This window comes from Syngnathoides biaculeatus, chromosome 2 (assembly GCF_019802595.1).
Source record: "Syngnathoides biaculeatus isolate LvHL_M chromosome 2, ASM1980259v1, whole genome shotgun sequence".
NCBI lineage: Eukaryota > Metazoa > Chordata > Actinopteri > Syngnathiformes > Syngnathidae > Syngnathoides > Syngnathoides biaculeatus.
Genome location: NC_084641.1, coordinates 3,739,260 through 3,983,052, shown reverse-complemented (window position 1 = coordinate 3,983,052; position 243,793 = coordinate 3,739,260). Strand labels below are relative to the sequence as shown.

General features: G+C 43.7%; 16 protein-coding genes and 1 non-coding gene across 41 annotated transcripts; 6 read left to right on the top strand and 11 right to left on the bottom strand.

The window, feature by feature from the left end:
- Window positions 1–841: 841 nt before the first annotated feature.
- Window positions 842–1,447, bottom strand: LOC133493862 (ras-related protein Rab-9A-like). Its single transcript, XM_061807781.1, has one exon. It carries the CDS (start codon window positions 1,445–1,447, stop codon window positions 842–844), a length of 606 nt encoding a protein of 201 aa, XP_061663765.1.
- Window positions 1,448–4,457: 3,010 nt separating this feature from the next.
- LOC133504799 (transcription elongation factor A N-terminal and central domain-containing protein-like) lies at window positions 4,458–14,396 on the bottom strand. Of its 8 annotated transcripts, none has more exons than XM_061827435.1 (6): window positions 12,982–13,128; window positions 12,593–12,790; window positions 11,681–11,777; window positions 11,377–11,608; window positions 6,821–7,867; window positions 4,458–6,593 (listed from the first exon to the last, which is right to left on the bottom strand). In XM_061827435.1, exon 6 carries the CDS (start codon window positions 6,573–6,575, stop codon window positions 5,949–5,951), a length of 627 nt encoding a protein of 208 aa, XP_061683419.1. In that variant the 5' UTR covers window positions 6,576–6,593; window positions 6,821–7,867; window positions 11,377–11,608; window positions 11,681–11,777; window positions 12,593–12,790; window positions 12,982–13,128; the 3' UTR covers window positions 4,458–5,948. The 8 variants fall into 8 exon arrangements, with proteins under 8 accessions (XP_061683419.1, XP_061683396.1, XP_061683424.1 ...); XM_061827412.1 differs by having other exon boundaries at window positions 11,383–11,608; XM_061827440.1 differs by having other exon boundaries at window positions 11,400–11,608.
- A 22,717-nt stretch (window positions 14,397–37,113) lies between these two features.
- On the bottom strand, window positions 37,114–45,380 carry LOC133504786 (ribose-phosphate pyrophosphokinase 2). 2 transcript variants are annotated; one of them, XM_061827390.1, is made up of 7 exons: window positions 44,903–45,369; window positions 39,924–40,107; window positions 39,469–39,567; window positions 39,242–39,366; window positions 38,609–38,782; window positions 38,371–38,530; window positions 37,114–37,716 (listed from the first exon to the last, which is right to left on the bottom strand). In XM_061827390.1, the coding sequence occupies exons 1-7, from the start codon at window positions 45,022–45,024 to the stop codon at window positions 37,624–37,626; spliced, it is 957 nt and encodes a 318-aa protein (XP_061683374.1). In that variant the 5' UTR covers window positions 45,025–45,369; the 3' UTR covers window positions 37,114–37,623. The 2 variants fall into 2 exon arrangements, with proteins under 2 accessions (XP_061683374.1, XP_061683382.1); XM_061827398.1 differs by having other exon boundaries at window positions 37,710–37,756; window positions 38,355–38,530; window positions 44,903–45,380.
- Window positions 45,381–46,369: 989 nt separating this feature from the next.
- Window positions 46,370–87,897, bottom strand: LOC133504758 (histone deacetylase 4-like). Of its 7 annotated transcripts, none has more exons than XM_061827354.1 (27): window positions 87,076–87,897; window positions 84,655–84,868; window positions 75,847–75,915; window positions 68,322–68,599; window positions 66,678–66,828; window positions 65,424–65,547; window positions 64,479–64,597; window positions 61,697–61,825; window positions 61,514–61,623; window positions 59,953–60,087; window positions 59,691–59,886; window positions 58,781–59,010; window positions 55,523–55,741; window positions 54,997–55,198; window positions 53,261–53,394; window positions 53,082–53,184; window positions 52,959–53,005; window positions 52,759–52,866; window positions 51,577–51,632; window positions 51,275–51,362; window positions 51,081–51,200; window positions 50,882–50,979; window positions 50,698–50,816; window positions 50,459–50,592; window positions 50,060–50,144; window positions 49,589–49,733; window positions 46,371–49,515 (listed from the first exon to the last, which is right to left on the bottom strand). In XM_061827354.1, exons 2-27 carry the CDS (start codon window positions 84,674–84,676, stop codon window positions 49,473–49,475), a joined length of 3,264 nt encoding a protein of 1,087 aa, XP_061683338.1. In that variant the 5' UTR covers window positions 84,677–84,868; window positions 87,076–87,897; the 3' UTR covers window positions 46,371–49,472. The 7 variants fall into 7 exon arrangements, with proteins under 7 accessions (XP_061683328.1, XP_061683334.1, XP_061683318.1 ...); XM_061827362.1 differs by lacking the exon at window positions 87,076–87,897 and adding an exon at window positions 84,977–85,477; XM_061827368.1 differs by lacking the exon at window positions 75,847–75,915.
- A 6,133-nt stretch (window positions 87,898–94,030) lies between these two features.
- aamp (angio-associated, migratory cell protein) lies at window positions 94,031–98,510 on the top strand. Its single transcript, XM_061807770.1, has 12 exons — window positions 94,031–94,210; window positions 94,489–94,600; window positions 94,833–94,967; window positions 95,045–95,164; window positions 95,459–95,598; window positions 95,692–95,836; window positions 96,449–96,532; window positions 96,615–96,730; window positions 96,979–97,073; window positions 97,284–97,374; window positions 97,448–97,602; window positions 97,670–98,510. Exons 2-12 carry the CDS (start codon window positions 94,510–94,512, stop codon window positions 97,743–97,745), a joined length of 1,248 nt encoding a protein of 415 aa, XP_061663754.1. The 5' UTR covers window positions 94,031–94,210; window positions 94,489–94,509; the 3' UTR covers window positions 97,746–98,510.
- Window positions 98,511–102,590: 4,080 nt separating this feature from the next.
- Window positions 102,591–106,867, top strand: gpbar1 (G protein-coupled bile acid receptor 1). The gene is made up of 2 exons (XM_061827310.1): window positions 102,591–102,882; window positions 104,402–106,867. Exon 2 carries the CDS (start codon window positions 104,452–104,454, stop codon window positions 105,493–105,495), a length of 1,044 nt encoding a protein of 347 aa, XP_061683294.1. The 5' UTR covers window positions 102,591–102,882; window positions 104,402–104,451; the 3' UTR covers window positions 105,496–106,867.
- Window positions 106,868–107,036: 169 nt separating this feature from the next.
- LOC133504728 (keratin, type II cytoskeletal 8-like) lies at window positions 107,037–113,952 on the bottom strand. Of its 5 annotated transcripts, XM_061827298.1 has the most exons (11): window positions 113,910–113,952; window positions 113,329–113,391; window positions 113,110–113,267; window positions 112,060–112,268; window positions 111,919–111,979; window positions 110,420–110,539; window positions 110,188–110,352; window positions 109,993–110,118; window positions 109,596–109,816; window positions 108,534–108,559; window positions 107,037–107,842 (listed from the first exon to the last, which is right to left on the bottom strand). In XM_061827298.1, exons 3-11 carry the CDS (start codon window positions 113,149–113,151, stop codon window positions 107,835–107,837), a joined length of 978 nt encoding a protein of 325 aa, XP_061683282.1. In that variant the 5' UTR covers window positions 113,152–113,267; window positions 113,329–113,391; window positions 113,910–113,952; the 3' UTR covers window positions 107,037–107,834. The 5 variants fall into 5 exon arrangements, 3 of the variants coding, with proteins under 3 accessions (XP_061683282.1, XP_061683260.1, XP_061683271.1); XR_009796064.1 differs by lacking the exons at window positions 113,329–113,391; window positions 113,910–113,952 and having other exon boundaries at window positions 109,536–109,816; window positions 113,110–113,322; XR_009796068.1 differs by lacking the exons at window positions 113,329–113,391; window positions 113,910–113,952 and having other exon boundaries at window positions 108,534–108,656; window positions 113,110–113,322.
- A 140-nt stretch (window positions 113,953–114,092) lies between these two features.
- On the top strand, window positions 114,093–117,575 carry LOC133494550 (keratin, type I cytoskeletal 18-like; the record flags this gene model as incomplete). The annotated part of the gene is made up of 8 exons (XM_061808486.1): window positions 114,093–114,485; window positions 114,767–114,849; window positions 115,515–115,671; window positions 115,747–115,908; window positions 115,980–116,105; window positions 116,494–116,714; window positions 116,992–117,026; window positions 117,321–117,575. Coding segments are annotated over 8 exons (1,290 nt in total), but the record flags the coding sequence as incomplete, so codon positions are not given.
- A 323-nt stretch (window positions 117,576–117,898) lies between these two features.
- On the bottom strand, window positions 117,899–127,884 carry arpc2 (actin related protein 2/3 complex, subunit 2). Its single transcript, XM_061827320.1, has 10 exons — window positions 127,660–127,884; window positions 125,937–125,971; window positions 124,659–124,771; window positions 123,482–123,527; window positions 123,166–123,352; window positions 122,977–123,070; window positions 121,509–121,635; window positions 121,330–121,430; window positions 119,653–119,753; window positions 117,899–118,358 (listed from the first exon to the last, which is right to left on the bottom strand). The coding sequence occupies exons 1-10, from the start codon at window positions 127,731–127,733 to the stop codon at window positions 118,337–118,339; spliced, it is 900 nt and encodes a 299-aa protein (XP_061683304.1). The 5' UTR covers window positions 127,734–127,884; the 3' UTR covers window positions 117,899–118,336.
- A 1,676-nt stretch (window positions 127,885–129,560) lies between these two features.
- On the bottom strand, window positions 129,561–137,445 carry LOC133504712 (uncharacterized). The gene is made up of 7 exons (XM_061827240.1): window positions 137,307–137,445; window positions 135,807–136,382; window positions 135,201–135,379; window positions 134,932–135,096; window positions 134,088–134,246; window positions 130,627–130,797; window positions 129,561–130,508 (listed from the first exon to the last, which is right to left on the bottom strand). The coding sequence occupies exons 2-7, from the start codon at window positions 136,138–136,140 to the stop codon at window positions 130,194–130,196; spliced, it is 1,323 nt and encodes a 440-aa protein (XP_061683224.1). The 5' UTR covers window positions 136,141–136,382; window positions 137,307–137,445; the 3' UTR covers window positions 129,561–130,193.
- Window positions 135,596–149,122, top strand: slc19a1 (solute carrier family 19 member 1). Of its 3 annotated transcripts, none has more exons than XM_061827211.1 (6): window positions 135,596–135,771; window positions 138,301–138,854; window positions 139,262–140,048; window positions 141,995–142,187; window positions 147,481–147,622; window positions 148,093–149,122. In XM_061827211.1, the coding sequence occupies exons 2-6, from the start codon at window positions 138,579–138,581 to the stop codon at window positions 148,282–148,284; spliced, it is 1,590 nt and encodes a 529-aa protein (XP_061683195.1). In that variant the 5' UTR covers window positions 135,596–135,771; window positions 138,301–138,578; the 3' UTR covers window positions 148,285–149,122. The 3 variants fall into 3 exon arrangements, with proteins under 3 accessions (XP_061683195.1, XP_061683201.1, XP_061683211.1); XM_061827217.1 differs by lacking the exon at window positions 135,596–135,771 and adding an exon at window positions 137,432–137,570; XM_061827227.1 differs by lacking the exon at window positions 135,596–135,771 and having other exon boundaries at window positions 137,862–138,854.
- Window positions 149,123–149,265: 143 nt separating this feature from the next.
- LOC133504718 (lymphocyte function-associated antigen 3-like) lies at window positions 149,266–158,341 on the bottom strand. Of its 2 annotated transcripts, none has more exons than XM_061827254.1 (12): window positions 158,137–158,341; window positions 157,957–158,036; window positions 157,096–157,254; window positions 156,903–157,028; window positions 154,248–154,411; window positions 150,815–150,905; window positions 150,641–150,739; window positions 150,313–150,333; window positions 150,209–150,229; window positions 149,998–150,024; window positions 149,859–149,924; window positions 149,266–149,789 (listed from the first exon to the last, which is right to left on the bottom strand). In XM_061827254.1, the coding sequence occupies exons 2-12, from the start codon at window positions 158,027–158,029 to the stop codon at window positions 149,770–149,772; spliced, it is 867 nt and encodes a 288-aa protein (XP_061683238.1). In that variant the 5' UTR covers window positions 158,030–158,036; window positions 158,137–158,341; the 3' UTR covers window positions 149,266–149,769. The 2 variants fall into 2 exon arrangements, with proteins under 2 accessions (XP_061683238.1, XP_061683248.1); XM_061827264.1 differs by having other exon boundaries at window positions 158,236–158,323.
- A 915-nt stretch (window positions 158,342–159,256) lies between these two features.
- LOC133504664 (cytochrome P450 4F3) lies at window positions 159,257–165,680 on the bottom strand. Of its 3 annotated transcripts, none has more exons than XM_061827160.1 (14): window positions 165,611–165,680; window positions 164,628–164,832; window positions 164,368–164,512; window positions 164,239–164,292; window positions 163,665–163,792; window positions 162,178–162,299; window positions 161,962–162,108; window positions 161,749–161,863; window positions 161,365–161,431; window positions 161,138–161,267; window positions 160,933–161,066; window positions 160,782–160,846; window positions 159,973–160,055; window positions 159,257–159,875 (listed from the first exon to the last, which is right to left on the bottom strand). In XM_061827160.1, coding segments are annotated over exons 1-14 (1,611 nt in total). In that variant the 5' UTR covers window positions 165,613–165,680; the 3' UTR covers window positions 159,257–159,661. The 3 variants fall into 3 exon arrangements, with proteins under 3 accessions (XP_061683144.1, XP_061683164.1, XP_061683154.1); XM_061827180.1 differs by having other exon boundaries at window positions 160,800–160,846; XM_061827170.1 differs by lacking the exon at window positions 165,611–165,680 and having other exon boundaries at window positions 164,628–165,572.
- Window positions 165,681–165,713: 33 nt separating this feature from the next.
- LOC133504678 (insulin receptor substrate 2-B-like) lies at window positions 165,714–171,654 on the top strand. Its single transcript, XM_061827190.1, has 8 exons — window positions 165,714–165,871; window positions 166,296–166,710; window positions 167,051–167,291; window positions 169,042–169,294; window positions 169,379–169,505; window positions 169,834–169,947; window positions 170,039–170,145; window positions 171,237–171,654. Exons 2-8 carry the CDS (start codon window positions 166,310–166,312, stop codon window positions 171,326–171,328), a joined length of 1,335 nt encoding a protein of 444 aa, XP_061683174.1. The 5' UTR covers window positions 165,714–165,871; window positions 166,296–166,309; the 3' UTR covers window positions 171,329–171,654.
- Window positions 171,655–172,629: 975 nt separating this feature from the next.
- Window positions 172,630–174,224, bottom strand: LOC133504687 (small integral membrane protein 11-like). The gene is made up of 3 exons (XM_061827200.1): window positions 174,092–174,224; window positions 172,899–173,106; window positions 172,630–172,801 (listed from the first exon to the last, which is right to left on the bottom strand). Exons 1-2 carry the CDS (start codon window positions 174,104–174,106, stop codon window positions 172,918–172,920), a joined length of 204 nt encoding a protein of 67 aa, XP_061683184.1. The 5' UTR covers window positions 174,107–174,224; the 3' UTR covers window positions 172,630–172,801; window positions 172,899–172,917.
- A 345-nt stretch (window positions 174,225–174,569) lies between these two features.
- trnas-cga (transfer RNA serine (anticodon CGA)) lies at window positions 174,570–174,651 on the top strand. The gene has a single exon. It is a non-coding gene; the product is annotated as a tRNA-Ser (tRNA).
- Window positions 174,652–177,340: 2,689 nt separating this feature from the next.
- LOC133504655 (IQ motif and SEC7 domain-containing protein 1-like) lies at window positions 177,341–241,490 on the bottom strand. 2 transcript variants are annotated; one of them, XM_061827140.1, is made up of 17 exons: window positions 240,304–241,490; window positions 194,722–194,839; window positions 193,159–193,326; window positions 192,925–193,098; window positions 192,752–192,847; window positions 191,161–191,747; window positions 188,464–189,318; window positions 187,283–187,441; window positions 187,081–187,203; window positions 186,849–187,015; window positions 186,391–186,530; window positions 186,189–186,314; window positions 185,638–185,737; window positions 185,013–185,174; window positions 183,484–183,690; window positions 182,371–182,420; window positions 177,341–181,905 (listed from the first exon to the last, which is right to left on the bottom strand). In XM_061827140.1, the coding sequence occupies exons 1-17, from the start codon at window positions 240,927–240,929 to the stop codon at window positions 180,730–180,732; spliced, it is 5,034 nt and encodes a 1,677-aa protein (XP_061683124.1). In that variant the 5' UTR covers window positions 240,930–241,490; the 3' UTR covers window positions 177,341–180,729. The 2 variants fall into 2 exon arrangements, with proteins under 2 accessions (XP_061683124.1, XP_061683132.1); XM_061827148.1 differs by lacking the exon at window positions 240,304–241,490 and adding an exon at window positions 211,332–211,520.
- Between the last annotated feature and the right edge of the window lie 2,303 nt (window positions 241,491–243,793).

Here is a 243,793-nt window from a genome sequence, read left to right as displayed (position 1 = left end):
TGTGAGGCCAACGCTTTAACTAATTTTGTCACCGTACTGCCACATATGCTAAGAACTTAAAAAAAAAAAAAAAACTACATAAAAGAGTTTAGCCACTTGGCGCCTACTGCTGGTCAATCTTAAGTGTTACACTTTGCCCCCATGGAAATTGCAATACACAGCACACAAGTTTTTTCATTTAGCATTGGATAATTTCCATCATCAACTTATTGTGTAGAAAGAGAGCATTTAACTAATTGTTGGTGAGAGCTGGCAAAAGTATGCCACACTTAAAAAGAGCCAATCCAATCCAGTAGCACTTATAGCACTTATTCCATGCATCAAAAATGAACCCAATATGGCATAAGTAGACATTTTAGGCTGGTTTACTAATGGAATACTTGATTCCCGCCCACGTTTTAGGGCAACTGAAGTGATACACTATCACATCATTGCTTCCATTGACACGAGCGGAGATGCTGACGGGACCGGAGAACTTCGCCACTTGGCGGAGGGCCCGTACTACCGTTTTGCAGAGCGTGATTTGCAGTTGGCTCCCCAAGTCCTTGATACGTGTTTACCTTTTTTACTGTAACAATCTCCACACGCCTAACCTGACTCTAACCTTCCAGAAATATCGGAATGTGCATGTCAGCCTGGAAAAGTTGTATCAGTGTCTGCATATCCGAGCTTACTATGGAGAACCGACATACAATATTGTTGCGTTCCTACTCAAATTCAAATGTGCTTCAGGCTCTGCACAGGGGCCAGTTCCGACCGTCCCAACGTCTCATAGTTAAAAGCTTGCCACAGCCATGATGGGCAGGTGGGTAGTTCTGGAGAGCTCCATTCTAATTTGACTTCAGCAGCAGCCGGGATCCGAGCCGCGCTTACTGCTGAGGTCCACCGTGTCGGCGCGGACGAGGTCCTCGTCGAGCTCGTCCAGCGCGAGGATCTGATGAACTGCCTCCTCGAAGGCTGACGCCACGTTGGTGGCCTCCTTGGCGCTGGTCTCGAAGTAAGCGAGTCCGCCGTTGTCGCTGCACCACCGCCGCGCCTCCTCAGCCGACACCTGCCGCTCGTCCACGTCCACTTTGTTTCCCAGCACCACAAAGGGGAAAGCGTGGGGCTCTTTGAGGTCGGCGTAGTAGACAAACTCTTTCTTCCAATTGGCCAGGTTGCGGAAGCTGTGGGCGTCGTCCACACTGAACGTGAGCAAGCAGCCGTCGGAGCCACGGTAGAAGGGCGTGCGCAGGCTCCGGAAGCGCTCCTGGCCCGCCGTGTCCCAGATCTGCAGCGTGACGCTTTGGCCGTCCACCTCCAGCTCCTTGTTAAGGAACTCCACACCGATGGTGTGGAAGAGCTTGCAGTCGAACCTATCGCGGACGTAGCGGTTCATGAGGGACGACTTGCCCACCCCGCCATCGCCCAAGAGAATGACCTTGAGCAAAGCTGACTTGGAAGTCATGGTTTACTGTCGCTGCAGATGCAAAAGATCACAAAGTCAATCGAAAACAGCATTACGAGTGACCTAAGTCAAACGTCGACACAGCAATACCTGACAAATTTGGATCACCAAGTTTGTAACTCGATTATTTTCTAAAGCTTATCAACGTCACTAGGGAAGCTCTCCGCCTACTTCTCTGCTCCTGAGTTTATGTTGTTGACACAATAAATGTGTGCTACCAACCAATCAGAGGAAAGGAGCTAGTCTTGGCCAAATATGGATAGAGCTGATACACAGTGGGTCAAACAGAAGTAGCTGTCAAAGGGGCCTTTTTTGAACCCTCAGGTGATGAAACCAAGGTGTTTTCTAAACGAAATCTACATTTTTATAAGAAGTCAATGGAAGATAGTCACTATATGGTGGTGGAAATAAAACAGGGGGCCACAGTGGCTCAGCTGGTAAAGCGTTGGCCTCACAGTTCTGATGTCTCGGGTTCAATCCTGGACCAGTCTGTGTGGAGTTTGTATGTTCTCCCCGTGTCTGCGTGGGTTTCCTCCGGGCACTCCGGTTTCCTCCCACATCCCAAAAACATGCAACATTAATTGGACACTAAATTGTCCCCAAGTGTGTTTGTGAGTGCGGCGTTTGTCTCTATGTGCCCTGCGATTGGCTGGCAACCAGTTCAGGGGGTACTCTGCCACCAGCCTGTTAACAGCTGGGATAGGCTCCGGCAGTCCCTCGACCCTCGTGAGTATAAGCGGCAAAGAAAATGGATGGATGGATGGATGGATGGATGGATGGATGGATGGATGGATGGATGGATGGATGGATGGATGGATGGATGGATGGATGGATGGATGGATGGATGGATGGATGGATGGATGGATGGGACATTTAAAGGGGTGTGTCTGAGCCTTCCACATGGCAGTGAAAGACTTTTGAGCCTCTACAGGAAACATTCCAGGGTCCATTGGTCTTACTTCAAACTAAGAAAAGTCAACAAAGTCTCATTAAATGTATTCAGTTCCATTACTTTTAGAGAGTGAAATAGTTAAACTACGATTACATTTTCAACAGGTTAACTTGTGATCGTAACCAAAGTCATCTTCCCAACACTGGTGACGTACCTGCCATCAACGCACATTCAGATTTTCAAATTCCATTTATCTTTTGCCCCAGTCCAACAACAGAAAATCTTTTTTGAGTCATATGTAAGGGTGAAAATGTAACATATCAATCATTGAATGGAGAACTACCTTGTACGGTGACTTGTTGCGCCGTGTCCTGCCAGTCAGGCCACTGGCGCCGCTAAGGTGGCCTGGAGTGCGTGCAATGGCGGCAACAGGACAGAGGACAGTCGTAAGAGCCCTTTGGATAAAAAAACAGATAATGAAGGAAAATAAAGAACCCTGTTTGGGTCACGCCTCCACTCGTCATGTGAAAGTTGCCTCACTTTACTGTTTTAGCCCTTGGAAAACAAAAAAAGAGCCTTTGTGTGGATCTCACATGCCAATTTACTGTGAAGAACAGCTTGTCGTGGGAGCTGTTGGAGGCGGAATAAGGCATGCAAGTTTGACTTGAATGTGACTTTTCTCTGGTTTGCACCTTTCTCTAGTGCTGATGTGTGTCATAGATTTAAAAAAAATGCATCTTTTCAAGCCTTCTATAGCCCAAGAGCCACATTTATTTCCATAGCACCATCATACAGGAAGCAAATCAGTCATGAAAAACAAGATTCCATTCATTTTTGATCAAATGTAATCATCCATCCATTTCCTCAGATGCTTATCCTCACAAGGGCTGTGGGAGTGCTGGAGTATATCTCAGCTATCTTCGGACAGAAGGCAGGGTACATGGAGACACAACTGCCACACTCACAATCTAACCTAAGGGAAATTTCGAGACTCCTAATTAATGCAGTTTTTGGGATGTGGGAGGAAACCGGAGTGTCCGGAGAAAAATCACGCAGGCACTGGGAGAACATGCAAACGCTACACAGGCGGGGCTGGGATTGAACCCTGGACCGCAGAACTGTGAGGCCAACCCTCCAACCAGTTGCCCCACTGTGCTGCCCCAAATGTAATCATCCATCCATACATCCGTTTTCTTTACCGCTTATCCACACGAGGGTCACGGGGAGTTCTGGAGCCCATCCCAGCTGTCAACGGGCAGGAGGCAGGGTACACCCTGAGCTGGTTGCCAGCCAATCGCAGGGCACATCGAGACAAACAGCCACACTCACACCTAGGGGTAATTTAGAGTGTCCAATTAATGTTGCATGTTTTTGAGACATGGGAGGAAACCGGAGTCCCCAGAGGAAACCCAGGCAGGCACGGGGAGAACATGCAAACTCCACACAGGCGGGGCCGGGATCTAACCCGGGTCCTTAGAACTGTGAGTTTCACGCTTTACTAGCTGAGTCACCATGCCCAAATGTAATCAATTAAATTCCAATCTATTATTGAACTGATAGGAATCCAGTGTAAAGATTTGCAATTTCATACATTTATCCTGACATCCATGCGGCACTGATGGTTCACTGTCATCTGACTGAAAGGGTGAGATTCTTTTTCATTTTTTCAACCCGCAAATAGCCAAAGGGTACAAGCCAGATGCCATTGGCTCACCATCTGAAGGTTATTGATGTGGATCCGCTCAGATTTGAAAAACAACATTAGTTTTAATGGTCGCTTACTTTAATTTTCTTCTGATGAAGCTGGTTGAAAAGCCAGAGACAACAAAATTGGCCCTAGGTGTGATTGTGAGTGCGGCTGTTTGTCTCCATATGCCCTGCGATTGGCTGGCAACCAGTTCAAGGGGTACCCTGCCTCCTGCCCGTTGACAGCTGGGATAGGTTCCGGCACTCCCCGCGATCCTCGTGAGGATAAGTGGTAAAAGAAAATGGATGGATGGATGGAAGTTGTGTAGCGTCCACTAGAAGCAAAATAATCACTGCCTCAATACATGTCTTCTTGGAAAAATGCTAATAAAAACTCACAATGAAGGCTTAATTCCATATCACACATACAAGTTAGATTAATGAAGAAGTAATAACATTTATTTTGCAGTTTTCAGCAAATATGAGGATACTTAGTAATGCTGGCACGATAACAAAAAAGGTTACAAAAGGACAGACTTCTTAGTTACTAGTCATAGATTGTGTGTGTGTGTGTGTGTGTGTGTGTGTGTGTGTTGCCAAGAAGGACCTCAGGCTTTCACGTTGAAAGATTCGCATGCTCATTTTCGTTGGCGTCGCATGCCTGATCACATGATGCATCTCGGCTTTGATTTATTCATTTTTTTCATTCTCAGTTGCAACGTTCTCATTTTGGATCAAGTTGTCTTGCAAGAGGTTTTGTGTGGCATGCCATCATCCTCCCGCGCACGACAGCTTCATTGAGGGCTGCGCCAACATTTGTGCTAAAGGCCACATTTGAGTTCTAAAATGGACAAATAAGCCAAATCATACATAGATAAGGTCTCTTTATATATATCTAATACAATAATTCATCTTCCTGAAATCATGTACAATTTATTCAATCATGAGTAGGGTTGCATCAGGAAGGGCATCCGGCGTAAAAATTGTGCCAAACATATATGCCCGTTCATCTGAGATGACACGCTGTGGCGACCCGGAAAGGGACAAGCCGAAATAAACTTTTTTTTTTTATATATATATACAGCAATAGATATCAAATAAGAGTAGTGAAAAAGGATTTGTAATTATCCTATTAAAGCCACAAGATGGCAGAAAAGCAATTTCAACACAGAGGATAACAAACGACAAAAAAGATGGCGGCATATATGAAATTTCCTGTACTTCAAATGTTCAACAGTGGCAAATTTACAAAAACTAATATTCTGCTTGGATTTTTGTAATTAGTGTGGTCTGCAACAACACAAATAATTTGTCACCAAAATGTTGACACCATGTTTAGAGTTTGCACACAATCAAAAATCCATGTCACATAAATGCCTCTATTCGTCACGACCCATCGGAATAGGAGTAGGACCCAAATGCAAGGCTCGGAAGATGCAAGGTAGTTCGGGGAGAAACGTTTATTATTCCGTGGTCAGGCAGTCAGGTGCAGCAGCGGTAGTTGGGACGTCGGGCGAAGAGAGTAGGTGAGCGGCCAGGCAGGAGTCGGTACACGGGAGAACGATCAAAGCAGGCAGAAGTGTCAAAGGAGTCAGGCTTACGGGGTCGGTCGGAGAACAGGCGGAGGTCGGTACACACGGGTTGTCGATCAGGGATACGGGAGTACTCGAACGGGGCATGAAGCTCAACGATCTGGCGGGGACTAGTCGTCATCGGGGTCATATATATATATATATATATATATATATATATATATATATATATATATATATATATATACACACACACACACACACACATATACGTGTATGTGTCTGCACGCAAACACAAATGACTTGCAAACAATGCAGTGGGTCTCACAGCCCTAAATAGAGTTTAGGACCACTTGTCGAAGAGAAGCTGGATCTGAAAAAAAAAAAAAATTCAGAGGCAGACCCAGCCACTGTGGTACCACTGCTGGCCACAGCGGCTGCACGTCACAAAGGTCACGGCCGGGTCATCGGGGCCTCCCTGCCGCGTCCACGCCGGCAGGAAGAGCACCCCTCTGTTCACCTGCGTCACCGTGCAGTCTTGGCCGCCGCATCGCCGGCAGCGGAGCTGGCGGGTCGCCGTCCCCTCTGGGCCACGAGGAAGCTGCCGCTCGGTCACACTGCGAGACGAGTACTCCTCCCTCAGTTCCCGGAGCTCGGCGCAGGCCATTTCCTCCGCCGTCATGTGGGCGAAGGCCTCGGGAGTCAGGGAGCCGCTCGCCAGGCCCCGACGCAGGTGGCCGTTTTTTGGATTCCTCAAGTTGGCCACTTTGCTCCTCACGCAGGCTTTGTATTTAACCAGATCGGATGCGTGGATGCGGCGGACGTGGCCCTCGACCCGCGCGGCCAGCTCCGTGGCTTTGGTGGTGTCGAGCGCCCCAAGGCGGAGGGCGGAGGACAGGAGTCCAACGCATTTGGACCTGACGGAGGCTGGGGGGTCTTCGGCGTGATCGACCTCAGCCACGGAAGAAGAGGAGGATGACGAGGACGATGAGGAGCCCTCTTGCTCTGTTGCTTCCATTCCAGACTTGGAATGCCACTGGTGGGAAGTAAAGTCCAAATACTTCATTACAGTATATTTGATATTCAGGTATTAAAGTTAAGTATTAATTTTCCAGACAACATTTTACTTTCCAACACTTGCAAACAGATTGATTTGTACATTTTACACTCGTGTACCTTTCAAAGTATTTTTTTTTTTTTTTGAGTAAAAAACTTGCATCACTACTTCTACTTCTTCTTACCCACGTGTGTACCTGTACTTACCGGTAAGTAGTGAGTGTGAGTACTTTTTCCAGCGCTTGATCACCAAGGCGTATCATCGTCAGGTCACTCCATCTGAAACGTCTCAACGTGCTGCATCCTGGACTTCATTTGCAAAACTGGGTAAATTTCCACTGACATATTTGCACTACTATTCATTCATATCACAATTATGCAAATGCCGGAAGTCATCTTCTACAAGCATATTATGCTATACGGTTTTGCAACAATAGGAAAATGCAGCTCCAAGTGACAACCGCTGTTGTTTTGCTCGTCAAACTTGGCACGCTCTGACCAACCAATCAGAGGAAGGAAAACAGTGACGTTACCAGGCCAATTAAAGAAAATTATTCATTCGGGAATCTAAACTACCCGTAGGTGTGATTGTGAACACAAATGCTTGCTTGTTTTTATGTGCCAAGTGATTGGCTGCCAACCAGCTCAGTACCTCACCTCCTGCCCCCAGTTAGCTGGGATAGGCTTCAGTACTGCCGCAACCCTTGTGAGGATAAGCGGCTCATATCATGGCACGTTGGCTCCCATTGCTAATATAGTTCAAGCAACATCGGCCAACACAACTGGTTGTGAAGGCCCTGGGCAGATTATATTGACACGGTAAGACACAAATAGTCGAATCTGATTGGATAAACCCTTACAACAAACACAGACGCTTTAAACTGTGCAACCAAGATTTGTGTTATGAAATGAAGACAATACTGTGGATTGATTGGTGAAAAAAGATGAAAACGCTATCATATCAAATTTAGGTTGTTAATGTAATTTGCATTTCATTTCGTGTTCATGGATTTATGACATGTGTAATGACAACGAAATACAAGTAAAACGAGAAGTTCGTTAAGATCTTCTTCTTCGTTAAGATATGTGCATCTAAATCGAATGTGGGAGTGTTGCAAATACCTGTACTTTGTCACTTCTATAGCAAAAGTCCAAAAACTGAAATGTTGTCCGCACCGGAGCTGCCATGTTGGTTTCACGGGAGGGCGCTATGTGAACTGACAGCCAGGTGGTGGTGCTGTCGTCTGGAAGCCGCTGCAGGAAACGGAAATCGATTAGCGAGATTCTTCCTCGGTTTTAATGTTGCCTCCCAAAATGGCGTTGAAGTACATTAGCGCCACTCATGTTGAGCGTAATTCAAGTAAAAACAAGTCACTCTGGTGGGTATGATGTATTTTATATAAATGCGTTATATTTTTGTCATGTTTTTAATAATAGTTCGTCAATATCATAATGTAGTGAATACGCAGTTCTGTGACATTCCTCTGTTATTTCAACTACTCACTAGACTTGATTTTGTTTATCTGGGTTGGCTTTTTCTTGTCAGTACAGACGTTGATGTAGTCTGTAATGATGATATCTATCTTTTTGTGACATTCTCTGGTTGCATGTGCTCTTGTAGATACAACTGCAGTGAAAGTGGACTGCAGTGTGTGTTAAACATCAGGTATTTGGGAGAAGATGGTATCACACTACAAGATGGGGCAAGTTTGTCAAACTCTACACGGAAAAGAATTCCATAACTTTTGTGATTTTGGAGTCGAGAGATGAAATTGGCAAGTGGTTCTCAATGTTATCCGGAACTACATGACATTGACACCCTTTTTTGCTCATATATACTGAACAAAATTGTCTATGTGAGTTTGAGTGTCTGCTAGGATGAAGGGCAAAGTTTACAAAACAGTGGTGAGGCCGGCCATGATGTACGGATTAGAGACGGTGGCACTGAAGAAACAACAGGAAGCTGAACTGGAGGTGGCAGAAATGAAGATGTTGAGGTTCTCGCTCGGAGTGACCAGGTTGGATAGGATTAGAAATGAGCTCATTAAGAGGGACAGCCAAAGCTGGATGTTTTGGAGACAAGATTCGAGAGAGCAGACTTCGATGGTTTGGACATGTTCAGAGGCGAGAGAGTGAGTATATTGGTTGAAGGATGCTGAGGATGGAGCTCCCAGGCAAAAGAGCGAGAGGAAGACCAAAGAGAAGGTTTATGGATGTGGTGAGGGAAGACATGAGGGCAGTTGGGGTTAGAGAGGAAGATGCAGGAGATAGGCTAAGATGGCAAAAGATGACACCCTGTGGCGACCCCTAACGGGACAAGCCGAAAGGAAAAGAAGAAGAAGATACTGAACAAAATTATAAATGTGTATTTGCTCCCGTTTTGCATAGGCTAAGACCTTTTTGTGTACATACAATACCCATTTCTCTCTTTTTTACTTACAAAAAATCAGTCTAAATCAGTTTCCTTTGCCGTGATAATTAATTCACAGGAAACATGGGAGTTCTACAAAAGTGTTGCGTGTATGTTTGTTTATTGTAGATGAATGGCATTTAAATTTAAACAGAATTAAAAAGTGAAGCTAATGATGTATTTTGCTTGCATGATCATGTGTTTAGTTCATTAATGTTACAGTCATCTATCCATCTATTATCTGACCCACTTATCCTCACAAGTGCTGGACCCTATCCCAGCAAACTGCGGGGATTGGTTGCCAGCCAGTCGCAGGGCACATGGAGACAGACAACAGTCGCACTCACAATCACACCTATAAGCAATTCGGGGTCTTCAATTAACCTACCATGCATGTTTTGGGGATGTGAGAGGAAACTGAATTGCCCGGAGAAAACAGACGCAGCTGTAAAGCGTTGGCCTCACAGTTCTGAGGTCCAGGGTTCAATCTTGATCTCCGCCTGTGTGTAGTTTGCATGTTCACCCCATACCTGGATGGGTTTTTTTCTGGGCACTCCGGTTTCCTCGCAGATCACAAAAACATACAACATTAATTGGACACTAGGCCCTAGGTGTGATTGTGAGTGCAACTGTTGTCTGTCTCCATGTGCCCTGCGATTGGCTGGCAACCAGCTCAGGGTGTAGCCTTCCTCCTGCCCGTTGACAGCTGGGATAGGCTCCGGCACCCCCCGCGACCCTTACGAGGATAAGCGGCTAAGAAAATGAATGGATGTGTGGATATAAGGATGAATTATAAAACATCAGAGGTGTGTATAAAACAGTTGAGATGCATGATACAGCATATATGTAATACAATACAGTATTATGTAAATAATCATGTAGTCACATTCTGCATTCACAATTGAACAGTGATTGAAAACTGTGAGGTATATAAATATGCATAATACTAGCAATAGTGTTTCGGGTGTATGTTACTGTTTATATGCACGTTATTGGTTACAACGATGTATCAATTCTTTTCATAGTGTTGAGAAATTGCACCATGTATGTTGAATATCTAAATCTGTCTATTTTGGTCTAGTTTAAATGAAGCAAAATACACTCTGGCCTTGTAAATGTTTTCATAACATATACCATGAAGCTCACGGGGGTGATTACGTAACCTGAGGTATGACATCACCATATTATTCTGGAAGTAAGCTCCTTGGATTTATGCAGCGAAGGCCCCTGGGAGGAAGATGGCGGCTTTTAAAAGCTTTCGGCGCCAGTAATGGAGAACTGCTCGCTTTAATATATTCGGGAATGTTAGTAGGCGTGCCTCCTGGTTGATGCACTGGAGGGTCACTTAGAAAAGGCGGAGTCAGTATCGGTGAGTTGCGAACACCCGGACAGCAGAGACAACAAAAGACCGTCTCCCTATTGTTGAGCGCACAAGAGCGCTATTCTTTTGGATCTTGTCAAATAATTTCACTGCGGCCCTCTTGTGTTCATGCTCAATGGGAATGGAATTTTACTAGCATGTGGCTTGCCATGATGGCCCTGCTCCAAGAGGTGGCGCCCTCTGCACTCTGCTGACCGCTTTGGAGGCTAGCTGAATCACTTCCTTGCTGTGATGCCCCCTCCCCCCCCTCCCTTGTACAGACCACGCAGCACAAACACAGAAGAAAGAGAGAGAGAAAGAATCTGACATCATGGCTTTTGGTGGTGAATAAAAGGTTTCAAACGCGCCAAAAACAGATGCACCACTTATTGTATGTCCAGTATTCTCCCCCAACTTTAAAAAAAAAATGATTTGAAAAGGAATGAGCTGAGTTTGATTATTTATTGCAGTGTTCCAATTGTTTGGTGGGAGAAAATGGAAAAGAAGCTCACTCAAAAGTCGTGGAGACTTTGGGAATGAAGATTTCAAATAAACAGCTGGAATAACAGAGCATGTGGGTAGTGGTATGCATGGTGAGCAGTGAGCAAAGATAGAATAGGGGCATCCAAAAGCCGAATGTTTTCAAATATTGGGAGTAAAATTAAAGTCCAGATACCTGAAAAATCTATTTCATTACAGTAGTAAAAGTACATGCTACTTCCCACCTCTGAGGAAGAATACTTAAGTGATCAGCTTCTTCACTAACACACAACACAACGATATGAACACACGTATACAGTACACATTCCCAGTACAAATGAACTAAATGAATCTCACGATGCTGGTCAAAATTCTTGACAGCAAAATGGAGGTTAAGGTTAAAGTTGTGTTAATATAATTTGACAAGCCCGTCACTGTGTGTGTGTGCGTGTATGCGTGTGTGTGTCATTGCTCGCCCACTCATCACAAAGACAAGCACACACATACACGCACCGTGACCTTGAGTGTCATCCTACATGGCGGAAGGAACTTTTTTTCTCTGTCGTTTAGCCCTGAAGGTTGATCTGTTGTGACTGACGCTCCCGCCACGTTTGGTGGGCTCCCACTTCAGGGGTGTGATCAGGCTGATGTTGTCATAGTTACACCACGCCGCCGCGGGCAGGAAACAACTTGCCACGCGCAGCCGTGGCTGTTAAAGGCTGAGAGGGAGTGATCTGTACACTATCTGGTGGCGCAAGATGTAAAAAGGATGATAATATTCCTGCGTTCAAATAATTGAATGTGCGTGTTTACTTACCTCTGGCGGACAAATAAATTTAGACTTGAAGCAGCTCTAAGGCATTTTTCTTCCATGAATCCTCCCACAACACACAGCAACTGGACATGGGCTTGGCCTAATGGATTGTGAATAGCCACATATTGTGTGCGCACGCGTGCACGTGTTAGTGTGCATGTGTCGCTGCTGTGCTTCAGTTTGCGTATCAGCTATATTTGTCGTCCCAAAACTGCGTATGAAATGTAGAGAGAAGAGGAATTCACATCAGTAAGCCCCGAGTCTTTCTCACGTTTAAGTTTCAAGTCACTTTAGTAAAAATGAAGCAAGTCAAGATGATGTAGCCTACTTGTCTTTGTGAGTTTTTGTGGGCGACACACTAAGTCAGGCAGAAACCCGTCAGCGGCCAAGAGAATACACTTTACACCTGATAAACAGAGGAAAAATTTGGCTCCAGCTGCACCAAATCCTCCAAATTGCCACAAATGTGTCATGATAAGGAGCCCCACTTATTTCTGTAAAGGCGACACCTGGAGTTGTGTTTTGTGCGCATGGGTGTCATCTCACCCATGTGTTCCGTTCAAATTACATGTCACATTTGTTTTTGTGATGTTAGCGTGTACAAAAAGATCAGCGCTAACAAAAACTACAAATTGGGCATCAAGCCTTACAGTGAGAATGTTAAGTTCCACCGTAGAGGTGCGTAGCCCATTAGTCAAAAACGCACGGACACCAGGGGGAGTCACAAAATTGGGACGAATATTTTCAATAGAATTTATTTTAGTATTTTTTTATCTATTTAAACTAACAATGACTACTAACATTTAAGATGGACTCCTGGGGCTCCACATTGGTTCGTCCGGCTCTGCCCACACAGAAATGTCGTTTGTTCCGCATGACATAATACAAAGTTGTAAACTACAGTTAAGCATTTACCTTGCTGATAAGCGATGAAGGTGCTTTTATGTGTCGGGCTGCACCCAGTTTGCAAGTTCACATGTCGCTTGGCGCTTTGACCTGCTTCAAGATTCTTCCTGTGTCCTCAGTCGCCTCGCTGCTCTTGTTGGCTCGGGTCATTTCCGCTATGCAAGGAAATTTGAATTCCAGACGTCCTGGAATTCAGATTCTTTGGGCCTGCAGTGTGAGACAACACTTTTAAGACAAAAGTACTCACACTATGTACTTAATTAGAAGTATGGCTACCAATCGATAGAAGTGTGCATAAAAAAAAAAAACAGAAGAATTACAGGTTCAACTCCTTTATGAAAGTAACAACTAAACCTGTAAAACAGTTTCACACTTTCAACCTCCAAAATCATCATCACCTGCTCCTGTGGCCCCTGCGACCCTTTGTCCCCGTTTGGACAGCAAGTGAGATAGCTGCAGGAACTATGTGAGGACAAATAAAAGTGCAAGAACAACGTGACAGAATGTGGTGTGTTAATGTTGCTGATGCGCAGCCTTGCAAATTCCTCGCCGCTCGTGCGGCGAATCCTTGGGAGCCGACTGAAAGCAGCTCAGCACCTCTCGCTTGCAATGTCGACCTAATCGATCATAAACACGCACTTGGCAAACAATTGCTTCTCTTCTGTTGCATTGTTGGCTCATTTTGATGAAGTCTCCGATATGCTTAAGTCATAGCGACATACTGTACATGTATGGTTACAATTTAGGTGGAGCAGGACTGTGAGTCTTCACGCGAATAACAAAAACTGTGACAATTTGACATCATCCTAAAACTGCTTATAATTGCCTATAATAAAAGGAGTAAAAATACCACAAACTATGAACCCAAAAGCGTTTCATACTCTTCCAAAAAAAATCTTGAAACATTCATATTGATTCAATAATGGATCTGATTTGTTTAATCATTATTTACTTATTCTTTTGTCCTGTTCATCTGTTAGGTCAAGCAGTTTAGAGGATCTGTATCCTTTTTATAGCCAAACAGTTTTACTGTGTCGCAGTGGAGTTTTTAAGCTTCCGCTTTGGTTTCTTGGTATTGTATATGATGTTTTCTGAGGATCAGAATCGATCAGTCAAACAGAATAAAGTTTCTTGAGGAGAGAGAGGGAAATGAAACCAGTAGCCAGAGTGCTAATTGTAAACAAGATGAGAAAAGGTAATCTAGTCTACACCGATGAAACAGATATCAGTCTGTAACATGTCCATTAATACTGAACATTATTAACTCGAAAAACATCATCTGTGATCCAGCTGAGTGATGCTGTGTCACGTATGTTTATATGCACTCACGACTCTTGTAATACAGAGTAGACTCTGTTTTAAAACAAGGAAGTCAGAACCATTTCAGACGTCCCTGCAGAGGATCAAATTGTTGATTAGGTCAAACACAAACTCAAATTGGAAGATCAGAGGATGGCAGGCACGTCATGTTTGCTTGGTTCTCTCTTTTGGCAGCACGTGATTGAAGTTAGTTGAGCACTTGATTCCAAGTCAACGTTATTTTCTCGTAAGACATACCGCAAGATTGTTCTGCATTGATGCTCTTTCCTGTGGTCAAGAGGAAGCACTTGGCAGGAGGGAGACGTCCTGCGATGTTCAAAGCCGGCTTCTCCGCCGGCTAAGAATTGCCATTTGGGGGCAGTTATTGCTGTTCTCAACAGGAAGATGAACAGAAGCAGCTCTCACACTGGATTATGTGCACGCTGAAACTGACCGCGGCCATGACCAAGGGCCGAAAACAGCAATGAGGTCCACAATCGCTCTGCCGGTCTCGTTATGTAACTGAAACGGTGCAGGAGAAAAGACAGGACGGGGGAAAGAGACCAGAGTTAACAGAAAATCAGCACAGATGGTTGTACAGTCATAAGAATAGCCTAAATGTCATTCGTTCACCGTGACATTCCATAGCGTTTCCGCAAGTCACCCAAAATACACATAAAGGAACATAATTTAAAATGTCATTCTTTTTTGTACAGGTGCCACAAAGTTTCTGTAGACTGAGGTCAAATGCTAGGATGGATTTTAGCTCCACCAGTGTGTTAAATGATCAAACGTGGTGGGGAGACTGTAAAAAGTCTACATGCCATGCCAAGACTGAGAAAAGCGGAAAGAAGGAAGATAGTCAAGAGGCCCAATACTCCACGAGGTTTTTTTTTATCAGAACAAACATGATGTGGACTCTGCTGCCTGTAAACCTTGCGCTTTGAAAGTGGGGAACACTTTCTGGTTGTCATAGATTGTCCATCTTGAGGTTTCAAGTCTTCATGTAAATAATCACCCCTTCTGCCTTACGCCTGGATGAGACTACAGGACAAATTTGGTTTTAGGATTGTCAGACTGCTGCGATTGGCTGACCACCAGTTCTGGGTGTACCCCATCTCACGCCTGAACATATTTTGAATATACTCCGGCATGCCCGCGACGCTTGTGAGGGTAAGCAGTACAGGAAATGGATGGGATCCGTTATCCCACCCGGGTCACGCTTCCTGCCTTTCTGCCGTTTCAGCTCGCACCACGGAATTCTGGGTAACAGCAAGTACTGCCTCCCACACTCTGGCCGTATCGCGCAGAAAGGTCACTTCCTGTTTGGCGAGAGCGATTGCAGAAGTGGAAATGCAGAAGGTCAGTTCTCCATCTAGGCTCAGGAAGGTCTTTGATACTTCGCTGTACAATGGACCGTGTGCAATGGATCCCCAATAGCAAAAATCTGTTCATAATTCATGGACATTATCAATATATATTTGTATATTCCCCCCCCCCCAAAAAAAAAATAATGAATGAATGAAAATAAACCACCAATAAATGTTTTTGGGGTTGGTTCCCCACAACAAAAAAGTGAAAAAAGGAAAAGAAAATATAAAAAAAAATGGGGGGGGTGCATTTTAATTGGCTGCAACGTTGCTACATTGTGCAACAAAAATCTGAATTTTCAGTTGCGGCAAAACCAGTGGAAAAGTTATTGGGCACTCATCTAAAAACTAGCTGGTGACCCCACACACCTCGCGACAGCCACATTGCCTTAAAGGCAGATGTAAACAAACAAAACAATACAGCACTTGCAGTATTTCCTTTACATTTTATCCTTTGTTTTTTGTGTCCAAATACTTTCTTTTATGAGTTTGAATATGGGTAAAATTATGTTTTTTTTTCTGTAATTGATGGTTTCTGTGAATTGTGGTTAGGTCTGTAACATTGATAGTGTTCACTATAATTGCCAAATGTGTCCGCTAGTAGCGAACGTATTTGACTTCCTCATTAACTGCAAGGATGCTGTGAAGCTGTAGCAGCAGATTGTTGATTGGCCAACCAGGAGCCATTCAGAAAGCACTGCATCGGCAGGAAAAAGAAAAACAAAAAACACCTGCATAGTTAACATGCTCTGAGCACAGAGGGGAAGTATCTCCAATAAACTTCTTTTATGGTGTGTTGTGTTCTGCATCGCTCGCTAATGCATCGATACGATGCTGTGAAAGGTTAAAACAAGCAGTTGGACGCCGACGAGAAACAACCCTCCCACATTCCTGAAACAATAATGAATCTCTGGAGCAATAAGCAAAAAAATTTCAAACTCGGGCCAAACGGCAGAGGAAAAACAAAACAAAACTTGCCAGTCAATGTGATAACACACTGTCCTTGTAACGGGGAGGTCATCTGGCTGCTTTCAGTGCGACGGCGGAAGGGCCAGCCCACATTCTTTAGCACTGACCTCATGCAGGAACACCATTATGCCAAAAACCCAAAAAAGGCTTCATTTAAAATTTTTCTGCCTTTTGGCAGGAAAACAAACACTGTAGATTGCAGCCGCCTGTGTGGGTTTTGTGTCGATGTTGAGGAAAACGCCCGTGCGTTTTTTTTTTTCTTTCACTTGCCACCTTTCATTCATCACATCAGCAGCTCGCACGCATGCAGAAGAAGCAACAAAGGCTTCTAATGAGTAGGAATGCCCACTGATCAGTTGGACAGCTGCCGCAGCTTTTGCTGCATCCACAAGGGCTTCAAACCCCAACTGCGACCACTCCTGACTTTCTCCAGGAAGCAACAAAGTACAACAAATTTATTATTGTACTGAAATAGATTTTTCGGATATCTGTACTTGAGTGTTTACTTGTCTGATAACTTTTTAGTTTTACTTCCTACATTTGAAAACATTTATGTGGACTTTTTACTCCTTACCTGATCAAAATACTCTTGGTACTTTTTCAATCGAGAGAATTGGGGGGGAAAGAAGCTGTAACGAGAGATTGTTAAAGGTCAAGTGTCATCCCTATAAATATTCTAAAATCGATATTGTACTGATAAATACATATAACATTATTCACTTCACTGTCTATACGAAAAAATAAATAGGAGCGGAGAGCGCGTCATCCATGCGCAAAGTTGCGGAAGTCTCTTTTGATATCCAAGTGGTCGCCATATTGGCTGCATCTTCTGTCCGTGACGTCACACTGGGACATTGGCCATTGAAAACACGCTGTGCCACCTACTCTGGGAGACGAACACGCCCCTTCTGACACGGAAGCTCTTTTCAAAGAAGAGAACATCTCACAGCCGAGTGATGTGACTGAGGCAATATTATCCTATCGTTTCGGGCCATATTCAGATGATATGAGGATAATGGATAATTCGCTCGTCCGAACCCGTGCTCAACACATTTAGGACCCCTGACTTAGGTCCGTGGATCTTTTATTACGTTCTGAGAGGATTACGTCCCCCCCAAAAACTATTATTTGCCGGGGGGAAGCTCCTTTCTCCTCCCGCACGCGGCTAAACCACCTCCGCATCGGGGCCGACGTGAAAGCCTTCGCCAGCGAGCCCAACGCACATATCGACTCATTTGGCACCCCTGTCATATGTACGTGCATCTTTTGTTACGTTATGAGAGACGGTTTACATGGTTTACATTTTTTTTGTTGTTGTATACACACGTCCTTTGCACCCGCGCAATCCATTTTTCACTAACTCATGACATTGCAACAGGTTTTGCGCAGAAGCAAGGAATGTCTTTTCCATTGAAGGGAATTGTTTGATGTTGTTTGCGCCGTTAAAAGTCAAAATTGTGTTTTTGTTTTTTGTCAGTGCTAATCATAATAATTTAGCATTTTCTGTTGTTTTCATACCTATGCGAAAGTGTTAATAACTTAAAGACCTGAGCTAACACTAGCTAGCTTGAGTTTTTTTCTCACCACTCTACGAGTAAATGCAAAGGGAAAGTATTTTGTGTGCATTGGTGCAACTTTTGCTGTTACTGAGCTTTTTTTTTTTTTTTTTTAATACACACACTCATATCTGTACTTGTACAAGTGCAGAGCGTGAGCCCTTTTTCCCACCCATTGGCCGATCTCGTGTACGTACTGTATGATGTTCCCGCTGACAGAAGTGGAGCACGAGCGCTTCCAGTGAGTCTGGGCCCGAAGGTCTTTGAGGAATGCACAACGGCAGGCAGACGGCGGCTCGCGTGAGGAATGTTCACAATTATATCTTGGTCTGATTCCAGAGTGTCTGTGTGTGTGTGTGTTGTGTGTGTGTGTGTGTGTGTGTGTTGTGTGTGTGTGTGTGTGTGTGTGTGTGTGTGTGTGTGTACTATTGGTGAAAAACGGAAAAGTGTGTGTCTGGCTCTGGATGGACGCAGGGATTACATAAGGCTGGACCTGATTGGTTCCTTCTAAGCATGACAACTGACACATCCTGGTGAATTATGGGTAATAATATTGGGAGGCAGCAGTGTCTATTTGGAGTCTCTGCAGGCATTATCAATAATAATACTCCTGCGAAATACCCCGGCTCAGCCTATGAAGGAAATCCAAGCTGTGTTTGTGCAGCCAAGTTCAAGATAAAAGTCCTTGAGTAGTTCAGGGAAAATGTGGTTTCTTGTTATTTTCCCGAGAAAGCTCGTTTATATGATGTTAGACTACACAAGCACAGCCCTGACATGGCTAGTTGTGGTTACCTCATCAAAGCCAAAATACAACAGATCCGTGAACTCAATGGCAGTGGACGGCCTTTTTTTTTTCCCGCTGTTTTTATTTTTTCTGCAGTTGTCTTAAATAATCTCAGCTATCATTGACACATGCCTGGTGAAAAACAAGCTGAGAGCGAGGCCAAACTATCTCCTGGGGGTCTGAAGCATGTACGCGGATCGGCCCGTTTGAGTCACAGCCATCGGTTCCCGCAGCCATCTGCTGCATTCTGGCTTAGAAGGCAGTTTCCGTGACAACGCAGTGTCGAAAAATTACAAGGTTTGTTTGAGTCTGTGATCTGTTCTTCTATATGGCGCATCTCATAGCTGTTATTATTTAGCGAGCTGCAGACTCATTTAGTAGCAGCTTTGACAAACACTTGTCCAGTTCTCATGAAAGGTGCAAGAAGATCTTGTTTTCCTCCTGACCTTTTCGGTCGAGCTTGAACTGAAATTGGTCCAGCTAATTTTGTGCCTTTGCTTTATTTACTGGCACGCCACGGCACATGGGACCTTTTAGTTGGATACCCCAGAATAATCCACCTTGCATTTATGCAAATTGCTGACACAATTTTGCTGGACTGCTTCTCTTGAGATTCTTTCATTAAATTGACATGTTTGTGCCTGGATGTCGTACAAATACTGTCAAGTTATTCATGTTGTACTGCTGATCTGCTGCACATCTGTGAAAGATCAACTTGCTGTATGTAGATGTGTCAATATTTTACTGTCAGTGTTTGAACATCTTTGTGGCATGTGCACCTTTTCAGAGGCCCACTCGGAGTGCTCTGTACCACTTTTCTAAAATGCTTAAAAAAGAAAAGTTAAAAGAGATTAGGAGCAGTTAACTGCATATGTTGCTTTATTCATACCTGTAACAAGGACGTTAGAATTTTCACATGTACTGGACTCACATCAAATACAAGAATTATGCATCTATAAAACGTGAAAGTGTATTTAAGTATATAGTGTATACTTGCATAAAATGCATTTGCCACACGGTTTTTCCTATTAGCAGGTCCCATTAGGCATCCCCACAGCGTGTCATCCTTTTCCATGCAATTTGCCATACATATACAACTCTTAATAAAAGAGAGAAATAATAGAGCCCCCCCACTCTCCCTCAAAAAAAAAAAAAAAAAACAAGCTTTTGGGGCATTTTAACCCTTTTCTTTTTCTGCAAATTCTCTAAATGACGAAAGTTTGCTGTGTTTTATGGAATCAAACGAACTTGTATTCAAAGATAGAATGATACATGCCAAAATTCAGAGTAACTGCCTTTTTTTCCCAGAGCTGATTATTCAGTCCACGAGACACACACGCATTTATGAAAGTGGCACGCTGACATACCAACACTTATGTATCATCATAAATTATTAGCACGTCGCTCCTACAGTATGCAACGAGCAAAACAAAACAAAAAGTCTTTGCACTTTTTTTTTTTTTGGTCTCGAGCCCAGACTTGCACTCCAACCCTTTTCACTCCTGGTGCTGCGCTCTACCATGAGATTGATTTTGAAATCCATTTTGCAGCATTGTTCTGTCAGCATGCCATTTGATTCTGGTGTAATGGCTCTGGGGCGACTGAGCAGTTGCTTGTCTGGCAGACGTCGGAATGCGTGTCGTGAACATCAGCTCATTGTTCCGCTATCAGATGCTGCTGAAGACTAGAATGCAGAGAAAAGGTGTGATTTCTAATCTCATCACCGGGTTATTCGGACGAAATGCAAGTGGCTTCAGGCTACGTTCCCTCTGCCCTGTTTTCACATATTTGCAGCGCATCAACGTAATCTTGATTTTCTTGAAAAATACTTACAACTTTGATTTGCGACCAAATACAGATTCAATTTAGTGATCATATTTGTGATTCACAAATTTCACACAGTTGTTGATATGTTATTTTGTTTATTAGAACCTGTTATTTGCTGAAAAAATAATCACCTACTTGCTCTTTTTGTGTCAGGCCAAGACCCTGTCTAATATAAAGATAATCCTTTGACGCCATCTTAGAGTAACTTGGTGCCAGAGAGCTATGTTCAAGTGAGAGGAGGACATTTGTTGAGTTTGGTCATGGCCCTGTCCAACAGAAAAATAGTGCTTTGCTGCCTTCTCGTGGCATACCTGGATAATAATATTTTTTGGGGAAGTGGGATGTTGCCACTAGTGATTGGGCCAATATGTAACCTTTACAGTGAACTAAATATGCATGTCCATTTGTAGTATGTCATTCTGTGACTCTTCCAGTCTCTCTGTATCGCCGTGGCAACCTGCTGATGACATTCTGTCATGGTCTTAAGCTCACCGCCCACATTCTGGGTGATGGCGAGCTGCCATTGAACAATTGCTAGGTGTCCTCTTGTTGCCGTGACTTGAAAATGTCCACAGCGTGATGAAAAGGGACTGTTTCAATTCTGATTTTTGAACCAGGAAATACTTTGGTTCTTTCAGAGATGAAACACCCTTTGTAAATGTTGTTTTTTAAACAGTTGGGCATGCGTATGTGAAGTTTCCACAAGGTCGCAGTTAGTTTAGTTGTAATGCAATGGACCTTTCCAACCTATCGATCACTCGTACAATAATACCCAATCAGATAGTTCCAATGTCTTAACCCCTGGCTTGACACGCCCGTCTCGCCATGTTGTCCCACAAGCAATGCTGGTTATCAGTAGTGTGCACTTGGAAAAGTTAATGTTACAAAGAAAATGACTCCTCAGATGCGCTTGGGCAAGGTACAATTCTGATGAACGATAATGTTGCTAGGTTACAAGGGGCCCGGTTGATTCATTTTCCAAAGCCTAAAACACAGTTGACGAAGTGTCTACGATGGATTGAGGCTCGCGGAAGAGCGCGCGTACAACTAAATGTGAACAATATCTACAAACACAAGGCTGTATGTTTGAAGGTAAGTGAGGGCTAAGTATCTTCTCTGAGTTTGATTTCATGATTAGCAGTGCTTAAAAGGAGGCTGAAATCTCACCTGATTGGGTGACCTTTTAACTCGTTTCATTGTTACTTATGTAGACATAACTACTACTACTACTACTATGTTACTATTGAAGAATGATGGTCAATTAGTTCTTCATATTTGACATGGTGGCTTGCCTCCCAGTGAAAATACAAAGTTGTCTTGCACTGATACGACTAAAAAAAAAAAACAACAACAACAACCATGCCGGGGCTTGAAATTCAAGAATGCTGTGCTGGTGTCAAGCATCGGGCACCCTTTATTATCATAAAATAAATCAGAAAGCCCGTCTTGAGGAACATAACCATGGTTACTTTCAGTCGTGTTGCCGATCCTGTTCGGTAGCGTCCAAAAAAAACCCAGAAGTGAAGCCCAGGACAAAATAGAGAGAGCTACATATGCAAAATGAGCTTCTCCTCTACACATCTCATTCCTAAACTCCAACAATCTACTGAGGAGACCATTTGGAGGGTGGATAACTGGAATGAAAGGAAATATAACGAATTAAAATCCAAATGTATCAAGACGCGTTGAAGCAAATCAGGACCACACACAGAAACACGTCGGAGTTGTTCGCCAGGAGAGTTTGGGAGATTTGTTATGGAAAGGGAGCAATTGTTTCTGGGAACTTGCCCCGCTGACCTTTGAAACAGAGAAGTAGGCGGAGGGAGGGGGCAAGGATTCTTTTTTTGGTATAGTCACAGCCGTACTTTGTCTACCATCCCTCTCTCTCGTGTTTCTTCTCTACTTCATCTCCCACTTGAGGCCCAAATAGTGCTCACAACTTTTGAAGGGTGGACAAATGCTGCCCATCGATTCCTTTTTCCACCTCTAATCATCTGCGTAATAATTTACCTGGAAATATCTGTAGCCTCATCTGATTTCTTAGCCTTGATTCAGCTAGTTTCACAGTGCTAAGTAATTTAAAAAAGCAAAAACAACGGGGAAATTTTTGGATTGTGCTCACCTGCTCTGACCTTTGTGGCACCTCCATTGTTTGCAAGTTGGCCGGGCTTCTCAAGCCCTCGCGCAGCGGTTCTTCCCCCCGCCTCTCCACATCAGATATCCCGCCTCCATACGTCAGGGTCCAGCCAGCATCCGAATGCTGATGTGTTGCATAAGAGGTGTGATGAAACCTAAGCTTCCTCCTGCCCAGGGTTGTTTTCCTCATTCATATTGTCATAAAAATGACTGTAGTGCCGGGACAATGAAAGTGATTTCTGAATTGTGTTTCTTTTTTTTATATATATATATATATATATATCCGTAACATGTAGAAGAGGTGTCAGAAACATTCCAGGACTGGTGTCACAAACATTGCAGTTCAAACCCAAACTATGACTTTTCCCCTTCAGCGTGGGCCAGCACTTCTACAAAGAGATTCTGTGACATTTGCTTTGTTCAGAAGATGCAACACTTGTGGCAGGACGACTCGCAGCCTTCCCACAACGCCCTGAGCAACGAACAGTTCCTGGCTGAGAAGAACATTGGCGTGCTGGAGCGGCCACACCCAACCTGGCTACCTGTGATCCCCCCCCCCCTTTCCCCATCATCTCAACTCAGTGGTTGCTTGGTGACTGGCTGTCATAAATATATGTACTGCTATTTATGTACTGTATTTGTATGTATTTTGGTCCCTTGCCTCTGAGCTGGAAGGTGCCTGAAAACACAATTAATAAAATATGAATTTAGAGAAGGCTGCCTATCTGCGTGAGACTTGGGCAGGATTACGTCCAAGAAAAAAAAAATTGTAGTTTGAATTTGGATTTGAAGACCATCTTTTGTGACGCCAGTCCTGGGACCTTTCTGACATACCTTGTACATGAAGTAGTGATTCCCATCATTTGTGCCATATTAGTGTGCCAAAATTGATCATCATGTTTTTTAAGAGTAACGATTCAATTTCACTTAATCGTCACGAAAAATATGATTTAAGGTTTTCCTGTCTGTCTTTGTTCGATTCCTGCAAGTATATAATTTTTTCGTTCAACTGAACAGGCCCAAATTAGTACACTCAGTAAATTTATAAATAAACGGAGTCAAGATCATTATTATTTCAGTATACATTATGTATTTATATTCCATATGTCTACAGATGCATTTTTCAAAACAAAGTGTTCCCTTAGCTTTATTACTGTGTATTGAATAACCAAAAATGCTAAATTAACTAATGATAACAGGTGGACAAACTAAAGCTTATGTTGTTTCATACCAGAAATTGTTTTTTTTTTTCAGTAGTCCACCTGCTTTTCCTCTCCTCTTTTTTGAGTCAGTTTTTGTCAAATGAGTTTTGACTGCGACATAAAAAAGCACCGTGTTGACTACTATTAGTTCCTTCATACTGTGACGGCGACACGATGCCCGAGCGTGCCCTCTGCACACTCATTACGTCCGTTCTTGTTGCAGCAGCAGCGCCCGTCCTGGCACTGTGCCTACGCTGGAGTACAAAATGGCGCGCGGGAACAATTGTGGATTTGGTGGGGGCAGGGGATCCACCCCAGATTTCCAGACAAAGATGCTGTTTTGAGGCCAATTTGAAGTAGAATGCCACAGATGGAGGGGCGGGGAGAGAATGTCGGCAGAATCAGTCCAAAGCCTTTATATAGGGCTGCTGGGGGGAGTCAGCATGCAAAAAGACACAGAGACCCCCTGTCTTTGGTTGCAAAGACAGCAGGGCATTCAGACATCTGGGACTCTACTCACCAAATGACTGTTGCAATCTTTGGAGTCTTTAGCTCAACTTGGGACTGTGGGACTTGCGACTTTTCTCATCTGCACAAAGAAGCGTCCGTGCTTCCAGTCACCACATCATTGCTTAACCTTTTCCCCTTTTGGAGCTTTTCCATCAGCGGCTGTCATCAAACCGCCATAATTCATGAATCAGGATAATGATTCAGGATAGTTCAGGATAATGTTATCAACTTCACCTTTGATACTTCCATGTTGGAAACCTGGCAGTCAGGAGGCAAAACTTTTAAACTAAGAAAAAAAGAAAAGAGGCAGCAGTGGCATAAATAGTTCTGTAGATTTTGTTACATTGGTGGGAGGTCATGAAGTATAAATACTTATTAATCGACTTCAGTAGATTTTTTTCCAGCTACTTTACTTGAGTACAGCATCTACTCTTCAGATTCCTTTATTTTTTTTACTTAATCTCCCTTTATTTTTAAAATTATTATTTTTTTATTTTTAAATGACAATACTTTATTATATTTTACTCTCTTCTTTGGAAAATAGATATTTTTTCAACCATGGCAGATAACAACATAAGCGAGAAAAAATGGAAACAGCAAATGACAGTCCACAATGGCTACAATTTTGATTGATTAATTGATTGGTTGATTGATTAATCAATCGATGGATTGAGATGTTTCATGTCAAAAACTTGGAGGAATGTGGAACCGGGACCATTACCAACAATGACGCAAAGATTCAATGATTCAAAATATTTCCCAAACTTGCAAACATGTGTTGTGGTCCAGTGAACCAAAGTTCAACTTTTTGGTTCTCATTCCAAAAGGAATGTTTGGTGCAGACCCAGCAGTGCTTCTCTCCAACACAATAGCAGCGCTACAGTCATTCACGGTGGTGGCAGCTTCCTGCTTTGGGGCTGCTTTTTTTCTCAGCTGGAAATGAGGCCAACACAGCTGGAGGAAATGTGGACACTTCCAAACAGCAGTCAGTGTCAGGCAGGCAAGCCAATGCTTTTAAAGACAATAATTCCAAGTGTTGGCTGACAACTCTCTTCTTTTCTTTACTACCATCAACAATTATGTAATTTCTGTTGTGAAGTTTTACTTCATCCAAAATGTTTTTTTAAGACCTCAATTGACCTTCATTTGAATTGCAGTCATCAGGGGACAGTACTTGATGTAGCCGAGTCATTTCAATAGCTAAGATTATCAACATTAAAGTTATAAAACCTTCTGTTTGAAAGCAAAAACAAAAGTCCACCATCTGAAATTTATTTGGAGTGAATCAGAGGCCCTATCAGTGGTGACAGGTATGTGCTGACACACATTTAAGATGAATTTCAATGTGATGGTTGATTGTGAACACAGCCACATCCCTGTAATAGGAGGGTGTGCACACTTGTGCAGCCACATCCTTTCACTTGAGTATGTTTACTTTTGCCCTGGAATAGATTTTTTTTTCCCAAGTGAGTTGTAGATGTTATAAGTCAGATTTAATAATGGAAAAAGTTTTAAAACGACTTATCTACCTGTCCTTTTTTATATCACCAAAACACGGGCTTTTAACAGGGGTGTTTTGACTTTTTGACAAAACTCCCGTCCATGTGGAGCCATGTAAACTTGCAGTTCCTATTTTGGTCTCGTTATCGTTACTATTTGGGTATGGTTTGTTATAGATTGCCGTGAGTCAACACAGTACAACGGAGAAGTGTCATAACAGCTGTGCATTAGAATTAATAAATAACTGGACTTGTAACTTGCATGGTTAACAACTTTCCATATTTGCTTTCCATTATGTGACGTACTCCAAATGCCGCACATCATTTCAGCCATAGTGACCTGGCCCCTTTGTTGCCATGGAGACAGTATAGCTGTCCCTCCATATACAGTTAGATGTTGAATGAGTTTTTATGACTAAGGCCTCAATAATTTGATTTTAGGGGGTGGGGGGAAACAGCAAATCATTACCTGATTAAAGTGTCAACTTTCCGCTTTAACGTGAGACAAAAAATTTGGCATTTCCCAGGGAAAGGAATTGCGGCCCACGTGGTAAGAAACACTGTTCCTCAATTTTTATTTTATTTTTAAGCAATGAAGTTAATTTAAACTCAAAGTAATGTTCACATTTTCTTTCAACTGGGCTCATTCACAAAGAAGTGAAACATATTTTATCATTATTTATCATGTGACATTTGAAAATCTACAAGTGATACTGAGCCATTGTTCAGTGTGTGGAGTCCTTTTGTAGTATGTGAGGAAGTCCATCCAGACTTCTTCTTTTACTACCGAGAACGCTCAGGAAAGGCTTTCAGTCATGTAAAAATGCTGCCGCAAATGTAATTGCTGCATGGGCCTTCAGTGGGGGACTCAACTCGATTAATCCACATCTTAATATTCTGGAAACCATCAATACTAATCAAACACGCAATCTAACAGCACACAACTGTGCCACGTACATCACCTGCAGCTGTTCAGCAATCGAACAATAAATAGAAATGATACATTTATCCCTTCCAGACTCCCCAAATTATTAGCACAAAATACATTTTTATATAAAATAACTTTAGTTTTAGATACAAAGTCCGTGTGACGTAAATATTCATACGAAAGGATTACTTTTGTAGATACATGGACATTTTTGATCACCTACATCTTTTATTACAAACTCTTGATGGTATATACATAATACAGTGAGCAGAGGAGAGGAACGAGGGGAGTTCTTTTTTTAAGTCTATCGTGTTTCTACCCTATGGATGGCATCCAGAACTCTCTATCATATTGTTTAAATCGGGTTCCACAGGTGCAAAGCATATTCTGTAGAGCAAGCTTTTATTTTGAACTCACGGCAATAAGCCCCTCGCTCTGCTCTGCCACACTCAGATAGGTTGATGCAACATTAGCATGAGATCCTGTCAAAAGTCAGACCTTCATAATAAAAGCACTGGTATAATACCGTTTAATCACAATTCATCTGACCCCACGGTGACTTGTGACTCAAACAATTTTTTATTGGGTGTGGGTATTGCATAAGCCACCCACAAACTGCACTGAAACTGTTATACGGTGTGCTTTTATTTTGAAGGCTTGCCATTTGAGAGGATGTGCTACATAGATGTTATAGAGCGTGGCTTTGAGTTGTTCATTAATACTTTATATTCAGTATACTTACTGTACCTTACACTGCGAATCTATCTGTTACCATTCTTTCCTGATCTTCATTTTTTTGGATCAGCTGTTAACTTCCGCCACTGCCAATGGTGTTGTAGACCTTTCTCTGTATCCTCTCGAAGTTTACCTGCCGGTCCGACTTCTACCACACCCTTCCATTACATTGCTGGTGGCCGATGCTAGCTACTCATCCGCTAACCATGGCGCCTTGAAGGAGCAAGGGAGCTTCTATGGACCAATAATTTGTTTTTCAGCCAATGGTTGTTAAAGTATTTGGGTTCTACAGAAAAAAATTGTGAAGGGTTAATGGGGAATTGGCAGGGGTTCAGTGTACACATCCCATTTGGTAGCATAGCATTTGTGTTTTGATAGACTGGGCAAAAGGTAGGGCTGTCAACAGAAATATTGCATTCCCCCTCACCCCCACCCTGCCCAGACAAAACAACATGTGGGTCCAGGATTGGGTCTGCTGTGATGTCCTTGACTGTCGCACCAAAGGCAGGCCACAAAAAAAAAAATCCCCTTAATCCCATAAATTCAACTGATCAACACGACTCATTTTACTAGTGTCCAATCGCTGCATTTTACATCCCAGCGGCATGTTGCACAATGGTGACTTTGAGCAACCCTGCAAGTTCTGCGTTATAAACTTCATATCCATACAAGGAACAGTCTGGGGTGTGGCTGTGTTGGAAGGCATGTAAATGGCAGCATTTCCCATGAACTGATTGGAATAATGTCGTATGTAGGCTACCTGCGTGCAGTCAATGAATGGCCAACAGATGCTCAGATGTGTTTTATCCTCACCCGTTCATGCTCGTGTTATTTGTTTTGTACTGTAGCTACCGCAGTGTGAGCAGTCCACTTATTTCTTCCTTGGCAATCGCGCTGTGTTGATTTGGGCAGAGATGTATGTGAGAGTTGCTCGCACCTGGAACGGATGTCACACTAGGGGATGCAATCGGGACAGCAGCACCGCGTTACCGTCGGCCCATCAGACAGTTGCCACACTGCGCCGTCAGTGCCCCAGCACTGAATCTAAGCAGTACTGATGCTAATGTGTTTGCAAGCACCAAAGGGGTGGGGGGTAGTTCAGCCCTTTTTGACCATTTGACCTGAGCTCCATTGGGGATCACGCTAACAGAGCACATCTGGGGATAATCAACACACGACCACGCCTGCTCACTCTCCATGTCCTGCCACCCATTTACGATAATGCAGGGTCGGGGTCGTGTTGGAGTTCGCACTGCTGAAAGCCAGACGACACGCTGGACTAGTCGCCACTCAATCCCAGGTCACTTAGAGAAACGGACAACCCATTCATCGTCACATTCACATCGTCACATTCACATCGTCACGAGTTGGGAACTGAATTCCCGCTCAGTCAGCGACAACACTTTGGCATTGATTTTTGTTGACAGCGCCTCTGCGGCGGATGCAAATTCCGCTAGATTCAGATTTTTCTGCAAGGCTCGCCTTGCACATTTGCAAATTTGGCAGGCTGGTCTTCACCCACCTGGGCGTTCAGGCGCAATGAGGGCATCTCTTTGGAGACTGACAATTTGGTTTGGTCAGAAGATCGAGCTAATGTTCATCCATCCATTTTCTGAGCTGCTTATTGTCACTAGGGTTGCAGGAATGCTGGAGGGTATCCCATCTGTCTTCGGGCAGGAGACGGGGTCCACCTTGACCTGGTTGCCAACCAATCACAGGGCACAAAGCTACAAACAACCAGCCGCACTCACGATCACACCTATGGGCAATTTTGTTTGGGATGTGGGAGTAAACCGGAGTGCCTGGAGAAAACCCACGCAGGCACAGGCATAACATCCAAACTCCACCCAGGCGGGGCCGGGATTTGAACCCCGGCCCTCAGAACTGTCAGATTAACAATCTAACCAGTCGTACCCCCTAGCCGCCTGTTTAATCTTGGTGCTAGCTAGGCTGCGCCGTGTACTGCAATTTAGGTGAATTTGAAAGGGGCCCCGGTGACAATTAGCACTAGTTCATTGTGTATTTTTGTTTTTGGTTACCTGCTCACTTTGGTAGTTGCCGAGAACAGTGGCAATGCTCCACCCACTCACCAATCACTGCAATTACACACCGTCCTCTTCTGCACAATGATGTCTCTGTCGGCAATGTCCCTCTGCCACATTTAAAGGGAATGAGAAGGACCGGTTTGATTGGCCATGACTGAAGTCGGCTGTAAACATCCTTGCAGTGGAGCAGCCTTCCCATGTCTGCCGGGCTGTTTTGGGCTGCGAAATTACCAACACTTTATTGATTATTTCAAATTTTAGGCCTAAATAGTCAAGACTATGAAATTGATTTTCAATATAAAATTCTTTGAGGTATGTCTTTACTGTTATTCATCAAACGATATGGTTATTCCGTCATGTTGTTTTTTTAGTTTCACTGTGGTTCCTAATGCCAGTGACGTGTGACTTGCACCTTGGACGCACCCTGATTCGGATTGTCCTGTATTATGATTTGGCCCGGTGTTAACGATTTAGATATGCAAGGAGAAGAGTACACTTTACAAGTTGGCAGCATTTGGGCAATCTGTGTTATTCTGCAATTAGGGTTCTGTTCAGCAGGATTTTGCCTTTTGATGTAATGATCAATCTTGCAGTAACAAAGCAGCCGAGGGAGATTTACACACGTCTCTCCAGTAAAAGTTTATAAAAGTCAACATTGATTCAGCATCTTCGGTTCAGTGTACACAAATGAGCGCTTTGATGACAGCAATGCATCCTTGACAGAATATTTCCAACTCGTAATTTTATTTGACAGAGCCGATAGGAATCCTCTGTCATGACACAAACACGAGCATTTCTGCAGTTGTACCGTATATTTTGCTACGTATTAATGTTTGGTAGGTTTCATACTGATTCATTCGCAGGGCCAAACACTGCAATGGGAGGGAAGGTCGCTATGGAAACGCACAGCAGAATCCGTGTGTGTCTCATGCCGCAAGTGATGGGGACATAATAGACCGGGCAGGAAAAAACGAAAACGTATGATGTTCTAATGCTATTTCAATAGTCTTAAAACAGCAGTTTTAACCTGATTGCATGTTACAGACGCAATGCAACCTTACATGATATAATATCCAGTCTGCACAAGAAACGCACACGAAAAGATGGCCGCGTTACAATCTGTTATCCATACCGAGAGCCGCATGTGGTGCACTCGTAATGTCCATAGTATTCCGAGCACGATGGCAGCCGCTGGAACGTCTTGCCGGGGAGACCGAGATGACTCAGCAACAGCTGTTGCCATGGGTTACCAGCCAGCGCTATCCACAGAAGGCTTGATGCTGACATGCGAGACCCCGCGGGAATATCGTAGTTATGTATTCCCTCAGTGGAAAAGTCGGGAAATGGATTGGTGTGGAGGCAGCTAAGTAGTTCGACAATCTACTATAACAAAGGAGAATGTGATGCTGAACCAAGTTATGCAACGCTGTGTGTGTACCTATAAGGTACACTGGGCCACTCCAGAACTTGGATTTACGAGAAATAGTATTTTCTTCTTCTGAAGCCATTCTATTGTTGACTCGCTTCTGTGTTTTGGGTCGTGGTCCTTTTGTCCTCTTTTGTGGTTCAACTGGTGGACATGTGGCCTCTAGCTCTTCTCAAAATATGTTGTTGATGAATTCATTTTTCCATTCCATTTCCTAAGCTGTCCAGGCCCTGATATACCAAATGGCATGATACTGCTTTCCATGATGCTTCCCAGTTGGGATCAGGTTTTGATGTTGCTGTGCTGTACCACAACACACAGGTGTTCCTCACAAACAAGTCAGCTTTCAGTTTCATCTGTCCAGAGAATAATTTTGCCGATAGTGCTGTTGAACACCCACATGGTCTTTAGCTAAATTCTTCTTATTTTTTTATGTATAAGGCAAAAACCTCCTCCTCTGTGTTTACCCATTAAACACTATTCTTGTTGAGTGTTTTACACGGGGTTAGATTTGTCAACTCAGATGTTGGCATGTGCCGATGATTTTTTTTTTTCTTTTTTTTAACAGCTGAAACTCAAGTTCTTTTTCACCTCCTTGAGCATTCTGCACTATGCTCTTGCATTGACCTTTACAGGATGGCCACTCATTGGAAGAGAAGCAACTGCTATACTTGTTCTATTGATAGACAATTTGCCTAATTGTGGACTGATGACTGATTTCCCGTGACCCTTGTGATGATAAGCAGCTTGGATAATGGATGGATGTTATTGTTGTCATGTTTGTTTTAGTAGCGCACCATACCCATGCTTTTTTTTTTTAATTCTATGACAAAAATTTTTTGCAAATGTTTTCACGGACCCGCAAGCTCCCGAGCTAGCTAAGTGACCTTGGGCCTGTGTGGAGCCAGAGAGCGAGATGAGAGGTGTTAATCTGGCCAAGCCTTTGCCTGTCAACCCCCCCAAACTCCACACACACACACACACACACACAAACACCCCTCCCTCTCCTGAATGCAGATTAATACCTTATTAAGAGAAACTGATTTAACAACAATCCACTTACACTAACATAGAAGACAACTCTGGACGGGGAAAACCGGCACGCTCAACAGTGGCAGTTGTGACCGAACGTAACAAAGGTTTCCCCACGTAATCCGTCCCCCGAACGGCGGGCGCGGCGATGAGCAAGTTCAGCTCATAAACATTATCGGCTGCCAACACTGCGCTAATGACATTAAGGCTTTGTTGGCGGCGGCTAATTTAGGGCAAAGACAGTTTAGGAGGTGAAGCAAATCTCCCGCTGAGGCTACACCTTGTACTGTGGGTCACGACGTCCCATAAGCCACTGCAGCAATTTAGCTGACCTGGACGCATGATTTTCGAATGTGTAAGGAAACAGGAATGTCGACAGAGAAAACAAACGCAAAAACAAATTTGTGCCTGCTAAAACAAACCCTTCTCGTGTTTCTTGCTCAAATTTATGGGAAAACGGAGCCACCAAGAACTACAGTGCAGGAGAGTGATTTCAAGTTTTATGCTTTTCAATCAAATCTGAGTGATTTATGTTTTAGTAATTTAGAATGAAATAATCGCTTTAGATACCCGTGACGACAGAAATGATGGAATGCCTCCGATTTTGGGATTCTGTCAAATGTAATGACTTGGGATGACATTTTTAACTGCAATTGACGTATTGTCATCTTTAAATCTGGTTTCATTGGTTGGATTAAGTCATTTTCATCCGTGTTTCCTGCCTGAAAGAAAAAAAAAAGGGGGGGGGGGAGTGGGATTAGAAAGAAAGGATGGATGAGGCTCTACTGATCTAACTTCAAACATTGGTCCAATTTACATTTCAACATTCACGTACAGCACTAACGTAGATGCTCTGGCTGTCTGAGTCTTTGATCAATCAACCCTCTGAGAAGTTGGCCCAGTGTTGCACTGAGGGATCCCATCTCCCCTCCCCCCTTCCTCATTATTATTTATTTATTTAAATCTAACAATCAATTTCACCTCAGCAAAGAACTTCACTAGTGCCCCAGTTCCCTTCTGTAAAAGGATTTATAAGTCATTTTATTGTTATTCACAATTTAAACAATCTCCAAACATCACAGGAATTGGGGTTTGTAGTCAAGCCATCATCTTTTTGTGTGTACCTAATAATATGAAGGGGTAACTATGTGGCCCTCCGATGAAAAGCAATGACCAAAATATACTGTAAATCTCTCAGATTTTAATGCCACAATCCATTTTCTGAGGTGCTTATCCTCACAAGGTTCAGATAATTGCTGGGGCCTAACCCAGCTATCTTCAGGCAGGAAGCTTGCTACAATCACAGGGCACACCATTTGCACTTACAGGTAATTCATTGTCTTCAATGAACCGACCATGCATGTTTTTGGGAAGTGGGAGGAAACCGAAGTGCCTGGAGAAAACCCCACGTAGGCTTGGGGAGAATATGCAAACTCCACACAGTCGGCCAAGAATTTGAACCCCGGTCCTCAGAACTGTGAGGCAGACGCTCTAACCAGTTTTTCAGCGTGCTGCCTCTTGTAACGCGTTAGCCCACTCTGGTCCTCAGTGTCTTGATTTGATTAAGGAACCACGGGTAGACGCATTGAGTTTGCTTTAAATTGCTCATCTGAGGGAATATTTTTTTCTATTCAGTAGACCCCTGACCTTTGGCTTGTGGGCTCCAAACAGCATCACTGAAAGCTGCAGAGGAGAGCACGGAAATTTAAAAAAAAAAAAAAAAAAGTGCGGCCTGCGTCACGCAGTGCGGCTCACAAACACACAACGAAACGTATTGGTAACAATTTTGTGTGTGTGTAATTACAACATTTCACAGTTTTCCGTTAAGTGCAATGGATTGTGGCAGAATAACTTGACTGCTAGAACTTAAAAAAAAAAAACTATTTCTAAGGATTAACTTCAGAGCACATAACCTCAAGTGACATTTTTGTTTTTCTTCACAAGTCAGATTGTGACACAAACGTGTGAATCACTCAAAAGGACCCAAAAGTACACTTTAGCGACAAAACAAGGCCCCTTGGGTTCCAGAACTAGTTGAAATCATTTTTATTAGTCCCGTGTGCATACAAAAGAAATAAAAACGTACATACAACTGTCAGATTTGTAGGGGTGTTCAAGAACATTTGGACTAGCGTACAAACAAAGTTGTGCATTTCCGAAAATTAGAAAGACGACATAACAACGAGCAGAAAGCCGAACGCCTTGTGTTTGGCGTGAAAGCAGCCACGCAGGAAGTCGGGTGACGACTTCCTGTGTGCAACGTGCTTCTATTCCTCGCCTCCTCAACATCTCTGCGGCAGAAACCCGCACCTCTGGGATTCTCTACCTCCTTCTCCTCCCCTTCTTCATCCCACTAAACAAAAAAAAAAAAATTAAAACTCAAGATGGCAGCTTGCTTGTGTGGATCTGCACAGGGTCTGTCTGCGTGAGCGGGCGGCTCGATTATGGTTGCGGGTTTCATCGTTTTCAGTTACAAAGTTATACAGCGAGGAGAAGTGACTGATGAAAACAAGGCAATGCGGACGGAAGGGGAGGGACCAAGGAAGGAAGGAAGGAAGGTAGGAGAGAGGGAGGACGAGTGGCGGGGGATGGGAGTGGGGACACGGCGCATGGCGAGGGGCTTCACGACGTTGCTGCCTTCTCCTGTTCGATCGCTGTGGAAGGGAACAGACAACCCTGGTTCAGAGAGAGAGAAAGAGAGAGAGAGAGCGAGGGGGGCTTCCTTACTTTCTTTTGTGGGCAAGACGTTCTTCTCCTTAGTTTCCGTCTTTTTCAACTTGTTCTTGTCGAAGCTGGTCACCTCCGAGATGTCGGGTTTGTCGCTCATTTTTGCAGCTCTGCCGGATCAGAAAACAAAATGTCCCGAGTCCACAAAAAGAGGAAAAACTATTTGCAGGGAGTATTTGTGAGAAGTGTCGTGCTAATAGTTCCCGAAAGTCCCGACGTGCAAATCAGCAGGTGAGCATGTGGACCCCCTCCCAACTATGAAATCAGGGCGTTGGCCAAATTCCGCAGATGACTTTTCTCTCTCTGGTGGGCACGTACGCCCCCCCCATCTTTTGTCCGCCCTGCGGCTGTGCCCGCCATAGCACCCACTGGGATGTTACAATGAAGACCACCTATTTACATAACAATGACATTTCACCAGCGTGCACACTCCCAGAAGGAAAAAACAAAGGAGGATAACGAAATCAAAACGTTCGACTCTATTTTTATTAATATTAATATTATATAGATTTTTATTGTCACGCCCCCGCCCCCATGCGGCGCAGAGTGAAGGAACCACCGCCCATGTCCGTTCCCTCAAATCCAACGCCAATCAATCATCGTGTGCGACACATTTGGGGCCGGTCGATTTCCCCCCGTGGACGACCGGGTGGGTAGTAAACGGAGGAAGCGGGAGCCGGGGTCACGCACGTTGCTCGTAACAAAGGGAAAGCCACACTTTGGGTTCGCCAGTCGGACAAAGAGCGCGCATGCATCCCCTCGGAGCAAATGAGCTGCTCCACTTAAAACGAGCCCTTTTTCGTTGATCTCGCTTAATAGGTTTCCTTTGCCTAACGCCATCATCGGCAACAAAAAAGGTTGTAGAAGAAAATATGTGGATATCGATGGAGAGTTAAAAAAAAAAAAAACTGTAGGGTGACGACTCGAATGCATCTTACCGAGGAGTCGCCGGCTGAATTCTTCGGAGAATAAGCTCAACTTCGTGGCAACAGCAGCAGAAGGCGAGACGCGGCTCCACGCGAGGTTACATATAGTAGCGAAAATGCTAATGTGGTGTGACGTCATCAAGACACGTCCGACGGGCCGCCCCCTATCCATGGCGAGACCCCCAAAAAAGCACCTTGGAATTTTGTTGCGTGAGGAAAATGGTTGAAATTGGTGACGAGGGGCTTCGCCTCCAAATAATTAATTTTTCACGCGTTTGGTGAACACATTTGAAGTGGTTGTGTCCTCCGCGTGTTGAATTCCAGTGGACGCGGTTGCGTGGCGCCCCCTGGTGGTGATATCCAGACAAAATACGAAATCACAGTTTGCCATGCTTCCACTTGCTAAAGTAGTCTTCGCCATAACAAGCTAATAATAATAATATAGTTTTACCAAAAAATACCCCTCCAAAAAATAATATGCGACTACAGTTCAAAAAGTACACCTCTTTCAAATACCAAGATTTAGAACCGAAATGAGTGAAATATGTGACTAAAAAACGAGTTAAGCTTAATTTACAGATTTAAAAATCGGGTTAAATCAAGTGTGTTCCATAATTATGTAACGGCTAATGAAGACAATGGTCTGAGTTGAGTTAAAATAACTTAGACGAATTTGATGACCTGAATAATGGCTCGAGGGGAGTTGATTGTGAAATGCAAATACTGTTTTGTTTTGTTTTTTTTTAAATTGGAAGAAAACAGTGGTGTCACGAGGCCTATTTTAGAGGTGACATCGGGTGATTTGTGCCAAAAGGCGGACTACACCTTGGCCTGGGCACCAGCCATTCACAGGGCAGATATGGACAGAAAACCACTCACACTTCTCATCTTGCGGATGAATTCAAAGTCGTCAATGAAGCTCGCGCATGTTATCGTGAGGTGAGAGGAACGCAGAGAAGTGTAAGTGAGGCGGTTCAAGCTGGGATTCTAACATATGTTCACTCAAATGTGAGGCAGATGTGGTGTCCACTACTAATTTTTTCATCCCACACAAATGCTCGTCTCAGCTCATGGGTCTTCCTCAACGTTTAAGTTATGAAAGGCCTCAGACAAGACTCCTCCTCCTTTTTCTTAGCTGCTTATCCTCACAAAGGTTGCGGGGAGTGACGGAGCCAATCCCAGCTGTCAACCGGGCAGGAGGCGGGGTACACCCCGAACTGGTTGCCAGCCAATCGCAGCCGATAAACAGCCGCACTCACAATCACACCTAGGGGCAATTTAAAGTGTCCGATAAATGTTGCATGTTGTTGGGATGTGGGAGGAAACCGGAGTGCCCGGAGAAAACCCACACAGGCACGGAGGTCCGGGATCGGGAACCGTGCCGCCTCAAGCAAGAGTAATTTCTCAAAAACGCACCAATTTGTTGTCGCAACGTCACAATGAAAATAGACCCAAGCACCCGTGTAAAAAAGCCAGGCAAGAAAGTGTTGAAATTTTATTGTCAAAAGAAGCTGCTTGAATTACATTACAAAAAAAAAAAAAAAAAAAAAAAAAAAAAAAAAAAAAAACAAGAACCATTGCAGATACAAAATTGCTCAGCCAGCGTTAGTCACGGCTTGAATTATTTCTCATTTGATAAAAACAAATCTCTGGATTCCATCAGTTTGCATGACTTTTTTTTTTTTTTTTGAGGGGGAGCACTTACATAGATTTTGTGGGCTCTTCACGACTGCAACTACACGACTTCCAGCAACAGCTGATGTGAATACATGATGGCTGAAGGTGCAAGTTACCAAAACATTCTCGGAATTTCTTGTGAAGCCAAATGTGGAGTGGAAGTGGAACACTTCTTTTCAAGTTTAGTACGGGACACGGCAAGTACATAGACACCTTGGTCAAAACTGTGAGCGGGGAGGAGGTCCGTCACATCTCCTGGATGAAAACTCTCTGAGACGATGTGAGGGCAAGGCCTTCTTCACCAAAACCACCTTAACGCTGTTCAGGGAGGGGTGCGGTCACGCAGCCGATGAGGAGGACGGGGTGGTGTACGACCCCTCCCCCATTTGCCTTTACAAGGGAACGTGGCTGAAGAGGTAGGACACTGATTCACCGTTGTGTGTTCTCCTGATGGCCTCTGCCAGGATCATGGAAATGTCGATGACCTACAACATCAGACCCACGGATTGGTCAGTATACGCGACACTAGAAGAACAGAAATTGGAATTGAATTACTGAATGAAAAATGCTTGGGAAAGATGAGCGAACAAGTCCTTTGCATTTGCGACAAAGGCTTTACTGGTGTCATCTAGCTGCAGATTTTGATGAGCCAGGGAGGCTGGCGCCGTGTTCCTATCTTTTTATTTAATGGAGTCGTAATAAACCGATTTTCCAGCATTGTACTTAATTTTGGAGTGCTGTTGTGTTGGTAACGATGTATATGACATAGGGCATAACACGGCAGTATTTGGAAACTCGGGCAAAATATCGCACCAGATGGTGAATAATCCACCATGAGCCATGGGGGGAAGACTTTTTTCTAATGTTAGCCCTCCTACACACTTTAACCACATTTTAAGATGCACAAAAAGCTGCAAGCATGAAATGTATAGAAAACAATGCACATCTTTTAAGTGTCTGGGCGTTAGCCTGGTGGGGGCGGGGCTTGTGACATCAGTGAGTCTGTGTGCCAGCGGCTGAGCGAGATCAGTGTGGTCTTTGGGATTAGTTTAATGCGGTGGTTCCCAAACCCTTTTTGCAGCCCCCCCCCCAACTTTTGGACAAGTAGAAGTATTGAGCGTACTCTCGTTGCTATGCACCTGGATTTTGGGGCAGGCCTTCATCTTCTCCTCCTGCGGGATTGTGTTAGTCACCACCACCGCCTCAAACGGCGCGTTGTTAATCCGCGAGATGGCGGGGCCCGAGAAGATTCCGTGAGTGAGGATGGCGTAGACTTTAACGGCGCCGGCGTCGATCAACCTAAAGCGCGAGAAGGGAAGGTCAAAACGTTCAAATTGGAACAAGTCCAAGAGCGCACGCGCGACCGTGACGACTGACTTGTCGGCAGCATGGCAGATGGTGCCGCAGGTGTCGGCCATATCGTCCACCAGGATGGCCACGCGGTCCTTGACATCGCCCACCAGCACCATGCGGTCCACTTCGTTGGCCTTCTTCCTTTCCTTGTGGATGAGGGCGAAGTCCACGTTCAGGCGGTCAGCGATGGACGTCACGCTGCACGGGCGGCGGGAGAGTCACGTCTCGCGTCACGTCGCAAAACCGAAACTGACCCCCGCCGTACTGCCGCACCGCACGCGTTAGCGTGCCCCCACACAGCAATTACACAACTGGAAATTATTTTATTGATGAATTATTATTAATTTATTATACATAATGTAGAATGTTCATCTATCTACGCCGGCGACATATAGAGTTTTACAAGGGGTGTCCAAACTACGGTCCAATTAGCCATTTGGGGCCAATGACTTTTTTTTTTTAGCGTATCATTCTCTGTAGTACTCATCCTCACTTGGGAAGCCCGCGTGCTTGGCCTCGCGCCATCTGACTTTGGGCGTGCTTGGGCACCAATTAATTGTGAGTCAAATGAGACGGGATTATTATTTCACCGTGCACCCTTTGTGGCATTTTTGGAACCCCCGAAGCTTGTTTTCTCTTCGCCATGGGTTGTCTTACCGCTTTGCGCCGCCAGCGTCAGGAGAGACAATGATGCAATTTTTCCACTCGGGGATATTCTCCCGTATCCACTGCAGGACGGCGGGCTCTGCGTACAGATTGTCCACAGCGATGTCGAAAAAGCCCTTTAAGGGTTTAAAAAAAACAAACAAAAATAAATAAAATAAAAAAAAAAAAACAATGTTATAAACTGATTGAAATGTGGGCGCACTGCTTGGTCAGCTCACCTGTATTTGGGAGGCATGGAGATCCATGGTGATAATGTGGTCGGCGCCTGCCACAGACAACATGTTCGCCACCAGCTTGGCCGATATGGGCGCTCGGCTCTGCACAAGCACGCAACACAGTCGCAGTCGCAAATGATTTCCAGTTTCTCACTTTAGCTGCGCGTTTCGTTTGCATTCTGCTCTAAACCGCAATTGTGGGCTTTGCTAACAAAACACGACTGCTGGTGCTGGGAATGCCGAGCGGTCAGCTCGCGCTGGCCCACCCTTACGTCACAAGGTTTATATCGTGAACAATAGATTTTAAGATTAAGCAGAAACATACATCAAACCCGGGATTCCAAACCACAGTGGCGGAACAAAGTGCGTCTTGATATGAGAGCTCACCAGGTGTGCTGATGTTTGTGCAATTCGAGTTTAAAAAAAAAAAAAAAAAAGTGAATGAAATGTTGGTGTACCTTGTCCTTCTTGTCCTGGCGGGCGTAAGGGAAGCAGGGGATAACGGCGGTGACACGGGACGACGAGGCAATTTTGCAGGCGTTGATCATAATGAGCAACTCCATCAGGTTGTCATTAATCTCGCCGCAGCCGCTCTGCACGATGTACACGTCCTCGCCGCGCACGCTCTCCCCGATCTCCACGCTGTTGGTCCAACGGCAAACAACAGAATCATTAACAGTGGGACTTGGAGAGGGTGCAATTGATCAAATTCCTCCACAAAGTGGGAACATTATGCTTCTTCACAACCTTAAATCAACTTCAGTGGCCTGCTTTGAGCCACTGTCACTGGCGACTGTACACTAAGCGCCTTAATATTGTCTTGTAAATTTAAACTTTTTTCAGCGAATGAGAGAGCTGCCTTTTAATTGGCTATCTGCTACCCAGTCTGCATGTTGGGTTAGGGGGGGAGGGGGCTAATTCACTGACTAATTCAATGTGACCCACCACAAATTGGTACAAAATCCCCACCCAATCCTATGAAAATCATGACCACATTCATTGGACCTTGTCTGTAATGCCAACTGGTTCCACCAGGTTGTGCTGTAATGCCCAACGGTTCCACCAGATGGTAGGCCTTTAAGTTCTAAGGACCGGGGTACAAATCCAGGCCCCACCTGTGTGGAGTGTGGATGCTCTCCCTGTGCCTGTGTGGGTTTCCTTCGGGGACTCCAGTTTCCTCCCACATCCCAAAAACATGGAGACTTTAAAGGGCCACTGCGTTTAAATGCATGATTTTTAGTATGTTATTAATGAAAAACGGCAGCAGACATGGACCCATGCGTTTTTTCACCACAAAACATGATTTTGACGTATACAGCTTTTTGTAACTCCCGCCATGAAAATCCTCTCGAGGGATTTGTTTTCAAAAAGAAGCAGGAAGTGACGTACATGGCGGGACCGCCCTCAAGTTGACTCGTTTGTTTCCATCAGCTTTACCTCCAGGAAGGTAGCTCATTGTCCCTTCATGTTAGCCAAAATGCCAGCTCGTTGCATTGCTGGACATTGCTTGAACACTCAGGAGAATGGACGTACCCTTCATAAGTTTGCAAGAGACCTGGTTCGTCATGAAAAATGGATTGCACGGGTGCAGAGGACGGGAGGTTTGTGGGTTCCAAATGACAGGTTGGTGTGTACACAGCTACTAAAAAAAAACAATAGTTTGGGGCGGACCACGTAATCCGTCTCTCATAATGTAACAAAAGATCCGCGTGCGTATGACAGGCATGCTAAATGTGTCGATGTGCACGTTGGATGGCGTCGGGCTTGCCGGCAAAGGCTGCCGCGTCGTCTCACGGATGGCAGCGGCTATGACCAACGCTCCGGACAATGGCCCACTCAGCCGTGTGCGACGACAACGCCGTAAAGCAGCCTGGCTCAGCTCTGTGATAAGCCACCTCGGCCAAAGCGCCCCGTCCGCCGGTCAGGGCTTCGGCGAAGGCTACTGCGTCAGGCTCGCGGACGGCGGCAGCTCTGAACAATGCTGCCGGCAATGGCGCACTCATCTCTGCCGCGGAAGTGGATCGGACGGGGAGGCGGTTTTACCGTGATCGCATATCATCTGAATATGGGTCGAAACAATAGTGTAATATTGTCCCGGTAACTTCACTCGGTTGTCTGATGTTCTCTTCTTCGAAAAGAGGTTCCGTGTCAGAAGGGGCGTGTTTGTCTCCCATTGTGGGGTCCACCGCGTGTTTTCAATGACGAATTGTCGAGGTGACGTCACGGACATTAAATGCAGCCAATATGGTGACCACTTGGATGTCGTCGAATGACACTTCCGCAACTTTGCGCATGGATGACGTGCTCCCCGCTCATATTTATTTTTTTGTATAGACATTGAAGTGAATAATGCTATATGTATTTTACATTACAATATCTATTTTAGAATGTTTATAGGGAAGACACTTGACCTTTAATTGCCCCTAGGTGGGAGTGTGACTGTTATCTGTCGGTATGTGCCCTCAATTGGCTGGTGACCAGTTCAGGGTTTACCCTGATTCTTGCCTTATGATCGTTTAGTTTGGCTCCAGATTCACGCGACCCTTGTAAGGATAAGCGGGTCAGAAAATGGATGGATGGAATACAGTTTTATTGGCTTGTTATGCATTATGCAATGCATTGTGGCTCATTGCGACGTCGGCGTCATAGATCGGTCATGGAGGGTAAGGACTGCCCTCACTGAAGGATTTACAATACTTAATATGAGTAACATTTACAGTCAAATGTTAGAACTTTCAACCTTATTGTAGTCCGTCCTGTGAGCTGGTTTAACGCGGTCTAGGGCTGACGTCACACGACTAAGCGCTTCTCCCTGCCTTCTATCAACCACAGTTTTGCTGATGAGTTGTGTAATCTTGTCAATTTTTCTTGTTCTTCAAATCAAACTTACTGTGGTTGGAGCAATAGTGTGTGTGTGTATACCCCCAATATAAAACGCCCATTTACTATCACGTTTTTGTACACGTTTTACACACGCATGCACACACAGAGTTGCCTTCGTGGCGCACAACCGGCATCTATCAATCTACTGCATCTATCTGTCAGTTAACAGTCGTGAGAGAAGTGTATTCTGGGAATTATGTTTAAGTACTTACAGTGCTGTGTTGTGATGTCAATTGTACACTAATTTGCTGCCTTACTACTAATATTTAAGTTGTTGGTTCATGATGATGTAACTAACTTGTTTGGGGTAATGGGGACAGTTAAGCAATTTTTTTTGTTCTGATTTGTAGTTAAGTGATATTCCTGCAACTTGGCAGCTGCTGTCCTGAGAATTGCCACAAGAGAAACAACACCAGACTTTGATGCACTGGCGAAAAAAAAAAAAAAGTAATCAACAGAACAACACTTACCATTATTTTTTCTAATGTAAGCATCTACTTCATCAATTTTTATACATCAACGTTGACAATGCCCGGAAAAGTTTGCCCATGTCTGGGCTACGACCTCTTTATACGCCCGCGCCCGCACGGCTGACAACACTCGCATTGCATCAAATGACCGACGCATCAGCCCGTGCGACACCCCTGCGTCAGTTGACGCGCCCCCGACAAAAATTGTTGCGGGGCATTGAATGCCACGGAGATCATTTCTCGTGATTTTAGTCACATGCTATGACGACGTACTCACCATTCCTCCCGCCCCCGCATACCCCCTACGTCGCCGGCTTCTTGATCGATTTTGCAGCATAATTAAAAAGGTATCATCTGCTCATTTAAGTCAATTTGTTCTAGCACTGTTCTGCGGTTGAAATTTTTGTTGCTTTTTTCTTTATGTCAAGTAAAGTAAAAACGGCGACTCCACCCTGTGGCGTCTTAGCCAAAAGCAGCCGTAACGACACCCTCGACTTGGAGAACTGCAGCACTTTTTCAAAACCTGGTGCGTGACAGAAACCAGCAAGACGGACACTTGACAAACAAGTCTGGCCTGAGTCTCTGTGTAGCACGAGACGGTAGTGAAAGCAGAAGCGACAGCAAGCGTGTGAAACATTCCTGTTTGGGACATGACGCTCTGGTCATACGCCAACTTGGCCTAAGCCATGTGATCACTGACCCAAGATCACTTGAAAATCAGTATTCACAGAGACCATGTTCAAATTATTCATTTTGCACCAGATGAAGACCTCGGTTTAACTTTGGTGCAATTCAGTCTCTGTGCAACTGGGAAACTGCTCAAAGGTCCAGTCAATAGTGTTGCCGAAGCAAGTGCAGTGCAGACCTTGAGCGACTAAGGTCAGCTGGCAAAAGCTTGTGTGGGAGCTGCGAGCAGAAGTGTAAACCTCTCACCTACGTTCAGTTCGTTGATGAGAAAAGTCGTTGTTTTTAAATGAGTATCTCCCAAACAGCCGAGTTCACAAGAGGAAAACTGCAGAAACGCACGATGATAATGTGTTCCTTGATTTGTCGCGTTATTATCCTTCATTATCCAGTTCTCTTTAAGTAGTGCGTGTGAATAGTTTTGGCCAGCTTGAGTTCTCAGTTGTCTCGGCAAAAAAATTAAACAACTTTGAGCGTGCTTATGTGATTAACGGGCAACGGTGGGGGTGCATGGAAATCAAGTGCATGTGATTTAAACACTTAGTACTGCAGATTATGCATTCAACTCAGTGTCAAAATCGAACATGTCCTACTTAAATGCGGATGGTTGAGGCCCCCCCCCCCCCCACCCAAACGAGGTGGCGCTGGCGGACACTTCAAGTCACGTTATTATCCCTCATGTGTCTAATAACCACCATGTTGTTATCAAAGTAGAACTATTGAATGGAATTCGTCATGAAATTGGTTATTTCTACCTGAGTTAGCGACAAGCTGGATAAGTGGAGCGTGCAATAAAACATTGGATGTGTTTGGAGTTCATTTGACATCGGCAACTACAACTGTGGAGTTTAAAAAGGAAAAAAAAAAAAAAACAAAGGATTGCAAAAGAAAAAAACGTCGCGAAACATCATGTCATGCAAACGGTATTAATTTCTAAATATTTTAGTTACAGTGCTTACTCCGAACGTGAACATCTCGGTGTCTTTCTCATTTGGCAGCATTGTGTCGAACGTCAATTTCATTCGGCGAACATTTGTGCCAACATTTACCAGCAGTTAGCTAGCAAAATTAGCAGCCCGGACACGCGCGCTTGCATTTTTTTTTAAACTTTAAAGTTTCCAAGCACGGCGCGTATGTAAGGCGTAACATGCAATTTAAATTTAGAAACAAAGTTGCTTATATATTTTAGTCGAGCGATCGACAATGGGAAAACTCGCGTCCGATAATGGACGTACTCGAATTAACATGCTATGTTTACATGAGGCTAGCTAGTCACGTGTGGGCGCTATAGTGAGCGATTGTTAGCTTCCTGTTAACGCTCGAACGCGAGCTATGGTGAACACATCCTAAAGTAAGTTGAATTGTATATACTTAAAAAAAAAAAACGTGAAAATACTCGCCATGTCTCCTGGTTGCTGAACTTTTTAGTTATCACCTTGCCCAGCTCCAGTCCCAGCCGATCGGCCACTTTCTGGGACAGGTCGTGGTGAGAGCTACCGCTGAAGAGGACGATGTTCGGCATGTCGACATAAAGTGGTGGGGGCAAAAAATACAATAAAATAAAATAAAAAAAACGAGGGAAAAAATTGCCGGAGGTCGCCCACCGCCAAAATGGGAGCTTCTGCTACTGTTGCATTGCACCGTTGCAGCAACGACGGGTTACAGCGGAGAGAGAAGGGAAAAAGGTTGAGAGAGACGGGGGGAGGGAGGGAGAGAGCCGGGGCGTGGGTGGAAGGATGTGGTCGCCTCCTCTCATAGGACGCCACGGGCCGCGAACGCACACTCTGTAACGCCCATCATCGAACGTTTACGTTCCGCTCCAGCAACGACAAAGTCTGAACTGAGGAAGGAGGAAAGAAACGTTCGCGTCCGTCCATCCATTATGCAAGCCGCTTATCCTCATAAGGGTCCCGGGAGTGCTGGAGCCGATCCCTGCTATCTTCGGCAAAGAGGCGGGGTCACCCGGAACTAGATGCCAGCTAATAGTAATTAAAAAAAAAATACACGAAAATAAAGAAAGACTGACGATTTATCTCCGTCACCTAACCCCTTAGTAAAGGAATAAAAACATTTTTTAATAGGCAAGAGAATGACAAAACCGGAAGAAATGTTTGAAAGAAATATACAACTCAAATGTTTGGGTGCATTTTGTTTTGGAATGATTTGTTGTTTTTTTTTTTTTTTCATGTCCCCCCCCCCCCCCCCCATTGAATGCAAATGTTTCAAAGAATGTAAACTAGACGATGAAAATACCGTACTTCTCATTTGTCCCAAGTTATTTCACGCAATCGCAGATGGAGTCTTGTGGTTGTCTTGGACTTTTGGCCTTTCAGGCTTCGTCGTCGCTAGACTAGCCATGATGATGATGGATATATTTTTACAAGTTGGATAGATGAAAGCAAATGACAAATTATAGATTACTACACTAGATGGTGAAAACAAGAAAGTAGCAGTGATCAATGAAGTTTTGAGGCCAGATTTAAACGAAGCAAGATTTCAAGAAACTCTCAAACTGTTCCATAATTGAGGATCATCAAAACCAAAGCCGCCTCACTTTTTGGGGTTCTGCTTCTGGAAACACTCGCAAAACCTGAAAACGATGACCATCGGAGGCGTCTAGAAGTACTGCATAGGCCAAGGAATTATAAGGTACAGAAAATACTAAAGTCTAAGACTATCCAGTGCTTTGTAGACTCTCGGAAGATTTTGAATTTCATTCTTGGACTTGCAAGGAAGCCAAGAGTATAGAGATTTTCGGCCCTGTGGGTGTGTTGTGGTCCAGTTTCCGGGTACCAGCAGCACTCTGGAGCAGTTGCAGCTCTCAACTGGATTTTCGGCGGTCACTTGATTGCAACTTCCTGCATCGTGACACTCTCGTGCTACTGTCGAGTCTCATAATTGGATTTGCCACCCGGCGATTGGTCAGCTGACCTTTTATGCGTCTTGTGTGTCGCATCATCGCAGTCATGCGCAAGGGGGCAAATCAACCGTTTCGTGTGCGGATGATAGTTGAGGGAAGGATTCCTTCAAACGGAACATCTTTATAGGAGCGCACTCCTGACTGAGCAAACATGGACTTTGCTAAATTCCGCCAGACAGATAATCAGATTCCATGACGCAGCGCAAATCGCCCAATTCAAATCTTAAAAAAAGAAAATCAATTCCTGGTCATCAATGTTAGCTTGCCGTTGGCGACTTTCACATTGTAGAACAAACAACTAAAGACAGTCATATTTTTCTGAAATATATTTTTTAGGTGTCAGAGATGAAACGTCTAAAGCGTAGGTCCCCAAGAAATAACTTTTTTTTTTTTTCATTGTTAAGAGACATAGACAGCAAACAAAAAATAACTTCTTTGCCATTTACATGTAAACCAAGAATTGCTCTTGAGCCACAGTGGTTATTTGTAGGACTGGCCGAGGTGGGCGTGACAATCAGATATCCCCCTCCAAACCGTTTCCCCCCCAACGCAAAGCGCAGCATTACTCCAGCGTCAACAGTGCCTGCTGAAAGAGGAACATTCTTTGGGAGAGTCTTTCATTGACAGAGCCGAGGTTTTGGCAGAGCAAACGCAGTGCATGTAGATCCATTTTAAGTGCTGAAATCAGTCGTCAGGAACAAGAATATCCGGAGTGGACTCGCTGGGACCAAAGTCTTTTCAAATGTTTGCACAGCGGCTAGGACGAAAACTCTCGGAACGCCGCCGGAGGGTTTTTGTTTTCTTCCTCTATTGTGCAAATATTTTTTTCTTACATCGACAAGCAGGCATGCTGACTCACAAACCATGCAAAGAGTTAAAGTTGCTGCGAGCGGGAAGCAAAATAACTTTTAAAAGCGTGTCTACAAAACAACAACTTGTGATCCATATTGGGGAAAAAAAATCAAATTCATTAATCAAATGGAATGCTTTTGTTAGACCACAAAGTAAAAAAAAAAAAAAAAGTTGATAAAATAAATAAAAAAATTGAAATAACTTTCATGGTCATCCGCAGGTGTTAATAGACAAATCAAGAGAAAAGATGATCAAGAAGGTTGGTGGGAAATATAACCAAAATATAACAATACACCGATTGGCACCAGATATACCTATTTAAACTACTCACGGTGTAGTCTACGTCGCACCACTGTTAAAATTATTACAATTAAAAAAAAAAAAAAAAAAAAAAGAGGTCTTCATCTTGGGACACAGATAGTCTCTGTCTGCCTGCCTTTTTCTTTCCAAACTAAAAAAAAAAAAAAAAAAAAAAAAACAGGCAAAAACAGCTCGCTACATAAAATGGCCTGTGGACCTGCTAGCGACAAAATCACAGGCACGTCACCAAAGTAACGGAAGTCCGTGTCGTATACGTGCACGACGGAAAAGACCAACACTTAGGCAACAAAGTGACTCGACTCCAAGAGGAAAAGTCCAACGCGGTGCCGTGTGATGACTTCGGATCGCGACGGTATAGCCCATGAGGCCCTCAACACGCCGCTGCTTGTTTTTTTGTTTTTCTGCGTCCGTGGAAAACCGCCAGACTGTGTTCCGTTCACAATATCATAGCTGTCATTAGAGTACATTTAAAAATTTCCCATATACAAATCTATAAACAGTACATTATAAACACACAATCGATGAAAAACGCAGTGGCCTGAAGAGCCATACAAAGAAAGAAAGTTGCCATTTACTTTTGATAAATAGAAAAGAAATCACTTCTGTGACACTATTTTTGTGAATGGCAGCCCTATAACTATCCGGAAAAAGGATAAAAAAAAAAAAAAAAAAAAAAAAAACAAGTCTATGAATGAAAAACATGGGAAGAAAACACTGAAAATAATGTGGTGGAAAGTCATGATGAGGGAAATAAAATAAAAATAAAAAAAAATCAAACGTGTCGGTATGAAGAGGTTGTCGCGCCCCCCACAAAATATACGCAATTTTATCTACAAGACTGGAGTTTCACGAGTAACTGCTGTAAGTCGTTGCCAGCACAGCACAGGAGCAACCGTCAAATTCAGTCACCTGGGAAAAAAGAAGCCTTTTCCTAATGTGTTGCCAAACGTTTGTTCAAAGTGGATTCATGCTTTGGATTTCTTTGCTTCACCCTCCAAATGGGACAAAAAGGTCCGGCCTCTCCTGTCATGCTTGGACTGTCGTCCAAAAGGGACGCCACGCAAAAGTCGGACGTTTCCACTCCAGCTGGCAATGACCTTTAACACGGAGCATGTCCCTTCCCGCCGAAAAATAGATCCATCCAATATTGTAAAATAACATATTTTTGAAGAGGCGCGTGGCCACGTTCCAAGTAAACATGCTGTTCTAGTTCTCGTCCCTCCCTGGTGCTGATTTCCCAAAAGGAAATCTTAAGGCAAACATTTCCTGAACAATCGTGAAATCCGGCGGGCCCTCACCAAGGCACTCCTCTTAGAACCTCTGATGAAAACACATTTGTAAGAGCCAACGTCCACAGTGAATGCATGTCGAAGATGACTTTTCCTTTGCGGAAAATGGAACAAGAGTCGAGAAAAACTGAAAATCCTGAGCTGCAACTGGCAGCCGGGACGTCCTCTGTGCACGGTGTTCGTTCAGTGTAAGCGTCACATGGAATCCGTTTTGTTTCCGTAAGGAATCTCACCTTTTTACGGTGAGACCGGAACTCGCCCCCTCCCTCCCCAAAAAAACATTTGGAAGAGCTGCCTTGCCCACTCATCACTGGAGGTTTGCCAAGACTGACAGAAAAACAGCTCCAAATGTGCACCATGAATTTTTTTACAATTCCAGTTCTCCGTCTCCTGATTGGCTCCTTACTCTGCGGCTGAGCCCGCCCCCCTGTCACTCCACCAATCCAGGTGTTGCGTCGTGTCGGGTGGGGGCACTAAATGAAGGGATCGGTGGAGACTGCTTGCTGCTCAGAGAGGCCGTGTCCTCCGGAGAGGTCAATGCTAACAGCGCTAACGGCGCAACACCGTGGCGTGTTCCCCCCCGCCTTGTTACAGTGGTTCCTCCTCTTCCATCGGTTCCTCCTCTGGTCTGCTATTTAAAAAAAAACACACACACACACCAGTGATAATACTCCCCTCATGTTTGACGGTAACGTTGCGTTTACCTGTGATCCACGGCGCTCGTGTTGGCCACCGACAGAGAGGCCATGGCGCTGACGGCTTCAGCCTCCTCAGAGTCGCCGCGCTTGCTCTCCAAAATCGAGAGGCCCAGCTGCGGCGGAAGGCGGCAAACAGAGCGCCAGTACTTGCCTGAGACGGGGACAGTCATGTTAACGTTGACGCAAAGATGGAAAGACCAATCTCACTCCCTTGCTCTTTCTCTCTTCTTGTCACACACAAAATCATGTAAAAATAATCCCCCTCACGTTGTTTGCTTCTTAACTGTGATGAAACTCTGTGGATTTGGTCAAGTTCATTGTTTTCTAACAGGTCATGAATATTTAGCTTGAAGCAGTGAAAAAATAAATCATGCACACAATATCAATGTATATTTGGAGGTGAGGATCCTTAGGAAAAAATTCACCCTGTAAGGGGTCCCTGCGCTCAAAACGTTTGAGAGCGCCGGTGTAACTTACAGTGAGTCTCCAGAACCTTCTCCAGAGAGCGAACAGCGTTGGGATTGGGCCTCTCCTCCAGGACAGCCTTGGGTAGCGGCTCCAGCTGCACACACGTGATCAAAACATTTCAAGAGCATTCACACGGGGGCGTGCCATCTCATTCAGACTCCTCTTTTACACTTTCTTTCTGCCAAATTTTCCATTTGCAGTGCCCAGGCCCGAATGGCCAACAGCTCCATGAAGACTAAATTGCTTTGAAAGATGTATTCCTCTCGTAGAACTTATGAGCTCTTCAGATATCGCTTCAAATTTGCCTGGAAAGCGTAAAAATCCAGTGTGCCAACAGCAACAATCATGTTTATGCATGAATGAATGGGGTATCAGTGATGATGAGTTGAAAAGGTTAGGGTTGCTCACCTCTTGTCCGAGCAGCGCAGCCACGCAAGCCTCGGAGGCGTCGCAGATGGCGGTTAGGTCATGACCCCCCTCCAGTGCCAGGACCACCCTACCTCCGGCAAGACTCATCAGCTGGCGGGTCAGATAGCCGAAACCTTAGAGACAGTGTATAAACGGTGTGTGTAAACACGCTATGATAGCAGTCTAGATAGGTCGGTAGTACAGTAATTGGTGGTGACTTTCCGTGACGGTGTGCTTACATTTGGAGGTCAGGGCGTAGCCCCCAAGTGGCGGGGGGTGTCCTTCCACTGCGTCGAAGCCGGAGGACACGAGCACCACGTCTGGAGCAAACTCATTTGCGATGGGCATCACCACGGACCTACGAAGCAAAAGTTCAAACACTGGTTGAAATCATGCGCATGTCTTGGAGGGTCCGTCCGGTACCTGAAGGCAGCCAAGTACTCGACATCTCCGATGGGCGGGTCGAGGCCTCCAGTAAAGGCAACATTGACGTTGAAGCCGACTCCAGGGCCACTTCCTACCTGCGGGTGAAAGGTAAACCATCGGTCTTTTAACATTAAAAAAAAAAGGAAAATAGCAGACAAACATCCCATAAAGCCCTGGCCTGAACACATTTTCTCACCTCTTCCGGCGCGCCACTACCGGGGAAGAAATTGCCGTCATCATAGCGATGAAGAGACAGGTAGAGAACGTTGGGGTCGTCATAGAAGGCTTGCTGGGTGCCGTTGCCGTGGTGAACATCCTAAACGACAGCTCGTGAGCAATCTCCTCCCGACAAAATAATGGAAGCGATCTTCCACGGAACGGCGCCGTTACCCAGTCCACGATGAGGATCCTGTTGACGTTGAGTCTCTGCTGCAGAAGTTTGGCAGCGATGGCCACAGAGTTGAAGTAGCAGAAGCCCCTGGAATGTCAACAGACACTCAGACGTTCATTAACACAACCCCCCTTTCTGTTTTCATGAGTCTATTTAAAGAATAAAGGAATACTAAATATACCACCGCTGGAATCTGTGGGGTAGTGTACTAATGAAATGAAAGTATTCCCTTCCTGTTCTAGACACCCCAGCGTTGGGGTTTGGGGTGTTCCACAGAGTATGACGACAGCTGTGGCCTTACATGGGAGTGCTTTCCTCTGCGTGGTGTCCAGGAGGTCGCACCACAGCGAAACCATTCTGGGGAGGTGAGAGCGAGACAAGTCGTCAGCCATAACAATACCGTTGGGGTGGCACTAAACACATTTAGTGAAAGATACAGTCGAGATAGAGACCAGGCCCTTCCATGAACGCCCACCCCCCCAAAAAAAAAAAAAAACAAAAAAAAAAACATAACTTTTGGCATCACTTCCGTACATGCTCAGAACAGTACACTTGCATTTCCTGTTTCCGGGTGAATACCGATTGTTTAGGAGCAGGCTGGTTTTGTTGACAATGTTTATGAAATAAACACGTAAATTAATGTCAAGACCACACAAAATAAGCAACGTCTTGAGAGAATACGAGGGGAGGGGCATTACTGTTACTCGTGTTAGTGCCTCAACATGGCTACGCTCGTGAAAGCAGAACAACGAACGCAAACGCATGTTCATTCAATGTTGTCAACTCATATTCGGATTAATTTTAGGCAATTTTTCCTCAATTTTCTGGAGCAATTTTTATGAAAATTTAAAAATCCGGAATTCCGGGAAAATCTGGAGGACTTTCATCACTGCAAACATCATGGTGGCGCAAGCGCAAGCCTGAGCCTTATGGCCATGAAGACTTTCCTGTTTCCGGGTGAATACCGATTGTTTAGGAGCAGGCTGGTTTTGTTAACAATGTTTATGAAATAAACACGTAAATTAAAGCTCAAGACTACACAAAATACTAAAAAAAAATTTCTACTCATAAATTTTACGCGCGTGATTTTTCGTGCTCGACTGTGCAGATTTGTGAGCACCAAGGCGCGCGAGCGCAGTCGCGCTCATCAAATGTGAGTGACTGGATTATGAGTACATGTACTTACATTTGAGCACTCAAGTATCATGTTTACCAGGTATGATCATGCCATTAGATCTTTCAATTCTAATGAGAATATTTTATTTATGAATTTACTTTAAATAAAAGTCAAAAGAATGTTTAAAAACACAGAACACAAACATTCCTTGAACATGGCGCCTCCAAGGGGCAGTGTTGATGAAGACAAAAGAACACTGTCACAACTCGCAAATAATATGCAGTCGTAACTCGGTTTTCCGAATAATTCCTTGACAGTAATTGTAAGCAAAGTGAAAAGTAATACGTGGCCACATGTTGACAATACCTTCAGCTCTCCGGTGGCCACTTTGAAGACGAGCTCCACAACCGAGCCGACAGCGAGGCGAGCGGCGCTGGAGGAGTGGACTTCATTCCAGATCGTGTCACTGTCCACCTAACACACATACACATGGATACTGGGAATTAATTGGCTTTCCTCTATTCCATTTTGTCTGTGTTTTCCATATCATTGATCATGCCACTTACCCCCACCCCGCCGCACGGAAGCCGCACGAACATGGGTGTGATTGAACCTGGTCAATGGGGAAAAACCAAGTCAGATCATGTGAGTGGAGAGCCCGGCGACCTGGCGCTTGCGAGCGGGCTTACAATCGAGTTTCTGTCTGAGAGGGTTGGTTCCATACAGTAGGACGTGGGCTTCAGAGTGAACCGTTTGCAGTTCTTCCAGAGTGGCCTTTCTCCCACGGATGCACTACACACAAACACACACAAATCAAATGTTCCGTCTCCGCACAAATTGCTGGAATGAAGAAATGTGGGGCCGCTACCTCGCACTGCGCCCTGAGTCCGGTTTCCTGCAAGCGGGACCAAATGCTCTGGATCCGCCCCGCGTGCTCCGGGTGACTGTTGGTGTTGCCGCACATACACTGGTGCTTCTGCATGAGGGAATCGTACACCAGACCTGGAGACAAAAACACACATTTGTTGCTATGGATTTCACAAAGGCAAGGCAACACTGTACTTAAATAGAAGTAAAGATTTAAAAAAGAAATAAATCTGGGGAATGCAGATGTACCAATATAGGAAGAAAAAGGGAGAACTACAGACTCCTCAGTTACTTAAAGTGGGCCTGTCATGAAATGGATGATTTTTGGTATATTACTAATGGAAAAAACGTCAGCCAATATGGGCCCATGCATTTTTTCACCACAAAACATGATTTTGACGTATACAGCTTTTTGTAACTCCCGCCATGAAAATCCTCTCGAGGGATTTGTCTTCGAGAAGAAGCAGGAAGTGACGTAAAGGACAGCGCTGCCCCCTCGTGGACTCGTTTGTTTCCATTATTTTTACCTCTGGGAAGGTAGATCGTTTTTCCTTCGTGTTAGCCAAAATGCCGGCTCGTTGCATTGCTGGCCATTGCTTGTCCACTCGGAAGAATGGAATTACCCTTCATAAGTTTGAAAGAGACCCTGTTTGTTGTGAAAAATGGATTGCACGGGTGCAGAAGACGAGATCTTCGTGGGTTCCAAATAACAGGTAGGTGTGTATACAGCGACTACAAAAAAAAATATCATAGTTTGGGGCGGACCACGTAATTGGTCTCTCTCATAATGTAACAAAAGATCCGCGTATGAAATGTGTTGATGGGCGCATCGCCCAGCAAAGCAACAATGTCTCACTCAGCCTCGTCTCGATAGTGTTCATCGCGTACTGTGGCGGCTTTGAACATACCCCTAAAAGCAGCATGGCTCGGCTCCACTTCCTCCTTATATGCCACCTGCGCAGAAAATCAGCCACACCGGCTGAGGCCCCGCGTTCGGCGGTCACTGCTTCTGCGAATGCTGCGCGTCGGGCTTTTCGACGGGGGCGGGTCTGAAGAACCCAGCCGAGAATGCGTTACTCAGTCGTGTGCGCGCATAAAGCGCCCCGGCTCGACTGTGAACACCCCCCTAAAGCAGCACCACTCGGCTCTGTCATAAGCCACACCGGCCGGCTGCTATGAGCCGCGATGGCTCATCTCCACCGCGGAAGTGGATCGGACGGGGATGCGGTTTGGCCGTGACGACATATTATCTGAATATGGCTCGAAACAATAGTGTAACATTGCCCTGAGGGCTCGAAACAAAAGTGTAATATTGCCCCGGTAACTTCACTAGGTTGTGTGGTGTTCTCCTTTTCGAAAAGAGCCTCCGTGTCAGAAGGGGCGTCGGAAAAATCCGAATATCTGTGTTCTTCGGCTTCCATAGTAGTAGGTGTGTTTTCAATGGCGGAAGTGACGATGACGTCAAGGACAGAGGACGCGACTAATATGGCGACCACTTGGATGTAGAGGGACACTCAATTGCGCAACTTTGTGCATGGATGACGCACGATTCGCTCACATATATTTTTTTCGTATAGACATTGAAGTGAATACTGTATTGTAATGTATTTTTCATTACAATATCTATTTTGGAATGTTTATAGGGATGACAGTCCCACTTTAAGTACAGTAACAAAGTATTTGGACTTGGCTACTCCCCAACACAGCTTCATGTGAACCCAGAAAGGCAGCGCTGACCCGTGGTGAAGCGAGGCTTGACGGGTGGATCTGAGGGGGCCGCCGCGGCGCTGATGGAGAAGGACGAGGCCGATGCCGGAGACGACTGCGCCCGCGAGAGAGGCCGATGACCTGGGAAGGAGATGGACAGGCCAGCAGCTTCCATGGAAGCCTGATAGTTTCGAAGCTGGTGAATGCGCTGCTGCTCCAACAACAAGGCCTGCTGCTCGCGCGGGCACACACACACACACACATGCGCGCACACACACACACATGCGCGCACACACACACACACACACACACGCAAAGTTACCTTTGTCCGATCTGAAAGGAGTTCTTATTGTTTTGACCGCCCCAAAGGTTTTTCGCTTAGCTTGAACCACCTTTCAGTGTTTAGAAATGTACAGATTAGATTTTCTAAAATGTAATAGTAGTGTGAGTGAGCAAACCGGCTGGAATTAAACGGTACACATTTTTTTCCAAGAATGTCGGGGATTAGGTTTCCGTAGATTTTGTAATCAAATGACGTCATTTGGTTCCTCCCCACCTGTCTGAAGAGGAGCTCCTGCTCGGCCTGCCTCTCGCGTTCCCGGTGTTTCTGCAGCGCTTCGTCCTGAAGCTCCTGCGGGTCGGGGGGCTCCTGCTTGATGGTGACGCCTAGCGGTAGCGCGGCAATATCTTGGTGCTCTCGGAGCTCCTCCTCCGTTTCCTCCGGGTGGCTCTGGTGATGGCGGCCCACAGGCGACTCGCCGGGCTTGGTTATCAACTGTTGGAACAAGGTTGAATCAGTTTTATAAAGGCACACTCAGATGTCTCTTTTTTAATGGAATGCAAGAGCAGCTCGGCTAACTCTAAAATGCACAGAACAGTGGTGCCTTGTGATACGAATTAGATCATTCTGGGATCCACAAGAGCGAGGGACCCAACTTTTTGGAGATACAAGCTGTTATTTGTGCTATTTTGTGCTAAACAAAAATGATTCCACATCATGTATTTCAAACAACAACACAACTAGGTCTTCAGTGCAAACTAGCTTAATGCTAACACAAAATGGTCAGCTAACAAATTCCATCTATGTAGCAATGTTAAAATGCTTTCAGCGGTAGATATTTGAACACAAAGGTCCAGCACCGTATGTCGACAGACAATATAACAAAACAAATATGAATACTGAAAAATTAGGATTAAGAACGACAACAACAGAAAATCCATCTCTGGTTGCACACTATTTTCAGTTTACAGCCTTGGCACGGCAGGTATTTTTCAGGTATCTTTTTTTGTGTGTGTTGTTTTTGATCCTGAAATGAGACCACATCCCAGAATGCAATGCAAAAGCTGCTCTGAATTGTGGCAGGTGGCAGTAATTTTGGACTGCAAGTAATCACTGTGAACGAAAACAATCTGAAAAACCTAAAACACTGCAGAGAAATTTGCTCGTAAATCTGTTTTCACATTTTGATATGTCTTTATTGCACAGTATTTAGTTGTAACCACAAGAAACAAAATACTGTAAGGTCAATGTGACATCGTTTTGCGGCTGCAATAAATTTGTGACATTTCCATTGATTTCAGGGGGAATCATTACCTCAGTTTGAGAACGTTTCGGTTTGAGAACAGAATCGCGGAACAAGTTAAATTCCTAACATCCTGTTTACAGACCAGCAATTCTGCTGATACAGTACTTCACGCCACTTGTGTGTATCACAATCAGAGGCATGGAGTCTTATTGGTCAACTGCAGATGTGCAACTGTCCCTCCTTTGCCAAAGTCTTTACCCCTCCACCCACTTGACTCAGCATCAGGAGACCGCAATGGCATCAGAGGATTCTTTCAGCTTCAACTGCAGCCACCAGACCCCAGCACTGGTTCTCCTGTCAAACCGGTTTTTGGTGTGTCACACACTGTTCATGCGGAGAGCAGCAAATGGGGAGCCCAGAAGCACCTGAAGGACACGGACCATAGGAGAGAAAATCCCTTGATACATTCCCGCACTTCCAATACGCACGGTTATCGGAGCGACAAGGCACAAGTGTTTGCTTCGTTACCATGGTAACTAACAACTACCTCGGAGCTCGTGAAAACTTGGCCATAGTCATATGAACGCGGACCACACACACACACACACACACAGAGACACGTGCTCTGTGTCTTAGCCCAAATCTTCTTCCACCTACTCATCAATACAAGAGAAGGCAAAGGGAGAACTTGGATAAGAAATGTATAAATCAAGAACACACCAAAAATCACTGTGGCTTCTCTTCCAAAGAGTGGACGTCTTGTCAAGATAACTGCTGGAGCACGGCGCGGAATACACAATGAGGTAAAGAAGAACATTAGAGCTGCTAGAGAAGCTGAAAACCAAGATAAATTGCACATTTGGCGGCCATTCTGAAATCCCTGAATGAGGAATCTCAGTAAATCTTCTACTTATCGTCGCTGTCAGGAAGAATCCTTGCATCTATGAGCCACATGTCAAGACAATCGGTCTGTTTTGCTATAATTTTTCCACTTCCTGACCAAGCATGTCAAACACCAAACCCTTTTATAAGATTATCCTATAAGAGCGTCCTTAGGTCGGATGTGTGTTAAGAGTGGGCTCCTCCAGGGTGTCCCAAACAGTCGGGCCCTCAATCTTAAATAAACATTTTCAATCTTCACAACCACAGCTCTTTGTGTATGTGTGTCTCTTTGTGTTATTCGACTTTTCCAAAGTCTTGCTGCCGATAATTGTGACGTGGAAGGGAACATAACAGTCTGTGTCCTGCACTGCAAAAAAAACTGAACATAAAAAGAAAAAACACATCCTACCTCATGTCATTTTTAGTGTAAGGGTTGGTTCTCTGGACTTCATGAAGTACTTTCCCGAGGAAGCGTTTTTTGAGGGCAACGTTCCCACCTCCAGTCCCCTGGGAAACACCAGTAACATCGGCGCACCCCAAGAAGTGCCTGCTCGTCTTCGATTTGAGAGAGCTCGCGCGATCACTCGAAATTTCAGCCTAAGGGGACTTGTTTCAGGTCTTTTTATGTGGCATCCTTTGTCGAGATTATCAGAGCACACCACACACAATATGACCAAAACTGATAAATGCCAGATTTGTTATCTTCCTATGTGGGGTCTGTCACAGAAAAATAATCTTGTAACATTGGGAAAAAAAAAAATCCTTGTTTGTGTACCAGGTTTGTAATAACAAAAATATTATCTTGCTTGAGTTACCACGGTTGAAGTTGGTATTTATACCTTATATTGTTTGCATATCCCGTGACGTAACACATCGACACAATCCCAAAATGATGTTCACTTACTAATTTAAATGTACATTTGTGTCACTCAGAGACAAAAACCTTTCAATTCAACAAAACCAATAAACTGCCAAGGTATTAGTGGCACGCTTGATGCAAAAAATATAATGAGTTTTCAATCTTGAGGGGACATAATGCAGCACGGCGCCCACCGACTGAGGGTAGAGGATAAGTAGATTTGTTCTCGAGCCATTTTCAACTATTTAAACTGTTTGAAAATGCCTACAAATAATAGAAGAGGTGGGGACAGACCAATAGTATTGAAATGTAAAAAGACGAAATGACCATATTTGGATGTATGAGGTTTCTGCTTGACTGCGCCGTTATCTAGCATCTTGTTAAATTTTGGCCCTTTTGCAAGAACAAGTGGATGAAAAGCTCTTTCCTATTAGCTATTAAGAGCCTATACGATAGCCATTCACGCATTGAGTACACAGTAGGCAAAGACCAAAACGTCGGGTGGAGGTCTACGCCCTGCGTTCTCCACTGCTATATGTGCGCTTACTTTGTTGAACTGGAGCTGCTGCTGCTGCTGCTGGAACTGCTGCTTGTGCTTCTCCAGAAACTGTTGGTGCTGCTGCTGGAGCACCAGCTGTTGTAGAGCCAGCGCTTGGGCGTGGGCTTGGGCGGCGCTCCCCTGCGGCAGCGGCGCCGACTGGGTGCGGCCTAGAGGCCTGTGCTGGCGCTGCAGCTTGGCCATGGAGGCTGCCGAGGACATGGACAAGCCACTTAAACCTGCGGTGCATCCAGAGATGAAGGACGCATTAGGGATGCGGCCATAAAATACAACACATATTCTTAGTCTTACAAAAGTCGGATTTAATATGGGTTAGCAGATGTAATAAAAACCTGCCATCTGGGCTGCCAGACTGCAGCACTTCTACAGTGATGAGATAATGAGAAAAATGAACAGCCGAGTTTTATTCTGAGAGATTTGTCAGCAAGCTCAAACATAGCACGGATGCACATATTCTTTCTTTCTTTTCCCATTTCATTTGTTTTCATTAACATGTTCGCCGATGTTCAATGTGCGACTGAACTGAAAACGAATCATCTGGTTGGCCCCACACGTAACTCTCCCTCCGCAGCCCGTGAGCACACGCATGCTCGTCTGCTTCAAAGTTCCTCTCCCGGCACTTCCAAAGATGTGTCTTTGCGTGCATGACTGGCCGTTCACTGCTAATGCCTCCAAACGGCAGCGATGTGATACCGAACGGCTGTGCTAATGGATCCACATCCGTCCTCTCTCACGCCACACGGTGATGATAAAAGGAGGTCGCGAGTTCGGGGTTACGAATGGACTTCTGTGAGGGCAAATAGCCACACAAGGGACTTCCACGCTCTTCTAGGAGTAGAAAGCTGCACTCATTACTATTGTGAATTTAGCTTCACTGGCCTGGCCTGACTTTTCCTACCTGTCACCAGAGGGCTCTGCGCAGGAGTCTGCTCCATCAAAACCATGTGCTGGAGCAGCGGACTGTGCCCGCCGTGCCCGCCTGCCCCTGCTGCCGCTTCAGCCAGGTAGGGTGTCAATCGGCCACCTGAGGGGAAAGGAGGGCTGAGGGAGAGCGCCGGCTGCACGGCGCCGCCATCTTGCTGAGCAGATGTCACCTGGAGAGGAACAAGAGTCGTCAGCGGACATCGACAGCCTTGCCGGTGGCGAGGCCGGGTTCTCACATTGGATGCAGCGGTGGCGGTGGCAGTGGCAGGCAGGCCCAGGGTGATGTTGGGTAAGGATGGCGACGTGTAGAGGGATAACGGGCTCGTAGACCCCCCCTCGGCACCACTGCAAGCTCGCTGGCTTATGGACGCCTGGAAGCACATTTCAAACAACACTGCGAGGGGGCACAGAAACCTGCCAAAAAGATGCGCTCTAAGGTCTGCATAGGTTCAAGCAAGAAACAAATCCACAACTTCTTTTGAATCCCAGGCAACAAAATGCAGTCCAAATCATAATTAGCTTTAGGGAGTACCTCAATGTGTTCAGTGGGGGTGAAATTCATATTGCTGGCAAATACTCGAGCTCAGATCCATTTGGTCTGTGACCCAACATACCGGTCAAATGGTGTCCTTTTGTCGAAAGCCCAAGAAAGAAGTCTGGATGGTAACACGCGCTGCGGCCATATTGTCACCCAGCTCGACTTTAACGTCACCATGCAAGCGATACAGCGCAACTGAACGGTCACAAAGTTGAAACTAAGCGATAGGTCACACACAAACCTCACCATATTTATTTTACGTTCATGTGACATTGTCTCTATGGCCAGTTAGTGAAATCTAAAAGAAAACAGGCAATTATTAAGATGACATACAGTATGTTGTCTTTTCATTTTTAACAAGGCCGTCAAAAGGGGGCAGAGATTGCGTTTGCATTTCAAAATATGTTCAGTTTTGACACAAAATACATTCATTACTCATCTGTTTAAAGTAATCATTCTAGATTTTGTTAAATTAATATCTAACAAAGTTTAACTACCACAAACGTCCTCTGGGGTTTTCGGTTTTGTGAAACAGCTGTAGCCACACAAAATACTATTTTGAAGGGAAAAAAAACCTTCAAAAAAGGCTAAAAAATAACTAAGGCTAACACAAAGCAAGGCCAGCTGACGACATGGGATCCATAGACCATGTGACAAGGAGTTAGCCAATGACATTCAGAGCGTGTCGGTACTTTGTTTTGCTTTGGAATTTGGTTAAATTATTGATGATGCTATTACTTCATTAAGAACATACAACAAATTCTAATCCAATCCCTTGAAACAATACCCACGCATAATAGAAAATCTAGGCGGGTATATCCAAACTGTTGAGAAGAGTACACTCACAATCAAAGAAAAGCTATTAAAAACCTTTTGGGAAAAGGTGGTGATTTAAGGGGGACGTGTGCAACTAAGTCTAGACTGCACGTCGGGGACACGATGGCAAAGTGAGCGCAACAGCTGCCACGTTCACCCGCCTCATCCACACGGCACGAGTGCTCCTCAATGCTGCCGCCAATCAGACCTGAGCGGTCCTCCTGTGTGGACTCGTTATCTGAAGAGCCTTCGAACTTTGCCATCGCTTACACACATGATGCCGGCCTTGAAAGCCAATAACCAGCAACTTCAGATCAGTTCTGGCGCAAGAGTGTCAGGCTAATCAGGCAGAAAGTGGGGCTGATTGAAGGTTTTATGTTGAACTTTGATGTGCTGAGCGTGCCCGTCGCCTCCATGTTGCATGTGAGTGCACCTCACTTTACCTCTTTGCTGTTGGAGACTGACACAGTGATGCCGTTTTCATTGGGGAGGTTGTTGGAACTATTGTTCGGGGAGCTCGGGCCCGAGCCAGGGGCACTGCTACATGCAGAATCTGCAGTCAAGCACAAAACATTACACCAAAAGTAAAAGATTGAATGTTCACTGAAGCCTCAAAAAGCTGCTACCTGCCATGTCGAGGGAGCGCTTTTTTGCAGAGCTGATGGGACTATCTCGGCGACGCAGGAGCGGACTGCTCCTCCGCTCGCTGACCTTCTGCTTCAGCCGGGAGCGCAGCTTCAAGTTGGGTTCCGAGGCTGAAAGCAGCAATTTATTTCTTGATTTTTTTTTTACAAAAGAAATGTCGCGTGCAACCGGTCGATGACTGAACACGCTTCGCGTTGCTCCACATCATCAAACGAGCCATGGAGGCCTTTTATTATGAAACCCGCTCACATTCCACCACCCATCGTTGTACAATTCCTATTTAGATGCTTTTTTGGTACAAAGCAAATTGGGATCCAATATACGATGAACCCGAGAGGCAATTAGCTCAAATTTGTGAAGCTTTTTCTTTCTCTTTTGTTTGTGCTGCCACAGACTTGTGAATGGAGACAGATTGGAGAGAACGGCATGTAACTAATGCACTGTTTACTTTGCCCCCCGACCTTCCAAACACCGCCATTTGATGAATTTGTTTTTCGTCATCAAGGGCAGCCAAACACAAAGACGGTCATTCAAAACCTGATTAGCACACAATTAGGTTAGTTTCCGCCGACATTTCTTACTTTCAGAAATAAGGATTGCCTGTCTGTCTTAGGCTGGATTAATCGGAAACGGTTGCAAAGTGTGGGATGAAAAATAATGTGCAGAAAACACTTGAGGAGGGAGCGATGAGACTTTGAAGCATGAGGGAAAACCGATCAGCCGAAACAAATTCTGAATGTAGAGAAATGCAAAATTGTAATGTTCTCATAATCACAGCATAGGCAAAAGCAGGCTGACCTGTCGGTGAAAATTTGGCTCTTGAAAGACACAAATGGCAACTTGATGCTTTGCTGCACAACACGTTTATATTCTCGTCAAAGTTAAGAAACATTGTGGCTATTAAAATGGGCCTCTGAAGTCAAGTAGACACTAACCAGTAGCAGGCCTCGCTCAAGTATAAGGCCACCGACGGTCTTAAGTGGCCCCTTAGGCCTTTCCAGCCCACTCAAATGAATCCCAGAACCCCTAAACCTCTGATCCTGAGCGACCAGGTGAGGTTCTCCACCTTCTGACTCGGGCAGTCACTCAATAAAAAGCACAGCATTTGCAGCTGACGTCTGTTTCCGCCAGGTTTGTCCATAATACCGTTGCGCATATTGGACTTTTCAAAGCTGCCATATCTATAAATGTCTCGGGTTATATTGTTGCTACTTCAACTGTGCTATGTCGTAAAATACACGTTTGTCTCCAAAAGGAAAATAATGTGCTTGTGTGTCTGTTGACCGTGCTGCCGGGTGCTGGTCTGCTAATTTGTTAGCTTACCTGTCCTGGGCATCGATTACCAGAAGTAAACTGCGCAGAACATGTTAGCAAACATGGAAATGAAAGTGGACTTTTGTGAAAATTCCTGAAAATACAAATGTGAGCACTAGCAGGGTCCGGGGGCAATTTTGGGAAATTTTAGAAAAAATGGATGGCTGTGATGCATTCTGGCGGTATCTGTTAACAAAATTCAGACAAAAATTGAAAGTCAAATTTCTAAGTCCTGACCAAAAAAAAATTGGACAGAAGTTCCCCAAGGCCAAGCCCAGATTTTTTTGCCCCTCATCCCCCTATCACTGGATGGCAGAAAATCACATTTGTCATTAAAATATGCCATCTTATCTGGAGACAAATGAATTAAGTGAACTATTCAGTAAAAAGACAAATAAATTGTCCTTTTCGCCACATTATACATAAGAGAGAGAGAGAGAGAGAGATAGATAGATAGATAGATAGATAGATAGATAGATAGATAGATTGAGAGATAGAGAGATAGAGAGATAGAGAGATAGATAGATAGATAGATAGATAGATAGATAGATAGATAGATAGATAGATAGATAGATAGATAGATAGATAGATAGATAGATAGATAGATAGATAGATAGATAGATAGATAATCGCCTTTCATGACAACAAGCTCGCGATACATTGGAACAAACATTCCTGTGGGCAATCATGAAGTATTGTTGTGGGGGGCACGCACCACGGGTCTGCTGTAAATAGGAGGTCGGCTTCCTAGAACGCGCCTTTATGTGCATGCACTCGACGGATTGGCCACACTTGAATCAAGCGACGACGTGGAAAATAGTCTAATGTTTTGGGGTTTTTTTACGCCGTCACACCACCTCGTGATCGACGCAATGAGCACCCCTGGTGTAACTGAATTTCCTTTGACATGCCTAATGATGTTGATGACTTTCGACGTAAATGCGCTCGCTTAACGTGAAGCAGTTCTGAACATGCGCTTTCGTACATGCTCCGTAAAGGTTAACTTGCCTTTCCTGTTTCCGGGTGAATACCGGTTATTTTGGAGCAGGGTCGTTTAGTTAACGACGTTTATGAAATAAACACGTAAATTAATGTCAAGACCACACAAAATAAGCAACGTCTTGAGAGAATACGAGGGGAGGGGCATTACTGTTACTCGTGTTAGTGCCTCAACATGGCTACGCTCGTGAAAGCAGAACAACGAACGCAAACGCATGTTCATTCAATGTTGTCAACTCATATCCGGATTAATTTTAGGCAATTTTTCCTCAATTTTCTGGAGCAATTTTTATGAAAATTTAAAAATCCGGAATTCCGGGAAAATCTGGAGGACTTTCATCACTGCAAACATCATGGTGGCGCAAGCGCAAGCCTGAGCCTTATGGCCATGAAGACTTTCAAAAACTGCAGATCCCGAATGTTTCAGTCCAGTCTGTGTGTGTGTCACACCTGTTTTCCGAAGGGGGAAGTCATCCCGTGGATTGTAGACCCCCAGCACAGGGTGATTATAGGTGGACATAACAGTCTGAGGAGGGGAGCTCTGGTCGAGAGAGCTGTGTTGAGTTTTTCTATCAAAAGGGGAAAAGAAAAGTCAGAAGCTTCTATCAAGAAGGTTATTTGAGCTGATGACGATCACGTCATGCGTGCAGTGAAGGATGGCACTGAGGAAGCATCCAAGTGCGCACACCTGCAAACACCTTGAGAGAAGCTGCAATAGGGACTCGGGGGTGACCAGCATCAAAGTTAAGAGCCCCTATCATCAGGTTGCAATAACCTGCCCCCATGTTTAGGAATGTTGACATTTTTGACCCAACGCCATCCAACCCTCAGCGTCACACATTGAAGCAGAGGTTCATGTCAAAACAAGTGCCACCGGTTAGCCACTACAAATGTTTCACACCCTTCCTCAAGCCGTGCGTGACAGCCAGGTATCATATACAGTGGCTATTGAAAGTCTACACACCCCTGTTCAGATGCCAGGTTTCAATGATGTAAAAAAGGAGAACATGATTAATCATTTCAAAACATTTTCCACAATTAATGACTGTCTGCGCAACTCCAGTGGAAAAAAATATTTTCAAGAAGGCAAGTCAAAACAATTGAGATCATGTGGTTGAAAAAGTGCGCACACCCTCTTACAGCAGGAGACGTGAGTGTGTTTAGAATTAACCAATCCCATTCAAGATGATACACAGCTTTGAGCTGTGGCTGAGGGAATTATGAACAGTTCCAATGATATTGTTTCTAAGTCCCGTTAACTGTGGAAACGTTTCTGAGATGATATATGTTGGATTCATTTTTGAATATCAAAAAAACTTTTTGAACCATTTGGACAGCGGTGTGTAGACTTTTAGTCCCCATTGGCTATTCATTCGATCAGCGATGTCTCCTCACCTGTACCAGTATGGCGCATCGTTCGGGGGGCCGCCCTGGTTGAGACTCCGCTGGGCCAGGGCCTTTTTTTTGTTGAGGACAAACTCCTGGAGACGCATTTTCACTTCAGTACTCGCCACGGCACCTGCAGGGAGAAGGCCATATAAACCAAACATAAGCTATTAAATCTGCATTACAAGAATAAACTGGACATGAAAATTGCGTGCTAAAAACCCACAAAGTTATCGCAAACTTGAACACAACACACATCTGTCTCAAACATAAACAACACATATGTAACGTTTGCAGTCATGCTGAGTGCAAACGGCGCTCAGGGACGTCTGTCCTCTTTGCAGCAGCCAAAATTAATAAGCAAACTTAGCTTGCGCCAAGGCCGTCAGCTCAGGCAGCACCGCTATCAGGCGCAGGAGGCAGCATAATGGAAATAGAATGACGTGCACGCAAATGGAAACGTGCACGCACCCGCACACATCCAGCGCTTGCACTTTTCTGGCCAGTATTTGTTTAATTTCCTCACTTCAAACACACTTTACTGTATATTCTGCTGTTATTGCATATGGAGAAAATATTTTGCACTTTTCAGACAGACAGCAGCCACTCAATCTGATTTCTTCATCTGGGGCTAGTCTTCTAACCCACTTTCTAATTTGCTTTCATGGCTACTTATCCACCGTTGATCATGTTGAGGGTCACGGGTGAGTCGCAGCCTCTCAACTTTAGCCACAAGGTGCGCCGCATCCTGGATTGGTTGCCAGATAGCTGTTCAATCTCCCATTCACAATTTAATCTCAAATAAATCTTGAATGACATCAGAATGGGGCGGCACGGTAGGCCAGCTGGAAAGCATTGGCCTCACAGTTCTGAGGTCCCAGGTTCAATCCCAGACCAGCCTGTGTGAAGTTTGCATGTTTTCTCCAGGAACTCTTGCAACCTCCCACATCCCAAAAACATGCAATATTAATTGGACACTCAAAATTGCCCCTAGCTGTGATTGTGACTGCGGCTGTTTGTCTCCATGTGCCCTGTGATTGTCTGGCAACCAGTTCAGGGTTTACCCTGCCTCCTGCCCGTTGACAGTTGGGATAGCCTCCAGCACTCCCTGTGACTCTTGTGAGGATAAGCAGCTAAGAAGATGGATGGATGGATGGATGACATGAGAATTCTCTCCACAGAATTGTTCAAGTCGAGAATCTAACACAGAACCTTTGAGTGTGAGGCGGGCAGGGCAGCTGGCTTGTGGTGCAGACAACTTACTCTCCTGCCCTCTTTCTTTGTTCTTCAGCAGCTGCAGCTTCTGTTCGCGCTGCTGCTTTTCCAGCTCCTGCTCCAGACGATGGTTTTCCATTTTCCTCTGGTGCTCCAACAGCTCCTGTTGGTGCTTGATTGCCAGCAGCTCCTGTTGTTGCTGTACAAAAGGGGGAGGGAAAAAAAATCAAACATTCAAATTAGCAAAGAACCAGTGCTGGAAGGTGTTTGTCAACTTTAATCAGTAAGCGAGTAAGAGGCTATCAAAAGATATTCTCAACTCAAATACTCACTGGGAGTCAGAGAAGATACAATTAAGCCTCAGTTGCAGAAATCAGCAGCTGGGCCACAGGAAACAATCCAATTTACCTTCATGGGTCAAAAAATGATCTTTTATTTCTTACAAATAATGTATCGTTGTTTATGTATCTATGCCAGCGATGTGTCGTGACAGACACTAATTAAATCCTCTTCCACTAACCACATACGTCATATTTCAAAAGTTTATGCGGACTTATTGTCACGTTTTTGTTTGGTCGCATGCCATGAGATGTTGCAAAAGTAAAATATCTGCCTTGAGTGAAAAAAAGCTGAGGAAATACTGTTGTAGTATACTCTTAACCCACATTGCCTACAAATAAATACAGCTGGATCTTTGGTGGAAGTCGCTGGCGCCGTGGGTGCAGAATGGCAGCCATGCTTCCCTCAGACAGCCCCGTTTAGGGCAGCTGTAGTATCTTACCTCCACTAGGGTGTTACTGAGGAGTGAAGGACTAATGTGTGAAATTGCAATACGTCTTTGAGTGTCCAGAAAAGCAACATGAGTGCGAATCCTTGTTTGTTTCTATGTGGCCTGCGATCGGGAGGCGACCAATTCGGGGTGTAGTCCGCCTCTCGCCTGAAGATAGCTGGGATAAGCTCCAGCCCTCCCCGTGACCCACGTGAGGATAAGCAGCTAAGAAAATGGATGGATGGATCTTAAAGAAAGTGAGGAAACAATGCAAAAATATAAGAATATTTACATTGTTATTATTGGAAAAAGTAGAAGAAGGATTAAAGAAAAGGGAATTGGGGAAACAAACTGAAGGAAGAAGAGGACAGGCTACCAAAGTGGGGAAAAGAGAAAGTAGGGACAAAGGAGGAAAGGAGAGACTAAAGCAAGTGAAAAAAGGATAGGAGGGAAAAAGTGGGAAAGAATGGAAAATGTACAATCAGACAAAAGAAAAAAATAAAACAGTAAAGGAAGAAGGAAAGAAGATCAAAAGGAAAGAAAATAGAGGCAAGGAGAAGAATGAGGTGAGAGAGAGGGAAAGACTCACACTAGCTGGTGTAACACTCCAAACTGGAATCATTTTAGGGGCACATTACAAGTGCGCCCGCCGTATTTTTCAGACATGTCCACCACAGAAGAGCAGCAGCGAGTGTGGGCGTGCCCATCATCATCATCATGTCTGTCACGGCGAGTTCTCATCTGGAGTCTTGCCTCCAGTTTCCAGCGTATATAGGAGGAATATATTTCGCTAAAAGGTGCCACCAACACTTTGCGTGCATTTTCCATCACAGTTTGAGTAAATGGACCTAAGATGACTTGCTCTCTTCTGCTGAAAGGGCGTTAAAGAGGCAATTTGCACTGGGTAAATAATGAAGATTTACCTTTATGTGTTCCTGGAGCTGGGCCTCGTGCTGGCGGGAAAGCTGCTCATGCTGCCTTTGGAACTCTGCGATGAGGATCTGCCGTTGGATCTGCTGCTTCTGCTTGAGGCTCAGCAACTCCTGCTGCAGCTGCTGCTCGCGTGCGGGAGCGGCGGCGGCCTGCTGCCGGGGCGGCGACAGAGGGGACGCCTGTTGCAGCTGCTGCTGCTGGTCCACACGCAGATCCATGGGGATGGCGGCAGGGGGGAGGCGCAGGGGCAGTGCTGAATTGATGTCCACTGTTGACACACACACCAAGTGAGGGGAGGCCAAATGTGCCACTGTATTATGATCATCTGGACAATATACAGTACAACAGAACCTTGTACAGCTATGGATTCACCTATTCACCTGCAGTTTTTTTTGTCCATTTCCCCTCCCCCCACTTTTTTTTTCATTTTTCAAAATATTTTTCCTTTTTGTTTTTTTTTTTTCTTTTTGACTGGTGATGGATAACCCTCCATACCGTTTTTTGCGATTTATTCCCGCTTTTAGAATATTTTATCGTCCAGTTTTCGTCTCAGTCCCTGTCCCAAGCGAATAGCGAGGGTCCACTGTAACGTCATCAAAACACAACTGCTGGGGCTACAATTTGACTCTTACAAACGTTTCATGCCAAATAGTTTGCTGACATGAAAATCCAAATAGGACGAACTCTTCTCAGTACAGTTCTGGGTCAGTGCAAAGATTTGAGATTTGAGTGAGATGTTCATGTTTTTGGGATTCGAGATGACATTCAGATGATTATTATTCTAATTATTATTTTTTTTATTATTTTATGAGTTCTGACCGCTGTATGATGACAGTGATGTCAACTCACTTGTTGACCAGCAGCAGTTTGGCAAAACATGGCGAGCAATAGTTCAAAAAGATACTTCAAGCAGTTGAGTGCTATGCCCATCTGAGGTTTGATTTCAAACTAAACATAAAACCAAGAGAATGTATTTAAAATAACCACATTACTTTGCCTTAATAAAGTTTGTAAAGCTAGCAGTGCAAAACGCCATTGACATGCTAACATGCGTCAGCATCAGTTTTATAATCCTTGACGAAATCGAATATTTGCAAACAAATATTACATTTCACTGACCTATGTGGCCAAGATGCACAGAAGAAACAAAAAAAGGTGGCAGCAATTTTAAATCTTTACGTTCCATTTCATTATGACACTACAGTATGTCTTTATATGTAATAAATACAATATTATAGTGTTATTTTTCCTTTTAAAAACTTTTTTTAAAAATTCAAACAGGACAACTTGTGAGCAGAAGTGAGCGGTAACATTTACTGCATAAAATTTACTCAAGTAACAATTTCAATAAACTGTACTTTTCAGAGTACTTTAAATACATAACTTTTTTGAGGGGGGAGGGGGCTGACTTATTTTATTGTGTTTGATGTTCATGTGCTGATTTAAAAACAAATCATGTTCCTTTCAAATGACCTTAAATTCTATTTTTCATTGAGTGCTTTTAACTCTTAACCAAGCAAATAGCTTCGTGGCTATTTTTTGTTTGAGTCTTATTCTAAAGTGAGCGCAATATTTGGCTTCTCTACCCACCTCTGGTGAGCTATTTTGAATCTATAAAGCCTTTCATGTCTTTGATTCTTTATAACAAAATTGGATCGCGTTGTTTTTAGGGTTTATGCGGCCAGGAAATGTCGAGCAACACAACAGCAGCAAGTGGAAAAGCAAAGAAAAGATTGTCTTGATCAATTGGCGGGGTGGGCTGGGGGTTGCCGCTGAGCCCACGAGTGCACCTGAGCCAGATGAAATCTGAGCGTATTGATCAGAATCACAGAAAGAACGTGAAACTGACAAGAGTAATTATGAAGAAAGATGGGAAAAAACTAACCAATGTCAACAACATATTGCATTATTTTGATGGGCCAACAACAAATTTATTTTTATAAACATGAAAGCTGCCTGGACGAAAACGATGGCGCTCTTAATGTAACACTAGCAGGTTCACCCTCTTTGCTCTTTACTCCAAACCTCAGACAATAATATTGTACACAACAAACAGTTCAAGGTTATATTGAAATGCTTGGATAGACTTTTTTGCCATCTTATTCTCTGCCAGTATACAATTTCATCGAATTTTCTAGAGTAAAAACATTTTATTGTTATGATAAGTATTATTAGATTCGTATTTAAAGATGGCTTTGAAACCCTGGAGTCTTTAAAAAAAACATGAGCATTCAGGGCGGTTCTTTGAAAATGGATGCACAAACTTTTAATTATTCAGATTTACTTTCGCGAGCTTTTCACGCAATGGCTATTCTCAACTATTTCTGTAACCTTGATGGGAATTTTTGAGCAACTTGTGGTGCAAAAACTGCTGCAGCTCTCTCCAATTTTAGGGTGCATTGCTCCACAATGCCTCAACAGGCTCATATTCGTCCTGCCCATTGGATGAGGGTTGTTTTTTTTTTTTAAATTGTGTATTTATTTGTACATTCAACAGTTATATTAATGACGATTGGAGTTTTCACTTGATTGGCTACGTGACAAGTGGCCCAATCTGCCCAATCGTCACGAACAGGTCACAACACAGCCTGTGACAAAAAGCTGAGATGATCAGGATCTTGAAGCAAACCAACATTCAGTAAAGCCTCAGCCTGCCTGCTAGTTCTCTTTTGATCTTTGTCATGACTCAATGCTAAGATGATGATGTTCATGGACAAAGTCTTTCTTGTTCTTCTTGTTCTCTCTCCTCAATAAAATAGTTGAAAAAAGCAGAGCAAGAAGACAATTAATATCAGTCCAATCTCAGCTAATACAACGCCGTCAATAACGAACGCAAACGATATGCACGGCAAAAGCTCATGAGATCACCGCAAAAGAACGAGATGCTGTTACCCATCCGTGTTTAGCCTTTTGCCCAGCTCGCCTCCACGAGGGAACTCCCTTTCCCACTCACGGCGGAGGCCGGATGCCGGTTTTCGCTGTGAGTCCATCATCTCGCCGTCTTTAAACTGCGAGGCCACTCTTGCGCTCTTCTCCCTTCTTTCCTCGGCGGTGACATCATCGAACATGCACTCGGTTTATTCAGCAGCCTCGCACTTTTCCAGGAAGTAACGTCTCTCAGAGACACACACAAACACACTTACTCTCTCCATTTATCTCTCCAATTCTGGCCACTGATGTAAAACACAATGCTGACTTCACAAGGGCCATCAAATGTATCTGGGCCAGCCTCTTACTCGCAGTCATCACCCAGCTGTTAATAAATCGGCCCTCTCGCTCTTTCCCGGGTGCTTTAAAACTGGGAGCCCAAACTGCTACCACGGAATTTTTCCTGCATTTCCCAGATGAACAGATCCACAAAATGGTTTCGCGTGGAGCCATGGAAGGACTTTCAATGTGGGGAAGACACAGTGGACCCTATCTCTTCATGGGTTTACAGACCTGGCCACGAAAAGAGAAAATCCACAAAACATCGATGCACATAATAACTGCATTAGAATTTTTTTGTAAACCCCCCAAATCATGTATAAGTGAAGATAATTCACCAATAAGCATTTTCAGGATTTTAGGTCACAACACTTTAGGTGCTACTCAACTGACGGAAACATTGTGGCTTTTCCTCATCTTCCGAAACACCAGGATGACAAATTATTTTTGAAAAGTATAATTAGTACAGTTGATTTCAGTTCCGGATGTTTTCAACCTTTAAACACTGCGCCGCTTATTTCTCGGAACGAATGTTCATGACGCCGCAGGGGTCACGCTCCAGAACTCTTCTGGCTCCCGTTGCTGATCAAATTTAGACAAGACAATGCAAGAAGGCAGTCATCTTTGGTTTGAGATTCTTGGGGCATGATTTAGGAAAGCTTTTGAAATATAAAAACAGGCACAAACTTGAAGACAGCTTAAAATGCTTGGAAATAAACAAATGTCATGTCATTATCCAAGCTGCTTCTCCTCGCAAGGGTTGCAGGAAAGCTGGTGCCTATCCCAGCTAGCTTCAGGCAAAAGCCAGACTGCACCCTGAACTGGTCGCCAGTCAGTCGCAGGGCACATATCAACACCATCAACTGAGCGGAAATCAATCCCGCGCTGCCCGCACCAAACGCAGCCATGTGTACCACTACACCATCAGTGAGTCTCCCCAAATACATGTAAAAATGAAGGCTAAATAAAGGGCAAAAAAAAACTTAAAGTTCTTAACCTGGACTTCAAACATTCCCACATGGGGCTGACTGATGTTTGAAAGGCAGCTGCAGAGCAAACCTGGCATAACACGATGTGAGTGTAGTGCAGGCAAAATGAGAGGCAGCACAAAGAACCTTTCAGTTTGTGCCAAATTTTTGAAATGCCAACAATAACGATTGTGACAGTCTGTTCAACAAGTGAAACGTGGAGCTACTGAGAGACGAAACTCCTTTTAACTCTGCGACTTTACGCCTCTGTGTCGCTTCAGCGTGATGAAAATTAGTGCTGGCCTCTTCCGCAGCAGTGATTCGGCCAGACTGTCGCAAGTTTTAAACGCAATGTTCCGGAGGACGGACACACACTCATACATCCAATTGCCGCCCACTCGTGGCAGGTTCAATGAAAAAAAAAAAAAAAGAAAACCCAACAACATGGCTTTCCTGTGGTTGCTGTCCTCCCCAACATTATCGTAGTCATCATTTTACTTCGCTCGCCTCTTCCACTAACATGTGCAATTCCTTCCCTTCAATCTTCATTTTGCAGCGCTCTCCCAAATGTTCTGCGGTGACCAAAACCCTTTTTTTTTTTTTTTTTCAAATAGCAACCACAAGCTGTCAGGATGTTTTTGTGCACTAGCACCACAAAGATGACAAGTGAGGGCCGCGCTCCTCGCCCGCTGCAAATCCCAAATAAAGCGGCCTCACAGATGCAAAGAACTCAGCCGTCCCGGATGAACTTGCTGCTTGAATAATTGAACTCATCATGCAAAAAATACTGAGACTGTTGAGCTGGGAAGATTTAAACCAACTATTCTCATATCAACTGCGTTGTGTTGCGTTCAATCTGTTTCAGTCAGCAAATACGCAATATTTGGGATCTTTGTAAAATGTGGTCGTCCAGCAACAGTGTGCACGATCTGTTAGCGTGAACACACAATTTAGTGCCGGCTGGTCAGGATCTTACAAACATCAGTCCTTTAGGTGGGTACGTTCAGTCTGACCACAGGAGCGTCACGCTCGTTTAGCGCAATAGATGCCATGCTGAGCCAGGCAGAGCTGTTCAGGTGAACCTGACAAACATATTTCCCTTTAACCAATCCTAGATGTGAGCGAAGGGAATACAATGGGTTTAAAAAAAAGCTTGGGAAACTAAAAGAGGTAAAGTTCCACATTTGTGTTTCATGGAGAAGAAAGGGCGGCAGTTGGCTTGCTTCTCGCCCTCCGAGGGTTAATAGATGACGACTGCAGATGAAAACGGCAAAAGATTTTAACAGAACCATGATAGTAACGGAGATTATTAAAATACAGTATAAAATCAGCAATCATGGCTAAATTATAAGCACCAGAATACAAAATAAATATTCATGCATGTGAGAGCCCAAAAGGGCCCTCAATAAACATGCCACATGAATCTCTTTTGGTCACACGAAAATAAAAACGAGGATAAGATCTGCTCGACGAACACCATGATTGGTCCTCAAATAAAGTAGCGTGAATAAATAAGTTGTACAAGTCGCTGTGTGCACTTTAAAATTGCAACTTGACTATATTAGCCTCGTTGGAGTGAAGGAAAAAAAAAACCACTTGCATGCTTCATCTGCGCCGTAACACTTAAGCAACAAGTCTACTTTGTTTAGATGCCACCTGTATTGAGCTCACTTTCATGATATTTGAGCAAAGTGAGAACAAAAAAATAAGACACTCACCAAGAACCGGCTGCCTCAAAGTATCATGGGAAAAAAAGGGCACCAATTTCTTTCATTTTTTTCTCATTTTTGATTACTGCGGCTATCCCAATCTTCCAGCGAGCCTTTGAAATGACGGAGGGAAAAAAAAAGTTCAAGAGCAAGAACCATTTCAAAAAATAAAACTCACTCAATACAAGTAGCTTTGTATCTCCTTCAAACAAAACATATTTAAAACTCATCAGTTTACTGGAATACAGTAGACTAATGGGGAAAAAAAAGAAAAAAGACCTTTAAGCTGAAACAAAACAGATTTCCCCCAATTGTGAAGGAAACGGCAGGTCGACGCAGCTTTTTGTTCAAATTTTGCTTGTGGCAACTAGCCAAACAGTTCATAAATAAATGTAATATTTCAACAATATGTCAAATAAATATTTTCCTCTTCAATGTAAGTGTTTTTAAATATGCTGGCTCTGTTTTTGTTTTGTTTTTGTCTTCTCAGCATCACTGGAAATGAGGGCTTGCTCTCAAAATCCCTTGAGATTGAAATAGAAGTGAGAATTGAGCGGAACTGAAATGGGAATACTTACCGTTAGAAATGTAACCAGGGTTTATTGGTAAATTGGAGATTATTTAACCCTAAAAAGCACCGGTCGCCTGGCTGAATTTGTGGTTCAGTTGTCTTGGGAGATGGCAAAAACTCAAGATGGTCTCAAGCAGGCAGCAAAATCTGATTGTAATCGCAACATCTTTGCCGAGGCGTCGTCATGAAAAAGAATTCTGACAAAAGCGAGTTCCAACTTGCCGCCGCTCGATACAACCATCCGCGCCCCCACATTTCACACAAACGCATTTCAAACAACGACCCGCAGGTCAGATTCTCATGAATTTGTGTTCAACCAAAGCGGTGTTGGCTTACCTTGGAACTTGAGATGCCGCTGTTTTGTCATTCAAAACAAAAAAGGTGGAAACGACATTTGACTCCGACGGACGGCACAACGAGCGGAGCCAAACTCGGTGTTGCATCCGAGAAACAGAATTTGCATAGAGGTGACTCCAGTCAATCTCAATATTTAATCAGCTTCAGTATAAAACACTTCTGCGAGGTTTGGGACAACACGGACATGAGCAAAAAGCTGACTGACCACTGAAAGCTTGACACTCGGTTGCAGAAAGCCGCTATGTAGCAATGGGAGGAACGTTTTTTGCTTTTTAGAGGGGAAATATCAAGAATAAGATAAAGGGACTAAGATCGTGAGATAGCAAATAAACAAAAGAACAACTGTCCTCTTCTTTGCTGCAGCAACAGCAGAAAAGACAGCGAGGTGATGGGCGATCTACTGTTTGTTTTGCTGTCTTCGGACAAATTTCCTTTTGAAAAATGTAAGAGCAGTTTCACAGCTCCACAAAACAAGTGCACCCTCTTCCATTCAAAAAACAAGCAACAGTGCAAATTCCGATTGGAGATTTTTGTCGGTGTCTAGAATGTGTTTTAATCCATAAATTCAATGCGGATAAACTGAATGAAGGCAAAACTGCACTGGATGTGGTTTATAGTGCAATCACACACACACACCACACACACACACACACACACACACACAAAGCTTGTGCACGAAAACGAGCATGCCCGAGTGTCCAACCTGTTGGGATGTGGTTGAGCGGCGACGTCTTGAGAACCTCCAGCGGCTGTTCCTTTCCCAGGATCCCCTCTGTGGGAGAGAGAGAACACTCCGCTTCAAATATGGTCCGCAACATCGGGATGCGCTTGGGGCAGCGACGCTGCTAATCAGGCGCTGCGGTCGGAGCGAGGGGGCTTCAAGCGGTCCGCTCGGCGGCAGGCGTGCGTCCCGCTGCCACGACGGCATCTGGCTGCGACATGGACAATTGTCGGAGGTGCCCGAAAACGCGCTTGGATGCGAGCGACGGCCGAGGCGAGAGCAGCCCGCATCGCCGTGAGATCGGCGTGCGAACGGGGGGACGTTGGGGCTCGACTGATACTGCCTGTGCTCAGCATAGCAAACGTGGCTGGCAGCGGCAAAGAGGGACGGGGGAGACGAGGGGAGAGGGGAGAGAGGGGGCGGGGGAGGAAAGGGGGGCGTTGGAGGTAAAAATAGCTCAGCCTTTTGTGTATAACAGCACATGCGGAGCACGCACACACAAAGGCACACTGCTGTTGGTGCACTCAGTGTGTACTTGTGTGTTTAGATATGTGTGTGTGTGCGTGTGTGTAGGCAGTAATTATAGTGGCAACATGAAAAGGCTTTTGTAGCTGCCGAGCCCTGGGAAGACATGGCTATAAAAAGCAGAGTGACAGAGAGTGATGGAGGAGGAAGAGGACGAGGTAAGGAGGCAAGAAGGGGAAGATGAGGTGAGGAGGAATGGAGGCAAACACCAAAGGGTGCAAAAAGGGAGGACAGAACACAACAGAAGCTAAGCTTTCACTCACACAACCACTCTCTGAATGGAGCGTGCAAGTCCATATATTGTTTAATACTCGTATTTTTAGCTTCAATCGCCTGATGCACGTGGAGAAAGATGGAAGCAAAAACATGCAATTATTTGTTGCATGCGAGATGAAACCCGTGTCAAATCCCTTGGACCACTAAAAGAGAGGAAAACATGCGAGCCTCTCGCTATTTCTGGAACTCTCTCTCTGGACTAGGCTGGCACATTCGCTTAATTAGCGCAGAAGCTGCAACCGTTTGTCTCGTGGCGCCTCTCGGATGCGCCGATCCCCGAGACGGGGCGTTGGGTCCCGATCCACGCCGCCATTTGCGTGAACTCCAAACGGATCTTTCCGGAACAGGCTACCGTGGGGTTTGCAGCCGTGGGGGTCAGCTGAGGGAATATGGCGGGAACGAACAGGTGGTTGCCACGTCTCGCCGAAAACCAAACGGACCCCTTTTGAGGACATCTGCTGACAAACGTATGCAGATCACGCTCACGCATTTGCAATCCAAATGACGACATGTTAGGACACCTGCGGCTTGCCAAGTCATTTGATGCCACTTCGGCACAAATTGCGAGAGCGGCCTTACATCTCGGACGTTAATGAAGGAAAATGAGGGGCCCCGGGAGGGGGCCATGTTCAGGTGTCTGTGGTAAGACGAACAAAACCGAACCGCACACTTGAAACCTGAGACGCACACGTGGCGCACAGGTGTGCAACAGGGCCCGACGTCTCCACGCAAGCCTCGTTATGCAGCGCTCCCTTCCTCCTCTTCCTCTGCTCGCTCGCATCCCCGACAGGAGAGCTCACAAAGTCACGAGCAGCTATAAATATCCTCGGCTCGCTTCGGGCGCAGGTGAGTGAGTGCGGCTCGTCAAGGGGCGAGCCAGCGACGTGACGGACGCCGCCATCAACAATGTGGTGGGACACGAGGGGTCACTTTGTGTCTGCCACATTGCTTCCGAGGTGTCAGAGAAGCATGCAACATTTCACAGCCAAACTACAGGTTTTTCCCTTCAATGCGACCCAGACGATCCACAAAGACATCTTGCTTCGTTGAGGGTGTGAGAGCTGCGGCGGATGACTGGCGGCTTCTTCACAGTTACCATGATAACAACCCCACTCACAATGCCCTGAGCATCTGACGCTTCCCGGTCGAGAAGAGCGACGCTACACTGAGCGAGGTGGACTGGCTCCGTGCGATTTTATACATCCTTTCCAACCTCAAGTGTGTCATCAAGGGGACCGTTTGTGAAAACGGGGATGACATCAAGATCGCCGTGCCAATATCGCTGTGGAGGATCCCGGAAGAATCCTTTCAAAAGAGCCTGAAGGCGTGGCAAAGAAGGTTGGCATAGTGCCTCAGACTCCAGGGGCATGGTGTTAAAGGGCAAAACTGGTACAGTCATTGTTAGTTTGATTTTAATCTCTTGTTCCATCAGTCCTGAAACTTTTCTGATCTACCTCTCTCAGATTGCCGAAAACACGAAGGGGACACATATTCATCACAGTCAAGTCGATCGCACTCGCAATGTCAACTTAAACAGTTAGGAAGCAATATTGATTGTGAATCAATGAACACGGTTGCGCAATTAGGAACGATTTTCGCACTGACCGTAACCCTCTGCTCATCCTTTTCTGGCGGACTTGTGGCTAGTTTTGCATTTGCCAGAACTCTCACCAATCATTGGAGCATCAGGGGGACAGGACATGCAAAGCCGATTGTGCTGGGACCGGCGGGCAAGGCGGCAACCCAGCAGCAGTGTAACGAGCTGCTCGTTTGTGCGAGGAAGAACAGGTGGCGCGCTATCAGAGCCCAACAAATTGCCCTCCAGCAGGCCACTTGTGTGCATGCTTCTGCCCACGCTGTCAGGAACAGACTCCATATGGGTGCCATGAGAGGCCGACCTCCACAAGTGGGGCCTATGCTAGGCACCGGGCAAGCCAAATTGGCTTCTGGTGAAGACTTGGCAGCTTCGCCGTTGGCACGCTCTTCTCTTCACGGATCAGCCCTTTTCCCACTTCACTGTCCCGACTTTGTTTGCCCGTGCCGTAGTCGGTCATACCGCCTCGGTGTGTGGCGGTCAACGCTCCAGTATACGAGAGATGTCGACCTAGGCCGTCGGCGGCAACTGCTCTGACGGGAAAGGTGAATATGGATCAAACGCAGCTGTTGGGAAAGGATTCATTTACTTGTAAAAACAAATGAGGGGAATGCGGGAGTTTGTATACTTCATACAAAGAGTACATATTTAGATGTGAAGTCACAAGTTATCTGAAGTCAAGTGCCATTAACAGCGCAGTCTTCTCCATATTATCTGGTTTTCATAAAAAGACAGGACCGATTACGCCAACGAAGAATAGCTGTGGCTCGTTATCAAACGCCTCTCACGATAATCCTTCTCAATCCAACAGCATTCATAACGCAACTTCAACCAAGATCTTGTCGTTTAATGTCGGAATGGCAGTCAAAACTTGCGTTACGCTAGTCTCAACTCGAGTCTTTCCGAAGTTTCAGCCTAGCGAGTCCAAAGTCCTCGGTCCGACCTGAGCCAACTTATTTGACCTGAGTCCGCCAAGTCTGCCCTGTCCCGGAATACCATGAATGTAAGGGGAGGAAGGGCGTTGCTCTGCCTGCACGCCGCCACTGTCGACGTTTCACAATTTCCTAATTTGTAGCTCATGCCGTGAAAAATACAAAATAAAACGTGTCAGCACATGTGGACGGCGGCTAGCTCATGAAAAGACGGTTTGAAATTAGCCTGCACGCCGGCCTCACAATGCTCGGTGCAAAAAAGCCCTTGCTCGTGTCGTGTGCGCATGTTGTGCTTTTTTTTAGCGACTCGCCACTCAGCAAAACAAACAAACATGCAAAGAAAAAAAACTCAATATAAAATCGCTCACTCGTGAAAAGGGCAACAAAATGGGAGGCCAAAAATAATGACTGTTTGTTTGCCATGCATGCACGTGGCGCATATCTTGTGTGTGTGTGATTCTAAAAATAGATTCAGGGATAAGCCCTCTTTATTGCAGCAAGAGCTTTTAACCCCTTCACTCCCGGGATTTAAGCGCAACAACGAGCCAAGTGCGTGCGTTGGGAGAAGAGGATGAAAAGCGGTGACTAAATGGCAAACGGGATGAGAGAAATAGAAATTGAATGCAGTCACCTTTGACCTTTCACACAGATCCCTCTGGACAATCGGCACAGATGAGCTGCTTGACAAGTGAAACCTTTTGACAAATATGAAAGCAAATCCGACACGGCCACGCGGATGTGTTGCATTCGCTCGCTCTTGTTCGCAGCAATGTTTCGTTTGGTTTCCCGTGGCGGCCGGGAACATCACGGGCAACGACGTGCATCGTCTGTCGTTGCATTTTCGTCAGCTGCGGCGCTCGCCGTCGTCGCAAAGCTCCCCGTGGACGACAACGGTGGTCCAAAAACGTGCAATCACATATCCGAGACGTTGCGAACCAAAGAGAGACGGCGGCATCCTCTTATACCACAGATCACATTATCCGGGATTTGATTGTGTAATTACGCCGCGTCCAAAAATAACGTGATGTGGGCTATTAGTTTAAAGGAATCTAATTTGCGCATTCATTAATACTCTGCATAATGCATCACTTAGTTTTGCGTGCATGCGCGCCACACACTTAACTCGCTCGGTAAATACGCAATCGTATTGCGAAAATAGAAATGGCAAAGGTGAGTTTCCAAAGGTCATTTCATCCATCCATTTTCTATTCCGATTTTTCTGTTCAGGGTCAATGACGGGAAGCCACAGCGCGTCCGAGATGTCATCGAAAATTGTTACGCGACTAAAAGATGTTGTGATGATGACGAAGATGTTACTGGAGAATGCAATGAATCAAGCTAAAAATCGGTTTTCAATATAATTACGTGAATAAAAGTAAGTATTCAGTGAAGCGACACGGGGATTAACTGGTTAGCACCATACTTCACAGTTCTGAGGTTGTGGGTTCAAATCTGCCCCCACTTTCTCCCCGTGCTGACGTGGCTTTTCTCTGGGTTTTCTTTCACATCCCAAAAGCATGCGGAGCAGTTTAACTGAAGAGTCTAAAGTGCCCGTAGGTGCGAATGTGAGTGCGAATGGTTGTTTATAAATTATGTTCCCTGCGACTGGCTGGCAACCAGTTCAGGGTGTCCCCCCTCCTCTCGCCTGAAAATTGCTGCGATAGGCTCAAAATGGATGGATTAAATATTCAATGAAAATACTACGCAAGTACTCAAACTGCTCAGATTTTTTGACAAAAACAAAATGGCAACTTAGAATTTCAGATATCACACAACTACATATATCCCCAATGTCAACAATAACAAGTTCAATCAAAATTCAGAAATGGTCTTAGGTGAACTTTCTGCATTTCCTTACACAAGTGGGAAGTTGAAACCTCGAGACCTTTAGACGCCGATGACAGGCTAACACAAATCAGTAGATTGTGTTGGATCGCATTTGACTGAGAGAAGCATTAAATTTCTTTTTCTTCTAAATGTAATGGCGGAAGAGTTGTGCTTCTTCTTCTTCAAAAATAAAAAATACTCAAGTAAAGTTGCCTCATTTGTCTGGGAGCATGGCTGCTACTTCGGGCTTCAAAATAAAAGGGTAAGCATAACTTGTGCCTCTTTTTCAAAGCCAAGCTGTAAACGTAAATTCTGGCTTTAAAACCTTGACACTTTTGCACGCTGTAACCAAACCAGGCCACAAAGGAATAAAAGAGCGCCCAAAGGGACATCTTAACTGCAACCTGAACCCTTTTACACTTGTGTTTGTTATATTTGCGTAAGCAAAAGTTACACCCGCGTTTACAAATCATCACAAATGTTCACTATTTTCTCCGTTGCACCTGCGCGTGTTCACGGAGCGACGGGCGTGCAGACGCAATCGTTCCCTCCGCATCGGCGGCAATAGAGCAGACAGAGGATCCTGGAAAGCGGACTGGCGTCGAATCAAAACGATTCACTGTCAGCTTGCGGCAACACCGACGCTGACAACTTCTGACACACGCAACAGCGGCTGCTCTTTGCAAGCCCGTTTTCTCTGACAGTTCCATTGGACATGAGGCGCATCTGAGGCCACGCAGGCGCTGTCAAATGCACAATCCAGTTGGAGAACAGTCTTGGGGCCCCATTAAATGTTTTTTTGGGGGGGGTCTGTTAGCAATTATATTTATTGGATTTAAGCGCAGAAGGCTGTCACATAAAAGGGGAGATCATATTACTGTGAATACAATCAAATTCAGTCAATCTCAGGACCGATAACCGTATTCTCATCTGTCGTCACGTGTTTTGGGACTGTAGGAGAAAGCTGGAGATAACTCACAAAACACCAAGAGAACGCCAAGATTCAAAGTGTCACAGTGGCCGCCGCCTGCTTCGATTCAGGTTTTTCTTTCATCGTTTGCTGCTACTCAACATTCTTGACGAGCATCGATGATTGGTAACGATTTCTGTACGGTACCGTGCGGCTGTCCTAGCTTGAGGACGACCCCGACATCCAAAATGTTCACCAGGAAAATATTTATTGAAATCCCAACTTTGCGCAGCGCTGCACAAGTTTTGTATTTACAACCCGGAAGTGTTTTCCATGCATGTTTATTTTCATTACGATTCAACTACATACTTTGTTCGCGTCCATTAGTGATCGTGATGGCACATTAGAACTTCCATAAAAATTGCGGTTGCGTCAGCGCCCGAGGAATGGAGTGTGAGGACCTCTTTTTATGGCGCAAACTCAGTTAAATCCATTCTGTGGCTCGTTTGAGAGTGCGAACCATGGAAATGCTTCTCATCAAAATGAATGAAAACTCAATTAATCCATTCAAATGAATCCATTATTCCAGAACACAGTTACATTTCCCTTCGTTTATCAGTGTACATGTAAAAAGAAATACATGAAAACTCACTTTTTTTCATGAGGAAATAAGTTTGTCCATCAGCAAATCACAGTTTAGCTTTTAGTATTTCATAGGCCTGTAACTAGCAATTAATTCAAAGATTGATTAATCCATCGATTTTTTCGTTAATTCTTGGATCAGTTAAAACATTTTCAAATTTCCATCCCTTTATTAAAAAAAAAAAGAGAACCACATCAGAATACCTGCAAAATGTGGATCATTATTTTCAAAAGTAAAAGCAGATGTTTATAAATGTCTTATTTTGAAAGAACAAGGACAAACAAAACAAAACCAAGGAATATTTACTGTTGAAATTTGGGCAATTTTCAGTTAAACAATCTCACCAAACTATTGAGCAAAGAACAAAACTCAACTGATAATTGATAATCATTTTGTGCGTATGTGCAGAAAAAAAAAACAAAAAAACAAAAAAAAAAAAAAAAAAAAAAAAAATCAACAAAAGAGTTTATAGACAGTCTTTTCTGGATCTCGCTCCCCCGTTTCCCTTCATTCTTTGATGTTCAACCGCATCTGTCTAATGTACATTGTCATAAACTCCCGCCGCGTTCCCACTACATTACATCCTCCCAAATATGTAGCAGTTAACTTGAAGTGTACAGAAAGCCTCGGGAGCGCATGTGCTGAAGCTGTCGGCGCACCGCAACAAAATCCCCTCCTAATGCAAACACGACAACGACTGATGCACGGCCTTATCAGTGCCACCTGCTTTTGTTCTGGGAAATATAAACCCGACAAAGCCTTTTGCTTTGCTCTGAAGAGATTTACATTCAATGGTATTTCATCAAAAAAAATAATGTAAAAAATCCCACGGCTGCTGTAGTATTAAAGAAATGTCTGGGATGAAAAACGTACATGGCAGGCACGCAAACGTGCTCGCTAACCTACTGCAGACACACAAAAACACAAATGATTTTTAAGGCCCTGCAAACTGGAAAAGAAAAGAAAAACGTGGGAACTAAACTAAGAAAATTGTAATTTTGTGATTAAAATGTAATTGAGCTACGCAAGTGAGAGCTATATTGTTCACACTTCCGATTAGGTGGAGTACAAATATCCATTCATCGATGCTTTGCGATTGGTCATCTTGGAATTTGTAATCGACTTAGCAAATCCTCTGAATCGATTGCACTCCGGGCCACCAGGGGGGGCGATGAACGAATGCCCTCGTATGGACGGATGCGCCATTCGACCAAACAATAACGAAAAAAATAGCGGCAGTTTTGACACAAGGGGCTTCTATTTTTTAAATCTGACCTTTGGGCTCATTTTGGATTGCTTTGTAAATCCGGAACAGGAAACAGAAAACGACACTCGAACAATGCACGTAACCCAACACAAGACACAAAAACACGTGAAAAGTCGCCGTGGAGAAGCTGTACACGGAGTTAAAGCGGCCCGAAGCAGATATACACATACATTAAATATGTTTGAAGTTGCGGCATGGTGGAACATCTGGTTAGATAGCTGGCCTCACAGTTATGAGGACCCGGGTTCAAATCCTCCTGCCTATGTGTAGTTCGCATGTTCTCCCCAAAGTTGCGTGGGTTATCTCCGGGCACTCCAGTTTCCTCCCGCATCCCAAAAACATGCAACATTAATTGGAGACTCTCAATTGCCCCCAGGTGTGATTGTGAGTGCGACTGTTGTCTGTCTCCATGTGCCCTGCGATTGGCTGGCGACCAGTTCAGGGTGTACCCCGCCTCCTGCCCCGATGATAACTGAGATAGAATCCAGCACTCCCACGACCCGTATGAGGATAAGCGGCTAAGAAAATGGATGGATGGATGGATGGATGGATGGATGGATGGATGGATGGATGGATGGATGGATGGATGGATGGATGGATGGATGGATGGATGGATGATGGATGGATGGATGGTCTTTCACTTCAAAAAACGATAATCAACATTTTTCAGACCTGACTTAATCACTTAATATTTGTCCGTTTTCTACACCATCAATTTCAATGTCCTGTTTTGTTGAATAAATGAATGGAAATATACAAAAATATTAATCTGATTCATTGAAAAAAAATGAAATATGACTTGATACATGCGCTCACCTTGATGAGTGTGCGACGTCATCACTGACGGCGAGAAGCGGTCAGCGGGAGCGCACGTGACCAGCGGGCCGCTTCCGGGCCCAGACGGAAGAGGACCCGGAGTGCGTGTTCCGATGATCCAACGTGGATCAGCACCGTGTCTCCACAACACCTCACGAGTCGGAACTCGCCATTAGCCGACTTCCGATCAAGAGCGTCAAATACTGGTGCCGACCTGCCAGGGAAGAAAAGACGCTTTTGAAAAAGACAAAGAGGACGCACACAGCTACGGTTGATAAGATAGTCTGGCGGATGGTCGCCTCTGTACTGCGCTCTTTATTACTCTGTTTTTGTCATTTCTTCCATCACCAACTTGTTCAGCTCCTTTATTGCACTCTGTAATAGCCCCCCACCCCGAAAAAGAACATCAAAACCCGTAGAAATTCCAACAGCTTCTTTAGCCTTGCTTGGAACGTCTTAATCGTTCTAAATTTGAAAAAAAAAAAAGTGAGTTCAGGCTGGCAAGTTTTACATAAACATGTCCCACAACATGGCCCCAAAACACTTAAATCTACAAAATTAGCAAATATCCCGCTATGGGGGCTAAAGTCTGATGTTTTGACCCACTTGAACCAGTGAAGACAATTGAATCTGAAAATAAATGTGTCCCAAAATCAGTAAACATAAAATAAGTATTTTAAAAAAGCCAACCACTGCAATCTTTTTCTCTCAATATGACAAATGGACAGAAAACAGATTTTTCTGTTCTTTAACTTGAAAGAAGATCCTGAATGTCCCGAGGAAAGGTTGTCAGATGCAATCTAGACCAGAGGCCGAAACGCCAAGTTGGCTTCGGCGCAAATTCGTAGTATGAATAACAATAATAATAATATAACGGGGATGGGAGAAAAACTGCCTGAAGGCAAAGAAGTTGGCAACTGTGTGTGTGTGTGTGTGTGTGTGTGTGTGTGTGTGCGTGCGTGCGCGCGCGTTCTGACAGGGGGCTGATGACGAAAAGGCCAGACAGTGGGACAAAGTGCTCCAAAAAAAAAGTCGGTCACTGCACCATGCATGTTGCTTTGTGATGGAGAAGGGGGGAGGGGTTAAAGGGGGGGGGGGCGTGTCACGGGCAATAGTTGTCACGCCAAAGGGGGGGGGGTGCGCACAAGTATTCTCCCAGGGCATCTGTCTCCAGTGTGTGTGTTTGTGCGTTCATGTGTGTTTTTGCCATTGTCCCCACGAAGTCGCAGCTTGATGCAGGGCGACAGATCTGGGGGGGGGGGGCTGAAGAAAAAAAATTAAAAATAAAACTGTTACGGTGCTTCAACACATTGAGCGCGTCACTGACATCATCGCCATTCTTAAACGCTGACTTCAAAGATGCTCCGAAAAAGAATTATGGCTCATTACTGGCAATGTTAGAGACGTATACGAGAAAATACCTGTAGTGTTTTGTGAGGGTGTGTGTGTGTGTGTGTGCTGGGATGGGAGGTGTGCGTTTTGTGTATTTCCTGCAATTTTAATATCTGTTTTTATTTCGAGAAAACACTTTGCGTTGCATTTTCTAGGTATGAAACATATTAAAGTTAGAAAATGTTATACTGTGTTTTTTCATAAATGAGCCATCGGTTTTATCTTGGTCTGATTGTTGTTAGGGACGCGGGCGAGCCGGCGCTTTGCCCGGTTGATCTTGGGTGGCGAGGTCGGTACACCTTGGACTGGCTGCCAACCAATCACAGGGCACAAATGCATAAACAAGAACGGTATCATAATTTGGAGTCCTCAATGAATTTTTGGGGAACGGAGTCCGAGACCAGATTTGAACCATTGACCTCGCAGCTGTGAGGAAAGCGTGCTCACGACTCCTCCACCGATGACAAGTACAATCATAAACATTGTCACAGCTTTAAAGTGATGGGCCGCTGAGTACTGGAGTAGATGTGGAAAAACAAAAAAACGAAACTGATGAGCCGCTGTAGCGTAAACATCTTTAACGCCCCCATTCACAAAAAATAGGGGGAAAAAAAGGTGGGGGGGGCAGATTGACGCATGCAGAGAATTACCACCGCCCATCCCGAAAGCATTGGCGCGCACGCGCGGGCCTTGGGGCTTGACGCCTTGTGCTCGTCGACACAACAACAAAACCAACACCGAGACCCAGACGAAGAGCGCTACCGGACAAAAGTGGCGCAACGAAGCTCAAGCTCGAGCTGCCCTAAAAATAGCCGCGCAACAATCGGCGTAATCAACATCGGCCGCCCCACCCGCCACGGTATCCCCCACCCCTCCCCGGCCCCAACCAAGCTCATCTTCCTCGCGCCCGCAAAGCAAGACTGCAGAGACGCAGGGCGGGAGGAAAGTTGAAGCCCCGCATCCGTGCCGGCCGGCCGGCCATCAAAGTGGCGGCGACGCGTTCGCGTCCGGCAGCCCTCGCTAACTCACCGGAAGCTCCGCTCGACGGGCCCCGCGGGCCACCGCTCGTCCCCACGTCCGTCCGCGTCGCGGGCGCGGCTTCAGTCCTCGCGCATTCTGCACGTGCTCGACTTTGCGGCGACGGCGGCAGCGCGACAAATTCATCGCCTGACAGATTCCGCCATACTGGATTTTTTGGAGGAGCGTCCCTGCGCGCGGCGAGAGGCGGGGTCAGGCCGGCTGCTCCGCGCGTGTCCGCCAGCGCGTGCGCGAGCCTAGCACGAAGTACACACGGATCGCATGAAGCGGCTGTTTATTACAAACGGGAAACAGCGGTGGGCTGATTGACGCACAGATTTACAAAAACTGTTCCCTGAGCCGGCAACAGCACACACACATATTTGTGGCCAAAAACATAAAAGTGCAGACTTTGAAATGTACTTGAATGCAAAAGGGGGGGGGGAGATTACTTTTGACGCGCTTTGATAACTTTGCACAGAAAAAAAAATACAAAATACTTTGTGTTAATAGAAGGGTTGCCTCAGGAAGGGCATCCGGCGTAAAAATTGTGCCAAACATAAATATGCGTTCATTTGAGATGACACGCTCTGGCGACCCCGAAAGGGACAAGCCGAAAGAAACACACACACTTTGTGTTATTGTGACCAGCGCCATGTGGTAATTGTTCTCATTTGTGTTGCCGACCGTTCCAGATGCCAGAATAAAACAAAGCAAAATGGAAATCAATTTAAATAGACAATGCCACTGCAAATGGGACATATACTGTAGTTACATGCTTGTAAAAACATTAAAAGTGCAGCCAATTTGCATTTTTGCTATTTTATCCAGATGTATGATGCACATGCTTTGCTTTTGTGGGCCGCATTGAACATTGTGGCAGGCTGGATCTGGCCCCCAGGCCTTGACTTTGACATCTGTGCTAAAGTGTATCCCTCATTATCTTTTTAAATGAAGATATTGAGACAAAGGAGGTCAGTTTGATTATTTGTCATGAAGCCAGCAGATAACAAAAAGGAAGACGGCGCAACAAAGAGCTTCAAAAAAGTCTCACAACAGATTTGGACTGACCAAGACCAAGCCCGCCTCTTTCTTTTTTGTGTCTTTTTTTTTTCTCACCTCAATCCCAATGGGAATCGCATGTAATGATTCCCTCGGCCCTCCCAAAAGCATTCAGGCGACGGACCTGGCGGCCATCGATATGATCGAGTCCGGTCAACTTTTGTCGCTGTTTAAGAACACTTTGATTGACGAGACTGACATTGGCCACCTACAAGTTACGCAAAATGTGAGTGCAGACTCAACAAATGATCAACAGAACATTTTTACGAGAGCTATGAAAATGAAACGTCCTCAGCTTCCTCATATAAAACAAGTCTGTGGTTGACCCTCTCCAAAATTCTGTCAGTGTTGGCCTGGAAAGTCAACTCGTCATCTAGAAACTTCCAGATGCTGATGTTGGGTGTCCTGTTTCTGCTGGTGAATCATTTTCTAACGCTAAGTGGCATCGTAGGTGGACTTGCAAGAAAATCAGACTACAGGCCTTTGGGTTCTGGCCACATAAGTCCCGTTGGCATGAGGTCAAATATTTCAACACAGGCCCGTGGCCCACATCAAGGTGCTGAAGGAGACTCGGGACCACTGACCACCGTCAGCATGTTTGATTTCAGACAATGACTCAAACAACAACAGTTATTATACAGTACGAATAACAAGGGTGAGAAGTTTGGTATGCATTTTTTCTATAAAAATAATACTACAATAATTCATTGGAAATTCTTTTGCAGACCACCAAGCTGCGGTTCACGAACCTTCTGGGCCCCCTTAGTTGGAGGACAAATATTGCTCAGCACTGAACCCACCAGGGGCAGCAGCAAAGTGAAAGAAGCGTTTTAATGCTTTTGTTCAGAGTTTACTTTCCCGGCTTTTTATTGGCTTTGGCTCAGGGTCGCGTCACGGCCTTTGCCAGCTTGATTGCTACAATATACCAAACGTGCTCTTCAGATGTTTGTAATTCTTTTCTTAGAGACGTCTTATCCATTCTCGATATCGCAAGACGACTCCTCGCTATCTTCTCCCATCGTCAGAAAGTCATCATAGCAAGCGTGAACGGCGGCTTTATAGTTTCCTTTCTTTCAGAGGAAAATATTGCAATATCCTCTCGCCTTATTTTTAGCACACTCGCAGCTTTCTGCTGCTTGACTCGTATTTATGAATCGAGGTCATTTCTCTTTTGGAACACAAGAGAGGTCTGTTGGGATCGCGGTAACCACGGCAACAGAGAATTGTAATTTCTGTGCGGCAACAGAGCGTCGGTTATGTAAGGTGGCCGGTCGCGTCCTGTTGGGCTTGAGTGTGCGCCCGGAAGCCGCAAGACCCTCGCAGATCCGCTTCAACCTCTTGAAAATAAGAGAGACAAAGTCACACAAGAGTTCAAAGAAAACCTGAATGTCTTTTTTTTTTTGTTTGGTTGATAGTACATATAAATAATAAAAATCTATAAAAGATCATCCTGATTACATATTATACAGTGAAGAATTTAATCCAGATTTGGCACCAAAAAAAAAAGAAAATGGATGTTTGATAGATGGACATCTGGATTGTTATTTTAAGGATTCTGAATGATGCACACTCATAAAATATACAAGCGATGGCAAAACACGGATTAGACGGTTTTATGTTGCCCAGAGCAGCACGTGTGCAATTTCGTGAGCGGCTCGTTCATGTTGCCAAGCGCTTGATGTCAGTTGAAGTGTTTTGCAGCTAAGGGGATCAACCGATGCCAAAGCATTTGCACCAAAATATCAAACAGGACCAAAGAAAAAAAAAAATCGCAAGTGGTCTTAAAATAAATCGGGTTTTGGCTAGTGACTGGAAGAGGAGCGGAAGAGTCACCGGGCGAGCGTCAACTCGCAAAGCCGGCCACCACATCGGACACATCACAAGCGGGTCGCTAACACGAACGCTTGCGACGCGCACACAAGTGGCTGTTAGTGGTTGGCGAAGGGGAAGCCGTCCTTTGACCCAGCGCGGCCCCACATGAGTCACACTCAGAAGGAAGACTTCAGTCTTGCTTTTTCTGGCACCGACGCAAACACATAGTCAACTTCCATTGCCAAAGAGTATGGCTAACCACACAAGGATGAATTGAAACTGCAACCTAAGATGCAAGTATGACCAGTCATAGGAGCATCGCGGGCTTAAATGTGCAGGTCGTCGGCATGTGCCTATATGACAAGTATTGGATTTTTTTCACGTCACTGTGAAAAGTAAATATTTTTTCCAAATACATCCGCAGGCTCTTTTGTATGAGGATTTTAATAAGATATTTCTTGCTGTCCTCGGATGGCATGGGGGTGTGTTAGCGCCCGTGGCATGGCTAATTTGCACATCTGTGAAGGCGCCATTAATGTTGAAAGGTAAGTACATGTTTTGGAGCAACAAATGCTGCCATCCAAGCGAAGCTCTTTTCAGGGATGTCCCTGCTTATTTCAGCAAGACAATGCCAAGCCACATTCTGCAAGTGTTTCAACATTGTGGTTTGCTTGTAAAAGCATTTGCATGGCCTGCCTACAGTCCAGACCTGTCTCCCACTGAAAATGTCTGCAGGCGGATTATGAAAGGCAACATACGAACAACAGAGCCCCCGCCGAGACTTGAGCAACTCTAGTTGTACATCAAGCAAGAATGGGAAAGAATTCCAGCTATAAAGCTTCAACAATTAGTTTCCTGACTTCCCAAGCATTTCATGAGTCGTATTAAAAGGGAAAAGGATGTAGTGCAACGGTAAACATGCCCCTGGCATGTGTTACAGGCATCACTTCAAAACAAAATAATATTTATGAAGCTTGAACATACAACGTCGTCTTTGTAGTGCGTTCGGTTGAAGATCGGTTGAAAAGGATTTGCAAATCATTGACTATTTTGGAAATGACTAGTCACAAAAATGGGGTAAAAAGATCTCCCAAATTGGGTTACATGTACGTCCTCAATTGCAATGAAGTTGGGATGTTGTGTTAAAAGAAAGTTGAGGAACGCTCATCAAGCGCCTGAACATCCCACAGGTGAACTGGTGAATTGGGTGCCAGGATCGGGTTAAAAAAAAGAGCTTCCCTGGATTGCTTAGTCATTCAGAAGCAAAGACGGGGTTCACCTCTTTGTGTACAAATGCGTAAGAAAATAGTCGAACAGTGTCAGGACAATGTTCCTCAACGTACAATTGCAAGGGAATTGGGGATCATCTCTGGTCTATAATACCATCAAAAGGTTCCAAGAATCTAGAGAAATCACTGCATGTAAGCGGAAAGGCCGAAATCCATCATTGAATGCCCGTGACCGTCAATGCCTCAGGCGGCATTGCATCAAAAAAAAAAAAAAAAAAAAACAACGTAAAGGTGTGAAGGATATCACGACATGGGCTCAGGAACACTTCAGAAAACCAGTGTCACTAAATACAGTTTGGTGTTACATACATAAGTGCCATTTAAAACTCTATTATGGAGAGCAAAAGCCATTTATCAACAACAGGCAGAAATACCGCCGACCTCTGTGGACATGAGCTCATATAAGATGGACTGGTGGTGTAAAACAGAAAAGTGTTCTGTGGTCTGACGAGTCCACATTTCAAAATGTTTTTGGAAATTGTAGACGATGTGTCCTCCAAACCAAAGAGGAAAAGAACCACCCGGACTGTTATGGACGCAAAGTTCGAAAACCAGCATCTGTGATGGTATAGGGCTGTGTTAGTGCCAATGGGACGGGTAACTTACACATCGGTGAAGGCATCATTCATGCTGAAAGCTGCACACAGGTTTTGAAGAAACATTTGGTGCCATCCAAGCAAAATCTTTTTCATGAACAGCCCTGCTTATTTCAGCAAGACACTGCCAAACCACCTTCTGCACATTACAACACCGTGACTTAATGGTAAAAGACTGTGGCTACTATTGTACACTGGACTGCCTGCAGTCTAGACATGTCTTCCATTGAAAATGTGTGACGGATTACGAAGCAAAAATATGACAATGGAGACCCCGGACGGTTGAACAGCTGAACCTATACATCAAGCAAAGATGGGAAATAATTCCACCTCCAAATGGTCATCAATTACTGTTCTCAACTCCCAAAAGTTTATTGATTGTTATTAAGAGAAAAGGTGATGTAACACAGGGGTGAAACATGACCCTGTTCCAACTGTTGCAGCCATAAAATTCCAAGTTGATTATTTGCTAAAACCAATGAAGTTTATCAGTTTGAACATGAAATATCTTGTCTTTTGTATTCAATTAAATATAAATATGAATTGCAAATCACCATTTTCTGTTTTTATTTAACACAACATCCCAACTTCAATGGGATTGTGGTTGTATCTGCTTCAGTATATGAGTAGCTGCATGTATATCAGGACGTACAGTGTACGATTACTGTATGTGAATATGTTTATCTGTAGTTAAGTATGTGTATATGTACTAAAATCTCTTCACTTTAACGATATGTAGATGTAGGTTTTTATGTGTAACTTAAATTTGAATAGGTTTTGAATGTGTCTGGATTGAATGAAAAAATAAAATCAAAACTCTGACTGCAATCTGACGCAGAAGACTTCGAGGTCGAGGAACTGGTGTCCTTCATGGTTTTTAAATCTAACATGAAAGCCATTTCTATTGAATGTTGATGTTTTAGTTGAGCTACGTAATTCTTACATAAGGCACGACTCATACATGGTGAACTCCAAAATGTTGTGCTTTTTCTTTTGGACTTTAACTTTCTTTGTACGTCTGTAACTTTCTTGGCCAGCTCACTATTAATCTCAATATGACCAACCTGGTTAAAAAAAAAAATTAAAAATCAACTTCAAAAATCCTTGTATATGCTAATTTACACGTAGGGGTCTTCGCTGTCATATTTCACATTAAACTGTAGTTTGTCGCATTTTCTAAATGTTTAAAGTGTGATAATTTGGTTGGATTAGCTGCAAATCAGTCAAACAAAATTAGATGACACATCATGTGCATCAAATGCAGCTAGAAAAAGGATGAAAAAAAAAAGGTAATCCCATCTCTCATCCAAATAGATTAAATCAAAAGGATGTATTTCTAGCACTTTGGTCAGTCACTTTACCTTTGCGCAGACGAGATCTACTCTATTCCACTTCTTCAGAACATTTTCTGACATACGATATATTTACTGTATGTGCAATATTGGCCGAAGGAGCCGCTAACCTTTCGTAATTTCTTTGGTCGAATTAAATGTCTCATGACAGTCTAGCTGCTGGTCCAAAGACTTTTTTTTTCAGGGGAAAGAAAAGAGTGACTCAAACACATTAGACCAGAAAAATTAGTTACAGGCAGGAGGAAATGGTTTAAAGTGCCGTAACTCAGCATTGACAGTCGTTCAAATAATATGCCCTAAACTGCACTGGGAACATTGAACATACATTGAGCTAACAGTAATAGGAGAGGCTGTGACAGAAAAAAACAACAACAATAGCATAAACCCTGCAGCAAGCACTGAAAATACAATCCATCCATCCATTTTCTGAGCCACTTATCCTCACGAGGGTCATGGGAGTGCCGCAGCCAATCCCAGGTGTCACCGGGCAGGAGGCGGGGTCCACCCTGAACTGGTTGCCACCCAATCACAGGGCACATGGAGACAAAAAACAGTCACAACCACACCGAGGGCCAATTTAGAGTGTCCAATGAATGCATGTTTTGGGGATGTGGGAGGAAAAAAGGCACAGAGAGAACATGCAAACTCCACAAAAACATGCAACATTAATTGGAGACTCTAAATAACCCCAAAATGTGATTGTGAGTGCGGCTGTTTGTCTCGATGTGCCCTGCGATTGGCTGGCAGCCAGTTCAAGGTGTACCCTGCCTTCTACCCGTTAACAGCTGGGATAGGCTCCAGCACTCCCCGCGACCCTTGTGAGGATCAGCAACTAAGAATATAGATGGATTTGTTTTGTTGTTGTTGCCGCTGCTGCCATCTGATGGATATGGTTGATATGGCGCCAACGCTCCCTCTTATGATGTCATCAACCTGCGCCATTGTCGAAAAATAAACCCGAACTTGTTTTTTCAGGCATTTCCTTTTAAACGAACAAAAAAATATGCAATTTTAGTTCTAACGACGACGTTCACATGTAAGTAAACAACCAAACAGACGCTGATATACAACGTACGGGTGATGTATAAGTTTTGATTAAGGACCTGACGTAGCCAGGCAAAGAAAACTTAGGACCGAAGTCTAACGGGTTTGGAAGCAACGTGGGTAGAAAAGCGAGGAAAACGTGTTGTTTTTTTACATGCAGCTCACCGTAATCTGCTTTTCCTCAACGCCATTTACAACATAAAGTTGCAAATATTGTGTGATCCAGTTGTAGTTAACACACTGTAAACGTTAGCTCACCGGTTGTTGTAGATCTGGGAGCGTGCTAAGAACATGGCGAATACGGAGCCCAATTCGCTGGAGCTTCACGAAGACGAAGAAATTGTTGAAGTGATTGACCTGAGCGACGCCGAACGCGATCCGGGTACGCATCAATCGACAACCAATCGATGATCAATATAATCAAGGTTTGGAGTCCTTGTTGAACTTAAAATGGTCCAAATCCTCTTGGGTTGCGCTACTAACTGAGACGTCCCAAACCTCTCACTTCAAGCCTGCAGGGATCGTTTCTAGCCTAAACTGCGACCCTCATGACGACGAGTTCTCTTGCAAATGGACGAATGAAGTTGATCGATCAATTTGGCCTCTATTCGTAGATGACTTGGCGGACGACTTGGAGGACATCGACTTGGACGAGGCTGCCGCTGACGATGAAGGCTGGGAGACGGAGGACGAGATGGAAGCACAGGTGGAGCGGGATGACAGCGAGCTGACCTTCTCCAAACACACCGGTCCGCACGAGGCATGAGCCGTCGTCAAGAAAGGAATCCGCGTTTTGAGTTGCCATTCCATTTTTGGCTCCGGTCAGGGTCTGTGTTTTGCGTGAGTTTGGACCCGGCCACCAACAGCCTGGCAGTGACGGGAGGCGAAGACGACAAGGCATTCGTGTGGCGGGTGAGCGACGGCCACCTTGTCTTGGAGTGCACAGGTGAAGGGCCGCAAGCACAACTCCAAACGTCTTCTCACTCTATCATCAATTTATTGTGTGCCATATTTTCCAGACTCATCCTCAATTGGTGATAATCCAGATAGATAATTTTAACCCACGCAAAACAACACATTTAAACTTAGTAAAAAAAAAAAATTTTTTAAAGGGTTCCTAAGGGTAGAACATTTCTGGTAAAATTATGGAAGGTTTATGGTACATTTCCAGAAAGTAAATCCGCCCCACGTGGCAACCGGACGACTTGAGCATGGCTTTTCCCTTTTTGGTCCCGCGCAGGTCACAAGGACTCGGTCACTTGTGCCGCGTTCAGCCACGACTCCTCGCTTGTGGCCTCCGGCGACATGAGCGGCCTGATTAAAGTTTGGAACGTCGAGGCCAAAGAAGAGATCTGGTCTTTTGAAGTCTGCGATCTGGAGGTAAAGTGCAGTTTGTTTGAGACGTTGTTATTATGTAAGCAAAATGAATGAATAAATAAATGAACCATTTTTTTTGTGGTGGGTTCCCCTCAGTGGTTGGAGTGGCATCCATGCGCTCCGGTGCTCCTGGCGGGCACGGACGACGGCAGCGTGTGGATGTGGAAGATCCCCAGCGGAGACTGTAAAACCTTCCAGGGTTGTGCGTCCCAGGCCACCTGTGGCAAAGTCCTTCCTGACGGTAGGCCTCAGACTCCCACACCAAGGAGGCGGATGTCATATCTCAAATCCCCCTTCCCCATTCCGTTGAATGGAAGAGGAATTCATCCGTTCCAGTCCCACCGAAACACCAACTAAAACTTTTCCAACATGTTTTTTAATCAAATAGGATTTGAGACTATAGAGACCCGACAATATTAAGCTTTATAAAAATGATCAGTCGTAATATAATTGTAAGGAATGTTACGATTTCAAGAGTTTGTGCATCATGATTTCAGGTAAGAGGAAGACCAAAGAGGTTTATGGATGTGGTGAGGGAAGACATGAGGGCAGTTGGGGTTCAAGAAGAAGATGCAGGAGATAGGCTAAGATGGAAAAAGATGACCCGCTGTGGCGACCCCGAACGGGATAAGCCGAAAGGAAAAGAAAAATTTATTACGGCACCTTTTGGTGTGTGTGCCTTGACCAACACGCGGCACTATCATACAGCAGGCCCCTGCAACCAAGACAGGAATCTAATTGACTCCCGTTATTATTGCAGTTAAAGAAAAATGCTTTTTTTAATATAAATATATTTTTTTAAGCTAAAGAATTTTTGGTTAAGCAGGGTTAAACTGCCATCCTTCCTCCTCAGGCAAACGTGCCGTGGTGGGTTACGAGGACGGAAGCGTGCGGTTGTGGGATTTGAAGCAGGGCAACACCACCCATCTCATTAAAGGTCAGTTCAAGTATTTGGTATTTCCCCATGGTTAAAAAAAAAAAAACGTATAAAAAAACAAACATACAACCCCTGCCCCCAGGTCAGGATGGCCACCAGGGGGCGCTTACTTGCCTTGCATGCAACCAGGACGGCTCTCTGGTTCTGACTGGCTCAGTGGATGGTTCTGCCAAGCTCATCAACACTGCAACCGGCAAGGTAGGTTGCCGTGGCAACACAACAGGAAAGAAAGGGCCGCGCTTTCGAGCTGGGTGTCCCAGCCATGAACTCCATTTTTCATATCTCCGAACATTTTCAAAAGTTCTCCATATAAGGTGAAAAAGTATAATAGTATATAATTACTAGTAGCAATTCATTTTATACTATGAACTTAAGTATTTTAGAGTCATTAGTTATTTTATTTATTATTTTTTTTAATGAGTCCTTTTTCCAACGTGTGGTATCAGGCGGTGGGCGTGTTCTCTTCAGACAGCAGCAAAGCCAAAGGGTCCAAAGACCAGGACGACTCCAACTCTGTGGAATCGGTCGGATTCTGCAACACGTACGTTGCCTCGCCTTCTTCGATTTGTTTTGCGGCCAATTCAAAACTCGCCGTCCATCAAGTGTGACGGGCCGGGGAGGGGTTGGCATTTTCAACACACTGAAATCAGATTTTTCAGTTGTGTGTGTGAGAACATTTCAGAGTGTGCGAGATGCGGTGGTGAACTTCTGACCCGTCCAAATAATGTGAACGTTCTTGTTGCCCGTGCAGCCTCCCGCTCATCGCTGTGGCATACCTGGACGGAACCTTGGCCATTTACGACCTGTCCACGCAGGTCTTGCGACACAGCTGCCGACACGAGGTTTGCCTTTTCCCTTTTCGGACCCGGGAGTGTGAGAGTTGTCCTCAAATCGGTCCCCTCTCGCTTCCTCCAGGCCGGTATCGTTCACCTCCAGTGGGAGGAGTCTTCTTCGTTGGTGTCCACCTGCAGTTTGGACGGTGCGCTGCGCCAATGGGACGCCCGCTCCGGCAACATGGTGTCCGAGTACCGGGGTCACGCTGCGGAGATCTACGACTTCACAATGAACAGGTAAGCCGCGACCTCATCCCTTCCCAAGAGACTTCGCTTCAAGCCCGGCTGTCATCATTTCCTGCAGGGAAGCGACGGTGGCGGTCACAGCGTCAGGAGACAACCACGCCAAAGTCTTCTGCCTGCAAAGGCCCGACCGATAAAAAAAAATAATAAATAATAATAATAATAATGAGGCGGGAATTCTAAGGAGGACACTGCCTCAGAATGTGATTTCATGTTTGAATGATAACATTCAAAGGGAGATGTATTTTGTCTTCATCAGCCATTTTTATGGTCAGTGTTCTGACTCCTGTCACCTTCAATGTAAATACAACATGGAAAAAATATACCCAAATTCATTTTTTTGTAGCTCTGTGTTTTTTTTCTTTTTCTTTCTTCAAGCAATCAAGTCAAGAAAAATTATCGGGATTTGTAACCCTACAACAGGGCCTCAAACCTTTAAGGAATATAACTTAATGGTTACCACGGACCCTCTCACAAACAACAAGTAAACATAACTATCAGATGTAACGCATACTACCATCAGAATTAAAAACTGCCTATTTTAGAGGTAATAAGTCAGACTGTTGTAATTCAACTTTTGTCATGGTTATGTAACTTTTTGACTTAAAAAAGATACGGACATTTTCATGTAGACATTACAAAAACAAATGTGACTTGATGGAATATGTCAACGTGACGCATTTGTGGCAATTTTCAGGTTTTGTGCAATATTTTCCATTATCAGTTATAACTCAATGATTTCTGCTCCTTTTTCTACCGTTTGCTTTTGCGGCGTTTCGATTTTGTCAAACAATTGTGGCGTTTCTTGGTTTTGGATGACATCCATGTTGCAGTCGTGTCGGATACGTACGAGATTTATATCCACGTGAAAGAGGCCTGAGTAGGAGATGAAAAAATCTGAATTGTACTGTTCACGTTGACATGGGAAAAATATACATATACATATCACATTGGGCAGAAAAATCTAATTAACCTGCAGTGTGAGCATAGCCCAAAATACCCCCTTGAAGAGCAGATCTGAATTTTTTTGGGGGGTTAATCAGAGATTCTGAATGCTGGGAACTGGCATGTGCTGAATTCCATTTGTTTGTGTTGCAAGGCCATAGGTCACATGAATGGTGGAAAGATTATTTATCACTGTGTAAATTTTGCATTAGCAAAACCTGGCGTTTGAACAGGGTGTGTAGACTTTTGGAAATCTTCGGAGCCCCGCTGCGGTACACTGGACCTCATTGAGAGGCTCTGTCGTTTCACGTCGGTGATTTCTCACAGTATCGTTGCTTGTTTGTTCTCTCGACATTTTATCAGATGGGAATAAATGGCTGATGAGTCATTAAGGGAGACAAGAAGACTCCCGAAGAAGAAGTGTATGCACTTCAAAGTACACTTTAATGTCATCAGCCAGAAAATCGTCCTCTGAGGGGAAAGTCTTGCGCTCAAGCCATTTAATAGGTCAGTGGAACTCAAGCATAAGTAGACTTTAGTTCAAGATTTAAAGATCATTATCAAGTCCAATCGAGTAGCGTTTATCTCCCTGTCTGGCCGAGTCTTAACCGAATCAGAAGCGATCGTAAACTTTTTTTTTTTTCCTTCTCAATGAGTCTGCCTGGCTGGCACCAAAAACTGCGCTGAGACCCGACATCCGAGTTGGGAAAGTGGTGGTCGTTTCCTCTGGGTTGTTACCAGAGTTAAACATAAGCACAAAATCATTGCATTAAAATTACTCCTTGCTTGATTGCCCACCATAGTTTTACTTCTTAAACATTACAAGCGGCCTTAGCATAATAGCATTCACGTGTAATTTTTCAAGAAATCGGGTTCTCCAGTTTATAAAGCATTCCAACACTTTTCCAGGACTCAAACTACATTTGTGTTCATTGTTTCATGTAGGTTTGTGCCCCTCACGCATTTGGGTTTGCCATCCGCGGATGAGAATAAACATCCTGTGCACAAGTGCTCCTTCCTCACAGCTACATTTTTCGGGCTCTGAGCTTATTGTATCTGGTTGTGTGTTGTAACTCATCCAGACATGCGCGTGAACAGTCCCAAATGTAAGAAGCTACAAACACACGGCAAGCCCGACCTCGAAATGCGGGCCGCTGTCATGGCCGCCGAAAAGTGCTCCGCTCCCTTTCCAATGCTCAGTTTGTTTTGTCGATGTGCAGAGGATGGCACGGAAAGACTGTTTGGCACACAACGCGGGGCCTCTGACCACTTTCCATCAGGTGCTGTGTTTAGATATGAGGTGCGCTTGACAGCTGTTGTGAATTCAGACATACACCGTGTGTGTCTGTGTGAACTGACAAGTTGAGTTACGCACAGCGTGAGGCGGCCCAAGCGAGCGCGCGAGAGAGTTGTGCGCATATTCCACCTCAGCCCAGCGCTTGCTTGCTTTCGGCATCGTCATGGAGATGAAGAAGTCCATGCGTGATTGTACACTGCAAATGTGGGGCCATAAAGAACACAGGCAACGAGATGCTGCAAAACTCACGAGCAAACCCAAAGTCGCCGTTATGAATCGTGTGACCAGCTGAACGGACACAAGATATTGCAGCTTGAGATTTTTCCGAAAGCGACTGAATTGTCAATAGTCCAGTTCAAGAGCACTCACTGATATTTCATCCTTCTGTCTCACCGACAGGCAGCGAAGTTTGCGGCCACGTGTTAAGAATGACGATTGTTAATCGCAAACAATAAATTAATTCCCCTTTGCCTATCCTGCTACCCCCCCACCCAAAAAACTGTCTATCACATCTGCCTCACAGCTCTGAGGTTGCGGGTTCAAATCCCAGCTCCGCCTGTGTGGAGTTTTGCTTGTGCTCCCCGTGCTCACGTGGCTGTTGAAAACTCCCCTAAACAAAGCGCTTAAAGCTGTATGTAACATTTGGTGCTTCCTAAGCTAGAATTCTGCATTACAACAAAAAGAACCGAGCCAGCCAGCCAGCTAGCGAGCTCGCTGAGCTCGTAGGTTTCTTGGTCTAATTCAAGAAAGAAAGAATGAAACAGTGGTAGAAGGTCCTCCTGATTGATGTTCAGATGTGCTTGAATATGCATTTACATGGATATGCACAACTGTATACAAGGCTAACATAAATTGCAAAAGGGACGAAACACCAAAAGGGACCACAGGATGCTTTTCCACTTTGCATCAGTCCACTTTCAAGAAGCGGGCGACGTTTCTGGGGGTTGTTGATAAATGGCTTTTTCCTTTGCAAAGTAGGGTTTTAAATTGCACTGACATGAAAAGCATGATTTTTAGTATGTTTTTAATTTTTTTAAAAAGGCAGCTGGAATGGACCCATCCGTTTTTCACCACAACATGATTTTGACGTATATGCCTTTTTATAACTCCCGCCATGAAAATCCTCTTAAGGGATTTGTTTTGGAGAAGAAGCAGGAAGTGACGCTGTCAGCAGGAGCACACTCAGGCGGCGTAGTGTGTTTATGCCAGTTTTACCTCCGGGAAGGTAGCTCTTTGTTCCTTCGTGTCAACCAAAATGACAGCTCGTTCTATTGTTTGAACACTCGGGAGGTTGGATTTACTCTTCATACATTTCCAAAAGACCATTTTCATTGTGAAAAATGGTTTGCACAGGTGCAAAGGATGAGAGCTTCGTGGGTTCCAAATGACAGGTAGGTCTGTATAGAGCTATTAAAAAAGATAATAGTTGGGGTGTAAGGATGTAACAGTGAACTGTATTTACTGACATTGGTTCTCTGAAGTGAATCCCTGTGACCTTGTACCAGTCAGGCGGCACTGCAACATGAACCGGCATCCTTGTGTAAAGGGATATTGCCTGCACGTGGTCTCAGGAACACTTCAGAAAACTGTCATCAGTTTACACATTTGGTCGTTACATCTACAAATGCAAGTTAAAACTCTACCATGCAAAACCGAAACCGCAAATCAACTACAGCCCGGAACCCCACCGGCCGACTTTCTCTGGGCCCGAGCTCATCTGAGATGCACTGCGGACACAAAGAGGAAAACTGTGCTGGGGTGTGACAACTCCATATTTCACAATTGCACATCTATGAAAGAACCATTCATCTTGGAAGGTACGTACATGTTTTGGAGCAACATGAAGAAACAATTCCAATTACAAAGCTTCAAAACTTCCCAAAAGCTTCATGAGTGTGGCTGAAAGGAAAAAAGGGATGCAACATTGTGGTTTTAAAAAAAAAATGTCGCTGGCCCAACTTTAACAGGATTGTATTGCAGGCACCACTTCATAACAAAAGAATATTTATTAAGCTTCAACATAAAACATGCAAATATTGCTTCACGTGACATGCAAATGTTCACCCACTTTGAACTTGATGAACATGTCCCTGCCCCAGATTTTTGATAATGCGTTACGTTGCAAAAAAAAAAAAAAAAAAAAAAAACCGAAGCGTTTCTCAGTTGGAATATTTTTTTTTTTTGTAGTGTATATACATTGAATACAGATGAACGCACATATATGTGCCAAACATATATGTGCGTTCATCTGAGATGACCCCGAAAGGGACAAGCCGAAAGAAACAACCACAACAACAGGTAGTAAAGGACTTGCAAATCATTGTATTCTATATTTAGTTACATTTAACACAACGTTCCAACTTCAGTGTTATTCGAGTTTGTATTTGAGTACGGTTTGGAGTCTGTACTTTTCTACTTTTGCTTTCTCATGGAGTTGACTTTAGTCAGTCTTTTTTTTTTTTTTTTTACACAAATAATTATTCTGTACTTCGACTCGAGGACAGTCTAGTGTGAGCACGTACGTCGTTGGCCACCTGTGTTTGGTTCAGTGTGTGCCTCCTTTATTTCCTTCCTTCCAGTAATCTGGTGGAAGTATCTCACGTTCTCCTGGCGCACATCAACCTGTAACTTTGTTTCACGACTTTAAACGACTGTTACAGAAACTGGCTGCTGGGCAACGTTAACCAGGAATCTTATTATGAAAGGAACTCATTTCCATGCTGGATTGGGAGGGGGGGGCTAGATGCAAGGGGCTGAGGGACCAAGTCAGTGGGTCAGCAAACTGGTGCCTCCCCCCGCCCCCCTCTGAGTTGTGCACGTCCTTTGGACGGCGTGCGGACAGACGGACCAGCCGCACGTCTCTGCTCCTCTCCCTTGCCTGCAGAGTCCTGTGACGTTTTCAGAATTTGGGATCCGATAAAGGGATTAAAAAGGAAGCAGCGATGATCATTTGACCTCAGATGTGGCAAGCAGAAGGGATGTCAAGGAGAACAAGCTGAATTGAGCAGATCGCACCAGATCCTCACTGAAAGGTAAACCTGAGTTTTAATGACTTTCAAAAAAGTTCAAGGTCCAATATACCGTGAGTTTCCAAGGTAACCTATTGCAGTTTTAACACAAGTGACGAGTGTGAATAGACAGCTGTGATCCTGGACGGCATATAGCACATGGACGTGGGTCATATGGAAATGTGGTTTTATAGGAAGATTCTGCAAACATCTTCTTTGCTTCATAAACTGTAGTTTGTATTTAAAAAAAAAAAAAAAAAAAGGTCAGGATCTTATTTGATTGCGCGCTTGTCTGGCTTGAGTGAAGTCTCGAAATACTATCATCAGCACTGAGCTCCATTTACAAACTAAATGTGAATATTTGTCCCATGAAATTTCATTACCAGTCATTTCGTAGACTTTCTCTGCTGTACTGCTTCCAGTGCAAGTATGTTGGGATTTTTTTTTTTTTTTTTTGTCCCGGCCAATCAAATTGTCGATCTAATCTGCCCAAAGGGTTCACAATTCGCCTCTTTCCTCTCCCATTCGAGTGAAATGACCCGGAAGCTCTTGAAAGGAAGATTCTTTGAACACTAAAATTGCTTCGGAGAGGTGCCTCAATGTCGCTTTTAACTCTCCTGTAACTGTTGGTTACTGGTCCTGAAGAATCTGAGGAAGGAAAGATGCTTTAGACCAATTAGTTTCATGTCACAATAACATTTACATTTTTCCTACATCTAATCGGGTGGTCGCAGCAAATTTCATAAGTCTTGCGATCTGAAGACATTTAATAATCAACATCTCTTGCGAGTATTTTGTTTACGGCTTTAATATTTTATCATATTAATCAATAATCCATCCATTCCCTTAGCCCCTTATCCTCACAAGGGTTGCGGGAGTGCTGGAGCCTATCTCAGCTATCATCGGGGCAGGAGGCGGGGTACATCATGAACTGGTTGCCAGACAATCGCAGGGTGTATAGAGACAAAAAACACAATCACACCTAAGGGCAATTTAGAGTCTCCAGTGAATGCACATTTTGGGGATGTGGGAGGAAACCGGAATGCCCGGTGAAAACCCACGCAGGCACGGAGGGAAAATCCAAAAACCACACAGGCGGGGCCAGGACTGAACCCGGGTCCTCAGAACTGTGAAGCCAACGCTTTACAGCTGCACCACCGTGCCATTAATCGCTAATTATTAATTAATTAAGTCTGACCCGCTCCGTTTGTTGTGTTTTTGAACTGTATTGGAAGTCTCTAAATGCGACGCGATTGTGGTGCTTTTAGGTGGTGGCTTAAGTCCCTGGTTGAAGGCCCTCGTATCAAATCGACGGCCCGCCACTGCTAAAATTATCTGTAGGTGTGAATGCGAATGTTGGTCTGTCTCAAGGACTGATAATCAGTCCAGGATTTATAAGTCCACCTACCACAAGTCACCCATGAAAGGCTTCATCTTCCCTCTGATCACATGCGGGATAAACAGAATAAAAAAGATAGACGTCAGGACACTTGTGCTCCCATCTAGATGTGGGACTAAGCTGTGCGATTTGGGCGTTCCGCAGGGTCACCGCACGCCGGTGCGAGCGGAACCGCCCTGTTGGTTTCTTCCACGATGGACTGCAGCGACCCCGGCGCTCTGCTCAGCCAGGAACACCTCATCTACGCCATCACGGTCCCGCTGTCCACCTCCATCATCCTGGCCAACCTGGTCATCATCTTGGGCATCTTGTGTAACCGCAAGCTCCACAACACGCCCAACTACTTCTTCCTGAGCCTGCTTGTGGCCGACATGTGTACGGGCGTGGCGCTCCCTTTCATCCCGCTGATGGGACTCAACCGCAAGCTGAGCTTCGGCTCTTGCCTGGTGGCGCACATCTTCCCAAACTTTCTCTTCCTGGCGTTTCTTCTCAACTTGGTGATGGTCCACTACGAGCGTTACATTTGTATCGTGGAGCCCCTGCGCTACAGCAACTTGTGGATGCATCGAAGTTTCCCCCTGGCCTTGGTGTCGGTGTGGGCGCCCCCGCTCCTGTTCGCCTCCTTGCCCGCTTTCGGCTGGAACAACTGGACCAGCCCGGATTGGAATGGCTGCTGCGCACGCAGCCAAAATTGGTGGTCAAATTGTTCGGCCAACGTCACCGTGTGCTGCTCGTACAGACGCGTCTTCCCCAACGCCTTCATCTACCTGGAGGTCTACGGGCTGGTTCTGCCCGCCATCTTCACCATCGCCGCCATGACGGGCCGCGTCCTGTGGATCACGCGGGGGCAACTCAAAGACATCTGCCGTCTGCACCGTTCGGTGGAGCGCGGCCAGGCCTCGGACCGCGAGCAGCGGCTGAACGTGCGCTACACTCGCTGCGTGGTGGCCGTGTCTCTGACCTTCCTGGCGTGCTGGGTTCCGTACCTCATCTACATGCACGTGTGCGTGGCCTTCTTGATCAGCGACACCAAGTGGAACGCCAGCACGCACGTCGTGCTCTCGTGCACCGGCATCGGGGGCATGGCCGTGGTGCCGCTGGTCTTGGGCCTCGCCAACAGGCAGTACACCGAACCGGCGTACAAGCTGCACCGGAAACTTCGGGACAGGTTGAGGCAGAGGATGCAGACAGCGACGGAGTCCACGGTCAGAGAAAATACCAACCAGAATGTCGTGTAGCTTTTTTTCGTTTGTTTGTTTTTTGTTACAGCTGGAGAAGGGGGAAAAAAAAGAAATTATTTATCATATAGTATTTGGTCTTAGTTCAGTTGAAGAGTTCATATGCAAAAGCAGACACCTCCACTTTTTTGGTGTTTTTTTAAATATCTAATTCTTAAAATCTAATTCATCATAAAATTGCAAAGAAACGGATTTAAAAAAAAAAAGTCCCCCACGACTCGAGAAATATTATAAAATAGTAACTATTGAGGTTGGTGAATAAAGAGTTGCATGTACAACTACTAATGACCTTGGCTTTATGCTAACCTAAAGCTCTAATATGGTTGTAATGTGTGATTCTTCTTCCTTTTGCTTTCGGCTCGTCCCGTTAGGGGTCGCCACAGCGTGTCATCTCAGATGACTGCATATTTGTTTGGCACAGTTTTACGCCGGATGCCCTTCCTGACGCAACCCCTGCGCATTTAAGCCGGGGAGAGAAGCTTACGGCACCTGGTATTCCCAGGCGGTCTCCCACCCGTGTACTAACCAGGGCCAAACCCACTGAGCTTCCGAGATCTGACGAGATTGGGCGTTCTCAGTGTGTCAGCTGTAAGCTTTGTAATGTGTGATTAGTCTTTTATTTTATTTTTTTTTTAGAACAAAGTTTGTCATTTTTCCCCCAAGGCATCTATTCCCCACTAAAAGCGGTTATAATATATTTTTTTTAGATTCATGTTAATATGAGAGGTTGTTTGCACATTAGAATTTGACATGAATATAATATGACTTTAGCTAGGAAAAATGCAATTTGGTTCTTGTAAGATTACACGTTTTTAACAAAATGCAAAATATTAATTTAATGTAATATTAGAATAGAATTTTTACACATGCTTGTTTCGCTTGATTGGCGTCGGGATTACGGAAATTTGCGGTTCAGTGGACCCCGAAACTGTTTGAAAACCCTTGCTGTACATTTTGGAATGCTTTTCAATGAACAGACTAAATATGCTGCATAGTTGTTGTTTGCAAACACTGACCTAGTAGTAATAGCAGCTAGTACTAGTAGAAGCAGCACTACTAGTAGTATCAGCAGGAGTAATAGTGGTCGCAGTGGCAGAGTACAGCTTGGACTGGTTGCCAATGAACGGCAGACAATTGTTAATGGGGGCATTGTTACATTTGATGTCGAAATACTGCTCAGAAGGACAGCTAGTTCTCACCTCGTGGAATTGAACGCTGCCGAAGTCCTGTTATTTTGGCTGCACTTGAAATGATTGTAACCAGTTTCTGTCTACCTCCTGCCTGCAATGTTTACTCCTTCTTTCCCCCCAGAAGTGTTTATCTATGTACTGGTATGCAAGCTGAGGAGGAGAGAGGGATGCTCTCCCTTTCTCTCAGGAGTCTAATTCATCTTCAGTAAGAAGTCACAAGGAATAACATTGGCCCGAGTTCCACGCAGACATTTATTAGACAGCCCAGAGTTAAAAAAAAAAAAAAAAAAAGGCTCATCTTAAATAGAATGGACATTTTTTTTACTCCCACATATTGGTCAAATGTCAACATCACAGATGTGTGCTTTGTCAAAAAAAATCTGCGTTCCATGAAAAAAATGTTTGCCTCAATAAGCAAAGCCTCACTGAGGAAAATTACTCTTTGAAATAAACGTGAAATACGCTCCACGTCTTGTGTGTGTTCCTCAGTGAAAATGAGATTTTAAATGGGTAGCACGGGGGCGGAAAGAAGAAGAAGAAGGAGGAGGGAGGAGGGAGAGCAGACGTTAATGAAATTATTGGCAAATCAGGTCCGAAATGATGCCCGGCGTGAGGAGAGACGAGATGTCCTCAAGGGATCGTCCTGCGTGTTCAGTGCATGTACAAATATGTTTTCCACACGGTAACAACACGTGACATCACCAAGACGAAAGAGCAAAAGGGGAACATTTAAGACGGCCTGCCAAAACCCATCACGACTGCTCAACAAATGCTATCCATTGTACTCAATAAAGAATAAAATAGAGTCACAATTACTGAGAGGTGCATCGCAGTTATCTTAAACTTTAATTTTTTTTTAAACAAGTACTTCTTTGCTGACTAATAGAATTGAGGGGTTTGGGGGGTGGATGGAACCATCTTTTTTCACAAAGATCTTCAATTTCACATTCGGCACTCTCGGTTTAATCATTTGTGTTGGGGGAACTTTCGGACACAACCCTCCCTGCCTCCATTTGCACCTTGATGAGCAGGCCTGTCTCGTTTTGAGGACTTGCAGCACGGATGAGATTAGGCGTGACGTGAGCCCCGGCTTTTTGGGCTTGCGGCTCATCGGGCTGAAGGTCTGCATGGAAGTTGCTTTCTTTGGTTTTAGAAATCTGAGCAAAAGAAAGGTTTGTATTTAGTCGGTCACTGCACTTGGAATGAATTAAGTGCAGGATATTTCTTTTGAAAAATACCCCTTTTCTTTTGCTTTTCATATCCAAAATAAACCTTTAACTTTTATGCAATGCATAAGTCTGAAAAGCGGGGATAATAAGGATAATACAGACATACATGAGAACGTCAGTGATAAAAGTTGTTTTTCTCCGAGGATAAATAATATATGCCTGCTGTATAGACTGTCTGTCTATATGTTTAGCTCCAGCACTTGTGTTAAAATAGCCATTGTTTAAAGGGTTAGAATTCTTGCTGTTGACTAGCCGGCAAACTACTGCTGGTTCTGAAATTACTTGAGTTGATAAAGCGCTAGCATCTCAAATTTTTGTTCACAAGTCAAAGCAGGAAAAAAAAAAAAAAAATCAACAAAACCTCAGCTTGTATCTCAAAATAATGATGATTTGGTAGCGCCACAATTGATCTGCCTAGCACAATACTTCACTGGCATTGATAGATAAAGATAGATTATTTGGAGAGGGCAAGAAAGAGCAATTAAGTGGATTTGCGTCATTTCTTGTAGCACTCCTCTTGGTCTCCGATAAATCAAATTTGAAATAGAAATAGATCGCAAAAAACAAACTCAATGAGTTGGTCTTCGGCACATAAAACACTGTGAATTTGGAATCTCACCTGAGTTACGCATGAGTTGGTTCATTCTGCAAAGACACAAAAGCACAAGCGGAAAATGGGGTGAGTTGCACGACTCGACTTTCGCCAAGAGTGCCCAAAGGGCCATGAAAAGGTCAGGACCCTCTTCTCAGATGTTTGAGATCATCCAGCAAATGTGAATAGACAAATACAGCCCAAGTGAACATAAAATATATAATTTTAATGCAGATTTATTTATTTGTTTATTTAGTTACTTATTAAGGAAAAAATACTAGTCAAAGTTAACTGGCCCTGTGTTAAGAAGTACTGCGCCACTAAACCAAAGAACTGCTTGAGCCATCCTCAGCAGCAACACCTGAAATCAAGTGTTTTCTAGAACTGGCAGCAAGTCTTTTATGTCTTTCTGGAAATATTTTGGCTGACTCTTAATTGAAGAATTGTTTGATTTCAGTACAAATGGAGGGTTTTCGAGCAAGAACGGCTTTTGAGGGTCATGTCATGTCCAGGTCCTGAAGGAGCAAAGCAGCCCAAGGCCATCACACTAATCCCACCATGATTGACTGATTGCATGGTGTATTTTTTCTGAAAGGCTGTGCTGTATTTAAGCCACATATAACAAGTTAATTGATGATTCAGCACTGGGGATGTTGGCATTTCTTCTTCACACAGGTGGGGACAAACCGCCAACTTGCACTCCATTCTAGGTTCCCCCCCAATAAGAAAACAATGATGTACTCAAAATGAAGTTCAGATATTTCCCAAATGATACAAAATGAAAAAAATAAATCCGCACACAAAATAGTTTCCCACTTTGATCAACTTTCAGTGTCGTCCTCTGCGGAAGTAACAAAAGAAGAAGTGAAATGCCTATTTTTGATAAACTAAGGAGTACAAAGTATGTAAGCAGAAAGTTTAGTTACCATCTTTCAGATTGAGGGCGTAAAAGTAAAAAGTTGTCAGAAAAATATTTCCTGAAGTACGGACACCTAATAAATAAATAAAAATGAGATGAAGTATTTGTACTTGCTGCCTTTCCACCAGTGTCTTGGTTTTTATGGCGAGCTGCCGTGGGTCGAAGGGTACCTCTGCTCCTCGCCCTCCAGCAGCTCGCGATAGGTGGCGATCTCCAGGTCCAGGGCCATCTTGAGGTCAATCAGCGCCTGTTGCTCTCGGATCTGGCCGGCCAAGTCGAGCTTGGCGCGCCTCAGGGCCACGTCCAGCTGGCCGACGTCCTTGCGGGCGCGTTCCACGCTTTGGTCGCCTTCCGTGATCGTGTCGTCAATGTCCTTCTTCAGAGATTTTTCCTGCAGGCAAACGACCATGGAAATAATGTGCTCTGTCACGAAAACTGCGAAAAGACATATCGGGGCTGTCGGACGTCTTTTTACCTTTACTTAAGTTCTACTTTGATCAATCTTTTGACTACTTTTTACCCAACAAAGTATTTGGGTGAGTACTTTTGCCACCTGCAGAAACAAACCTTCCTCTCGAGAGCGTCCAGTTCTCCCTTCAGCTTCTGGAGGAGGCGCAGGGTGTGGTTGATCTCCCTCCGCACTTCCCTCACTTGCTGCTCACGCCGTCTTGCTTTTGGAAGCAGGATGTCCATCTGAAAGCAAGACGAGTCAACTGCATTCATAAAAAGGCCCCGTCCGACTTTTCGTATGCTCAGTCGCACCTTCTTCTGGTTCCAGTGCTGCGCTTCCCGGCAAGTGCGAGCGGCCGCATCGGCGTACTGACTCTGGACACTTTGGACGATCTCATTCATGTCCTGCGAGCGCTTGCCGCTGTCTCGTATGATCACCGTCTGGTTTTGGATTTGAGATTCCAGGTCTTTGATCTCCTGCGGGGATGGACGCACGCTTCACGGAGGTAAAAACAAAACAAGCGGAGGATAAAGCTGACGTTACCTCATCGTAGCCCAGCCTGAAGAACTCCAGCTGGCCCATCAGATCTTCCAACTCCAGTGCCAAATGGACAGCTTCCAAGTGAGCTTCATCGGCATCCTTTCGTGAAGCACGATTTTCAAACTGGATGGTGGATAGTGAACCCAGTGTCCGGATGCAGTGATTCCTAACCGTAATCCAATTCCACTTACCTGCTCTGCAAATTGAGTCTTCACTACAAGTAATGGATCTTTGTTCATCTATCTATGCCAGTGACGTAGAGCGGCAGGCAGAACAATGAAATGCTCTTCCACGAGACGGCTGAAGGTACATACATAATTAACCTGCGTAGTACGACCACAGATAACAAATATTTCTATGATCGAATAGTCAACCAATTAGCCCGGGAATGTCATGTCATTATCTAAGCCGCTTATCCTCACAAGGGTTGCAGGAAAGCAGGGCAGATATCAACACCATCACTGAGCGGGAATCGATCCCACGCTGCCCGCACCAAAGGCAGGTGTGTGTAGCACTATACCATCAGTGACTCCTTTCCAGGGAATTAATATGAAGAAAAACAATTTTGCTTTTTAAACAATTACATGTGCACATAAGATGCAGGTGTTTTTTCCACTTGGTGTCAGCATCCGCAGGTTCAACTGTAGTATCTGTGATTTTGAGTGCGTATGCCTTTAAAAAAAAAAAACCGAGGCCCCCCCTGTGGCTCCATCCATATAAATGATGCACAATATTGCAGTAGTAAGACGTGTGTTACGCTACGTAGGGTGTATCACGTGCTGACTTGAGTAGTCCCACGTCAGGCTTTAGAATACAATGAAAATTCTCACTGAATTAAAAATATAATACAAAATATTACAATGAATAAAAAACATGAAAAAATAAAACTAAATATAACTGAACTGGCACATTACTGCCACCAACTGCTGTTGTCCTCCGACCACAGGGAAGACAATGTGAATTGATGGTGGCCGGATGTTGTGAAGTCTGCTGCCGCCATCTAGTGGTGGCATCTCAAATTTTAAAGGTTTGCGTTTTGAACACCGGTGAGGCACATGTAACTGAAAGTATAACTGTATTTTAATTGAATGTGAGGCCCTCCCACGTGGGAAAGGAGAGCCACAGTCACGGTGTCGCATGAACATTGGGAGAGCAATCGAACAAAAACACAGTGAGCAGGAGCTGCTGTCAGCCACTATACACGCCCAGACACTCACACACAGACGGGGTAATGGCAGAAGACACCCTACCAGACTTCACCTCTTAAATGCACACGTCTGTACGGAGATGCTACAATTGCAGTATTTTCGATCCGTTTTGCATTACAATTAATTCACCAATAGGTTAAAAAGTGTTTTTTATTAAATGTTTTTACAGTGTGTGGGAGATGCAAAACTGTTGTTTATAAGGACTCTCTTCACCAGTTGTGAACAGGTCGGGAACTGCGATAAACTCGCTTAGCTGTATTTTGAAGTGTCGTAATATAAAAGCAAAAGGATTACCTTTTTGGCAACAATGAACTCATTCTCCAATTCGGCTTTCTTCAGAAACTCGCCCTCATACCTGAGGGAGAAATGAAAGCGGAATTATTTGTGCCTGTCGCAGTCGACAGCGGCAATGTGTCAGCATCATTGACCTCCCACCTCTCCTTGTTGTTTTGTGCCTCGTCCTGGTTGTGAAGCAGCTCGTCCTCCAGTCTGGCCTGGTCAGCGAATAACTTGTGAGTCTGTTCCTTCAGCGCCGCTTGCAGCGGCTTCACCGCGTCCTCAATCTTGCCGCTGTGGGCCTCCTGACCTTTGAGGATTTTCAGCTTGGTGTCCAACTTCTTGTTTTCGTCCTCCCGCTGTTTCACCTGAGACATCAAGACGGACGATGGTTTGCAATGAAAAGAAATATGCAAGAAGAATCATGAGCATTATACAGTATTTGAAATAATGATGGCCCACTATTTTATCCTTTCACTTAATGGGATCCCTTGTAACTCAGATTTGAGATACCAAATATGTTAAGAAAGGGTTAACGTGATTTTAATGTCTAACTTATTTATTGAGCTCTGTGGAATGTGGACTAAAATCAAGACTTTTCTGATAAAACTAAGCTTTAATAGGTAAAATTGTTGACATCTTTCCCTCCTTCTCTCAAATTAAAAATGTTAAATGAATTTAACAAAATATGCACACACGTACACACACACACACACACACACATATATATATACATGCCACGATATGGCATTAATTAATCTATTACAAAACTATTTTGAACGAGACAGAGCCGAGAGGAACGAGCTGCGAGCTGAGAACAAATACATTGCTCTCAAACTCTGTTCCAGGTCTTAACCTTTTTTTTTTTTGGTCAAAAATAATATTCCCCATAGTCCACTTGAGCGTCTCCAATCTTTCAAAGTACACGTGGCGTGAAACGACAGACATGACGGCACCGATCACATACACAGAAGATTTTCCTTATGCACAGTAGCGATTTACTTATTTTGTGAGGCTGTGTGTGTCTTGTTCTGTTCTTTTCCTTCTGCATGATCTGTTTTCAGTTTAGACCCAATTATTCTATCCCAATATTTCTTACAGTCAATTTGGGTCCAGTAATTTTTAAGAAATTGTGCCAAATCATCAAAGCAGCTATAATTCATAGTACAAAAGTACAATGAGAAAAAAAAAAACTTTGTGGAAACGAACCTTTTCAATCAGCCTGAGGAATTTGTCATTGAGTCCCACCATGTCGTCCTTCTCCTCGGACTGGGCCGCAGACCGGACGTCCCCGCTCCGGCTCGGGCGGCTTCCGGCCGCTGTCTCGTCGCAGTCGGGGCTGCATGCCCGGCTGCCATCAGCTGTGCCTGTGAACATTGTGAGGCGCTGAACCCGTTTCTAGTGTGAGCAGGATGCACCTGAGCTCACCTGAGCTCGCCTCCTTTTTAAACCGAGGAGCGGCTTTGCTTGCGCCCGCCTTCAAAACTCAGCCTGCGTCCAATCAGAAGAGGAAACAAACAAACAAACAAAAAAACGTCATTCCGGCAAATGGTGACAAAAGTACTCCACAGATAGGTACGTGTGTGCAGAGATCTGAATAAAATAAGTATACTGTACAAAAGTCCAAATGAATTTTTACTGCCAATAGCCAAAACAAAGCAGCTGGAGTTTCAAATATGCAAGAAGACATATTCTTCAAAAATAAGTTTGAAGCAATTTGTTTATTTTAGCCCTGAAACAACATGTAAAGTGACATGATTCTCTCACTCCCCTCTTTAAGAAAACAGAATGCAGGCACTCATACTGTACCCCCCCCCAAAAAAAAATAATAATAAAAAAATATTTTCTATATATATATATAATTGCTACACTGGCTGTTCTTTTTTTCCGATTAGACAGATTTGCTGCAATCGTTTGATAAGACTAAATTCTCGAGGAAACAAAAAGTACAGATATCAGTTTTCAAAAGGTCATCACAAAAAAACCAAAACTTTGTGAAGTACAGTTACCTGAAAAATCCACTCACAGTACAATAAGTATTTGTACTTGGTTACTTTCCACCACCGCCAATTGCAGTGAGAACAACAAATGAGCGGACCAGAAAAACCTGAATTTGAGCTTTGAAGCCCCGGTTGGATGTTGCCTGATGAGTCAGCAGCATCACCGGCGGCGGATGCACTCAAGGGCTATAAAACCCACCTGGTCTCCGGACTCAAGTGTTATCTGGAATCGCCGTGGTTACGCCTTCGAACAAGGCCGGGAGCATGTTCGAGGGAGGCTCTGGGGGATCCGCGGCCAGCTTGGAGGGGCTGCGCAACGTTCTGCGGAACCGGACCGAGCGGGACAGCGCCCCGGTCGGGACCCTCCATCTTACCACGACCAACGCTGTCGTCCCCGGGGACGACGAGTGTACCCTGCGCGGTCTGAACGAGCGCTTGTCCGGCTACCTGGGCAGAGTCAAGCAGCTGGAGAAGGACAACCGGCAGCTGACTGAAGAGATCGAAGAGATTTCAGTCAACAGGAAGACACTGGAGCACCGAGACTGGCAACAGCTTGAAAAGCCGCTGAAATGCCTCAAAAATCAGGTACACTGTCGTCTCGCGATCATATTTTCATCTCTCCCAACCTAGAATAAGCCGTTTTACTTATACTGTACTAAACTCTCTCTCTCTTAAAGTGTCCTACATCCTCACTATTAACAAAAAAAGGGAAAATGGTAAATTTGGGAATATTCATTTATTTATTTATTTCTATTTATTTATTTTTTTGGTTCTGTATGCTTTGGATGAGACTGGAAAACATTTCCACCCATGGGGTGGCTTAGTTTATCTTGAAATATCTCCATGAATGTCTTTGATTTCCTCAGATTAAGGATCTCGCCATGAATAACGCCAAACTACTTCTCCAGATTGCCAACACCAAACTGGCCAACGCTGACTTCCTGAACAAGTTGGTCTCATGCAATGCACCCCCCCAGTGTCCCCTGAGAAATGATCCACTTCCACGTCATTGGTCCAAAAACTATTCATTACAAATAATTCATTGATCTACACCAGTGATATGTATTGACAAGCAGCACAATTGAATGGAAGGAGGTTCACTAGAATAACAATAAAACCAGATTGCACACATCGAAGATACATTTGTGAGTTCCTGCAGACAAGATCGGTATTTCAGCATAGAGCATTTCGGTGACATTTTCGTTTGTAAGGAGCAATGGTTTTTTATTTATTTATTTATTTTAAATGTAAAATAGGTGGGGAAGCGCTGGCGCATAAACTACAGAGAAAAGCTTTGATGATGATTGTCACTTGCCCAGGTCACAGTTGGCCATCAATCTGCACAAGTTAAATCGAGGCAACTGGACTTTTCTAAGATGTCAAAGATGAAATGCTTCTTTACTTCTAAAAAAATGACCAAAAGCTAGAGATGAAGAAGACAAACTGAATCATGTAACGTACAATACAAAGAGGCTTTTTCATTTCTAAACTTCATTTAGAATTGAAAAAGCCAAATCAAAAGACAATCCAAAAGTTCAAAATTGTAGTTGCCTCAATTCACTCTAGCGGACATTCTTACTAAGTCAATTTCTGTTGCTGCCGTGTGGCTTCTAGATTCAGCGACGAAATGAAGGCACGGAAGGTGATTGAAGAAGACCTGTTTGAGCTGAAGAAGGACATTGAGGACACCCAGCTGCGCAACGAGCAAAAGCAGAAGGAAATTGATCTGGTGAAGGATGAACTGGCCGACTTTGAGCAGGACCACAAAAATGTAAGACTCAACATCAGAACCAGCAAAATAAGAGCGCTGAATCTACTTTGTAACTCTGAGGCCACTTTTGTGTAGGCTGTGGACGACCTGCGAGAGAAGATCGGGAACTTTGAGGTCTGTGTGGAAATTGAAACTCCAAATTCCAACTTTCTCGAGATTGTCAACAACATCCGCAGGCACTATGACAAGCTTGCCACGAAGAACATGAAAGAGACTGAGGATTGCTACCAGACTAAGGTACATCCAGGTTTGCCATCCGTTCCTGTGTAGCTTGCCTTGAGTCACCTGACTTTGTGCATCCTCTCCAGTTTGAAAATATCAAGTTGGAAGAGGCCCAGAACACTGAAGCGCTGCAATCTGGAAAGACAGAGCTCAGAGGTCTGCTCAAGCAGAAACAAGATCTGGAGATCAAAATTAGTGCTGGGCACAGCACGGTGAGCCATTCCAAAAGCCATTGACTTTTCTATTTGCCAATGTCAAAAAGCAGATCCTGCTTCTTGAAACTTGTCATGGACAGCCTAAATTGTACTACACGTTTGAGTGATGACAGCTTCTCGAAATGGACTGAACTTCACTTCAGGAGAGAGAAAAAAAAAAAAGTCTTGCCAGAGGACAATTTTGCAACACTTCTCCGTCAATTGGCGAGCAACAGGCAAGGGAACGATATATCGTCAAATGCTGGTGGATTCACGTCACTCCAAGTTATACCTAAAACAAAAATAGATTTTTGGAACACCCTGAAGCCTCTTGCGGCAATTGGACTTTAAAAAAAAAAAAAAAATGACAGCGTGCCCCCACCCTCAACGTACTGTTTGTCTGCAGATCCGCAATCTAGAAGAAAACTTGAGATTTGCCAAGCTGGAGAACAGTCAGCGGCTGGGTCCTCTCAAGCGAACGATCTTGGACTTGGAGCAGCAGCTGAGGAAGGTGAGGGCGCACGTTCAGAACCAGCTGGAGATGAACAAGGACGTGCTGTGCGCCAGGATGAGACTGGAAGCAGAGATCATTGAGTACCAGAAGCTGATTGTAGGCGATGTTGACAGGTGGGAACGGCAGGATAAAGATGGAAAAAAAATAAATCACACCGCCATCGTGGCTTTCGGAGCCCCAGACATGACTTGGGGGTGAATTTTTAGTTTTGATTTTTGCACTATGCCCACTTCATGGTCTACTTTGCACATTTGCTTTACAATGTGGCCACATCTTATTTCTATCTCCTTCCCCGTGTCTTGTCTGGTGCGCTGTAAATTTTTGCTAGGTGGGAATCACCATCATTTCAGATTCAGTAGCTTAGTGTTTGTATCTCTTCTTGCTTAACAGCTTGGATTTTTCTTCAGACGACGCTCTGCCACATGGTAAGTCCTTGATCCAAAAGCTAGCACAAAGCAAGTATGAGTGACCTGATCTCTGGCCAAAGTGTGCCTAACGCTCATCACGTTAGAGGAAAAAGTACAAGTAGTTCAGCATTTTGGGGTTCAGTAATCAATTCAAATGCATGTTGAACTAGCTGTTCCGATCAAATTTCAAGTGTATTGGGTCATTGCATGCCTTGAGATTGTAACACTCCCTGAGATCAAATTACTGAGCAAAAAGGATCGAGTGGAATATTCTGCAGGTGTGAGAGGAAATGCGACTGTTTTCTTCCACAGACCAGCAAAAGAGTGATGGGGAAGTCTCTGAGGAGCAGGAATCTGCGACAGAAGTTGTGACAACAGAAAATAAATCTGCAAAAGCTTTAACCAAGTCAGTTGAGGAAAGATAAAAAAAAAAAAAAAAAAAAAAAGTGGCTCCTCTTCCTCCTCATAGTTGTCTGAAGAGGAAGAAGCTCAAAATAATGGTTCCCTGCTGTCACAACAATGAACCTGCAAATTTAAATTGTGAATAAAATAGACATACTTGCTTTCCTTTTTGTGTGATTTTGAGTTGGATTTGATTCTCACCCATCTAGCTCTGTAATTCAGTGTCCCTACCCTTGCTGTGCCCAGGCCCCTACGGTCTTTCAAATGTCACAGCACACCAGTAAACAAGAAAGTCACAAGTTATACACATACATACACTAACATTGTCACAAATTTAATTTGGGCTCGTTTCAACAAAATGTCGTCTTCTCCTGAATGAATAGCAACGGGTGGATAGAGGTAAAATTGTAGTTATTAAAACTCATACACTCCCAGCCAATTGATCTATTGATTTCTTATATATAAATATAAAATCAGAAACAAGCCAAGAAAGATTTTGTGGTATTTGGGTGTTTATTTTTCTTTCCCTCAAATGACAATGACATGAAAGCGCAGAAGGGGGAGTTGAAACCATCACATGAAAAATAATATTAAGTGGTGAAGGCCAAAGTAAGAGTACCAAATGGAATAAAAGATGTTGTATCAAAAATGTCTTTCATATATATATATTTATATAGGACTAATAATGCTCTTGAACTATGCAAAGCAAGGAATGCCCTGTTTTCATGATCTTGAACCTTGGCTTTTCCTACCAACTTCTTTTTATTTAAGAGAGCAAAAAGAAAAAAAAAAAAAGACCAACAATTGTGTGTGGGGCGTTTAGAGGCATCCTGGAGGCCTGTCCAATGTGCCGTTGAGTTGCCGCGTGGTGCGTTTGCAGGTGGCCACCGATGGCGGCTTCAGCTGGGCTCCGCCGGGGCTTGGCCTCAACGATAGAATGTCTTCCCACTGAAAGCAACAAGCAGAACGACTGACACCACAGCTCAACATTATGCATAAATATTTAAAGGGGAACGGAATCTTTGTTGTCAAAACTTCATGTTAAATTTTAAATGTCTGTATCTGATGCTGTGTACTGGAATTTACTTAGTAAAAGTAAGTAAGTTTCTTTCGGCTTGTCCCTTTCGGGGTCGCCACAGCGTGTCATCTCAGATGAACGCACATATGTTTGGCACAATTTTTACGCCGGATGCCCTTCCTGACGCAACCCTTCTCAGGGAGTGGAGGCCCCAGTTGGAAAAAAAAAAAAACACTCTACTCGCAGAAAGCCCGCCAATGTCTTTCCGTGTGTGAAGTCACACGAATGGGATGTGTATCATTCCTTTGTGACCGCTTTATTTACTTATTGAACTAGAAAGAGGTAAATAATCCGCAACAATATACTACACACCGTTCAGTATCCACTTACGTAGTCAGCTCATGGCAGACGCGCTGACTCGCAACAGCAGTTCTCGACAGTTGCTGGTATTAGCAGCTAGTGGCTAACAACAAGTTTCTTTGGCTATTTGCCCAAGTCACATGGTTGCACAAACGGCACTTGAAAATGAATGTGCACACTTTTATCTTTAATGCTGACACCTTGTCACGGTTGTATGTCCTACCGATCCATTCACACGCAAGTTTAAGGCAACAAGCTAAATTGTGATTTCAATTTGGCCCTTTCAGTCTACCACTGATGACATTTTCTCACAAAATAGTGCCACTGGTACAATTTTTACATTTCTTATCCCACCAACAATATTGAGAGTACTGTGTTTTGTGTAGTGCTGGCACAAACAGTCTCTTATTCATTAAAACTGCTGCTCTTTAACTTTTATGTATATTAATACCATAGAAGGATTTATCTGCTGCCTTGAGAAAGGCAGAAGAAATTGAAGGCTACTTGGGGTCAAATTACACATTCGCCAATAAAAATTCCTTTCAGCAAATAGGTACAAGTTTGAACTAGGGGTGGGAATCGCATCACGATATTACCACAATATTTACCCAATGATAACTATCATTGTCAATTTCCGAAAGAATGAATGTTGGGAAATTTGTGGCGGTTCTCCCTCATCAGAATGAAATGACAGGAGGATGGCAGTCAGTTCCTGAACCGATCTTTTCTTTGGCGACACATCCCAACAACACTTGATAACTATGAATGCATACCGTACTGTAAGCGAGATCTATACAAATATTGACACTTTGTCCTAACAATATATTGAACAACAACAGAAGCTGTCGAGTCGAGGCTACGTACGTGATGGTCTTCATCTCCTTCTTCTCAGCGTCGGGTCGGGCACGGTTGAGGACTTTGAGGAAGTCCGACGTCTTGGCCCTCATACGTGTGTGAATGTAGGCCTGGATAAGGACCAATTACACTTTCATATTGTTTGCATTTATATTTGTTCAAGAGGTTAGGGGTTAGAGGTCAAAATGTGATTTTTGCCTTGAAAGCCGCATTTATGTCATTATGCCTGATTTCGGAAAACATGATATTACAACAACTTTTGCTCCTTACAAATCTACGCCAGTGATGTGCAGAAAAATATAATCCCCATGCAAAGTTGCCATCCAAAAAACAGAATAACTAAACAGGCCAAGATTCCACAGAGTCCGTAAAATTTGTAAGGAAATCGCATAAGTCGAGATCATTACTTCAATGTACGTTTACTTTTTGTGACTTTTTTATTTGGGTGGCATGCCTTGAAATGATGTCGAGCATAAAATATGTGCCTCGGGTCAGTAAAGGTTGTGAAACACTGCTTTGTGCAATGCGGACAAGGTTCCCAACAACACACTGCATTGTGCATTTACCTTCCGTTTTCTCAACATACACTCAACACACACACACTCATCCATAAACCTGCCCACACTGACTCCTGTTTGTCTGTGCAAAAAACATCCTACTTCGTTATCTAGCGACGGGGCAGCTCACAAATGTCAAAAACGTGTTGCAGGTGAAATTAAAGTTGCTCAAAAATGGCTGCGTAGCATTTACAACCCCAAGAGCTCCATTAAGGAACTTGTTGTCATGTGTACTCAAACGCCCACCGGCTGCCCTAAAAGCTGTATGACGACTGTGTGGCAGCACGGACCAGACGCCTCACTGAGGACGACGGCGGATGGAATGCACCATTCCAGTGACTCATTAAAAGCAGACAGATGTCCCCATGTAGAACAACCAGACTACCGCATTGCACAACTTCTCAGTTTTTGTCCAACCGCTTATCAGAGTTCTCACAATTTGTGTCTGCTAGCATTATGATAAAACACAATCAAAAAACACCACAGGTGGGATAACTACACAAGCATAGATGTTGCGGCAATTATAAACCTTTCAAAAACATTTGAACAATTGGTAGCGACCCATGCAGACAGAGCATACAATACTCACAGGCAGCAAAAACTAATCTGTGTACATGTCTATGCATTATACTGCCCTCTGGTGGCTGTGGTGCACACCACAAAGGGCAGCACAATACCCATTGACATATTTTATTGATTTTTTTTTTAAACATGCATTTATTCTTATTTAAGGGCGGTAAAAAAACATCTTGTGCAATTTTTTTTTTTTTTTTTGCGGTGCTGGAAAGGATGAATGGTATTTCCATTCATTTCCACAAGTAACGATTTGAAGTAAGTGTGGTCGAGGAAAAAATTAAAACTTGTCAGTCAAAGCAACATTGGTTCCACACTTAAAATGAAATGAAAAACAGTTAATTGAAAACTATTTTGCGGACCCGGTAGCTAAAGCTTGGGGACCCCCAGTTTAACAATCACTAATAGTGAAAAAAGTACAACACTCATATAATCCACTATTGTAACAAAAGGTAGCCTCTGATGCAAATAATTTACTGTAATTTGCAATCAATATACAAGACTAACAGCAAAAACAACAATAAAAGGTAAGGACGTGTGCTTCATTCAAACTGACCTTGGAGCACTTTATGTGGTAATGCAGGTAGTCCCTGAAAGTGTGGATGAGGTTGATGGTGTTGTCTCTGGCATTGGCATTGGTATGACGTGGGAAAAGGACTACAAAGCAAACAAACACAACAAAATGGTACATCAACGATGTCACAAAGCGATAATTCTAGCGTAGCGCTAACCGACCGAAGGTGATGTAGCCGATGTTGTCCCCGACGGCCGCGTCCGTGTCCTTGAGTTCCAGAGGCGGCTCCCTGTGGCTGAACAGCACCTGCGGGGCCGTGTGGCTCGCTCTCCGACCCTCTTTGAACTCCTAGATGGATAAAGTTCCAGAAACTTTTATTTGAAAGAATATAAGAAAGATAAATCATCAATGCTTCAAGAGTCCAGAAACTTGGCAAAATTTCATTTGGAATTTACTGCCTACTTACTTAACGTTGTCCAACAAAAGCAATTTTTTCTTAAAACCTGATCTTTGATAACATTGTGAGCTTTGTGGAAACAATGTACCTCACACAACAATCCAAGGGGAACCCGTACAGAATGTTTGCGGCTCCTAAGAATCCATTTATCGGCAGAAATCATAATTACATATTTGCACCAACACCGCATCCTCATTCGGCTCATCCGGAATTCTTGTTCTGCCTTGAAGGTGGTCTGTATTCCACCAACTACTTGGTCTCGGTCTTAAACCAGTTAAAAAAAACAACTGAGGGTACTCTTGCTAAAGTAATTTTTCAGCCATAACAACTTCTCTGCTAGCATCTGGAAGTGAACTTGGGAGCATTTTATTACAGCTGCTAATTTGGAAAGGCTAGGATGAAATATTAACTGCTGCTGTGTAGATCTGGACTGAACTTTTGTGTATTAGCCTTTCATTTGTGCACATTTATTACTGTTATTTATGTCACGGCCACCCACTGAGTGACTCTTGTCTATTCGTACATTCCAATGTAGGATTTTGTTTGACTTAATTGCAATCATCACTGCCCAAAGACAGAGAGAAATGGACAGACTTTGTTACTGCCCTCTGTGCCGATCGGCGTGACAGGAATGACTTTTTCCATAATAATAATAAAGACAACTAGTGACACATTTGAGCAGTTCAAATAAGGTATACTTTGCGGAGTGTAACCAAGTCATAAGTTTCATTTCAAACAATAACAACTAAGTACACTGAATCCTGACTTACTCACTATTCAAATTACCATTTTTTCCCCCCTGCGGTATCATCCTCTGCTATTAGCTGAGGAACACACCTATTTATATATTTTTGTGTTCTCTGTTACGTGTGAAGATACCATAAGAGGATGCCTGATCACATACTAAATAGTAGTCATAATTGATGTCAAGGAAGAATAAAGTGAGAAATTGCCTGTGAAATCAGCGTAGCAGCTAAGTTTAGCCTGGGTTGTTAGTGGAAGTTATGGAGGGTCTATGATGTATACGCCCAATTCCAGCGCATTTTTCCCCCCCCAAAATCAAGTAAGCCAACTATTTTTTATGGGAATGCTGCAAGACAAGTTAGAAATGTATTTTTGGACCAAAATGTCAACAGGTTTACTAAACAACAGCAAAAACCATCATTTTAATTTAATTAGACATTTGAGGACATATTTAAACTTCATGACCGATTCCACCTGGCCTCACAAACCTGCATGAAGACTTTGCCAATGATGACGTCGTCGTCGTCTTTGAACACCGTGCTGAACACGACTGTCACTCGGTCTTTCTTTGCCTCCACGTACCTGTGGGCATCAAACAGTTATTTAAAACCTCTAACAATGTTCAAATCTGAAGCCAGCCTTCGAGAGAAAACCCTTCCAAATGTTCTCGCACGCACATGGACTCATCATCTCTGTAGTGAACCACAGCCCTCCTCTCGCCCTCTTTGCCGTCCTCTTGGAACTTGAAATATTTTTCGAACACTGAGGCAAAGCAGTTTCTCTTCAGCATCCCCGCTTGGTGCACAAGCTCATCTTTGTTGCCCGGTAAGGCATCCAAGTCGTAGAGGAGCGACACGTTGTAGCCTGGAAAGCATGCCACAGCGCAAGTGATTAATTTGCAGCAACTTGGGACTTTTTACAAAGAAATACATTTGGGGAAATACACGCTGGGGTTGCAGGTACAACACTTCCATTAGCACAACGTGAACGTACCAGACTCTGGTGAAACAAGGAAGCTCCCATACACTCTTTTCAGAAGCTGAGAAGAAAAACATATTTCAATTTTAAAATCAATGAACCCACTGTAACCACAATCGCATTGCCGGCAAAGTCTGATTCCAAACAAAAAAAAAAAAATGTGGTCTAAAATTTTAACTCATGGAGTTACTCTAACAAATTAAGATCTTATTTTACTCGCCAGGCATATCAATGTTTTTATTTTACATTTAAAATTGTGTGTACACTATTAAAAGGGATATTTTTATAAGATAGAGGAAGATGTTAAGTCATTAAGTTGATTTCCAACAATGGTACTAGAAGATAACAAACAGTAAAACTACTTTCTTTGAGCTATGAAACATGATTTTATATAGTATCTTAACAGCTTATCAAACAATTCTATTTTCATTATGTCTATGGGGGAAATTATTTCAAACTCAAAAATCCTCAAATGGTACTGTGTATATTTTCAGAGCAATCAATAGTTTTCAAAAACAACTACATAATGATTTTAAAAAAAAAAAACTTCAGATGCTCTTAAGTGCATCAGCGGGTTTAAAAATGTGCTGCATTCTTTAATTTTGAATTGCTAATCGCAATGTTTTTTTTATAGCCTGCTGGAATCCTCTGGCAGCTGGGCAAGAAAAAAAAAGCAGTCAAATAGCATTGCTTACAACCAAAAGTAACAAGGAAGGAGGCTTCTGTATCATTTGGAAACAATTGATGGGGTCTTTATGAAAAAAAAAAAAAAAAAAAAAAATAGCTGTCATTTTTTAATTTACGGTGAGAGCCAGCATCATCATGAGCAAAAGATAACTAGGAATGGCAACCAGGCGCCACCTGAAATAAATCTTGCACTATTTCAAAAAGACTGCTCATATATTCTTTTCTTGAGGAAAAAAAATGGCCTGAAATGCAGCTCAAGTGTTCACACAGCGGCCACTAGTCACAGTCAGCACTTCCTTGCCTGTGGTGAGCGTGTCTCAAATGCACTTCCTGTTTCCACTTGAGGCCTCCGTGACTGTGTTTTTTTTTTCCCTTACATGGCAGCAGAGCTCTCTCGCCGATTCTTGCGCACATGAACAGGAGACCTCAATCTTTTTGATACTTATCAGCTCTATGCAGATCAAAACCCATTCAAACTGTGTGTGTGTGTGTGCGTGTGTTGTACCTCATCAGCCCCATGCTCCTGCAGTTCCTTGTAGAACTTCAAGGAGATGCTGACCATCACTTTGGTCTTATCGCCATTAGGATTAGAAATGTGGTACAACACACCATCGAAGTCTACAGAAGACAAGGACAACGTTAACCTGGAATTTCCTCACTGAAAGGCCACAACATTAGGAGCACTTGCACAGTCCACCCGTTCTCTAAACTGCCAGTCTTCAATAGGGTTGCAAGTGAACTGGGACATGCCTACCCCGGCGAGCTTTGGGCGAGAGGCGGGCTACACCATGTGATGGTTGCCAACCAATTGCGTAGCATAAATACATGCTCACACTCATTACTCCGGACAATTTACAGTCTTCAATTAAGCTAACATGCATGTTAATCCCAAGAGTGGGTTACATTACATTAGGGTTACACTATTTTCAGTTCACGAACAGTCTTGGCATGGCTGCGGAAGTCTAAGAGTGCTGTGCTTTTACTCCCACTTCATGAATGTGCTCCAGGTATCTCTCTGGGTTTTTTTTTTTTTTGCCTAAAATGGCTGTCACATCTCATGCAATGCAAAAGCTGTGCTGCAGTGATTTGCTTGCAAACCCAGAAATTGTGTTTTCACCGATTAAAAATTGCACAGTATTCCTTTTAAACAACACAATGATCAAAATAAGGTCAATATAATGTCATTCTGCAGCTGGAAGGGATTAGTTGCATTTCCATTAATTTCAATGAGAAGCTAACTGTTGAAACAATTGCGTAGGGAATGACAAAACCGAGACACACAGTACACACATTGGAAGATTGTGTACTTTGATACTGTCAAAGATTATTATTATTATTATTTAATAATATCAGTGCAGTGGTGAAAGAGCTTTTGTCAAATATTTCTGATGCTGACGTGTAGCTGAATTAGGAAAGCAAAAATTTTGAAACAACAGTCAGTATGATGCAATGCTAAAAAGTTCTGAAATAATACTAATTACAGCAAAAATCATGCAATCAGCAAGCATTATTTTCTTGAGATTTTGAATCTACACTTAAAAAGCTAATAAAACGTTACATTCATCAGATTCATCTATTTGCCAAGTATGTCAAAAACACAAGGAACTTGTCTCGGAGAGATGAAAACATCCATGTAAGTGAAATGCCAGTGAGTAATGAGAACAGAGAAGCTTTTTAAAAAAAATATTGATCATAATAATTCCCAGAGGAATGGCATTCAACATGTACAATACTAATGAATGAATTCACACGATTTTGTTAAATAATTAAGTAACGAACTTACCTGCAAACGTCACATCAACAGCCTCGGGCTTGGTTCTGCAAGGAAGAAATTAGGTTAGAGCAGAGGTCGCGACCTTTTCAAAACCAAAACCAACTTCTTGGGAGCTGATGAAGGGGTACCAGGTTGATTCACACTTCACTTCTACCAATTTTATTCAAACTCCCTTCAAATATGTTTTAATCAATGACTTTCATCTAAAGACATACTTTTTTAAATTATTTGTCAATAATTTCAAGGGATGGAAAAACATATGCAACGCATTTTCTTAAAAAAAAAAAAAAAAAACACTGCAGCTGTTTGGACTTGCAAATGATCACTTCTACAGAATTCCAAGGAAGTCACAATGTCCCATCACTTGTGAGCTACTGGGGACACCCATGAGCACCAGGTTGTTGACCCTGCAGTTAGCCCCAAAGCAAACTACAGGATCCACTATCCTTCAAGGAAAATAACTGCCTGATACTCAAAATTGTACCCAGGTCAATGGATAGGTTTCCAGTTACGCGATCTTGTGTGTCATAGAGGTCAGAGAACACAGGTGAAGCGTGAAGTTTTTTTTCCTATCGTTAATTTTTCCAATTGGTCTAAGGGTGGTGGTCATGTCATTGGAAACCTATCAATAGTATCCAAAACAAACTTGTAGAAATGTAAATGTTTATGCATTCTATATTGTTGTGGCCCTCTGTGACAGTAGAGAGTAGAGCAGACTTTGCTGGCCGAAATCTGCATGTTGCTCACAACTCACAAACGTGCCATTTAACTGGCGGATACTGCAAGAGTTTGGGAAAGACGGCAAGTCTGCGTGTTTCAATGCCGTGATTCCCACCCAGTGTGCCACTAGGAAAGCAAAAATATTTTAGATCTCCAGTACGTGTCTTTCTTCAACTGATCATTCTTTGTGCACAAGCACACAGGCCCAGAAGTGGCATGGACTGAGAACATTTATGTCTGTGTAAAAGTGAATCGAGCTCAATATTATCTTGGTGCTGTGCCGTACTAATTTTCCCGTGTGGAATGAGCGATTCCTTGTCCGATGGAGGTTCATAAGAGTGAGTTAGTGCGGCAGCTGTGATGCGGACTTGACTCTGCTTGACTTGAGGAATGCGGAAGCTGCAACGAAACGCCATCCAGCAGTTCAGACGCTTAGCTGTGCTAAAGTTCAGTCTTAATTTTTTTTTTTTTTTTGGGGGGGGGTGCTATCCACGGCAAATATAACCATAGACCACAAGTCCCAATGGTCGTTTTGTTTCGGTGTGAACAGCACCATCAAAGAGCCGAGCAGGAAACGTACGTCAAAGAAAGCAGTTAGCTTAATGCTGCATCGAATTGCGCTCACTATAAAATACGTCATCAATTTGATAAATGATCGCATTTATGCTACCAGCGGTGTCACGTAAACGCAAATCCGAATTTGAGTTTAAGGTTTGGAGATGCTTGAGGCGATCTCTGACGAAGGCAAATTTTGACAGACACCTCGCAGCTTGAAGGGGAGACACACCCCAGCTAAAGGCGAAGCAGTCGTCGCCGACCCCCTTGGCCATTCAGTGGCTCATTTAAACATTTTCACGGTCGAACCCCCCATTACAGGCTCTTTCGTGTCTGTGTGGGTTGGTCAGCCCCACCAAACTCCCTTTCCTTTGCACTGATTTGGATATGCAAAGCCCCTCAAGGGAAGCTAACGAGCCCATTAGCAAGGCTGGCCAGGTGTAACAAGGATCCTCACCCGTTTGACGCTCCGTCGAACTTCAACGACAGCGTCTCTTCTATAATGCGGTTATTGATTTCTAACAGGATCATCGCAGTGGAGTCGACGTAGAGGGCAGATACTCGCTGTAATGTGCTGAAGTTTCGCTAGTTGTCTCAAATGGTGCTAAATATTTCCTCCCTTGACAGACCACAGCACTTCCGGCCGCCGAAGCTTCTTCCGCTTGCCACTTCCGCGTATTGGATCCTCTGGCCCATAGATATAGAGAGTAGATACCAGCACGCTGCAGCAACCCACGAAATAACATGCCGAAGTGGCGGCCATATTGGAGATGTCAACGACAAGCATCGCATGAACATTTGAATTAAGTTAAATTTGATTACTTTTCACGGGTTACTTTTTTGTCAACATAAAAGCGTGTGATATCAATGGAGAACAGTTTTAATGAGCCTCAAAATATTTTTAGTGAAAAAAGATCATTCCTAGAATGGCTGCAAACGTATGGAGCACATCGTACGTGTCGGCAATCTTGTTCTTTCAGTTTTCATGCCCTTCACAAACGCTATCGCGATTTACCCTCTTAGGTTGGCGTCACTGCATGAGCGCATGCAAAGGTACCCGCCCTCTTTACCCGGAACTCCCCAGTGGTTGAATAGATGATTTTTCTGTGACGATCCATAGATCACGTGTTCTTTGTTTACAACGCCATCTTGGACGGCAAGATCGTGTCGACATATCATGGATGGGAAGCGATAAGTGTATACTGTAATGTTTTGGGTACGGTTATCGTTTGATCTTTTATCTTGAAATTCCTTTGACAAACGAACACTGTAACCAGAGGTGATTGAGGCACTTATGCTTGAGTGAGGAATAAAGAAATAAGCGTTGTATTGTAGTTTTGCTGTCCACTAGGCGTTTGTAAACAAAAGTCACGTGACTCGGGATGTCACGTGAAAAGCATCTATTGTGGCCCAATCTTGACATCGAATGTTTTTTTTTTAAACCAACATGCCGTTATAACACAAGAGGTGGGCAATTTTGCAATCAGGGATTTCGTAAGAAATTACTTTTACATTCAAGCACCACCTCAAATATGAAAATGCCGGCGTATGGTTGCACAAATGAACGCAATGCTGAGAGGAAAGCAAATTGCCTTTCCCAAGTCACACACCGATGCCACTAAGCAGACATATGCTGAATAAGACTGAATGAAATATTAAAAGTGCGCTTATGTTTTTAAATTGTATTAGTGTTCATTCTATTCATAATTTTTTTATGTGTTTAAAAAGTTCAATTTACCGATTTAAAAAAAAATTCCATTTAGATTTTTATATTCTATTCATAAATTCTATTCAAAATGTAATCTTTTTTTGTCTTCACTAACAGGGATCTGTGACGTCACTTTCAATATGGACGATGGATCTTCAATTTGGTTGGATGCCCGTCTTTCACTGTAAAACACACAGACCATTTATAATATACCTACGTATAATATCCATCCACCCATTTTCTTTGGCGCTTATCTTTACTACAGGGTTGTGAGTGTGCTGCAGCCTATTTGAGGTGACTTTGGCCGCAAGGCAAGGTACTACATAATGATGGTCTGACAAATTCAATTTGTTTGTTGCAAAAATATCCAACTTGCCAATTATCTTCTTTACTTATATATTCTGTACCAAGTTCTAACATTGATATTGCAAGCATTTTTTTCATACCAATCCCCTTTTGAAAAGACATGAAATAGTCTAAAACATGTTTTCATAGGCTTCCAATTTCAAACCTGTGATCCATCAATTTGTTGCGTACATGTAATTATATTTGACTATAATTCATTCATCTGGATTACGTCATAATGGACCTCCGAGGGAAGACAGAACTAACATGTGGGTCATGGCGAAAACAAGTTTGACACCCCTGCCTCAAAAGAATCATTTTTTTATTTTCATACTGCAACTTACTTTGTATGTATTATCCTCTGAGTGTATATAATTTCCACTGTTTAACAGAGTATAAAGAACAGGTGCCGAAAGTACTCTCTGCAATTAAGTAGAAGTACAGATGCATGCAGAATAAAATTGAAAAGTATAAATAGTGAGTCATCTCCTGCACTTCAGTAAAAGTAGAAAATAGTACAGATATTAAAACGTAGTGCAATACACGAATAAACAGCGTCAATTGTAAACATACCCGTTTTGATAACGTGGCAGAACAACAAAAACTTCTCCACCCACAAATGTTGTTCCCCTCTTTTGTCTTAGTGTTGGTACTGAGAAGAGGACAAAAAATGATTACAATGTACATTTTTTTGTTTAGTTTTTAAGTTAACACTTTAGTCAGCATTGTCTCAACCTATATGCAATCAAAACGTGCTCCTAAAGCGTTGAAAGCAGTAAAATTATAAACTAACAAAATTAGCTATATTAGCAATTGATGAAAAAAAAAACTTTATTGTCTGTGCTCTTTCAAAAATATTATACAGATCTATGTTGAACGTGTTGTCAGAACATAACGTATTTACCCCAAATGAGCAGAAAACAAGACACTTTGCCGAACTAAGGCCACGAACGGGGAATATCTTGCTTCTCCAAAATGTTTGCGTCATGTCCGTTACTTCTCTCTCGTTCACATTCTTTCATGTCGCTGCTGTCCCAGTTGTTTTCCACCTTAAGGTAGCTTCCTACCTGTTGGTTAACTTGCACCCCACACGCCACGTGGCCTGTTCCCTGACTTGTGGTCTGCACTTGATTATACGTTCCCCGATACCGGATTGGTCTGGACATTCCCCCAAACTGCACTTGATTGGACATTCCCACGGACGAGTTCACGCTGCCCTGGGTGGGTTGGTTCGCTTGAACACTGCCATCGGCCTGCAAAATAAATACTCATCATCTGCAAATAGGACACCTTCAAACAAGCAACTATTCCAACAAAAGGCACAAATTTCAAGATTCTTTACATTTTCTTTTTTTTTTTTTTTTTACATACCTGAAAACTCCTGATCAGGTAGATGAACTCCATACTACAGTTGTTGAACTCGTGCTCTGGGACTTGGAGGATTTCGGTTTCAAGGAATCTCACAAATTCCTTGACACGCTTCCTGTGGTGTGACAGAGGCCGGTGGATGTTCCCCACAAGATGACGTGCGCGGTCCAAAAGCTATAACGCAATGGTCACAGGACACTTAAGAACATTAACAAAAACCTCCGTACAGTTCAACAACACTGCATTAAACTGGTTGAACAGAATAACAAAAAGATGGGAGACATAAAGAATGATGGATTAATATCGATAAGGTACATTAAAAAAAATTGTGGAAAAGTTGAATATTTTCTGTCAGTTAATTCAGAAAGTGAAAATATTTTTTATATTGATTAATCACACAGATCAAAATATTTCAAGCGTTTATCTTTCGTAATTTCAAGATGAGTTAGAGAGCAGGCAGCACGGCACCGAATGGTTAGCACATATGTCTCATAGTTCTAAGGTTGCAGGTTCAAATCCGTGTCAAATCTGCGTGGAGTTTGTATGTCATCCCCGTGCCTGTGTGGGTTTTGTCCAGTGACTGCATTCCCTGGCTGCTGACCAAGTTCAGGGTGTACCCCGCCTCTCACTCGACAATAGCTTGGATAGATGGGCTCCAGCACACCTGCGACCCTGGTTTGGATAAGCCGTATAGAAAATGGATGGCTGGTTTACAATTCTTGAAAACCTCAAATTCAAGTTTTCCAAAAATTAGAATATCACAGACAAATAACACAAGTATGTTTTAATCCAGGGTGGCAATTTTTTGCCTTATTTAGATAAAAGTCTCATAACTGGCCACAATCAAGGAAAAAACACTTTTTTCGTTTATGATTAAGTTATATGATAACTTGAGGCAGCCATGTTGGGTCAGGAAGGAAAGGGAAACAACTCCGTGCTAACTTTGACCGATGAGTTATCCTCTCCTGATACCAAACTACGGCTTCAGATTAAAACAATTAAATATTTTGATATACTGAAGGATATAATGCGTGAAAATGATGATGTACCAAAAATGGGACGCTGACCACGAATGGGTTAAGCACAAGCTTGTGAAAAGTATGTTGATTTTTATACACTCCATACTTGCTTGGTCCACCATTTGCATAAAGGATCCATAAAACATCCATGGGCTGTGGGATAGAGGCTTTCAGTTTGTGGCACTGGCAATCCTTTGCTCGACAGTAGAATTTCCATGACAGGACACGATGCCGCAACACCAGCACAGGACATGGCAGCCCAAATTCCGACCGATTGCACAACGCTCACACTGGACTTCAAGTAACGTGGATTCTGTGGCTCTCCACTCCTCTTATGGGACCTTGATTTCCAAATGCGAAATTGACTTTCATCTGAAAGGAGGACTTTGGACAGTCGAGCAACAATACTCCAGTTCTTTTTCTTCTGACATTGTCTCTGGTTTGGGGGTGGTTTGACGTGAGGAAAGCGTGACAGAAGTGCAGTCCATTTCCCATTTCCAATGAAGAAAATAATTATTTGAACACCCTGCTGTATTGCAAGTTCTCCCATGTAAAAATCATGGAAGGGTCTGAAATTTTCATTGTAGGTGCATGTCCACAGTGACATAATCTGAAAAGAAAAATCCAGAATTCACAATGTATGATTTTTTTAATTTATTTGTCTGATTCAATAAGCATTTGAACACCTGTCTATCAGATAGAACTCTGACCCTCAAAGACCTGTTAGTCTGCCTTTAGCAGTCCACCTCTACTCTATGATTGTCCTGAATCAGATGCACCTGTGTGAGGTCGTTAGTTGCATAAAGACACCTGTCCACCCCATACAATCAGTAAGACTCAAGGTTGTAACATTGCCAAGACCAAAGAGCTGTCCAAAGACACCAGAGACAAAATTGTACAACTCCACACGGCTGGAAACGGCTACGGAGAAATTGCCAAGCAGTTTGGTGAAAAAAGGTCCACTGTGGGAGCAATCATTAGAAAATGCAAGAAGCTAAACGTTATGGTCAATCTCAATCGGAGTGGAGCCCCACGCAAGATATCACTTCGTGGGGTCTTAATGATCCTTAGAAAGGTGAGGAATCAGCCCAGGACTATACAACAGGACTTGGTCAATGACCTGAAACGAACTTGCACCACCGTTTCCAAGGTGACTGTTGGTAATACACTAAGACGTCATGGTTTTAAATCATGCATGGCACGGAAGCTTCCCCTACTTAAACCAGCACATGTCAAGGCCTGTCATAAGTTTTCCAATTACCATTTGGATGATACAGAGGAGTCATGGGAGAAAGTTTTGTGGTCAGATGAGACCAAAATTGAACTTTTTGGTCATAATTCCACTAACCGTGTTTGGAGGAAGACGAATGATTGGTTCTATCCCAAGAACACCATCCCTACTGTGAAGCATGGGGGTGGCATCACATTTTGAGGTCATTTTCCTGCACATGGGACAGGACGACTGCACTGTATTAAGGAGAGGATGACCCTGGCCATGTATTGTGAGATTTGGGGAACAACGTCTTTCCCTCAGGCAGAGCATTGAAGATGGGTCGTGGCTGGGTCTTTCAACATGACAATGACCCGAAGTACACACCCAGGAAAATCAATGAGTGGCTCCATAAGAAGCATATCAAGGTTCTGGCGTGGCCTAGCCAGTCTACAGACCTAAACCCAACAGAAAATTTTTGGAGAGAGCTGAAACGCCGTGTTTCTCAGTGACAGCCCAGAAACCTGTCTGATATAGAGAAGTTCTGTGTGGAGGAGTGGGTAAAAATCCCTCCTGCAGTGTGTGCAAACCTGGTGAACAACGACGGGAAACGTTTGACCTCAGTAATTGCAAACAAAGGCTACTGTACCAAATATTAACATGGTTTATCTCAGGTGTTCAAATACTAATTTGCAGCTGTATCACTATCACACAAATAAATCGGTGAAAAAAATCATACATTGTGATTTCTGTTTTTTTTCTTTTTAGATTATCTCTCTCACAGTGGACATGCACCTACGATGACAATTTCAGATCCCTCCATGATATCTAAGTGGGAGATAGCAATACATATATATATATATAATATAGCAAGGGGTTCAAATATTTTTTTTCTTCCCTGTATTTAGCCGATTAGGATGTCACATAATGAGTATCCAATATTCAACTTTCACAAAATTGTCACTGAGACACTGTATTTTAGGTATTCATCATCGTACCTCATAATCATCAAAATTACAAGAAACAGACTTGAAATATTTCGATCCATGTGTACTGATGTCATAGTTTCACTTTCTAAAATGAAGACATTAGTATTGAATTTTTTCACAATATTGTCTTTTTCTAGCTGTAGTAGTGTATATCTATTGTGTGTATGTTTATAAATACATGGCATTTCCAAAACCAATGTGAACATTAAATTACACAAGTTGACAATACACTAGCAAGTGTCTTACTGCTGCACGGTAGATATTGCTTTCCCTCCACATCTTTTTCTGCCTCTCTCGTCCAAAGTTGCGTGGGCTCGGTCCGGGATCTAAAGAAGAGTCCGCACTCGACCCGGCACTCGTGGCATCATCAATGTCGTCATCTCTGAAGTGGTGGGCTCTGCGAAACTGTAGAACAAAATATGACAATGTAATTAGGGATATTACTCTACTACATTAAACGACTTTACAGTCAGTTCCCGGGAGGAGACTATTGGCTGCCTCATCGCTGGAAGAACATGTTTCACACCTAGAATTCAAGTGGGATCCCTAATCATCCATCCATCCATTTCCTTTGCCGCTTATCCTCACGAGGGTTGTGGGGAGTGCTGGAGCCTATCCCAGCTGTCAACGGGCAGGAGGCAGGGTACCTGCTGAACTGGTTGCCAGCCAATCGCAGGGCACATGGAGACAAACAGCCGCAGTCACAATCACACCTAGGGGCAATTTAGAGTATCCAACTAATGTTGCATGTTTTTCGGATGTGGGAGGAAACCGGAGTACCCAGAGAAAACCCACGCAGGCACGGGGAGAACATGCAAACTTCACACAAGCAGGTCCGGGTCCTCAGAACTGTGAGGCTAACGCTTTACCAGCTGATCCACCATGCCCCCTGATCCCTAATCAATAAAAAAAAAAAAAAAATGTTGTGTTTACCTATGAAACAAATGGCTCTCATGCAAGCTAAAACCGTCAAACGGCCATCCCACCCTTAACATTTGTGCGTGTTTGTGTGAATTCACAGCATTTCCAAAAAGCAATGCAAACTTTAATTCCCACACGGTCACAATAAGCCACGTTGCACGTGGGTTACCTCTGGCTGGTCGATATCGTTGCTTTCCTCCCGCGTCTTTTTCTGCCTCTGTCGTCCAAAGGTACGTGAGCTGGGTCCAGGTTGCGAAGAAGATTCCACACTCGACCCGAAACTCATGGCGTCATGGTCATCATCATCTTCTCTGAAGTGGTGGCCTCCACCAAACTGTTCATCAAAATTGGAAAATGTAATGATCTACAACTATAAGACAAATTACAGGCGTGTACATGGTATAAGATGACAGCGGTACAAGTGGTGTCGAAACTTACCCAATGCGCCTCAGGTGAAAGATGCCGATTCCCCACAATGTGCTTGTGCAGAAATTGGTAGCGATCAATGATGAAGGCTTCCTTGGCAGAGATTTTGTGAGCAGGCTGCCACGACTTCTTTGTCGTGTATCTGTTGAATCTTGTCCTCATATTCCGCAGGTGTCCTATGAACTGCGCATCTGGGGGGGGGTAAAAATGGCTTTGCAACAAATTGACTGTAATTCAAAAGGGGTGCTGTCCGAATTGTCATTGGCACTAATGAATTAGCTTAGTTGATAACATTTTTTGAAATAGACCAAGTTACAGCATTTTAAAACACAGGTTTGTGCTCCGTGGGCGTAAGTGACGCTACACGTACTCTAGATGGCAGTATGTGATCAGACAAAACAAGGACGAAAGAAAGAAGGCAACACTGCACAACATTTGTGATCGGAAGCACTGAAGTCGTGCACACGCTGGGAAAGTTCCTCCTTCCCGAGGTTTGAATTTTTTTTGGCCAGAAACACCTTCGCCACAACTCACCGCGTCTTGGAATTACTTCGAAACAAGGGAGGGAACTTTTCACTGTGAGGTAGGTGAAAAGCAGCATTTTCGAGAAACACTCACATGTAGGAAGGGGCTTCTTGAGATCCTCGAAGGCCTTCTGCATGTCGACAAGAAAGTCTTGAACCGCTGCTCTCTTGTACCGCATGTCTTTGTATCTTGCACTTGACTTGTCGTAAAATTCAGGGTGATCCCTCCAGAAATCAGCCATTGCCTCTTGATGGCCGTCCTTCCAATCATACAGATTTCCACTGGCTTCGCCGCTGCAACCCTCTGCCGCAGTCTTGAGGCCCACACTGGCGTCTACAAACTCCGTTGGAGCCGCAATAACGGCTTCTTCCTCCAGCTCCTGCTCGTCCTCCTCAGTCTGCTTGGCCTTTCGGCCCCTGGCTGGCATGCTGCAAGGCCACTAAGGGGAATGTCACTCTGCAATACAAGTGCGAGGAGCGGCAACAGTAGAAAGACCCAGATAAGGCTGCTGTCCCCGATCCGGTATCGGACGGAGCGCACTCGTTTAGGACACTTGACCAGGGTCATGTGGTGTCTTGGTCACGTGGATTGAGTGGGTCAAGGGTTGTCGAGCTGACGTCTCAGAGACGTTCCGTCTGGCGCAGGTCTCGCTGATCTCGCAGCTCAAGACTTGAAAAAGAATGAAACAAAAACGGAAGTTCTCTTGAAAATATTGAACTGGCACTGAAAAAAATAATTTTCATTTTCACACGCGGTGATTTATTCATCAATTTTCTGTGCCGTTTATCCACACAAGGGTCGCGGGAATGCTGGAGCTATCATCAGGCAGGAGGCGAGGTACACCCTGAACTGGCTTTCAGCCAATCGCAAATGGAGACAAACAACCATACACACTCACAATTGCGCCTAAGGGCAATTTGGAGTCTCCAATTAATGCATGTTTTGGGGATGTGCGAGGAAACCGGAGTGCCCGATGAAAACCCATGCAGACACGTGGGAGAACATGCAAACTCCACGCAGGCGGGGCTGGGATTGAACCCTGGTTCCCAGAACCGTGAGGCCAATGCTGTACAGCTACACTACCGTGCCGCCATATATAGCTTGGTACTCTGTCATAGGCTTTCACTCGTTCCACAAAAACACAAAGTGGTTCCTACTGGCCTTCTCTGTACTTTCCCACGAGCATCCGCAAGGAAAATAATGCAACTGTGATACTCTTTCCGGGCATGAAACCATACTGTTGCTCGCAGATACTGACTTCTGTCCCGAATCTACCCTCCACTACTCTTTCCCATAACTTCATTGTGTGGCTCATCAACTTTTATTCGTCTACGGTTCCCACATTGCTACACATTACCTTTGTTCTTAAAAATGGGAACTAGCACACTTTTCCTCCATTCTCCAGGCATCTTTTCGCCCGCTAGTATTCTGTTGAATAAGTTGGTCAAAAACTCCTCAGGCATCTCTCCAAATTGTTTCCATACCTCTACCCGTATGTCATCAGGACCAACTGTCTTTCCATTTTTCATACTTTAGTGCCTTTCTAGCATTTCCCTTACTAATCATTGCCACTTCCTGATCTACCACACTTACCTCTTCTCCTCTTCCTTTTCTCTCGTCTTCTTCATTCATCAACTTCTCAAATAATTCTTTCCATACATTAAACATAGTCAACACATTTCCATCTCTATCGTGTGTGTTTGTGTCGCTACATTGCTGCCACCTGGCGACATCTGTATGGCCAGTCAACTTCGGCGGCCATTTTACACTCTCATACTTCATTTCCCAGAAGCCAATGGGACAAAAAAAAAAAGATGTTCGGCCAATAGGACGCCTTAATCTTCCGTTAAACAAGAGGTATGCAAGTTTAATTTACATTAAACATAACTCTAATTTATGATTTGAAAGCAGTACGCTGAACTATTTGACAAGAAAACTGTAGTATTGCAATTTTCCTACTGTGGATAACGTCGTGCATTACAAATATCATTTTTTTCCCCTAGTCATCGATGTTAGCCAGCCAGCCAGCCAGCTAGCTGCATTGTGCTTTATTTTTAGTGTTAATTCAATAACCGACGACCGAGGGCTTTCAACGCGTGAATAAACTGTCTCAACGGCAAAATTAGCAAAGTTGTAAATTGCCGTTTTGTGAAGTAGTATGTAGGCTTGTTTAAGATGTTCATTGAAGTGACGTACTGTGGAAAGTCTTGTTTTCTTGTGTAACAAATGACATTTATACAACGGCTGTTATTAAAAAAAGGCCTTAGGTCCTAGTCACGGTTAAATTGAACAATGATAATATTTTTAAAAAATTAAGAAAAGCACTCTGCTGGCCTTATCACAAAATCGTTTTAGAATGTATATTATATGACTAGTGATTAATGGAGTGCTGAAATGTCTTTTTCGTTTCGTTTTTTTATTTTTCTATAATGAAAGTACATGTAGCGAATTATATTGATGCACAGTTTTATGTGTACAAACGCACCTAACGTAGGGGGGGTTAAATATTTGAATTGACCATTTTCCTCTAGTCAACCGAGCACAGTTATGAATAGTGTGTCAGTGTTATATGATTGTGTGTTTTCAGGTGGAGAATGAAAGTAAACCAGTGACGGCACACTTGCTGTGGTCCATTGTCACAGCACGTAATGGAGCAAAGGTCAACGTTCTCCTCTGTGAGGGTGACACCATGTAGCATTTTAACCACGTTACCCACACGTTATTCTAATTGCTCGTTGGGGACGGAAGGAAGGTCGAAGCGCTGACGAGGATCGCACATCTCAACTTGGTCTTATCAGGGACCGTGTCGGTTTCGCACTTGGTGCTTTCCTTTTCACCCTGCGTGACCCTCGATCAGCTGACAGAATGATTTCAGACGGTTCAGCAGAGGAGCAGAAAGAGACGGACCAGAAGACGCTGGCCGGGCAAGCCGTTGAAGGAAATGTGGATGGGGATTCCGAGATGGCAGTCTGCACTTCAGAGGAGCCGCCTGCCCTTGAAGGTCTACCCGAGGAGCCCAGAAAGTGGATGTGGGCTGTGATATTCTTGTGCTTCTATGGGTTTATGACTTCCATCAAGCCTGGAGAACCCTTCATTACACCATATCTACTCAGCACTGAGAAAAACTTCACCAGTCAGGAGGTCAGTTGGGCTCTGGCGTATAATATGCGGTATACATTACATTTTTTCTCACAACCCCCAGGTACTGTTATAGGAATAGAATGTGACACCCCCCCCCCCATACGTATGTATAATATGCTCAATTGAATTTTGCGTCACTGGTATGCTGGAGCCCATCCCAGTCAACTGCAGGCAAAAGGTGGCCAACAGCCCATCACAGGGAAATGGTGTATTATGCACAAGACATTATGGCCATGGCCATTATGTCAATGGGGATAATTGACACCTGTCCTCCTCCTAGGATCCCTAAACTGACTCGTTTTGGTGTGGATGATTCAGACAGTTGAGAATAGATCCATACATATATATATAAATGTGTGAAACCCCTCATGGAACACTAAAGTATTTTATTTTTTTGGGATTTGTAGGTGACCAATGAGATTACTCCAGTGCTGACATACTCGTACATGGCAGTGCTGGTACCTGCCTTCCTGTTAACGGATCTTCTGCGCTACAAGCCGGTTCTGGTCATCCAGAGCATCAGCCAGGTGGTCATCTGGGTTATTCTGCTGCTCGGTAATTCCCTCCTGGAGATGCAGTTCATGGAATTCTTCTACGGTGTCACAATGGCATGCCGTGTGGCGTATTCCTCCTATATTTTCTCCCTGGTCAGCCTGAGCCTCTATCAGCGCGTTGCCAGCTACTCTCGTGCCTCGGTCCTCTTGGGCGTGTTCACCAGTTCTGTGCTCGGCCAGCTTTTCATCTCAGTGGGAGGAATCCGCTACAACACCCTCAGTGCTATTTCTTTGGGTTTTGTGAGTTTTGGTCTGGCCCTGTCGCTGTGCCTGCCCTGGCCCAAACGCTCCTTGTTTTTCAACCAGACGCACCACCTGGAGCTCAGCGAAGTGCCGTCTCAAATAGCCACCAAGGCAGAACTGGACAAGATGAACCTGAAGGATTCCCAGTTGACCACAGCTGTCTCCACGTGCTCTGCGTCCTGCTGGAAGGATTCTATCTTTGTGCAGATGCTGGTGGAGCTGAGAACTGTGGCAAAAAGGCCCAACATGCGACTGTGGTCCCTGTGGTGGGTGTTCAATTCCACAGGATACTATCTGGTCCTTTTCTATGTCCACATCCTGTGGAGCAAAGTCTACCCGGCCATTGAGAACAAGAATGTTTACAATGGCGCCGTGGAGGCTGCTTCTACTTTACTGAGTAAGTTATTTCAAGTCCTCAGGTGATACCGGTATTTGCCCGTAAAGAATACAGCCACCAATCTGGTCCCCAACACACTTATAAAATCCGCAGGGATCCAACATTTTAATATTTTCCAGGGAGTGTCTGATCACACTTTTTTTCTTCTTGAAAACCAGTGAACGGGAGGGGGCGTTTTTATAACGTGCCAATCGAGCCCCAATGTCGCGGGATTGTTTCAAACACATTTCACAACACTAACCTTTAAAATACAGTGAAGAAAATAAGTATTTGAACACCCTGCTATATTGCAAGTTCCCCAAGTTCGAAATCCTGGAGGGGTCTAAAATTTTCATTGTAGGTGCATGCCCACTGTGAGAGAGATAATCTAAAAAGAAAAAAACAGACATCACAATGTATAACTTTTTTAATGATTTATTTGCGGGATACAGCTGCAAATACAGTAAGTATTTGAACATCTGAGAAATCCAATGTTAATATTTGGTACAGTAGCCTTTGTTTGCAATTACAGAGGTCAAACGTTTCCTGTAGTTGTTCACCAGGTTTGCACACACTGCAGGAGGGATTTTGGCCGACTCCTCCAGACAGATTTTCTTTAGATCAGACAGGTTTCTGGACTGTTGCTGAGAAACACGGAGTTTCAGCTTCCTCTAAAGATTTTCTAATGGGTTTAGGTCTGGAGACTGGCTAGGCCACGCTATGCTTCTTACGGAGCCACTCCTTGGTTTTCCTGGCTGTGTGCTTCGGGTCATTGTCATGTTGAAAGACCCAGGCACAACCCATCTTCAATGCTCTGACTGAGGGAAAGAGGTTGTTCTGTGAAATCTCACAATACATGGCTGCGGTCATCCTCTTCTTAATACCGTGCAGTTGGGAACCTTCCGTGCCATGCATGATTTCAAATCATGACGTCTTAGTGTATTACCAAGAGTCACCTTGGAAACGGTGGTGCAAGCTCGTTTCAGGTCATTGACCAAGTCCTTTCGTGTCGTCCTGGTCTGATTCCTCACCTTTCTAAAGTTCATTGAGACCCCATGAGGTGACATCATGCGTGGGGCTACACTCTGATTGAGATTGACAGTCATGTTTAGCTTCTTCCATTTTCTAATGATTGGTCCAACAGTGGACCTTTTTTCACCAAACTGCTTGTCAATTTCTCTGTAGCCCTTTCCAGCCGTGTGGAGTTGTACAATTTTGTCTCTGGTGTCTTTGGACAGCTCCTTGGTCTTGCCCATGTTACAAGTTTGAGTCTTACTGATTGTATGAGGTGGACAGGTGTCTTTATGCAGCTAACAACCTCAGGATAATACATGGAGTGGTGGTGGACTTTTAAAGGCGGATGAACAGGTCTTTGAGGGTCAGAATCCTAGGTGATAAGACAGCTGTTCAAATAATTATTTGCAGCTGTATCACACAAATAAATCGTTGAAAAAAATCATGCATTGTGATTTCTGGATTTTTCTTTTTAGATTACGTTTCTCACAGTGGATGAGCACCTATGATGAAAATTTTAGACCCCTCCATGATTTCCAAGTGGGAGAACTTGCAATATAGCAGGGTGTTCAAATACTCATTTTCTTCACTGTAAATGCCTTCATCCAGTTATTTGGATTCTGAAGAAAATGCATGTGTCATGTACAGCAAATTATCCGGAACGTTCCACTTTTAATTTAGCTTCATTGCTCGTTTTTTTGCCAAATTGTATCACTTTAATGTGCTGCTTCTTTAACACCAATTGCTACTTTCGTTTCTCAGGGCTTTGGTGTCATCCAGTGAAATATTTGGCGTTTGAAGAAGAGATTAAAAAAACAAGACTAGGCACAGTACTGTAGTGTGATTATATTTAGAGTACTTATTCAGAGTGTCTTTTTTTCCGGAGAAATTTTTTTTTACCTTTGGGAAAAAAATATCTACGTTCCTGATTGGATTCTTTTGCCTCTTTGCAGGTGCGTTAACCTCTTTCATCGCAGGCTTTGTGAAAATCCGTTGGAATATCTGGTCAGAGCTCGTAATCGGCACGATCACAGCCGTGCAGGCTGCCCTGCTACTGCTCATGGGCACAACTGACAACATCTGGATCTGTTACGTGGCCTACGTTCTCTTCAGAAGTTCCTACCAGTTCCTTGTGCCCATTGCCACGTGAGTAGCAAGTACATGCATATAAAGGTGCTCAAGTGTTTTTTTTTTTTCTTCACTGTTAGGAATTTTAGTGAGTCAGTTTTATGATTAAGTATGAGGTTTTGTTCACCAAGAGCCAGTCTAATCCCAAGATTTGTGTGGAAGTCCACAGGGTCTATGATTGAACAAATTTGCATTCCAGAACACTGGTACAGTACATGTCCCACTTGGACCAAATGAGCTCTGAACTCGATGTGGAAACCTAGTCAACAATCTGTTTTTTTTTGGAGCCTTTGCAATTTTCATCATGCAGAGAGGACATACAAGATACTCTATATAATATCTACATCTCCATCCATCTGTCCATTTTCTTAGCCGCTTATCCTCACAGGGAGTGCTGGAGCCTATCCCAGCTGTCAATGGGCAGGAGGCGGGGTACACCCTTGTTAACCAATCGCAGGGCACATGGAGACAGCCGCACTCACAATCACACCTAGAGGCAATTTAGAGTCTCCAATTAATCTTGCATTTTTTTGGGGATGTGAGAGGAAACCGGAGTGCCCGGAGCAACCCACACAGCCACGGGGAGAACATGCAAACTCCACACAGGGGGGTCCAGGATTGAACCAGCTGAGCCACCGTGCCGCTGTCGACATATCATTTTAAAAATGTTTTTTTTTTTTTTTTTGCCATCTATCCTTCCCTCTATTTGCGAAATCTCCACATATTTTGGGGTAAGTCTCTTGACTTCGTAAAACACCACAAGATAACACCATAACTCTGGCTGGTACAAAAGTAATAGTTGAATTCAAGGAATTCTGTCGAATTGACACAAATCGACTGTGTAAGAGCTTTGTACGTTGGGGAGGAGCTAAATTTAGCCTGGATTGTTAACAGATTTTACAGACAGTTTTAGCTGCATGTGTGTTTTTCCGTTGTGTTTATTTTCAAAATCAAATGGTGTTTAAACGTTTAGTACAGACCATTTGAAACATTTTGTGGGTGTGTCAGTCATTTGTGTTTTTTCGCATTCGTGGGCTGTCACTACCCCTATACACTGGCTAAAAAGTGTTTAACACATCATTCATCATTTGGTGCTATTGACATGAAAATTTCACCAGATGAAGAAAGTATAACTAATAAGATGAGAAATTAAGTTGTTTAATAATGTAAAATGACTTGGGGAAAAAATATTGACCATGTCACTTGGTATTTATTAGACGTGTAATTCTCAACTAGTGTGCTGGGGCACATTTATTTGCCGTGAGCGCTCTTCTGGTGTGCCATGGGAAATTTATAAAATTTTAGATAATTGCTTCAAAAAGTATTTGTTTACAAGAAATCATGTCTTTGTTCATCTATTTATTGAAGTTAGGCATAGTGACAGACAGAACAAATAAATGCTCTTCTATTAGATGGCAGGAAGTACATACGGTACTTCATGTACCCACTTTTTGTTACATCGTTGTATTAAACATTTCGCTAATCTGATTCATGTGATCGGTATTTGCCGATAATCAGCATTTTAAGATGATCGGATTTCACCTCGGAATTCCCCGATCCGATCAGTGACATCGATCGGCTCTACACAAGACATTTTACTGTGCGTTGCCGTTGCGAATGAATCCAAAACCTAGTTTATTCTTAGCCTTGCCACGTGTTTTTCAGCAATTTGACGGCCTGAAATTTTTTTTCAATGTCTTTTTGACAAAAGGGGGCCATCTCTGTGGGACTATTCTGCGGTGTCTCGATCAAACAACACATTAGTTATTTGCAGTCTGTTTACAACTGAAGTAGGTTGTGGGGAACATCATCTAAACTCTTCAACTCAACAAATTTGATCGGGCAACTAAAGAATGTACACAAGGAAGAGCATGCCGCGTTCAAGCAATGCGGGGGATCGGGGGTGAAACAAATTTACGGGCGGTATGATTGGCTTTCCGCTTCTGTGTTATGGCTCAATGGAATGTTCAGAAGCTTAGATATGCGTCTTTAACCAATGATTGCCATTGTGATGTTTTACAATGACTAGTTTGCAAATGGTATTGAGAAAGCAGTTTTCTGTCACCCATCATGAACTGTCTTGACTCACACTTTGGCAGCGAGACATTTTTGTGGACCATCACTTAGGACTGAATCAGCTTATATTCAATTGCACTGAGAAGGGGCTGTGTGTGCATGGATGGGGGGGAGTGAGGGAGTGAGAGATAGCAAGGGTGGAAGACTTTAAATACTTGAGGTCAATAGTCCAGAGCAATGTTGAGTGTGGTCAGGAAGTGAAGAAACAAGTCCAAGCAGGTTGGAGCTAGTGGAGGAAGGTGGTAGGCGTGTTATGAGACTTTAAAGGTCAAGTGTCATCCCTCTAAACATTCTAAAATAGATATTGAAATGAAAAATACATATAACATTTTTGACTTCAATGTCTAGACGAAAAAATAAATATGAGCGGGGAGCGTGTCATCCATGCACAAAGTTGCAGAAGTGTCATTCGACATCCAAGTGGTCACCATATTGGCTGCATCTACTGTCCGTGATGTCACCCAGGACATTCGCCATTGAAAACACGCTGTGGCCCCTACTATGGGAGACGAACACGCCCCTTCTGACACGGAAGTATTTTTCAAAGAAGAGAACATCTCACAATCGACTGAAGTGTCCTGGGCAATATTACCCTATTGTTTCAAGCCATATTTAGATGATATGCGGAATACTTCTAACTAACAACAGACTCCCAGACAGTATGAATGAGCCAGCCTGGCCGAAGCAATGCTCATCCGCGAGGCACAGCTTGGCCTGCGGGTCGTCTGCGAGGCACGGCTTGGCCGGCGGCTTGTCCGCCCATCTATTATGAGACACGGAAGCTCTTTTCAAAGAAGAGAACATCTCACAGTCAAGTGAAGTGTCCGGGGCAATACTACCCTATTGTTTCGAGCCATATTTCGATGATATGCGGATCACGGCCAAACCATCTCCCTGCCTGATCCACCACGACGTGGCGGTGATAAAAACAATGCTGCCGGCAAGCGCCAACGGCACCGTGGCCAAACCTCCTCCCATCTGATCCACTTCCGCGGCGGAGATGAGCCACCGCGGCCCGGCGCCGCAACAAGCTACCCCGGCTGACAAGGCCAGCGGGCCGGCTCGCCCTTGTTGACAAGGCCGGTGGCGATTCACAAGGCCTGCGGAGGCCGTCCTTCAGCGCCTGCTGCACGGAAGCCTTCCGATGCGCACATCGACACATTTAGCACCCCTGACTTATGGTTTACGCGCCCCCCCCCCCACACACAACTATTGTTTTTTTTTCAAGTAGCTGTATACACACCTACCTGTCATTTGGAACCCACGAAGCGCTCATCCTTTGCACCTGTGCATTCCATTTTTCACGACGAACCAGATCTTTTGGAAAAGTATAAAGAGCGAATTCATCCTCCCGAGTGTTCAAACAATATTCAGCAATGTAACGAGCCGGCATTTTGGCTAACACGAAGGAACAACGAGCTACCTTCCCACAGGTAAAACTAATAGAAAGAAACGAGTCCTCTTGAGCGCGCTACTGCCTCCAACGTCACTTCCTGCTTCTTGTCGAAAACAAATCCCTCGAGAGGATTTTCATGGCAGGAGTTACAAAAAGCTGTTTACATCAAAATCATGTTTTGTGGTGAAAACACGCATGGGTTCATGTCGGCTGCCATTTTTTCATTAATAACATACTAAAAATCATCCATTTCTTGACAGTCTCTCTGCTCGGATGAAGAGCAATGTTTATCTGTACAGATTATAGACGGTGACACTAAAGAGATGAAAAGAGGCAAATGAAGATATTGCACGTCTCTCGAATGAGAATGAGAAGAAATGAGCTCATCAGAAGGAAAGCCAAGGTTCGATATTTTGGAGACAAACTTAGAGAGCAGACTTGAATGGGTTGGGACATCTTCAGAAGAGAGAGAGTGAGTATATTGGTTAAAGTATGATGAGGATGGAACCACCGGGCAAGAAATTTAGACGAAGACCAAAGAATCACATCTTGGCCAACTGTCATTAAAGGGCTACTGTCATGAAATGGATGATTTTTAGTACGTTAATGAAAAAACGTCAGCCAATATGGGCCCATGCGTTTTTTCACCACAAAACATGATTTTGAATTATGCAGATTTTTGTAACTCCCGCCATGAAAATCCACTCAAGGGATTTGTTGTCGAGAAGAAGCAGGAAGTGACGTAAAGGACAGCGGCGCCCCCTCGTGGACTCGTTTGTTTCCATTAGTTTTACCTCCGGGAAGTTAGTTCGTTCCTTCGTGTTAGCTAAAATGCCAGCTCATTGCATTGCTGGACATTGCTTGAACACTCGGGAGGATGGAATTACCCTTCATAAGTTTGCAAGAGACCCGGTTCGTTGTGAAAAATGGATTGCACGGGTGCAGAGGACCAGAGCTTCGTGGGTTCCAAATAACAGGTAGGCAGTAATGCGCCCCGCTCGACGGCGTTCAACAAGTACTGCGGCGGCTTTGAACATCCCCCTAAAAGCACCACGACTTGGCTGCATTATATGCCACCGCGGCGTCGAAAATCGGCCACACCGGCTGAGGCGCTGCGTTCGGCGGTCACTGCTTCTGCGAAGGCTGTGTGTCGGCCTTTGGGGACGGCTCTGAAGAACCCAGCCGAGAATGCGTCACTCAGCCGCGTGCGCGCATAAAGCGCCCCGGCTCGACTGTGTTGCTCAGTACTGCGGCGTCTGTGAACACTCCCCTAAAGCAGGACGGCTCAGCTCTGTCATAAGCCACACCGGCCGGCTCATCCGCGGAAGTCGATCGGACGGGGATGTGGTTTGCCCTTCATTGCATATCATCTGAATATGGCTCGAAACAATAGTGTAATATTGCCCCGGTAACTTCACTCGGTTGTGTGGTGTTCTCCTTTTCGAAAAGAGCTTCCGTGTCAGAAGAGGCGCGTTTGCATCCCATAGTTAGGGTACACTGCGTGTTTTCATTGGCCAATGTCCGGGTGACGTCACGGACGGAGGATGCAGCCAATATATGGATATCGTAGAATGACACTTCTGCAACTTTGCGCATGAATGACGCACTCTCCGCTCACAGTTATTTTTTCGTATAGACATTGAAGTGAATAATGTTATCCAGTATGTATTTTTCATGACAATATCTATTTTAGAATGTTTATAGGGATGACACATGGGCTTTAAGGGCATAACACTTCATTTTTCAATGTTATTCAATGCAAACAAAATGACACTTTTAAATCAATAACTCTCCAGACCTCGTTGGAAAAAAGGCCTGACGTTCAGATTTGCTGTGTAGTTTTCAGATTGCGTCATCTCTCACCAAGGAGTTGTGCGCCCTGGTGTTTGGGATCAACACCTTTTTGGGGACCATCCTGAAGAGCATCATGAACCTGATATTTGCCGACAAGAGGGGGCTGGCTTTGGACGTGCACAGTCAGGTGAGTCGTGACCTGTGACGAGATTGGGCGACGTAGCTCGTGCTTGTGATGCCATTTAATCACATTTTACCCAACGTCCACATACACACATCTCCAGATAATGCAAATTGCACATTGATCATGCCTATTGTACATTATTTCCTTTCTGCATAGGCTATTTTTCCCTTCCATTTGTGTTTCATTTTGTTCAATTGGACCTCGGGAAAAATATCCATTTGCGAATGCACATTTCACTCAATAAAACCAATTGATTCCTTCCCATTCCTCCCACCGAGGACCTTGTGTGTTTGTTGTATGATTTGAAACTTGAACATTGTCTTGCTGCATGATGACAGGTTAGGCAAATTACCTCCAGTGTGGCAGAGATGAACTCGACTGTTTGGAATCAGGAGCAGATCCTTTCTTTCACTTTCTTAAAAGGTTAATCCTCGATTTATACAGCACATAATTGTTGTATGTTTCTTTTACAGTTTCTTGTGTACTTCGTTTACTTCACCCTGCTGACCGTGACCTACTTAATCTGCGCTGCCGTCGTCATCTTCCGTCACTTCAGAAACCGGCCCGAGAGGCGAGAGGTCAACCGGCAGCCCAAGTCGACAGAGCTCAGCAACATGTTACCTGAGGCACAACCTTTGTCAAATGACAAAAATGCCAAGACATAGCAAGCACCGCTTATCAATGTCGTCCAAATGTTTTAATGAGCCTTAATCTTGTTCAAGTGCCTCAACTGCTGGCTGATACATGAGCCTGGTGCAACTATTTTGTATTGGATGCACACTATGACAAACTTTGGTATTGTAGGACAGCTCAAGTCAGCCTCATTCGGCGACACTCCACCTGTACGTCGAATGTGATCATGGTGCTGTCAGTGTGATTTGTTCAACCTAAATTCTAAATTGAAACCATTTTATTTTTCTGGCTTGATCAATAATCAGACGTTCATATTGCATTTGATTATCTCTTTAGTGTGTTTTCGGCATTGGTGTCAGTTGCACATTTTTTTTGATCGTCAAAACTTTTTTTTTTTAGATAAAAAATGTTGGAAGAAATTATGTTCTTTTACAAACATCTTTTTGTTTCCAGTCCACATTCCTGAAGTTTGTCGGATTTGTGGGTATAGGAATACTGCTGTGGCTCCCACAAGCACTTGTGCAGAACAATGATCAGAATTCATTGTTGACAAATGCAACAGGAACATTTTTTTCTGGTTTTTTTTTATGTTTTTTTTTGGTGCCAGTGATAAGTATAGGAGATGACATTTGGAGTAGTATACTCACTTGGAATGTGCGATTTAAATTGTTACGAAATAACTGATAGTTGTCTGTGACCTCGTCTGAATGCTGTAAAACAAATCTATTGTTTATTTTTATTATTTTTGTGTAGGCACAATTCAAGTGAATAGGTAATTACATTTGTCAGTTGGAGTTTGTGAACTGACATGTTTGCTTAGCTGGACATTCAGAATTGTTTTGTGTAATGAAGGTTTTGGGTCTGCTTATTTTTTTTAAGGGTATGAACTTTTTTTTTTTTTTGCAGCTGCAGGACAATCTTGAAAGCTGTAGTACTGCTTCTTGCTGGAGGCAAACAGTACAAGACTGTTGATTGGCTCCCCTCAAGTGGTCCAACTTGAAATTGACACCAGATGCTTTAAGATTGACATTTTGTTTTATTGTACAGTTTAAAATATACTCAACTCAATTTCATCTTGGTGTTACTTTCAAAGCATAAAATACAGCCTAAAGTGATAATCAGAAATGAAAAAAAAAAAATAGAAAACTCCATGTAGCTAATGAGCAACATGTTAAAATGTTAAAAAGTTAAAAATTTTAGTGTTGAAAAGATGTCAGGTGCAGAAATGTTTATCACAAGTGCACAATGATGCGATTGTTGAGTGACAATTGTCTGTTATTCCCCCCCCCCCCCCCCCCACGTCAGATGCCGCCCACAGGATTGGTGCTGACCCCGCCAAGCATGTGGGCCAGCACAATGGCGCACACGCTGGAGTATTTCCTGGTATTGTCTAGGGTTGACTTTTCAATTCTGCACCATGCCCGATTCCTTTTTTCGTCTTTGTTGAAAGGCACACAATCCTAGCCGGCTTGTGAAGAAAAGCGTGTGCAACTGTTAAGAGACCGATCTCGGGCCTCCTACGTCATTGGTGTTTCCTCTGGAAAGGAAAACTGTAACGAATGAAATTGTGACAGATCTTGTTAAGTGAAGTTTATTCCAGTCGTACCTTCCGCTGGTGCCTTCTCTTGGCGAGCTGGGCTGCCGTTTGATGCGTGAGCACCTGGACTTTCATCTGTTTTTTTTTTTTCCCCAAAAAAGTATTTTAATAGCTTGAAATAGTCATCATTAAAATAACTGACACTTACGTTGACTCTCCTGCTTCCTCCAGAAGTCTGAGGTGGTGAAAGAGGGGAGAGCTCAAACTCAAATAATAATTAAAATGGTATTGCTGTAGTGGCAATTTACACTTCATATTATGCATAGGCATGCTTTAATGGAAAAAGAATCACAAGTAAGTGCGGTTTGGCCATCTGAGGGTAGCCGACAATATCAAAAAGTGTTCTGCTTTCCACTGACCTGCTTCCCATGGCATGGATGCTAGGGATAAAAATAAAAAATTGTAAGAGTTTTAAATCACATGTGAAGAATGAAGCTAAATTTCACTTAAACTTCATGCTTACCTTTCTGGAAGAACCACATCCCTGTGTGACGTTAACATATGTTAAAATCCCAGAAAACAAAACTTGAATTTTGAATATATTTTCTCCCATATTACATAATTGAAATAAAATATTAACTGGAGTCAATCTAATGCCGTGAAACCTTTATCAAGTAGTAAGTTTATGAGTAATGCTGGACAAAGTAAAGTGCAAAAAGATTTTTTTAATTTGGTAACAATACTCCACCCTGCAAAAATACAAATCAAGTTATTATTAAAATCCTCATTTAAGGGAAATACCACCAGATGAAATGAACATGGGCTCAAACAGGAAGTTGTCATTTTCCTACCTGTTCTGCATTTGTGAATGAGCACCAGCACCACGACTGCAGTCAGGAGACAGATGAAGACTGTCAGGCCTGTGTTGACCTTCAGACTTCCTGCACTCGCTGTTGGAACAAACACTTTTTTGGTTCTGTTTGATAGAATAAGAATTAACCAAACATTGTATTGGGCCTGCTTACGCGCAAGAAATGGGTTTTGAACAGATGGGCTGGCCTTCATGCTGACTGGATTCTGTAACTCGCACTTAATGTCAGCTGCACTTGAAGAGTCCTGAGAGGTGAGCAAGAGCCAACATCCCATCAGCATATTTTTAGACCGCCGCAAAAAAGTATCCACAAACATTTCCATTGACACCTTTTACAACAAACTTTAAAAAGGTACACTATCCATCCATCCATTTTCTTCGATGCTTATCCTCACAAGGGTTGCGTGGAGCGCTGGAGCCTATTCCAGCTGTCAATGGGCAGGAGGCGGGGTACACCCTGAACTGGTTGCCAGCCAATCGCAGGGCACATTGAGACGAACAGCCGCACTCACAATCACACTTAGGGGCAATTTAGAGTGTCCAATTAATGTTGCATGTTTTTGAAATATTGGAGGAAACCGGAGTGCCCAGAGGAAACCCACGCAGGCACGGGGAGAACATGCAAACTCCACACAGGCAGGTCTGGGATTGAACCCGGGACCTCAGAACTGTGAGGCCAATGCTTTACCAGCTGACCACCATACCGCCCCAGGCACAATATAATATTTATAAACTTTGCCCTTCATCCTAGCAGAGACTCTTCTGTCAAATAGAACACCAGACACCTTTCGCCAGCTGTTCTAACCTGCTTGGACAAGTTTCTTCACTTCCTTACCACACTCACCATTGCTCTGGATTATTGACCCCAAGTATTTGAAGTCGTCCACCCTCGCAATCTCTTCTCCCTGTTGCCTCACTCTTCCCCCTCCACTCTTCTCATTCACACACATGTAATGAAGAAAATGAGTATTTGAGCACCCTGCTATATTGCAAGTTCTTCCTCTTAGAAATCATAGAGGGGTCTGAAATTTTCATCATTAGTCCATGTCCACTGTGAAAGAGATAATCTAAAAAGAAAAATCCAGAAATCACAATGTAAGATTTTTTTTAACAATTTATTTGTGTGATACAGCTTCAAATAAGTATTTGTACGCCTGAGGAAACCAATATTAATATTTATTACAGAGGTCAAACGTTTCCCGTCGTTGTTCACCAGGTTTGCACACACTGCAGGAGGGATTTTTACCCACTCCTCCACACAGATCTTCTCAAGATCAGACAGGTTTTTGGGCTGTCGCTGAGAAACACGGAGTTTCGGCTCCCTCCAAAGATTTTGTATTGGGTTTAGGTCTGGAGATTGCCTAGGCCAATGCCAGAAATTTAATATGCTTCTTGCGGAGCCACTCCTTGGTTTTCCTGGCTGTGTGCTTCGGGTCATTGTCATGTTGAAAGACCCTGCCACGACCCATCTTCAATGCTCTGACTGAGGGAAAGAGGTTGTTCCCCAAAATCTCACAATACGTGGCCGCGGTCATCCTCTCCTTAATACAGTGCAGTCGTTCTGTCCCATGTGCAGAAAAACCCCCAAAGCATGATGCTACCACCCCCATGCTTCACAGTAGGGATGGTGTTCTTTGGATGGAACTCAACATTCGTCTTCCTCCAACACAGTTAGTGGAATTATGCCCAAAAAGTTCCATTTTGGTCTCATCTGACCACAAAACTTTCTCCCATGACTCCTCTGTATCGTCCAAATGGTCATTGGCAAACTTAAGGCGGGCCTTGACATGTGCTGGTTTAAGCAGGGGAACCTTCTGCGCCATGCATGATTTCAAACTATGACATCTTAGTGTATTACCAACAGTCACCTTGGAAACGGTGGTGCAAGTTCGTTTCAGGTCATTGACCAAGTCCTGTTGTATAGTCCTGGGCTGATTCCTCACCTTTCTAAGGATCATTAAGACCCCACGAAGTGATATCTTGCGTGGGGCTCCACTCCGATTGAGATTGACCATAACGTTTAGCTTCTTGCATTTTCTAATGATTGCTCCCACAGTGGACCTTTTTTCACCAAACTGCTTGGCAATTTCTCCGTAGCCGTTTCCAGCCATGTGGAGTTGTACAATTTTGTCTCTGGTGTCTTTGGACAGCTCTTTGGTCTTGGCAATGTTACAACCTTGAGTCTTACTGATTGTATGGGGTGGACAGGTGTCTTTATGCAGCTAAAAACCTCACACAGGTGCATCTGATTCAGGACAATACATAGAGTAGAGGTGGACTGCTAAAGGCGGACTAACAGGTCTTTGAGTGTCAGAGTTCTAGCTGATAGACAGGTGTTCAAATACTTATTTGCAGCTGTATCACGCAAAAATCGTTTAAAAAAAAAATCATACATTGTGATTTCGGGAGTTTTCTTTTTAGATTATCTCTCTCACAGTGGACATGCACTTACAATGAAAATTTCAGACTCGTCCATGATTTCTAAGTGGGAGAACTTGCAACATAGCAGGGTCTTCAAATACTTATTTTCTTCACTGTGTATTCTGTTTTACTTCGGCTAATCTTCATTCCTCTCCTTTCCAGTGCGTGCCTCCATCTTTCTTATTGTTCCTCCACCTGCTCTCTGCTTTCACTGGAGATCACAATTTCATCTGTGAACATCATGGTCCAAGGTGATTCCAGTCTAACCTCATCTGTCAGCCTATCTATTACCACAGCAAACAGGAAGGGGCTCAAAGTTGATACCTGATGCAGTCCCACCTCCACCTTAAATTCTTATGTCACACCTACGGCACACCTCACCACTGTTCTGCTGACCTCATACATGTCCTGTACTATTCAGAGATATTTCTCGCCACACCAGAGTTCCGCATGCGGTACTACAGTTCCTACCTTGGTACTCTGTCATAGACCATTACTAGATCCTCAAAGTTGCAATCTAGCTCCTTCTGACCTTCCCTGTACATCTCTGTAGTCCACCTTTTGCCAAAAGGCAGCTGGGATAAGCTCCAGCGACCCACGACTCTAACCGGGATAAGTAGTGTGGAAAATTAAGGCAAATAATGCATCTGTGGTACTCTTTCAAGGCATGAAACCATACTGTTGCTCACAAATACTTACTTCTGTCCCGTGTCTACCCTCTAGTACCATTTCCCATAACTTCATTGCGTGGCTCATCTCATAGTTTCCACATCGTCTTTGTTCTTAAATATGAGTAAGCTCATATTGCACTTTTCCTCCATTCCTCAGGCATCTTCTCACCTGCTAGTATTCTATTGAACAAGCTAGTCAAAAACTGGACAGCCACCTCTCAAAGATCTTCCTGTACCTCCACAGGAATGTCTTCAGGACCAACTGCCTTTCCATTTTTCAATTTAATCTTTTAAGTCCCATTTTTCCCCAAATTGTCCTACCTTTAAACACAATGACTTTGTGGCTTACAATAATATTTCATCCATTTTTTTCTTTTAAGAAAATGTTTAATTGAACATCATGGGTTACTACACTATTTTAATAATGTCATGATGTTGGTACTTGGAAAGCCAAAGTATTTTTCAAAATTGTACTTAATGTAAAAAGTAAAATACCTTTCGAATGACGCGCTCCACGGACGAATTGGGCTCCAAGGAATTGCCGAGCATCCAGGTGTAGGTGACTGGTTCGGCCCCCGTGGTGTTGCCGGCACACGTCAACGTACAAACTGTCCTCTCGGTATCACAGGATGTTACGACACTGGGCTCGGGGACGGGGACTTGAAGAAGAAACACAAAGCGCCTCACTCAGTTGTTTCATCTTCTAACTCTTGTGGTTTGGTTTTCTCAATCAGAAAGAACAGGAAGCGCACGTTATTTACAGATCGTAACTCCGGCTGGCAAAAACTCAGACCATTCAGTTAATTTGGCCAAGGCAGAGTGATTTTGAAAACAGGATCAATGGCTTGAAATATGATCTTAGCCTTTTTCCTTTATAGCCGTAGTTTGAATCCGTGAAGAATCACTTGAAGGGAAGACATTTGAGGTCCATTGCTTTCACGGGACATGAAACGCTGGCCACTGCAAGAGTGCTGGAGCCTATCCCAACTGTCATTGGGCAGTCGGCAGGGTACACCCTGAACTGATTGCCAGCCAATACCAAGGCACAATCCATGAAATCCTCAAAATCATGAAACATATAACTGAGTGTAAGTAAGTTTCTTTCAGCTTGTCCCTTTCGGGGTCGCCACAGCGTGTCATCTCAGATAAACGCACATATATGTTTGGCACAATTTTTACACGAGATGCCCTTCCTGACGCCTTCTCAGGGAGTGGAGGCCCCAGTGGGATACAAACCCAGAACCCCTGGTTTACCAAATCAGTGCTCTAACCACTGAGCTACGGGGTACTACTACTACTACTACTACTACTACTGTGAATCCTCATGATACACCTGCAGTTGTGAAACTCTTCTTTGATTGTGTCTGCGTGACTAGTATACTGCCACCCGGTGGCCAAGTCACTCACACCAGACAGAGTCGCCATCAATTCATCCCAATATATTCATTCATTCATGCATTCATTCATTTTCCGAGGATCTTATCTTCACAAGGGTAGCGTGAGTGGAGCTATCAACAGGCAGGAGGCAGGGTAAACCTTGAACTAGTTGCAAGCCAATCACAGTGCGCATGGAGACAGACAACAGTTGTATTCACAATCACACCTAGGGGGCAATTTAGAGCCTCCAATTATTGCATGTTTATGTGATGTTGGAGGAAACTGGAGGGCCCTGAGAAAACCCATGCAGGCACGGGGAGAACATGCAAACCCCACACAGGCACGGCCAGGATTGAACCCTGGTCCTCAGAACTCTGAGGCCAACGCTCTAAACAGTTGCATCACCGTGCCGCCCATCACGATACACAAATTGTTAAATTCTTTACTTACCCAATTACAATGAAGTTGGGATGTTTTGCTAAACAAAAATAAAATGCAAAGATTTGTAAATCTTGCTCAACCTCTATTTAATTGAATACAATGCAAAGATAGCGAAAGTTGAGGAATGCTCATCAAACACTTGTTTGGAACATACCACAAATGAAGTGGCTAGTTGGGAACAGGTGGGTGCCATGATTGGGTTTAAAAGGAGATCATGTACAATTGCAAGGGAATTGGGGAATTCATCATATACAGTCCATAATATCATGAAAAGATTCAGAGAATCAAGAGAAATCGAGCCGAAAAACGTTGAATGGCCGTGACCTTTGATCCCTTAGGCGGCACTGCATCAAAAACTGATGTCATTGTCTTCAGGATATCACCACATGAGATCAGGAACACTTCAGATAACCAATGTCAGTAAATACAATTCAGCGCTACATCTGCAAGTGCCAGTTAAAACTCTACTATGCAAAGCAAAAGCCACTTATCAACAACACCCAGAAACCCCACCGTCTTCTGTGATCCGAAGAGTCCACATTGTGGACGTGGTGTCCTCCAGGCCAGAGAGTAAAAGAACCATCTTTAGTATTATGGACGCAAAGTTCAAAAAGCAGCATCTGTGATGGCATGGGCCTCTGTTAGTGCCACTGGGATTGGTAACTTCCATGTCTGTTTAGACACCATTAATACTGAAAGTTAAATAGAGGTTTTGGAGAAACATATGCTACCATCCAAGCAACAACTTTTCCACGGACGCCCCTGCTTATTTCAGCAGGACAATACACAACCACATTTACACATTTTGCAACAACGTGGCTTCATAGGAAAAGAGTGCGGGTACTAGACTGGCCTGCCTCCAGTCGAAACCTGTCTCCCACTAAAAATGTGTGCCACATTATCAAGTGTGAAATATGACAATGAAGACTCTGGACTGTTGAACAGCTGAAGTTGTAAATCAAGCAAAAATGGGAAAGCTTTTGATCTACAAAGCTTCGACAATTTGTGTCCTCAGTTTCCAAACATTTATTGAGTATTGTTAAATAAAAAGATAGCCATCAAATTCTAAGTTAATGATTATTTACACAAAACAGTAAAGTTTATTAGTTTGAACATTAAATTGTCTTTTTAATGTAGTCCATTCAATATAGGTTGACCATGAATTGCAAATCATTGTATTATTTATGTTTCACAAGGTTTCCAATTTCAATGGAACTGGGTTTGTACATTCTATTTAAGTTGATGTCATCGTTTTCAGTTCAAGTCAAAGGTAGTTTATTTTCTTCCACCAGAATATTCCAAACATCCTAACAAAAAGGATGATCCACTTACAGATCACGGCAAGATGAGTCAGCGAGGCGGAGAATAAGTTGATCTCAGGCGTGTATGTGCCACTGTCATTCGGAGTCAACTCTGTGATGGTAAGCTCTCCGTTGACGTAGTTCAGTGTCGAGCGATCTTGAATTATAGAGAAGCATTCAGCATCCCAGACGACCCTCCAGCACCTCTGAATTGGATCGCTTACTCTTGAATTGCCGATACACCTCGATTTCGTCCCCGGCCCACTCGACGGCGATGTTGGGCCCGTGCTTCCAAAAGATGCTCGTGAGGGGGCCGCTATGAGCCGGCACCCCGTCAGGCCTGAGTACAATGGCATCGCCCACCTTCTTGTAAACTTTGGAGCCTGAAAAGGACGGCAAATACTGTGATCGACCTATTTTGGGTCTCGATCACAGGGGTCTCAAAAGACATTTTTCTAAGGATGCACTCTTCCGCTGACAACATCAGACCTCAGCTGCGTTCGATCATTCACTTGCTTCCTGCTTCATAAACACAACACTGTATCAAAATTATCATCCATTTTCATTATTTGTTTATTTTCTTTATCGTTACCCTGGCAAATATCAGGCTAAGGTTGAGGTACATTCTGGACCGGTTGCTGGGCAATCAAAGAACACATATAGACAATTGACAGTTTAAAGTCTTTAATTTACATAAGAAACGCGTTAATTGGGAAAGGTCGAAGTAAGCAAAGGAACGAGATGCAAACTGCAGACAGGAAAGCCGGAGCCGTGATTTAATCTTGGAAGTGCGAGGCAGACGTGCTAACCACTTCCACCATCCTTCCTTCTCAAAATGCAACTGTAGTTACGAATAATAGTAATAATAATATTAATGGTGTCTACCCGACCCCCACCCCGTAAATCGTCCTTAATCCGAATACACTTGAAAATGTACTTTTTGCAGTGCAAATAAATATCAAGCTAGCAAAAAATCATCAGCGCGAGTTTAGTTTTCAGCGTGTGGTAAACGACACTAAACATATTGCGTTCCCAAAACACGACTTCCGTATGAAAGTTTTCCCAAAAATAAAACTTGACAGTACCAGTACAACAAGAGTCCAACATAACGAAGATCACCAGTAGGCACACCGGCATCTTTCTCGTCAGCTCGGCCATCAATAATCTGGGGGGACGGCGGCAGCAGTAAAAAAAAAAACAAAAAAAAACCAAAACAATCTGTTCAACCGTGAAAACAAGTCAACAGTAATGTTTTGGACCTTCACCTTGCCGGGGAAGGACTTTATTGTAACTATGAGCGGTCATTTGTTTCCGGAAAGAAGAACGTTGGAAGCTCCCCTTTCCACACTAAGCACAGCACTCACATGCTCCACCCAAATCGTACTGGAAACTCTGCCAGAAGGAAAAGCCAAATGCGTGCAGCACGACCCCATTGTGGGCTGCCTTATGAATCACTCACACATTCCCCACTGCTGCCTAATCACCACTAGATAGGGTTCTTTTTAAAAGTGACTCATCAAATGAAAAAAAAAAAAGTTTTGGGAAGATACCTTTGCGGTTTTGGTGTGCCTTAACTTCAACAGTGCATACTGTGGACCTTGCGCAATCGATATGCAACAATTGAACGAATTGTTATGCATCATGGCTACATTATTACGCAAAATCATGACCTATGTTGTTCATTTTCTGCTGTTCAATGGCTGTTGTCTTCGTTTCAAGATGCATTGTGGGTAATGCTGGGAATATGATTTTGGAAATGTAGATGTTACATATACAAGTTACATTGTTGAAAATGTAATAGTAGTGCAACTATTTCAATTACTTTTTCAAAGAATTGTCACTCATGCCATTTGGATTACGCTAATTTAGAATGGATGCAACAGGAGCCTTGGATGATTGGAATTTACCACATACAGCATATGTTCTTTACACAAATAGTCACCTGATAACAAAACACGATGAAATGTAAGTAATTTAAAATGTGCTCGCAGTTACAATATTTTGTGTACAGAACATGAAAAACACATCATATTGACCTAATGACAAATGTGCACAGTTCAAACAACAGCAGCCCATATGACGACCAGATAAGTGAATGTTCCACAAAAATAAATAAATAAAATCCAAAATGGTAAAGATGAAACTGTTCAAAAGTCAAATGTTCTTTCATGTGTACAAGTGTAACTGAGTCCAACATCTCTGACAAGCTAATAGATTAGACAACAAGGCGGCACTTGAGGGTCATATGTGGAAAATTATGTAAGTGTTTGAAACTGCAGCCAAAATGGCACATGACCAGAGAGAGACAATTCCAATCATTAGCACCCGTAGAGGATGTGATGTGAAATAATAATAATAAAGACAAATCAGAGATTTGGTAGCTTCTTTATTAAATTTCATAAAAATGATAATGGATATTTCCAAGAGGCACTGTAATTTAATTACACATTATTTTCACAGCAATGTAATCGATGACAAGCAATCTATTTTGAAATTGAATGACATAATGTGGTTCCATCCCCAACAATGTTTTGGGATAAACTTTCCTTAAAATGGACAAATAAATGTTCTAAAAGGCAGATTTGCTTTTGGAATTGGGAAGTTATGTTTTCACTAGTTTAAAGAAAAAACATTTTCCTCAAACCTATAAATGAGAAAATCATGAAAATGATCATTTTGCAGTGGCCTTTCATTTCTTTCCAGAGCTATATCTGTATTGTATGATTAGGATTATTATTATTATTGCCCTAAACAGAAAACAATTTTGGTCGACAATGCAACAAAACAGCCTCATGCATCCCGGGGCACCCAGCCACTGGGCGGCTCCAGAGGCTCCAGCCGCAACCACAGGCCACCCTGCGCCCTCAGCACAAGCTGGGGCAGGCGGCGGACCTCTGCGGAGCCAAATTCAGGGTTGGGCCCCGGTGTCAAGCGGAACCTGAGCAGCGTCAGTGACACGACAACTCGGAGCTCCGCCAGCGCAAATTTCTGACCGATGCAGTTTCTGTGAAAGCAAAAAAAAAAAAAAAAAACACATGCATCTCGTCAGCAACAGAATATAGCCGCCGTGTGATGGAGCTGCGATAGGCGTGAGGTCGCACCTGGGGCCTGACGAGAAGGGAATAAAAGCGTGCGACGACCGGGCCTCTTGGTTGACTGGTTCAAAACGCAGAGGATCGAACTCCTTCCAGAGAGTACATGACACAGTCAAGGCCGTGCATTTATTCATATAAAACAGCGGCAGCGGCAGGCCGTGCATTTGGTCCCTGGGGCTTTGAGTTGGGACGTACCACACTTAATTCACCTTTTAATAGCACAACAATCGAGTCGACACCACCAATACTAGACAAATACGCAATATAATAGCACACAGCTGTGCCACGTATATGTTGCAGCAGTTCAGAATCAATATTTATGTAATAACGGGAGAAAAACAGGAAAAATAAATAAAATACATCACATTTACCAGAGGTGGTGATAAATGAAATATACTTTTGAGTGCGGATTGCTATACAGATATGTTTTGCTAGCTCTGAGCAACCAATCAGAGGATTGAAAAATGATGACGTTAATGTGGGCCAGTTAGACACCTCTGTGAAGCAAATCTGAATTCTGATTGGTTAAAGAAACAATCCCACTGCTAATATAGTTTGCATTAAAAAACATCGACAAGCATGACCGATTGGGAAGTTCCCTGGACAAACTAGAGTGACATGGCAACACATATACGCCAAATCTGATTGGCCAAAACCATCTGAAAACAACATGGGCAAGAAAAATGTTACGAAATGAACAGAGTAGACTGTCGGGAATAAATTAATACAATTTCATGTATGCTGTAAATGGAAGCCAATGCTTCCGATAGTGTTAGAAGTCTATCACTGGCATAAAGTGAAGATTGATTTCTTACGTGTGGATTTGTCCATACCCCAGGGTTGTGGTGTGTTCCGTAAATGCTGACTAAACAGATGGCACCTGTAGGAGGTTTGTGGAAAAAGGACTTTCAGACAAGTGGACACGCAGAAATCGTCTGATCCGATCCCTCTTTTTTTTCCTTGTACCTTTTGGTACTGTCCGGTTCCCAGGCAGCGGCATGTCTTGGGTGTACTTCCTCGTCACGGCCTGGACTGGCGAGTGTAACCTCAGCGCTTCCCTGATGCACATGGTGGTGAAAGGCAGGTTGGACAGATCTTCCCTGTGGATGAACGCATATGAGTCAGTCCCACCGCCGCTTTTCCAATACAATATGTTCGTGTTTTTCCTCACCATTCTATTTGCCGTCCTTCACGCCCCCTCAAAAGCTCCAGCACCTCCCTCCGACATTGCTCTTGAAAGTGCGTGTGGCGTGCTAAATTGTACAGTGTCCAGCAAATGGCACTGGCTGTGGTGTCATGACCTGCAAAAGAACACGGCAGAGGTTGATTGTCACATCTCCATGTGATGCCTGGGACATGTCCGGTAAAAGCTCCGACATGGCGGTCTGACGGTCTCACCGGCAAACATGAAAGTGTTGGCCTCAGCTTCCACCTCCTCGTCTGTTAAGCCTCGTCCATCTTCATCCTGAAATGTGAGATGAAACGTTTGTTTACATGATCTTTCTTATGGAAACCCATTCGAAATTATGTGACTTGTGCTTCTATACGTGATTTATGCTACTTGAACTTTTAGTTTGTTCTTGCTTGACTGAAAACATTTGTGCTGGTTGATCATCGGGGCCACATTGAAGGGGAAAATTCTTCAGCTTTAAGAAGACTTTTGATGTCAAACCCAAATGACCTCAGTGTCCAGCAGAAATAAATACATTGACCTCAGTGTTTCAATACTTGCGGGGTGCAGTATGGATTATTTGTTGATTGTCTCATTGTGCAAATGAAGACCTTGGCCAGCAGTATGATGTCCACAAAATCCTTTTTCCTTTCAGGCGTGGAGGTGGAATCAGATGAGGTCTGGTTGAGGCGGGTACGGCGCCTCTGGACCACTTCCCTTGTAAAACTGCATGAATAGCGGTCACAATAGTCCTTAAGTCACACGGTTAAAGATGGCTCAGCATTATTTTTAGTTGCTTGAACGTGTTAGGGTTAGGGTGTTACCCGTGGACAATATTTAAAGCCCTTTTAAAGCGTTTTCCTTGCGGCGTCTTCCAGTAAATCCAGTCCCAGTGGTGCAAAATGTTTTGGCGCCGTTCGATGATCCGATTGCTCAGCTCCACTACGGCTGACACGTACTCGCTGGTTGACCTGGAGCGAGACAAGACGTGTTGGGTCAAAGGTCAAAGAGAGAGGAACGGTGGACGGGCGCATCCTCACTCCTGACAGTTGCTGCTGTAGCTGAAGGCGCATTTCAGCAAACTGTCCAAAGTCATCAGGGTGACATGGTCGAATATCTCCACGGTCGCGTTCCCCTCTGCCACCAGACGCCGCCACTTATCCTGCGTGATACGTGGAGGGGAAGGCACAAACACTTTCTACATCAGGGCTCAGCAACCTTTTTGAGGCTGAGGGCTACTTCGTGAGCACCGATCGTATGAAGGGCTACATGACTTGTATGTGGCAAATTTCCAGACTCAGTTAATCACACGTACATAAAATATTATTGTTTTAAATCATTGTAGTAAATGACATTACAGGTACTTTAAAATTTTAACTCACGTAAGCAACCCAGATTCACAATTTAAAGCACAAATAATAGTAACAATTTGTGGCCTATGGTATTTTTAGAACATACCTCGTGGGCGCCTTATATGGTCCTCGCGGGCTACCATTAACCCACGGGCACCGCGTCGGTGACCTACATGCTAGCTGAATGTCCGTGTCAAAATGTCTTCTAACGTGGACAACTCTGATGAATTGAAATGACTCAAGAAAGCGTCAGCGCTTGGAAATTATAAAAAAATCAATCTATCCTCTCTGACGCTGTGGTGACACCGCGGACCCCTCGGCCAATCCCAGCTATCATCGGGCAGAAGGCGGGGCACACCCTGACCTGGATGCCAGCCAATCGGAGGGCACACAGAGACAAACAGTCGCACTCACAATCACGCCAAGGGGCAATTTAAAGTCTCCAATTAATGTTGCATGTTTTTGGGATGTGGGAGGAAACCGGAGTGGCCGGAGAAAACCCACGCAGGCACGAGAGAACATGCAAACTCCACACAGGTGGGGCCGGGATTGAACCCGAACCTTTAGAACTGTGAGGGCAACGCTCTAACCAGTTGCCCCACCATGCTGCCAATAATATTAATATGCACTAGCAGCGTTTCATACATTTATTCAGACAAGAAAAAAAACATTACATTAGAAAATTTTCAGAACACACCGGCAAAGAAAAGTGATCTTGTCTTAATTTGATGAAAAATTGACAAACGCAAAACTATTATTCTGTTGTATGAATGGCAACAGGTGGATGGATACATAGCAAATTTAATCTCATCTTTTGCCATCCAGTGGAGGAACATTTCATTGTTCTCCCCATCACAACAGAGCCCTGGCATCAATTACAGATGACCAAAGATGCAATACTGTATTTGAAGTAAATGTGTAAGTACGTTTCACTGGATAATTTCCCATGGTACACCTGTCGAGTACTCACGGCACACTGATGCGTTACAGCACAGTGGTGGTAGTAGTGGACTGGGAATTATATAATCAGAGCCAGTGTCTGAACGTGGCCATCCAAGTAAATGCCAGCGTTGCATCCGGAAAGGCGTCCCATCTATAACAACTATCCCAACCAAACTGATGTTAACTGGCTTCAGGGACCCCTGATGCGAGGGGCTGATCGCTTTTCGCCTCACGTGCATGGCGTCCGCTGAAGTGTTAAACCTGGCAATGTAGTTCTTCAGTATGTTGAAATGAAAAGCAGGGGTCAAAAGGCGCCTCCTGCGGGACCACGCCTCCCCGTTGCTGAGCAACAGACTCTGGCCTGAAAAAAAAAAAAAAGAATTGAGGTTTGCATCATCTAGCGTTCTTGCTAAATCCTCTCTTAAGAAATATTTACCTGTGCTTCTAATCAGCAGCAGTCGATGAAATTTTAATCAACACTTTTTTTTTTTACATTTGTAATGTTTTAAAACCACAGCCATGTTTTGTTTTCATTTGAATACACTAACTTGTATTAATCCCTTGGAGGGAAATATAACATTCCCATTTGTTTTCAGAGTATTCTTTCTTATTTAGTGAGAAACATAAAATATGGTTCTTTGCTTTATGACGGTCTAATAACAAAACTCTTTCTGAGGATTAAACACATCTGCCGCGTCTGATAAACTCTCTCACACATCTATCCATCTCATCTTCCTGGCATGTTTTGAAATGTGTAAGCAGCTCATCTTACAACATGTTGTAATTGCTTCTTCATTTTTGACCCACCGAGCCATGGACGGAGATGACCATAGATGAGCTCATCCTTCACAGTAATACTAGCTGCATAGCAGGAGAAAGAGACACTGTCACACCGCAAAGAAACAGAATGAATATCCATTATTTTTATTGCTTTACCTGGTGCCATTAGGAGAGGTTTGACAAAGTCTGGGTGGAAGATTCTGACCAGGTGATAGAAGGGCCCGAGGAACCAGCTGCAGGAATGTTTATACGTCTGCACTAACTCATCCACCTGGAGGAGACCTTCCTCTGTGCTTTTCATCTGATGTTTAAACAACGACAAATAAGCGCCACTCTAGAAGCACTTGATCAAGGGCGGCCGTACAAGTTGACAAATACTGTATTTAACAACAATTATATGAATGTGCGTGACCTACCTGACCCAGATGGCCGAGGAGCCAAGAGTCTGCGTGAGGTTTGCTGAAGCAGGACAGCCTACGAGTGAACCAAGCGTGATGAAGCAACAGCCTGGTGGTCCAGAGCGTTACCAGGGCAACCAGAACCGCAGCAGCCACTTGTAAGACGTGACAAAGCGCGGCCCAGCAGAACACCTGAGAGAGGGCACGCAAGACGAGAGACATCCTGGCAAGGACAGAGAAAGCCGTTTGTTTGGTGGTGATCTGGAACGCAAACTGTCGATGTGAAGCAAACCCAGACTTGCTCTGCCTGCTTTTGAAATTATTTAGACATGAACTTCCTCCTCTGCAATCTGATTGAGACACACCTTCCTTTCAATGTTGTGGCTGGTGTGATTTGAATGACAGTATTTGCTAATTTGTGCAAATTGAAAGTAGTTAGCACATTCGCCTCACAGTTTTAAGATTTGAGGCTTCAGCTTCCTACCATATTCCAAAAACATGCACTCTTTTTTTGTTGCTAAATTTGGACAGGACAATGCGTCTTCATGAAACACATTGAGGATAGAGTTACACGAGGAAAGTTAAAAAGTGCAGGATTTAGCACAAGGCCAATTTCCAGTCATAGTCCGTTAGACATAAAAGCATGAAAAATGCATGCTGCATCCTGGAATGGATTAATGGCGTTTCTATTCATCTTAAAAGCGGACCTCTATTTTATATACAGGAGAAGTAATATGAGTTGCGAGCTGTGTCACTGAACGTATTGAACTAGTGAGTCAAGTTCTCACTGTGAAAACTTCATGTTCAAGTAAACAGAACCAGAGTTCTCACTTATGTGACTAAACTGCGACGAGATCATCCTTATTTCTGTCATTACGGTTTTCGGTGCCATTTTTGTTTAGTGTGTGCATGAGATTTTCCCCTTGTAAAATAATGTGCCTTCTCTCAATAAATTTCGGGAAACAAGAAAAGTCACAGTACAAGTGCAGTATTTAGCCTACATGCTACACAAACAAGTTGCCGTGTCAAAAACGAACTGCAGAGGGAAGCATTGGGTCCCCGATAACTTTAAGTGCGTCGACCACAAGAAAGTTCAAAGAAAAAACACGCTGATTAACACTCTTTTCCACCTGGCCACAGTTCCGGCGTCTTGGTGGAGAAAGTCACCCAAAATCTTTGTTCGACCTCCACACGCAGCCAGCCACAAATGAAACGAAAACGAAGACATTTACAGATGTGATGTTCGTAACTGTTGAAGTCAGGTGAGTTTTGGTTCCACCGCTTCGGGGAACAACGGCGTATTAAAATCGCTTGTTAGATATTCAGCTACTCTGTTTTGGATATAACACTTTCGTCAAGCATCCTTTCGCGTTGTGTTCTGTAATTAATTTAAAAATATACAATATAGAGTCAACGTTTGTTTGGCAGTGTTTGGTATGCGATGGAACAGATTATTATTTTTTTGCCTTTTGTTATCCTGATTTGTTAAGTGCTCATAAAAAAATGCTCCCACAACTAAGGTTCCAGTTTGGTCATGACCAAACAGAAACGCTAAGAAGAAGTCTATGTACTGTACATAGTTATGAAAAAAAAAAAAACAACAACAATCTAAAGGGTTATCTCTTTTGTCATGAACATCATGTTGTTTTGCCCACTTTTATTCATAATGTCCTTGGAATGGAACAGGGTTCCCTCTAGATATGACGGAGATGGTTGACGGCTACAACAGGAGGGCCGCTGGGCCGGAGCAAACGCTCATGGCGTCGGAACCCTCTTGTCAGACCCAGATAAGAGGTGGTGAGGTGGGCCATCACGTTGGGGTGCAGGTGACCCTCTTTGATCCGTATAAAGAATTCTTCTGCAGCAATCACTCCTCCATCCGTCTGCTCAGTGCCCTCGCGACCTCCTCTGGGGAGTGGAGCGATGTGGTGAAAAAAGGTTACCTGGGCAAGCTCGAGCGGAGTCACAGGCGATATTTTGTCCTCAGAGCAGGAAGTCACACCGGGCCGAGTCGACTTGAGTGGTACAAGTCTGAGGAAAAGTTTGCAGCAATGGAGAAGTCATCTGGAAAAGCTAAGCTGTTTGGACCAAGCAAGCAAGGGTTGGTACAATTTTTTTTTTTTTTTTTTTTTTTTTTTTTTTTTTTAAGGCAAGGCATACTTAATTATGTAGCATCATTCATTCACAAAGTTAGTGCTTCAATGCTACTTCACTGGTTTTCAGATCTTTTACACTACAGATGATCCCAAAAATAACACTCCATGTAGGCTACCATCATAATAACCAGCATTAAAATACATTGGCATAGTAGGACTAAATATTTATTAAAAGACAGAAGTTGTCATTCTAAAACTGCAGTATTACAAGAAAATAAAATTTTCAAAGCATAAGATTAAAATTGAACTTCGCTATTGGCCTTAAAAATATATTCTCTTTCCCAGGGTGATTTTCCTAAGATGCTGCATCGGCGTGGGGTGCCTGGGTAGTTCCAGGAAAGGCCTCACAGTGGCACTCTATGCTCAGGACCAGACAATGGTTCTGGTGGCGGAGGACCAGAGGGATCAAGAAGCCTGGTACCTGTCCATCAAGAAAATGATGGAGGAGCGCAATGATGAAGATCAAGCGTGTGATGATGATGACGACGGGTATTGCACGCTACCACCCGCGGGCTTCTTCAAAGAGGTTTGATAAGCTTGTTGTCACTTTTATACTGCGGAACATCCGGTACAAGACTGCGCAAACCTTTTTGAAACCGAGATGTACAGCTAATTGTAAACCGCTACCAGTTTTAAACTCTCTTCTGAAATAACCTTTGCTCAAATTACCTTACTTTGTTTTAAAAAAAAAAAAAAAAATCCAACTGTGAAGATGCAGATCATGTCATTTCTCACAATTAACAAAAATTATATAATAGGGTAAGAAATGGATAAAAAAAGCATTGTTTTACACATTATTTCTATTAAAAAAGAAAAAGGTCTTCAACATTCCAAGGAAATCAAAATATTCCACTGGTGAGGTGTTTCTAAACAGGCCTGCAAGCTACTCATGAGGTCCTGGGGGCAACTTGGTGACCTTGGGTCCCATATTAATGACCCTTGTTTCTAGTCCAAGAGTGGGCAAACTTATGGTCGAGGGCCACATTTGATTTTAAAAATGGAAAACAGATGGCTGAGGTCTTTTTTTTTTTTTTTAAGATGGTTCAAATGTATACAATACTGTGTAAAATTGTGCATTTTAAGTTGTAATTCTTGTTTTAATTGTTAATAGCAAGTTGTATTTTAATTTCATTATAACAAGCAAGTAACGAGTGCAATTTTGTTTTCCCATTTTACTTAGAATAAAATTAACGGGAAAAACTTTTCTTTACTTTTGTGAAAAGTAAATTTTCCGAAGTGGGAAAATTCAAAATGTAGTTTTTACTTTGTCTAATATGCAACACATTCACTAAATTTTAAAAAATAAAAAAAAGATGTTAAATGAATATGTGAAAGTTCCCTATCAGTTTTCAACAAATGAACCATTTTTTGTGAATAAAAGAAATGACAAATATTCCAGGATCTTCAATGATGTGAATGCTTTGGCAGGCTGAACCAGAGAACAGAGTCCAGTGTTTGTTGCCTTTGGATTAGTTTGGATTTAGTTTAGTTAGGATGCACTACCCAGTGTTTGTGTGGAAAACTCAACTAGTTATGCACCAACTTAAAGGTTCTTTTTACTTGCGCTGACATCACTGCGGTTATCCTGCATGCAGTATGCTTTTATACTGGAGCGTAACTAATGCGCACTGCTTTTAAAATGTTGGGAGGATCACTACAGCTAAGACACCACAGGGTGGGGTTTCCTCAGCATTTTTTGGGCGCTTTCCTGTATCTGTTTCTCTTTTCCTTTCTGGAACAAGGAGCAAAGCAACAGCGGCGTCCGTCGAACAGTGTCTGCCAGAACAAATGGACCTAGGTGACCAGATATGTTTAATGATACTGAAAACTTGATCATGGTGTATGTGGTATTTGAGTACGTCATCACAATATGCGATTTAAAAGGGATCACTCACAAGAGATGATCTCAGCGGCTTTGTGGTGTGTGCGCATCAAGTGCCGTATGGTGACTGCGCAGCCTTATCACGTGATGATGCAATCGGCGTGAGGAAGTATGAAGAGGCTCTTAGCATGTGTGCCACGCAAAAAAAAAGGGGGGGGGGGGTGAGCTGTTGAATACCCCGGCTGACAGTGCATCGTCTGTTCACTGGAGTTGTTTGGTGGAAACCCCTCCATCTTCTTTCAGTTCTAACTGGTCTTGAAGTTCCCTTGCCTCTTTGGTAACTCTCGGACTGTTTTGAGAATATAAAGCAGGCATGTCTTAAAGCCTTTTCAGATGTGTGAATATATGTTAATCAATAGCCATGAAAATCTCCCATATGTACACTTTGCTCAAGGTTTGGCCTGTGTCAGTGAAGCCTGGTCTCGGCTTGGGCCGCTCAAAGACTCTGGGAGGTGAGCTTCGCCTCTGCCTCACCGCGACCTCGCTCATTCTGATCCCAGTCGGCGCGTGCCCCGATTTGCCGTCTGTTACGATTCCTCTGCCGGGCATCCGTCGTTTTGGTCACTTGGACGGCTCCTTTTTTCTGGAGCTCGGCCGGTCGGCGCCAATCGGGCCCGGGGAGATCTGGTTTGAAGCAAGAGACCAAGGTGGTAATGACCAATGTGCTGTGTTGGTGTGTGGCTACTTGCTGCTCTGGTGTGACCCCGCTTCGTCTTTCACTGATTTTACAGCACAGCACATTCACGAAGTGGTTCGAGACACAGTGTGCGCGATGCGGGCGTTCCCGGATTTCTCCCGGTCCCCGACCTCCAACCACAATCAGCTCCTGGCTCCCAAACGCTGCAGACCCAAATACAGGCAAGCAATTAGAACAGTGGCAAAAGATTTGTTTAGTTAAGCAGTTCAACTGGAAAAAGGTCAACTGAGAAGCGCTGCACACACACTGAAATATTTTATGATTTGATTTTATATATATATATATATATATATATATATATATATATATATGTGTGTGTGTGTATTCTATTAATAAAAATTACAGTTTACAGCAGATGAAAAGTTAACTTAATGTCGAAAATGAGCATAATTACCCCCCCTCCCCCATGTTTGATGAATCAATACAATGTATGCGAGTAGTGAAAATGGACTCTCTTACAATCTTCTCATTTGAAATGTACCTGTACAGACAGAAGAAAACCCCTGATGTTCAGACCAGCCCGACGTCGTACCAGCAAGCCAATGCAACAGAACCTCAGTCTCCGATCAGCCTCCGTAGCATCGCCTTGCCTGAGCAAGACCGGTACATGGACATGAGCAGGCAGCCCAGTGATGATGGATGCAGTATGGGGGGTGAGGGGGACGGCGTCTGTTACGTGATGATGTCACCGCAGGTCAGCCGCAATTCTCGTGCGCTGCCTCAAGATGCTTATGTTGCTATGTCAAGTCCACAAAAACAAGACTGGCCGGCTTCCGTTTCTCCTGAGAGAGGTGTCAACAGGTACATTTAAAGTTGACTACCACAGTCCCTCCAGGACATTGTTGCCTTTGAGGAAAAATAAAATAAAACCATACAAATGTGACCGATCCCTGGGAATTCGGTGCAGGTTTGCAATTTCCTCGAATCGCTGCAGCTTGTCTGCGAATTTGACCAGTCATTCCTTTCCCTGAATTCCTCAAATTATGGCAATCCACTGTGGAAACAACACAGTAATGACAATCTACAATAGATGGGGGGTCAGGGGGAGGGGGTGGTAGATATTTATACTACTGTGTTGAATTTCATTTACTGTTATGTGAACAAATTTAATTGCTAAATTTTACTACGTGCAATTAGGAATTAGCCCTTTTTTTTATAAATAGATTAACAAATCAGTGTTATTTTTTAATGCTCGTATGAAATTGTTTTTTACAGCAATGATTGTTTAAAGCAGGGGTGCCCATACTTTTTTACCCCAAGATCTACTTTTCAAGCAGCCAGCCTCTTGTGAGCTACAGGGAGGGGGGAGGGATGATGCTCCCAATATTATGATATACTATATATGTGTATATATATTTAAAATACAGTATTAGCTTTTTGTGCACTCTATTGTCTGTGCTTTCATCCTGGATCAGGCTGTGCCAAAGTGCAATTTTATGACACACCATCTCATCCTGCACGTTCTACTTTGGCTTCAGACCAGACCTTTCCTACTTGGAAAAGAGAAAATTTTGTCCAGTTTAACCACTTTTTCGATTATTCACATACTCAGTCATTGCATCTTAAAACAACCGCATTTCTTCTTTAACATTCTCCATTAATATCGAAAGTAATCATAAGCAGCATGGCTTGCTCGTCTTTGCTGTACGTTGCCCTGACTGTGTTGCTAACTAAAGCAGCGACGGTGGATGCTGTCATTTGTAAAACACATTGATGGGCTGCGGAAGTACTGTAACATTTGTAACTATGAGGGTACGTATTTAAGACGTCTTTTACACCCCTGATTTAAAGAAATACACAAAATCTTGGAGGGACATCATATCTTTTACATAGACATTGATTTGTCTAGCACTTTATTTTCTTTCCATAGTTGATCGGCTTCTCTTTTGCAGTTCTGACAGATGTTCAAAGTACAACGGACAACTGCTCCTGCCATTCGGGTCCCCTTGTTCTCCCAAAGAACGTGAAGATCCTTCCGGACTGATGACTTCCTTTCCCCAGTGTAATCGCCTCCAAGCAGAAGAACGGCTCAAAGTTAGATCTAGACTCCCCTCGTGTCTCCCATCATGTCTGCAAGCTTTCGACTGATGGACAACACTGATTTTGTAAGCTTTTGTCAGTGCAAATCGACCCAGCACATTTAAATGCTGGTTGTCTGTAAAGTGATGTCAGACCCTAAATGTGAACACGGTCACGTTTCACGTATTGATTGCAAAGTAGTTTCTCAGCACCAGGATCTGTCTTTCACTGAAAGATGTTTCACGATTCATATTCCACTGTTGTGTAATTAAAAAAGTCACTTGAATGCAATGATGGTGTGTTGTGAGATTTTCCAATGCTGATCAGAGGTCGGATCGCAGGGCAGTCGCTTTAGAAGGGTCTCTTGACTTCTCTCCTCATGTTAGTTCATCTAGCTCTTCTGGGGTTGGTCCTGAGGCATTCCCAGGCCAGCCGGGAGACCGTCTCTAAGCTTGGCCTGGGTCATCCCCAGTGGATGTTCCTGCAAGGCATCCGAATCAGATGCCCCGGCCACCTCACATGGCGGCAGCTCCGCTCTGAGCTCCTGAGCACCCTACTTGTATCCGGGATCTTGTTCTTTCGGTCGAGACCCACGGCTCATGACCATACATGGAGGGTAGGCCAGGAACAAAGAGCCATTGGTAAATTGAGAGCTTCGCCTTTCAGTTTGAGATTTGGGATGGAAACTATGGACATAACTCTCCTCCAAAGTTGTGAAACACTGAACTACATTAACCACTTCAAAATGGAGAACTTGTTGCAAGGGGTGACATTTTAAAGTGTATTCTAATGGGGAGATATTTTTATGGCAACCCCCAACCCCCACATCAAGTAATTTTGAATTTAATGGGAATGAACCGGCGGGTTGTGGCAATTTTATCATATGACGAAAGGTTAGTTTCTGTACAATTATATCCTCAAACATTATTTGACATGAACTGGTATGTTTTATCTGATAAGATTCATCAGAATTTTTAGTTCAAGTGAATTATTTTTTATTGGGCTTGACTTTTTTTTTTTGTGTGTGTCTCTAAGTGAAATCTTAACTCAGCAACTGATGTTAACTGTGGACTCACAACACTTACCTGGGCTTTGTATCTCTAGGATGTTAAGTTCATGACTCATATGAATTAATAGTTCAAATCTTTCTAATGAATCACTTTTGTATTAACATAGTTTGGTGTGTGATCAGATTTTCCACATTTTGAGCCAACCGGATCACTTTATAGGCAACATGCAGCACAGTGAAATACTGAGAGAAAAAAGGGTGTTGAACAATGTTTTATCCATTTCACTACAAATGAAAAGATTATAAAACTCAATAAATACTTTTGTGTTAAGTGATTTCATTTTGAACACAGGAGCAAAAGTATCAAAGTGACGTGTTGAGTACTTTATGTTGCAGTCGGGCAAGTCCGTCACAATGTAGTGCTTGGCCCTGGGAGGTGAAAGGACGACAAAAGCGGTAAAACTACAATGTAGTAACGTACCCTGCTTCACAAATAGTACACAAACTGGCAAGTTTGCTTTAATACCAGCATTTAGCAAGTCGTCTTAGTCTTCCTTCATGTTATCGATAAGCTCCTGTGTCCTCTGGGCCAACTTCCTCCTCTCGGCCTGCTGCTGCTTGAGAGCTGCCTCGGCCTTCTTACTCTGGTAGATCTTCACCCCAGCAAAGGCCAAACATAGGATCAATGTCTTCAGGGCTAAAATGTACAAGAGTACAGGTACGTTGTCCAAAGCCTGAAAACAGAGAAGATGACAAGTGTGGTGATTACAAGCACTTAAGCGTTATACCCCACCCCCACCCTCCAAAAAATGTGAGGGACTTAAGTCTATTTAGTTATAAATTTAACAACTTGCGTTGCTAAAATTTTGACTAGACTTGAGATTTTCTTCCTGTTTATATTGGAAATTTTTCATTCAAGACTGTGCTTTTTTTGTTTGTTGAATATGATATGACGAGGAGTACCGAGGCACCCCACATGAAGCAAGTTTCTCCAAGTGAACTTTATTAGATTGGAGTGCAAGGTTGTTTCTCTTAAAATTGGGTAAGAGAATGGCACTGCAGAATCTCCAATTTGACAACTTCTATCACTACAAAAGCCAGAAAGGGAAGAAAGCGTCACCGCTTTCAGTCAATCTCTGATCGAACATTAAGTTACATGCTGTTTAATTGAGAGGTCACAGAAATAATAAGAGGACATTGAAAGATTTATTAACAGATAAACTGAGGGCCACGCTGTGCTAAAAAACCGTATTGAAAAATTGAATTGCACAGTTGCACGTGCATTTAAAAAGTTTTAAAAATGCCAAGTTAAGTCCACTCCAACCTTATTTCATGTCCACATAGCAGAATGCCAAGGCCATCGTTTACCCAAAGTGGGGAGATGTGAGAGGCAGCTGCACGCCATCCATCGAGTGACATATTTGTGCTTGTGTGTGCAATGCGTGAACTCCGAGTCACGCTACAAGATGCACTTTTGTTAGAAGGAGACGATGAATGTTGTGGTGAGCGACACACAGGCAATCAGCTAAAAAGCTGCGCCAAATGTCGTGACGGCAATCGCCACCGCCGTCGTGCAGTTTAATTTAGCATTAGCATGACCATGACGACAACTGACAGTGGGAAGGAATTAACAAAGCGAAAAAACATAAATCACAAGTAAACGAAGACATGAGGACTTGCGGTTAGTAACACGTTTACGTAACGTTTGGAATCGTTTACCTTCCAATTGATCATTTTATCCTACGAAGCGTTCAAGTTTTTCTTGGGCAAACTCGACCAGAGGACAACTGATATGTCCATCAAAGAGGCGGGGCTCGAAGTTAAGTAGCCAATCAAAATGATTAGTCGTCAGGCATTCTGGGTAGCAGGCATGAAAGTGGCACCCCGTTTTATTTGGATCATTTCGAATGTTTTTTTTTTTTTTTTTTGCGACTTGGTGTTCAAACAAAGTCCCTAAAAGGTTTTGTGTAAGTCTGAAAATAAAGTTTAAAATTGTTTCCACATAATGCGCTGAGACGTCACTCGGAGTTTGGTACGGTGTACACATGAGTATTTACAGCGGTCCTAAACCCTTTACCCTTCTAAATCAAATCACTTGCATAGAATCAATAGTACCATGTTAACATCTACCGTGATCGTACCTGGTCCTTGCGTATATGTAGATAAAATAAGAGTGTGGGGCACGAGGAATCACGTAGTCACGGTGGCCGAGAGGTTAAGGCGTTGGACTCGAAATCCAATGGGGTTTCCCCGCACAGGTTCGAATCCTGTTCGTGACGAAATGGTTTTGTTCGAATGAACCTTTCCAAATTGGAATCTTCTCACGCGCAAACCCAGTGGCAATCGTCACAACGGAACTGCAGTAAATTCAAATAATCGGAAACATATAACAACATTTAGCCACACGCTTTCAATGGCGTTATATCATTAGTATTATTAAAATTTCATTTGTCCATTTGTTCGTTTTATTTTACACTTTTTTTCCATAATAACGAGTGTGAGTGCTATTTGGGAATGAATTGCATTGGACATCGTAATTCGTCGGGGTCCCTGCAAGCAGATACAAGCTTAAAAGAAATCAACAGATGTTTTATTGTTTTTATACCTTTTTCTTCTTAAAACCATGGTAAATAGAAGGCAATTATTTCTAGAAATACTGGTGCAATAATAGTTGCTTGGCCCAAATATTGTGCAAAGTGCTAACACTCTTTAACGTTGACTGGTACATACAGGGTTTAGAGAAACCATCCGGGCAATGTCTTTTCATGGTTTCTCCGGCTTATTTCAGGAAGACAATGCCAAACCACTACTCTGCACGCATGACAATAGTATTGCGTCATAGTAAAAGAATGCAGGTATTACTGTCCTAACATCCCAACTTCACTGAAATTGGTGTTGTATATTAAAATTGGATTTACCAAGTCAATACCTCATTCTATTTCTTGAGGTTCTCATTTTGAATCCGGGCTCTGGCCTCCATGCATGTGTTTGTGTTGGGGGGGGGGGTCTATTTTTATTTTTTTGGGGGGGTAGTTGGACATCCTTCCACATTGCCAAAGTGTTTTCTTTAGGTTATTTGAATAGTTAATTGTCCATACGTAAATGTGTGTGTGTGTGGTTTTTTTTTTTTGGTGTGACTTACAGTTGCGTGAAAAAGTATTGCCTTTTCAAATATATTTTTTTTAGTTTTCCCCACTTTAATGTACAAGATCATCAAACAAACATGAATGTCAGATAAATATAACCTAAGAAAACTTAAAATGCTATTCAAAATAGTGATTTCATTTTTTAAGGGTGCGTGTGTGTGTGGGGGGGGGGGGAGGGGGAGTGGTCTATTCAGTTACCTGACCTTGCGTGAAAAAGTAATGCCCCCTAAAACGAAGCACTGATTGGGCCATCAACAACAGCAAAAACTGAAATCAAGCATTTTCTATAACTGAGGATGAGCGGTTCACATTGCTGTGAAAATACTTTGGTCTACTCACCCTTGCAGAATTGTTTGAATTCAGTAAAAATTGATTTTTTTTTTTGCATGAATTCAATCAGATTCATGTCTGGACTTTAACAAGGCCATTCCAAAACATTCACCCATCCATCCATTTTCTTAGCCGCTTATCCTCACAAGGGTCGCGGGGAGTGCTGGAGCCTATCCCAGCTGTCAAGGGGCAGGAGGCGGAGTACACCCTGAACTGGTTGCCAGCCAATCACAGGGTACGTAGAGACAGACAACAGCCACACTCACAATCACACCTAGGGGCAATTTAGAGTGTCCATTTTTTGGGGATGTGGGAGGAAACAGGGAGTGCCTGGAGAAAATCCACGCAGGCGCAAGGAGAACTTGCAAACGTTTTTTTTAATGCTATATTAGATTCACACTTGATGTAACAAGACGCATACCTTACCAGACAGGGTTAGGTGAGGGGAGCTGAGCCTTCCCATTCTGGTGTCCAGGGCGAACGCCCTTCCCCCAGGACGGGAAGGAAATGCGCGGTCCATTCTCCTGTGCCCATTTCCGTCGGTGTCCCTGCGGTGGTGGTCGCGGCGATGCCCGTGGTTTTGGTTCGCATGTGGGCCGGACCCCATCTCGCGGTTCGGGTGCGTCATCACGGTTATTGAAACAAGTCTTTACAGTGTAGAACCTGGTGGGAGCTTGTTATTTTGTGAGAGACAATGTGTGCGGGTGGGGAAACAGACACCTGAGGGAGAAAAAAGTTTGCCCCCCAGAAAAATGCCAAACGATGTGGGTTGCCAAAAAAAAAGGAAAGAGGCAAAGTACAGAAAAATAAGTGAAGTTATATGGTAAAAATTACTTTGGAGTAAAGTAATGAACCAGGAAAGGTACCGTAAAAATGATTGGAAAACAAATTAGTACAAACAAAGAGGGCCAACACTCCTTCTCTACTTAAACAAAGGAAGAGAGGTGGGGGGGTGTTGTTTGTTTGGGGCCCTCACTTTTAGCACAAAGGGATTATAGCTCTGCAGGCCTCAAAAAAATTGTTTTGAGGTTGCTTTGCTAAGAAAAAGTCCTTGGTGCAAAAAAAGACAGGGTTAGAGTTAGGGTTAGGGTTAACGCTAGTGAAAATAAAACAAATATTGTGATATGGCTTATTTAATAAATGATTTAACAAGGGTTAGGTAACTTTAAATCATTTCGTGTTGAATGAATGAAACCATTTAAAAACAGCATTTTAAGTTCATTTAGTTTATATTTGTCTCCCATTTACGTTTGATAACTGCAAAAAAAAAAAAAAAAAAAGGGGGTAACTATGCAAAAACATAATTAGAGAAGAGGACCAATACTTTTTCATGGCGCCGTGCCCCACAAGTCTGGCAACCAACTCAAGGTGTACGCTGGTTCTCGCCCAAAGTCGGCTGGGCTAAGCTCCAGCGCAGGTGAAATAAGCAACAAACAGGAGGCCAGGCATTCTTCCATGAACATGAACAGATTTTTATATGTTCAGAGCAATAAATATTTCCACATTATTCTCTGCAATGTTGTCCAAAACAAAGTTACAAGTAATATATTTCTATACATGTCTAAATCATCTTTAAAATAATGTCATCTCTGTGGACACATACAGTATTTGACACTACTGGAACATTTTGTACACATACTACCTCAGCACAGGAAGCAGACAACATTTGTCTTTTGAGTTTCTTTAAAAGAAGAAGGAAAAAAACAACTACCACAATCCGTCTTGCCGGCAGCAGCGGTCAGAAAATATTTGCTGTTTAGTGAAAAATGTTGGTCTTTGCTCCTGATGAAAAGAGCTACTTTTCATTGAATTCAATATTTATGTACACAGTGGCTTATAATACCAACTTCCACTCAGTGCAGATACTGTAATAATAAATGACATGCACAGCAATAATGGAGAGAAAAGAGATAGGCCGAGAGAGCATCATGCCTTTTTTTTTTTACATCTTTTCATACGTCAACGTGCTGCACACCTAAAAACACACGTTTTCATCCAGTCTTGATTGCTTTTAAGTGAACGCTCAATCAATGCAAAATCGAAAAGGTAATTGAAAAAAAAACTATTTGAACTCAATTTTTGCACGTTAGCGCAGCATCACACAAGCCCGCAGCTGACAAAAGCCACACTAAACGGCAAGATGGCGTCCAAGCGCAATGACCCAAACGTTGCCCTGTTCATTATCATCACTTCGTGAAATCGTTGCTACTTCATTCAAATATGGCTCCGAGTATATATTTTCTGGAAAGACATCAATCCAAGAGATGTGCTCGATGTAGAAACTTTTGACGTCGCCGACAAATCATGTTCTCAGTGTTAAGATTTGAAGTTATCAATGCGTGTTCGGTGTTAAGTACGACAAGTCAAGAGACATATTCAGTGTAAAAAATTCCAGCTATGTTACCTATTAACTGTAAAGGCTTTAAATCCTAGTCATGTGAGATAGAGTGTCGAGATACTTTCATTGCAAGTCATGTGACACGTTCCGTGTAAAGACATTTGAAGTCATCATCATGTAATGTGACGAGTTTAGCGTCAGAACAAGTTCTGACAAGTTCAGTGTACAATAGTCTTCAAATGATCAAGTAATGTCAAGTTTTCAGTGTAAAGATTTCAAGTCATCATCAGGTAATGTAAGTCTTCAGGGGAATTTGCATAAGCGCATGTTTTTTTTTTTTTTTTTGTCAGATCGAGCTCAATACTCTTCCCTGGGAATGAAAAATAGAGGAGAGCCAACAAGGTGCCCAGAGGAATGCCCTCACATCATTTCCAATCGTAACGCAATGCAGCTAAACGTAAAAAAGAATCAAGTTCAAATACGCCCAGTAGAACCCTGAAGAACATAAACCCACACACTTGCACACGTACACACACCGTAAACATCACATGCGCACGTTCACAAAGGCGACGCTCATATTTGCATTAGTGCAAAGAAGAATAATCATAATTGGAGACAGTTACACGTGCGTAGGTCCAGATTGCAGGAAAAAAAGTCCCAAAACCCTTGACATCGGATTTGGTCTGAAATGATAGTCTATTAAAAAGATGATGCTTCATATTTTACCATCCTCATGTCTGAAGGCACCTTGCACTCCATTTTGCAAAATGATGATGATGTGAATTTGTTGCGCTAATGTTGCTGTTGTACTTCGTGTTAGGATTGATGGACAAACTTTAGTTTGTCAAGGACCACAGAATGACGATTATTGAAAGGGATAGGTGGGCCAAGTCAAAATGTGCATACAAAATATATTATTTTAATAAAATGATTTTTTTTTTTACATTTGAACATTTTGATAATTTTTTTTACATCTTATTTTACTGATTATAATCCCTCAGGAGAAAATCAACACTTTTTAATCAATATAATTATAATTTAAAAAAGTAGGTAAAATAGTTTAGTTTTCGAGTAAAATAAATCTAGATCATTTAAAATTATTTTCAAATGTTTTTCTTATTGTAATCCCTCAAGGGAGAATTCAACACATTACTAAACCAAATTATGCAAACAGTTTTAACGGTGAAAGTGTACTTTCCCGCTTTGTAACTGTATCATTGAAAATTAATACTTACCAAACATTTTTTAAAATTAAAAAATATAAAATATATGTTAAAAAACTCACTGCCCTATTTTTTTATGTACAATAAATTAAATAACCCATTATTCAATGAGGTAAAAAAAAAATGTTTCAATAGACCGATTTTAGGGAAAAAAATGGCTCAGTTAATGGAACAACCATTAAGAGACTCTTGATAATGGAATTATATTACCAGCCAGGAAGATTGTATACTTATGTAGCATTTTGCAAAATAACACTACATTTGAACAAAATACGCGGGAATAATACTCTACATATAATCTTTGACTGACTTGTCAATTGTGTAAAAGAGTGCACCCTGTTTGGCATCGTGATGAATAGCTTCATCTCCTTCCTTGGCAACACGGAAAACAACATCAGTACACGAATATGCTTTGCTTTTGTATACCTTTGGAATACTTGATACAATATATACTGTATATATCATAATGAGAGACGTTTGTATTGACGTTTGAATTCTTTTCGCGTTGATGATTGTCTCATCTTGTCTTCATGTCGGTGTTGATGCTTGTCTTCAGGTTTGTCCTCTTCTTGTCTTCATGTTGGTCTTCTCATCTTGATCTGTCCTCATGTTCATTTTCTCATCGTGACGTCAGTGTTCATGCTTTCTTCCTGCCTTGATATATACATGTACACACATATACATGTATATGGTATTTGTATCATAGTGAAGAAGTAAATGACCATTTCAATCCAGAACAAGGAGAGTGCAGAAACCCTGTGAGCCAAAACAACATTGTCACAAAGCACAGAGATAAAAAAAAAAAAAACAGCAACAATAAAAAGTTCTCCCCTCTTCTTACAAACACTCAGCAGCGATTGCACAAGTCATGCATGGCTGTCAATTAGACACGAAGTGCACTAAACTAACTACAGCGTCCCCAACTGGCCATTCCTGGGAACAGCTGGATTTCTGAAATCCAGCTGTCACTCCTCAGTGTTGTGCGCTAACCCTCGTCGAGCTCTTTTCTCACTCCTCGCCGAATTCTCCAAGGATGGCTTGATCGATGTGGGCTAGGACATGGTCAAATGTTTTAGCTGCAGGGTAAGTGGATGTGAAAGTAACACAGGCTCAGTAATTTCCTTTTCCCCGCTCGAAATTCTCGGCGTCTAACTAGGCGGCCATTTTGATACGTTTGCACTTGCCCTGCGGCCCACCTCTTCCTCCTTCTCCTCCTCCTCCTCCCTCTGAGCGCCGCCCCCCGGTAGCTGGCTACGAGGTGGGGTGCCGCAGCCTGGTGGCCGACGACCAGATGGGTCGTGGCCTTGGCTTGCCGACTCCTCACACGACGGTGCTGATTCGACTGACCGGCTTCGACTTGGACCCCGGCCCGCCACCTGCCCCCGGGTGCGGGGAGAGTGGCGCGGCCGATGGCGGCGGCAGCGGGGAGTGCGGAGGAGGGGGCGGGATAGAGGAGAGTGGCGGGTACTGGGGCGCGTAGGGCTGTGGAAGGCTCTGGGAGACGAGGCGCGCCGAAGGGGTCTGGGGCGGTGGCGTGGAGAAGATGAAGTGGGTGGAGGGCGAGCTGGCGGGTGAGGGGCTCAGCGGCGAGTGAGCAGCGTGGTTGTGGGAGTGACTGTGGGGGTGGGGCTGCGAGTGCGAGATCGTGAGCGGCAGCTTGCCTCCGCCGCCCGGCCGAAACAGTCCGTGGGGGGTAGTCGGGGTGAGAGGCGAGTGCGGAGACAGTGGCGGAGGTGTAATGAAACCCGAGGTGACGCTGTAGCGTTGGTGCTGGGCGGCGGCTTGCTGGATCCGCTGATGCTGCTGGATATGAGATGGCGCGCAGCTGGACGGGACCTGGCGTCGTGGGATCGACACCCTGTGCATGAGGGGGTGGTGCTGTGGGGCGCTTTGCATGTGGTATCGGTGATGGTGGTGGTAAGGAGGGGGTGGAGTCTGTTGCTGCTGGTGCCCGCTGACTGCGCTTCCCCCACTGTTGACGTGGCAATACTGGGCGTGCAAAGCCTGGAGCTTGGAATGCCCCCCACCCGGGCCTCCTCCCCCTCCAATGCCTCCCGGGTCCGACTGGCCGAGGTTGGCAGATGGGGAGGGGCATGGGGAAGGGGAGGACGGGTGGGCGATAGGAGGCTCGGGTGCGGGGTAGTGGGGCGGGGACGATATCATCAGGGGACTCGGGGGCCCCTGCGGTGTCGGCGATGTCATCGTCAGGGGACCAGGAACTTTCCCTCTGCGGCTGCCAAAAAAGTTCCCGAATCGGCCGCCGCTGCCCGGACCGACCCCCATCGCCATCCCTCCGCCGGGCCCAGCCGCGACCCCGCTCGCTCCAGCCTGGTTGTGACAGAGCCCCGGCCCACCGCCTACCCCCGTACCGGGGCTCTGAGTAGGGCGGTGCGGCTGGTAGGCTGCTGGAGACGAGGGCGCCATCATGGGGCTGTAGGCCAGAAGCCCTCCAGGGTGGTACTGCTGGTGCGGCCGTGGGCTGCTGATGATGGAACCCTGACAAGACCAGCGCACAAGTTCGATTACTCGCCACTCATCATTTTGCACTTTTTATATACTGTAACTGAACTCTCCTGTTTTCTTTAAATTGACCCACAGCAGATGTAGTTTGAGAAAAATCTTGTTGCTATTCTATGTTTTTTAAAGATTTTTTTCCCTTATTTACAGTGGCAAACCTTGATGGTACAACCTTAAAGCTAATGCTATACCAGTGACCAGTTATTCTCAATTGGTGGGTCGGGGCCAAAAAGTGAGCCGCTGTCCCATAAATGGGTGGGTCGTAGTAGAGATTGTAGTGACATACAAGATTCCGAAGTTAGGAATAGCGTGCACCCATGAAAGAACAAACAGCAGAGGGGTTTAAAAAATGCCATTAACGCTTTGAGATACAATGCAAAAAAATTACAAATAGTTTAGAAGCGATGAGTTGGTCTGACCACACACGACGTGAATCATGCTTACTTCCATCGTGCTATCCAGTGAACCCACGCTGTTCCGACGACCTCGCTTGCCTGTTGGCCAATCAGAATAAAGCAACAGTCAATTGTCCATCGGGAGGAGGAACAGCATCACGTCGTTAGGATCAGTGTTCCAAATTATTAAACATGAGACAATAGTGCAATTTACGTGGAATACAACTTAATAACAAAAAAATTCCATAAGTTCTATGAAATCAATCCATCCATTTTCTTCGCTGCTTATCCTCACAAGGGTCACGGGGAGTGCTGGAGCCTATCCCAGCTGTCAATGGGCAGGAGGCAGGGTATGCCCTGAACTGGTTGCCAGCCAATCCAAGGGCACATAGAGACAAACAGCCACACTCACAATCACACCTCGGGGCAATTTCGAGTGTCCAATTAATGTTGCATGTTTTTGGGATGTGGGAGGAAACCGGAGTGCCCGAAGGAAACCCACGCAGGCACGGGGAGAACATGCAAACTCCTCACAGGCGGGTCGGGGATTGAACCTGGGACCTCAGAACTGTGAGGCCAACGCTTTTCCATCTAATCCACCGTGCCGCCTTTTATAAAATATATTGTATAATTTAACAAAAAAAAACAAAAAAAAACCAAATCAAAACGACCAAAGATAACTGATCAAGAATATGATCTATCTGGATGGCATTGGACAGTTCCACATTTTTCATACTTATTTCTTTTTGTTATTCATAATAACTTTGACTTTTTTATTAAAGTGGACAACAACATACTTGATTTTGATTGAGCATAATCAGCACTTGACGTTTCTTGCTCACTTGCTCTTGGTTTCCTGGAGTTCCTGGCCACTCAAATTTTTTACTTGCCACAATTATCCCCAAGATTTTTTATGGTCCAAATACATTCAACGCATGGTTAGTAGTGGTTGGGGTGGGGTGGGGTGGGGGGGGGGGCATTACTGATTAAAATAGTGGTTACCGAGGGTGGCGGTTTCACATGCCACGGTTGAAATTTACATGCATTTGGCGGGTCGGCAGTTAATGTCAAGTCCTGAGCAGAATGTTCCATGCGTAATAATCTGAGACACAGTACAAAGTAATTTTGGGTCATCTCGACCCAAAGAGGAAGCTGTGCTGACCGCTGTCGGAGAGGTCTCTGAGCGAGGAGCTGAGGGCCGTGCGTTTGAGTCCATCCACCGACGCGTACGTGTCGTCCAGGCAGGGCCGACCCATGGTGCCGTTCACAGCCTCACTCTTCGCGGGCCCCGCCCCTCCGGCCCCGCTGCACGGCCCGCCTGCCATCAGCCCGGCGGGACGCATTACACCTTTCTGCTTCTCAAGCTCGGCTGCGTGTGAGGCGAGAAGACGGTGCGGTTATCCATAGCCCCACAACCAGCAGTTGCATTATTGAATTATTAAACATAGTAGAACAACAATATTAGTCATCCACCCATTTTCTTAACCACTTATTTTCATGAGGGTCGCAGGAGTGCTGGAGACTATCCCAGGTGTCAACGGGGAGGAGGCAGGGTGCACCCTGAACTGGTTGCGAGCAAATCGCAGGCCACATGGAGAGAGACAAACGGTCGCAGTCACAATCACACCAAAGGGCAATTTAGAGTGTCCAATTAATGTTGCAAGTTTTTGGGATGTGGGAGGAAACCGGAGTGCCCGGAGAAAACCCACGCAGGCATGGGGAGAACATGCAAACTCCACACAGGCGGATCCGCGATTGGACGCGGTACCTCAGAACTGTGAGGCCAACGCTTTCAAGCTGATCCACCGTCCCGCCCAATATTACACACAAATACAAATATTGAAACACTGTACACTAAAAATATTTTGGTTCATAATTAGTTATTGATAATTGAATATATGATTGTGAAATTAAAACATGTGGCATGGTGCACAACTGGTTAGAGCACCTGCCTCACAGTTCTGAGAACTGGGTTCAAATCGCGGCCCCGCCTGTGTGGAGTTTGCATGTTCTCCCTGTGCCCGTGTGGGTATTCCTTGGGTACTTGCAACATTAATTGGACACTCTAAATTGCCCCGAGGTGTGATTGTGAGTGCGGCTGTTTGTCTCCATGTGCCTTGCGATTGGGTGGTGACCAGTTCTGTGTTTATCCCGGGTCTTGCCCAGATTTAGCTGGGCCATGGGCCACTCCAGCATCCCGTGCACCACGTGTGAATAAGTAGTATGGAAAATTGATGGATGGACATAAAAACATGGAAATTAATTGCTATCCCATTATAAAAGTCACTGACCACAAAAAGTGATTAAAATAGAAACGATCTTGGGATTGGTCATGCGAAAAGTATTTTCCGGTATACAGTAGACACTCGCATACTCTTAGTTCAGCAGATTTACCTTTTCACAGTTTTTATCCCAACTTTGTCCCCCTTCATTCACATTTTTCTTTTTGTAATTTCATTTTTGGGGGAGGCTGAGACAAACCCCCAAAACAGTTGTTGGCAGTTTATCTCCACTTAAAAAAAAAAAAAAATCAACAACAAAAAAAGAACTAATTACAATGGATGTCGATTATCAGCGGAATTTTACTATTTGTGGTATGGACTGGTCCATACTAAAAGCGGGTGTCAACTGTAATACATCTCTGGAAAAATAAAAATGAATAGACCCTCAAAAAATCACTTGCCCACTTACACTCCACACGGTACTTCTCCATGTCCTGCACCTCGGCCACGCTCTCTCTCAGGTCCGAGGTGAAGCGAGTGCGGTCCTGCTGGCTTGGTGCCGTGAACATGATCAAAACCTTCCTTTCGCCCCCGGGGTTGGCTGATGTCAGCCTGATGCCGTGAGGGTAATCTGGATGACATGACGCGACATAAGATCAGTGGGCAGCTGCGACGTACACGAGAGAAGGCGGTCTTAACCTTTTTGACCAAAGTGGCCCGGGACCTATTCAAATAAACTGTATTAGTTTAATTGATGTAACTCTGGTGTAAGTAGTATTCCATAAATACATCAAATATGTTAAATACAGTTGAGGAAAGGGCCAGTCCCCATTCCTGGCGATAGATGAGGTTGGCTATTTGTCTTTAATTTTTAAACATATCAATTTGACCAGCAAGAGGAAGGTTAAATGCTGCAGTTCTTGAAGGGTCTATCAAGATTGAGCACTGTTTTTTTTTTTTTTTTTTTTTTTTTTTTTTAAATCAGAATATTTGACACAGGATGTCATTAGATGACGTAGCTAATTAAGTGCCTCATATTGAAGGCGCACGGTTGAGGTTAGAGTTGAAGAAGAATGAAAAGAACAAGTTCTTACAAGTGTTCTGGAAGGTGTGCACCTGCATGTCCACCAGCGGGAATGATTGTCGGAAACTATACGTCACGGAGGCCTTCTTCTTTTGGAAGATTTTGGTCACCTGTGATGGTCGAGGATGAGGAGGAAAAAGAGTGAGGGAAAGAGAAGAACTAATGTTGATTTGGATTGTCTTCGATCAATGTTAACAGATACACTGCATTTTTTCACAATTTCAAAACAGTTTCCAAGTATATCCTTAAGACTTGCAAGGCTTTGAGATGCTAAGCTCTCTACTCAACTTTGTTTATAGAGAACTTCTAGAGCGCTGCTGAACGTTCGCACTCTTGGGTAGAGTTATGGCACCAGATTGAATTTCCAAATGCACCTTGTACATGTCACCGCGATGTGTGGCACCATCTCGGCTTGCATTAGCACGACTGTTCACTGCTTTGTCACATTAGTAAATGTGGGGGAAAAAAAAGAGAACCAAACGAACCAAACGGAACACGTGTTACAGCTGAACTAAACCGTTTGGATGGATTTCAAAAACCGTTTCACCTCTAGTTTCTTACCATCAGCAGGTCGTTGAACAGGAAGACCTCTCTTTGGTGGACGCCGCTCCTCTGGGCTCGGTTCGGGTCGGGAACCTCAAACAGCTGACAGCAGCACACCAGCCGGCGGTGAGGCAGTGACAGAACCTGGAAATTATTCATCAATCTTTCAGTAAGAGCAGAAGCCCGGTCGAGGCCAACGCAGAAGTCGAGAGGGTCTTACGGGCTTCTTGCCGACCACCATCCTTTCAACTGCCTGCACCTGAGACACGTGGTCATCATTGGTCCTCAGCTCCCACTTCTGGATTCTTCCGTAGATGGACACCAAAAGGTCTCTGGGAATGTCCTGACCGTTGTCCACACCTAGAAATAAAAATATTTGCTTGGGGTTGAGTGAAGGAAGTGTGAGTTAAGAGAATGTGGAGGTGGTCCAATTCAAATCATTTGACTTTTTAAGATTACTTCAAAGAACCTAAAATTGGCGTATTTGCAAATAATGAATATTGAATTTTAATCTTCTAGTGGGAGACTCCCCGGACTTCTTTGCAGTGATTGCCTGCATATGAGTGTGATGGTTGTCATGAGTATCCAATACACGACAAAAGAGCTAATTTAGCTTGACAGTGGTCGTGACAGTAGCCTCTACACGTTCAATGAGAGACAACATGAAGATCAACTGGCCTCGCAGGTTCTTGATAAAGTCCTCCAGTTTCATCTTCCTCTCGGGCTTCACGTTGGGACTGTACATGTCCGTGTTGAGGAGAATGATGGCGAAGGCCAGGATAAAGATGGTATCTGGATTTTGGAACTGCCTTATCAGCACTGGGTTGCACACACAGTAGCGTTGACTGCAGGACGAGAGCAAAACCATCAGGCGAACTGTGTCACATCCCATCCAAGGACGCGGACCGACCTGAAAGCCTCCACCAGCCGCTCTACCCGCTGAGCTTCACCCTGAACCTTGATCTGAGCTTGGAATTTTCTTAGGGCATCATCCAGGTCCATCCCAGAGAAGTCCATCTCGTCCAGGACACAACTGAAGACGAGAAACGCACAGGAGCTAATCAGTGCACCGCGTCGTGATGACAGAAGCGGTGGCAAAATGCAGCTCTCACTCTAACACATCCTTGTTGAACTGCTGACGGCTGCCCAGAAACTCGCCAATCATCTGCCGGCTCAGACCTTTCCGCTCCAAGATGAATCTCGCGATGCCCACTGGTGTGTCCGAAACAAAGCCCCTCTCGATCAGGTACTGGATTCCCTTCTCGGGCTTCCTGACAACCAAAACAAACAACTGTCATGACTGTGTTCCTGTCAAGCCTCTTTGCCCTTTTCTAATATGTGGGACAGCGGAGCCCTTGGCCAAAAAAAAAAAAAAAAAAAAGCAAGACATGAGAATTGGAGAATTAACAAACCAAAAACAAAGATAATTAAATTTTCATTGAACCTAACATACTTGTGATTTGGTAATGATTAAAAAGTATTTTACCGTTCCAAGAAATGCAAGTATGTGTTTTCATAATCATATATTTAATCTTCAACAAATCTATATATATTATTTATTGTATTTTTGTAAACATCTTTGACAATTTAGTCTGCAATGAACCTTGTGTAGGTGTGTTTCTGTTATCATAAAAAAAAAAGTCATCTAAGAACATAATTAACATGTTTTTGGTTCAGGCAGTTCAGGCTTCAATGTAGCTCACAAATTTAGGTTTTCATAAACAAAAATATTTATTCTTCTTTGAGCCTAGCAAATGCTTTCATAACCATCAAAGAGTGTTTAGTCTTCCAAGAACTTAATAAACCAAAAGTAATCCAAAGACAATTTAGTCTTCAATCAACCTAATGTGATTGTGATTTTCGTAAACAAAGAAAATGTATTCTTCAAAGACTAAGATTAAGGCATGGGTATCTGTAAACATCAAAGCCAATTTCCTTTTCAAAGATACCAATGTACATGATTAATTTATATTAATATCTAAAACACTGTTGTCCATCCATTTTCCAAACCGATCATCCTCACAAGGGTCGCTGGAGAGCTGGAGCCTATCTCAGCCTATTTTAAGCAAAAGGTGGACTGCACCCTGAACTGGTCACCAGTCAGTCACAGGACACATATTGATACCATCACTTGAGTGGGAATCAAACCAACACTGGCCACGCCAAAGTCAGATGAGTGGACCACTACATCTTCATGAGAATATTCTACGTTCATATTCATCTAAGATACTGTAGTTTTTAAAGACAATGTAGTCTTTAAAGACCATAAAGCACAGGCATTCTATCTCCTCACTTGTTGAAGAGGTTGAGTCCAATTCGATAGTGTCGGCGCTGGACCACATCGTTATTGAAGGCGGGGGAGTCCCAGCTGTGGCGGCTCTCGCGCTGATACGTCTGCTTGCCGTGCGCCGCCGATGTAGGCTCGCGGAGACTGTCGCGTGACGATGAGCCAGAGCTGCCGTTGTTGACGGTGGTGTCGTCATTGGAGTTGGTGGTAGTGGAGTTGACGCTCTCGTTGTCGCCATCCGAGCACAGGAGGTGGTGGTGCAAGGGGTGGTGTAGGTGTGGCAGGTGGTGCAGGTGCTGATTGACGTCCGTGGAAGACGACATTGGCGAGGGTGTGAGCGGCGGTGGCATAGGGGAGAGTGGTGGAATAGGCGAGGGCAGTGGCGAAGAGGTGGGTTCCGGGCAGGTGTAGGGGAGGTGGTGGTGGTGATGCAGGTGGTGGTAATGTTGCTGGGCAAAATGCGGAACATACGTGGCCCCGCTGTGGTGCACGTACGCCAAATGGTTGTATTGTGGGTGGTGGTGCAAGACGGTGGGCAGATGGGGGATGGGTGACGGGTGAGGGTGTGTGTGCTGAAGTGGGTGAGACAGTCCGTGGGATGGCAGGGTACGAGCTGAGGGCATGGGCAAGGGGGTGGAGCTACGAGTCTGTCCCTGAGCCATCACCACTGAGCGGCCGTTTGGTTTGTGTTTGATAGTTCCCTGCGGTGTGTCGGCCTCGCTACTTGCTGCCCCGCCACCTCCGTGGTCTTCTTCTCCGCTCTCACCATGTCCACCACCTCGACTTTCTTCTCCTGCCGCTCTCTCCACCCTGGGTGGCTCCTGCTCGTAGATCAAACGCCCGATGGAGCCTCGCTCGGACCTGAAGATGACCACAATTTGTAGGATTTCAGATTTTAAGTCAGTGGTGGGAAGTAACGAAGTACAAATACTTCATTACTGTACTTAAATAAATGTTTTAGGTATACGGTGAAGAAAAGAAGTATTTCAACACCGGCTATATTGCAAGTTCTCCCACTTAGAAATCATGGAGGGGTCTGAAATTTTCATCGTAGGTACATGTCCACTGTGAGAGAGATAATCTAAAAAGAAAAATCCAGAAATCACAATGTATGATTTTTTTAACGATTTATTTGTGTATTACAGCTGCAAATAAGTATTTGAACACCTGTCTATCAGCTAGAACTCTGACCCTCAAAGACCTGTTAGTACGCCTTGAAAAGTCCACCTCCACTCTATGTATTATCCTGAATCAGATGCACCTGTGTGAGGTCGTTAGCTGCATAAAGACACCTGTCCACCCCATACAACCAGTAAGACTCAAACTTGTAAAGTGGCCAAGACCAAAGAGCTGTCCAAAGACACCAGACGAAATTGTACAAATCCACATGGGTGGAAACGGCTTTGGCGAAACTTTTAAGCAGCTTGGAGAAAAAAGGTCCACTGTTGGAGCAATCATTAGAAAATGGAAGAAGCTAAACATGACTGTCAATCTCAATCGGAGTAGAGCCCCATGCAAGATAACACCTCGTGGGGTCTCAATGAACTTTCGAAAGGTGAGGAATCAGACAAGGACCACACGACAGGACTTGGCCCTGAAAAGAAAAAGAAAAAACCTGAACCTGAACCTGAAAACCTGAAAAGAGCTGGGACCACTGTTTCAAAGGTGACTGTTGGTAATACACTAAGACACCATGGTTTGAAATTATGCATGCCACGAAACGTCCCCCTGCTTAAACCAGCACATGTCAAGGCCCGCCTTAAGTTTGCCAATGACCATTTGGACGATACAGAGGAGTCATGGGAGAAGGTTTTGTGGGAAGATGAGACCAAAATGAAACTTTTTGGGTATAATTCCCCGAAACATGTTTGGAGGAAGACAAATGATGAGTTCCATCCCAAGAACACCATCCCTACAGTGAAGCATGGGGGTGGTAGCATCATGCTTTGGGAGTGTTTTTCTGCACATGGGGCACGACGACTGCACTGTATTAAGGAGAGGATGACTGTGACCATGTATTGTGAGATTTTGGGGAACAACCTCTTTCCCTCAGTCAGATCATTGAAGACGGGTCGTGGCTGGGTCTTTCAACATGACAATGACCCAAAGCACACAGCTAGGAAAACCAAGGAGTGGCTCAATAAGAGGCATATTAAGGTTCTGGCATTGGCCCAGACCTAAACCCAATACAAAATCTTTGGAGGGAGCTGAAACTCTGTGTTTCTTAGCGATAGCCCAGAAACCTGTCTGATCTCGAGAAGAACTGTGTGGAGGAGTGGGTAAAAATCCCTCCTGAAGTGTGTGCAAACCTGGTGAACAACTACAGGAAATGTTTGACATCTGTAATTGCAAACAAAGGCTACTGTACAAATTATCAATATTGTTTTTCTCAGGTGTTCAAATACTTATTTGCAGCTGTATCGCACAAAGAAATTGTACATTGTGATTTCTGGATTTTTCTTTTTAGATTATCTCTCTCACAGTGGACATGCACCAACGATGAAAATTCAAGAGCCCTCCATGATTTCTACATGGGAGAACTTATAATATAGCAGGGTGTTCACATACTTATTTTCTTCACTGTATGTATTGTACTTATGGATTCCTTTTTCTGACAACTTTTTTTTTTAAAATGTTACTCCCTACATTTACTTTCTCTTCCTCAATCCTTACACTCTTCTATGATTGTGTCTCTCGACTGACCTGTCACTCATGTCGACGGAGCTGTCACTGGGCGGTTCTATGGTTAAGACAGGCAAGTGTCCTCCTGCGGCAGCCCTCCCTCGGTACTCCCCCCGACATTCAGTGCAAGGGGTGCTGCTCCTCCGGCTGGCGTTGCCACCTCGTTCTGTTTCTCTGCTGTCCTCTCTTCCGCTAGCGCCTCCCCAATACTCTGTGTCGGAGCTGGAGGCAGGGCAAGACAGCGGCGAGGAGGGGGGGCGGGAGATGGGCGAGGCCGGGAGGCAGCCGTCGTCCATGTAGAGTGTAACATCGCTAAATGAGGTGGCCGTGCTGTCCTCGTGCATGGCGGCGCCAGAGGCCCCCCGCCCGACTCGACCCACCTGGCCCACCACACGACGCGAGGACGTCGAGGTCCCACCCCAAGAGCCTTCCCTGTAGTCTTCCTCCTCCTCCTCCTCCTCCTCCTCCTCTTCCTCTTCCTCCTCCTCTTCTTCTTCTTCCTCGTCCCCTTCCTCTTCCTCCTCTCCTTCTCCTCCCGCCTCCTGGGAGTCCTCTCGACCCGATTGGCAGGTGAGTGAGTCGTCCATTGAATCTGCCAGTGACTTGACCTGACGTGTGCAGGTACATACACAACCAGGCACACACACAGTCAACATTACCAACTGTATTTGTATGCTACCATAAGTGCTTACTTGCTAAGACTTTGTATGCTAACGAAGCAGATAGGAATCTATTCTATAAAGAAAAAGGGCCTAAATCAGATCAATTAGCCCTGTAGTCTGGTACCATTTAAAATGAGAATTCATAAAATGCTAGTATGCTAGCTGTTTAGATGCTAACATTTAGCAAGATACTAACCTGACTACAATCAGCTCTAAGGCACCTTGATAAGGATCATCTTGTGCGGGAATCGGGTATTATTTAAGATGAAAATTGGTGAAATGCTAACATGCTAGCATAAAGTATGCTAACATCTAGTAAGACACCAAATGACTATAAAATGCACTAAGGGAGCTAGATACATTCGAGAAAGATTCTACGCGATATCAATTGATATTGATCAATTGATAAAACAATAACATGCCAGTTGTTCTATGGTAACAAGATAGCAGGAACTATGGCACATCAGGTTTGTGTTTTAAAAAGGTACTTTCAGTGTTGAATGGAACTCAGGTCGCCAAAATGTACGCCATGAGCCGATGACATCCGCTTCTCAAAATATCCTCTCTTTTTTTACTACACTCATATGACTTCCTCTGTGAGGTTGTGACTTGTGAGTAGTGAGCCAACAATCCAACGCTTGGTGAATTCTGTTTCAAAATCGGTGTACAACTATCCCTACATCAAACGAAGTAAATGCTCGGTCACTATGAATGCCTGGCTTTACTACCAAGGTATTGCCGTTCGCCAACAGCCAAAGAAATTTTTAATCACAGCAACGTTTTTTTTACATATTGCATATTAATTAGAAGACCATCTAGAATAGCTTTAAAAATTTATTTCTGGGCATTTTCAACCCAAGCCTTAACCCAAATACAATCAAAGGATGTCAAATATTATGAAAAAAAACAAAGATATGACCTTCAAATGCTAACAAGCTAGCATTTGGTACCTGCTTGGAGAAAGAGTCGTCAATTTCTCCTGTGTCTTCGGAACCCTGCGGACCTGAATAGCCTTGACCCTGTGGCTGACGCTCGTCAAAGGAGTACTGGTACACATACAGCAGGATGATGGAACATATAAATGTGTGCACATTTGTGTGTTTGCACTGATGTGTGCATCTACCTGCATCCTCATGTTGGACAAAATGATGCGACGCGTCATCCGGCTCTCCGAGGCTGAGCTACGGAGTCTCTGGAAGTTCTTGTTCATACGGTACTGCCGGAACGCCGTCTGAATGGTCTTGGCTGCCCGCCGAGACACAAACTGGCCGCCGTACTTCCTCTCCAGCATCTCCACCTGAGCACAGAGTGGACGATCAGAAGCCTTTCCAACGGACTGGACCCAAAGGTGTGTCACCTTCTTGTCCTGGAGGTCCGTGGAGAGCTCATAGCTGTCAGAAAGGGCCTTGCAGCGTTTGCTCTCCTCCTCCTCTTGCTTACGTAGTGCCAGACTGGCAGGCTGCTGGCGACTCCGCTGTGCCCACGCCAAGCTTGCCGCGCTGGGTGTAGAGATGGGTGAACTGTCCTGTTTTTTAAAAACACCTGCCTGATTAGTCTTGACACCTTCCTGAGAAATTATATGCCTAGCTAAAATCTTACGTGTAAATACCCAAGTGTAGTGTAACCTCGATTTAAATGACTAATTGGGGGTGGGAGGGGTCAGTTCCAGACAATTGTCTGTTAAATTGTAGCATCTGAGATTTTTTCGTGATAAAGGGCTAAACATATAAACCTTTTTCGTGGCCCAAAACACCCACTACAGTACAAATAAACGTAACTAAAAAAGCTTGAAAATATATGAAGAATGTTCTAGTTTATCCAAACTTACTGGACTGGTGCATGGGGTGAGGTGGGGGGGTTGCTAATGATGTCCAGCTGGTAGAACAATGTTATGGAGGTGAGTCAAGGGTCGCGTTCATGAGCCGTGAGGTCTGCATGTTTCCTTTTCTTCACCTCCGTTACAATTCAATTTCACAGAGAAGGGCCCGATACACTTGCTACAGTAGTAAATGTTCCAAAGATGGACTCCCCAACGGAAGCGCTCTCCAGCATTCCCTCCAAGTATTCCCAAATGGGTGGGTATTCGCTGAACTGCTGTTTGGTGCACAGGCACAAACAACTGTCAAATCCTGTCCCCCAACCCGAAGGGGGAGGGAGGCTATTCTCTTGTCCACCGGGGTGAACCCCAATGTACAAGCGCCGAGCAATATGGGGGCAATAAATATACCCGTAACTGCTCAACACCTTTCACCTTGTGCAACTCCAGAGTGGAAGAGAGTCAAACCCCTCTCGAGAGGAATGGTACCAAAGCCCAAGTGGTGTGTGAAGGTGAGCCCGACTATCTAGTGGGAACTCCTTGACCTCACACATCATCTCACGCTCCTTCCTTGCCCGGGAAGTGACAGTTAATGCCCCGAGAGCCAGCTTGTGTAGCCAGGGATTGGACCACCAAGGTCCTCGTCTTCGTTCACCACCCAGTTTACACTGAACCCATTCCATATGGCCCCTCCCACAGGTGGTGAGCTCGTGGAAAGGGGGACCCATGTTACCCTTTTGCAATTTCCCTGCCCGGGGCTCATGGGGGCAGCCCCGGCCACCAGACAGTCGCTTTCGACCTCCGCTTCCGGAACTGGCTCCAGAGGGGGGCCACACTGAATGGAAAATTGTTTCCTGTGTTTTTATTCATCACCGAAGTCTTCTGAGCTGTACTTTGCCTGGTCCCTCACCTAGGACCCATTTATCATTGTCCCAGGGGCATAAAGCCCCAGACTACTGAGCTCCTAAGAGCATTGTGACACAAAAAGCCTTCCACCATGATGTGTCTCAAGGAGTTAGTTTTACGATGAAGAAGTAAAGGTTGACAAATGGAGCCAAAATATTAAAAATCAATGTGTTGCTAATTGGCGTGTGTGTGTACTACCTGTGTGTGGGAGGCTCCCAGGGGCCCACTGGAGGTGCTGGTACTGGAGGCGTAAGGGTGACCGAACAATGAATCTGGAAAAGGGAGCGCCTCTGTACACCGTGGCTCACCTTCCACGCTGAGGACAAAACACAGGTGCACTTAATGGAACACGAGCAGCTCAAGAGTTGCCATCGTTAGTGTGTCCTTATCATCATCATCATCATCATCAAAGAAACCCGTGAAGATGGAACAGAAGCAAACGTGGGCGCTGCCAAGCTCACGCACACACAAACGCGCACAAGGACACACACACAGTGTTGACTAATGCTGAGCAGTATGGGGGTGTCTGCACTGCGCGTGTGTGTCTCCTTGTGTCTTTCACATGACCTCAAACACATTTTTACAGTGTGACACAAGCATACATAATATGTCGACAATGCCAACATTATGACATCCAGCAACAGTGTGATTGACGACCATAGTGGACGACTATAGCTGTAGACTAGACTAGGCCTGTAAATTGTCTTTGATGTACATCAGTCCACCGTTTTGATCTTTATAAAATCAGGTACATTAAGTTCACAGAAGACAAATTGATTTTGATGCCCAATGAAAATTAGTCTTTATTTCCAAAATTGTAAAGTTGAATTCTTTATAAAGATGATGGGTCAATTGAAGACTGTAAATTGTCTGATGTTTATGAAATCACATGTGTGAAAACGTCTGCTGGGTTTGTTGAAGAATCCTAAAGGCCTCTTTACACTTGTGCGTCTGGCAACCGCGCTGATACGACAGCGGCTCTACTGCGGGTAGTTTGCCTTTATACTCCAGCTCAACCCACGCGTGGAGTTTTGAAAATAAGATGCAGTTCTTCTTCAAGTGAGGGGTGTGTTCTACGACTGGTATTGGCTAGGACGACACAGCGTGGGGTTTCCTTAGCACATTTTGGTCGTTTCTGGTAGCTGTTTTTGCTTTCCTTTCCGGAACAACGATTGAAGCAACAATGGCAACTGTGGAACTGGGTCTGCTTGAAAAAATAAACCTAAATGACCAGATGATACATTTCATTATGCTGGGGAAAAAAAAAGAAAAAAAATATATATAGAAGGCGGTGGTGTTGGTGGTATCTGAAGCTGAGGAACGGTGAGTACGTCATCACAGTATGTGGCTAAATCGGCTATGCAGACGTGCTGCGTGGGGCAATGCGTAGATCACGTGATGCAATGCGGGGATTGTCGACCACGGCAGTTGAAAGTGGCCTCTCTTGTTACTTAGAATCAGAATGCTCTTTATTTGCCAAGTACAGTATGTCGAACGCACACAAGGAATTTTACAAAAAAAAAAAAAAACTCATACAATAGGTTCTTTGAAGTATTATGTATATTATGCATAAAGTTATACATATCAATAAACATACCAGCGAGCCCCCTGCTCGTGTGCCCGGTGGGCTCGCCACGCTCTACATTCTGACACAACGGGGACTCTGGCGAATGTGTGTCAGTGAGCCACCACTTTGTTAGCGCAGCGAGTGTGTGTGTGTGTGTGTGTGTGTGCGCAAACCAAATGGCATCGGACCCGGAGGTCTTCTTCCGCTTTCCCTCCCTGCAGATGGTCCACAGAAGCACTCCTCCCTCCTGTGTTCTTACGATAAACTGTTGTTGCGTGTGTGGCCTGCAAGGGTGTGTGAGGGTAGAAGTGGTGCTAGGCTAACATTGTGCGAGTTTGAACAATAAACGAGGAGGTTGCACAACAAGACTTTGTGCCTATGGTTTCCTGTGCTTAAGTAAGGTAATAGCAAGCTTCCCTAACTTCAGCTGTCACGTAGCAGACTAAGTTCTTCTTTGCTTCCGCAATGACCTCAAGCCTCGGAAATCGCTTGACAAAATGTCCTGCACGGGGGCTGCGTTATCTCCAGAACTCTTGCTGCCTGAGTCTCACACAGTCAAAAGCCTGGCATCATCCCCTCTCAAGCCTTCACTGGTTCTCCATAAAGTTCCTAATGTTCCTCAAAATTGACCACTGACCAATTCTATTGCAGGTTCTAGTGGTTAACAAGAATGTTCTGATTGTTCACTACAAGATCTTAAACATAGGCATTGAGATGGTTCTAGAGGTTCTTTGGATCTATGTGTTCTACAGCAGGTTCTAGTGGTGATCAAAGAGGCCTTAGCAGTCCACTACAAGGTTCTGAACATGGGACTCAAGAAGGTCCGAGAGGATCTGAGGACCTAGATTAGAATGATGTTTGACAGCAGGTGTTAGTGGTGATTGATCAAGGAAGTCTCAGAATTCCACTCCAAGGTTGTGAACATGGGAGGTTCGAGAATTGCATGACAAGATTCAGATTCTGATTTATTTGTCATTGCAACAAGTCCAAGGAAAAAATAAGGTGTAGACTAACTAATAATAAAGATATAAAAACTTAAGCGTTTCTTAGTTGATGTGTGGTAGCACGGTGGACCAGCTGGTAAAGCATCGGCCTCACAGTTCTGAGGTTCCCGGTTCAATCCCGGACCCGCCTGTGTGGAGTTTGCATGTTTTCCCCGTGCCTCCGTGGGTTTCCTTCGGGCACTCCGGTTTCCTCCCACATCCCAAAAACATGCAACATTATTTGGACACTTTAAATTGCCCCTAGGTGTGATTGTGACTGTTGTCTGTCTCCATGTGCCCTGCGATTGGCTGGCAACCAGTTCAGGGTGCACCCTGCCTCCAGCCCATTGACAGCTGGGATAGCCTCCAGCACTTTCCGTGACTCTCGTGAGGATAAGCGGCAAAGAAAATGGATGGATGGATAGTCTATTTGTCCTGATTTTAATGGTCCTATATCGTCTGCCTGATGGCAGTAGCACAAAGAGGGAGTGGCCTGGGTCCGGTGCTATCCATGGCGGAGCAGTAAAAAGGCACAAGCAGGGCATCTGGCTGATGTTGTTCTTCCCGAGGATTCTCAAAGTGGACTTTTTTTTTCTCGTGCTTTCTGAGCCACTTGTACAGTGTTCTTATTTCAGTTCAGCTTCTCTTCGATGTGGACTCCCAGGGAGCAGAGGTCATTGACCCTTTCCACAAAGGCCCTCGTGATGAAAGGTGCTGAGTGGCAAGGTATTGAACAAGTCCATTAAGAAGGTCCTAGAAGCTCTCGAGGTCTGGATTAGAATGTTCTACAGCAGTTGCTAATGGTGATTAAATAGGTTCCAGAATTCCACTACAAGATCGCGAAAATATACCCGCGTATTTAGAGGCTTCTAGAGGTTCTACAGCAGGTTCTAGTGATGATCAGGGAGGTTCTGCTTGTTCATTACAACTACACTACACACACTCACACACGTAATTGAAAAATATATATGCATCTTTAACATTATTGTTGTTATTGTAACGTTTGTGAGTACAGTGAAAATCCTTATTTGTTTTCTTCACGTTTTGTTTTACATTTGACCAGGCGGCTCTTTGCTCTGTGCTATAAATAAATCTTCCCTGTCGTCTGTTGCGGGCGGGACCGTCGCCAGGCCCCCACCTGCCACCGCATCATTGGCTGCTGGGTTCTGGAAGCGTGAAAGAGGCGGAGACAAAGTAGGAGGTGTGGAATAAGGTGTGCAGAGAAGAACCAGCGGGAGTCGGGATGCAGAGGAAGGGACACGGATTGTTGAAAAGGAAGGAGACAGTGTACGTGCTTTTTTTTTAAACAACAAGTACAATTTTGTCTTTAACTGTCTAAACATACAAGTTGTTGTAACAATCCAGGACAATGTAGTCATCTAGAAACGAAACAGGATAAAAGAAAATTTAGTCAGCAAACATCTCTTGTGTCCACCCGCACACACGCACGTCCACAAGCATCTTGCCCCAGGCGAGTGTGTGATTTTCAGAGATACAAAATTTATGCAGCAAGAGTGTGATGACACAAAGTGACGAGATTTCAAGCACCGCCCAACACGTTTAGCGCCTTCAGTCATCCTCCACCAAGCTAGGAGCTAAAAACAGTCGCAACGAGACACGAGGTAGAGACCGGTAGGCAACTCGCCAGATTGTCTCCCACCAAAGGGGACTGTCTGACATATGATTGACTGATTGTACAGACGTGACGAAACAGACATGGTTGCAGGAATATGGCTAAAGGAGCACGAGTGGACCGATGGGACTAAATGAGCAAGGTTGGACCAGCATTCCTAAAAGGACATGAATTGACTAAATTGACATCATCGTAACAACTTGACGAAATACACGAGTACCAACATGACTGAACATACATGATGGTACAAGAGTGATTAAATGGGCAAGATGATAGAAAGGTCACTGAATACATTTGATAACACGTACCACCCTGACTAAAACGGAATGAGTATACGAATTTGGTGGAAACTTTGATTGGCAGGTTGAATCTGTAGTACACAGTAGTGATGAAACACCATAAAAGTATAAACAAATGCTCAATTTCACTATAGCCACACTATTTTGATCTTTCTTTGTAAAAAGTGCATTTTTGTTGTCACTTTTTTAATTACACATAATGCTGTTTTGCTAGCATGTTAGTGCGCAATGCATTGTAGGTCATCCCGACGTGTGCTGCCATAAATTGCTCATGGATGTTAAGAAGTGTCTCACTAAAGGATTTACAATCCATCCATTCATTCAACCATTTTCTGAGCTGCTTTTCCTCAGAAGTTTTGTGGGAGTACTGGAGTACTGCTATCTTCGGGCAGGAGGCGGGGTTCACCCCGAACTGGTTGCCAGACAATCGCAGGGCACATAGAGACAAACAACCATTCGCACTCACAATCACACCTAGGGGCGATTTAGGGTCTCAAAATAATGCATGTTTTTGGGATGCGGGAGGAAACTGGAGTCCTCACTCACGCAGGCTCAGGGAGAACATGCAAACTCCATACAGGCGGGGCCGGGATTTGAACCCCGGTCATCAGAACTGTGAGGGCAACGCCCTAACCAGACGCACCACTGTGCCGCCTTAAGGATTTACAATATTTACCTTAAATATTTACAATGAAAAGTTAGAACTTTCAACCTTATTGTAGTCCGTCCTTTGACCTGGTTTAGCGCCGTCCACGCCTGACGTCTCATGAGTAAGGGCTTCTCCCTGCCTTCAATCACCCAGATGTTTACGAGTTAAACAGTCCCGTAAACATCCCATTTTTTTCTTGCCCTTCACATCAAAATTATGTTGGAGAGAGCAATGGTGTGTGTGTGTTTGTATACCTCCAATGTCAATCCCCCACTTACTATCCCGTTTTCGTAAACGTTTCACACACACATACACAGTTGCCTTCATCTATCTATCTATCTATCTATCTATCTATCTATCTATCTATCTATCTATCTATCTATCTATCTATCTATCTATCTATCTATCTATCTATCTATCTATCTATCTATCTATATCTATCTATCTATCTATCTATCTATCTATCTATCTATCTATCTATCTATCTATCTATCTATCTATATCTATCTATCTATCTATCTATCTATCTATCTATCTATCTATCTATCTATCTATCTATCAGTTAACAGTCTTTAGAGAAGTGTATATTGGGAATTACTGCGCTTGTCTATGTTTAGGTACTTACAGTACTGTGTTGTCAAGTCAATTCTGCACTAAGTTCCTCCTTTAACACTAATATTTAAGTTATTGGGTTGTGTTGATGTAACGTGTATAAGGTACATTAGCAAGTAATGGGTACAGTTCCACAATTTGTTTTGGGGGGGGGGGGGTTGGTCAGTGATACTCCTCCCACTTGGCAGCTGCTGTTCTGAGAATTGCCGCAACAAAACCAACGCCAGACTTTGATGCACTGGCAAAAAAAACAAAACAAAACAAAACAAAACAAAACAAAAAAAAACAGTGATCAACAAAACATCACATTTCCCACCATAAGTAAATCTACGTATTAACTGTATCATGCATTTTTTTGTTGCTATTTATTTTTCATATGTACGCATCTGCCTAACGTCAATGTGGCACCCGAGCCAAAAAGTTTGCCCCCCGATCTTAGATCCTTCCATCAATCAGAAAGCACACATGACAACACATGAAAACAAACACAACAGGTTTGTCTGTAATGGCGTACTACTCCACTTTGAATATCTTTCTGCTTTGTCACTATCCTTGCTCATCTAACAGACGCACACACACTGAGCACCTGCTTTGTGGGGGTGTTTGAAGACCACAAAATACTGCAGAATACAAAACACACACACATACACACAGAGAGTTCTCCCCACGCTGCAGCAAAACTGGTCATCGTGTATCTGGGATCTGACGTAACAATCCTCCATCATCCACCCACAATCCTCCGTTGTGCGGGTGCGCGCACACACGAACATGCATATTCTCAGATAGTGCATAATGAAGCGTCGTTAGCATTTTGCCGCATCATTCCAAGCAACGCGGATGGAAAGCAAAAGTGGAGTGAGGGGACAGTGACAGATGTTGTTTTTGTCTTGTAAGATGATGGTGATTACTAAAAATGGCCCGGCTGTACCACTGTGACTAAAGAGCGAGATTCTACCGCTTTGACTAAATGGGCATGATGTCACCAAACATGACTAAAAAGGCATGATGCGATCTAATAGATCTAATGGGCACATTTGTACCACCATGACGGCATGATGGCACCGTCTTAAGAAAATAGAATGCAGTCGACATGATGTTCCAAACAGAACTTTGTATGCTGTTTCTAACTTGATGCCAACGTGGCAAAAGGATGACACGGGACATTCCAGATTCTTCTGTCAGCAGGCAAAACTGAAGCTGAAAGTGAAACGTTTAAAACGATTAAAAGGTTATTTAAAGGTAATGACAGAAATCAGAAAGTGATTGAAGACGGCAGCAGTAAGCGGGACTTGGGGGTCCTTTCTGGGCGGAGACGTTATGACGGAGGATTTAATCAAGGGTCACGTTGATGCACAACAGCAAAACATTCATGTAGTGCTGTCAGTCAAACAGCTGAAACTCATCAGCCATCACGGAGGACGCATCACTCATCTTTAACTGGCCACAAATGAAAAAAAAAAAAGATTTTTGACAGGATGGTAGAATCGCTCTCTGAGTGTTCCTAACCCAGGGCAAGACAACAAAACTGCATTGCCTACTTACAGATGTGTTTGGATATTTGACGGAGGGGCCGCGGGCACAGAATGGCAGCCACGTTTCTGTCAAAGCCCCCTGAGGGGCAGCTGTGGCTACACACGTGGCTTACCACCACCCGGTGCAAATAAATACATCCATCCGTGAAATCGTGGAAGCGTCTTCGAGTGAAAAGACATGCATAATAAGTGTCATACATAACTATTATTGTTATTATTAGTAACTCCTGTTTGCACGCCAGTATAGTACAGTATACACACTGTATTTTGGCTCCATTGCTTCATTCATTAACAACCACAAATACATATTCCCAGATTAAAATATCAGCACAGGATTAATCCTGCTTGTTTATTGATACCCACGCCACTCTGGCGGCTTCAGTCTGTCCCAAAAAGTGGCAGTGATGTTTTTATAAACATCGGACAGGTTTATCTTTAATCAACCTAATGCACGTTTTCCACAAAAGTCTATAACAGAGTAGTTAATATTCAAATTCTGTACGACTGATCATTCCTGTTTGTAGCGTCCACGCCACCACGAGCCGAGTCCATCCAAGAAAAGCGCCAGCTGGGATCGGGGCTGGAATCCACATGGTGGTTGCTAGGCAACAGGCTCACTGCTGACTCAACGGCTTCAACGGCGCTTCCCAAACAGGCGGCGTGACTCGAGTGTCTTCGTGAACGCCCACCATGCCAGTCCTCCACCTTTCTCTCATTTTTTCTTTCCCCACCCTGCACATTATCCTCACAGATCCACAGCAACGGGATGGCATGGTAGCTCTTCTTGGGGATGTGAGAGCAGTTTTAGTATATGGACAAGCGCCACATGCTTCTTGTATGCATGAAACACAACTTTCATTTCATCAGCTCACTGCACTCAACGCAGCTAGGAATATGCCAACCCTACCCGAACCACATAAAGCCCAACTTTTCTTAAGATAAGACTAGGAAAAGTTGACCTTGTAACTGTCTATGGTCTGGAAAAATATTCATGTCAAAACTGTTGTCATTGCTTTTGCAAGTCACAAGTCTGGAGTCCTGACATCCAAGTTTTGAGTCAATTCATCAATTCACAAGTCGAAAACAGGCAAGTGTTTGAAATTAGACAAGCGACTTTGACCCAAGACTTGAGCCAGTCTCAATTTCAAGTCGCATTTAAGTCGTAAATCCAAACCTTTGTACTAAACTTCCAGTCCCAAGTCCTTGTCTTTGAAACTCAAGTCTGGGGCTTCTAATTTGACTCGGGACTTGCGTTTCTTGACTTCAAATCGCAGGTAAGTCATAACTGCACAATTTTTAGACTCAAAGTCAAGTTGCGAGTCCCACATTTTGAAACAGGACTTGGACTTGATTCGGGACTTGCCAGCCTCAACTTGGGATTTGACTCCAAAGGGGAGGGCAAAGACTCGAGACTGACTCGTGACTTCCAAAACGATGACTTGGTCCCATCTCTTATTACGAAAGATGTATTTTCGAAAACCAAAAATGCTAAATGTAACAAAATATACATACTGATCAATTTTTTAAATTGGCGCAACTTGTGTTTGTGTGAGAGCACACAGTATGATCCCATGGACTTGGTAAATACCTGATTGGCTCCGAAAATATCATTTGCATACATTATTAGCTGTCAATGTACACACTACCAATGGTTCAAATAGTTCCCATGAACATTGTTCCAAATTAATACGAGCACCCTGAGCCATACGATCAAAACAACAATCCGAGAGAGTCTGATTTTATATTTTAAAAAAGAAGATTTCTGAAGACAGAAAGGTGCCAGGTGAAAACAATACAAAGCAATTGCATCATTTCGTTTTTTTTGGTGACGACTGACAAAAGAGCCAAAACCCCAATCTGAATCCCTAACCCTAGTTTTGAAACCTTGACCCTGTTTCAAAAGCCTAATTTGAAACCTTAATCCTGCTTGGAAACCCTCATTAAAAATGACCAAAATAAATACATACATAGATTCAAATGAGGGTTTCAAAGTAGGGGAAGAGTTTCAAAACGAGGTGAGAGTTTAAAAGCAGGGTTTCAAAACAAGGTGAGCGTTTCAAATTAGGGTTTTAAGAGTTTTATGGTATGAGAACAGGATTAAGGTTTCAAGTTAGGGTTTTAAGAGACTTTTAATTTGAAATAAGGGTTTCATAACACGATTAGGGTTATGAATCAGGGTTTCAAAAACCGGTTTACAGTTTCAAATGAGGGTTTCAAAACGGGGATGGCCTTCAAACTTCATCTTCGGTCACCCGTGAGGGCCAATGACGAGAATTCACGCCTTGCGCGATCGAAGTACAACTCGAGGTGAAAGTTCAATTCTCGGTATCGGTAGCCAGAGTTAATGAAAAGTTCCCTGCGATAGTGACCGTCATTTTGACCACCATCTTACTGCTCAACGACTCCAGGAGGTCGCCGGTGACGCAGTGTCGTGCACATTTGCGGCCGGAGTCGGAAGAGCGACTTGGCGAAGAAGCAAATTTGCGCGTGAACTTGCGCTTATTTACGCTTATTTCGTACACCTTTGTATGTTATCACATCACACTATTGACGTGCGGTGCGAACCCAGTAAAATAGTTCGATTACACGTCGAAACTTGGAATTGCAAAAGCAAAAGACGTCTGACTCGAGCAGTCATGATGAGTTTGCAGGCCAACCAGCAAGAAGGTCGAGAGACGCTCAAAGATGGCGAGAGAGCCCGAGCGTGCACGGCTGCCGTGCGCACGTCAGTCAGCTCGTCACCGGTCAAGTGTGACACGCACGCGAAGGGCGCGCACGCACGCGCCTGCCAGTGCGCCGAGGCGAGGCCGAAAGGGCGCCGTCGGCCCTCGATCGCGCGCGCCCAACACAGCTCGTGACAGCACGACGGCGTCTTACCAGTACAGGAGCTTGTTGTGCGGAATAGCGGGCGTTTTGTCCGACGCGCAGTTGATGCACCACATTGTTGTGCTGTGCCTTGCTCGTCAGCGCCAGTGCTGCGCCGAGCGAGCGAGCGAGCGAGCGGAGGATGACGAGGGAGGGGAGGAGGAGGAAGGAGGGAGAGGAGGAGGCGGAAAGATGCGCGCCTTCCTCTCCTCCACATCCTCCTCGTCGTCCTCATCATGAATTCCAGATTGTTGTCAGTGATCGGGGAGTAGCCAATTAATTACACGGAACCACACGATGTAGTATAATTGCAAAATGGATCAATTGGAATATACGACATTAGCGGAAGAAAATGTGTGGTTATCGATGAAAAATTGCCACAAAAGCTCAGATTTTTTGTTTTTTTGGTCCCTCTTTCGAAAGTTGGCACTTGCATTAGTGCTCTTTGGTCATGTGGCATTTTTGCAAAGTACAAACGTGACATATTTTTCCAAGTAAGATTTCCAAGCGCCACCTGGTGGTGTAACTAATTAGTGTCCGAGATTTTTTTTTAAAGGTTCAACTCATAGTTAAACCTTTGAAGAAAAAAAAGAATATTTGACTTTTGAACATTTTCATCTTTTGAATTTTGTACATTTTGTGGAACATTTATCTGCTTTGTCTTAAGAAGTGAAACTGCGCCAACATGGTATCACGTTTTCCGTGTTGAAAACATAATGGAACAAATACCTTTTTATTGTATATTTACACTTCATCTTATTTAGTTATCAGTTCATTATTTGTGTCAAGAACTAATATGTGGTAAATTCCAAAACTGTAGTACATTTCATAACACTGATTAGTCTTGCTTTTCTCTTATTTGTGGTTCCATAAATTAACTTTGTGGCTTTTTTTGGGTGTAGACCCTATCCTCGTTATCGGTTAAACGAGTCATATCGCAGTCTAAAAATGAAAAAGTGTCATAGACTTGTCTTCATAAGAAATAAGCACAGCCATCGGTGTCAAGGAAGTATGTTGAAATGACACAGCTATAAAAAGTGCAAAGGAGGAGCTAAGTTTCACCTGTATTGTGACTGGAAGTACAGGAGAGTCTGCAGCACATACATCTCCACGTGCACGTTTGACGTATTTTGTCAAATCAAATCATTTTTTTAAGGATGACAAAAAGGTCGCTGGTGAGGTGAAGCCCAGCCAGTTGCGACAAGAAAATACGTTTTTGGGAGGTGGGAAGAAGCCGAAATATTTGCAAAAAAGCCACGCCAGCACGAGGAGAATATGCCAACGGTTACCCTAACCCTAACCCTAACCTAACCCTAACCCACACACCCACACACACACCCACACACACACACACACACACACACACACACACACACACACACACCACACACACCACACACACACACACACACACACACACACACACACACACACACACACACACCCACACACACACACACACACAGATTGACAGCAGGAAGCCTACATCGCCATAACAACCCTTCATTTGACTCCTGCGACCAACCCTCCTCCCTTCTGTCCCTCCCCATTGCGTTGCATGGCAACTGCAGCCAAGCAACGTCCATCCTTACCGCCCTCTCTCTCTCTCTCTCTCTCTCTCTCTCTTTCTCTCTTTCTCGCCGTCTCCACTTTTCTATCGTCCTTTCTTTCCCTCTCACGGCCAAAGTTGAATTCTGGGATTGTGGGGGATGGATTGTTGAGGAAAAAAAGAGGAGAGGTGCAAAATATGGAAGAAAAGAGGAGATGACCAAAAGGGTGACAGTAAGGTGCAGAAATCGGGAGGCGTAAGAGAAACGAAGGACACACAAGGGATGAGGAGGCTGCAAAGGTGGGAGGAAAAGAGAAGGGAAGGAAATGAGGAGGGAGGAAAGAAGGAGAGAGGGGAAAAAACTAACATTCCTGAATGCAACACGAGTCAGCATCCTGAGCCTCTTGAGGCCTGGAATGACCTCTGACCTGGAGAGGCCCCATGAGGGGGATGTATGTGAATGTCTGCCTGCTTGTGTGTGTGTTTTTGTGCACGTGTACTTCAGGTGTGTGTTTGTCTCCATGTGTCACGCTGACTTTGTGTGTGTTTGTTTGTATGTCTGTCAGTGGGTGTTTGTGTGCCTTGTGTGTTATTGTGGTCGCATGTGTATCTATGAGTGTTTGTATCTGTGTGTGTTTGTGGGTATGTTTGAGATTGCATGATTTTCTTGTTCGTACGTCTGCATGTTTGTGTGTGTCCATGTGTGGTGAAAGAAGCCAGCGGCGTGTCCTTCATCATGTGTATATAACTTTTAGCATAGGTCTCTGCGCATTTTGATTGGCACGCGTTCCGACTGGTCTGCGCCATGTTCAGTGATCTGCAGTGTATAATTGACTGGACGCTGCAGCTGATGTTCATTCAGCTTTTTAAAAGTTTTACTCCACGACGACTCCTCGAAATCGCACCTTTGGTTAAGTTAAATCCGTTCCCTACGCTCTTTGAATGCGATGCAAGTGTGACAGGCCTATCGAGACTCCTCGACTAGGCGAAACTGTCATAAGAAAAGTCTCAAGGTCGTAAACAAAACAAACAACAACAAAATACAAGGAAACAGTATGCAGCGCCGCCATAATAACTGAGTTGAAGTCGTATGTCAAATGACAAAATAATAAAATTAGTTCCCATCATGACAAAAAAAAAACATGTCAAAAATGTTTGTCATTTTTTTTTAGAAGTAAAATATATTCTATTGTACTGTCCTTTATTAAAATAAATAAATAACAAAAAACCCATACTATTATAACCAGGCCCAGGCATACTTGAGCAGGCATCATTTGACAGCACATCATTTTTATTTCATTTGATTATTTGTCATCATTATTTATTATGCTCCTGACTGAGAAATTGCTCCATAGCATCTTTCACGACTAAATGCCATGCAAAAAACACACAGATAAAGTAGTGGCGTATTGCTAACAGTGCACTCATTTGTGTGTGCTTGTGTGTCGGTACTCAACTGTAATGAAAGCACACAAATGTCTAACTATGTGCACACACACACACACACACACACACACACACCACACACACACACACACACCACACACACACACACACACACACACACACGCAATCTTCCATCAACTGCACAAAAAGTGTCACTCGTGAAGCACAAGAAGCAAAAGGCTCCATTAACAATAATATACAAATCAACACAAAATAAAAACATGACATAAATGAAGTCATTTTAGTGTACTCATGAAACTACTTGCAAATTGAACATTTGTATGACTTTTTCTCCTTTACTTTTTTTTTTTTACATTAATACAATTTCGCGGCAGCTGGCCTCACAGTTCTGAGGACCCGGGTTCGATCCCGGACCCGCCTGTGTGGAGTTTGCATGTTCTTCCCGTGCCTGCGTGGGTTTTCACCGGGCGCTCTGGTTTCCTCCCACATCCCAAAAACGTCCAACAATAATTGGACATTCTAAATTGCCCCAAGGTGTGATTGTGAGTGCAACTGTTTTCTGTCTCCATGTGCCCTGCAATTGGCTGGCAACCACTTCAGGGTGTACCCTGCCTCCTGCCTGTTGACAGCTGGGATATGCTCCAGCACTCCCTGTGACCCTTTTCAGGATAAGCGGCAAAGAAAATGGATAGATGGAAAATACAATTCCACTTTCTCAATGGTTGGCGGTATATTTAGTTGTTTGGCTGTGGTTACTGTGAACGTCACTGATGCGCAAACTACGTAAATTACACTGCCTAACAATAAGGTTCTACACATCCTCCACATGCAAAATTACTTGATGTTTAGCACACTTAAATTATAAAGATTAATGTATTTTCCTAAATGTTGAATAACTGTGGCCATTTATACAAAGTCTCCGTTTAAACAGCTTGTGTACAACTTGGCCATCAAGCGGCAGTAAAATACAGCAAGATCCAAATGAAGAAGAGTTTCAAAACTACTTTAAGTCACCCAGTAAGCTGGAATATAGTCTTAATGTAAATATTTCACAGTGGAATAAATAATATACTGAACGCCTGAGAGTACTGCTGTGTCGGTCTAGATGAGTTGTTTCCCTGTTTGTGTTCAAATAGCCATTCCTTTAAGGTTACAACAGCAATGCTATACTGTACTACTACTGTATATTAGCCTGCCTATGGCATATTGCATTGTTTGTTACCACAGAGCTAAAGCAGACTTAAGGCAATACGATGTAGTTGTTTTAAATACATGACGCGTGAAGGTCATTGTTTTATGTTGCTTCCGTGCGTTTTTCGAAGGAGGATGTCATAAATGAGGAAGACTTCTCTTGAGGGAGGGTAACACCCCTCCCCCATAAATCAAAAGGCTGAATATCATATATCAAAAGCTATCTCTCTCTGAATCAAAGCACCAATAAAAGGTGCCGATCGGCGTGCCAGAGGAGCACAGTCGAGCTGTCAGCCGAGATGCGCACAGTCAGCAATTCCGCACTCAAATCAATGCACCTTCCAAACAGCTACAGCATTATTGGCGCCATCCAAAAAGTGAAGGAGTGGCATCTACCGACATCTTGCCATTATCGGATGTGCTCATATGATCAAGTGTTCAGCACCACCAGGGTTTGACTACATGCTCCTCCCAAATTAGATGGCGATGGGGAAAAAAGGTTTTCTTTCTTGTTCAATGCAAAAATCCCAAATCCTTTTTTTTGGTATCTAAAACCTATAAATTTAAGCATCTTTCATCAAGTGAAAACATCTTACTTTAATTGCATACAAGTTCCTCTGGCAGAGTTTTTTCAATTAAAAAAAAAAAAAACAAACATTTTTTCCTCGAAAATAAATTTGAAAAATCTGCCAGTGCAGCTGGTATGAACTGACTTTAATAGTTATTTCATTTTGACACTTTTGGTCACCATCCACACACTTTACATTAGCACATGCATATTGGGTCTGGTGACTGTGACGTTCACAGTCACCAAACCCAGACAACTAAATGCAAGGCCTATCTGCTTGAGTGGGGTGAACCACACCCCACGGCAACATGGTGTGAACGGGTGATTTCCTGGTTTAACCACTTGCACCGTTCCCGACACTGACTGTGATGTTATTAACTACAGTGCTGTTGTTTGTAGAAAATTAAGCTAAACATTGCTCTTTACTTGCATCTGTTCCTGTCAATATTGTTAAGCATGTGTGCATCAGCTCTCCTTTGGGCTAAGATTTGTGTTTGTGGATTTAGTTCGTAAAACTGAACAAAGCTTGTGTTTTAAACACTGGCTTTTCGAGCATGTATTTCACATTCTCAAGTAATTTGGTGATTTAGCAAAACTATGAGTTTAGATGGATCAGTAAGATTTCTTATATGGCACAGAATATTTGATGTCATGTGAGTCACTGGTGTCACATTAAAATAATAAAGCCAAAAAAGGTAACTACATATGTATTAGACAACTCTGTGATGAACTGAATCCACAATAAGTGAACCGCAATATAGGGAGGGTTTACTGTTCTTGCACAGTGAGTCATATGAGCAACAGTAAAAGCAACATTTAGTAGTACTGTATTTGCAGCATTGTATATAGTGCTTGGCAGTCAATTTGCAATTTGAGTTGCAGTTAATCAGAAAAAAGATGTTGTTGAGCGATGAGAAATTAATTCACAAAAAAAAAAATGCTCTCATTCAGTTATGCTAACGTTCTAAAAATAGCCAATACACGTCAGCTGCGTGCTGCATCAATTATTGAGTGGAGTGCACTTGAGTGTCTTCGTGCGTCGCTTCACTTTGGTAGCCTTATTTTATCCTTTTTCACGGTGACAACAAAATGTCAAAACACAAATAAAAAGTTAGCCATGCTTACACTGCAGCAGCTAAGATATAATTTGATGTCTATGACCAGTAGTGGCTAAGGTAGTAGGTGATATCTGTTATCATTAGCAGAAGAATTAGCATTTGACTTCATTTGACATCACAAAGTTACAATTAGTCATCATTTATCTACAGTAGAAAAGTTAGCATTTGACATTGTTAGCATTTTACATTATTAGCAGCATTAGCAAAGTTAGCAACTGGGAGCCGTAATCATACAACCCTTATCCAAACATCCATCACCAGACACAAAGATAGCAAGCAAAATGATAAAATACTAATTGAAAGCTAGCTGCATCGTTAGGAGCAGCACCAATGTTAGCATTTCATGTTTGTTAACAGCACTAGCAAATTTATCATTCAACATCTGTGAGCTGAAGTAGCAAACTTTGGTGGAGTGATATGTGAATATGCAAATAAAAACAATAACTACAAATGCATTTGCAGTAGCTTGCTTTGCCGAAAGCATTTTTTTTCCACAGGGGACTTCCATTCCAACACATCCATTACTACAATATATCATCAGTATTGTGCGGTGACCTCCGCTATTCTGTAATGCACACACGCCCTGACTCGCACGTGCGCTCACCCTAGCGTGCACACTCACGCGTACACGAGCATAAATACACGCACACTTAAAATATACACGCTGATGACACTCACGCGCACACGTGTAAGTAAACGCTAATTAGATACGCGCTCACCTGCACACGCGCATATGTACAAGCGCACCCACTTGGTGCAATGTCAGACCCCGCAGAAGGGCTTGACACGCACGCACGCGCACACAAACACAAAGAGATGCTGAGCAGCGTCTTACCTCCGTGTAGACAATGGAGACACTTTCCACACGCACACACCTGTATTTGTGTCTCCTCCTCTTACTCTCACATCTCCCTTTGCCCTTCTCTCTCTCTCTCTCTCTCTCTCTCTCTCTCTCTCTCTCTCACACGCACACTCTTTTTCTCTCTGTCGCTCCCTCTCTTTATGTTCCTTGCTTTGTCTGTCGCTCGGCCACACCCCCAACTCCTATGCTGTCCCTTCTCTCTCTCTCTCTCTCTCTCTCTCTCTCTCTCTCTCTCTCTCTTCCTTCCAGTTTGATGCGTCTTCTCTTCCTCATTCCCTTCCCTACTCCCTTCACCTCCTCCGACTCGCCCTCCCTGAAGCCCCCGCTCCCATCCCATCAGCCCCTGACACGCAACATGCTTGCATTGCTGACAGCCAGCCAGCCACGTGTCTGATTTTCATTTTTCTACTGTCCGCCACGCTAGTGATGCCCAACCACCGGGCCCTGGACCGGTACCGGTCTGTAGACCATTTTTTATCCGGGCCGCAAAGAATGAATAATAAATGATGAAATTGTCGCCCCCCCCCCCCACGGGTCTCTTATTTTGAAAAACAACCACTTCCGCCCTCGCCTCATTTCACTGCTTGGGTCTTTAGCGCGTCTTTCTCTTCCAGCTGCAATACAAGCTAGCCCTCGTTAAATGAACCAGAAACAGTTCAGTGGTTAGTTTATTTGGAGAGGGTAAACAAGACAACGATGAGACAACAGAGCCACCGTACAGACTGCCTGCAAAAATAAAGCTCCATTTAACAGAAAAAAACCAATATTCCCATCTGTGTTAGTGGTTCATCGCAACAGGTGATTCACAAGCCCTACACCCACTCTTTGTAATATGCGGTGACCGACTTGCTAATTGAAGCAATGAAACCAACAAAAAACTGCGAGGGAGACAAAGCACCCAGCCTCGAAAGAAAAGCGCTTAGAATATTTTGGAAGAAGAAAACAGAAACATGAAGGACAGACAGAAATTGAAGCCCACCACTTGAACACATATCTCCACGATAAAAGCATTATTCCTGGTCGTGGATAGCATTGCAAGAGCTAAGAGGCTCTCTACTATTGGGGTTTGATTTGATTTTTGCCTGCAACAAAGGACATTTGCAGCAAACTTTTTGGAGAGGCTGCAGTGAAAGTGGGTGAAAACATCCCGCTTTTGGCGACCACGAAAGGAAGACTAAACGAAATACGGGTCATGCACCTGACGTCACCGTTTTCACGGCGCCATATTGCCGGTCAAACAGAGCTGCTCTGCACTGTGGGAGCTGCTGAACCAGAGCAGATTTTTCAAATTGCCCGAGACCTGTTGTGCTGTTGGTTGTCACAACAGACAAGACAGGTATTCAAAGAGATCATTCTATGGAATACCATCTGAAAAGACCAGAACAGATCGATGGTTTTCGGCAATTACACATGATGGATGGTGCCCAACCAAAATACACACACACCTGTGGAGCCATCGCTTCACTTCAGGTAGGAATTATTCTTAATTTCAAATTACCAAGAAGTATTTATAATGCCAAGTTGACTCATTTGAGAACAATGCGTATTTTGAAAAAAAAAAAAAAAATAAACCCGTCTGTCGTAGAGAGGTTTAGAGGTGTGTGTGTGTGTGTGTGTGGCCGCAATACACTTACGTGTCCGGAGGAGACTACTCCCTGTCCTAAATGTTTTTCCCAATCATAGTTAATGAATGCGAGTTTGTGTAAAATCAGGGGTCATATATTTAAATATTGGTATTTGTATTGAAAAAATCTGAGTGGGTCCATCACTATGTGGGATTTATTCCTGACTGAGAACAGATCCAGCAATGGAGTATTTGTATGCGTCCAGACTTTTATACACTTTTGAACTTTTCTGTGTAAATCTCAATGATTACATGTGTAGATCCAGTTGTCCAAGACAAGCGGAAGCCAATCAAGTCGTATAGTCCACTTTCTTATCGGCGAAAACATCGACTTCGGCATTAAATATGGATCCTCTATGCCAAGTGTCTCTTGTTATTCCACGTACCTTCGTTTATTATCACCTTCTAAATGTTTGACACTATCGGACAAAACTCTAGGTATCGTGCTAACAGACATATTGTCGTTTCGTCTCAACGGACTTAGCACTGAACAATGGTTTGTTTGACTGGCAATATGGCTTGTCACGTGATTTCGGTGACGTAGGTGCACGAGCACATCGAGGCAGAGTTTAACGCAGAACGGCTATGCATTATGGTAAGTTGAATTTTTCATGCATTTTACATTCATTTTTAAGACAATCGTGTGGATTTATTTTTTCTGTGTGTATATATATATGACAGCCTGTCCTCTGACCCACCACATCGTCTTATGTGGCCCGCAAAAAGCAGATCATATGTGGCACTTTCCATGATTCTAACAAAAATACCAACATTTAAAATGATCTTCACTTAAAATTATGTGTAGATGTTGCAAGTTTTTTTTTAGCATTAGCAATATTCAAGCAAATAAAACAATTTTTACTAACTTATGATTTAAAAACTATTCATCCATCAGTTTGTTGGTTGATTAGGACAACGGGTCATACCTGTGTAAGGGGGACCAAGATCCAGAGGAACGCAGACAAAATGGAAGGCAAAGCTGGCAGATGCCTGAAATGCAAAACATGCCAGGAATCGGCACTCGGAAGTTCGCGTTCACAAACGGAGGCAAGAATCTTCTGATGCCCTCCGAGCAGATCCCGGGAGATGCCAAGAAATGTCAGCTGTCCACGCGCAACATTGTGGAGCGACTCGTGTTAGAGGCGACTGGAATGCGCAGATGCCCCCCACCCGCGTAAAAGCGTGTGTGTGTGTGGGGGGGGTAATAGTGAAAATGTGCCCCTATGTGACGTCACAATCCAGCAACATTGAGAAAGGCCCAGTCACAAACAGATTTTTGTTTTTCCAACTTGATAAAAAGTCATCTCCCAAGGATTACATTTTTTAAAGAAAGATAAAAGATATGTTGTTATAGTTATCATCTTAAAACAATAAAGATGTATTTTTTTCAGGAAAAAAAACAGTTTTGTTGCAAAAATGTCATAATGTTACAAAAATCAATTTTGTATTCAAAACTTTTTTTTTTTATCTCCGGAATCATCGCTCTCTTCCATCCCAAAAAAATGCATATTCTCTTTGGCTAAAAAGTCATAAGTTCATTCACCTTTTTTTAAAAATAGAAAAGTTATCATCTGATGACAACAAAGTAAATTTTTGTAATAGTAGTATTTTTTTTCAGAAAAAAGGTCTCAAAAAAGATTACAATGTAACTATCAATAATCCATTTCTCAAATCAGTTGTTAAAAACTAATAAAAATAGACTAATACGAGAATTATTGTCTTTAAAAATGTTCCGCATTTTTGCATTCGTTTTTTTCTTCCTTCGTTTGAATGATCAGCCAACCTGCTTAAATGGCACACAATCACCCATCATGCCTCGCTCAGTGCTGCTGTTCTGGTTAGCGACAGAATTAAGGCTGCAAATTGTGAAGAGAGACTGAGTGAAGACAAGCTTTTGTAGTCCTGTTCTTTGGGGAATTTCCTGTCCCAGGCGGTATTTCATAATCCAGGTTTCCTAATCCACGCCAGTACTTCCTGTTCTGAAAAATACTTGCAAATCCACTGTGTGTTTTCCAGATGTTTGAACCATTTCCTGTCCGTGGTGGTACTCCCTAAACCAGCTGCTTCTGTTCCATGTACTACTTTATGCACATTGTGGTACACTTCCTGTTACAATTTGTAGTTTTTCCTCCTATAGTTCATCAAATCTAGGTGTTACTACTTGTTCCAAGTTGAATTTCCAAGTCCATGTGGTACTACTGGTGAATTTTGCTGGGACTTCCTAACGCAGGTGGTACTTGCTGTTTCAAGCTGTTCCTGACGGCACATATTCATACAAATGCTACTTCAGATCCAGTAGCTTCCTCTTGGCGGTACTTTTTCCTCGTGGTTTGACTTCATTGTCCAGATGGCACTTCCTGCTTCTGACGGTCCTCATGTTCATGGTGGCTCTTCCATCTTTACTTGCTGCTCATGACGGACTGGGGTAGGTTTTGCGCCGAGGTGGTTTTGATGTAAGAATATGTGACTCGGTTCCTTCTTCAGACTGGGAAATCTCTTCCTCTTCCTGCTGTCACTCACCAAACTCGCTAAGACTTTAATCCAATTAACCGCCGGCACACCTCCTTCCCGTCAATAGATTTAGATTGAGATTGAATCTAGGCGGTACTTCCTGTTTCAGACGGTTACCTTCTCCACGAGGTATTACCTATTCCAGATTGTACTTCCTGCTTTGGGTTTTACTTTCCAATTTAGGGAGCACTTCCTTTTGAGGGCGGTGCTTCCTATTCTTGGTGGTGTTACTTTTTCCAGGTGCTACTTCCTGTTCCAGGTGATACTTCCTATTTCTAATCCATGTTGTATTTGCTGCTTAGTTGTCTTAAAACTTCTTTTTCATTACTGATTGTTTGTGTGTTGACCTCATGTAGTGTCCCCTGGACAAGTGCGTGCATGACATTTCCACAGGATCAAGCCAAGGATTGTGGGTAGTGAACAGTGATACAGCAAGCATTGGATTGTTGGCCCACTTTAATATAAAAGATCATCAAATAAATATAAATATCAAACAAATATGAACCAAGTGAACTTAAAATATTTAGATTATGATATTTATTAAAAAAAAAAAACTCTTCAAAGTTGCCTCCCAGCAGACGTGGATTCAACGTTGAATTAACGTTGTTTTAGGTCGCGACGTCGAACATCCTAAATTCAACGTAACTTCCACATTTGAATTTTTACATTGTCAAATAACGTTCCTTCAATGTTGATTCCTCGTGGATGTCGCAACTAACATGATCTGTCAGTTAGTGTCTGAAAATATTTCCATGATGGACTGCACGTGATGCTGCCATTCCTAGTTTTCAAATTGTCAGCAATCGTTCATTGTGATTTACAGGAGGCCCCGTAGCTCAGTGGTTAGAGCACTGGTTTGGTAAACCAGGGGTTGTGGCTTCATATCCCACTGGGGCCTCCACTCCCTGAGAAGGGTTGCGTCAGGAAGGGCATCCGGGATAAAAATTGTGCCAAACGTACATATGCGTTCATCTGAGATGACATGCTGTGGCGACCCCAAAAGGGACAAGCTGAAAGAAACACACACAGTTCATTGTGATTTACAATTTTTATCGTAATTAATCTGTCTAAACTATTAGTCCGTCCGTCCAGGCTGTGAGGTCCAACAGTGACCGCTAGTTTCAGTTCACATCAGCCGTACATTTTCCACCCGAGCTCTAGTGGGAACTTCCACGGTGTTAGGAGGTAACAAGGACGCGGGTTGATGGATGAAGTTGACGTTCTCTGTGTATGTAATAGGTTTGCATGTTCCGGCTGCCAGCAGGTGGCGGTAGGTTGTTTGCTGATGTAGTTGACTGAAGGAGAAGAAGAAGTCAGAGCCCACCGAAACACGGGCTGTACGTTGTCGTTTAAGGACCAGCGAGCCGTTGTTTTTTTTCCCCCCCAGTTTTCGTGCTGTGAAGGCAATAACAATATTTCCCACACACCACCTGAGGCGTCTGTCGTGAGTGGTGAAACATCTGTTGCAGAGAGGCTAGCTAGCTGCCATTTCCACTCTCTCAATTAGACTATTTTATTTTTTTGTAAAAAGTTATTTGTTCTAAATGTTAAACATACATGTATTACTGTGGGCTCTATAACCTAATTGTTTGTAGTTTGACACTGCATAATATAAGGTTTCAATCTATAATGTTTGAATGGCTCAATTTCCATGTAGCATCGCTATGTTGATTTTATGTTGGATTGTCACATCGATGCAATTTCCGAATATAATGTAAAAGCAGTGTTGTTTCAGCGTTGTAAGACAACGTTGATTCTAGGTTAGATTGTGACATTGTTGCAATTTACAAATAGAATGTTAAAACAATGAATTTTTGACGTTGGACCTGGACGTTGTTTCAACGTAAAATCCACGTCTTGTGCTTGCTGGGCTGTCCCTGTGTGAAAAAGTAATGATCCCCTTTGTTGAATCATGAATTAATTGTGAGTAATTTAAGGTGGAGTTGGGACTGCATCAGGGATCCGCGCTGAGCCCCAGCCGAGAAATAAACTAATTGACATTTATCAGTCTGAAAATGGTTACAAATGCCATCTCTAAAGCTTTAGGGTTCCAACAAACCATGGGGAGAGCCATTACCCTCACATGGAGAAAACACAGTCGACTGGCCGCCTGGCCTACAAAGATTGCAAGTGCCCCGCGAGTCATGCATTTCCAGTCTTTCCTTTAAATGGAGAAAAGTTCAATTCAGCTATGTATGTCCATCTCAGATCGCGTTTTTCCTTTTTTAACTTAACATTAATAACACTACATCGATTGCTACTCATACCGATAAAAAATTATTTCATTATAATTTAATTGACTAAATGTGATATGATGTCTTGGTTTGTAGTCCTTTAAGGCATTTGTACCTTTGTTTCGTTATTGTAACATGACACCAAAGCTATTTATGTTACATTTAAGACATGGTTGTAATTGTGTATTATATTAAAGGTTTTGGTTATTTTGCCCTCCATGGAGGTCCTCCTCTAACATGGGTTCAGTATAAAAGTATCAATTCAAATCCACATTGGTTTTATCAGACAAGTGTCATAAAACGGCCCCTCTGACAGCTACTTGTGTTTGACCCAATTTCGTATTTGCTTTGTCCATATTTGGACTGCTGCCTTTCCTCTGATTCGTTGCCTTTGTATGGAAGACCCACACGTGCTTTTTATGTTAACACTGCTTATCTCAGCAGCGGAGAGGTAGACGGAAATCTTCCCTAGTGGCCAGTGACCTGATTTCTGCCTTTTTGATAGAAAATCATCTGGAACTCAGGAATGCATGGGCAGTTTTAATTCATATTTCACATTTCCTTAGGCACCATAGAGAAAATATTACGTTCCAAACTCTAGAAAAAAGTTGGTTTGGAAAAATATGGCACCTTTAAATCTCTTCAAATCAATCAGTTTGTATTGTTGTTGTACTGCTGAACACATATACAGTTTCTGGAAAGATTTATCCGAAAAGATATGGGCATGATATTAATATTGCCTGATCGCAGTACTCACAGTACCAGTGTGTGTGTTTGTCTGTCTTTGTGTACACATATTGTAGCTCTTCCTACAATTATCCAAAAGAGGCAAGTATGTTTCAAACTGTTTTGTGGCAGCCACCTGTTGTCAATACGCTGACTGTCGTGTCATTTAATATTAATCACAATATTAGACACCATGCAGTGTATCAATTGGTGGACAGTAAAGCCACCAACAAATCAGTGGTGGAGTGGTGCTTGGATTTGACTTCTAGGTTCTCTTGAAAAAACAAATCCCAAATAATCGGTTTCGGATTTTAATTCAAACAGATAAAAATTAACATGACAGTGACTTTCTTATTGTGAAAAGAAATGCATTGTTGCCAGGCCTCATTTACTTACAGTACTAAATAATACAGTAGTTATTAACGTCAGCTGCCAGCTCACTAGCTGCTAGTTAAAACCAATGTTTCCAGCGAACCAGCTAGCAAAACAGTGCGTATTTACGCATTTTATGGCACTGAGACTGGCACAGTGTGGCATGGGATCTTGGTTAAAGGAAACCGTTTTCACAAAATCAGTGACCCTCCCAAAAACTGTGCAAGACGTATCTGGGGGCTGTAGATAGTATTTAAATGGTCAAATTGACAAGTACCACTTGAAGTAGATTAATTGGCAATCATATGTTTTGGCACAAACAACACAGATGTGTCACTCAAATCAAGAGGTGGTCGGTCGGCAAGGCAAAGCAACAACTGGTGGAAATGTTTGAGAAAAATGAGATCGGTAGGAACACGTTCACGTCTAATAAAACAAATGCAGGCCCATCTGAAAAAGCGCTGCTAACGCTAGCTGGAGAACAGGCTTAAATCCTCAAATCAGCCGTCAGTGAGTCACCAAATACCTCCTGGAAGATTGACAAGAAAGACAATCTAACGTTGCATCTGCTTGGAAGATGAAACCAAGACGAGCGCTGGTCAATCAATAACCTCTTTATTGTGAAAATGAAAGTTTAATCTTGCCAGAAAAAGTTCTCGGTCGACATCCTTCCTTGTGCAGACAAACGCTTGCAATCATTTTCCTCCTTCCATTGACTTCGCTCCCTGATTCACTCATCCAATCAGAAATGACAGATGCCTTCACAGTCTCACAGACAGTCAGATATTCATAAAACAATTCCCGTAACACAAGTGCAGGTTTGAAACAAAACATTAATGCTAAACGTTCAGGCCTCCTATATTAAAAAAAAAAAATAGAAGTGTACTATTTTATACACTGCTGTGAGCAGTTGTGTTACGTAAATTGGCGGTAGAGTTTTCCACTTTCCAACTGTCTGCAAGGCGTCGAATGTGTCGGAAGGCAAGCGGACGAGTGACTGAATGTGATTGGATGAAGTTCGCCTTGTTGGGAGGCACGCACAGCGAGTGGACAGCAACAAAAAATATCAATGATGTCATTGGTGAATCGAAGTCCACTCGATTATTATCACCTTAGTGTCGACTGCAACAAATCTGAATTTGTTCAGCCTCTATTGCATCCAAATTGTGTGTGTGGACTGTTAACGGTGGGGCGAATTCATATAATAACTGACTTCACACCGAGTTCTGAACCCAATGACAGGGCAGCCCCAGGTTCCAGAGCCAAAGGATGACTTTGGCTATCATGTCAGAACCAAAAGGTAAGCAGAGCTGCAGAGTCAGTCAGCACAGGTTCAAATTAGCATTTTATCGTTTTGTTTTTCTTTTGTGCAGCAATAGCTTCTGATAATAATGTTGTAATAGAGTTCGCTAAGTTATCAACATAGGTGTGGTAAAAGTGGTTTAAATTATGAAAAACAATGTTCAATACTGTATGTCTCCTTTAAATTTGAGCACACTGCAGTCTTTCATTTGTTGGAAGGACTGTTTGCAGGCCTTGCTAGGTGCTGCTCTTTTGGTTACCAATGGAGTTGAGTCAACAGTGAAATCCCTTTAACAATATGGAATGGGAAAATTGTATTTACTGTGTCTTATTTTTGGGGTTCCCAGATGAGGGCAAGAGGGCTCTTTTTGACATTTATTTTGATGGGGCAAAGAATTTGGGCCAGGTATTTTTGAAGGAGGCCCACTATTGGAGCAAATTCAATTGTTTACCTTCTGAAACCCAGACCGAGGCTTCTTGTGATATAACTGCACGTGATATAATTGCATAACTGCAACTGATACATTTCAGTGGTCGAAACAAGCCGTGACTGAGCTATTGTTGCGCTGTTGGTTCAATTTCACCCCACTTTTACCTCTTTCAACTATGCAGACCCCCTTCCGCTAACTCACCCGAGCGAATCTATTTTGATCAACAATATACGTAAATCATATAAAACAATAGCAAAAAAACAAAATAATTCATCGAGCGAGGACATTTAACGGAACGCCCATGCCGACACCAAACGAACTCGAGTTGAAGTGCTTTAGCAACATCAAACCACCTCGGTGTGAGGTAAGGATGTGTGTGGAGGAAATTGTCGCTTAAGGGCCGATCTCACTGGCGGAGACGGCGCAGAGACTGCCGAGACCGATCAGTCGGGGGCCACTTAGGGACCTGGGAAACCAAAATATTGCTTACGCCCTCACCGAGATGACGCCTTGGAGACGTCAACCTGACACCCAGTTCACCTGGAAAGCTTGTATACAGTCCACACACACACGCGCACATATACGGCTATATATTATATATTCTTGAAATACATCTTACTATCTATGTATGTATGTGTGCGGTGTGCATGCTCCACGCTCAGCCAGCCGAGCACGGCCACCCGGACCATCCGGAAGAAAACGCTTTGACGTTTATCAAATCTCCAAAATTGGGCTGATCTTTTCAGAGGTTGACGTGACCATAAATGAAGACGGCCGCATAAATTTGGGTGACGGTTGGTTCAAGTTTTGTCAATTTAACTAGCTTTTTGCGCCAAAGTGAACATATAAGGTCGCCAAAAAGTCTCCAATGAAATCAAGCGTTCGATTTCACCGCAACTCCTTGGCGACGGAGCTCTTCTCCAGGTGACGCTACAGAGACGTGTCCGCTGACACCAGAGGCTCCAGTCGCCCTCGGGTCGCCAACCTTTCTCCAGGCCAACGAGACGGGCTCTTAAGTGACTGTTTGGACCAACAAAATGTTTCTTCTGGCTCCTCCTCGGGAATCACAAGACAACATATTCATGATCAAATCAAAAGTCACGTACACACGTTTGGCTCCAAGAAGTCACACAAGTCGTTGTCGTGGTCATTGGCTAAGGAAACACCTGTAAAGAGAACCTTTGCCGCATTTGAGCCGAGCGGAGATCGGGCTTGTTTGTTTCCTTCCAGCTTGCAAATCCGCTAATTGCAGTCCTGCGTCCTCTGTCCTCATCAGTTTGGAGTGGCGAGCGTTCATGTGCGACGTTGCGTGCACAAGAGAGTCGCTAGCTCCGAGCGGGGTCACCGCGAGCATTGGTGGAATGTGGATGGGACTCACGCTCCTTGTTCGGGTCGGAAAGCTTCCCACCCAAAATATGTTGCTCTTCGACGGGAAAACTGTTCATGGCTTTGACACGAAAAGAAGAAGCTGAGCAGCCGGCTTGTTGTCTTCTCCGCCGGGGCAGCTCCACTTTCCGGCTTTGGTCACATCGAGATTTAGGATTGGTGAAACGCCGACCTCCATTGGCTATTCGGTAGGGCAGCCCCATGCGGGTCCGTTTGGGTGGTGGTGGTGGTGGGGGGGAGGGCTGATGGTCGCCCCTGGTTACCTAGAGGAGGGGCTACTGCACTCGGAGGCGGGGCAACAGAACTGATGGGCGATGTCATCATCTTCCTCCTCTCTGAGAGACAAACAGACACACGGACGGGCGGGAGGACAGACGGGAGGAGAAGAGGATGAAAGAAAAGAGAGAGAGAGCAAAACGGAAATATCAAAGAAAAGAAGAAATTAGAAACAAACAGGAGAGGAAGTGGGAAGGAAAGGAAGAGAAAAAGACAAGGAAAAGAGAAATACAAGTAAAAGATAAAAAACAAAGGAAAATAAAAAAGATTAACCGACAACAGAGAATAAAAAGAGTTTGAGAAATAGAGAAAGTTGAGGAAGGAAAAGAGTCAAGAGGGGGAAAAAGACAAATAGAAAAAAACAACAACAAAGGACAGAAAGATTAAGTCCAAACATTGAGACAAAAGAAACCAGAGAACACAAAGAAAATAATAGACAAAAGAAACAGAAAAATTAACAAAATGAGAAAAATGAAGAAAGAGGGGAAAAAGGAAAGACAAAAGGAAAAGGGAGAGATAAACAAGTGGGGAAAAAAAAGGATAGGACAGGAAAGGAAAGGAAATCCAGAGACAAGAAAGAGCGAGAAAGAGAGAAAGGAAATGTCAGTGAGGACATGAAGACGAGGATGTCAACTTCAGCTCGTGAGGGATCATGGGATGGGTCCGAGGGGGTCACGGGTGTCATGGGGCGGAGGCTTCGTAAGCAGAAACAAAGTGCAAATCACAATTTTTTTTACGGGACTAAAGTTTAATTTCGATTTTGGGGGGAATAACAATCAGAAACAACTTAAACGGCCAACGGGATGCTAAATGCTAAAGCTAATGTGGGTCCGTCTGACTCGTCAGGTGACAAAGTGCTGATATGCCTTTTTTCTTTTTGAGTGTTATTATTTTGCATTTATTCTGGGTGCATCTGTTTTAGTGAGCAACAACAAAACTGTTACATCTCAGTGTGAGGAGGAAAAAAATGACAACACATTTAAATGGTTTAAGTTATGAAACATATTTGTCAGATTTGTATTTTTTAACATTACAATGTATTTGGAGTCATATATTTATCCTGAATTCAGTGTTTAAAAAAATTAGGACAAAAATGATTTGACAGATCTTATTTTTCCAGTGTTTTTTTCTTTTTTATGAAATTTGTAATTTTTTGCTGATTTAAAATGTTTTAAAAAAAGAGGTTTAAAACACTTGAACTAGCATTATTTTATTTTAATTTTTTAAAATCATTTTAATCTCAATAAATGTATCTATTTATTTCATTGAATAATGACAAATGTTCGTTTGTTCTATTTTCAAAATACAAATGTATTTTTTTAAGAATTATTTACTTTATTTTTAAAAATTCTTTTTCATTTAAATTTCTTGGATCCATAATATAAAAATGGAATAACACGTTAATATTTTTGTGAATACTACCACAATTTTTCTCGTTTTTCATATAAAACATTTGAAAAACTAATGTACAGTATAATTTTGATTTCTTAATTTGTTATTGTGCATATTACCCCAAAAAACTGAAGCAATAAATAAACAACCAAAATCTTGATTCACATTGTTCTAGCCTTACCTGTTTATTTTCTTTATTATTAAAAATACTGTATATTTTTTGTTCAAACTGAGCATTAATGTGTTCATTTTGTGACGATACCCGTAATGAAGACAGCCGGAGTACAAATATTAATTTGACGATTTTTGACCAGTTGTAAAACTTTCGTGATGTCGTCATGAAGAGAACATTTGCTGTGTTCATCAGGCAGAAACTTTTGTGCTCAAGGGTCACAATTGATTTTCAAATGCAAGGACCAGCACGTTCAAAAGATAAAGTAAAAAAAAAAAAAACAACAACCATAATGAATCGAATTATTACTAAATTATTTTATAAATTTAAAATAATTATATTAAAAAAAACTTCAATTGAATTAATTTCATGTTTTCAAAACCAATATTTCATTGAAAACATTGTCAGGTTTTAAATTGTGTTGCAGTTTCAACTAATTCATTTTACGAATAATAAACACTTTGTGTACAAAATAACTTGTAATTGTATTATTAATTATTAATTTAACTTCAATCAACACACAAATTCTGTTCAAAAAGTTAATTGGACAAACTTCACATACTGTATGAATGAACATGATTAATCAGTACATGTATTTAATTGTACAATTGTATCTATAAATTTTTCATTTGTATTGGCTTAGATTTTGTTTTTGTGCACTGTGAGCAGACTTCTCAATTTCCTGACCTGGACAAATAAAGATGAACTAACTAAGTAAATAGAAGTATTATTCATAATCAGCTATATTACAATTAAAAACAAAAGATTTGTATTGATATTTTTATATTTAAGATAGAAAAGCTCATTTTCACAAGAAAACTATAATGCATTCACAATTTGTCAAGCTGCAACTCAGAATTAGTTCAGATTTAGTCGACCAATGTGGTGATATTTTTCCGATTAATTGACGGAATAAAAAAACCCTTTTTTTCAGTTCCATTTTTTATTCAAAAAGAGGAACTATTTCAAACTGACAAACCAAACTTAATTAATGTTAGTAATTTTTGTCAGAAATCTGTCAGAAATGTTGATTGTTGGTTTTCAAAGTAAAAGCTGATGCTTGCGCGTCTTATTTTGTCATAAACAATCAAACCTCGTAATAAATACATGGAACCCACCAAAGATAATGAGTCTACTTTCAGGGAGGACAAGAGAAATTAAAATTTATAAATACATAAAACAAATTAATATTTATAATATGCTTAAGAGGCTAAAATTTGGAACATTTGGACAATTTTAAGTTAAACAAGCTCTTGTAACAATTGATTATCGTAATAGCTGTGGATGAATTGAATAATTGTTGCATCTCTTATACTGTATGCATAATTACGCTGTACGTTACACTGTAATTAAATTATTTAACATTTACAAATGCTTGTAACTAATATTTTTATCATTTAGAGTAAAGCATTTCACAAGTTATTGACTAATAAAGTAAATCAAAATACATAAATTTTAATTGAGCAAAGATGTAGCGTTCATTATTCTGTAATGAAATGAATACAATGCCAAATGCTTCTTTAACTAATATTTTTATCATTTACAATGAAGCATTTAACAAATTATTCAGTCATAAAATAAATAAAAATGAATACTGTATGCACATTCTAATTGAGAGATATGGTTTTAATGAATCTGTAATTTAAATGATCTTAATCCATAAAAACTGAGTTTGAATTAGTGTATGATTTCATTGTGAAATGTCTGAACAACGACGTGGCTGTTACTATTCTGCATGAAATGATTGACCACAATTCAGTTGTTTCTTTGACGATTATGTTTGCATTACTGCCAGCAAATCTTACGACGTTATTGAATCAGATCAACAAATGCTTAATTAATGAAATTATGTCATTTAGCAATGCCCCGAGTCTTTCGAACGTGAAAGTTTCCTGGGCTGCGTTGGAAAAGGAGACAAGCCACCTTTTGCAGACAAAAATGGAAACTGTTCTCGCTGGCGGTGGTTGGTGGGTACCGGGAGGGGCCGTTGAGTCGGTGGGGGCGCGGGGGATTGGGGGTGCCTGTGGCCCTTACCTTGCCTGCTCGTGGTGCTTGTTGGCGGGGGGCAAGGCGCAGGGAGGCTTGGGCAGGCGGAGGCGCGCGGGGCAGCAGTACTGATGGTACGAGGCGTGGCTGTTAGGAGGGAGGCTGGACGTGTAGAGAGAGGAGGAGGAAGAGGCGGAGGAGGAAGGAGTGGTGATGCTGGACGGACGACAAGAGGAGGCGGGGGCGCTAGAGAGACAGGAAGTCAGAAAGAAGAGGGAGAGAACCAGCAGGAGAGAGAGAAAGAGAGAGAGAAAAGAAGGAAAAATAAAGTCAAGAGAGGAACACAGAAAGGTAGACGACAATGACAACGACGACGACGACACACAGGCACACAAACAAACACCATTAGCACGGTCAGAGCTTAGCATAGCTACATTGCAATCAGTAGTCATGTTAAAAGCGGAAAGCACACCTACACTACGTCAACGTTAGCTTAGCACACAATCAAGAGCAAAAGCGTAGCCGCCGTTAGCTGTGTGCAGCTAATGTTCGCATTACACACAAATAGCCATTAGTAGTGCAACATGGCAAGCTGTGCCATTGCCAGAACGGACAGGTTAGCACACAGTCTGTTAGTACTAGTTAGCCATTAGCATCACAGATGCTACACAAGTTGCGTGTACAGTGAGTGGGAGGATGATGCACAAAGTGAGATTGTTTGCCAGAGGGTAGCAGACCTAGTTTGCCAATTTTAGGATTTGGGACTTGCTTGGGCCAAATTTAGGAGCTACTCTTGCATTGGAAAACTCTGGTGGATTTGTTGCTGAGGCGATTGCAGGATTACAGGTGTAGAAGGGCTGAGATTCATTTGGAAAAGTACCTTGACTTTCCTTTTATTTTTTTTTCCAAGTACATAAAACAGCAACTTACTTCTCTCATTCCATTTCAAACTGAGGTTCTGTGGGAGTTTGCCCGTCTGGATCCTTTGCTAACGCTAGCTCAGTTGACTCCCACCTACCAACAGCGAGCTACGTTTGAATGCAGCAGAAATGAAGGCTCGTGATGACAATAGTGTGCTGGTATAGAGTGGTTGAAGTGAAGAAATGTGCCACAAATCCATGTTGAAGTTCAATTACTCTAACTGGGTTGGTGGGTTGCAGCTCAGAGGCAGGCAGGATTGGGTGAAGCAAACAAGGGGTGGATTTTTGTTGTTAAAATTATGTTACAACTAAACACTAAGGTTATGAATTCTCAATATAGTTTGAACACGACAGAGTTAAAAAATAAAAAGGGGTGCCGGGATTCATTTTAGCCGGGCTTCAGCTCGTCTCGCATTATTTGAGTCTTTAAACTTGAAAATTGGCATTTCTAAGACAGTGTGCTACTTGTTTGTGTGCGTGCGTGTGCGTGTGTGTGTGTGTGTGTGGATAGTTCGCGAACCTGGCAACTGCCTGAAGCCAAACTACGAGGCCGCCGTGTGAACTTCATGGGGGAAACGGAGAAAATCGAATCAAATCGTGAAAAACAGAATAGCAGCATCCAACTCAAAGATAAAAAGACACAACAAACACACCATCTTACTTCATCCGTCACTATAAAATCCACAGAGACAGATAGGGGATGTTAGCAGAGTTTAGTTACAACCAATAGCGAATCAAACATGAACAAAGCTTCATGATGGTTTCGGTTTAATTAAGAAGACATTCAAGTAATTAATAATTCAGGGACTGGCCACAGAGCATTAAAATGTGACTGTAAATGTGTTTGTCCAACTGACGAACTCAAGTTGTGTTGATTAATTTCGTGTGTAAATATGATTTGACCTCTTATTTGCGGGGGGAGGGGGGGGGGTGAAATGAGTCTGGGTTGAAAATCTTGTGAGCATTTAGCATACTTGCAAATCCCACATTTAAATTATCCCCCACTAAAACATTGAATACAGTGCCTTGTGAAAGTATTCGGCCCCCCTTGAACTTTTCAACCTTAAAACAAAGATGACATTTTTTTTTTTTAGCAAGAATCAACAAAAAGTGGGACACAATCATGAAGTGGAACAAAATTTATTGGATATTTTATACATTTTTAACAAATAAAAAACTGAAAAGTGGGGCGTGCAATATTATTCGGTCCCTGTACTTTCAGTGCAGAAAACTCACTCGAGAAGTTCAGTGAGGATCTCTGAATAATCCAATTTTGACTGATGATTATAAACAGAATCCTGTGTGTAATCAATTCTCCGTATAAGTGCACCTGCTCTTTGATAGTCTCAGAGTTCTGTTTAAAGTGCAGAGAGCATCATGAAGACCAAGGAACACACCACACGGGTCCGAGATACTGTTGTGGAGAGGTTTAAAGCCGGATTTGGATACAAAAAGATTTCCCAAGCTTTAAACATCTCAAGGAGCACTGTGCAAGCATTCATATTGAAATGGAAGGAGTATCAGACCACTGCAAATCTACCACGTCCCAGCCATCTCTCTATACTTTCACCTTGAACAAGGAGAAGACTGATCAGAGATGCCGAGAAAAGGCCCATGATCACTCTGGATGAACTGCAGAGCTCTACAGCTGAGGTGGGAGAGTCTGTCCAAATCTGGCTTTTATGGAAGAGTGGCAAGAAGAAAGCCATTTCTCAAAGATATCCATAGAAAGTCTCATTTAAGGTTTGTCACAAGACATCTAGGAGACATGGAAACATGGAACAAGGTGCTCTGGTCAGATGAAACCAAAATCAAACTTTTTGGCTACAATGCAAAACGATATATTTGGCGTAAAAGCAACACAGCTCATCACACTGAACACACCATTCCCACTGTCAAACATGGTGGTGGCATAGCGACTTGCAGGTGTCTTCTTCATCTTCGTTTTCTTTCGGCATGTCCCGTTAGGGGTTACCACAGCGTGTCATCTTTTTCCATCTAAGCCCATCCTCAGCACCCTTTTACCAATATACTCAGTCTCTCACCTCTGGACATGTCCAAACCATCGAAGTCTGCTAACCTCGAACCTTGTCTCCAAAACATCCAACTTTGGCTGTCCTTCTAATGAGCTCATTTCTAATCCTATCCAACCTGTTCACACCAAGCGAGAACCTCAGCATCTTCATTTCTGCTACCTCAGGTTCTGCTTCCTGTTGTTTCTTCAGAGTCACCGTCTCTAATCCGTACATCATGGCCGTCCTCACCACTGTTATATAAACTTAGCCCTTCATCCTGGCGGATACTCTTCTGTCACATAACACACCTGACACCTTCCGCCAACTGTTCCACCCCACTTGGACCCGTTTCTTCAATTCCCTACCACACTCTCCATTGCTCTGCATTGTTGACCCCAAGTATTTCGAGTTGTCCACGCTTGCTATCTCTTCTCCCTGGAGCTTCACGCTTCCTCCTCCGCCTCTCTCGTTCACACACATATATTCTGTTTTACTTTGGCTAATCTTCATTCCTCTCCTTTCCAGTGCATGCCTCCATCTTTCTAACGGTTCCTCTGCCTGTTCCCTGCTTTCACTGGATATCACGATATCATCTGCGAACATCATGGTCCACGGGCATTCCAGTCTAACCTCATCTGTCAGCCTATCCATTACTACCGCAAACAGGAAGGGGCTCAGCGTGGAACCCTGATGCAGTCCCACCTCCACCTTAAATTCTTCTGAGACACTAACGGCACATCTCACCGCTGTTCTGATGCCCTCATACGTGTCCTGTATTATTCTAACATATTTCTCCACCACACCAGACTTGCACATGCAGTACCACAGTTCCTCTCTTGGTATTCTGTCATAGACTTTAACTAGGTCTACAAAGACACAATGTAGCTCCTTTTGACCTTCTCTGTACTTTTCCACGAGCATCCTCAATGCAAATAATGCATCTGTGGTATTGTTTTTAGGCATGAGACCATAGTGTTGCTCGCAGATACTTACTTCTTTCCTGAGTCTAGCCTTCACTACTCTTTCCCATAACTTCCTTGTGTGGCTCATCATCTTTATTCCGCTGCAGTTTCCACAATTCTGAACATCGCCTTTGTTCTTAAAAATGGGGACTAGCACACTTTTCCCCCATTCTTCTGGCATCTTCTCTCCAGCTAGTATTCACGCCTGCCTCTCCTACTCATCCTTCTCTCCCACTTTCTTCATTCATTAACTTCTCAAAGTTCGCGACTTGCAGCTGTAATTGCAGCAAAAGGTGACACTACAAAGTACTAATGCAAGGGGGCCGAATAACATTGCACGCCCCACTTTGTTAAAAAAGATGAAAATATTCAATGAATTTCGTTCCATTTGTGTCCCACTTGTTGTTGATTCTTGACAAAAAAATTGACTTTATATCTTTATGTTTGAAGCCTGAAGTGTGGCGAAGGTTGAATAGTTGAAGGGGCCGAATACTTTCACAAGGCACTGTATATGCCTCGGTCCAATCAAAGTTGGGAAATGCTGGTTGGCACCAACACTGACTGCCAACTAGTTGCGTATATCCGGCTCACCCATGGCTGAATGACGACAAGCACTACAGAAAAGGTATGCACGGGTGGATGATACCACAAACTCTTGCGCAAGTGACAATATAAATCTCCCACCGTGACGGTTAAAATATCCTCAGTAACAACATGTAGCGTATTTGACAGCATTTGTTTGGTAAAAATTATATCGTTCCGAGATTTTGAGATACGAGCTGTTCCGAGGATTTTTCGTTTGCAATATGAGTGTGCTTCACCACTAGACAGCGGCAGGCATCGTCACAAACTTCAGCCACCATCAGTTCACATTGGTGTCCATGCAGTGGAGGGACATTAGCAGATGGTGGCGCTATTGTGCGGTTAAGATGATTTGCCCAGCACTAAAAGCAGGTGTAAAATGGCGGACGGTCATTTAAGATTTGTCAGAATCAAAGTTGCCCACAAAGGCAGACATTTGATACAATTCAAAATAATCATCATCATAATCACACTCAGGGACATGAATTAGCTGACGAAGATCATCAGTTGACAAATTGATTGACGACACAAAGAGCCAGAAGGAGAGATACAGCTCCAGAAAGGAGGCCAGTCATGTTGTCACAGGCAACCGCTGAAAATCCAGAAACATGTTGTCACGGTAACATGGCCTGCGTGTAATCCACGCTCGATGGTGCGCTTTAACTTTGCCAACACTGCTAAAATCGCACGAAAATCAAACAAGACGTCCCAAAACACATCGTGCACAACGTCACGACAGACTTGGTGGAGACGCTCGCCTCCCAAACTCTGGCGGCCATCTTGCCCTACCCGCATTGGCTCGAAGGCAACACACAAGCACACACGTGCACACGCGCGTCCACGTACAGGGTTGTGACAAAAAGTATTTGCTCCCTTGTCAAATTCTCTTTTTTTTTTTTTGTGTGTGTGGAGTTCCCCGACTTGAATGTTTAGATAATCAAAACATAAACAAACAAACAAAAAAAAAAGAGTAAGGATCAGGCGTAAATAAACAAAATAAATATAAAATGCAAACAATTCAAAGGTACATGGCCCTGTCAGGAAAAATAATAACCTAAACTGAAGAAATGGTTGATCCAACCTCAGCAGCAACGACAAGTCAAATCGAGAATTTTCTACAACTCCCAATGACTATTTTAAATCTCCGTGGCGATATTTCAATCCGCTCTTCCATGCACATTTGTTCGTTGTTGTTTGACCTTAAAAGCGCAACACACAATTTTAAGAACACAATGCGTTAAAGGCACCACACAAGACATTCAAAGCACAACACATTAAAACAACATTAAAAGTGTAACGCAACACATTAAAACCACAATTAAACAACAATAACACTCAATGGAAATACAAACGTTACAACATAACGACATTAAAATCTCGCTCCCTCCGACTGTGTAATTCGTCCAGGTCGGCGGCGACGCATATTGCCGATGGACCAACAGGTTTCCTTTTATCTTAAATAATCATATACTGTATATATTTTTTGGATGAGCTTAAACAATATAGTGCAGAAACAAGGGTTAGGGTTACGATACGAAAAAAAGAACTCGAGAAGGGCCCGAACACTTTTTCACTGTAGATGCGTAGTAGACACACAAATGCCAACTCACACACGCACACACACAAGCGCTCGACCAGGGATCTCAAACTCAATTTACCTCAGGCTAGGCTGCCGCTTCGGCACACATTTAAACAAGGAAAAAAAATATCCAAGCTTCTCAAATTTCTATTTTTGATCACAAAATAAGATAAACAAGGACGCTGGTCGAAACAAGTTTCGTGCAAAACTACTAATAAAACTCTCCACAGCAACACTGTCTTAACTTTCACCCATTGAAAAAATGTTTGTCCGCTTGCATCAAGCCTGGTTGTTGTCACAGCCCTTAGAGCCATACAGCCCACCGTACATATAAAACCTGAGGGCTGCACTAACATTAAACTTTCATATTTAAGGTGGGGGGCCACAAAGTACCGTCTCGCGGGCTGCCAGTTTGAGACCCATTCACGAGACACAGCCATACAGGTGCGCGCCCACACACCCCGACCCCAGGGTGCCGTCTCACACCCCGCCTTGGAGAGGTAATTCATCGCATCGCTATTCGTATCAGCCTGCCTTGTTCCACGGCAGTGTGCACGCACACACACTTTGGAGCAAAATCCAACCTCGTTGTCGTTAAATTACACAACATTCTTGTTCCAAAATACAAGAAGGTGTGTCAGAAAAATCCCAGAACCGGCCTCACAAAAGACGTATTTGACATGCAAACTACAAACTTTTCAAACTTTTTGCAAACTTTTCCCCTTCAGTTTCACACCCTTGCCTTCGATTTCTCTCCCACACCTTCTATCGGCGGAGCTGCCAACCTACATAAAACTCGCTTCTAGAACACATTTTCCAAATTTGTCGGAATTTCCCTATTTCCAATTTCTGTGTGACAGTAATAATCAGAATCTATAATACATTACGGATTCAATATTTGTCATTTAATGTTTTCATTGAATCAATCTTGTATTGCTGGCCACAGCTACGGCCTAAAATGAAGAGACAGGATATTAAATTGCGACATTCCATCATCAAAAATACCCATCTATGGCTTAATTGATCCTGCCGATTCTATTTTCAACAAAAGACAAAAATAAGAACAATCTTCTTGAATCCATAAAAGTAGTACATGTAAGAAGAAATGCAATTAAGTTTTCTGATACATGCTATTTGTATTATGCACTGCATTTCCTATATCCACAATTGCTCTTGAAGCAATGCAAATTTACTTATTGTGTGACCAATAAAGATTATCTTACATAACAAATATTTATTAAGAAAAAACAACAAATTTTTAACCTGGTTGTATTCTGAAGTGATGTACTGATTCATTTCGAGTTCAGATGCAGTATCCTGCGTGGACACGTATTATTATGTATATTTATATCTCTAAACATGTATTCATTGATCGCTCAGCAATTGTTTTTGTTTTGGGACACGAGCAAAAATTTGAGCTACGAATCCCCTTCAGACAGCCCACAAACTCCACGAAAACCGGGTGGCGTTTCTGCCAACCCACTGTGGACAGGGACTGTCAGGACGGTAAGGTGGATGGTGGCTGAAGATCTGAGACAATGTAGAGGAGGTCAGCAAGATTTGGTGATTGATAGCCTTGACGGTGCCGATCAGTATTTTAGACTTGATCCGGTATTAGGCAGAAAGCCAGTGGACTTGTTGTGGGCGGGGCCGGAATGATGCAATGATTGGAGAGGGTCCTATCCTATCGTTTTTTTACGAGAGACAAGCAGGGGCAACAAACCTAAGAGACTTGCAATAATCCAGACGGGAGGTGTCAATGTAACGAACATAGGCAAACCTGTCTCTCAAGGCACCAGCTTTTTTTCCAAAACGTCCCAGGAAAGGGATGAGTAATTGCTTGAATTGTATTTGTTGGTATCCATCCATCCATTTTCTGAGCTGCTTATCCTCATGAAGGTCGCAGGAGTGCTGAAGCCTATTCCAGCTATCATCGGGCAGGAGGCGGGGTACACCCTGAACTGGTTGCCAGCCAATTGCAGGGCACATGGAAACAGACAACAGTTGCACTCACAATCACACCTAAGGGCAATTTAGAGTGTCCAATTGCTGATTCATGTTTTTGGGATGCGTGAGGAAAATGGTGTGGCCGGAGAAAACGCACACAGGCACGGGTAGGACATGCAAACTCCACACAGGTGGGGCAGAGATTTGAACTGCGGTCCTTAGAACTGTGAGGACAATGATCTAAGCAGTTGCACCACTGTGCCGCCTGTTGGTAACCCCATCATCATTATTTTGCAGACCCCGAAGTCATCTCTCACAGACACCGAGGGGTGCAGGGACCCCAATTTCAGAAACACAGCCTCCGAATATTTGATCTATAAATAGAAATGCCTGCTTTTAGACACCTCCACCACAAGGTTGTGTTAATAGTCAGCTTGCGATACCAACAACGGCCACGAGAGGCTTCCCTCAGAAGCCACATTGGTGCAAGCTGGCAAACTGGCAGCCATGTTCACGCTCACGCGGATCTGGATGAGGCTCCTGAACTGTTTCCATGACAACCCCCTCCCATCAGCACTGCTGCCTTTGTGTCTCATTTGAATGTGGCCTAATAGAAGACACACTGTTCGTGGATGTGGAGGTGGAGTACAGAAACATGTTTAGTTGCGTTTGACTTAGAATGAAGCTGCAAATAAGAGCACAGAACCTGCGAAAGAGCAGATATCCACTGACGCTTCAAAGTGGTGAAGTTGTGCCCTTAAGAGGACATATGATGGAAATTTGACTTTTAGGACTCGGATGGGTGCTCACTTGTTTTCTACACTCTGGGCTCTATTTCCGCAAATAGATGCAAGGAGTGAGCCATCGCAAAGATGTATTCGAGTGAGGACGAAGCGGTCGTCAATCTAATAAAAGTGGGGTTATGAAGATCAATTACTATTAAGATTAATAAAACAAGCCAACTTCATGATAGTAAGAAATTTGCCCTAGAAATATGTTAAATCTTTATCTTTGACAAAAAGCATACCACAAGCCAAGGTTAATATAGCTGAAGGTTATATATCACAGCAAAAAAAGAAGTAAAAAAAATATTCTTGAATAAAATACAAATCTTCGTCTTCTTTTCCTTTTGGGTTGTCCCATTAGGGGTCGCCACCGCGTGTCATCTTTTTCCATCTAAGCCTATCTCATGCATCTTCTTCTCTAACACCCACTGTCCTCATGTCCTCCCTCACAACATCCATCAACCTTTTCTTTGGTCTTCCTCTCACTCTTTTGCCTGGCAGCTCCATCCTCAGCACCCTTCTACCAATATATTCACTCTCTCGTCTCTGAACATGTCCAAAACATCAAAGTCCGCTCACTCAAACCTTGTCTCCAAAACATCCAACTTTGGCTGTCCCTGTAATGAGCTCATTTCTAATCCTATCCAACCTGTTCACTTGAAGCGAGAACCTTAGCATCTTCATTTCTGCTACCTCCAGTTCTGCTTCCTGTTGTTTCTTCAGTGCCACCGTCTCTAATCCGTACATCAGGGCCGGCCTCACCACTGTTTTATAAACTTTGCGCTTCATCCTAGTGGAGACTCCTCTGTCACATAGAACACCAGACACTTTCCACCAAGTGTTCCACCCCACTTTGACCTGTTTCTTCACGTCCTTACCACACTCTCCAATGCTCTGCATTGTTGACCCCAAGTATTTGAAGTCGTTCGCGCTTGCTATCTCTTCCCCCTGGAGCTTCACTCTTCCTCCACCGCCCCTCCCATTCATGCACATATCTTCTGTTTTACTTCGGCTAATCTTCATTCCTCTCCTTTCCAGTGCATGCCTCCATCTTTCTAATTGTTCCTCCGCCTGTTCCCTGCTTTCACTGCAGATCACAATATTATCTGCAAACATCATAGTCCAAGGGGATTTCAGTCTAACCTCATCTGTCAGCCTATCCATTACTACCGCAAACAGGAAGGGGCTCAGTGCGGAACCCTGATGCAGTCCCACCTCCACCTTGAATTCTTCTGACACACCAGCGGCACATCTTACCGCTGTTCTGCTGCCCTCATACATGTCCTGTACTATTTTAACATATTTCTCCGCCACACCAAACTTGAGCATGCTGTACCAGAGTTCGACTCTTGGTACTCTGTCAAAGGCTTTCCCTAGATCCACAAAGACACAATGTAGCTTCTTCTGAACCTTCTCTGTACTTTTCCATGAGCATCCTAAAGGTAAATAATGCATCTCTGGTACTCTTTCTAGGCATGAAACCATACTGTTGCTCGCAGATACTTACTTCTGTCCGGAGTCTAGCCTTCACTACTCTTTCCCATAACTTCATTGTGTTGCTCACCATCTTTATTTCTCTATAATTTCCACAGCTCTGAACATCGCCTTTGTTCTTAAAAATAAAATAAAGTACAAATGGGTTTTGAAAAATCAACTAAACTAAAAAACTAATCAAAACAAACGCCAAATATAATTCCTTCACTGTCACATTTGCGCATTCGGCAAAACGGGTCGAAGCACTTCGGCCCAGTTCTGGTGAATGGGAAAGCACAATAGATCAAATCAACCGTAGGACTTTGTCTACTATGTCTTTTTTAAACACGTCACCAGAGAGCCATCAAAACAGACAATAGTCCATTTTTAGGCTGTGTTCTTGTTTACATATATCATGATTAACTTTTTCCCCAAAGACAACTGCCATTAAACAAAATGTTATCAATTTGCTAGCTATGCTTGTTAGTATACCAAACACAGTAAGTCAACTATATTATGTTACCGTTGGTCACATGACTTTCTAAATATAGCGGATTAATTTTACCCAAAAATGGTTGTTCAGATTTATATTTGGGATTACCATGATGGCGAGAACAAAACTTGTAAGAAAGCCGTAGAGAAATGCACAAAAGGCTAACCTAGAACAGGCCTGCAATCGGGTCGTCACACCACCTTGCATCGTCGACGTGTCTGCCATGTTAGGATCTCATGAAAAATGAACGGATTGTTGAGTGGAACTGCAACTGACTGCCTTTGTTGTGTACAACGGAAATGTTTGTCAACCCTTTGTGTAGTGAGCGTCCCTATAATTTGGATTAGTTGAAAAGTTATGAGCCATTAGCCTCTGATGTGCAATTTACCAATGGATGTCTGTAGGACCTTCACGTGATGATGCTGGCAAATCATTCAGAACAACAATTTCAGAGCCTAACCCAGTAGGATGTGTGTTACTTTTCAGTGTTTGTTTGAAAAGTCTAGTTGAGTTGGAGAAATATCTACATTATCACCACTTAAGGAGCATGGGAAAATAGAGCTATATGTGCAAAATGACAAATACAAACCCCAATTCAGACCATGTTGGGATGATGTGTCAAAACAAAAAAAAAAAATACATTGATTTGCAAATTATTTTCGCTCTAGATTCAATCAAATGCACAACAAAGAGAAGCTCGTTAATGTAGCTGTTTCTTGTATTTTTTTTTGGTGTGGGGGCAAATATCCTTTTACAGTATTGTGAATTTGACCCGTCTCTTTTTGAAAATGTATAGAAAATACCACAGTGGAGACTCGGGACTGTTGAGCAACTCAATTTGTACATCAAACTAGAATGGGGAAAGTATTGTACCATCAAAGCTTCAACAATTAGTGCCCATCCATCCCACCATTTTCTGAGCCGCTTATCCTCACAAGGGTCATATCTATTTACATGTTATACAGATTCACAACTTCACTGGAATTGGAATTTGTAAAAGAAACACAGGAAACATGACACAAAACATGACGGCAAATGATGCAAAAATTGACCCCCCACAAAATCATGGAAAAATGTCAGGCTTTTTTCCGTGGGAGCTGCAGAGGACGACGACAAAGAAGACATCTGAATGACTCACGGCCACATTTCAGCCGCCTGGGAGAAGCCAGCCACGCTTCTCAGCATTAGCGATTGTCGCGCACGCTCAGCGCACGAGCGCCGCCGCGCTTGTTCCAGCGGGCTGTCCGCAGTTGCCTGGCAACAGCAGGCGCCGTGACCAGTGTCAGACGCTACGAGGAAGGAGGTGCTGGCGGTTCGCACGGGACAGCGTTCGCTTCCTGATGGGGTCCTCCGAAAGATTGCGTTGCCAAGCAACTACACGATGACTGCAAACTAAGAATGTGCAGCATGGTGTCCGAGTTTGTCGCAACGGTTAGCGTCAATTCCCAACCATCCTGTCTGAGGACATTAATGCGCCGTGAGGGATTAACACATGAACTGTGGGAAATGATCCAGTTTCACTTAATTGCTACGAAAATGATTACAGTAATCCTCTGCATATTCACAGTTCTCAAAAGATGAATTCCTGTTTTTGAAGATGCCACCAGACATCTCTTTAAATAGGAAAGTAGAACAGTCACGTACATCTGGACTCAAACAAGCTTTGTGTGTTCGGGAGGAGCTTTGTTTAGCCTCGGTTGTTCGTGGAAAGTACAGGCTCTTTGCAGCATATACATGAACGCATGCAGGTACAGTGCATTTTTTGGAAATCGAATCATCCATAATCCATTTTTTTTTCAGATAATGTTGTAGGAATTTGAAATTTCATTAAACTGGTTTGAGATCCTAGTTTGTTATCTAAACTATTAATACAGGTAATTATATAAGACTTTAAGGGGGTCTCAACTAAAGTGACACACTGATCCTAAATATCTTTGATGTCTGTGGCCAAAGGAAAGGATGCACTCTGCACAGATTTAGTATGTTAGCCTAGCACCTGCGACCAAATTGCCATCAGATCCCGAATTTACATGAGTCAAAATGAACGACCTCTAAAGTCCGCTCAAGTTTGGGCAAATGTTTGAGCAAGAAATACAAATTGTATGTTCGTACAAATAATATGTAAAGTGACTATGTTGATGGACAATTGTGTTCTTCTCGTGCCTGCTTACCCTTCAATTGTGACAACCAAGTCAATCTTTTGCTGGCTGATGATATCCCAAAATGTTTCTGTGAGCAACTGCAGGAATAATTGACATAATCCGCCCACATATCGTGTTTCACCGCTGACTTTGCAGATACTGTATGCTGATCCAAGATCCATCATTCATAGCAGGGAAGCACAATCATGTCAAAGCCAAATCCTAAGTCGAGTTGCAGTCTTGGGATAGATTAGCATTTGCTAACAGCGCCATTAGCTTCTAATAAGCGGCACATATTTCCACATGCAGTATTTTTCAGCATGTTGGAAGGGGAATATTTGTTTGCTGACATGTCTACATGCGGCACTTGCATAGATGTGCTACATTAATGGACAAGTGTAATTGGGCAGTGTGGTGATGAAGTGCTGCCTCCACCAGGGAAAGAACAATAGAATCTTATTTTGTTTATGAGGGGGCTTGCCTTTCTCTTCACTTTCGGGGCTACTTGAAGACATGAAAAACGTGATAAACCAAAGCCGGTTTCGACATTGGCCCTGTAGTAAAGGGGCTGAACAGTGGCTCATCTACATTGGACAGGACCACCCTCTAAACACTTGCTAATTTTAGCGAGACTAATGAAATAGTAGAAAAAGTCGTTGGGGCTATTTGTATTTGGTATTGTGTCAGCTGCGTGCTCAAAACACACAAATCTGTTGCACTTATTGGCAAGTAATGCTTGGCAGCTTGGAGAGGAGGTGCTGGCCCTGTCAGTAAAAATACAATCCATGCTTTTTTACTGTCTTTATGGGGGCTCACGTCCATTTCTACTCTTTCTTTTAAACTCTGGGGCTCAGCAAATTGCTTTGCCCCGAGTTGGCACGGCAAGGAAAGTCGTGCCCTGCGCTGGCCCCAGAGTAGAGGAGGGGTTGGAATGATCAGTGCCTCATTTGAATGAAAGAACTTCCCCGAAAACAGGAGAATGGACAACTGGTAAGCACGTCTGTCTCGCAATTCTGGCCTTTTTGGCTCGAATCCTGGCCCCTGCAAGTTTGCATGCTTTGCCCATGCTTACGTAATCTCCAGGTAGAACGGCTTGCTCCCGCATTTAAAATGTTAATGAAGACTGTAAATTTTCCGTAGGTGCGAATGAGAGTGTGATTGCCTGTTTGTCTCCACGGTATCTGTAATTGACTGACGAACAGTCCAGGGTGACCCTGTTTCTTCCCCAAATTCAGGTGGGAAAGGGACCAGCTCATTTGACTCCAATGAGGATAAGCGCTTTTTAAATTGAATGGATGGATGGGGAATTGTGCTGTAATTCTTCATTCCTTGTCATACAGTGGTTTGAGGAAAGCATGTCAGGAAGGGCATCCGGCGTTAAAACTGTGCCAAACAAATATAAGCGTGCATCTGAGATGTCACTATGTGGCGACCCCTAAAGGGACAAGCTGAAAGAATGTCAAATTCATGTAATTAAGACACCTAAACCTGTTTTAATCTGTCGTAAAAAAACAAAACAAAAAAACCCCACAATATGTCTCCTTTAACATTCTCTTAACCCAAGCAGAAAACATTTGCGTGTGTTCTCGTGAAAGTTTGGAATGTGCATCTCGGAAAAAGTGAAGCGGCAACTTACGGTTTGTGGTGGTGCAGCGTGTGGGCGTGGTGGTTGTTGGCGGCGTTACTCCTGTGCAGGCGCTCCAGGCGCTCTTTCTCCTTCTCCACAAAGTTGGTGTTGGTTCCGGTGCTGGTGGACGCCGTTCGGCTCAAACGGCCGTGACCCCGCGGTTGCTCTCGGGGGGGAATGGGAGGCGGTGGCGGGGGAGGAACTGGCGCGGAGACCTGCACGGCGGGGCCCGCAGGAGGACTATGGACCGCGGAGGTGCTGTTGTAGTGATGCTGCTGGTGGTTGTGGCTGATGTTGAGTGAGATGGAGGTGGGAGGCTTGTTGTGGTGGGGGTGATGGTTCTTGCTGGGAGCGGAGGAGAAATGAGCGGGAGGCGGCGGCGGGGGAGGAGGAGGAAGACGAGGTTCCGTAGGAGGTACGTGCGGAGGTGGAGCAGCAGGCTCACGGACCAAGCGCAGGTCCTTGTTCTCCTGGCTTAGGCGGTCTAGCTGGACCTCCAGCTCATCAATGCGCCGCCTCTGTGTTTCCAGAAGCTTCTGCTGGCTTTCGATGATGTTGTTGAGTTCAAGGAGATACTCCACCGCACGATTTGGACTTTCTGGGCTGCCTTGGCCTGGGCCTTGATTAGCATCCATGGCTAACAACTATATGTCAACTAAAATGTAGACCTATGAGAGGCCACAAGCAAGAGAAGCTAAAAACAAAAAGTCACTATCTTCTTGAAGTGCTCAAAACATGTATATAAAAAAAAAAAACTACTCAACTACCAACTAACTAAATCCCACCCTCCCCCCCACTGGTATTAAGTGGGGGGGAGAGGACTGTTTATTCTTCAAGGTCAGATATGAAGATCAAGATGGATCTGGGACTTTCTGCCGCTGATCGTAAGGCTTGGCGGACTTGTGGAGCATTCCCACTTCAGTCAGGCCTCCCTGATCGCCTTCTGATCTGCAATGAGGAATACTCTAGAGCCATGATGGAGGAAATACTGGACCAAATCAAGAAGTGAAGGCGTTTACTCCAAGCTGAGGTTTGATCAATCAGTCACATGTATTCGCTCTGTCAACGCCAGCAAAAAGTTCATCCATCTTGGCTATCTTTCGACACGTCATCAAAATCAGATGTAATTTTCCTGTCAGTGTCCTGTTCAAAGACAACGTCCCCACCCACCCCCACCATCAAAACAAAAAACAAGATGACTACACAGCCACTTCCCGCATGGGGAAATCCTGGGGAAGAAACGGACAGCAAGTCTAGTCAGTCCTTTATCTTCTCACAAGGAGAAACACTTGGCATGTTCCTTGGCACTGGCTCTTCCCAGCGGAAAGTCTATCAGCACCGTGCCTCATCCCACAATTGCCACAGGCGGATGGTCATCCAGTGTCGTGTCCGGGTTTCTCACGGCAGATCCTGCGCCCGTTCCATGAAACACAAGTAAAGAACGTAAAAGAGATGAGGACCGTGGGAATCATCACAAACATCACATCCTTCATCTTTTTTCTTGTCCAATCCGTCACTCTCAAAACATGTCGAGGCAGAAACAGTTTCAGTACCATATTACTGAGGCGACAATCACAATTTCAACAATTAAAGCAGCATTCTTAATGATGAACGCTCTTCTCTACATGATCAGCAAACTTGGAAGTCAATCTCTCGCCACAGGACATTGCGTAGGGAGAAATACTTGGGTGATTAGAATCACTGCTTCCTATTGGGACTCCTTCATTTGGATCAAATTCCTGAGCAGGATTTTGTCAAAGTACAACTGGAATGTGCCCAAAATGGCTGACTTCCTTTTCATTTCAGGCCACGAAACGTTTCTTGTCAGTCATCTTCATCTAATTTCATGTCAGTCATTGAAACTGGCGTCAAGGGCTGATTCAGATGGCTCTACTTTCTGCTGAATCCTCAAAATGATGATCAAACTTTCATGCCATGCTCTGCCAACATACTTAACAAAATCGTTAAGAACAGGAAAAAATTATGCAGAATGTTAACTAATGCGAAGAGACTCACTTCCCAGGTAGCCTAACACCGAATGAAAATGCTCCTGGGAAAATATCAAAATCAACAGTCTGAATCTGAATGGAATGTCATTCGATTCTAAGGGATGACACATTCCTTTTACCAAATTAGAAATCAATTGTTGTCAGGTAAATCTTGTGCATGCTTTGTCTTGATGTAAAATCGCAGTAATGTCTTTGTTTACGCAAAACATGGCGGCTTTCTATCAGAGCCAATCTGCAAAAGACATCTTGTTTTTAATGACTCATAAGTTGCTTTTATCATGCTGTTGCTTCCATGAAACTGTAGAACCACTCGCAACTATTGGGCTTAGGAGTTGACAGACCCCCATTTTGACAAATCATCAATCTTCATAAGAAATTTCTGTAAAATGGCGGTTCCGCTTAAATGTGTCATGTTTACGCTAGATTGAAATTCATCATCTCACACCTCAAAGGTTGATCGGACATCTTCAGTAGGAATGACAAAAAGTCTGCAGGTAAACCTGGTTTATCATAGCCGCTCCTGAATGCCAGAATTCCCGAGTAGGAGTTTATCAAAACACGAACCTAGGAATTTGCTCAAAATGGCGGCTTCAAACAAAAATGGCTGACTTGCTGTTCAAGCGCATGAATTTTGGAGACTTGTTCGTGCTTCCTGTTGGGCTCGACATGACCGGTGAATTTCATGTCCATCTGTGTAACTGGTGTCGGGCGCTTTTTTTTTTTTTAAATTTTTTTTTATTATAGCTTTCCAGGAGGTGCGATTCACTGGGCTTTGCGGGGTTGTGTTTGCAATTTCTAAAATGCAGCAAATTTTTGGGGACCATGTTGAGGTGCCCCTAAAAGACAGTTTGTTGATTGAAAGTAGGGATGAGTGAGAACAGATAGTGGGTATTGTACCGGGCTGATACCTGCTTTATTTCAAGGTATCAGGTACCCATGAAGGGTGACGATATCAGCCACTGGTAATTAAGGTGAAAAAATGAGATCTAGTAAGTCCTGCCTGCTAGTAGTTGGTGCTACAGTGTGGCCGTTTGACACATCAGAGAGTTGGTGTGTTTCAGAAAGAAGCAAAGTTTCTTCACAATTTCCTGCCATTGTGTTCATTTCAGCGTTTTGTACCAAAAGTACTAGTGGTATTGAGGTACTAAAATAATGATTACCCGTAGACAAAAGCGTTCCTATTTAAGGAGGTTAGGGACCAAGACAGTCTGAGAACAGCTAAAATCCACAGATAAGTGACGGCAAAAAGAGACACCAAAACTGGAAAAAAAAAAACAATTGAGAAAAATCTGGATCCGTGCAACCGCAGGTGTTGGACCGCGTTGTCCACTGTGTTGGTATCGTCGTGAAAAAGGTGATCACCAGCATCTGTACTGAGAAGTACTGAGTCCAGATAGGCGAACAACAACCAACGGTGCAGTAAAGAGACTGACCTCCCAGGCACGAGCTGTCATCTGCTGACCTCAACTTCAGTCAGACTTCGAGAAACC

Bases quoted from the DNA above. Each gene is read 5' to 3' on its own strand.
- LOC133504678 (XM_061827190.1), top strand. From the start codon at position 166,310: ATGACGGAGATGGTTGACGGCTACAACAGGAGGGCCGCTGGGCCGGAG. The intron at 167,292-169,041 runs GTTTGATAAGCT...ACTTTGCTCAAG, and splicing joins CCGCGGGCTTCTTCAAAGAG to GTTTGGCCTGTGTCAGTGAA. The intron at 170,146-171,236 runs GTACATTTAAAG...TCTCTTTTGCAG, and splicing joins CCTGAGAGAGGTGTCAACAG to TTCTGACAGATGTTCAAAGT.
- aamp (XM_061807770.1), top strand. From the start codon at position 94,510: ATGGCGAATACGGAGCCCAATTCGCTGGAGCTTCACGAAGACGAAGAA. The intron at 97,074-97,283 runs GTACGTTGCCTC...TTGCCCGTGCAG, and splicing joins TCGGTCGGATTCTGCAACAC to CCTCCCGCTCATCGCTGTGG. The intron at 97,375-97,447 runs GTTTGCCTTTTC...CGCTTCCTCCAG, and splicing joins GACACAGCTGCCGACACGAG to GCCGGTATCGTTCACCTCCA.
- LOC133504664 (XM_061827160.1), bottom strand. The intron at 164,513-164,627 runs GTAGGTCACGCA...TTTAAACATCAG, and splicing joins TCCTCGGCCATCTGGGTCAG to ATGAAAAGCACAGAGGAAGG. The intron at 162,109-162,177 runs GTGAGGATGCGC...GTCTCGCTCCAG, and splicing joins TACAGCAGCAACTGTCAGGA to GTCAACCAGCGAGTACGTGT.
- LOC133504718 (XM_061827254.1), bottom strand. From the start codon at position 158,029: ATGGCCGAGCTGACGAGAAAGATGCCGGTGTGCCTACTGGTGATCTTC. The intron at 157,255-157,956 runs GTACTGTCAAGT...CGTCCTTTTCAG, and splicing joins GTTGGACTCTTGTTGTACTG to GCTCCAAAGTTTACAAGAAG. The intron at 157,029-157,095 runs GTAAGCGATCCA...CTATAATTCAAG, and splicing joins GGTGTATCGGCAATTCAAGA to ATCGCTCGACACTGAACTAC.
- LOC133493862 (XM_061807781.1), bottom strand. From the start codon at position 1,447: ATGACTTCCAAGTCAGCTTTGCTCAAGGTCATTCTCTTGGGCGATGGC.
- LOC133504655 (XM_061827140.1), bottom strand. From the start codon at position 240,929: ATGGATGCTAATCAAGGCCCAGGCCAAGGCAGCCCAGAAAGTCCAAAT. The intron at 186,531-186,848 runs GCCAGTTGATCT...TTTTATTTCTAG, and splicing joins CTTTATCAAGAACCTGCGAG to GTGTGGACAACGGTCAGGAC. The intron at 185,175-185,637 runs GTAAGAACTTGT...CATGTCATCCAG, and splicing joins GCACACCTTCCAGAACACTT to ATTACCCTCACGGCATCAGG.
- LOC133504799 (XM_061827421.1), bottom strand. From the start codon at position 6,575: ATGGAAGCAACAGAGCAAGAGGGCTCCTCATCGTCCTCGTCATCCTCC.
- LOC133504786 (XM_061827390.1), bottom strand. From the start codon at position 45,024: ATGCCGAACATCGTCCTCTTCAGCGGTAGCTCTCACCACGACCTGTCC. The intron at 40,108-44,902 runs GCGAGTATTTTC...TTGGACCAACAG, and splicing joins TTCAGCAACCAGGAGACATG to CGTGGAGATCGGGGAGAGCG. The intron at 38,531-38,608 runs GTCAGTCGTCAC...CTCGCGCTTTAG, and splicing joins ATCTGCCATGCTGCCGACAA to GTTGATCGACGCCGGCGCCG.
- LOC133504728 (XM_061827276.1), bottom strand. From the start codon at position 113,277: ATGTTCACAGGCACAGCTGATGGCAGCCGGGCATGCAGCCCCGACTGC. The intron at 112,269-113,109 runs GTTCGTTTCCAC...TTGATGTCTCAG, and splicing joins TCCTCAGGCTGATTGAAAAG to GTGAAACAGCGGGAGGACGA. The intron at 110,540-111,918 runs GTAATCCTTTTG...TCCACCATCCAG, and splicing joins AGTTCATTGTTGCCAAAAAG to TTTGAAAATCGTGCTTCACG.
- arpc2 (XM_061827320.1), bottom strand. From the start codon at position 127,733: ATGATCCTGTTAGAAATCAATAACCGCATTATAGAAGAGACGCTGTCG. The intron at 121,636-122,976 runs GTTTGTGAGGCC...TTATCCATCTAG, and splicing joins TTGGCAAAGTCTTCATGCAG to GAGTTCAAAGAGGGTCGGAG. The intron at 121,431-121,508 runs GTCGGTTAGCGC...TTTGCTTTGTAG, and splicing joins CATCGGCTACATCACCTTCG to TCCTTTTCCCACGTCATACC.
- LOC133504712 (XM_061827240.1), bottom strand. From the start codon at position 136,140: ATGCCAGCCAGGGGCCGAAAGGCCAAGCAGACTGAGGAGGACGAGCAG. The intron at 135,097-135,200 runs GTAAGTTTCGAC...TTTGATGAACAG, and splicing joins TTTCACCTGAGGCGCATTGG to TTTGGTGGAGGCCACCACTT. The intron at 130,798-134,087 runs GTAAGACACTTG...ATTGCGTTATAG, and splicing joins GCAATATCTACCGTGCAGCA to CTTTTGGACCGCGCACGTCA.
- LOC133504758 (XM_061827334.1), bottom strand. From the start codon at position 75,961: ATGTTGCGGACCATATTTGAAGCGGAGTGTTCTCTCTCTCCCACAGAG. The intron at 68,600-75,846 runs GTTGGACACTCG...GTGTGTCAACAG, and splicing joins GCTCAACCACATCCCAACAG to TGGACATCAATTCAGCACTG. The intron at 52,867-52,958 runs GTAAGTGGCATG...TATGTGTGTTAG, and splicing joins TTCCGTGCGGCGGGGTGGGG to GTGGACAGTGACACGATCTG.
- gpbar1 (XM_061827310.1), top strand. From the start codon at position 104,452: ATGGACTGCAGCGACCCCGGCGCTCTGCTCAGCCAGGAACACCTCATC.
- slc19a1 (XM_061827211.1), top strand. From the start codon at position 138,579: ATGATTTCAGACGGTTCAGCAGAGGAGCAGAAAGAGACGGACCAGAAG. The intron at 138,855-139,261 runs GTCAGTTGGGCT...TGGGATTTGTAG, and splicing joins AAAACTTCACCAGTCAGGAG to GTGACCAATGAGATTACTCC. The intron at 142,188-147,480 runs GTGAGTAGCAAG...TTTGCTGTGTAG, and splicing joins TTCCTTGTGCCCATTGCCAC to TTTTCAGATTGCGTCATCTC.